The 288358-nt window shown below is 43.3% G+C and overlaps 2 protein-coding genes across 3 annotated transcripts; one reads left to right on the top strand and one right to left on the bottom strand.

The window, feature by feature from the left end:
• Nucleotides 1-101390: 101390 nt before the first annotated feature.
• On the bottom strand, nucleotides 101391-150429 carry EXTL2 (exostosin like glycosyltransferase 2). Of its 2 annotated transcripts, none has more exons than XM_082265859.1 (5): nucleotides 150339-150429; nucleotides 112646-112696; nucleotides 112072-112478; nucleotides 108114-108184; nucleotides 101391-102077 (listed from the first exon to the last, which is right to left on the bottom strand). In XM_082265859.1, the coding sequence occupies exons 2-5, from the start codon at nucleotides 112648-112650 to the stop codon at nucleotides 101589-101591; spliced, it is 972 nt and encodes a 323-aa protein (XP_082121985.1). In that variant the 5' UTR covers nucleotides 112651-112696; nucleotides 150339-150429; the 3' UTR covers nucleotides 101391-101588. The 2 variants fall into 2 exon arrangements, with proteins under 2 accessions (XP_082121985.1, XP_082121986.1); XM_082265860.1 differs by having other exon boundaries at nucleotides 150335-150381.
• A 25-nt stretch (nucleotides 150430-150454) lies between these two features.
• Nucleotides 150455-233254, top strand: SLC30A7 (solute carrier family 30 member 7). Its single transcript, XM_082265858.1, has 11 exons — nucleotides 150455-150823; nucleotides 169414-169515; nucleotides 176484-176597; nucleotides 191359-191446; nucleotides 193566-193698; nucleotides 197336-197497; nucleotides 198305-198352; nucleotides 198889-199024; nucleotides 227277-227367; nucleotides 229162-229311; nucleotides 232662-233254. The coding sequence occupies exons 1-11, from the start codon at nucleotides 150744-150746 to the stop codon at nucleotides 232707-232709; spliced, it is 1152 nt and encodes a 383-aa protein (XP_082121984.1). The 5' UTR covers nucleotides 150455-150743; the 3' UTR covers nucleotides 232710-233254.
• The last annotated feature ends 55104 nt before the right edge of the window (nucleotides 233255-288358 follow it).

Genomic DNA, 288358 nt, shown 5'->3' with positions numbered 1-288358 from the left:
GGTAAACCTTCGGCCCAGTCTGAGGTCCAGAGCACTCTGGAGAAGGTTTTTGTCCAGGATATCCCTGTACTTGGCCGCATTCATCTTTCCCTCGATTGCAACCAGTCGTCCTGTCCCTGCAGCTGAAAAACACCCCCACAGCATGATACTGCCACCACCATGCTTCACTGTTGGGACTGTATTGGACAGGTGATGAGCAGTGCCTGGTTTTCTCCACACATACCGCTTAGAATTAAGGCCAAAAAGTTCTATTTTGGTCTCATCAGACCAGAGAATCTTATTTCTCACCATCTTGGAGTCCTTCAGGTGTTTTTTTAGCAAACTCCATGCAGGCTTTCATGTGTTTTACACTGAGGAGAGGCTTCCATCGGGCCACTCTGCCATAAAGCTCCGACTGGTGGAGGGCTGCAGTGATGGTTGACTTTCTACAACTTTCTCCCATCTCCTGACTGCATCTCTGGAGCTCAGCCACAGTGATCTTTGGGTTCTTCTTTACCTCTCTCACCAAGGCTCTTCTCCCCCGATAGCTCAGTTTGGCCGGACGGCCAGCTCTAGGAAGGGTTCTGGTCCTCCCAAACGTCTTCCATTTGAGGATTATGGAGGCCACTGTGCTCTTAGGAACCTTAAGTGCAGCAGAAATCTTTTTGTAACCTTGGCCAGATCTGTGCCTTGCCACAATTCTGTCTCTGAGCTCTTCAGGCAGTTCCTTTGACCTCATGATTCTCATTTGCTCTGACATGCACTGTGATCTGGAAGGTCTTATATAGACAGGTGTGTGGCTTTCCTAATCAAGTCCAATCAGTATAATCAAACACAGCTGGACTCAAATGAAGGTGTAGAACCATCTCAAGGATGATCAGAAGAAATGGAAAGCACCTGAGTTAAATATATGAGTGTCGCAGCAAAGGGTCTGAATACTTAGGACCATGTGATATTTCAGTTTTTCTTTTTTAATAAATCTGCAACAATGTCAACAATTCTGTGTTTTTCTGTCAGTATGGGGTGCTATGTGTACATTCATGAGGAAGAAGAATGAACTTAAATGATTTTAGCAAATGGCTGCAATATAACAAAGAGTAAAAAAAGGTAAGGGGGTCTGAATACTTTCCGTACCCACTGTATATTTTTACATATATGTGCATCTCTATGCTCAATAATTAGTTGCCATCATATGCATACAATGCCAATATTACATTTTTTCTTTTCGCACATTTGTCAATATAATACATTACTTAGTATGCAAATTATTTTTTCTATAGCACCTTGCTATTTATTCAAGCATTATTTTCCACACTTGGTGCCTGTGCTCCGCCGTTTGGTCTCGCTGGTTTCTGGTGGCGTTCTTCTCCCCCCAGGCGGGGATGGCTGGGACCATCTATTTCCATCTTGTCATTTCGCAGAGGCTGGACAGTCTATATTTGCTTTTAGTATTTGGCTATTAATATAAGACTCATCTTTGTCATGTGAGTAAAAATACTGAATTTCAATGTAGATGCTTCAACAGTATGGACACATAAAGTGTGTATATATGTTTTGTGCCTTACATTGTTTCTCTCTATCTCTCTTAGAGGTACTTTGTTATAATATACCTCACAACACCCCTGAAGACGGATAGTTTTTTCAGAAACGCATCGTGTGTAATACCACACGGGTTTACATTATTATACTAATGTTCTCAGTACCTATTGTTGTCATATGATGATGTCTTTTTAGGGCCAGCCACCTGCATGTTCTATGTTCCACATGTATTTTGCCCTTATGTGATTTTATTGTTCTTTGTTTAATAAAATTATATTTTTATATTAAAAAAAAAAATGTTTCCATTTTACTTCTAAAATTGTAATACTTTTTGAAGACCTGTAAAGTCCCACCGGGGGGGTTCTCCTCCTTTATTTCCCATGAAGTTCATAAAAGTGTTATGACCGCTGCCACTGTCCCAGCTGGCCTTAACACTTTCATCACTGTGGTTAGCAGGTCTCACTATTTTTCCCTACCTCCTCCGCACTGGGAGAATGGCATCAATACTTGGCTTTATTACTGCGTAAACTGGCACCAATACTACACTTTATTCCTGCGTAAACTGGCACCAATACTAGGCTTTATTACTGCGTAAACTGGCACCAATACTAGGGGTTATTACTGCGTAAACTGGCACCAATACTAGGGGTTATTACTGGGTAAACTGTTTGCTGAAATTGCTTTAAACTATAAAGAAGGCTTTTAAGATTTTTCCTCGGGTCTGAAGCAATACCTGAGGAAGAATGTTGGGAAAAGGGGGAAATAGGTTTCAAGGCCCCCCTTTTCCTCATGGGATCACCGCAGCCTGAGGGTTTCAAGGCTCCCCCTAGCAGGTGAGGGCGTGGTCTCATGGGGGGCTTATACCTGATAGGTAGGGGGCTTCGGAGGCTGCTAGAAGCTTCTGGAAGCCCCTTTGGGGTCTATAAATAATAGGTGCTGACTGGAATTGGCGCCAGACTTCGCGGGATGACACAAGCTGCAGAGCTCAGGCAAGAGAGCTATACTGTATAGTGGACGTCAATTTACCTCAAGAAATGAAGACTCTCCTCAGACAACTTATTGAGAGGGCTGAGGCAGAAGGTGGAGAAGCTTGGATTCGACAGTGCCTGAGCTTACCTGCGCAGCAAGAAGTGTTATGTGAAGAAGCCGGTGGAAGCAGTATGGCACCTCAAGCGGCTGAAGACAGCATTGAAAATGCAGACAGCGGAGCGGAGTCTGTGAGGGAAGAGGACATGACATGGAGGAAGGTACAGCAAGGCGGAGATAAAGGCGGTGCTGGAAGAGGCAGGAAGATGGAGCGTAAAGGAAGAGGGATGAGGAAGCCGTATAGCCCAAAATCAGTGCCCAGTAGGGCTGAAGAAAGAAGAGCAGCGGCAGAAGACAAGAAGAAGAGAGGCAGTGAGAGAAGAAGCAGGGCAGAGCAGAAGCCATGCACGTCCCGCTGGGAGGCGGGGACAAGGGTCAATTCACGTGAGCTTCAAAGAAGAAGTGAAGAACAGAGTTATGAATGGCAGGACGCTGTAGGTGCTAACACAGGTCCTGGCAGGATAAGAGCAGCTTCAATTAATGACACAGAGGTTTTGGAAGAGCAAGACAGGTTAAGTACTGGTGAGTGTAAATATTTTGTCTTCCCTGTCAGCAACTTTGTTGCAGCTTGTAAATAACTAAATATCTACAGCCCCCACAGCTAGGAGGAGTGATGATTTTGCATCAGTATGGTTAGGTGAAAGTGGGGCAACGAATACAAGGATAGAAAAGCTGCCAATTGAAGTAGCAACAAGTTCAGCTATAAAAAACGATATGGCTGTTAGAGACTCCTCATCTGCAGCATGCAGGGAAATTATGCCTTGTATACTGTCTCCGCTTGGTTTTCATGTAGCATTGAGTACAAAAGAAAAGATATGGTGGAGAGAGTATATTGAATTGTTTTCATTACTCCCTAATCAAAAAGAATATTATTTTAAATCTGAAAAGGAGAAAAGCGAAGAGGATAAAAAGAAACCAATTCCAAGATCATTTAACAATTGGCTGCAAGCCTTTGTTACATTTTCCAGTATTTTATGTGAAAAGTTTCCTGAACTTAGTTCAGGTCTATTCCAACACATAGACATAATATTGGAAGCTTACCGAAACTTTGGTGGGCTTGGATGGTTTTTCTATGATGAGGCATATAGGAAAAAAATGGCGGTTCACTCTAATATGGGTTGGGGTAATAAGGATGTGGGTCTCTGGTTGAACCTATTTGTCCCACAGAGACCTGGTTTACCTCGATCGAACAGTGTAGCAGTGAGTAGCCAGGCTAGTGGATATAAAAAAGGTGTGTGTTTTCGCATTTAATGACACACAATGCAAATGGCCGAATTCATGCAAATTTCATCATGAATGTGCTTTTTGCACTGGTCCTCACCCTATAAGCAAATGCTTTAAAAAATTGGCTCAGCAATCAAGTAAGGATAATTTTCAAAAAAGCCAGAACGCCGGTGAAAGTGGAAAGCATGGAGCCATGGCTGTGCCAATATCCAGACCAGTTGACAGCACAGCTAATTAGACAAGGTTTTGCATCTGGTTTTAGTCTACCAATTTTTGATGGATTTGGTTGTAGTTGGGTAGAAAATTTAAAATCGGTGAAGGAGCTATCTGATATTGTTAGGTGTAAATTAATAAAAGAATTACAGGAAGATAGAATAGCGGGTCCATTTATTTTTCCTCCATTTTCAAATTTTCGTTTGTCTCCGCTGGGGATCGTCCCTAAGAAGGAACAAGGAAAATATAGACTAATCCATCATCTATCTTACCCACGCAAATTTTCTCTGAATTCAGGGATGATTTGTGCTCGGTTACATATGCTTCTTTTGAAGAAGCTATTGTCAAACTACAGAATGTAGGTCAGGCAGCGTTGATGGCAAAGGCCGATATAAAATCAGCATTTAGACTGTTACCCATAAACCCCGAAAGCTTCAATTCATTGGGTTTCCAATTCGAAGGTATGTACTTTTTTGACAAATGTTTACCAATGGGATGCTCAATTTCTTGCGCATATTTTGAGAATTTTTCGTCATTTGTGGAGTGGGTGGTAGCAAAAGAAGCAAGGTCTAGTAACTTAGTACACTATCTAGATGATTTATTTTTCATAGGAAAACCTAACTCTCAGGATTGTGCCAGGTTATTATTAAAATCTTTTGAAGTGTGCGAGAAATTTGGCATCCCATTGGCACATGATAAAACTGTATTCCCTACTACATGTATTGAATTTTTGGGAATAACGATAGATTCTGTAAGTATGGAATATAGATTACCTCTAGAAAAAATTGAAAATATCTGTAGTACAATTCTGAAGGTAATGCGTCTTAAGAAGGTTTCTGTAAAAATTATGCAACAGACATTGGGTTTGTTGGCATTTGCGACGAGGGTGCTTCCGATGGGGCGTATTTTCTCCCGCAGGATGTACCTAGCAATCGCAGGCTTAGCAAACCCTTATGCACACATCAGAGTTACAGCAGAAATAAAGGAAGACCTGTTAGTATGGTATAAATTTCTGGTAGAATTTAACGGTAGAGCAGCCTGGCAGGAAGAATTTATTGTCGACCAAGACTTTAAATTATATTCTGACGCTGCTGGATCTGTTGGTTTTGGGACAATATGGAGAACCCATTGGTGTGCTGCCAGATGGCCAGTAGCTTGGATTAAGAATGGTTTAGTAAAGAATATAGTGTTACTTGAATTATTTCCAATAATTGTAGCTATAGAAATATGGGGAACTTATTTTAGGAATAAGAGGATACTATGCTCTACGGTCAACAAAGGAGTGTTGTATGCTCTAAACTGCCTATCATCTAGATCTAAGCCTGTGATTTGTTTGCAGAGGTATTTAGTGTATAAATGCTTGTGCCTTAATATATGGGTGAAAGCTCAGTATGTAAGAGGAAAAAGTAATGTAGTAGCTGATGCTTTATCTAGATTTCAAATGAACCGTTTCTTACAGTCTTTTCCAGAAGCAGACGCGAAAGGATCTTCTTGCCCCCCGCAACTATGGGAAATAGTGTGATCATGGATAACATTATAAAATCCTTGGCTCCTTCAACTTGGTCGGGTTACAGGGTGGTGTGGTTATTATGGTTGGCCTTTTTGAATTCTCACAATATGGGAATTTTTGAAGTATCTGAAAGTCTAGCTTTATTGTTTTTGAATAATTTGATGGAAAAGGGATACTCTTGGTCACATATTAGTAAGGGGTTATCAGGGGTATCCTTTTTTCTGCATTTGCATTCGTTCCCATCTTTATTAAAATTCTTCTCCATAAGACAAGCTATGAAAGGTTATAAAAGGGCTAATTTGGTTCAGGACAAAAGACGTCCTATTACGCTTCAGATTTTGTGTGAGTTATGTGAAAGTTTAGATAAGGTTTGCTATTCACAGTTTGAGGCTGATATGTTTGGGGCAGCTTTCTCAATTTGTTTCTTTGCTGCTCTGAGAATATCGGAATTAGTTCCTAAAAATGGTAAGAGTGGGGACGGTTTGAAATGGGACGATATTTTGGCTACTTCAAAGAATATTAAATTATTTTTGCAGCGGTCAAAAACTGACCAAATGGGAAAAGGCTGTTGGGTCACGTTGGCTCGGTGTGAAAAAAGGTTGGTGTGCCCAGTGAATTTGTTAAATACTTATTTAGGGTTTAGACCAAGAAAGGAGGGTTTCCTATTTATTCACCAGGATGGTTCACCATTGACAAGATTGCAATTCCAAGCAGTTTTGAAGAAAGTGGTAAGATATTGTAAGTTGAATGATTTAGTCATATCCTCGCATTCATTCCGTATAGGAGCAGCCACTGAGGCTGCAAGGTTAGGTTTAAATTCTGATAAAATTAAGCAAATTGGTAGATGGAAAGTTTTTAAATTATACGTGAGACCTAACAATATTTTTTGACTTACCTAGGTATCCATCGGATAGTGTGGATAGTCGGCCATTCATATATATTTTGGGCACACAGAAGAGCTGCTGCTAGAAGCTATACGGAATCCCTTGGTCTGGATAAAGAATTATATTCTGTTTGTTGGCATGGTATTAGGGGAATGGTGTGGGCGGATCTCCTGGCTGAGTTGGGAACTATGGCGGATATGTATTCTCACCCGGATGTACTATTGGTGCACCTGGGTGGGAATGATATAGGTCATAAGAGAACGTTGGATTTGGTGTTTCAAATGAAGCACTATGTCCGAATGATTAAAGCTCTATACCCTGGGTCAGTGATAATTTTCTCCGAGATTATACCCAGGTTACAATGGTCATGTTTAAGTCTTTGTCGTTATGGGGAAAAGATTCGTAAAAGAATTAACAGGATAATGGAAAAGTTCATGTCTTTGGGTTATGGTTTTTCATTTCGCCATTTAGAATTGGAAGGTAGCATTAAAGGGTTATATAGAGCTGATGGAGTTCATTTTTCCGATATCAGACTTGATATATTCAACAGCAATCTTCAGACATGCATTGAGAAGGCCGCGGTATGGGGGTAGACAGAGGTCGTGCAAGGTGCACATCCTCTGTCTGTTTGGGGACAGTGTAATAATATTGTGTTATGGTTATTCAGCTCGAGCTCTAATAGCTGAGTTGAAAATTTGTATGGAAGTCAAAAGTTATAAGTCATATCGTTATGAGTATGAAGTTGAAGTTTTAATAAAGTGTATATTCAAACCAGTTAATAAAGGCCGTGGCCAAAATTTTGCCATTAAGAAGTCTAGTTGTGTGTTTATTTGCATGTCTGAAGATTGTTTAAGAATAAATGCTGCGTGTGATCCCAAGGAAAACTCTTCAAAAGCTTGTCTTTTAGGTGTTGGGTTAGTACAATAAAAAGGTATCATTGCATACTGCATTACTCTCATATTCTGCAACCTTATTTATATCTATATTAAGCATGGCATGCACAGCACAGGAAAAAAAAAAGGAGTAATCATATAAAATAACTAATGTTTATTGCATATTTTAAAAGGAGAAGGCTGAGCACAAACAATCTGTACTTCAAGCCCTATAAAACCACATACAGATTATGTCATAGGACAACAGAATACAAATGTTTGTGCAATAACACAGTTACCAAACCAACTAAATGACACAAAAGTTGCCAGTAGAATAGTGATTCGGAACAGATGATTCCGACATGTTTCGAAATCTCATTGTGATTTCTTCTTCAGGGGGAAAAAATAGCACAAAGTTGTTTGTTGTTAAGAATAATCAATAGATCAGTTATAACTAAATTAAAGCAGTACAAATTTAGGCAGTCATACATAGTTATTTATTTATTTCAGGTACTTATATAGCGCTGTCAATTTACGCAGCGCTTTTACAAATCAATGTATATCTACAGTCAAAGGCAGATTATCCACACATATATTAGCACCCAGCGTGGTGTCCCAAGGACAAAACTCACTTACCCTAGATATATCTGTGAGTATCAGGGAAGAGTAATATCAAATTGGTCGTTTGGGTCAGCAGATTCCTCATTTGGGGAGAGGTGGAAGCAGAGGTGGTTCACAGCATAAGTAAACAAGAAATGTTTCATAGTAATTCTGGGATTAGCTTGACGACTCAGAGCCCAAAGTATAGTAGTAATGCCATGGAGAAAATCCTCAGATATGGTGTTTATTAGGGTGTATGGAGGGTCTGTGTCAAGGCCATGCCTCCCAGATGTCCCACAAGGATCACCAAACGCAGGGTAAGGCGGCACGGGGATCCCCCAGGGAGCTAAAGAGTAAAGCAAATATAAAAGACAAGTCAGGAATATAATACTGAGAAGTCTTGGAGGTGGAGGTATATTAAAGGGGATATGGACATCCCATAGGAATGAAGGGAATGAGAGGGCAGTCAGAACTTACCTTGTTCTATGAGTAAATGTCATACAGAGCCCAGAGTGGATAGTTGGCTTGATCTGCTGTTATGCACTGTTCCTGACAGATGGGTAACCTGTCCTTACACTAACCACTAATGCCAAGTCAGGGGGCCAGGGGCTTTAATAAGATAGCCACGGAGGTCATGCAGGGGGGGGGGGGGCAGCATTCAATCGGACAGCTGTTCTCCTGGTGCCCGAGGGAAGTCGGAGAGAAACTAAGTTCACCACAAATTCCTTCTCCTACTGTATTTCCACTTCAGTTCAGCGCCAGCTACTGTGGGGAGTATGGACTACACCTGCCTACAAGCTTACAACTGTGGACAGGAGAGTAATTCCCCCCTCCCGGAGACTCTTAACCGATTCCTGCGTGGCCTATTGGGGAATGACGCCAGGCCCGGCCTCTCACGTGGGGCTGTGCAGCAGTGTGGTCTGTTACTGGCTGCGTCCACCGGACACAGCTCTTGACTGATCACTGTACCGGCCCACTGCCGGTACCGTGTCACTGCTGTAACCAATCACAGCAGGTAACATGACAGTTGTAAACAATAGATGTCTTTCAAGCAATCCATTGTGTACAATTGTGTTGCTAGCTGTGATTGGTCACAGTGATCACGTGGTACAGACTGGGCCAATTATGGCCCATCTGTTCCATTTGATCAGCTGTGGCCGATCGCAGCTAGTTTACAACAAAACAAACTGAATGCTTGCATATAACAATGAAATTCATTGCTATATGCAAACATAAAACATAACATGTAAAAAAAATAATCACTTCCTATAGTACCATAGTACAATGTTACTATGGTAACATTATATACTGCTCTGGTCAAAGTGTAATAAACAAATAATTAAAAAAAGAATAAAAATATAATAAAAAATATATATCATTTATTTATTTTATTTTTTTGGTACTTTCACCAGTCAGTGTCCCTGATCATCACCACATCCATTATATGATTGAGCTGTACTGCACTGGTGACCGTATGTAAAACAAAAAATGACAACTTCAAAAAACTCGCCATGCCTCCTAATAAATACCTTGGACTTTCTACATTCCAAAAAGGGGTCATTTGGGGGATATTTGTATTGTCCTGACATGTTTGGGCCTCAAGAAATAAGATAGTTAGTCAGTACATCAATTTTCAGATATATACCATAGTTTTTAGACTGTATAACTTTCTTACAGACTCATTAATAAACACTGATTTGGGTTATTTTCACCAAAGAAATGTAGCAGAAATTTATGAAGAAACATTATTTATTTGCAAGATTTTAAAACAGAAACAAAGAAAAACTTGTTTTTTTGTTTATTTAGCAAAAAATAAAAAACCTAGTGGTGATTAAATACCACCAAAAGAAAGCTCCATTTGTGTGAACAAAATGATAAAAATGTAGTTTGGATACAGTGTTGCATGACCGCGCAATTGTCATTCAAAGTGCGACAGCATTGAAAGCTGAAAATTGGCCTGGGCAGGAAGGGAGTAAAAATGCCCGGTATTGAAGTGGTTAATATGATGACAAAAAGTAGGTGGACAATCATGAAGATACTGGGGTTGGAGTCCTGCAAAAAGTCAGGAGCTGCATCCATAGAAAAGGTGTAATAGTGAAACATAATAAGACACAAGAAAATAGGATCCTATGAGAAATGCAAGTGCAGACAAATCTGCACATATGTGATTGGGGGTAAAAGAGCAGAGATGGAGTAGCTTGGTTTTCACAGATAAACTGTGGGCAGTTTACAGAGGGGAGGGCAGAACCAGGCAGGATCAACCAGGTATTTCAGGTGATACGGGTGGCCAAATTACATAGCACAAGTACTGTGCTGTATAACATGCTTTAAAGGAACAGGATCCATTTTATTTTATTTTATTTTTTTAGGGTAACAAATGCTTTAACTTAATACTGTTCCAAAGTAGCTGACAAACCGCCTAGGTGATCATGACAAGTTCTTTTTATAGAGACATCAGGAGTTCATTTTTTGCCAGTCTCAGACTACTAGAAGTTGCAAAAAGCCTGAAAAGTTGAAAGATTCAGTTTTAAACAATTTTTAAATTAATTTGTAATTAAAAAATTGTAGGATTTTAAGTAAACTAAAATCAGTGGAGACAGATCTCATCTCTGTGTCATAACACACTCTTGACCCTACAAAAAAGTGTTCATGATGAACAAGTATTTATATCAGATCTTTATGTAATATGTAAAGATTCTTTTGGTTCACACATATGAAGCAATTTCCTGCCTGAAATGTTAACTTTCGGTCAACTAAAGTTTGTTTTACAAAGATTTAGAGTATGTGGTGTTTTATATTTAACACTTTTAATTTCCTGTTACTTGACTTATGTTAAATAACAGCAAACGAATCTGAAACGTTGGGTACTGCACCGTGAGGTGCAGCTGGGCAAGTTCTGGTACCTGCTGTACTAAGCATGCATTCAGTCATACATACATTTTTTTTTAAGACATACCAACAAGTGGCTGACCTGATAGAGACTAAAATGATTTCTTAGGTAAGGCCCACATTACATTCTGTTCATAAATCATAAAGCAAAATGTTATTTGGCCTCCCAGGAGCACTTGCCAAAAATGAGCACATACAGTATACTGTATATAGCATAAAAAAAAGCAAAAAGTGCAGTGCTATAAATATGTGTGTCAATTTAATGTTCCAAGTAAAAGTACATAGTAAATGAATAAATTGTGCATAAACCATGTGACAAACGAAGACAAAAAAAGTTTATATTAAGTAAAAAAAGAGCAGATGTGAATCTTCAAGGATGATTGTAAGTGTTAATTGATAGTAGTATTGGAAAAAACGTGAATAAGTCAGCCACCATCGACATCAAGGGGGCTTACCAGAAAAGCTATACCCAGTTTGGCGTATGCATGATGGGTCCACACAGACAGTGGTGTTACTACACCTGGTTGGGAAAGGAGAGGATGGGTGGTAAATAGCATCACTTTCCACTAGACCTTCCACATCACAGAATATTCCATCATCAATGGGGATGACTCAAAAGGAAGTCACAGTGAACCATATAGATATCTTCTCCAGTAATACTCGGAGCTGAACCCAACGCGTTTTGTCTAACAAGACATCATATGACACTCAGGTGATGACTCAGGGGGGCTGAATACAAATGCACGCTACACTTTTCAGATATTTATTTGTAAAAAAATTTAAAAACCATATATCATTTTCCTTCCACTTCACAATTATGTGCCACTTTGTGTTGGTCTATCACACAAAATCCCAAGAAAGCAAGCAATTGTGCTGAAAGTTTAGAAATGACATGCTAAGCTTTTCCTAGACTTGCCAGGCTTCACAAGTTTGTTGCACAATTACAGCAAGTCTGCATTGAATGACTCCAGATCAACTTTCTTTGCAAACATTCTGCAAGTCTGCTGCAAGTTCTGGCTCAGTTATGTTGTGCTATAGTCATCCCACCTCAGGGGTCACTGTGACTTGCAGAGTTCTTGCTGTAATCTCACCACTGCAACTTTGCTCTTGCTAGAGACTTGCCGTGCAAATTTGCTACAAATTGGAAAAGTGGCAACTAGAACTTGTGCTTCAAGTGCTCTGCAAGTGTGCAACTTGCCAGTGAAAATGTATTTTCTCTGTTGTAACGCAGGTCAGTGACCGGATCTGAACCTAGTCACTCTCCCCCACCTTGGGTCTTTATGCCCCATGTTGGTATGGTGTCCACCTTAGCATCTGCAGTGGCAAGGCAGTGTAGGACTGGCCATAAGAGGGATTACTTAGATCAGTAGGCCAGCTTAAACATGTATTGCAATATATGTAAATCAAAGATCCCTGTTTTTTATTGGATCATTTGCTGGAAAGAGTGTAGCAGTGTGTTGAGGGTCCATCCAGAATTTCTTCTGACATAAAACCGCTTCTCCTGCCTACTAGCAGTTTTTTAAATTACAATTTTAGTTCCACTTTCTAATGTGGGCTAAACTAAAAAAATAGTAACACTCAAATGGTCCAGATGGTGAGTCCTGTGGCTGGTGACACTGTATGTTGGTGCTGGTTGGGATGTAGGGCTCATCAGGCTCGGCTTGGACTACAAAAAAAATGGCACCCAGCCACACAGGATCAGCATACTGTAAAGCTAAAATAGTAAAAGATGATGGGAATTGGCTCCAGCTCGGTTCTCCACCCATAGAACCCCCCCAATTAATTTCGCCCATATGGGGCTTAATCATAGGCCTCTAGGATTTAGCCCCACATGTGTGAAATCCATTGTGGAAGTTCTTCTATGGGTCGAGAACCGAGCTGAAGCCAATTCTCATCATCTTTTACTATTTTAGCTTTCATTCTTCTGTAGTTTAGTTCTACTTTGAAGTGGGTCTAAAGTCTGTTTTTTACCTTAATGCATTCTTTGCCTTAAAGTGATACTAAAGCCTTGTTTTCTTTAAAATAAACATGGTATACTTACCTGCTCTGTGCAGTGGTTTTGCACAGAGCAGCCCCGATCCTCTTCTTCTCGGGTCCCATGCTGGAGCTCCTGGCTCCTGCCTCCTTTCAGGTGCCCCCACAGCAAGCAGCTTTCTCTGGGGACACCCAAGCAGTCGCACTCCTGACCCGTGGCTCTGTGTTTCCATTCACACATGGAGCGGCAGTTTGGCCCCTACCCCTCTGTCTCATAATTGGCTCACTGGCTGTGATTTTCAGCTGCGGGAAACACTTACCTGACTCCTGTCAGCACAATCCTGACTGCAGAACTGCTCCTCCACTTCCTGGTCTCACAGGAGACCCAGGCAGCAGCAGGAGCCATAGGCACAGGTTATGACATTCCCATGTACTGCATAAAACAAGGCTACTTGAGAGCACCCTACTGGGCAGAACCAATGCAGAAAGTTTGGAATTTAGGTAGAACATCACCAAAACTAGAAATAAACTGTAGTTTATGTGAAAGAGCTGAAACGTGTATTAAAGTATATCAGGTATTGTATGCATTGTGGCTTTCAAAACTGTACAAGATACAAAGTATTTTTATCTGACCTTCATGTATTAGGAAAGATCTTTGTTTCACACATGTGAAGCAATTTCCTACCTGAAAAGTCATGATTGTCTTAGTCAGGGCTTTTTTTCTCAGAAAATAGGTGCAGGAACTCACTCTCCCCACCCAAATCCCTGCCCAAAACCTCCCTCAGCCACGCCCTAACCCCACCCCCCAGACACACCTACCCTAGAGGAGAGCAGTACAGCGGCCCCAAATAATAAGTGGAGGCTTAGAAATGCATGTCACACAAGGCACATGGTTCAGGGATGTGTAACACACAAGTACAGGACTTCATAACACACGGGGCTCAGAAGTGTTTATTGTGCAGTGAATATCACACAAGGCGCAGAAATAAAAAAATCAGCAAACAGGATAGTACTTACATTGAATGCAAAGCGTCCCTTGTTCTCAGAAACATGGAGCACCTAGCCCTGTGTACAGAGTGCAGTGGAGGGGTCAGAAATATGTAACATAAAGCCCAGCACAAATATAGCCGTGGTAAAGCCGTGTAATATGCAGTCCAGCATACAGAGTGCAGGACTCAGGAGTATGTAATCAAAATTGTTCAGAGTACAGCATTAAGGAGTACCATCCAAAGGCCTTTAATATGTAACATACAGCACAGCATACGGAGTATAGCGGTTCTGAGTATGTAATATACAAGGTGTTACAAAATTCTCACCACTGGACCCTGCACGCTGTACCATACATTACATACTCTTGGTCACTAACTCTGTATGCTTTACTGTCCCCCAGAAAATTTCCCTGGTCTCCCCCCTCAAGTATCCCCCCAATATTAACCATTAAATCCTCACTTCCGCTTATCTCTTTGCTTATCTCTGTGTCCCCCATCCACACCTAGCCTCTGCAACCCTCATCCACAGCTCACCTCTTCTTTCCCCTGTTCACAGCTCCACTCTGCACCCCTATCTACAATTCCACCAACTCACCTCTGCACCCTCATCCATATTATCTCTGCCTCCCTTCTGCACCCGCATCTAAAGCTAACCCCAATCCACAGCTCTCACCTTTGCCACCCCCCATTATCCACCTCTGCACCTCCAGTTTCCCCACCCTCCAAAGCTCTCATTTCGCACAACCTGACTTCTGCCCTTTGCAGCTCTTACCTCTGCACCAAGCTTCCCCCCTCCCCAGTTTTCCTCTGCAGAAATTTCCACCCCAGCTGTCCTCTTTGCTAAAATCCCCCCCACTTTCCCAGCCCTCCTCTCCACACAAATCCCCCCACTTTCCCAGCTCCCCTCTCTGCCTAAATCCCGCTCACTCTCCCTGCCCTCCTCTTCGCACAAATCTCCCCACCTTCCCAGTCCTCCTCTCTGCACAAATTCCCCCCCCCTTCCCAGTTCTCCTCTATGCATAAATTCCATAAATTCCCCCCCCCCCCCACATACACTTTCCCAGTTCGCCTCTTCACAAACTCCCCCCAGCACTCCTCTGTGCTCAAATCCCACACACACTTTCACAGTGCTCTCTGCCCAAATACCCCCTCCCCCTTCTTTTACAGTTCCCCTCTCTACACAAACTCTCTAGAGCCCCCCCCCCCCCGTTTTTTTTTCCTTTACAGCTCCCTCACCTCTTGCACAGCCCCCTCCCGTTTTTCCCGTACAGCTCTCTCACCTCCCCCAGCCCCATATTTCCTTCTTATCTCCCTCACCTCTTCCACCACAGGTGCTCCAGTCCATATGGTCTGCGCGGGCTTTCTTTGAAGCTGATGAAGACATCAGAACTGTAGCTGGGGCGGAGTTTCAGGGCTCCTCCGCTCTGTGCTTCAGTGTGAGTAGAGGCGGGGACAGAAGCTGCTTCCTGAATAGCACAGGCAGCTGTACATTGCCGTGCTAGTAACTGAAAAACTCTATGGCTGCAGCTGACACAGAAAGAATACATAAGAGGTGGCGGAACTCCGTTCCGGTGCGTTCCGGCTGAAAAAAAGCCCTGGTCTTAGTTGACTTTGGTTTTAGCAAGAACTTGAAAATATGATTTAATATATTGAACACTTCTAAGTTCCTGTTCTTTGCTTATGTAAAATGAGTAAAGACATTGAGCTTGATTTACTTAAGGAGTAGAAATGTAGACTTAAAGAATAAGTTTACCTTTTGTAACTCGTTCTACCCATATTCAGGGTGTAACTTTTTGCTACCGCAACCCGCAATACCCCCCTCGGTCCCCTGTTGTCATAGCGAGCAGGAAATCGTCAACATTTTTTTAAAACTAGGTCATGCAGGGCTCTGAACACCCGACTGCATCATTCATTCATAGTTCTGTGAATGTAAGAACTACAAGTATAGTCTTTCCTGGTGTAGGCTTTTAGTTCTCAATGAACTACCAGGGCGCTGTTGAGCGTCCTAGGTAGTTCATTGAGGCTTCCCATCAGTGTGTTCCTGCCTGCTTGTACGAGGTACAAGCAAAAAGCTTTCACAGACAGTCTGCAAGAGCCCTGCATTGCACCTAAGATCTGCTGAGTTGAGTTTGGGGACTGCCCTAATGTTCGACTTTCACACAACCGTGGCCCTTGCCTGGTTCTGGCCATCAGTGAGCACACTTTTTGGCAAGGCCCTAACCCCTGTGCTACGATGAGTGACCCTGGTCATCGCCTGACATAGCTCAGAAGTACCCACCCTGAGGTAGGCCTCCTGTGTGACCCATACTTGGTGTCCAATGAGTTAATGGGGAACATGGAGAATGTGATAAACAACACCACCCTACTCTTACAAGCAGTATATACAGTTCACATTACAAAAATTTCAGTATAGAAAAAAACATTAATATGTACAGTCTTGAGGAAAGAAGGGAAAGGGGAAACATTATTGAAACATATAAATACAATAAAGTGATATTAAAGGTTCAGCTTTTTTTTCATACTTTTACCTGCTCTGTGCAATGGTTTTGCACAAAGCAGTCCTGGTCGCGCCTGACTCCTCCCCCATACCCAGTGCCCCCAATAGCAAGTCGCTTGCTATGGGGGCACTGGGGCGTGCTCGTTCCCAAACCCTGTTCCATGCATTCATAAGACACATAAAGCCGCGGCTCGGCTCTGCACCGCTCTATCCTCATTGGCTCACTGGCTGTGACTGACCGATGGCTCCCGCTGCTGTCTCAGCCAATGAAGAGATGGAGTCCCAGGACAGCCGAAGCGCTCATGCACATCGCTGGATTGAGAGGGGGGCTTAGATGAGTATTGGGGGGTGTGGAGGAACAAGCACACAGAACATTTTTTACCTTCATAATACATTAAGGTAAAAAACCTTCAGACTTTACAACCACTTTAAGGGTGTAAAGAAGGTCCAGGAAGGCAGAATTTTCAATATGAACCTAAGGTAAAGAATATAGGGACGTGACTTCAAACTAGCAGTTCAAAACTATTCTTAGAAAGTATTATTTTACTGAAAGAATAGTTGATGCTTGGAATAGACTTTCAGCAGAAGTAGTGAGTGCGTCAACACATGCTTGAAACAAATATATATCTATACTGAGACAACAAAATGTAACCACTTGCCGACTGTATACTGTATATATATATGGCGGCAAGGCGGCTCTGGTGCGCAGGATCATGTACCTAGTACGTAATCCTGCACATCTGGGTCTAGGGCGCATGTCTAATCACAGCGGGAGCTGATTGGTGGGTACCGCAGACTCAATGTCCGCCGGCATCGGCCGATGCTTCAGTACATAGGTAGAATGACAGTCTGCCTATGTAAACAAGGCAAATCACTGTTCTGTCAATTCAGAAGGCATGGATCCTGTGTCTCTGCTAAGCAGGGGCCCTGATCCATGCCTTCCCCTACTATAAGTATCTCCCCCACAGTAGTAAAGCACTGGTCAGGCACACATTTAACCCTTTGATCACCACTGTAAATCTCTTCCTTGTCAGTGTCATTAGCAGTGGCGGCCTGTCCATTAGGGGCGCAGGGGAGCTGCCCCCCCCATCCATGCATCCGCCCCCCTAATCTACATGCAGGGCCCTGGATGCATTGGTTCCAATGAGGGTTTTTTTTTTTTTAAGCACGTGATTAGAGCCAGAGGCTCGAATAGGCTTCAAAAAAGGGTGGGCTCGGGGCGCAGAGAACTGTGCCCACCCAGTTGTGTGACAATAGCAAATTAATATTTGCTATCGCTACACTGATTCTCCTCTGGGCCAATCAGGAAGTGGGTCCTTAGACCTGTTTCCCAGTTAGCCAAAGGAGAAGGTATCCTATTGGTGGAGAAGGAGGGAGGAGAGGGGACATGAAGGAGACTGAGGGGGAATCCATCACCACCTGTCAGTCCGGAGGAACAAGGTAAGTGAACTGGCGCTCGGGGGGGGGGGGGGGATATAGTGTGGACTGGACTCTGGAGCGACGGGGGGGGGGGGGGTCCGTGGCCAGGTCCGCCTGCCACACCCCAGATCGATGGAGCACCAGCCGCCACTAGTCATTAGTACAGAGAGAGTGCATATTTTTAAGCACTGATCACTGTATTAGTGTCACTGATCCCCAACAAGTGTCAGTTAGTGTCCCGACTGTCTGCTGCACTGTCGCAGTCCCGCTATAAGTCGCTGATCGCTGTAGGGCTTGCTGTGTGATGACTTCTTGGGTCTAACTCTGATTACCTGCAGGCAGTCACTAGCGGACATTTCATCCATCCATCCCTACTGCAGTTTGCTTGTTATTCAATAAACAGTCCAGGGTATTTGGTTTTGTATTTATTGTGGAACTTGGATGGGAGAAGGAAATAGTGGGATACTCCAACTGAACGTTTCACAGTAGATAAGGACAACTCTCACTTGGCCTCACCAGGTTATTTGTGGAAACAGACACACTGCTTTGACCATACTGCCACTTGTATGGAAGAATTAAGTCCTCTTGCTCTCTCTAGCAACAGACTTGATGTAACTACTTTATCTTCAGGACACTCTCTAGCATCCCCTTGACTGACACCCATCCACTGACTCTTCTAGCAGATGGGGTGGCCTCACAGGACAGGCCCCATGACACAGATCTGTACTCACTAGCCAGAGAGCAATAATTTACCTGGCAATATCTCTGTTAAGCAGAAAGACCCAACAACTATACTCCCTCACTCTCTATCACCTAGCTAGGACTGTGCTACACTAGTAAAAAATAAAAAAAAAATCCCATAGCCTGGGATATATAACTTTTGCGCAAACCAATCAATATACACTTATTTATATTTTTTTTTTTACCAAAAATATGTAGCAGAATATATATTGGCCTAAATTGATGAAGAAATTTGATTTTTTTACTGGATAGGTTTTATCGCAGAAAGCAAAAAATATAGTTTTGACAGTCTATCTTTGTTTATACCGCAAAAAAATAAAAACCGCAGAAGTGATCAAAGGCCACCTAAAGAAAGCTCTATTTGTGGGGGAAAATGACATACATTTTGTTTAGGTTCAGTGCCGCATGACCGTGCAGTTGTCAGGTAAAGTAACGCAGTGCCGTATCACAAAGAATGGCCTGGTCATGAAGGGGGGTAAACCTTTCCGGAGGTCAAGTGGTTAAAAAAACAAGTATGGTCCGAACTGTTCAAGATTGTGGACAAAATGGCCGGTAAGAGACTGAACTGACACACTTCCACTGCATATTTTTCCAGAACATACACGATACACCCTCCCAATTCCAACAACTTGTCCACACGATCTGTGTTGCCGCTCACTGGACAATCGCTCTACACTGGAAAAAAAATTTGTCCCCTTACCACAGATTCTTAGTAGAGTTGAGGAAATAAGACATATGGAGTATTTACAACACTCCATTACTAACACCAAACACATATATGACCTTAAGTGGAACCCTTGGCTCACGTACAAAGCTTCACAAACTGATGCATCTCCAGTCAATCCCTAATACTATATGTTAGCTTTAACCCAGTGGCGGCTGGTGCTCAAAATTTTTGGGGGGGCGCAAAAAGAAAAATGTAATAGGTATTGCTTCGCGTCAAAAAACGCAGTAAAAAATTGCGTAACTTTGAAGTCATGGTACAGGCATGGCATAGGTGATGGTACAGGCATGGCACAGGTGATGGTACAGGCATGGCACAGATATGGTATAGGCATGTCACAGGTCATGGTACAGGAGATGGTATATGCCCCCTTTCAATGCAGTGACCAGGGTACATGCCCCCTTCAATACAGAGTTCAGCGTGCGTGCCCCCTTCAATGCAATGAACATTGTGCTGTGCCCCCTTCAATGCAATAAACACTGTGCTATGCCCCCTTCAATGCAATAAACACTGTGCTGTGCCCCAACAATGCAGAGTTCAGCGTGCATGCCCCCTTCAATGCAACACTGTGCTGTGCCCCCTTCAATGCAATAAACACTGTGCTGTGCCCCCTTCAATGCAATAAACACTGCGCTGTGCCCCCTTCAATGCAATAAACACTGCGCTGTGCCCCCACAATGCAATGAACACTGTGCTGTGCCCCCTTCAATGCAATAAACACTGTGCTGTGCCCCCTTCAATGCAATAAACACTGTGCTGTGCCCCCTTCAATGCAATAAACACTGTGCTGTGCCCCCTTCAATGCAATGAACTCTGTGCTGTGCCCCAACAATGCAGAGTTCAGCGTGCATGCCCCCTTCAATGCAACACTGTGCTGTGCCCCCTTCAATGCAATAAACACTGTGCTGTGCCCCCTTCAATGCAATAAACACTGTGCTGTGCCCCCTTCAATGCAATAAACACTGTGCTGTGCCCCCACAATGCAATGAACACTGTGCTGTGCCCCCTTCAATGCAATAAACACTGTGCTGTGCCCCCTTCAATGCAATAAACACTGTGCTGTGCCCCCTTCAATGCAATAAACACTGTGCTGTGCCCCCTTCAATGCAATGAACACTGTGCTGTGCCCCAACAATGCAGAGTTCAGCGTGCATGCCCCCTTCAATGCAACACTGTGCTGTGCCCCCTTCAATGCAATAAACACTGTGCTGTGCCCCCTTCAATGCAATAAACACTGTGCTGTGCCCCCACAATGCAATAAACACTGTGCTGTGCCCCCTTCAATGCAATAAACACTGTGCTGTGCCCCCTTCAATGCAATAAACACTGTGCCCCCTTCAATGCAATGAACACTGTGCTGTGCCCCAACAATGCAGAGTTCAGCGTGCATGCCCCCTTCAATGCAACTGTGCTGTGCCCCCTTCAATGCAATGAACACTGTGCTGTGCCCCCACAATGCAGAGTTCAGCGTGCGAGCCCCTTTCAATGCAGAGCGCCACAGCATTGTCCCCAATGATTGCAGAGCGCCACAGCATTGTCCCCCAATGATTGCAGAGCGCCACAGCATTGTCCCCCAATGATTGCAGAGTGCCACAGCATTGTCCCCCAATGATTGCAGAGTGCCACAGCATTGTACCCCAATGATTGCAGAGTGCCACAGCATTGTCCCCCAATGATTGCAGAGTGCCACAGCATTGTCCCCCAATGATTGCAGAGTGCCACAGCATTGTCCCCCAATGATTGCAGAGCGCCACAGCTTTGTCCCCCAATGATTGCAGAGTGCCACAGCTTTGTCCCCCAATGATTGCAGAGTGCCACAGCTTTGTCCCCCAATGATTGCAGAGTGCCACAGCTTTGTCCCCCAATGAATGCAGAGCGCCACAGCATTGTCCCCAATGATTGCAGAGCGCCACAGCATTGTCCCCAATGATTGCAGAGCGCCACAGCATTGTCCCCCAATGATTGCAGAGTGCCACAGCATTGTCCCCCAATGATTGCAGAGCGCCACAGCTTTGTCCCCCAATGATTGCAGAGTGCCACAGCTTTGTCCCCCAATGATTGCAGAGCGCCACAGCATTGTCCCCAATGATTGCAGAGCGCCACAGCATTGTCCCCCAATGATTGCAGAGCGCCACAGCATTGTCCCCCAATGATTGCAGAGTGCCACAGCATTGTCCCCCAATGATTGCAGAGTGCCACAGCATTGTCCCCCAATGATTGCAGAGCGCCACAGCATTGTACCCCAATGATTGCAGAGTGCCACAGCATTGTCCCCCAATGATTGCAGAGCGCCACAGCATTGTCCCCCAATGATTGCAGAGCGCCACAGCATTGTCCCCCAATGATTGCAGAGTGACACAGCATTGTCCCCCAATGATTGCAGAGTGCCCACAGCATTGTACCCCAATGATTGCAGAGCGCCACAGCATTGTCCCCCAATGATTGCAGAGTGCCACAGCATTGTCCCCCAATGATTGCAGAGTGCCACAGCATTGTCCCCCAATGATTGCAGAGTGCCACAGCATTGTACCCCAATGATTGCAGAGTGCCACAGCATTGTCCCCCAATGATTGCAGAGCGCCACAGCATTGTCCCCCAATGATTGCAGAGTGCCACAGCATTGTCCCCCAATGATTGCAGAGTGCCACAGCATTGTACCCCAATGATTGCAGAGTGCCCACAGCATTGTACCCCAATGATTGCAGAGTGCCACAGCATTGTACCCCAATGATTGCAGAGTGCCCACAGCATTGTACCCCAATGATTGCAGAGTGCCCACAGCATTGTACCCCAATGATTGCAGAGTGCCCACAGCATTGTCCCCCAATGATTGCAGAGTGCCACAGCATTGTACCCCAATGATTGCAGAGCGCCACAGCATTGTACCCCAATGATTGCAGAGTGCCACAGCATTGTACCCCAATGATTGCAGAGTGCCACAGCATTGTACCCCAATGATTGCAGAGTGCCACAGCATTGTACCCCAATGATTGCAGAGTGCCACAGCATTGTCCCCCAATGATTGCAGAGCGCCACAGCATTGTCCCCCAATGATTGCAGAGTGTCAGCGTGCGTGCTCCGTTCAAACTTACCTGGCGGCGGCGCGGCTCAGCTTCTTCCTCCTCTTCTGCGGCGGGTCCTTCTCCCTCGTTGTCTCGGCGGCGGGAACCGGCGGGCGGCCTCTCCTCTTCTCTGAGCGGCGGTGACGGTGAGTGATTGACGCACGCACCGGCACCGCCCCCATTGCGACGTCAGCGATATCCTGGATGATGATTGGTCCAGGCTGTAGACTGGACCAATCACAGCCAGGATATCAGAAAGTGGGGGTGTCCAACCGCAAAGACTTGCGCCCAGGATACCCCCCTACCTCCCCAGAAGGCAGCCAATCGGCGCCTCTTCTGGGAGGTAACCCCACCCCCCCCCAGCCACCAGTTCCTTGGGTCCAGGCCGGCGAACCCAATTTTTTTTTTTGAACAACTTTATTTGTTCGTTTTGTTTTTTTTTTTTTTCTTTTTTTTTTTTCTTTTTTTTTTAGGGGTAGGGGGGGCGGCGCCCTGGCGCCCCCTATGCACGGGCCGCCACTGCTTTAACCTTTACCTCAGTATACCGTTTGTTCATTTCTGAGTCCTATTGACATTGATATACTTAAATATCTTGCTATTATTGAGGATATTACAGTTGGTTTTTCTAAAAAGAAGAAGAGAACCTTTATTTTTTAATTTTTTGGATTTATATTTTCATATTTATATTACAAAACTATATGTATGATGTATGGATATTTTATTATGCATTGTATGTTTTGTACCGAAACACTTTCAATAAACGTTTTTAGACAAAAAAAAAAGAAAAAAAAAATTAAACATGTAAATAAGCTTTTAAAAAATGGGGCAGACTCGATGGACCGATTCTTTTTTTTTTTTTTTTTCTGCCGTCCTCATCCTTGTTTCTATTAAAAAAAAAAAAAACTTCATAAACCCTTTAAATAACAGAAAAATATTAGGTAATAATAATATTAATAACTAATAGTAAAAACAAATCGGTCAGAAATCCAGCTTTTACTAAACAGGTGCTCTGTTCCTTGCCAGCAATGATAAATATAAATATGAATGGAAAGCAGTAGAACTTCTATGAAACGGAGCTCTCATGCATTCAGAGTGAGACGTGCTATCATGCATACAGAGAGACCTAGTATTGTATCTTTCACATCTACGTTTATTTATATGCATATCAGGTTCAACACCCCACTGCTAATCCTTTCTTCGGATTGTCCCATCCCAGTAACTAACTACATGAGAGGCTGGGAACTCAAAGTGTAGGCTCATTAGAGCGACTATCAAAGAATACAAATCATGGCCAACAGATTCACAGTGGTTGACAGACTGGGGCAAAAGAATTGCCATTTCTCCAGCACACAATGAAAGAAAGCAGTTTTGGTCAGTGCTGAATTATGAAATCATTAGTATTTTAATGGGATTCTGTGAATCTGTAGTGTGGAAGAAAAACACAAGAGGGTCTACCCATTTACCCACCCACAGACATATTTTGACCCACCATGACCTTAATCTCCAGCTAAAGATGAAGACCAGGTTTGCCTGAAACATGTCTAGCAATGATATCCTCTTTTATATGACATGCTGCAGTAAAAGCTTAAAGATTATGTAGGCAGGTTAAATATATAGTATAGAGATCCAGAAGCTGGCCCAGGTTGGGGAAAGGGTTAAGTGTTTCTAGCTCAGTTCCTGGGCTTTTGGTTCCAGGCAGTGCTATTAAAAGGGGGGCGGCTGAGGTCCAGCAATTTCTGGTCCAGTATCACCTATGAGTGGAATAGTCGGCGCTGCTGGAGGAAACAGGGTTTTGGGAAGACAGCCAAGCCATGGACAATGCCATTATGGAGGTATGCCTGGGCCACTACACTATTCTAATTAGAGTTAGTGGAAGAACTTTGTTCACACTAAACTGTGTGCCTGCAACTTGTTCAGTAAAGTTACATTAACCGTTATGAGACTGGTCTGAAATTATTCAAAGGGTTGCATGTTGGTTCTGGCGTATCTAAAGAACCAGGGTCTGCAAAGCACAAAAGGGTATGAAGCCACATCATTACAAAGGGTTAACGTGGCAAGACAAGGAAAAGGAGTGTAGTCACTAAGAGTAACCAAATACAAGTTCATAGCCTAACCCGGGGCTGAGGCATTAATAATCGCCCAGCGCAGAGGGGATAAAACAGCCACAATCAAAGCAAAAATCAGATCTTGACCTTGCTTTGACCATGGCTGTTTTATCCCCTCTGCGCTGGGCGATTATCTATGCCTCAGCCCCGGGTTAGGCTGTGCCCGGGATGCCTCCATTTTCCCTTTCCAGTTTTGGCTTGCTCCTTGACAGTTAACCTTTAAGATAGTCAAGGTATTATTCCGTGTATATTCTGAATCAGATTTTCTTTATTTATTTTCGATATTCTGATACAATAATGTATTATAATGTAAATCCCCTTTCTTTTTTACATGTATCCAAAGCTCCTGATGAATGGACGGAGGTCCAAGAAACGCGTTTAGCCTACATTTAACTCAGATGTTCTATTCTATTTTATTTGATATATATAGACTATGAATTGACAGACACTAAGATTTTATATTGGAATATTTTATCCCCAGAGATCCAATTTTAGATCCTTAAATATTTTCATTTTTTTAATATGAACTGTATAGTTTTCTGTATGCCATCTTTCTGTATATGTCTATATTCATATGTATGTGTTCCAATGGTGTTTACATATATCTTTACTTATCCATCAAGAAATACCAATAAAATCTTTGTCTAATTGACCTCATTTAAAGTCCCACTATTTTGGTTCTCTTTTTTTCTATATACATTAGGGATGGAGGCAATTAGACACTTTTCTGTGTGGCAGATCATATTTTGTTCTTCTAACATCTCATGCGTATTATCATCATCATTATGATGATCACAGCACCGCAGGTGGTGTATGGCTCTGTCACAGTGTCACATGGCTATTGTGTGCTGGCTTTGTTATGGCTGTACTGTGTACAGTCTGTAATACACAGTACAACCATAAGGTAACAAACTCAGCACCCAGTAACAGAGGAGCTTCTCTTTCTATTTGGATAAAATCCACAAAAATAATCGCATTGCCTTGGAATCTGATTAAATGGATGGCCATATGCGAGAGTTGTTATATAGTAAGTGCCCTTTTTTGTCAATAGGACTACTTATCCATATGTTAACCACTTAAGCCCCGGAGGATTTGGCTGCTAAAAGACCAGGGGGTATTTTGCGATTCGGCACTGCGTGAATTTAACGGACAATTGCGCGGTTGTGCGACGCTGTACCTAAACAAATTTGACGTCCTTTTTTTCCCATAAACAGAGCTTTCTTTTGGTGGTATTTGATCACCTGTGTGATTTTTTGATCATGCGCTATAAACAAAAAAAGAGCGTCAATTTTGCAAAAATAACAATATTTTTCACATTTTTTTATATGAAATTCCAGAAAAAAATGTAAAAATCAAATTTTTTTTACATTTTCGGCCAATTTGTTTTATGCTACATATGTTTGGTAAAAAAAAAAAATCGCAAAAAGCGTATTTTTATTGGTTTGCGCAAAAGTTATTGCGTTTACTAACAAAGGGAAAGATTTTTGTCATTTTTGTTGTTTTTTTTTTTAACGTGTAATGGCGGCGATCTGCGATTTTTTTTGTGGTACTGCGACATTGCGGCGGACAGATCGGACCCTTGACTGACATTTTTTACACTTATGGGGTTACCAGTGACATTTCTACAGTAATCAGTGCTATACATATGCACTGTTACTGTAAAAATACACTGGTAGTGAAGGGGTTAACTTTATTTGAGAGGAAGGGGCTGTGTGTGTCCCTAGGGGCGTGATTCTTACTGTGATTGGCTGTGGCTTGAGCTGTAGGAACAGTGATCAACAGTCCTACATTGTAGAACCGTGTGATCAGTGTTTCTACACCGGGGAGAATGACAGGTGGCTTGTTTACATAAGCCGCCTGACTTTCTCCCTCTCCCCCGACGATCGCCGAGTGACATCGGGTCCGCCGGTCACATGCGCGGGGGGGACCGTGACCGCGAGGGAGCGCGCCTCCGGCGGGGCGCGCTCGCTCCCCAGAGCCTCACAGGCTAGCGACGTAGACCTACGTCGCTCTGCCTGTGAGGGGCTGACTGCCGCAGTAAATATACTGTGAGCAGTCGGCAAGCGGTTAAATTACATAACAAATAGATCATTTCTCTATAGGATTGAGGTCTGTCTGAGGTCTCTTCTTGTGGTCCTGGCCCCACCCAGGGAGAGTACGTGCATGTGTATTTGTCACCAGAGGTGGATTGAGTCTGTGTCTGACATCAGTCTTAAAATATGATCGGCATGAAATAAAATAAGAATATTGTTACCTGTATATGATTGTAAATGATGTTGTCTCTCGCCCAAGATAGGGAGGGACATAGGTACTATGTGGTCTTTACAGCCCTGATGAAGCAATTGGCGAAACATGTTGGCATTGGAAGACCCAATACGCATAGTGCTCAACAATTAGACATAACATCACCTGTTTAAGTCTATATACGTAAATTTACAATGCTCGTAGACACATCAGCTAGCGCGTTTCAAGGTTACCCTCTTTTTCAGAGCCTTGTCTGGATGACTACTACTATTGCAGAAGGACTTTATGGTCGGATTCCGTGCCTCTCAGCCTGGTGCTGTCACTTTGCAGATCCTCCTCCCATGAGACATGAGAGTAGGATCTGCAAAGTGGCAGCATTGTGAAATTACGTATATGGACTTATGCCCCGTACACACGTGCAGATTATCTGCAGACTTTTGTCTGCAGACTTACCTTTTCTATGTAGTGCAAGGGCCTGCCAGATTGCATACAAATTGAAAGTGTTTAGGTTTGACCTCATATTATATGGTTTTGGTAAGTCTGCAGACAAAAGTCTGCAGATAATCTGCACGTGTGTATGGGGCATTAGGCAGATGATGTGATGTCTAAGCTATGATGCAAGCATTGGTTTGTGAGTACATTCACCTCCGCTTTACACCATTTAATAAAACATGTTTTGAGGAAAATGCGCTAGGCCCACGCGCCTTCTTTGTTTCCTAAACTTACAGTCGTATCGGACGTCCCCAGTCTTTTGAGGGCAGCGAGGAGCACATCATCCACATGCAGTAATATGTCAAGATAGGAGTTTGACACCACGTTGAGACTTCTCGCACAGCGCAGGAGAGTGAATATAGCGACAATTTCAAATGTCAGATTGCCCACCCCACTATCAGAGTCCCACTATAAAGGCCCATACACACGATAAGAAAATCTGTAGGGAAAATTCGTCCGGCGACCGATCTGCCGATTTTTGGATTGTTAGTATGGTATTTTGACAGCCAACTCCGACTTTTCGGCTGACAAAATCCTGATGTGCAGGCTATAAAATTTTTGTTGTCCGTAATACAACGTCCGATTTTCGTCTTATTAGTACATATTTAGACAGAAAAAAATCTTAAGAGCAAGGCATGCTCAGAGAGAAAGAACAAATACAAAACAATCCAACACATGACATCACTTCTGTAGTAGAATTCTGTCGTACGGGAAAATTCGTATGAAAATAACCTCTTCACTTTCCACATCAGACTAGCATGCCACAAAAAACGGACGACAGATCGTTCGATAATCTGATCATGTGTACGGGGCTTAAGTCAGTAATCACCACCATTACTGGGGAAAAATAAAATTCCAGTATAATTACCTTAGTGTGTAGACCCTATACCTTTCACGCAAACCAAATAATACACACTTATTGGACTTTTTTTTCTCTTTCTTTTTTTTTTTTTTTTTTTACCAAAGATGTAGCAGAATACATTTTGGCCTACATTCATAAAGACATTGGATTTAAAAAAAAAAAAAAAAATTGAATAGGATATGTTTTATAGCAGAAAGTAAAAAATATATATATATATTTTTTTTCAAAATGTTTGGTGTCTTTTTGTTCATAAACCCAGTGGTGATAAAATACCACCAAACGAAAGCTCTATTTCTGTGATATAAATGTCCTTTGCGTACAGTGTTGCATGACCTCGCAATTGTCAGTTAAAATAGGGCAGTGCTGAATAACAAAAAAAAAACAATGGACTGGTCATGAAGGGGGTACAACCTTCCGCAGCACAAGTGGATATTCTGGGAAACGTATAGATGTTACTTGGAAGATACCAAAGAAAACAAGCAAGTGAGATTTTCCTGGCTGCAAGTCAACTTTTCCTTTCTACAGAACTATTTCTTGATTATGTTGCGAACACCTGGAAATGAAAGGGTGGATTACTAATGTTATTCGGACATTACAACATATCTTTTGCTAAAAAAATATTGCATGAATGAAAGAGATTATTGGAAATGATAGGGGTTTCCAAAGTTCCATACTTTATGTATGATGCACATGCTGCTTTCCCAGTAATAGTGGGTGATGAGGATGAGTAGTAGATAACACTATAGCAAATCATGAAAGATGAATTGATCACACTGCGTGTGACAGATTTAAATGGTATGATCTTCTATATGAAAGCTTTCTCTTATCTTATTAATACAGTATGGTATGGAAAATCAACTATTAAAGTTTTCATAGTTCTCCCTAGGCAATAAACATTGTTTAGCCATCAAGAGAAATCCTGTGTTCCAGAAATGCAGTTAGCCAGATAAGATAGAGATGTGGAGTGACTACAAAGACAGCTTTTTACTTTACTTTCTGGGTATTTCCACTTTAATATAACTTATATAAGTGCCTTGTGTGTAATTAATGTGTTGCATTTATCACATTTCTTTGTAAAGAATTTGTTTTATGCTTCTAATTCTTTTTACTTTTGTGTTTATGGTTTGCATCACATGCTACGTTTATTAACAGAAGACTGTTAAAGCTGAACTCCGTGGAAGCAAATAAATACAAAGCTGAAATGACATATATGGGAATAGAGTTTCCCAGCGAATATTTTTTTTATTCTGTGCAGCCAGTTTTGTGATCCAGACACCTCTACAAGACAAGACAGGTCTTTAACCGATTGTGGACCGCCCCACGCAGATATACTGGGGAAGGGCGGCCCTCCTGCGCGAAATGACATACCTGTACGTAGTTAACCACTTGCAGACCGTCCACCGCAGTCTTACTGCGGCAGGCTGGCTCGGCATCGGTTCACGGGAGTGGTGCTGTGGGGCGAGCATGTGCCTTCAGCAGCCCACTCCCACCCCAATAGGCTGCGAGGATGCCCATCCACGGGACTGACGGCCGCGATTGCTGCCAGGCACCTGCGATCGCGTAAACACTACTGACCGTCGTTCTCTCTGAAATGATCACAGAGTGCCTGTTAACCCTCTATATAGGAACACAGGTCTCTATGATCATGTCACAAGTCCCTCCCCCCACAGTTAGAAAACACTACCCTAGGCTCACAATTAACCCTTTGATCACCACTAGGTTAACCCCTTCCCTGACAGTGTCATTATTACAGTAACAGTGCATATTTTTAGCACTGATTACTGTAGTAATGTCACTGGTCCCCCCAAAAGTGTCAAAAATGTCAGTTAGGGGTCCGATCTGTCCGCCGCAATGTTGCAGTCCTGCCAAAAATCGCAGATCGCCTCCATTACTAGTAAAAAAATAAATAAATAAAAATGACATAAATCTTTCCCTTAGTTTGTAGACAAAATAACTTTTGCGCAAATCAATCAAAATACGCTTATTGGGATTTTTTTTTTATTTTTTTTACCAAAAATATGTAGCAGAATACAAATTGGCCTAAAAGGATGAAAAATTTTGATTTTAAAATGTTTTTTTTTTTGGCATTTGGCAGTGTTATATAGCAGAATGTGAAAAATATTGTTTTTTTTTTTTTTAGAATTGTCTTTCTTTTTTTGTTTATAGAGCAAAAAATTTAAAAATCGCACAGGTGATCAAATACCACCAAAATAAAGCTCTATTTGTGGGGAAAAAAAGGACAATTTTATTTCGGTACAGCATCGCACGACCGCGCAATTGTCCATTAAAGTAACACAGTGCCATATCACAAAAAATGTCCTGGTCATTAAGGGGGCAAATCCTTCCGGTCCAGAAGTGGTTAAACAAGGCAGATCGCTGTTCTGTGAGAGGGGAAGATGGAGGTCTCGTGTTCCTGTTAAGCAAGTACACGGATCTCTGTCTTTCCGCAGTCAAAGCAACCCCCACACAGTTAGCAAGCACACCCAGGGAACACATTTAACCCTTTGATAGCCCCTGATGTGAACCGTTTCACCGCCAATGTTATTAATACAGTAAGGCCTCTTGTACACTGCTGCTGATAAACGGACGTTTAGGAGCCGTTGGGCGTTTTTTTTCAGCAGCCCCTGAACTCTCCTCCTATCTATCCATGTACACTGAGACATTTACAGGCAGTTGAGTTTAGTGGCATTTCTTTTTTTTTTTTTAAGCAAAAAAATGCATTCAGACAGAAGTTTATTGGCATTTAAAATAAAACATTATTTAAATACAAGTTGTATGTAAACTGACCACACTATTTATGCCTAAGGCTTTTTTTTAGAAAGTCTAAAAGTTTTCATCAGAGGAAAAATTGACTTTTTGGGATTCCATCTCTTTTAGGGTCATACACATGACAAAAAAAATATAAAAAACATGCATTTAAAAAGGAATAAAAACCTTTTTTTGGCCACTGCTCCTTTCTAACACATCACAGCTCTGAATGATAGAGGTGGGTACATACAGGGTAAGAAGGCTGAAGAGTTAATATACAGGTAACACAGAGACAGCAGACAGATGGTTGAAGAGGAGGGGTGGTGAAAGGGTTAAAAAAATGCTCTCACATTCAGTACGACTAAATACATGGATCTGATGCTGCTGATCCATTTGTTCTGTTCCCATTCAGGAATGACTATGATCTCTCTCCTTCCTCTCTTGTAAGAGTCCAGTGGACACAGAAGATCATGGTGCTTGAGCCGCTATGAGCGACCGGGGTATCATGTGATCTCTATTACCAATCATAGTGATCATATGATTAAAATGAAAACAAAACAGTAATGAATGGCTTTAATGCATGACTGCTTGCTTACTATTGTGATGTTGTGATTGGCCCACAGCTATCACATGGTACCTGGCACCCTGTACCATGTGATTAGCTGTAGCCAATCACAGATCTAGATAGTAGGCAAGCTGTCATGAAAGAAACATCGTAACATTAAACTACTCTGATGAGAGTATGCAAATATAAAAATCTTAAATATGTATGTGGGTATGAGTCTCACACTGTCTTGAGGATAATGGGTGAAGATACCCTGAATGCTGCGTGTACCAATACTGTAAACCAAACAGTTAAAGAGCACTAAGAAGCACCCCATAGATTTTACACAGTGAAAGGTGGAGGTATAAGATTGAAACACCTGGAAAGGAAGAACACCGCCTGTGAATTTTGTGTTTGTTTTGGGACACTTTAAGCACTTTATAGACATTGGAAGCACTTTATCTGTAAATTGTGCAATACACCAGATTACTCACCTGTGAACGTTTGGAGCACTGAACACTTTACTGTCACCTGTATGAGTATACCTTTTAATCACTTAATAATAATAGAGATACCATTTAAGCACTTTTTTGTCATCAACTGGATATGCATTGTTGCACTTTATATTCATAGATCTATTATGGTTTACTGATGATTTTAAGATATACTGTTTTATTGGAGATTATTATTGATTTTTTTAGAAAACATCACAAAGTATTTGAGCACTATCACAGTTATTTAGTTATTTATTATTGACTTCACATATATTAGACTATCATTCTCTTATTTATTTAACACCACTTCCCTGAAGCGCGGTACTCCCCCCCCCCCCCCCCCCACCCCATAAAAATCTTAAAAATCTTTAAAAAAAAATGGAAATCTTAAAAAAGAAAAAAAAATGTTTTACAAATTGGAATCATTTTTTTTTTCATTTATTATTATAATAAATAGTAAAAAGGTACCACACTGTGTGTACTTAAATCAAAAAGTTAAACTAATAAATTAAAATGAAATTCTTTCATAAAGAGTGCTCCAATATCCAAAACCGTGATCCATATCCAATTTATAAAGTGCATCAACTCCCTATAGGTTAGAATTATGTCCATAAAATCTACACAAAAACATTAAATATACGTATAATTATAAATAGTTCATCAAAGTGCAGTCCATCCATTGTAGTAAAACAATAGTGCCGTGCTTGCATGCTTCTATGCATCTATATGCTTCTCTAAATGATTGTTTGGGCGCTCCATACATGCGCTTATAAAAAGCACTCATGCTCCCCCATCAGATGTGTGCTCATCTGATGATTCCTGATTGGTTCAGGTACATTTTATGAGCCAAGGAGACATAGTGGCTGCATTGGGAAAGAGAAGTGGATATCCATTGTTCTAGTCCTGGAAGGACAAAAAAGCGATATATGACCGAACCTAATCGTAAGGTCATATATCATCAGGTAAGCGCACATTTGATGGTGGAGCACGAGTGTATTTTGTAAGCACATGTACACCCAAACATTCATTTAGAGATGCATAGAAGCATGCAAGCACAGCACTATTGATTCACTACTATAAATAAACTGCATTTTGATTAACTATTTTAAATTATACACATATTTAATGTTATAAAGAAAATTTGGTGTAACCCAAACAAAGAAGCTGCGCAAACAGTGATATCTGACAATAAATGACAATCAACAAAATATGTGCATAGAAAATAAGTGTAAAACAGTTTTTTGGGAATTGCTTCCACAGTGCAAGCTGCAATAAAAACGCAAAAAAACGCATAAATATGAAACAGAAAAATTACTGCGCTCAACACTCAGAGACACAAGAAAGTGCTTGTGTGCATATAAACTAATAAAGGTATTAATTCAAATAAGTGATATGTATAAAAGTCCTTTAAAATAGGTGAATATATGTGTTAGTCCTTAAAGTGCTCAGTGCAAAAGGATCTCTCAGCAGAACCGAATGTACTTCAAACTTGATGTGAGGGACCTCCACCAATAAATCCACCCAGTGCTCAGATTAGGAACTCCTTACCAGAGCTAGTTGACCCCTTAGTTATAGGGGGTCTCATACAGCATTGATCTCCACATAGATCTCCAGGCTATTCTTGCGATATCCTCATTATTGGTCAAGTTCCGCTAGCATAAGAGACTGTACTTCTCCTTTAGGTGGATCAAAATCCACTTCCCCATATGGCACATGGATTGGTTGGGCTGTCTACAATAGATGAATTATTCCTTATCCTTACTCTTCCAGAGCAATCTCCATATCCAGAGCTCCCTCAAGATTGGCTTGCTGAGTCCCAGGCCATATGATGCGGCTGCACAGGTGACAGTATGTAAAAAAAAAAAAAAAAATTATTTTGTTTCTTCATTTTTCAAAGCATTTGAAAAGAAAAAAAAAAAAAAAACTTCAAAAACTCGCCATGCCTCTTAATAAATAGTAAATACCTGTGACTGTCTACTACAAAAAAGGGTAATTTGTGGGGTATTCATACTATCCTGGCATTTTAGGGCTTCAAGATTAAGCCGTCACTACATCAGGATTGATCAATTTTCAAATACATATATATATATATATATATATATATATATATATATATATATATATATATATATATATATATATATATATACAGTATATATATACAATGGTTTGTAGACTCTATAATTTTCACACAGACTAAATAATATACAAAAAGATTTGGATTATTTTTATCAAAGAAATATACAATTCGTCCTACATTTAAAAGAAAGATTTTTTTCATTTGTAAAATTTTATAACAGAAATGTGTTTTTTTTTTTCTTCTTTTCTGTATTTTTTCATTTATAGCAAAAAATAAAGAACCTAGTGGCTCCACTTCTGGACCAGAAGGTTTTACCCCCCTTAATGACCTTCATTTTTATTTTTTGTGCTAGAAACAAAAAAAAAAAGACCAACAATTTTGAAGAAAGAAACAATATTTTTTACTTTCTGCTATAAAACATATCCAATAAGAAAATGTAAAAAATCAAATTTCTTCATCAATTTAGGCCTATTTGTATTCTGCTGCATATTTTTGGTAAAAGAAAATCCCAAAAAGCGTATATTGATTTGTTTGCACAAAAGTTATTGCGTCTACAAACTAGGGGATAGATTTATGGCATTTTTATTTTTTTTACTAGTAATGGTGGCGATCAGCGATTTTTAGCGGGACTGCAACATTGCGTCGGACACCTGACACTTTTGGAGAGAACCAGTGACATTATTACTGTAATCAGTGCTAAAAATATGCACTGTTACTGTACTAATGGCACTGGCAGGGAAGGGGTTAACACCAGGAGGGATCAAAGGGTTAAGTGTGTCCCTAGGGGATGCTTTCTAACTGTGTGGGGGATGGACTCACTAGATGAACACAGAGATCCGTGTTCCTAAATAGTAGGAACACAAGATCACTGTGTTCATCTCTGAAAGAACTGTGGTCTGCCTTGTATACATCGGCAGACCGCCGTTCTGTCTCTTTGGGGAATGAACATGGGTGGCCGCGCACGCCCCAGCTGGCTATTGCATGAAACGACGTACAGGTATATTTGTGTGGAAAAACTATAAAGGTTTAATTTGCATACTGTTTCAAAGGTTTCAATTGCCAGTTCAAGTAGCACACTCTTGAATAGCAAGAAATGCCCTGGTCATTAGGGGGTAAAACCTTCTGGTGGTGAAGTAGTTAAAGCGGTTCTTTCCTGACAGGTGCATGGGGGCTACCATTACCAATCCCCATTTTAGGATGCTAATTGTCTGGCTAATACACTGACCAACTAAGTTCAATAAGATTGCTTAACCAGTATGCATAACTGTAAAGTGGTTTTCAATGCTAACTAATAATGTGCTCAAGAAGCACTTTCAACCAGATATAGCAATTATCAGTGTACAATGTACAGATATTTATATAAACAAATATATTGGGGTTGTAAATGGATATGCAGTAACTAAGTGACTATGTAACTAAGTAACGGTATCTGACGTTCGGCCTGCACCTGGGAAGACGTCACCGATGACAAAACGCATTGGGATGTTTGTCACTGAAGACATCACGCTTGCTTAGCGGTCACTCACAGTGTTTCTTTCTCAAGAGCTGACAGTCTGCTGGTTTTTTGCTCGTTTGTGCCTGTTTACAACTCATCAAAGGTTTTTTATTTATAGATTTTAAATAAAAGGACTTAAATGTTAGCAGACTTCACTATGCTTCATTTTTTTTATTCCCGGTCCATTTGGAGCTGCTGCTAAGCAGCCACAGCCTATCTAGGATGCCAGGGTTATTTTGTGCTTTTATGGCCATTATAATTTATGGTCAATACTATCTGGTAAGATGCGTATGCTAAGTGTTGGTGCTTGGTGGTGGATTTCATCAATCAATGGTAGTTATACACTTTTTTGCACTTTATGGACACTCTTGTTTAATAAGTGATGACACCATGAAATAAGAATGGAGGGAGAAACACATGGATTGCTTCTCAGAAACATAATTTCAAAGAATGCTTCTAAAGTTCACATGCACCATTTACTATAACTGTCTAAATACGAGAGCTGACCAAGCTGATAGCAAATTTACTGTTATTCAAAGATAAAACACATTTTCAATTTTACAGTGTGATATTTCTGTTTTTTTGACTTGGTATTTAGGGTGGTGCCTACAACACACACACATGAGTTTGGTAAATAGTACTTTAAAAAATGCCACTCTGAGCTTGATAGTTAAGAACAGCTATATTGAAAGATGCTTCTCATTGTGGCCTTATTTTCCAATGGCCTTATTTTCCTAACCTGTTGGGGTTTTTTTTTTTTCAGAAAAGCATTTACTTTCGCAAACAGTGCAGGACACAGGCATAGCCATAGACTACATGATTATATGCAGCTACTCTGGGGTAAGACTGGACACTGGAAAGTCGGATATGTAAGGACCCCCATAAAACCACTCCAACGTGAGAATTCTCTGTTTTTTAGCTAGTGTCCTTAGGTGATAGATGTCTCTCTCTCTCTCTCTCTCTCTCTCTAGGGAGATTACTGGTTTCTAAGTGGTTTCCTTTTTACAGTACCAGCTCTGCACCTGTGGCACAAGCTAATGACACAGCTTCCAGATCGGTAACCTAAGCACGCCATTGGGACTGTACCTGGACCCCCCTTGGATGGAAGATGTGGGGCTGGCCTGTAATGTTGCTTCGGGCACTGGACCATGCAACAGGGGCCCCTCCACAGCACATAGTGCTACTCATGGAGTTTGCCACAGGGTGCTAAACAGATCCAGGGCAGTGGCAATCCACAGAGGTGTGACCCAGTCCTTGAAGACCCCCATGGGAGCTTGTCCATCTAAAGAGGGTAAAGCCATCATGAGGTTCCTAACATACTGCTATTGCAGTATGTTGGAGGTCCCTAACATACTGCTATTGGACAAAGTCTAAACCGCTGTGTAAGTCTGGGCTTCTAGCCCATCTCTGCAGTGGCGTAGCGTGGGGGGTGCTGGGGGGGCCAGCCGCACCGGGCGCAAAATCTGGGGGGGGGGGGCGCAGTGTCATGCTGCCATTTAGGAGCCTGGTCAGCCATCCTTAGTGTAGGAATCAGGTAGGTCTCTGTAGTGGTCAGTGTAATTGTCAGGTAGGTTTGTGTAGTGGTCATTTATGTCAGTGTAGGAATCAGGTAGGTCTGTGTAGTGCTCAGGTAGGTATGTGTAGTGGTCAGGTAGATCAGTGTAGGTGTCAGTATAGAAATTTGGTAGGTCAGTGTAGTGATCAGGTTGGTTAGTGCAGGAATAAGGTAGGTCAGTGTAGGTGTCTGTAGTGGTCAGGTAGGTCTGTGTAGGTGTCAGTATAGTAATCAGGTAGGTCAGTGTAGGAATAAGGTAGGTCTCTTTAGTGATCAGCTAGGTCAGTGTAGTGGTCTAGTAGATTTGTGTAGGGGGCGCAAATTACTTACCTTGCCCCGGGCGCTGACAACTCACGCTACGCCACTGCATCTCTGGGCACAGGATGCTGTGCTCTAACCTCCTGGGATATACTGGAGTATGGGCTGAAACACTTGTCAAAGCTATAGATCATGGGTGTCCAACCTTTAGGCTTCTCTGGGCCACATTGAGTGTAGACAAATTTTCTCGGGCCGCATATAAAATATATACTATAGTTAAGGTATATAAGTAATAAAACATTGCCGCACCCCATTCACGCGCTGCTGCACCCCACCCCCCCCAGCACTAATTTAACACTAGTGGATGCTCCCATCCGAGGCAGCCTCTGCCTACAGTTAGTTGGAAGCCACTGTGGCCATGCCCCCGATTCGACTTCCTTCCTCCCCAGCAAAAAAAAAATAATTGTCAGGGGGCAGTGGGCCGCATTGCCTGCGGTTCTGGGCCGCATGCAGCCCCCGGGCCGCAGGTTGGACATGCCTGCTATAGATAGTACTGTCAAATAGGGCGTGTTTTTATTTTGAATTTGGTGCCACATGCTTTTAGGGTAATATCTCCCAGCAGATCTCTCTAGCCACCACTAGGGGCCACTGTGGCACAATGTTAGTCTTCCAACCTTTGTGTATGAGGGGATTGTAATGTAAGCTCTGTGTAAATACTTTTCTTTTCATCTCTATGATGTAAAATTAACTGCTTTTTTTTCCCCTCTTGCACTGCTGCAGTATAGCGATCTCTGTATGATACAGAAGCCCAGCAGCCACAAGTGCAAGGTATGGCAGGCATTTGACAATGTGACGGTCCCTATCTGGGCTGTTATGTATTGCTTATTGGAGATGCCAAATGTGCAGGGTCAGGAGGATTTGCAAGCTTGTTTTCAGCTCTCTCTTCAATTAAGAAACCATTACTCAGTTAATTTATGCATGAGGATACTGGACCCCTTGGTACCCATTTTCGAGGCTGTGCCTAATGCCTGGTTTCTCTTCAGGCCGCTGCTACTAAGTATTCAGACTGCGTGACACAAGCAGATTCAGTCTGTCTATTCCTAGCATTGTGAATTTCCAGCCTGACATTGGAGTTGGGATAGTAATTTCTTCCAATGGCTTGGGAGGTGCCCTCGTCAGATGCCAGCCTGTCAGGCAGGGGAGGGGGGCGAATCCTCAAGACATCAACAGTCCAGGGAACCTTGAAAGAGAGGGAATCCAAACTTCTTAGCACCATTCCCAAACTTATGGCCATTTGCCTGTCGCCTCATTGGCCGTTTCAGCTTTGGGGGCTCCCAATGAGAATTTAGGCAGGCAACATCACAGCCCACATCTACTATCAAGTTGTTGGCAGAAGCCTTGGACCCACAGAAGATGTGTACTTCCCACAGAGGTTTTTGGGACCTCTGCCGCAAGGGATTGTATAAGATGTGGACCTTCTAATGTCTAGAATATTCATCAAACTAGACAAGTTTGGTGTCAAGTCTAGGGATCCTTGGGCCTTCTTAGTGGATGCTGTGGTGGCTTCTTGTGATTAGCGCTCTCTGATCTACACCTTTTTTCTTTTGTAAAAAGTCCTGCTTCATCGGCTCCATAGAATCAAGTTTGAAGATTTTCTGGTAATCCTCATGGTTCCAAATTGACCCAGTTCTAATATTTAAAGGACCAGTGCTAGTTCTCTATCCTGCTTTTTTGGTTGCTGACCTCAATGACTTGGCTTTTGAAGGTCAGGTCCGGAAGGGCAGGAGCTTGTCATATTTGGTCATTCCTACGTTTCTCCATGCTAGGAAGTTGATTTCTCACAAAGTCTACCATGGCTCCTGGCCTTCCTCTGGTCCAATTTGAATCTTCATTTGGCCTTGAGTCCCCTAAAGTGGTTGTAAAGGCAGAAGGTTTTGATCTTAATGCATTCTATGCATTAAGATAAAAATGGGATTTTTGCACTTACCGTAAAATCCATTTCTTCATTGACGAACACAGCACTCCATAAATCATAACTACTGGGTTATATTGTCTCCTCCAGGAGTAGGACTAGGCAGAACAAAAAACACCTGGCCACACCCATGGGCTGTCCTCAGCTTGGTATATAACCCCCCTTTCTGCTCTAGGTAATCCGTTTAGTAGCAAGCAGTATTAGAAGTACCAGAACTCCATAGAGGGGTGGGTGCGGTGTCCGTCGATGAACTCCGATGAATAAAAATCCTATTTTCTCATTCACTCATTGACGGACACAGCACTCCATAAATCATAACTACTGGGACGTCCAAAAGCAGTGTCAAAAGGAAAATGAGGGGTGGGGAAAATAACCCCCAAGGCTAAACACAAGTGCCCTTAACCAGGAAACAAAAGCCCTAACCAGGTCACAGGAGCCCCGTTTGAAAAAATAAAAGTTTAAAGAAAAACACCCCTCAAGAGGGAATAGCCCCTCCTAAACAGCAGCCTGCAAAACTTTGCTGCCAAAAGAAGCATGCACAGATGCCAAAGTATCTACTTTATAGAATATTGTGAAGGTATGCACCGACAACCCAGTGGCCACCTTGCAAACTTGCCATATTGTTACCTAAGGCCCAAGAAGCACTTAGCGCCCGAGTAGAATGCGCCTTGACAGGAAAAGGTGGAACCTGACCCTTAATGGAATAGGCCTGAGTCACCGTCTGTCTGATCCATCTGGAGACGGTAGCCGAAAAAGCAGCCAGCCCTTTTCTTGGTCCGTCCGTAACCACAAAAAGTGAGCCTGACCTTGGAAAGGACTCTGTAGCTGCCAGATACACCCAAATCGCACAAACCTCCTGGCTAGACAGATTAAAACTGATTACCTAGAACAGAGAGGGGGGTTATATACCAAGCTGAGGACAGCCCATGGGCGAAGCCAGGTGTTTTTTGTTCTGCCTAGTCCAACTCTTGAAGGAGGCAATATAACCAAGTAGTTATGATTTATGGAGCACTGTGTCTGTCGATGAATGAAAGAGAAAAGCCTTTTATGTGCAGCAGCCCCCCTCAACCCCCCAAATACTTACCTGAGGTCCATCTAGATCCAGTGATGTTGCACGAGAAACTCGGCCGTCCAGGACTCTCCTTCTCATTGGCTGAGACAGCAGCGCAACGCCATTGACTCCTGCTGCTTTCAATCAAAGTCAGTGAGCCAATGAGGAGAGAAAGGGGGAGAGCCACGGCTCTGTGTCTGAATGGACACAGGGAGCTGAAGCTTGGGTACCCTCATAGCAAGCTGCTTGCTGTGTGGGCTCTAAACAGAAGGGAGGGGCCAGGAGCACCAAAGAGGGACCTGGGAAGAGAAGGATCTGGGCTGCTATGTGCAAAAGCACTGTACAGAGCAGGTAAGTAATTATAACATGTTTGTTATTTTTAACCAAAAAAAAAAACAAGACTTTAGTATCACTTTAAGATGCATATTTTAGCCTTGGCTATCCTTTCCAGCAATCACTGGCCTCTCACTCCTTTGTGAAGGCTTTTGTGTAGAGAGTTGCTCATATAGCTCCCCTCAGTCATTCTCTGGTGACTCCATTGGATCTAAACTAAGCTTTATTGGCCCTTTGGGGGCTGCCTTGTGAGCAAACCTACCTTTTCATTATTTTCCTTGTTGCACTAACTTTGACTAAAAGAGTATCAGAGATAGTATCCTTTTTATGTAAGGAACCAATACTGAAGTTGCTCAGGTTATTTCGAGGCCACAAGCATCTCTTTAGCCTAAGCCTCTTCTTTCCATCTAACCTAGGAGATTTTTTTTTGTTTTTCTATCCTATGCTGAAACTTCTCATGGAGTTTTCTTACCACTGTTTGGACCTGACTTATGCTTTGAGAGTTTAAATCTTGGTCATTGCTTTATTTCAGCAATTGGATTACCTCTTTTTCTTTTCTGGATTCTTGCAAGGGGTTCCTGCTTCTTGTTACACCAGTGACAGTTGGATTAGATTAGTTTTTGTTTAAGCCTGTTAACCACTTGCCGACCGCCGCCCGACTATATACGGCGGCGGTCAGCCCCTCCCAGGCAAAGTGACGTACCGGTACGTCACTAGCCTGGGAGCCAATAGGGGGCGAGCGCGCGCCGCCGGAGGCGCGCTCCCGCCCCCGCTCGTTCCCTAAGAAGCCCGCGCGTGTGACCAGCGGACCCGATGTCCACCGGTCACTCGCAATCGTCGGGTGGAGAGGGAGAAAGGCAGGCGGCTAATGTAAACAAAGCCGCCTGTCATTCTCCCCTGTGTAAAAGCACAGATCATACGGTCCTGCTATGTTGGACCGATGATCTCTGCTGTTACACACACAGCCACATCCAATCACAGTTAGAAGCACGCCCCTAGGGACACACTTAACCCCTCCTTCTCCAATAAAGTTAACCCCTTCCCCCCAGTGTAATTTTTACATTAACAGTGCATATGTAATGTCACTGGTACCCCCAAAAGTGTAAAAAATGTCAGTCAAGGGTCCGATCTGTCCGCCTCAATGTCGCAGTCCCGCAAAAAAAATCGCAGATCGCTGCCATTACTTGTTAAAAAAAAAACAATAAAAATGACAAAAATCTTTCTCTTAGTTAGAAAACGCAATAACTTTTGCACAAACCAATCAAAATACGCTTTTTGCGATTATTTTTTTTTACCAAACATATGTAGCAGAAAACAAATTGGCCTAAAATGTTAAATTTGATTTTTACATTTTTTTGGAGAATTTCATATAAAAAAATTTGAAAAATATTGTTATTTTTGCAAAAATGTCGCTCTTTTTTTGTTTATAGCGCATGATCAAAAAATCACACAGGTGATCAAATACCACCAAAAGAAAGCTCTGTTTGTGGGGAAAAAAAGGACATCAAATTAGTTTGGGTACAGCGTCGCACAACCGCGCAATTTTCCGTTAAAGTCACGCAGTGCCGAATCGCAAAATAGGCCCTGGTCAGGAAGGGGGTAAAATCTTCCGGGGCTTAAGTGGTTAATATGGGAATAGGGTTCACCATTTCCTGTTAAGGCATTCTCAGTTCCGTGGGTGCCTCTTGGATTTTTCAGCTTTAGAAATCTGTTTCACAAAATTGCAAAACAGTCACTTGGTCCCCTGTTCACACATGTGCAAGCTTACCAGATGAATGTTCAGGCCTATGATAATAGACTGAATGCTATTTAGGTTAGGGTCCTTGACCTTCTGTTGCATGGGCCTGTGTTTTCTTGTGTTGCCTGTGGACAACCTAGTCATCTATGATGGGGGTGGGAGAAGTTATATCAGGGTTTAAAGCTTATTTGCCTGTGTGCAATCCCCTGAAGGTAGCTGCATATAACCCAACTATCTATGACTAAGTTTGTGTCATGTACTGTACTTCATGTTCAGTGTTCATTGGCAGGCAAGGAGAACAATACAATGCTGCCAGTGTCCCTCTGATAGCTTCCACACTTGTATAAAAACAATATGTAATGCAATCATTTTCAAAGCATTTGCAAAGTTTTCAGCAAGCTTCAACTAATTTTATTAAAAAAGAAGTATGGACTTTGTAAAAAAAAAAAAAACATTTTTACTCACCTAGATGGATGCAGCATCTGTCCCCCATCCGACGCCGATGATCGCTCACTTCTCCCCTCCGAAGCACTGGAGAGAGCAGGAGGGGCTGGCTCAGGCTCTCTGCAAATCACTCTGAGGCTGAGCCAGGTGCCATTCCAGGCTGCAGGGTGGATCCCGACCATATGGTCAGGCTCTTTTTAGAGCCTGGACTGGCTCAGTGATGTCAGCCAACAGTGAACTTTAGCCCATTCTCGGCTGAAAACTGGTCATAGGAGTGCAGAATGAACTGCACTCCTGTGATCCATAGGAGAAGTATAGCCAAAAAAGCTTTGACCCAATTGCAAAAGTGTGGGTGCCACTCAAGCTAGAGGTATCGCTCCATAGCCGACCACTATGAGTGCTGGCCAGGAACAGAGCTCATCTTGGCTCCAAGCTTCAATGTAGCAGGGAAGGAGAAATGTCCATATGCCACACATCGTAACAAGCCCGTAGTAAGAGGATAAATGGCAGCCTCAGCCTGGACCCTGAACAGGCCACACATCCCAAGAGCATCCCCCCCCCAGGGACGTGGCCTTATCAGAGCTCAGGCTGAGGTTGTTGCATTTCATCCTCTTGCTACAGGTTTGTTACAATGTTCAGTGTATAGACATTTCTTCTGCTACAAAAGAGCTTTGGCTATACTTCTCCTTTAAATATTTGAAAGCAACATTCTTAAAGCTAAACTCCATAAATAAAAAAAAAAGGACAAATTAAAAGTAGCGTTCCTTTTTACATCATGAAATTTACTTTTTTAACAAAAAAATAAACATGCAGTGTAAGTACCTGTATTTGAGCTGGTATCAAACTCACAACAAAGGTCAGACTGGCAAACTATCAGAGCAAGATGCCACACAAGGAGTCAATCATTTAATTTTATAATAGGGAGCATGTTGATGGGAGGAGAAAGCAGAGTAAAAGACAAATGTGCTGCTTATCCTTACCTGTCCCATCATAGGCAAAAAATAGGAGATCTGTAAGCATTACTGTAGTAAAGAAAAAAATGAAGCTCTGCTGCCCTGCCTGACAGGTCTGCGCTATTTAACAGAGTTGTGTAAGTCTCAGAACTGGATGGGCAGACATATCAATCCTTTGGCAGGTAAAACAGCTCTCTTATATGTCTTATATGTTCTTCATCTGTGTATATAACTGTTTGCTTGGAGTTCAGCTTTAAACAAAGATCTTAATGAGAGTGCAGAGTATCACTTTAATCAAGCTGAAAGCAGCCTTTAGCTGACTTTTTAGTGCAACACCCTCCTAGATAGGTTGCTAGAAAAACTAGGCAAATGTAGTTATTTTTAGCTCCCCTGAAATTAGTGGAGCAGCTTGTGGTTGTTTTGGGCTGTTCTAGGCTCCACTGACCGCAAGTTTGACTGCTTCCCCCTTCCTTCTAGAGGATTCTAGAATGTAGTTGGAAGAGGCACATTCACAGCCTGAATATTTTATGTTGTCTATACCAATCCCTGGGGGAGGGAGCCCAGTATGTAGCTGGGGATTGCATAAATAGCCTGGAGTCTGAGGCAGCCCTGTTCTTGTTCAGGAAAAGTTCCCAGCCTGAAGGGCTGCTGCCCATTCAGGCAGCCCAGCTGAAGTTCTACATGTGCCCATTGCGGTCTCAGCTATGATGAAGCTGGGGAGCCTGTATGCTGAAAGGCTCTGGAACTAATCAAGGGATTTCACAGAGGATCAGGTCTGGAGAGTTCACTGTGGAAATGTCTGTCTGATATTAGAGGGAGGCATCCAAGCATCCAGGGACATTGGGAGTACAGGACCATGGTGACTGTTGCAGCTGCTATCCCTTGTGTATATGTGCCAGTGCTTCCCTGGCCTGGGATATTTCTGATGGTGTCTAAGTGCTGTTCATTTATTGAGCCATTACTAAAAGGGACTGTCCTAAGGAGTAGTGACAGGTTGAAGAGTGTCCTCTTGCTACTGTTCAGTGCTAATTGAGTATTCCACAGCTCCCTGAACCCTTAACCATTTTATTCTGCAATACATTCAAAAAAGGCAACCCCTAGACCAGTGATGGCGAACCTTGGCACCCCAAATATTTTGGAACTACATTTCCCATGATGCTCATGCACTCTGCAGCATACCTCCCAACTTTCAAACTTGAGAATGAGGGACACTTGAGGGAGGCAGAGACCTGCGGCGCACTATGCGTGCTGTGGCAAAAAGCGGGTGTGGTCGAATTTCACAGTGGAAGAGGCTTAAAGGGCACGGTTAAACAAAACCCAGGCTTTGGATATGTGCAGGGGGGGAGCTTTGGGAAGAGAGAGGACTTGTGCTAGAAGGTGGGGTGGAGGGGGGGTTAGATATGTGCTTAGAGGGATCTGGGAGGGGAGAGGACTTGTGCTAGAAGGTGGGATATGGGGGGGTCAGATATATGCTGGGGGTGTTTGGGCAGGGGAGTGGACTTGTGCTAGAAGGTGGGGGGCAGATATGTGAAGGGGGGCTCTTTAGGAGGGGAAAGGATTTGTGCTAGAAGGTGGGTGTGGGGCGATTTCAAATCCACCCCCCCCCCCCCCTTCTAGCAGTCCTCTACCCTCCAAAAGCTCCCCCCAGCACATATTCTCTTACCTCCGGCCCTGCCAAATACCTCCTCCAAGTGTACACATAACAAAAAAGGGGAAAATATCCTGTGCTAAAGTGTCAATAACAGAAATCACAAACAATTATATCAACAAATGACAGCAGCACTGACTGTATCTACACACAATAATACAAAGAAGACCACTAAAACAATGTGTTGCACTGCCAAATAATAAATAATGTGAACCCACCATAAATTCAATAAAATACATAATATAACTACCACCATAAACAACAAATAAATATAAAGTACAAAATTCATTTAAAATGAAGTGTAATAAATAAATAAATCCATAATGAAGTGATTTGGAAAGTTCATAAAATATAAATAAATCCATAAATAGGTGATTGAAAAAGTTCTTGAAAATGTGTAGATGAGGAAAGAACAATTTGGCAGCGCAACACATACAGAAAAACACACAAACATTCTCACACATATTCACATACAGACCCATACAACCTCACACATACTCACATACATACACACACATATATATATATATATATACAGTATATATACATATACAGAATATACACACACACACACACATATATACAGTGGGGATAGAAAGTTTGGGCACCCCAGGTAAAAATTTGTATTAATGTGCATAAAGAAGCCAAGGACAAATGGAAAAATCTCCAAAAGGCATCAAATTACAGATTAGACATTCTTATAATATGTCAACAAAAGTTAGATTTTATTTCCATCATTGACACTTTCAAAAATTACAGAAAACAAAAAAATGGCGTCTGCAAAAGTTTGGGCACCCTGCAGAATTTATAGCATGCACTGCCCCCTTTGCAAGGCTGAGACCTGCCAGTGTCATGGATTGTTCTCAATCATCGTCTGGGAAGACCAGGTGACGTCAATCTCAAAGGTTTTAAATGCCCAGACTCATCTGACCTTGCCCCAACAATCAGCACCATGGGATCTTCTAAGCAGTTGTCTAGAAAACTGAAACTGAAAATAGTTGACACTCAAAAAGCTGGAGAAGGCTGTAAGAAGATAGCAAAGCGTTTTCAGATGTCAATATCCTCTGTTCGGAATGTAATTAAGAAATGGCAGTCATCAGGAACAGTGGAAGTTAAAGCAAGATCTGGAAGACCATGAAAAATATCAGACAGAACAGCTCGCAGGATTGTGAGAAAAACAATTCAAAACCCACTTTTGACTGCACCATCCCTCCAGAAAGATCTGGCAGACACTGGAGTTGGGGTACACTATTCCACAATAAAGAGATACTTGTACAAATATGGTCTTCATGGAAGAGTCATCAGAAGAAAACCTCTTCTACGTCCTCACCACAAAAATCAGCGTTTGAACTTTGCAAATGAACATATAGACAAGCCTGATGCATTTTGGAAACAAGTTCTGTGGACCGATGAGGTTAAAATTGAACTTTTTGGCCGGAATGAGCAAAGGTACGTTTGGAGAAGGGGCACAGAATTTAATGAAAAGAACCTCTGTCCAACTGTTAAGCATGGGGGTGGATCAATCATGCTTTGGCGTTTTATTGCAGCCAGTGGCACAGGGAACATCTCACGAGTAGAAGGAAAAATGGATTCAATAAAATTTCAGCAAATTTTGGATGGTAACTTGATGCTATCTGTGAAAAAGCTGAAGTTAAAGAGAGGATGGCTTCTAAAAATGGATAATGATCCTAAACACACCTCGAAATCCACGGGGGATTACAGCAAGAGGCGTAAACTGAAGGTTTTGCCATGGCCTTCACAATCTCCTGACCTCAACATAATTGAAAATCTATGGATAGACTTTAAAAGAGCAGTGCGTGAAAGACAACCCAGAAAACTGGAAGACTTTTGTAAGGAAGAATGGGCAAAGATACCTCAAACAAGAATTGAAAGACTCTTGGCTGGCTACAAAAAGCGTTTACAAGCTGTGATACTTGCCAAAGGGGGCAGTACAAGATATTAACTCTGCAGGGTGCCCAAACTTTTGCAGACACCATTTTTTTGTTTTCTGTAATTTTGAAAGTGTCAATGATGGAAATAAAATCTAACTTTTGTTGACATATTATAAGAATGTCTAATCTATAATTTGATGCCTTTTGGAGATTTTCCATCTTTCCTTGGCTTCATTAATACAAATTTTTACCTGGGGTGCCCAAACTTTCGATCCCCACTGTATGTATGTATATATATGTATGTAATATATATATACACACACTCCCATACTCACTTACTTCCTCTGCTTGAAGGGTGTTAAGTGGGCCATCCTCCCCCCAGTCCTCTCCAATCCAGTCAGTGTAAAGTTGCTGAAACTCGGTTCCCTGCTCTGATCGTCAGCAGGTGGGCGGGGCCGGAGTTATGTTTTGCTGCCTCGGTTGAATGGCCAGTCCCCCACCTCCAGTCCTTGCCTCCAATCAGCAACAGGTGGGCGAAGATTTCCATCTCCTGTGATGTTTTCAAGCCCGCATTCGTGACATCTTCTCTAGGGGCGGGCTGTGGCATACCCGGGCTCCCTACAGGAGGTTAATGTGAGGGAGATGCGGGGGAGGTTCCCTGATGATCGGCTACAGTGCGCATCTGTGAGATGCAAGTAATAAAGGAGCCGACACTGGTTTCCGGGGCTCCTGCCGGGCTCTGCGTGATGCCGGGATTTACTTCCAATGCATCCAATGCAATCCCGGGACAGTCCCGCCAAATCCGGGACAGTTAAGGGGTATGCTCTGCAGTGTAGTTGAGCATCATGGGAAACGGAGTTCTCAAACATCTGGGGTGCCAAGGTTTGCCATCACTGTCCTAGACGTTTCATTGTGCTAAAACAGTGACTTTTACTGTGTGCCTGGCTACTAATCTTGGAAAGGAACCTGTGGCAAAACAGCGGTCTATGCGGGGGTGAGAGCTACATTACACTAACACTAAAAAGTATGACAAAGGCCTGCTAGCAGCATTTTATACTTGACAGCAAATATTTCCATTATGATCTGTTTTTGTAATATCTCCAAACTAAAGTTGAACAATAATTAAAAGGAATTTGTTTAATTTAGTCTGGCACCAAATTGTCTACCAGTGTAGTGTGTAAATCAGAACACTTGGAGGGAATGCATACATACAAAGAATATAAAATCTGAAAACAGGACATACAAGGTACAAAAATGAACTATTTACAGTAGTCACAATGATCCCCACCATGTGAGCTGCCAGCGAGTCATATGCAATAGAACAGTATGCATGATTTCTATTGACGTACATTCCCACACGAGAGCCTTTGCACTGTTTCCGATTGGCCACGGTCAATCAGAAGCTGGTGGAGCAAAATGGCTAGTTGTTCATCAGTTCTTCTTAAGAAACAGTATACAAAGATACAACCTATACAAAGATATTATGCTTATTTTATCACTTAGTGAATGTGTACCCCACCCCACCCCACCCTTATATATTTATTACATAAACAATGGTGTAAGTTAATGTTATTAAAATTTCCTGTTCACTTAAATCTGCAACCGCTGTCATTTTCTGTAACTGACAAATCTCACCTCTTTCTATTAACGCAACCGGGAGGCATTCTATACACCTGGGATCACCAAACTATGGCCCTCCAGCTGTTACGGAACTACACGTCCCATGAGGCATTGTAAAACTCTGACATTCACAGACATGACTAGACATGATGGGAATTGTAGTTTCTGAACAACTGGAGGGCCATAGTTTGGAGACCCCTGCTCTACACCATTTTTGTTCAGAATACCCTCCAGAAATGTAAATGATTGTCTGTGTAATTGACTCAAAGATTTTCCTAGAAGTTAGATGTTTAAGGACATATTTTAGGTAAAATTCCTTCTAAGGACACATTCAGACAGGCAGCTCCCAGCAGATTCTTGCCGGAGGAGGACATCTGCATGCAAACAGTATGTGTGAACAGCAGCGGGAGCACTCAAATTTCTACTCTGCACAAATCAATGTCACCACCACCGTTAGCAAATAAAACCACGTATGTGAGCAGTTACATGTGAATAGGGCCTCTGGCCATCCCTGGATGCAGACAGTTTGCATCCTGGGATAGCATTTCTGATGACAGCTAATCAGCCAGTTTGTATGCAGTCATAACACAGAGTGCTGCTGCATACAGAGGTTGTTTGCTTGTCTGAATGAGGCTTGAGGAGGGCTGAATTTAGCCTGTCTGATCTGTGGGTGCATTAAAAATTGAAGGGAGCATAGTGTAAACACACAGTGCCAGGACAAGGTCATCGAGACCCAGGGCAAAGATGCCAAACTGCACCCCCCATTCCCTTGAGGTTAGGGTCAGGGTGTCCCCAATCCCTGCAATAAACCATTGCGCCCAGGGCAGCTTCTCCTCCTGCCCACCCCTTGTCCCGGCCCTATAAACACACACCTTCATTTTTATCCTTGTGGCTATGCACTCTGCAATGAATGGCAAGATTGCATGTAACAGTGGGAGTGGGTTAAAGGGGTGAAAAAGAATCTGTGCCTATTCACTCTATACACTGCACACATATGCCCCAGCCAGGGCCACTAATAAGGCAGTACAGCCAGCCCTCCTGTACTGGGCCTAGACCCCATCAGTTCAAAAGGGGGGCCCAGGCACCTGCTGAGCAGGAGGTCCGGCTGCACTGTCTTATTGCAGACACTGATTCTCTTCTGTCTCCCCTTGCAGCACTGCCAGCTTCTCCTCTTCTTTCTCCCTCCGGCTGCACTGCAGGGGGATTGGTTTTAGCACATGCACCCCTTCCCTTTGTTCTCCAGCACCCCCAAGTGTGCCCCTTTCCTCCCCTCTCCTGCCTGCAGCTGCTGCAGGCACTCCGATCCATACCCATCACTGACTCTGTTCATTCATCACTGAAGCATAGTAAACTGTGTTTACTATGATTCCATTTGTGAATGAGCAGGAAGCCTCGGGGCGCTTCCTAATAATTCATCTGTGCAGCTGTAGGCTTCAGAGAAAGAGATTAATACATCTATGTCCCCAGTCACATTTGGCCGGGGGAAGGGGTCCCTGTCAGGTAGTCTGTTTGAGGCCACGTGATTTCTAACAGCAGCCCTGGCCACAGCCCATGTACCAACAAAATGTTGCTGTTTACCGAGCCATAAATGACAGTCCTGCAGATACACCTTAACCTCGGGACAAAGGATTTTTCTTTAAAAACTTACCACATCCATTACATTTAGTTTTCTGCACACAAAAAATAACACTACTGTGGTCAAGACTATGTAATATGCAACATAGTTTATACAGTGCAGTAGTCAGGAATGGGGCTATAGGAGAGGACCACGGAGGTCCCGGAAAGGAACAATATTACTGATTTCAAGGACAACACATTTTATTTCCTTTCTGGAAGTGAGCACTAAACATCCAAGTGTCCAAAGCAGTGACTGGTACAGATCTGAGTGTCTCCAATAGTGACCAGTACAGATCTAAGTGTCCCCAGCAATGATTAGTACAGGTCCTACTGTCCCCAGCAATGATCAATACAGGTCACTCTGTCCCCAGCAATGATCAGTACAGGTCCTACTGTCCCCAGCAATGATTAGTACCGGTCCTACTGTCCCCAGCAATGATCAATACAGGTCACTCTGTCCCCAGCAATGATCAGTACAGGTCCTACTGTCCCCAGAAATGATCAGTACATGTCCTACTGTCCCCAGCAATGATCAGTACAGGTCCTATTGTCCCCAGCAGTGGCCAGTACAGACATTAGGCTGGCCATACATGATTTATTTTATTTTTTCATTCATTCAAATTAAATGATTCCCCCCCCATCCATACATTTGAGGTGGATGGGGGAATCACTTTTGCTGTGCTATTGTATACTGCACAGTCCTATCTCTATTCTGCAGAACCTTCCCCACCGTCAGAATACTATTAGTGCTGGCACCACTTATCAGAAAAAAACAAGCAGTGGCCAGCACACATCTCAGTGTCCTCAGCAGTGACTCACTGTAACTGATCATCCAGTTGCTAACCTGCCTGCTTAATCAACACTGACTGGGTTGATGAGGTAATCAAGCAATTTTCTTTCCTTCAACAAGTGGCTGAAGGAAAGAAAATTGCATAATGTATAGCCTGCCTTAATGGGTGGGGCTGGGCCAAACAGTCTGTCCACCCCCATTCCCCTTTGAGTTGGCCTCCAGCTGAACACTGCACTGGCATTGGCTGCTGCACTTCAGCTGGGCGGGGCTGGACTGGGTTGGGTTAGGTTGGGCTTCAGTGTCTCTGTTCCTCGGGGAGGGTGTCCTCCACCCTAGCACTACCCAAAAGCTAGCCCTGGGCCTAAGACGTGCTTACTTCTAGAGGGATGTAGACACTGCAGTTTTCCTCATTAGAAAACAAAGACTTGCTCAGGCGATTATAATGAGTACAGAACCTCCCGTCCAAGAATCAGTCTGAAAAGGACATGGTAAAACAAGCAACCCTTTATTTAGAACAGGGTAAAAAAAGGCAGGGGTCTATAACAAATTTGCTGAAGTGTTTACAATGAATTATGCCTTGGAAAAGTATTCAACCCCTTGGTGTGTTTCCTAATTGCGTTACAATCTGAAACTAAAACTGATTTTTTTGGTGTATTGTACTATGTGATATACACAACATGCCTATACCATTGAAGTAAAAAATTAAGACATAAAAAATACCCAGAAAAGTGTGAGTCTTCATAGGTATTTACCCCCTTTACTATCAACTTCAGAAGTCCCAAAATTATATGATTACGTAAGGTTCACCTGTGTAAATTGTCACAAAATAAGTTACATGATATCAATATAAACACAATACACTAGTTATGAAAGGCTGCTGAGTCTGCAACACCGCTAAGCAAATATGAAGACCAGGGTTTTTTTTAAACAGATTAGAGATAAGGATGTGGAGAAGTATAGATCAGGTTTGGGTATAAAAATATCCCAAACGTAAACATCGCATGAATTTCCATTAAACACAATATCAGAAAATGTAAAAAAACACTACAAAGAAAAAAATAAGGCCATCCACCAAAACTCACAGACTGGGCAAGAAGGACATTAATCAGAGGTGAGAATTAAGCCCGGAGCTGTGTCTATGGTTAAGCAGCCACAGCAGGGTCTGGGGAAAGAGATTGTTCATGGGCTGCAAAATAGATAACTGCAGGGGGACAGTGACACAAGAGGCTGCAGGATAAGACCTTATTCTGAGCTGCCGGTGTATTTTAGACTGCTGTGTACAATGCAGATGCCTGTGTATACCTGCCAGAGACATCAACATTTATTTTGTATTATTGTTGCATCTGCTTGAGAGGAGGAATTGTTCTGCTGTGTGTTATTGTTGGCTCACATCTCTGCGTGTGGGGAGTGCATGCAAAATCGCATGTGTTCATGACATGCAGAGAACTTCTCTATAGCTGTTGTGCGAGGGTTCCATTTCTTCTTAATGGCACCTCCACGTATTGTAAACAGTGCGTGTTTTCACATGCACCAAAACGCATAGTGCCACAGCACCATGTGGTTTAGTGTGATTTTACAAAAGGGTCGGTGATTTCTTTCCCCACTTTTCTCATAGATAGGGCATCCTATTAAAATGCATGGCCTGCCCTGCACACAGCACCCAGTAGTCACACCTCACTGCACACTTCAGTTTATTACACCGTGACCTCACTGCACTTCCGGGAGAATGAGGCACATAGAAAACAGTTGTTTTCTATGTGCTATGTGACCTAGCAGTGGCTAGTATTCTTCCAGTGCAGAAAAACGCCAGTCACTGCTCCAGAGTGCACAGGCCCTTAACACCACTGACCTCCACACTATTTGTTACATTTCACCAATCCTGACCTCTGTGTTACTTACTACTTACCTCTGAACTCTGATTCACATACTACTGACCTCTGAACTCTGAACTACTTACTTCAATGCTCTGCATTACTTACTCCTGACCCTTGAATTACATTACATACTACTTACGCCTGACCCCTAAACTGTGCATTATATACTTCTGATCTCTGAACTCTGCATTATACAGTGCCTTACGAAAGTATTCGGCCCCCTTGAACTTTGCGACCTTTTGCCACATTTCAGGCTTCAAACATAAAGATAAGATAAAACTGTAATTTTTTGTGAAGAATCAACAACAAGTGGGACACAATCATGAAGTGGAACGAAATTTATTAGATATTTCAAACTTTGTTAACAAATAAAAAACTGAAAAATTGGGCGTGCAAAATTATTCAGCCCCTTTACTTTCAGTGCAGCAAACTCTCTCCAGAAGTTCAGTGAGGATCTCTGAATCATCCAATGTTGACCTAAATGACTAATGATGATAAATAGAATCCACCTGTGTGTAATCAAGTCTCCGTATAAATGCACCTGCACTGTGATAGTCTCAGAGGTCCGTTTAAAGCGCAGAGAGCATCATGAAGAACAAGGAACACACCAGGCAGGTCCGAGATACTGTTGTGGAGAAGTTTAAAGCCGGATTTGGATACAAAACGATTTCCCAAGCTTTAAACATCCCAAGGAGCACTGTGCAAGCGATAATATTGAAATGGAAGGAGTATCAGACCACTGCAAATCTACGAAGACCTGGCCGTCCCTCTAAACTTTCAGCTCATACAAGGAGAAGACTGATCAGAGATGCAGCCAAGAGGCCCATGATCACTCTGGATGAACTGCAGAGATCTACAGCTGAGGTGGGAGACTCTGTCCATAGGACAACAATCAGTCGTATACTGCACAAATCTGGCCTTTATGGAAGAGTGGCAAGAAGAAAGCCATTTCTTAAAGATATCCATAAAAAGTGTCGTTTAAAGTTTGCCACAAGCCACCTGCGAGACACACCAAACATGTGGAAGAAGGTGCTCTGGTCAGATGAAACCAAAATCGAACTTTTTGGCAACAATGCAAAACGTTATGTTTGGCGTAAAAGCAACACAGCTCATCACCCTGAACACACCGTCCCCACTGTCAAACATGGTGGTGGCAGCATCATGGTTTGGGCCTACTTTTCTTCAGCAGGGACAGGGAAGATGGTTAAAATTGATGGGAAGATGGATGGAGCCAAATACAGGACCATTCTGGAAGAAAACCTGATGGAGTCTGCAAAAGACCTGAGACTGGGACGGAGATTTGTCTTCCAACAAGACAATGATCCAAAACATAAAGCAAAATCTACAATGGAATGGTTCACAAATAAACATATCCAGCTGTTAGAATGGCCAAGTCAAAGTCCAGACCTGAATCCAATCGAGAATCTGTGGAAAGAACTGAAAACTGCTGTTCACAAACGCTCTCCATCCAACCTCACTGAGCTCGAGCTGTTTTGCAAAGAGGAATGGGCAAAAAATTCAGTCTCTCTATGTGCAAAACTGATAGAGACATACCCCAAGCGGCTTACAGCTGTAATCGCAGCAAAAGGTGGCGCTACAAAGTATTAACTTAAGGGGGCTGAATAATTTTGCACGCCCAATTTTCCAGTTTTTTATTTGTTAAAAAAGTTTGAAATATCCAATAAATTTCGTTCCATTTCATGATTGTGTCCCACTTGTTGATTCTTCACAAAAAATTACAGTTTTATATCTTTATGTTTGAAGCCTGAAATGTGGCAAAAGGTCGCAAAGTTCAAGGGGGCCGAATACATTTGCAAGGCACTGTATATTACTAACCTCTGCACTCCATGTTACATACTACTGACCTCAGAACTATGCAGTATTTGCAACTGCCCCTAAACATTTCAAATCTTCCTTTTAAATAGGGCCATGCTAGGTTATGTCTTAAAAAAAGGTGAGCTACAGGCCAATGACCTTTGATTTCTTCCATGTTGTTCAAGTAAATCTCCACCTCGCCTACCCCTGGCCTAGACAAAACCCAGGCCAAAAATCTGTTGCATGACTTGAAGATTGCTGTACACACCAATGCAACCCATTCAACTTGAAGGAGATGGAGCAATTTTGCCTTGAAGAACGAGCAAAAATCCCAGTGGCTAGATATGCTAAGATGATAGAGACAACCCCAAAGAGACTTGCAGCTGTAATTGCAGAAAATGATGGCCCTGTAAAGTATTGATTTTTGAAGGGTGAATATTTATGCAAACCACACTCAAGATTTATGGAGGGGGAGAGGGGTTTGTCTTAACTATGGGGGGGGGGGGCTGTTTCAGATTATATTAGGAGGTTTGGAATTAGGGTGACCACATTTCCAAACTGTCATTTAGGAACCCCCCTCCTTCCCATAAAAAGATGAGGGGGGAGGGGGAAATGTAGTCTTGGGGTTGACGGGGAATTCGGCTGCAGGTTATTTGTCTGGCAAATGGCTGGTGTTAGCACTTACACCATGGTGCACTTACACCATGCTGTGTCAGGATGATTAAATCATATTATTTATATTATTACATTGTAATGTAACATGAAATAGTTCAACTCATCATAATGCAGAATCAGTGGGAACCCTGAGCTTGTCACTTGGCACCGTCGCCTGCCACCAGATGCAGCTTGTCATTTGCCACTGTTGCCTGCCACCAGATGCAGTGTGTCACTTGCCACAGTCGCCTGCCACCAGATACAGCGTGTCACTTGCCACCGTCGCCTGCCACCAGATGCAGCCTGTCACTTGCCACCGTCGCCTGCCACCAGATGCAGCCTGTCACTTGCCACCATTGCCTGCTGCCAGATGCAATGTGTCACTTGCCACTGTTGCCTGCCACCAGGTGCAGCCTGCCACTTGCAACCTCCTGCAACATCAGAGACCCCTGTAACATCAGAGACCCCTGTAATATTAGAGCCCCCATTTACCATCACAGCCCACACTTACAGAAAGAGCCCCCCATTACCATCAGAGCCCCCACTTACAGGAAGAGCCCCCCTTTACCATCAGAGCCCCTGCTTACAGGAAGAGTCATCCTTTACCATCAGAGCCCCCCACTTACGGGAAGAGATTGTGGGGGGAAGAAAGTGTAGCTGCAGCAGACAACAGAGATCACATTTTACCGGTGGAGGAAAGTGGAGGTTGGCGCACTGGTGCCCTGTGCAAGGTCACAATCTGCACATGTCCTCCACTAGTTTCGGCCCCAGCTCAGTGAGACCCGGAGAACCCTTTATACCGAGGGAGGAGAGGAGGCTGAGTTGTGGGCAAGGGGGGGAGAGAGGAATGGGGGAATAGAAGTGGCAAATGGTGCACAATTCCGGGACATGAAGCATGCCGCCAGGTTGTGTCAACCCACCTAAGGCAGCTGCCTGCTCTGCCCAGGAAGGAGGGGGGGGTTGTCCTGGACACCCAAGGGGCAATACCGGGACACTGTATTGTCCCGGAATGAAGGTGCCTGGGACCAAGGACAGGCCTGCCAAATGCAGGACTGTCCTGGGCAATCCGGGACACAGGGTCACCCTATTTGGCATGCATGTCTAAGTTTTTCTTTTAACTAAAGTTGTACATTAGGTATTTCATGTGGTTCTCTATTATGTGAATGTATAGGATAAATTAGTATTTCATCCATGAAATAAAGATGTACCAGAAGAAAATGGAAAGGAGACACAATTCTTAGGCTTAAAAAAACAAAAAAAAAAGCAAACACGTGTATGAGTGATTGGAGGAAAGATCTCTGCTGCTCTGTGGAATTTTCTACAGCCTGTGTAAGCAAAGCATTCTGTTTCCTTCCAAAAAAAGTGAAGTGCACTTCCCTGCCGTGTAAGTGCCTGGAGCAGATAACATTTCCTGACCGGACACCTAGTTTCATTCATCAAAATGCGAAGAGGGGTGATAGTACTGCGGTTTAACGGCTGTATTAAAAGTGTAAGAGTTTTTTAACTTGAATGGCTTGAATAAAACGATAAGAATGAGCTTTACCACAGGCTAGAACACTCTGGGGGAAAAAAACATTGCTGCACAGCACTGATAGTAAATGGTGCCTTAAAGTAGTATCAAATACAAAAGTAAATATTTGTTATATTGCAACTTACCAATTCTTAGATGTGAGGGCTTCATTCGTTTTCTTTTTTAGGCTTTCTTTGTTGCATTTTCATCTGGTGATCCTACCAGTGTCTGTTGTTTTTCAAAAGATCAAGCTTTCCTGTAGATGTATCAGTTACATGGATGAGACAAACCATTTAAAGTGATTGTAAAGTCTTGTGTTTTTTTTTTTTTAAATAACAAACATGCTATACTTACCTCCTCTATGAAATGGTTTTGCACAAAGCAGCCCGGATCCTCCTCTTCTTGGGTCCCTCTTCGCTGCTCCTGGCCCCTCCTCCTGTCAAATGCCCTCACAGCAAGCAGCTTGCTATAGGGGTATCTGAGTCGAGCTACAGCTCCGCGTGTCCATTGAAACACTGAGCTGCCGTTCAATCCTGGCCCCTCTCTCTCCTGATTGGCTAACTGACCTTGATTGACAGAAGCCGGAGCCAATGGCGCCACTGCTGTGTCTCAGTCAATCAGGAAGGAGAGTCCCAGACAACGGAGGGACTCGTGGACATAGCTGGATAGAAAGGGACCTCAGGTAAGTATTAAGGGGGGGGGGGGGCTGCTACACACAAAAGGCTTTTTATCCTAATGCATAGAATTTTAAAACTGGCAGAGGAGCTTGAAATGAAATATTTCTGTAAAACCCTTATCCAAAATGTAAAAAAATAACTGTTGCTCTAACTGCTTATTAAATATTAGCTGGAGTTTTGCTTCAATTTGTTAGTGTATTTAAATCTGCTAGTACATCTAACACTCACCTGTCTTCACCCAAAACTAACAATGTTGTTGTCCAAAGGTGCCCCCTGTGCTTATTCATCCAGAATGGGGCTATTACAGGAGGTGTGTTACTGGCCAGATCACTTCTAAAAAAAGAAAATGGATACAGCCACCACATCTATTGATTGGTAAGCTGCAATATATTACATTTTTGGTTTTGTATTTAATACTGCTTTGTGGATAACAGTACCTTTACAAAATATTAAATATATTCAAAGGGCAAATAATTAAAAGATTTTAGTAATATATGTGTGTGTTTGTATTTTCGTTGCAACATTTTACATTTCTGTACCGAGGGTTAGCACCACACAGAGTCCAATGCCAGAGGCTATGTTACAGGCCGGCCCTTGACTTTCATATGGCAAGGCTGGGGTATGGTTCTCCGAAACACTCCCAACGGGTAAACGTAATGTGGGTGCTGCTGGCCAGAAGGAAACGCTGCAAGACGTTTAACTCGCAGGCCAGTCTCCGGTGAGGCTATGTCGTGGCTGACCAATCGCGGAGCTACGGTCTGCATGTGCTCGCTGGTCGGGCTGGGGGGACTCTAAGGATCTAGATTATCCAGTTTGTTGCCCAGTCTAACACTTGTTTGTAGATCACACAGGAACAAAATAACAAAAAGAGGGAAAAAATTCCATTTAGCAAGAAAAAATTGCCAGGACTAGAGATCCCAGCAATGAACTAGGTCCTTACTCCTGACTAGGCAGAAAAAAACTGAATACCTATAGCAGAGAGTGGGAGTATACCCCCTGGGACTGCCCCATAGGCATAGTCAAGTTTTATCTGCCTAGTGACCGACTCCTGTTGGGGGCAGCATAACCCATATAGTCATTATGATGAGCAGCTGAGTCCCTAATGAAAGAAAGAGAAATGTATTTTTTTTTCTTTTTTCAAAGCTTTGTGACAAAAAGCGAGATCTGCAAAATACTCAGAAAATAGCTTAGGGTGTCTACTTTCCGAAAAGGGGTAATTTGGGGGGATTTTGTGCTATCTTGGCACTTCATGGCTTCTGAAACTGTGATAGGTAGTGTGGAGTGAAATCACCAATTTACGCCCTTAGAAAGCCTGAAGGCGGTGATTGGTTTTCGGGGTCCTGTACTCAGCTAGACTGGCAAAAACGTGGTATTTTCGTACTCAGAAGAAGCAGCAGAATGTATTTTGAGGTGTCATTTCACATATACCCATGGCATGTGCGAGCAATATATAATTTAAGTGACAACTTTGTGTAAAAATATTTTTTTTTTCTTCATTTTTCAAACACCTGTGACAAAAGAAAAGAAATATTTAATGGGCTGAACATGTCTCTCAGGAAATTCCTTAGTGTGTCTAACTTCCAAAAAGGAGTAATTTGGGGGGGGGGAGGGGGGGAGGTTTGTGCTGCCCTGCCATTTTAGCACTTCAAAAAATAAGATAGGCAGTCAAAAAGTAAAAGCTGCGTAAATTCCAGTATATACACCATAGTTTGTAGACACTATAACTGCGCAAACCAATAAAAATACGCTTATTGATATTTTTTTTATCAAAGATGTAGCTAAATACATTTCGGCCTAAATGTATGACAAAAATTGAGTTTATTGGATTTTTTTTAAGAAAAAGTAGAAAATGCATATTTAAATATAAATTTTCGGACTTTATTCGTTTATATCGCAAAAAATAAAAACCGCAGAGGTAATCAAATACCACCAAAAGAAAGCTCTATTTGTGGGGAAAAAGGACATGGTTAAAGCATTGCATGACTGTGCAATTACCAGTTAAAGTCACACAGTGCCAAATTGCAAAAAATGGCTTAACCACTTAAGCCCCGGAAGATTTTACCCCCTTCCTGACCAGGGGGTCTTTTGCGATTTGGCACTGCGTGAATTTAACGGATAATTGCACGGTCGTGCGATGCTGTACCCAAATGAAATTGACGTCCTTTTTTTCCCACAAACAGAGCTTTCTTTTGGTGGTATTTGATCACCTGTGCGATTTTTTGATCATGCGCTATAAACAAAAAAAGAGCGACAATTTTGCAAAAATAACAATATTTTTCACATTGTTTTATATGAAATTCCCCCAAAAAAATGTAAAAATGTAAAAATCAAATCAAATCAGCCAATTTGCTTTCTGCTACATATGTTTGGTAAAAAAAAATCGCAATAGCGTATTTTGATTGGTTTGCGCAAAAGTTATTGCGTTTACTAACTAAGGTAAAGATTTTTGTCATTTTTATTGTTTTTTTTTAACGAGTAATGGCGGCGATCTGCGTTTTTTTTTTTTTTTTTTTTGCGCGACTGCGACATTGCGGCAGACAGATCGGACCCTTGGGGGTACCAGTGACATTACTACAGTAATCAGTGCTATACGTATTCACTGTTACTGTAAAAATGACACTGGCAGGGAAGGGGTTAACTTTATTGGAGAAGGAGGGGTTAAGTGTGTCCCTAGGGGCGTGATTCTTACTGTGCAGGGATGTGGCTTTTCATGTAACAGCAGAGATCAACAGTCCTACATAGCAGGACCGTATGATCTCTGCTTTTACACAAGGGAGAATGACAGGCAGCTTTACATTAGCCGCCTGCCTTTCTCCCTCTGTAACGGACGATCGCGAGTGACCGGCGGACATCAGGTCCGCCGGTCACACGCGCCGGGACCACAGTGAGCAAGCAGGGGCGGGAGCGCGCGTCCGGCGGCGTGCGCTTGCCCCCTATTGGCAAGTATATGTACTTGCGGCGGTGGGCAAACGGTTAAAGAGGAACTGCAGTCTGCTCACATAATTTGTTATAAAAACATCTTTGCCATTCTGAAGCTTACCTCCAACCACTTTGCATAATATTTAATATATACTGTGATTCTGTACTTGCCAAATATGCTGCAGAAATCTGCAGAAATCTCTGTTCACTAAGTCTTGCTGCAGCCATTTTAACTGTGGGCATCTAAAGCTGCTGCTTGCTCACTTCCTGGATTTACACAGACATACAAAGGCACACAGACATACACACACACACATATATATATATATATATATATATATATATATACAGACACATACACATACGCTGCTCAAAAAAATTAAAGGAACACTTTTTAATAAGAGTATAGCATCAAGTCAATTAAACTGCTGGGATATTGAACTGGTCAGTTAACCACTTGCTGACCGCCACAAAACTATTTACTGCAGCAGTCAGCCCCCTACAGGCAAACCGACGTAGGTCTACGTCGCTCGTTCCCGCCGCTCTGGGGCGCGCTCCCTTGCCCCCAGCACCGCTGATGGTCTGATTGGGTTCAGAACCGATCAGTCATCATGTCCAGGCCAATGATTTATGGCCTGGACCTGTTGATCGGTCCTGCCTAATCAGATACTGATTAGAGATGTATAGAACTGTTCGCCGGCGAACAGTTCCCGGCGAACTTCGCATGTTCGCGTTCGCCGCTGCGGGCGAACATATGCGATGTTCGGTCTGCCCCCCATAATACATCATTGAGGCAAACTTTGACCCTGAACCTCACAGTCAGCAGACACATTTCCAGCCAATCAGCATACCTCCCTCCCACACCCTCCCACCTCCTATAAATAAGCAAGGGCAGCATCCATCTTAGATCATTCTGAAGCAGTGTGTGTAGTGAGAGTAGGGAGAGAGCTGCTGCTGCTGCTGCTGTTAAGCTAGGGACAGTTAGTCAGTGTTCCTGGTCTTGCAGTGTTCTTGGTCCACTACTGCTGTAAGGACAGCACCCCAAAAAGCCCTTCTAAGGGCTGGTATTTGTGTAATTTTTTTTATATATATATATATATATATATATATATATATATCTAGCGTCCCCAAAAGCCCTTTTAAGGGCTGGTAATTGAGTTGTTTCTTCTTATATATATATATATCTATCTATCTAGTGTCCCCAAAAGCCCTTTTAAGGGCTGGTAATTGAGGTTTTTTTTTTTTATTTATATATATACATATATATATATTTAGCGCCCCCAAAAGCCCTTTTAAGGGCTGGTAAGGTAATAGAGTTTTTTCTATATATATATATATATATATATATATATATATATATATATATTGTACACTGTGACTGCAGTTGCCTGCCCGCTGTGTGTGAGAGGCCACAGACCTACCACAGACTGTACTGTGTGCACACCACACTCATTTCGGGTGGCACAGGCACAGTACCTGGCATTTTAAAAAATATTTTTTTTTCCTCTGTCATAATTGCAGTGAGTGCTGTGTCAGGTCCACAGAGTGCACTGTACCCACTGCAGTGCACTGCCCACCACTGATATATATATACGGTGGCACAGCATCTTGTTGCAATAAATTGAAAAAAAAAATATTTTTTATTATTGCAGTTGCCTGGGCTGCCAGTGACTGTCAGGTCCACAGAGTGTACTGTGCCCACTGCAGTGCCACTGTGTGCCCACCCACCACTGATATATAAGGTGGCACAGCAGCTTGCAAAGTAAAAAAAAATATATATTTTTTTTAAATTGCAGTTGCCTGGGTGCCAGTGACTGCTGTCAGGTCCACAGAGAGTGTACTGTGCCACTACCCACCCACCACTGATATATAAGGTGGCACAGCAGCTTGCAAAGTAAAAAAATATATATATTTTTTTAAATTGCAGTTGCCTGGGTGCCAGTGACTGCTGTCAGGTCCACAGAGAGTGTACTGTGCCACTGCCCACCCACCACTGATATATAAGGTGGCACAGCAGCTTGCAAAGTAAAAAAAAATACATATATTTTTTAAATTGCAGTTGCCTTGGTGCCAGTGACTGCTGTCAGGTCCACAGAGAGTGTACTGTGCCACTGCCCACCCACCACTGATATATAAGGTGGCACAGCAGCTTGCAAAGTAAAAAAAAAATATATATATTTTTTAAATTGCAGTTGCCTGGGTGCCAGTGACTGCTGTCAGGTCCACAGAGAGTGTACTGTGCCACTGCCCACCCACCACTGATATATAAGGTGGCACAGCAGCTTGCACTCATAGTACAACAGTAACAACACATTAAAAAAAATGACAGGCAGAGGCAGGCCACCCCGCAAGGGCCGTCGTGGTCGTGGTGCTGTGATTTCCTTAGGCCCTAGAATAATGCCCAGTGTTCAGAGGCCACCACAGACCCTGAACTCAAAAAATTCTGAGGCCATAGTTGACTGGCTTACACAGGATACCCAATCATCTACAGCTTCCGCTCGGAACCTTAATGTACCATCCTCCTCCAGCTCAGCTTCGGGCACCTCTCAATTTACCACTCGTCAGCCCGCCGGCACCACCACCAACACTAGCACCACAGCTGCTTCACTTGATCCATCAGAGGAGTTATTTTCACACCAGTTGGAAGAAATAAGTGATGCGCAACTATTAGTGCCAGAGGATGTAGATAACGGGGATATGTCTCAGTCAGGCAGCATTATACACATGGACGTACATTGTGATGATGATGATGTTGTACCTGCTGCTGCTGCCTTTGCTGAGTTGTCAAGTGAAGCGGCTGATGATGACGATGTGTCTGTGGATGTCACCTGGGTGCCTGCTCGAAGAGCAGAAGAAGAGGGGGAAAGTTCAGATGGGGAGACAGAGAGGAGGAGGAGACGAGTTGGAAGCAGGGGGAGGAGGTCATCGCAAGGAGCTAGTGGCGCAGTCAGACAGCATGTAGATTCGGCACCCGGGGTCAGCCAGACAGCACGCCAATCAACGCAAGCTGTTGCCACCACCAGAATGCCGTCCTTGCAAAGCTCAGCAGTGTGGCATTTTTTTTGTGTGTCTGCCTCTGATATCAGCGATGCCATTTGTAACCTGTGCCAAAAGAAACTGAGTCGTGGGAAGTCCAACACCCACCTAGGTACAACTGCTTTGCGAAGGCACATGATCTCACATCACAAACGCCTATGGGATCAACACATGAGTAAAAGCAGCACACAAACTGAAAGCCACCATCCTCCTCCTGGTCCAGCATCTTCAGCCACGTCAACCACTGCTGTCCTCCATGCCCCCTATCAACAACCCGCCCCTCCGCCTCTCACCTTCAGCAGTTCCTGCTCACCTGCCCACAGTCAGGTGTCTGTCAAGGAAAAGTTTGAGCGTAAGAAGCCAACCTCACAGAGTCACCCCCTTGCCCGGCGTCTGACAGCTGGCTTGTCGGAACTCTTAGCCCGCCAGCTTTTACCATACAAGCTGGTGGAGTCTGAGGCCTTCAAAAAATTTGTCGCTATTGGGACACCGCAGTGGAAGGTACCCGGCCGAAATTATTTTTCACAAAAGGCAATCCCCAACCTGTACTCTATTGTCAGGGCCGGATTAAGAGCATCATGGGCTTGGTGCTGAGGATTTTGAAGGGCCTTAAGGGCTGTGCCTTGGCATGCACCCAGAGGAGGAAGGGTGCAGCCATGCATGCCTAATTCAACATGGGATGCTGTCTCTGAAGCCCATAAACACATCCCTGCATCGGCAACTGTCCCTTCTTGTCCGGCCTTCGTGCTGTGTGGGGAGGTTCTGAGGGAGCTGCCTGGGGAAGCGAGCATAGAAGCCAGACTTCTGTGTTTACAAGTGACAGAAGAGCGGTAACAGTGAATATGGCCAACCCGGGGCCTATATAAAAGGTAGGGGCCTGGAGCTGCAGCTCCAATAGCCCCTACGTTAATCTGGCCCTGTCTATTGTGGAAAAGGAAATCATGTCCCGTCTGGCACACAGTGTTGGGGCAAGGGTCCATCTGACCACTGATAGCTGGTCTGCAAAGCACGGTCAGGGCAGGTATATAACTTACACTGCGCATTGGGTAAACCTGCTGGCGGCTGCCAAGCATGGAATGCGTGGCTCTGCTGCAGAGGAGTTGGTGACACCGCCACGACTTGCAGGCAGGCCTGCTGCCACCTCCTCTACTCCTCCTACTCCATCCTCTTTGCTAACCTCCTCGGCTGAGTCCTCTTCTGCTGTTGCGTCTTGCTCCACACCAACTGCACCCCCCCAGCTCCCCAGGGGCTATTCCACATGCCGGATACGACAGTGTCACGCTGTCTTGGGGTTGACTTGCCTGAAAGCAGAGAGTCACACCGGACCAGCACTACTGTCCACCCTGAACGCACAGGTGGATCAGTGGCTGACCCCGCACCAACTGGAGATCGGCAAAGTGGTGTGTGACAACGGCAGAAATTTGTTGGCGGCATTGAATTTGGGCAAGTTGACACATGTGCCGTGCATGGCACATGTGTTGAATCTGATTGTGCAACGTTTTGTGCAGAAGTACCCAGGCTTACAGGACATCCTCAAGCAGGCCAGGAAGGTGTGTGGCCATTTCAGGCGTTCCTACACGGCCATGGCGCACTTTGCAGATATTCAGCGGCGAAACAACATGCCAGTGAGGCGCTTGATTTGCGACAGCCCGACACGTTGGAATTCAACACTGCTAATGTTCGACCGCCTGCTCCAACAAGAAAAAGCGGTCAACGAGTATTTGTATGACCGGGGTGCTAGGACAGCCTCTGCGGAGCTGGGTATTTTTTTGCCACGTTACTGGACGCTCATGCGCAATGCCTGTAGGCTCATGCGTCCTTTTGAGGAGGTGACAAACCTAGTGAGTCGCACCGAAGGCACCATCAGCGACATCATCCCATATGTTTTTTTCCTGGAGCGTGCCCTGCGAAGAGTGCTGGATCAGGCCGTAGATGAGCGTGAAGAGGAAGAGGAAGAGTTGTGGTCACCATCACCACCACCAGAAACAGCCTTACCATTGATTGCTGGACCTGCGGCAACACTGGAAGAGGAGTGTGAGGAAGAGGAGTCAGAGGAGGAATGTGGCTTTGAGGAGGAGGAACACCAACCACAGCAGGCATCCCAGGGTGCTCGTTGTCACCTATCTGGTACCCGTGGTGTTGTACGTGGCTGGGGGGAAGAACACACCTTCAATGACATCAGTGAGGACGAGGAATTGGACATGAGTAGCTCGGCATCCAACCTTGTGCAAATGGGGTCTTTCATGCTGTCATGCCTGTTGAGGGACCCTCGTATAAAAAGGCTGAAGGAGAACGACCTGTACTGGGTGGCCACGCTACTAGACCCCCGGTATAAGCAGAAAGTCTGTGATATGTTACCCAATTACCGGCAGTCGCAAAGGATGCAGCAGCTACAAAATAAGTTAAAAAGTATGCTTTACACAGCATATAAGGGTGATGTCACAGCACAACGGGAATCCAACAGGGGAAGAATTGAAAGTAATCCTCCTCCTACCACCACAACCACGCCGGCAAGGACAGGACGCTTTACAGACGTCTTGTTGATGGAGGACATGCGGAGCTTTTTTAGTCCTATGCATCGCCACAGCCCTTCGGGGTCCACCCTCAGAGAACGACTCGATCGACAGGTAGCAGACTACCTTGCCTTAACTGCAGATATCGACACTCTGAGGAGCGATGAACCCCTTGACTACTGGGTGTGCAGGCTTGACCTGTGGCCTGAGCTATCCCAATTTGCCATTGAACTTCTGGCCTGCCCCGCTTCAAGTGTGCTGTCAGAAAGGACCTTCAGCGCAGCAGGAGGTATTGTCACTGAGAAGAGAAGTCGCCTAGGTCAAAAAAGTCTTGATTACCTCACGTTTATTAAGATGAATGAGGCATGGATCCCGAAGGGACTGACAGTGGGGGATGCATTTGACTAAAAAAGGCCTGGTGATGACTGAGATGCCTTGGCCTAAAAATGGTCCACACGCTGCTGTATATAATCATTCTCTGCATGCCGGATGACTTACGTGACGTCTCCGCCACCAACTACGGTTCAAGCCGCAATTTTTTAGTGCACTTTCTGCCTTAAAACCTCAATTTTTCAGGCCGCTGCTACAGCAGCGGCTGCAACAATACCTGCTTTTTCATGCATGTGTACATGCCTAATTTTTCTGGCCTCTGGTGCTACACTGTGGCTGTAAAAAAACAAAAAAAAAGGCACATACATGTGTCAATTCCCCTTCGTGATCGTTACCTTGTCGTGGTGAAGGGCCTTGCGTATCACAATGAAGCGATCACCTCTAGGATTGTGTTGGCACACCCCAGATGATAAGGTCGTTGCTTCATTGTGTACAGACCAAAAGCGATCCGCAGGATAATTTTTCATAGAAAAAACATTCATTTTCTTTCATTCTTTCTGCGGAGCTGGGTATTTTTTGGCCGCGTTACTGAATGCTCATGAACAATGGCTGTAGGCTCATGCGTCCTTTTGCGGAGGTGACAACCCTGGTGGTCAGTCGAACCCAAGGCAACATCATCGACCTCATCCCATATGCGTTTTTTCTGGAGCGTGCCCTGCGAAGAGTACTGGATCAGGCTGTAGATGAGCATGAAGAGGAAGAGTTGTGGTCCCCATCACCACCAGAAGCAGCCTTGTCGTTGTCAATTGCTGGACCTGTGGCAACGCAGAGAGAGGAGTCTGAAGAAGAGAAGTCAGAGGAGGATGTTGGCTTTGAGGAGGTGGAACACCAGTCACAGCAGGCGTCCCAGGGGGCTTGTTGTCACCTTTCGGGGATCCTTGGTGTTGTACGTGGCTGGGTGGAGGAAGAGACCTTCAATGATGTCAGTGAGGACAAGGAACGGGACATGGCTAGCTTGGTATCCAACCTTGTGCAAATGGGGAGTTTGCGGTTGTGCAAATGGACTGACTGACTGTTAAACGGGGAGTTTGGTCTGTCAGAGTTTGGTCTGTCACTGTGAAGCGGGCGACGGGCGTAACCCTTACACTACTTGACCGATAAAACATCATACCTGATCGTATTCACACACTGGATGTTTTAGTGCTGGTTTACACTGCCGCTACCACTAAAGTAGCGTCGCTTCCAGTGCGACTTTGGCGCGACTTAGCGCGACTTTGGCGCGACCTCATCGCGAGGCGACTTTTTATTTGGCCAATCACAATATCATGTTTTGTGACCGTCACCTAATTTCCTGTTTTTTGTTTTACATATTTCCCCATGTGTGCAGTGTTGTCTGTGTCATAGCTCAACTGATAGGCATGTTTGCCTTGGCATATCATATTTCAGCTTGCCAGAAAGAAAAAAAGACAGCTGGAAAGACACTGCATTCGTTTTCTACTAAAAATTATAAGAAAAATGCTGTTTTTTTGGGGTTCTGGACATACTACAGAGCTGAAACTTGACAGGTACACTTTTTAGACCCCCCAGACACTAAATACAAAAAATGACATGCCTGCCTAAAAAAATGCCCGATAAATGCCTGCAAGAAAAAAAGCCAGCCGCAGAGAAGCCATATTCCTGAAAATATAAGAAAAATGCTGTTTTTTAGGGGTTCTGGACATGCTACAGAGCTGAAACTTGACAGGTACACTTTTTAGACCCCCCAGACACTAAATACAAAAAATGACATGCCTGCCTAAAAAAATGCCAGCTAAATGCCTGCAAGAGAAAAAGCCAGCCGCAGAGAAGCCGTATTCCTGAAAATATAAGAAAAATGCTGTTTTTTAGGGGTTCTGGACATGCTACAGAGCTGAAACTTGACAGGTACACTTTTTAGACCCCCCAGACACTAAATACAAAAAATGACATGCCTGCCTAAAAAAATGCCCGCTAAATGCCTGCAAGAGAAAAAGCCAGCCGCAGAGAAGCCGTATTCCTGAAAATATAAGAAAAATGCTGTTTTTTAGGGGTTCTGGACATGCTACAGAGCTGAAACTTGACAGGTACACTTTTTAGACCCCCCAGACACTAAATACAAAAAATGACATACCTGCCTAAAAAAATGCCCGCTAAATGCCTGCAAGAGTAAAAGCCAGCCGCAGAGAAGCCGTATTCCTGAAAATATAAGAAAATGCTGTTTTTTAGGGGTTCTGGACATGCTACAGAGCTGAAACTTGACAGGTACACTTTTTAGACCCCCCAGATGCTAAATCCAAAGAAATTTTTTATTTTTATTTTTTTTAAATTTTTCCAATAATTGGCTCTCTATCAAAAAATTATAATTTTTAAGAACTTTTTTTTGCGTGATCCCTCTCCGGCATGCCACAGTCCAGGTGTTAGTCCCCTTGAAACAACTTTTCCATCACTATTGTGGCCAGAAAGAGTCCCTGTGTGTTTTAAAATTCGCCTGCCTATTGAAGTCTATGGCGGTTCGCCCGGTTCGCCGGTTCGCGAACATTTGCCGATGTTCGCGTTCGCGGTTCGTGAATTTTAGGTTCGCGACATCACTAATACTGATCTGTGCCTGTGTAATGTAAACACAGGCACAGAAAAGACCCGCTCTCCCCTCCCATGATCCTTTTTGGATTCATCGAGAGGAGAGAGCAGATCTAAACTGTGAGTACTGCACCAGCACACTCACACACACGTTAGATAGGCACATTTAACCCCTGATCGCCCCCCACACGCCCTATCACAACACACACTGTATACTGTATATAGCATTTTCCTATATACCCGTATAAGTGTGACTTGTGACCAGGTTTAGTGCTTGAGGCCCTTCCTTTTATACTTAGGATACCCGTCACCCCCCCAATAAAGATTTAACCCCCTGATCCCCCCAGTTAACACCTTCACCCCTGTCACATTGCACATTAATATACAGGTAATATAGTGCATACCCCCCAACCGTCCCTGATTCGCCGGGATTGTCCCGGAAAATGTCCCGGAATGGCAGTGCGGTGCGGCTTGGTTCCCGCACCGCCGTGAGCAATATAGCAGCCGCTCTCTCTTCTCAGCTGCTGTAACATGCAGAGAGAGAGAGCTGAGTGCACTGAGCCCGCCCCTCCTCCTTCCTTCGGGGAATGAGCTGCCACAACGGTCCTCTGATCTGAGGTCTGACATTTCAAGCATGGGAAGAGGGTGAATGTAGCTGGGGGGATGGATGGACCTGGGGGAGGGATTTAGCCGGGGGGGTTGTATGGAGCTGGGTGAATGTAGCTGGGGGGATGGATGGACCTGGGGGAGGGATTTAGCCGGGGGGGTTTTATAGAGCTGGGGTGGATGGACCTGGGGGGATGGATGGACCTGGGGGGGTGGATGGACCTGGGGGATGGACCTGGGGGGATGGATGGACTGGGGGGAGGGATTTAGCTGGGGGGATGGATGGAACTGGGCGGGGTGGATGGACCTGGGGGATGGACCTGGGGGGATGGATGGACCGGGGGGATTTAGCCGGGGGGGTTGTATGGAGCAGGGGGGGATGGATGGACCTGGGGGAGGGATTTAGCCTGGGGGGGTTGTATGGACCTGGGGGGGTGGATGGACCTGGGGGATGGACCTGGGGGGATGGATGGACCTGGGGGAGGGATATAGCCGGGGGGGTTGTATGGAGCTGGGGTGGATGTAGCTGGGGGGATGGATGGACCTGGGGGAGGGATTTAGCCAAGGGGGGCTTGTATGGAGCTGGGGTAGATGTAGCTGGGGGATGGATGGACCTGGGGGGATGGATGGACCTGGGGGAGGGATTTAGCCAGTGGGGTGGGGTGTATGGAGCTGGGGTGGGCATTTGGGGTGGATGTAGCTGGGGGAGGTGTATGGACCTGGGGGATGGACCTGGGGGGATGGATGGACCTGTGGGAGGGATTTAGCCGGGGGTGTTGTATGGACCTGGGGGGGATGTATGGACCTGGGGGATGGACCTGGGGGGATGGATGGACCTGGGGAAGGGATTTATCCGGGGGGTTGTATGGAGCTGAGGTGGATGTAGCTGGGGGGATGGATGGACCTGGGAGAGGGATTTAGCTGAGGGGGTGGTGTATGGAGCTGGGGTGGATGTAGCTGGGGGGGATGGATGGACCTGGGGGATGGATAGACCCGGGGGAGGGATTTAGCCGGGGGGGTTGTATGGAGCTGGGGTGGATGGATGGACCTGGGGGGATAAATGGACCTGGGGAGGGATTTAGCCTGGGGTTGTATGGAGCTGGGGTGGATGTAGCTGGGGGGGATGGATGGACCTGGGGGGGTGGATGGACCTGGGGGAGGGATTTAGCCGGGGGGAGTGTATGGAGCTGGGGGGGATGGATGGACCTGGGGGGTGGATGGACCTGGGCGAGGGATTTAGCCGGGGGTGTATGGAGCTGGGGTGGGCATTTGGGGTGGATGTAGCTGGGGGGGTGTATGGAGCTGGGGGGGGGTGGATGGACCTGGGGGGGATGGATGGACCTGGGGAGGGATTTACTCGGGGGGTGTATGGAGCTGGGGTGGGCACTTGGGGTGGATGTAGCTGGGGGAGGGATGTAGCTGGGGGGGCTGATGGACCTGGGGGAGGGATTTAGCCGGGGGTGTATGGAGCTGGGGTGGGCATTTGGGGTGGATGGAGCTGGGGGAGGGATTTAGCTGGGGGGGTGGATGGACCGGGGATTGTGTATGGAGCTGGGGTGGGCATTTGGGGTGGATAGAGCTGGGGGAGGGATGTAGCTGGGGGGGTGGATGGACCTGTGGGAGGTATTTAGCCGGGGGGGTGTATGGAGCTGGGGTGGGCATTTGGGGTGGATCGAGCTGGGGGGGTGTATGGAGCTGGGGGGTAGATGGAGCTTTGATGGGTATTTGGGGTATATGGAGCTGGGGTGGGTGTTTGAGATGGATAGAGCTGGGATGGGAGGTTGGGAAGGGGGTAAATGTAGCTGGGGGTGGATGGAGCTGAAGGACGTATGTAGCTAGGGGAGGGGTGTATGGAGCTGGGGTGGGCATTTGGGGTGTAGGAAGCTGGGGGGGTGGATGGAGCTGGGGGAGGGATGTAGCTAGGGGGGGGTGGATGGAACTGGGGGAGGGATTTACTCGGGGGGTGTATGGAGCTGGGGTGGGCAGTTGGGGTGGATGTAGCTGGGGGAGGGATGTAGCTGGGGGGGCTGATGGACCTGGGGGAGGGATTTAGCCAGGGGTGTATGGAGCTGGGGTGGGCATTTGGGGTGGATGGAGCTGGGGGAGGGATGTAGCTGGGGGATGGATGGACCGGGGAGGGTGTATGGAGCTGGGGTGGGCATTTGGGGTGGATAGAGCTGGGGGAGGGATGTAGCTGGGGGGTGGATGGACCTGGGGGAGGTATTTAGCCAGGGGGGGTGTATGGAGCTGGGGTGGGCATTTGGGGTGGATCGAGCTGGGGGGGTGTATGGAGCTGGGGGGTAGATGGAGCTTTGATGGGTATTTGGGGTATATGGAGCTGGGGTGGGTGTTTGAGATGGATAGAGCTGGGATGGGAGGTTGGGAAGGGGGTAAATGTAGCTGGGGGTGGATGGAGCTGAAGGAAGTATGTAGCTAGGGGAGGGGTGTATGGAGCTGGGGTGGGCATTTGGGGTGTATGAAGCTGGGGGGTGGATGGAGCTGGGGGAGGGATGTAGCTAGGGGGGGTGGATGGAACTGGGGTGGGCATTTGTGCTGTATGGAGCTGGGGGGTAGATGGAGCTTTGTTGGGCATTTGGGGTATATGGAGCTGGGCAGGGTGTTTGGGATGGATAGAGCTGGGACGTGAGGTTGGTAAGGGTGTGAATGTAGCAAGGGGGGGTGGATGGAGCTTGGGGAGGGATGTATGGAGCTGGGGTGGGCATTTGGGGTGGATGGAGCTGGGGGGGTGGATGGAGCTGGGGGAGGGGAGGGGTGGATGGAGCTGGGGGGGGTGGATGGAGCTGGGGTGGGCATTTGGGGTGGATGGAGCTGGGGGGGGAGTGGATGGAGCTGGGGGGGTGAAGGAAGCTGGGGTGGGCATTTGGTGTGTATGGAGCTGGGGGGTAGACGGAGCTTTGTTGGGCATTTGGGGTATATGGAGCTGGGGTGGGGGTTTGGGATGGATAGAGCTGGGATGGGAGGCTGGGAAGGGGGTGAATGTAGCTGAGGGGGGGTGTAGCTGGGGGGTGAATGAAGCTGGGGAGGGATGGAGCTAGGGGGGTGTATGGAGCTAGGGTGGGCATTTGGGGTGTATGGAGCTGGGGGGATTATGGAGCTGGGGTGGGCATTTGGGGTGTATAGAGCCGGTGAGGGGGTGGATGGAGCTGGGGTGGGCATTTGGGGTGTATAGAGCCGGTGAGGGGGTGGATGGAGCTGGGGTGGGCATTTGGGGTGTATAGAGCTGGGGGGGGTGGATGGAGCTGGGGTGGGCATTTGGGGTGGATATAGCTTTTGGGGGGGTGGATGGAGCTGGGGTGGGCATTTGGGGTGTATAGAGCTGGGGGGGTGGATGGAGCTGGGATGGGCATTTGGGGTGTATAGAGCTGGGGGTGGATGGAGCTGGGATGGGCATTTTGGGTGTAGGGAGCTGGGGTGGGCATTTGGGGTGTATAGAGCTGGGGGGGGGTGGATGGAGCTGGGATGGGCATTTGGGGTGTATAGAGCTGGGGGGGTGGATGGAGCTGGGGTGGGCATTTGGGGTGGATAGAACTGGGGGGGGGGTGGATGGAGCCTTAGATGGGCATTTGGGGGGAATAGAGCTGGGGGGTGGATGGTGCAGAGTCCGACCCCTGCATTCTGTACATTACACACTCCTGTCCCATGTACTCTGTCCATTACATACTCCTGCCTCCTGCATTCTGTACATTACATACTCCTGTCTCCTGCATTCTGTACATTACATTCTCCTGCACTATATACACAATACTGTACATTATATACTTCTCACCAAAGTCTTCATTGTCTCAACAGTTGCTGGTTGCTATGCAGTCTCTGACTATTTTAATGAAGTTCTTCTTTAACCACTTTACCACCTGAGGATTTTGCTGTCTTACGTCCAGGCCACTTTTTGCGATTCGGCACTGTGCAACTTTAACTGACAATATCGCGGTCGTGCGACGCTGTACCCAAACGAAATTTACGTCCTTTTTTTCCCACAAACAGAGCTTTCTTTTGGTGGTATTTGATCACCTGTGCGATTTTTACTTTTTGTGCTATAAACAAAAAAAGAGCATAAATTTTGAAAAAATAACAATATTTTTCACGTTTTTTTTATATGAATTCCCCCCCAAAAAAATGTAAAAATCAAAATTTTTTTTAAATTTTTGGCCAATTTGTTTTCTGCTACATATTTTTGGTAAAAAAAAATCGCAATAAGTGTATTTTGATTGGTTTGCGCAAAAGTTATTGCGTTTACTAACTAAGGGAAAGATTTCTGTCATTTTTGGTGTTTTTTTTTTTAATGAGTAATGGCGGCGATCTGCGATTTTTTTTTGCGGGACTGCGACATTGCGGCGGACAGATCGGACCCTTGACTGACATTTTTGACACTTTTGGGGGTACCACTGACATTACTACAGTAATCAGTGCTATAAATATGCACTGTTACTGTAAAAATGACACTGGCAGGGAAGGGGTTAATTTTATTGCAGAGGGAGGGGTTAATGTATGCCTGGTGCTTACTGACATGTGTGGGGGGAGGTGACTGAGTGACACAGGGACAGATTGCATGTTCAGCTATGCTGAACCCTGCAATCTGTCACTGCCTGTCACTTAGGAGATCCGCCCGCTTTGTTTACACAAGCGGGCGGATCTCCACACTCGATTCTCCGACGATCGGGGAAGAGCAGCGGCGATCGCCGCTGCTCCTCCCCTGGCCCGACTCCCGCTGTGACTGAACACAGCGGGAGCGAGCCTCCGGCGGCACGCGCGCGCCACCCACAAGGGGAGGAGTCCAGCGACGTAGTACTACGTCGCTGGACGATAACGAGCCACATTGCTGCAGTAGAAGCAATGTGATTAGACGGCAAGTGGTTAAGGTAGGCTGAGCAATCAAAGCATATTTTATGAGTACTAGGAAGTCTGGGTTTTGTTTACCCTATCCCTTAAGCCCCTGCTAAGTGATTGGCCACACCCACAGTTTGGTTTTGTTCCTCTTTCAGTGTCCCTCATTCCGAAGTTCAAATGTTGGGAGGTATGATAGTGTTTTACTGTATTTTGTATTAGTGTGATTGTGAATTAAGTTAGCACTAGCGAGTTCGTTTCTGTCCCAAGGAGGTTTAGGGTCCCCGCCATCCCCCCAATAAAGTTTTAACCCCCTGATCCCCCCTGATCACCCCTACACCCCCTGTCACAACACACACTGTATACAGTATATAGAATTTTCCTATATACCCGTATAAGTGTTACTTGTGACAAGGTTTAGCGCTTGCGGCCCTTCCTTTTATACTTAGGATACCTGCCATCCCCAAAGTTTTAACCCCCTGATCACCCCCAGTTAACCCCTACACCCCCTGTCACAACACACACTGCATACAGTATATAGCAGTTTCCTATATACCTGTATCAGTGTGACTTGTGACCATGTTTAGCCTTGCGGCCGTTCCTTGTAGGGTTAGGATACCCGCCACCCCCAATAAAGATTTAACCCCCTGATTCCCCCTGATCACCCCCAGTTAACCCCTTCCCCCCTGTCACATTGCACACTATACACAGGTAATACAGTGGTTTACTGTATTTTTGTATTAGTGTGATTGTGACTTGAGTTAGCACTAGCAAATTATTTTCTGTCCCAAGTAGGTTTAGGGTCCCCACCACCCCCCCATAAATATTTAACCCCCTGATCCCTGGATCACCCCCAGTTAACCCCTTCATTGCCCTGTCACAGTGTCACTTTTATAGTGTACAGTTTTTTTTCTGATCACTATTATTAGTGACACAGGTGACATTAGTTAGTGTTAGCGTCAGTCTAAGATAGCGCAGATCCCCAGCGCATAATTAGAAATATCCCCTTGATTACCACATACACACACACACACACACACATACACTTCCATTACTAGTATAGTGTTTGAACAGATCAATATCTGATCTGATCAGAACTATACTAGCGTCCCCATAGTTTAGGGTTCCCAAAACGCGGTGTTTGCATGATCAACACTGATTTCTGCCAGCACCTGCGTTTAACCCCTCCACCCACCCCACCCCACCCCACCCCACCCAGGAAAGTGTAGTAATCAATAGATTACTGTCACTTACAAAAAAACACAACACACAAAACCGCTGTGTTAGCAGAGTAAGGCCTGATCCCTGCTAGCATTAGCAGTTTTTTTTGGTAGCGGTTGAAATAGTCCTTGACAACCAGGCAGGGCTGGCCTTAGATGTTCAGGTGCCCTGTGCGAGCTAATCCTGTGGCGCCTCCCCCCCGCCGCCCATCTTCACCCCTCGCCCCCTGGTCACCTAAACATACATGTATACATTACATACATACATACATTACATACATACATTACATGAATACATTACATTACATGCATACATTACATGCATACATTACATACATACATTACATGCATACATTACATTACATACATTACATACATACATTACATGCATACATTACATACTTACATTACATACATGTATGTAACTACCATTACCCATGCAATTATGTAGTAAACATATTATTTTTATGTATTATTTTATTGTATTTTACTTCTTCTTTTTTTTTTTCCTTATGTTAAGACAGTTAAGTCCCTTATATCCTCCCCTTCATTGTCAATAAAATAAAAAGTATTTAGCCTAATTTGTCTTAAAAAGTAGATACACACAGCAGTGACATTTACCGTTCTGTGGACGGTGGCTTTGCATTTAAAAATGGCGCCTCCCGGCGCTTAGACGCCACTGCGAATGCGCCGTCTGCCCGAGAATAGCTGAGCGTGTTCGGGTTTTCCCGAGCAGCGGCGCCTGCGCAGTGTGCCTTTCAGGAGCCGGCAGCAGCCATTTTTTTTTCAAGTGCCGATCCGATGCTCTGTCTTCACCCAGTCCCAGGGCAGGGGAACCTGGCAGCGCCTGCTGGTATGACTCGTTCGGACTCCACTCCACTGATGTGAGTAACTAACTGTCTGCAACTCACAGTCTGCGAGCTGTGATGGCCGCACGGCGCCCCTGTTGCCCATGGCGCCCCGTGCGGCCGCACAGCTCGCACACCCCAAAGGCCGGCCCTGCAACCAGGTGCTTTTTTTACCTGTGAGTCACACTACTGTACCGGTAAATTTAGTTACTAAAATGCACAAACGGTGGTACAGTAGTGCAGAGGCTTACAGTATACTGACCATGTCAGATGAGAGCGAAGGGGAAGCCTCAGTGGCAGAATCACAGTCAGTATAAGAACCTGAAGAGAGCAGCGGCTCCCTGACAGACAGCTCTGACGACGGATGGGTCCCTGTTAGAACCAGGCATAGTGTCGGTACTAGTGCCACTCATCCTTCTGGTGGCCTGGCAAGTGCCAGCGGCCTAGTACACCCTGGACCTAGTACAACCAGCACTGCAGTAACACTTGGTGACGTGGCGAGTCCCATAAGTGCAGTTGAAGCTGGTGCAGTGGCTAGCACAAGTAGTGGCTCGCAGCCACCGCATATTCGAAGACAGGCCCGTAGAGCCCATAGTGCCCTCCCTGATGCGCTGGCATATCCCAATTGGCGATCCACTGATACTACAGCGCTCGTACTTCCCCCATTCACTGAGCAACATGGAATCCACATGGAAACAGCAAATTTTACGCCCCTGAATTTTTATGAGCTGTTCTTCATGGAAGATCTTTTCAGATCTATTGTGAATCAATCAAATTTATATGCACAACAATTAATCGCGGCCAACCCAAATTCGCCCCTTGCCAGACCATTCAGCTGGAAACGTATAACGGTTCCCGATTTTAAAATCTTTCTGGGCCTTTCCCTCAACATGGGCATAACCAAAAAGAGTGAATTGCCGCTATATTGGTCCACTAGCCCAATTCACCATATGCGCATGTACTCTGCCTCCATGTCCAGGGCGTGATACGAGCAAATTCTGAGATTTATGCATTTTAACGACAATGAAATCTATCATCCTCGGGGAGACCCTGAATATGATCGGCTCCACAAAATTTGGCCCCTCGTAGACCACTTAAATCAGCAGTTTGCAGCCTTGTTTACCCCTGAGCAAGTTGTCTGCGTTGACGAGTACCTGATTAAGTTTACTGGCTGCCTTGCTATGAAACAGTATCTCCCCAGCAAGCGTGCCAGATACGGGGTCAAACTGTACAAGCTGTGTGACAGGGCCACAGGCTATACAGTTAGTTTCCGGGTCTACGAGGGAAAAGATAGCTCTGTGGAGCCCCCAACTGCCCAGACTACACAGGGAGCAGCGGCAAGATATTTTGGGACTTGGTGTCACCCTTATCCGGAAAGGGGAACCATTTGTACGTGGACAACTTTTACACAAGCGTGCCACTAGTCACCTTCTCGAATTACAAATCTAAAAAAAATTGAAAAATATTGTTATTTTTTCAAAATTGTCGCTCTTTTTTTGTTTATAGCGCAAAAAGTAAAAATCGCACAGGTGATCAAATATTACCAAAAGAAAGCTCTGTTTGTGGGGAAAAAAAGGACATCAATTTCATTTGGGTATAGTGTCGCACGGCCGCGCAATTGTCCATTAAAGTCACACAGTGCCGAATCGCAAAACAGGTCTTGGTCTTTGAGCAGCTAAATCCTTAAGTAGATACAGGGCGCCAGGACAAACCAGATCTTTCCGAGAAATCCAGGAAGAGATCATCAATGCCTACGTGTACCCAGGAGGTGTTCCTGCCCAACTTCCACTTCCAGATGCAGTGAGTCGGCTGCATGAGAGACATTTTTCACATGTCCTCCTGAGTACCCCTACCCAAAGATACCCCCAAAGAAGATGTCGTGTCTGTAACAGGCAAGTATTTAGGCGTGACACCCGTTATTATTGTCCCACCTGTCCTGACCAACCTGGTCTCTGCATCGGGGAATGTTTTGCGCTACAATACACTAGTAGAGTTTTGGTGTAGGGTACAGCATGACATAGTGTAGGGCACACAAACACAGGGTCTCGGAAGATGTTCGATAGCTATCGACATTTTGAGAGACCCTAAGCTGGAAAATTGCAGTTCACAAAAAAAAGTGTTAAAAAAAAAATACAATAAAATATATAAAATAAAAAAGCCAAAAATAGTTGTCTAAGTTATTTTTATGTTCTTCTACTCTTCCTACTGTACTTTTACTGTACTTTGTTTTTCATTCTTTTGTTAACCTGTTTCTCTTGCAGGTACTCGTCGACTGCCACATTGTTTTTAAATTCTGACACAAACAGCGTATATGGATACCTCTGATGGCAGCACTGTGGTAGGTTGATTTCACCTTCAGTTAAAATACCTTTAGGTATACGTGAAATATTGTCATGTATACCCGCCATTAAATAAGTGGGTTTGGATGTTTGGGCGGTTAATGGTGTGTATACTACACAATTTTCCTGTGGTGATTTCTGTTAGGTTCTCTTTTTTTCTTTCAGCCCACAGTCTGCATGAAAAAAAAAAACCTACACTATATGCCAAACAACTGGTACGTTGCTGGACTTTGAGTAGTTATACCAGGATGATGCCTGCATATTTAGGCATCATCTTGGTATTGTTTTTTACAGCCAGCGGTCGGCTTACATGTAAAATTAATGCTAGCGGATAATTGGCAGCTAGACTGCTTTTACAAGGCGACTCCCGCCGCCTTCTGCCGTCTTCCGTGTTTTTTCTCGGGCTCTCCTGTCCCACCGGTTAACCCGAGAGTGCAGCTGGTGGTTCAATTATCTAACCATAGAGCTGATTGGAGACAAGAATGGCTCCAATCATCTCTATGGCCTAAGATACCGGAAGCTAAGAGCATTTCATGACTTCTGTTTCGCCAGAAATAAACAGCGCCATTGGCAAATTGGGAAAGCATTTTATCACACCAATTTTGGTGTGGTCAGATGCGTTAAGTTCAGAGGAGAGATCTAGGGTCTAAAAGACCCCAGATTTTTTTTTAAAAAAGAGTACCTGTCACTACAGATTGCTACCATAGGGGATATTTAAATTCACTGTGATAACAATAAAAATGATAAAAAAAAAAAATGAAAGGAAAGGAAAGGTGTCAAAATAAGATAAAAAAGCAAAGTAAAAAATAAATAAATAAATAAAGCCTCCCCTGTCCCCTCGTGCTTGCGCGCAAAGGCGCACGCAAGCGTTGGTCTAGTGTCATATGTAAACCGCAATTGCAGGATGCATGTGAGGTATCGCCGTGAACGCCAGGTCGAGGGCAGTAATTCTTGCAGTAGACCTCCTCTGTAAGTCTAAAGTGGTAACCTGTAAAGACTTTTAAACTGTATGTAGTTTGTTGCCGCTCCACAGGCGTGCGCAATTTTTAAAGCATGTCATGTTTGGTATCTATGTACTCAGCATAAGATAATTTTTTACATTTTACCAAACAATTTGGAATTATATAGTGTATTTGTGCATTAAATTTAAAAAAAAAAATATTTTTTTCACAGAAATTGCGTTTGGAAAATCTGTGCACAAATACCGTGTGACAACAAAATTTGCAACATCCACCATTTTGTTCTGTAGGGCCTCTGCTTTAAAGAAATATATAATTTTTGGGGGTTCAAAGTAATTTTCTAACAAAAAGTCACAGAAAAGGCTTGGTTTTCAATTGGTTAGAAGAGTGGGTGATGTGTGCCTAGGATTGAGCATAAAATGCAGAGACACCCCCCAAATGACCTCTTTTTGAAAAGTAGACACCCAAAGCTATTTGCTGAGAGGCATATCGAGTCCATGGAGTGTTTTATATTTTGCCCTAAGTTTCGGTAATGTGACAATAAGTTTTTTTTTTTCTTTTTTTACACAAAGTTGTCACTAAATGATATATTGCTTACGCATGCCATGGGTATATGTGAAATGACACCCCAAAATACATTCTGCTGCTTCTCCTGAGTACAGGGATACCACATGTGTGAGACTTTTTGGGAGCCTAGCAGTGTACGGGACCCCGAAAACCAATCACCTCCTTCAGGTTTTCTAATTGCCTAAATTGTGCATTTCACCTCCGCACTAGCTGTCACAGTTTCAGAGGCGCTGAAATTTCAAGATAGCACAAACCCCCCCCCCCCCAATGACCCCGTTTTGCAAAGTACACACTCCAAGCTATTAGCGGAGAGGCATGGTGAGTCCATGGAATAGTTTATATTATGCCACAAGTTTTGTAAAAATTATTATTATTATTTTTTTTTTTTTTACACAAAGTTGTCACTAAATGATATATTGCTCACACATGCCATGGGTATATGTGGAATGACACCCCAAAATACATTCTGCTGCTTCTCTTGAGTACAGGGATACCCCATGTGTGAGACTAGCCGCGTACAGGACCCCGAAAACCAATCCCCATCTTCAGGCTTTTTAAGGGCGTAAACTGTTGATTTCACTCCTTACTACCTATCACACTTTTGAAGGCCATGAAATGCCAAGATAGCATAAAAACCCCCCAAATGACCCCATTTTGAAAAGTAGACACTCCAAGCTATTTGCTGAGAGGCATGGTGAGTATTTTGCAGCTCTCATTTATTTTGGAAAATGAAGAAAAAAACAGGAAAATGTATTTATTTTTCTGCTTTTTTCAATTTCCAAAACTTTGTGACAAAAAGTGAGATCTGCAAAACACTCAACATGCCTCTCTGCAAATAGCTTAGGGTGTCTACTTTCCGAAAAGGGGTAATTTGGGTGGGGTTTGTGCTGTCTTGGCATTTCATGGCCTCCAAAACTGTGATAGGTAGTCAGGAGTGAAATCAACAATTTACGCCCTTGGAAAGCCTGAAAGTGGCGATTGCTTTTCGGGGTCCTGTACTCGGCTAGACTGCAAAAAAGTTTCACACATGGGGTATCCCTGTACTGAATAAGTAGCAGAATGTATTTTGGGGTGTCATTTCACATATACCCATGGCATGTGTGAGCAATATATAATTTAGTGACAATTTTGTGTAAAAAAAAAAACAAAAAATAATAATTTTCCCGGAACTTGTGGCAAAAATATAAAATATTCCATGGACTCACCATGCCTCTTAGCAAATAGCTTGGAGTGCCTACTTTGCAAAATGGAGTCATTTGGGGGGTGGGGGGGGGGGGGGTTTGTGCTATCTTGAAATTTTAGGGCCTCTGAAACTGTGACAGGTAGTGCAGAGGTGAAATGCACAATTTACGACATTAGAAAACCTGAAAGTGGTGATTGATTTTCAGGGTCCCGTACACAGCTAGGCTCCCAAAAAGTCTCACACATGGAGTATCCCCATACTCAGGAGAAGCAGCAGAATGTATTTTGGGGTGTCATTCCACATATACCCATGTCATGTGTGAGCAATATATAATTTAGTGACAACTTTGTGTAAAAAAAACAAAAAAATAATAATTTTCCCGGAACTTGTGGCAAAAATATAAAATATTCCATGGACTCACCATGGCTCTTAGCAAATAGCTTGGATTGTCTACTTTGCAAAATGGGGTCATTTGGGGGGGTTTTGTGCTATCTTGAAATTTTAGGGCCTCTGAAACTGTGACAGGTAGTGCGGAGGTGAAATGCACAATTTACGGCATTAGAAAACCTGAAAGTGGTGATTGGTTTTCAGGGTCTCGTACACAGCTAGGCTCCCAAAAAGTCTCACACATGGGGTATCCCCATACTCAGGAGAAGCAGCAAAATGTATTTCGGGGTGTCATTCCACATATACCCATGTCATGTGTGAGAAATGTATCTTTTAGTGGCAACTTTGTGTTAAAAAAAAGTGTAATTTTCCCAAAACTTGTGGCAAAATATAAAATATTCCATGGACTCACCGTGCCTCTTAGCAAACAGCTTGGGTTGTCTACTTTCCAAAATGGGGTAATTTGGGGGGTTTTGTGGTAATTGACATGTGACATTTGACATTTCAGGGCCTCTTAAACCGTGATAGGTAGTGAGAAAATGCAACGAAAAATGTACACCCTTTGAAATTCTGAAGGTGGTGATTGGTTTTCGGGGTCCCGTACACAGCTAGGCTCCCAAAAAGTCTCACATATGTGGTATCCCTATATTCAAGAGAAGCAGCAGAATATATTTTGGGGTGTAATTACACATATACCCATGGCATGTGTGAGCAATATATCAAAGTAAAAGCTGCATAAATTCCAGTATTTACACCATAGTTTGTAGACGCTGTAAGCTATAACTTTTGCGCAAACCAATAAAAATGCGCTCATTGAGATTTTTTTTGTCAAAGACATGTAGCTAAATACATTCTGGCCAAAATATATGACAAATGTTTCAAGATTTGGGAACCTTGGTTTCAATACGTCTGCCCCTCACTTTCTCCAGCTAGCATTGTACACCTGTGACTGACCCACTTGACAGTTCTGAGTCCATATATATCCCCTTGCGCTTCCTCTCCTCCTTTTCTTTCTGTTCGCTTTCCTCTTGGGGCTCATGCCCCCCCCCTTTTCTTTGTGGTTACTTTGTGCTCTCTGAGTGCGTAAATAAACTGCATTTCTCGCAGGGATTTAGCTTGCCTAGGTTTGACATTCATATCCTTGCGGATTTTCCTGGACCTTACTTCAACCTTCTAAGTTTGGCATATAACCACTGCCACAGTTTTCTTTTTTTATTCTTTTTGCTGCCACTCCAAGCCCCTGTGTGGGCAGTTTGAATGCTTTTTGTTATTCTTTTAAAAAATTTATAAAATATCTGTACCAGAAAAGTACAATTTTAATCAAAATCTCAATGAACACAAGAACAATTTCCCAAATTTTGACAAAACATATTTTTATAGAACAATTGTTTAGCTCACTACATGAAAGTAAGGTAAATAATATAACTTTGATTACAAAATCTTCAGTTTTACTCAAATTAGTTGATGTAAAAATGAATACACCCCACAACAAAAACTACTACATCTAGTAATTTGTATGACCTCCATGATGTGTAAGCACAGCACTAAGTCTTCTAGACATAGAATGAACAAGTTGGCGACATATTGTAACATCTATCTTTTTCCATTCTTCAAGAACCACCTCTTTGAGAGCCTGGATGCTGGATGGAGAGTGATGCTCAACTTGTCTCTTCAAATTTCCCCATAGGTGTTCGATTGGCTTCAGATCAGGAGACATACTTGGCCACTGAATCACTTTCACTGTGTTCTTCAGAAATGCAACAGTGGCCTTAGATGTGTGTTTTAGATCATGGTCATGTTGGAAATGTGCATGACGACCAAGGGCACGGAGTGATGGTAGCATCTCAGTAACTCAGGACCCTACATTTGTTATATCTGGTCTCCAACGGTATACAGAACGTGGAAATGTAATTATTTTAGTAAATATAAACTGCTAATTACCTTTTCCTATCAGCAGTATATAGCTTGTGACTTCTATTAGTGTCCAGCCGAGCACTGGTTAAAGCTTGTAGGAGGAGTTTTAATTCTCCTCTGACTGTCCTATGAGGCTGCATGACCCCCTAACCCTCTGTATGGACAGTGCGAATTGGTTCTGTGGTGTACACATGCACCCTCCATAAAAAAAAATAGCAATATACACCAAACTGAGCATGTGCAGAGTGCCCCCAAGGCTCTGTACTATCAGCAAATGGATTTGGGACAGTAAAAGAAGGGGATAATCTGATATTAACCCCTTAGGTTCCACAGTGAGTATACCAAGCATGCTTTACTACATACACACACTGATTGTACTGTTGTGGGTTTAGTAACACTTTAAGAATTTATTTTTATCAATGAACAAAATGCAAAGTAAATGAAGAAAAGAGAAATCCAAATCAAATTCATATTTGGTGTTACTACACTTTGCCTTCAAAACAGCATCAATTCTTCTAGATACATTTGCGCACAGTTTTTAAAAGGAACTCGGCAGGTAGGTTGTTCCAAACATCTTGGAGAACTAACCACAGGTATTCTGTGGATGTAGGCTGCCTCAATTCCTTATGTATCGTCATGTAATTCAAGACAGACTCAATGATGTTGAAGTGTGGTCACACCAAATATTGATTTGTTTTAGATTTTAATTCGGTTTGCTCACTTTGCATTTTGTAAAATTGATAAAAATCAACAATTAAAATTTAGAATTTTGAAAGCATTCTTACGTTACTGCATTTCTTTACACACACACACATATATATATATATATATATATATATATATATATATATATATATATATATATATATATACACACATACACACACACACACACACGGTATCTCACAAAACTGAGTACACCCCTCAAAATTTGTAAATATTTTATTATATCTTTTCATGTGACAACACTAAAGAAATTACACTTTGCTACAATGTAAAGTAGTGAGTGTACAGCTTGTATAACAATGTAAATTTTCTGTCCCCTCAAAATAACTCAACACACAGCCATTACTGCCTAAACCTGCTGACAACAAAACTGAATACACCCCTAAGTGGAAATGTCCAAATTGGGCCCAAAGTGTCAATTTCTCTAGCGCTCATTGACAGACGTAGTCCTCGGTGATACAGCACCTTCGGGTTATGTTGCCTCCACAGGAGCAGGACTAGACAGGAAATTAAAAAGCTCTGGCCACACCCTAGGGGCAGTCCCAGAGGGTATATCCTCTCTCTCTCTGCCTCAGCAAATCAGTTATTTTCTGTCTAGTTAGGAGTAAGGACCTAGATACCTTGCTGGGATCTTCGGTCCTGGCAAGATTTTTTTCTTAAAAGATTTTTTAGACAGCTTTTTTTTCTCCAGTGTTCCTGTGAGATCTTCAAGGATTTGATGGAACAGATTATACAAGGGCTACAGTTTATCTGTGACGCAGCCTTGGACACTACTCCCCTATTAGGGCAAGAGCACTTTTTTGCCACAGGCTGCTAAAGCTAAGGGACCTCGCAACAAGCGAGGACCTTTCTTTACCGCCCATAAAGGGCGCCCGGCTGGAACAAGCGGGAAAGGCAAGACTCCTCCAGGAGGGTTTAAGAAGGGCTGGTCGGACAAACAGTGGACCAACCCAGCCAAACCCGAAGCAAAGGAGTACACAGCCTGAAGGTGCGCCCCCACCCGGTTTCAGGGTGGGGGGACGTTTTCACCGGTATTCAGGACATTAGATCGAGCATCAACCACTACTACCGGTGCGATTCTTCCCTTCCAACATTTAAGCACTACAGGAAGCGGTAGTTACCGTTCCCTGAATAGATCTTTTCCTTTACCTTTTTCCTAAGATTAGTCCCTATACCTCACAGGAATCGGATCTGGTTAACCAGATAGGCCAAGAAGCCTCTAGTCGGGTGACTTCGGTCCCTGAGGTTCAACCAGAAAAGATCACCCTTCCTGATAACAATCAGGTATCTGATAAATGTGTGGGAACAGAAAACGACCAGACTTTCTCGGATGGTCGGGGCCAGATAGCTCTAGGGACGCCTGGTTCAGATCCAGTCAGCGCCAGTGGTCCTAGAAATTCTAGGCTGGCCTCGTCTAGCCGGCCTGGCCGACTTGGACATGCTAGTCGCAGACGTTCCGTGGGAACTTCGTCTCAGGGAATGTCTGTGGTCTCAAGGACCAATTTACCATTGTGCTTTACAGTCGCTGGTTTTAATGGCCTGGCCATTGAGACCCAAGTACTGAAGGACAGAGGGTTGTCAGCTTCAGTCATTCCTACCCTTATTAAAGCAAGGAAAGCGACTTCCAGCAAGGTCTATTATCACACATGGAAGACTTATATTGCGTGGTGCGAATCTTTAGGATTTCCTCCACGTACCTATTCGGTGACTCGAATATTGGCCTTTTTGCAAAAGGGGTTGAGCAGAAACTAGCCTTGAGCACCATCAAGGGTCAAGTTTCAGCATTAGCAATCTTCTTTCAGAAGCCTTTAGCTACCAAGTCCTTGGTGCGGAATTTCATCCAGGGGGTGCGGCACCTGGCTCCACCAGTCCGCGCGCCCTTACCGCCCTGGGATCTTAATTTGGTTTTGTCGGTTCTACAGAAACCTCCCTTTGAAAACATCAGGGAGATTCCCTTGCTTACTTTATCCCAGAAGGTGGCCTTCTTGGTGGCTATCACTTCTGCTCGCAGGGTGTCAGAACTGGCTGCATTATCATGCCAGTCCCCATACCTAGTGATTCATAGGGATAAGGTAGTACTTCATCCTAAGCCATTTTTTCTTCCTAAGGTGGTTTCAGATTTTCATCTGAATGAAGATATTGTACTACCTTCCTTGTGTCCTCAGCCCAAGCATCATCGGGAACATGCGTTGCATTCCTTAGATGTGGTTCGGGCAATAAGGGTATACCTGAAAGCTACGGAATCATTCCGTAAGACGGATTCACTTTTTGAGATCACGGATGGCCCCAGAAAGGGTTTGCCTGCATCTGCCGCGACCATTGCCAAATGGATTAGACAAACGGTGGTACAGGCTTATTCTATTAAGGGTCAGAGTCCTCCGTTCCCTGTTAGGGCGCACTCCACTCGAGCGCTCAGTACTTCCTGGGCCTTTCGCCATCAGGCGTCAGTGGTCCAGGTATGTAAGGCGGCCACCTGGTCGTCGGTACATACCTTTACAAAATTCTATAAAATTGATGTGACGGCATCGGCGGATGCCTCATTTGGCCGCAAGGTTTTGCAGGCCGCAATTTGAGGAGACCGGTGGTCTACCTCGAGGGTTTTTTTCTGTTTGAAAAAAAAAAAAAAAACATTTTTTTCTCTTTTTTGTTGAGTCTCATCATTAAGGATGAGCATTGTAAACTTCTAGTTGGCACCGGTTGGGCCTTCTAGATTGGGATTTGATTTTCATTTTCCCACCCCTCATTTGTGATACTGCTCTGGGACGTCCCGAAGGTGCTGTATCACCGAGGACTACGTCTGTCAATGAGCGCTAGAGAAAAATGGATTTTTGTAAAATCTTACCGTAAAATCCTTTTCTCTTAGCTCATTGACAGACGTAGTCCCCGCCCCTCTGTTTTTTTGAGTTGGGTTGGGTTAAAATCTCTAAAGACTGCTTTTTCACATAACTGATTTGCTGAGGCAGAGAGAGAGAGGATATACCCTCTGGGACTGCCCCTAGGGTGTGGCCAGAGCTTTTTAATTTCCTGTCTAGTCCTGCTCCTGTGGAGGCAACATAACCCGAAGGTGCTGTATCACCGAGGACTACGTCTGTCAATGAGCTAAGAGAAAAGGATTTTACGGTAAGATTTTACAAAAATCCATTTATTTTGTGTGGCCTCCGGTATTTTCCAGCACTGCCTTAACCCTCTTGGGCATGGAGTTCACTAGAGCTTCACAAGTTGCCACTGGAGTCCTCTTCCACTCCTCCATGACGAAATTCACGGAGCTGGTGGATGTTAGAGACCTTGTACTTCGCCACCTTCCGTTTGAGGATGCCCCACTAGGATGTAGGTCTGGAGACATTTACCCTCAGCTTCTTTAGCAAGGCAGTGGCCATCTTGGAGGTGTGTTTGGGGTCGTTATGTTGGAATACTGCCCTGCGGCCCAGTCTCCAAATGGAGGGGATCATGCTCTGCTTCAGTATGTCACAGTACATGTTGGCATTTATGGTTCCCTCAATGAACTGTAGCTCCCCAGTGAGGGCAGCACTCATGCAGCCCTAGACCATGACACTCTCACCACCATGCTTGACTACAGGCAAGACACACTTGTCTTTGAACTCCTCACCTGGTTTCCGCCACATACGCTTGACACCATCTGAACCAAATTCCAGTAATCAGTGTCCTTAGTCTGCTTGTCTTCAGCAAACTGTGTGCAGGCTTTCTTGTGCATCATCTTTAGAAGAGGCTTCCTTTTGGGATGACAGCCATGCAGACCAATTTGATGCAGTGTGCAGCGTATGGTCTGAGCACTGACAGGCAGAACCCCCCATACCCCCCTTCAACCCCTGCAGCAATGCTGGCAGAACTCATATGTCTATTTCCCAAAGACAAACTCTGGATATGACGCTGAGCACATGCACTGAACTCCTTTGGTCGACCATGGTGAGGCCTGTTCGGAGTGGAATCTGTCCTGTTAAACGGCTTTATGGTCTTGGCCACCATGCTACAGCTCAGTTTCAGGGTCTTGGCAATCTTCTTATAGCCTAGGCCATCTTTTTATAGAGCAACAATTCTTTTTTTCAGATCCTCAGAGAGTTCTTTGCCATGAGGTGCCATTTTGCAGTGGCCAGTATGACAGAGTGAGAGCAATAACACCAAAATTAACACACGTGCTCCCTATTCACACCTGAGACCTTGTAACACTAACGAGTCACATGACACCAGGGAGGAAAAATGGCTAATTGGGCCCAATTTGGACATTTTCACTTAGGGGTGTACTCCTTTTTGTTGCCAGCGGTTTAGACAGTAAAGGCTGTGTGTTGAGTTATTTTGAGGGGACAGCAAATTTACACTGTTAGACCCCTTTCACACAGGCAGACAATTCAGATCCGCCTGTTCGTTTTTTTGGCGGATCTGAACGGTCCCCCCATGCATCCCTATGGGGCATCGGATGTCAGCGGAGACATGTCCGCCGACATCCGATCCATCAAATCTGGACGGATGGAAACCCTATTTTCAATCTGTCCAGCGGATCGGATGAGAACGGACCGACAGTCCGTTCCCATCCGATTCCCCCATAGAGATGTATGGGGCTGTGACAGCTGTGTCTCCGCACACAGTGCGGAGAACAGCTCTCATTCTCCTGCTCAGCACATATATATATATATATATATATATATACACATATACACACACACACACACACACACACACACACACACACACACACACACACACATACACACATACACATATATATATATATACACAAAACACACAAACGGTTTGCTTTGAATTTCTATTTTAAACCGAATGGGTTGTTTTAGTAGGTAAAAGCTCACCTATACTTCAGGCATTTTTAAACTCAAAAACAAAAAATTTAATATTTTGCAACGTATCATTCGTTATATGTGGTGGTTACATTTGTTTTATTTTTCAAGGCTTTTGTTCTTTTCTTTTTACATGGTGAGCCTGCCAGTAGGACATCCTGTCCTAGGGTGACAAAATTGTCTATTTTTCTATACTTGCTGTAAACCTGTCCTAAAAAAAGAAAACTGATGCTGCCACCACATCTAGGACTTTTTCTAGGTTTTATATCGCAGTGGAGGACACCAGTTAAATGTGAAAATAGCAAAAAAAAAAAAAAAAAAAGTAAAAAGGTATACTACTAAAGTTTTTTAAATGCCATAACAAGAGCATATACAATTTTGTTTGAATATGTATCGACTGAACAACAGTGCCTCCAGCTGGACAAAAAGAAGAACTATGATTTGAGCACAGCTACAGTATGCTAATGCTAGGAATTTACCACATATATACTGTGGTCACACATTTGGCCACAAGATTACCTTATGACTGTCAAAGAAAGAGCTCTGTGACATTGGAAACACTTTGAAGAAAACTCTATGTATATATAGGGTGCATATAAAAATAGATCATAAATACGCCACTGCATGTAGATTTTACTCTTAGTGGGATTCAAAGTGTATCTCTTGGAAAAAAATATATATATATATTTTTTTTTAATAGTTAAATAAGTTTTAAATAGAATAGGGTTAGAACCTGTGCCAAGTTAACAAGAAAGAAAGTGAGGGCCCCTGTCCTGGGGACAACTGTCTAAGAAGAGAATTTCCCTCACTTTGGAATATTTCCTGTAAAGTCCTGTTGCATTACTGTGACAGGAAGTGAAAGGAAATTCACCTAATTGTACACAGCAAAAATGGGATTTTCGACTTAATGTAAAATCCATTTCTCTGATGTTCATTAATGGACACAGCTCCTGGTCTTTTTAACCATTGGGTCATACTGCCCCCTATGGGAGAAGGACACTAGGCAGAAAAAGAATCTGGCTACTCCCTCTCCCTGCTATAGTCACTCAGTTTTGTTACAAGCACTGGCAGGAGAATTATAACTTCAGAGGGGTGGGTGCTGTGTCCATCAATGAACATAGGGCTGAGTCACTGTTTGTCTGATCCATCTGGAAATGGTTGCAGAAGAAGAAGACAGTCCTTTCCAAGGCCCATCCGTGAGCACAAATAGTGAGTCTGACTTCCTAAAAGATATGTGCATGCAATAGCACTTCTCTAGGTCTGTTGCGGTCTGGACACAGGGAATGCAACACGTCTTCATTCAAATAGAAATCAAAGACAAACTATGGAAGGAACTACGGACTGGGGCGAAGAACCACCTTATCGCTGTGGATCACAAGATAACGCTGCCAATTCCGACATTGAGATCCCAAGGTGGTAACGGAGACTGCACTGGAGGAAGAGCTGAGAAGCGTTGAACCCTCTGAAGAAAGGTATGCCCCAGGGAGTGCGTGGCCAAAGGCTATTGAAGGAAAACCGCCAAGGCAACACCTGGCCCTTGATGGTACTCAAAGCCAATTTTTGCTCAACTTCCATTGAAGGAAGGTCAAGACCTAAGCCACTGAGAAAGCGAGGGTGAACCCCAAGGAAACTCACACCACGCAATATACATTTTCCATGTAAGATCGTGGATCTTCCTAGATGTAGACTTCCTAGCTTTCAACAGTGTTGGAATCACCGACTCAGACAAACCCTGTATCCTTCAGCACCTGGCTTTCAACAGCCAAGCCATCAAAGCCAGCGACTAAAGCAGGATGGAAGATTGGCCCTTGGGACAGCAGATGCTTCCTGAGAGGCAGTCTCCTAGGGACGTCAGTGACCAGGTCAGCGTACCAAGACCGGCCAGGCCAGTCCGGGGCCACTAAAATGACCGGAATCCCTTCTGCCTCGATCTTGTGCAAGAGTCACGGCTGAAGCTTGAGAAGTGGGAAGGCGTAAGTCAGACAATAGTGGCCCCGAGGGGCCACCAGCGCCTCTGTGGCATCTGCCAGAAGATCCTGTGACCGTGTCACAAACCTCTGAACCTTTCTGTTGAGCCGAGATGCTAGCAGATCCACCTCGGGGGTGGCCCACCGGAGATACAACTGATGAAACACATTCAGATAAGGGGACCACTCCCCTTGGTCCAACGCCTGCCGACTGAGATAATCTGCCTGCCACCCCTGAAATGTCTATGATGAAGAGGGCCAGAAAGAAGCGTTCTGCTGACCGCGGAATGCCGGCTACTTCCAAAGCTGCCAATACACTTGTGCCCCCCTGGTGATTGACATGAGCCACGGCCAGGGCATTCATTAGTAGTTTTGACTCTTCCAGTGTTCAGACACCCTGAGCAGAGCTCCGGCACAGGACACCTCACCACAGGGACAGACTGGCATCCGTGGTGACCACTGCCCAATACAAGAGGAGAGGAGACACCCCCTTTTGTGTCCCCGCTCAGCCGGATCCGATTGTCCAGAGACTTTGTACACTTGTCCTATTTGGCTAAGATCTCCCTTTGCAGGGACCTCGTATAGAACTGCGCAAACTGGACTGCCTCGAAGGTAGAAACCATCAGGCTCAGCACTCACATGCAAGTCCTGAGGGATGACCACCTGCTGGACAGCAGAAGATGAATTGCAGCATGCAGTTTCTGAAAATTGTCCAGAGGAAGGAACACTCTGGCTAGAGCAGAGTCAGACCCAGATAGTCCAGCTTTGTAGAAGGAACCAGAGCAGACTTCTGATAATTCAGAAGCCAGCCGAACTCCCTCAGAATCCATAAAGTGATGTCCACGTTGTTCACCAGAGCAGCAGATGACTCCGCACGCAGAAGAAGGACGTCCAGGTAGCCCAATACTGCGATCCCCCGCTGACGTTACAATGCTAGCACCGGGGCGAACACTTTTGCGAAGACCCAAGGCGAGACCAAGGGGTAACACCACAAACTGATAATGCTCCTCTTCCACGGCAAAGCGGAGGAAGTGCTGGTGACTGACACATATTGGAATGTGTAGGTAAGCATCCTTGATGTCGATAGAGGCAAGGAAATGACCCACCATTCAAAAGGACTCCATTCTGAACTTCTGTACCCGCACAAAGCAGTTCAGTGCCTTGAGATCCAGGATTGGATGCATCTTGCCCTCTTTCTTGGGGACTGTAAACAGGTTTGAATAAAACCTCTGAAAACGTTCCAAGGTCGGAACCCGGGACAATCACCCCTTGAAGTACCAGGACTTGCACTGCCCCAAGGAGAGCTTGTAAGTGTTCCAGGGACAGGCGCACATTGGAAGGAAAGAACCTTTCCAGAGGGTAAGAATGAAACTCGATCTTGTAGCCGGACAATATGACTTTGTGGACCCACTTATCTTGCACCAAGGAAGTCCACGGGTCCGGAAAACCAGAGAAGATGTCCCTCCCACCCGAGGTACGGGTGATGGCGCACCTTCATGCTGAAAGAGCCTTGTCTGCGGGTCTGGAGAATCCCCCTCTTGACTTGCCAGACAAAGGTCACTTGGATCATCCCCAGGAGGATTTGAAAGGCTTTGACCCCTTGTCGGCCGACCCTGAGGGACGAAAAAACTTCTTGTGAGCCGAGAAGGACGGGCCACGTCTACCACGAGGATCCTTACCCTTACTAAAAAAAAGTGTAAAGATCTATCAGCGCAATAATACAGTAACACAATAATTCCAAAATACCAGTGTCTGGCTGATAACACTAATTGTGTTCCCACTCCACAATAAAAATCAATAAATAACCGAAGTGTTGCACCAGATCTTATATGTGCAGTAAATCACAAAATATATATATATATATATACACACACACATACATACATACATACATAAAAAGTGCTCCAGATATCCAAATAATGTGAATCGTGATGACAGAAAAAGTCCTAATAATCCCAGGAGAGTCCAACGCTGCACCTCCGCGAGTGTGCTCCAGTACACCACCACCAAAAGATTTCTAGTCTCTCACGTTAATCTTTGTCGTACGTCGTCGCACTAGGCGGTGACTTATTCAGTTGAGGACTACTCTACTACTACTGAAGAAGTCACCGCTCAGTGAGACGACGCAACGCGTATAGGGGACGGGGCCTGCCTTCCGAAAGTCATATCCTCTCGAACCAATTGCAGAACTGTGACTTTACATGCACTATCGAGTGCCATTCCTGTAAGTGCATTGATGGAAATAAATGCTTTGATATCACTTAGCTGGGACCCTTAGATTTCTTTTGCTCATTTCCTTACATGCCCGGGATCCTTTCTTGTGGATGAGTGAGACCTGGCCCAGGGAGACCCTTTGTAGTCCTTATGCAATCCCTCCTACCATCTACTGACCCCTGTGGGGCATAGCTACATCTGACCCGGGGTGACTCTTGGGTCAAAGATTAAGGTGAGAGGCTAGAAATCTTTTGGTGGTGGTGTACTGGAGCACCCTCACGGAGGTGCAGCGTTGGACTCTCCTGGGATTATTAGGACTTTTTCTGTCATCACGATTCACATCATTTGGATATCTGGAGCACTTTTTATTTATATATTCCTTACCCTTACCAGCCTGCAGAAGGAAGGCACTCTTCGCCCCTGTGAGACCCTTAATGGATGTCATCCAGGGTAGGTCCAAACAGACGATCTCCTTGAAAAGGGAGAACAGTGAAGGCCTTTTTAGAAGTCTGGTCCACAGTCCAACATTTAAGCCAAAAAACACGCCTAAGGACCACTGCCAGAGCAGACAGTCTCGTAATCAGGGGAGCCGCATCCAAAGAGGCATCACAGATAAACTACAGTCCCTGAACCAACTGGCCTGCCAGTTCAGCAAAGGCAGGGGGGAGACGGTGCCTCCGCCGCATCCTCCATTTTTAAAGTCTCACGTACGGACACGATCAGTGCGTCCACCAGCGCCTTCTCGAGCGCAGCCGCAAGAGTGGAGGAATCATCAATTAGAGAATTCAGGCCGCATGGTTGCAGATTCGGCAGGGTGAGCCATGCCTGCTGTGGCCGAATCAGATTCAGGATCTGAGGAGACAGACGTGGCAGGTGAAGGCAGGGGTGCTTTTTGCTAGCCTGCCACCCAAAAACCACCTCCACCCGGGACACAAAGTACTCCGCTGTCAGTGCATCAATAGATGGTTGGACCTGGAGGGCCCTGCATCCTCTGAGAGGGGATCAGGTGGGGAAACGTGCTCCAAGGACTCCATAAGCAAATAGGGGGACCCCCACAAAAAAAGTGCAAAACACTGCTAAGGAACACCCCCACTGCGCTGGCCAAACCACCAGCAACAGAGCACCCCTCAATGCTACAGCAGAGAGAGAGAGAGAGAGGACCCCATCAGACTCATCACCCCACAAAACATGCATCGGCAGCACCAGGGTAAACTGCACTCTACGTGCAGCGTCCAGGGAAAGAAGGGACCTAGGAGTCAGCACTAGGGGATAAGGAGGGGCTCTCCTAGCCCAAAGCACCGCCCAGAAAGGCTCCACGGTCATGACTGCCACTATTTTCAATGCCGGACTAACGCAAAATGGCCACCGGACTACACAAACATGGCCGCAGTGTATTACAGAATACAGGCCACAACAAAATGGTGGCCCCACACGGCACCACAAGGCTTTCAGGGACCCCCCTCCAGCCCCCTTGCCAGCACAGCACCCTACCCCAAGAGGTAGGCCAGACCACCACACTACCCAAAGTATAGAGGGAGGAGGGAGGGGAGGATGGGGGGCTAGATGACCCACAGGGACCCAAAAGGGTGCCTAACGGGAAGGAGGAAAACCCGGGGGTTTGACCATCACATGGAGGGTCCCACATCCACCCCAAAACCCTCCAAGGAGATAGGAGGCGACAGCTACTCACCATACCAGGAATTAGACGGGCACTGCTCCAGACAGGTCAGTTTAGGTGGACAACCATGTTTTGGTAGGCTTGCAGTTGTGCCATACTCTTTCCATTTTAAGATGATGGATTGAACAGGGCTCTGTGGAACGTTCAAAGCTTCAGATATTTTTTTTTAACCTAATCCTGTTTTTTAAACTTTTCCACATTTTTATCCTTGACCTGTCTGGTGTGTTCCTCGACTTTCATGATGCTGTTTGTTCACTAAGGTCTAACAAACCTTGGAGGGCTTCACAAAACAGCTGTATTGATACTGAGATTAACTTACACACAGGTGGGCTCTATTTACTAATTAGATGACTTCTGAAGGCAAATGGGTTCCAATAAATTTTAATTGTGGAGAATGTGCTAAAGACCTAGAGCCTGGTGTGCCAACATCCCTAATACATATGCGAAAGATTTAGGTTCCCCTAAATTGGGACTTTTTAGGCACAGATAATTGAAAAGATAGGTGGATCATATAGATAAAGAAATTTTTTATTAAATACAAATAGAAATCAAAATTTAAGAACAGTGTGCAAGCAAAAAACAAACAGAGAGGATATAACTTATAGTGCTCGAACATAACCCGACATGTTTCGGAGCTGAGGGTACTTGCTCCTTCTTCAGGGGAGTTCAAGCAGTACTCTGGTGGTATAAAAATGAGTGTGTAAGAAAAACCAATATTTGTAAAGGATTCTTACATAATATGAAGTGACTAAAAAAGTTCACATAATATATAGCATAAATAATGAGTACTTACAGGGTTATACCGTAACTGAGTTTAAAAGAGGCCTGCACAGAGGTTAAAAACAACTGGTGATACAGATTGGTCTGGCAAACATGTGTAGCAGTGTGGGTTGTAGATCGATGTTAATATTTAGAGAGAAGAGACACAGCTGTTAAATCACGGACGTGACCGACAATCAAACTGGGCATCTGGAGTCCTCAAACAAAGGGGGAAGCCAGGTACAGTTTCTTGAAAGAGATATAGGTACAGCCGGTCTGAAAGATAGGCAGACAACAACTGATTAAAAAGCGGTTTAAGCATATCAAAGGGATTATGCAAAAAACGGTATATATTTAGGGGACGAAATATATTTAGAGATAATGTCAGGGGAAACAAATGCCCGTATCAGGGACTACAAGGTGTCATAGAATTAAAAAATAATAGCAAAAAACAATTAGATGGGTAGATATCATCCTTTGAAGATTTGGGGCAAGGGAAATGCACAAACCTTGATAATGACACAGGTTGTAATGAGATAGAAAACGTCCTCTCCACACTGCAGCCAGCAACCAAAACGCTGGCTGAGTGCTAGGAGAGGTGCCCTAATATATGCCGGCTAATTGGTTGAAATGTAATTCAGCTGGCTTCACAGGACTTCCTGAGACACAGATACCGAGCCCGCCCCCATGCGTCACGCATCGGCGTGACGAGGTATAGAAACGATTAAGCTGGCTTCGCAAGGAGGGCTCCCTGGAACGCAGATGCCAGGCACGCCCCCACGCGTCGCGCGCTGGCGTGACAAGGTGTGGGCGGAGCCGGCATATGCGTTCCACCGGCACGGAGATCGCAACCAGTTATATCCTCTCTGTTTGTTTTTTGCTTGCACACTGTTCTTAAATTTTGATTTCTATTTGTATTTAATAAAAAATTTCTTTATCTATATGATCCACCTATCTTTTCAATTATCTGTGCCTAAAAAGTCCCAATTTAGGGGAACCTAAATCTTTCGCAATAAATTTTAATTAGGAGTATCAGAGTAAAGGGGGCTGAATACAAATGCATGCCACACTTTTCTGATATTTATTTGTAAAAAAATGTTGAAAACCATTTATCATTTTCCTTCCATTTCACAGTCATGTGCCACTTTGTGTTAGTCTATCAAATAAAATCCCAATAAAATACATTTTTGGTTGTAACATGACAAAATGTGGAAAATTTCAAGGGGTATGAATACTTTTTCAATGCACTATAGTTGTCTAGAGGCTAAATCGGTCCATTACAATGCTATAGAGCAGGGGTACTGAATTAATATTCACAGGGGTCCGGTCAGTAACATTTTCTTACTCCAGAGGTCAGAAACAAATTATTGTTCTGTGACTCAGGTCCTTCACATTACAGCCCCCTTTACATCAGTGTCTTCAGTCCCCTCTTTCAAATCACAGCCCCTCCCCCCTTTCACATCAAGGTCCCTACCTAACACCACAATCCCCCTTGCAATCACAACCCTCCACATCACAGCTCCCCCCCTCCTCGCATCTCAACTCCCCCCCCACATCACAGCTCCCTTTGCAATCACTGCCCCCATCATTACTCTCCACTTTCACATTAAAGCCCCCCCATATCACAGCTCCCCCTCTCTCATCGCAGCCCCCCCCCCCCAATTAGCAAAGCTCCCACCAAAGACAAAGCTCCCTTACAATCACATTAACAGTTACAGCTCTTCCTCCCTTCACTGTCCTACCTTAACACAGCATGGCAGAGGACAGAAGGCCCAGCAGGGTGGATTCCTCCTCTGTACATGTATTCACCTGCCTGCCGCCACTGCTGCGGGGAACAGGGCAGGAGATACAGAAGGTCTGCAGTGAGGGCGGAAGCTGACCAACTCTTCTTTGGTACAAGCAAAAGGTTGAGTAGCTCCCACTCCTGGTGTAGATCTGCCATATCTCTCACCCTCCTCCCTGCTGAGAGCTTACAGCAGCAGGCAGGTGAATACATATACAGAAGAGGAATCCCTCCTGCTGTGAACCCGCCCTCTGCTGTGCTGTGAGTTTTAACAGCAGCAGCAGGAGAAGAGTCTACTCAGGCTGCTAAGTGGTGCAGCCCGGACAGGACTGTCACTCGGTCCGTGTCCAGACAGCGGTCCCCATTTTGGGATTCCTGCTATAGAGAAATAAACTATCAATGTATGTTAAAAGACATTACAAATATCAGCTTTGGGGATATAATGTTTGATCATGGCATAGGGGCTACCTTTTTTTCTCACGTTTTATATTTTCCTTCAATCTATATTTTCCAACTGATCCCAATAGAATTCAATTGTCAAATTAAAATATCAAAGTAAGAAAAATGGTTTTAATTTTCTAAATAAGTCCTCCCATATGTCCATGTTGATAGCTTAACATAAAAAATAATTGCATACACAAATTTTGCTTGGTATTAAAAAAAAAAAAAATCATAACTTTTTATAATGCAAAATATTTTCTTCAACAGAAAATCAAGCCTGACAGATAATCCAATATTTGAAACCTGGATATAGATAAACAAGAAGATATTTACTTTTAAAGTAATAGCTTAAACATTGACATACATACAGCAATTTACATGTTTATAGATAAAGGGTAGAGGTAAAAAGAGGAATGAGAACTCTATAAAATAGAAAAAAAACGAAATTAGGGTACATCAAAAAAATGTTAATTGTGCCTAAGCAGTACCCTAAAAAGTCTACCCTTTATCTTAATTTGCTCACAAAAAAAGTGCACTTCCTGGTGAGTGTGCCTAGATACTCCTGTGCCTTTTAGCTGTAAAACAGTGCGATATCATTAAAAGCTAGCTATAGATGGATCAATCCAGTTCAGCAAGGGACCAGCCAAATTTCAGTTCATGTATGGCCATTCCCACACCACAGAAGTCGATCCAGCGATCGACTTCTGTCAAACAGATAAGTTGGAAATTTTTTGTCGATCAGTGGCTGCAGCAGCTGATCAGTGTATACTAAACCCAAGGAGTCCCACTGCCAGAATACAGTGGCAAGCCTAAGGCACTGCTCCTGCAGCTGCTAATCTCATGGCATAGGAGGGTTCATTTACTAAAGGCAGATAGGCTTTTCATTTTGCAAGTAATTTTGCCCCAGAGCTTAGTGAATTAGTGAATACATAATCATGCATTAAAAATTTGCTTGCTGCTGGTACATGATTGGATGATCATCAGATATTCACTTCATTCACCAAGCTGTGGGGTGAATTCCCTTGCCAAGTAAACAGTCTATTTGCTTTTAGTAAACCAACTCCTTGTCACTGTGCTGCTCAATGTCCATGCTGGAGAAAAAGCTATACTGAAGGACCTGCAGTGCATGGATCTCCCTGCTCCTGCTTCATCTGTTTTGTATATCTGTTCCTCTCCTGCTGCCTCCTGATCAATAACGCACCAGTCATCTGATCAGTGGTCATCAGGGAGCAGCTCTGACAAAAGAAAGTAAAACCATCTTCTCTACAAATATAAGGGGAGAGAACCACAAGTGCCAATCTAAGTGTAGTATGAAGACACTTTATTACAAGGTAAAAACAATGTTACTCACAAGAGTAAGCATGTAAAACAGGTGTGAATAATGGATAGGATGGTCCTGGGCATCAGGCATCTAGGGGTCCCTCTGGTACCGGACACAGCTTGTGCAGGCTACTCTTGTGAGTAACATTGTTTTTACTTTGTAATAAAGTGTCTTCATACTACACTTAAGATTGGCACTTTTGGTTCTCTCCCCTTGTGTTTTGATGACAGAGCCGCATCTCTCTTCACTGCCAGCAGCCATCTCAGTGTACAGATCCCTCATTGGAACTTTCCTGCCCTCTCCATCCCAGTAAGGACTGCCTGAGCATTACTGGCTATATGTTTGCACCAACACCCCATTGTTGTCGTTTCTACAAATATGGTTGCCTCCGGACAGAGTCACAGTACAGAACAAGGCACAGTGTCAGTAAAAGGGGAAAGACCAGCTGCAGGTAAGCCACTGGCAAAACAAGAGACTGGATTTGAGTTCTCCTTTGCCTTTCTTGGGAACAGCTTTAACAGTTCAGTGACTCAAGTGTCATTCAATATACATAGAGCACAGTGCTCAAAACAAGAGTAAGACACTTTATTCAAAAACCCAAAATTCATTACTTTTCCATAGTTACGGTATATTTTTACATTATATATTTATGCTTTTCCCATTTACATAGCACCAAAGATTTTGCAGTACTTTACTAGAAGCTTTGAATGCAATTTACCAGCCGGTAACGCCTACATACAAGACCTGTACTCTATGCCTGAAACTGGGTAAATCTACAGCCGTTTTAGGCAACAGGAGAAATCCAGATCATCTGAGAAAACCCATTCATATACTAGTATAACATGAAATTATATATAGGTGGAAATATAAACACAACAGGCATGACATGGGTGCTTCATGAAAAAATGCATAGCCTTAATGCCACTATGCTGTGTATACTTTATAAGATTAAACTGCCTTGTGAACACAAATTATTCTTGGGGCACAGTTCTCTTTCAACGCGGTGCAGGAGCGCCTTTTCCTGCACCACAGGTGAATGAGCTGCGATCTGCACGCGGTTGCCAATGTATTGTTAATGGCATCCCAAATGCAGATTGCAAACACAGGGCATTTGTGGGCCCCAAAATGCATAGTACCGCAGTACCATGTGATTTGGTGCAGCTTGTTTTTAATAGTGCAAACAATACTTTTTCTGTGGTCCAGTGCGTTTTGCAGTCCAATCAAATGAATAGGCTGTAAAAATGCACTGCACTGTAACGTGTATGTTTCCGAGCGATCCTGTTGTGAACCAGCCCATAATAAAAATGACCCATGAGCTGAATGTAAAGGAGCCTTATCTCCTTTCCCAATGGGTTTTTATAAAGAAAAAAAATTGCCACAAGTACACTGTACAGTGCCATAATTTGAATAAAAAGAGAACTGTGATCCTGCAGTATTCTAGATTGAATGTAAAAGTACTCCCAAACATTCTTACGGAATAAAGCCAAGGCAAATATTAGAACAGAAGAGAATCATGGAGAGTTCTATTGTAAACCTTGAGAATTGCTTCACAGTGCTTTTAGCTATAGAGATCAATACTTGGTTTTAAAGCTTATTTACTGCATAATAAAAATATGTAAATATTTAAAAGTCCATAGCCTGGCCATAGTTTTAATTCAAGTAACCGTCTCAAAGTACCAATTCAAAGGGTTAGCGTGACAGAAAAGCAGCTAGCATTTTTATACTAGATTAGCTATGCATTTGTCAGACAGTAATTGATATATTTTCAGAAATTTTCACATCTTTCAAGTTTCTTCCAAAACCGACTCCATAACATACAAAGCAACAACATATCATTTTTAACGCAGTACGTGTTCTTTAGTGATCCATTAAAGATCTGCAATATCATAATGTGGCTTTGGACTCTAGTATGTCACTGGTGTACACTCAAAAGAAATCCTTGGACATGGCTGTATCTTCATCTTTAAAATTTAGATTTGTGATTGGCATAGTTTGGGAAACCAAACTGGGAAATCATTATATTGGAATATCTCAGGGGCATCTTCCCATATATGCCCACAAACTTGTTAAGACAATAGGACCTCTGTAGGAGGTGCTCAGGCCGATGCCACATCCCCGTGTAGCCACTTCCCGCATCCTTCTCCAAGTTCCTCATATCTATTGGTTTTACCAGCACACCAGAAGCCTTCCCTGTATAATTTGCTACCAAGAAATTCATTGCAATATCATCGCAGTTCTGTGTCTGGTCAATCATATTATGGATTGAGGAGGGTTGTTCCTGGAAGAGCTTCAGATAGTTTTTGTGAAAAAATGCAGCCCCGATAAGTATCAGGGAGTACATGTCACCAGGCCCTGAGTCAGCCTGCAGTTCAAAGCTACCATAGCTATATATTCCAGAAGGAGATGCAACATGCTTCCTAGGCACAAAGCCAATGATCTGACTGGGAAATTGCTGAAAAAAGACAAAGGAAACTACAATAAAAATAATGATTTGACAAAATCAGATTTGTTTCAAAGGTAATACAACTTTCAGAATGTAATCACATTTGATAAAAGAAACAAACTAATGTGGTCTTTCACATTTCCAGCTATTCTTCTAAATATTATCTTGCCTTTATAGAATCCAAGATACACAATGTGAATCACTGACATTTCATTATACACAGGAGGGCATCATAATAAAACGATTTAAATCAGTATTATTTCAAGTACTTGAAATGAATATCCAGTAAACATCATTCATTAGTGCTACCCTGTTTAAAGTAGCAGTTAAAGAGTATTTTATTATTGTTACAACAAACTTTTTTTTTTTTAATATATCACATAAAGGGATTGTTCAATGCTATCTATCGGTTTATCTATCCATGTGTAATCTGAGCTTTGGCTTTTTAAACCCTGTAAACAAAGGCGTATTAGCCAAGCAGCCAAGGTTAGCTTGATAAACATTTTTCCTCTTAATTATGTTCAGAATTAAAAATATAAAACTATTTTAGTGACATAGATAGATAGATAGATAGATAGATAGATAGATAGATAGATAGATAGATAGATAGATAGATAGATAGATAGATAGATAGATAGATAGATAGATAGATAGATAATCTATCTATCTAGTCAAATGTATTGGGACCCTGTCTTTACACACACATGAACTTTAATGGCATCCCAGTCGTAGTCCGTAGGGTTCAATATTAAAGCGGAGTTCCGGGCACAAAATCGACCCAATCGATTTTGTGGCCATCCGCTTGCTCTTCTTCACCTGAAAAGGAATTGGATAGTTAGGATTATATTTTTTTTTTTTTACTTACCTTGTAATTGTAGAAAGAAATACTCACCTATTTTCCACTTCCTCCCTCTGTGGCCGCGGCACGCGCCGTCACTTCCGGTTTGCAATGATTCCTGGGAGCTGAACGTCATCGCTCCCAGGAATCAATGCGACGGCACCAGCCCCGCTCGTCACTTCTGGTGCGACACCACATTCCCTGCTAAACAGCTTCTGGGCATGCCCAGAAGCTGTGTAGGAATGCGGCGCCGCACCGGAAGTGACGAGAGGGGCATTCTGGGAGAAGAAGACGCGGAAGAGGATGCAGAAGAGGATCGCGCTGGCTTCAGCTGCCCACAACAGAGATGGCAACGCTGGAGAAGGAATTTTATAGTGAGTATTTCTTCTTGCAGGTAAGTGCGAACCGGGACAGATCAGAGGCTAGCCATTGTGGAATGTATTAGCCCTGACTGTCCCGGGGGTATGTTCATTGAAAAAATGTTTTTGTGCCCGGAACTCCGCTTTAAGTTGGCCCACCCTTTGCAGCTTCAGCTCTTCTGGGAAGGCTGTCCACAAGGTTTAGGAGTGTGTCTATGTGAGTGTTTGACCATTCTTCCAGAAGCGCATTTGTGAGGTCAGGCATTGATGCTGGAGAGAAGGCCTGGCTCCCAGTCAGTGCTCTTATTCATCCCAAAGGTGTTCTATCGGGTTTAGTTTAGGACTCTGTGCAGGCCAGTCAAGTTTCTCCACCCCAAAAATCACTCATCCATGTCTTTATGGACCTTGCTTTGTGCACTGGTCCAAATAATTTGGTGGAAATGGGATTATGGTGTTGGGTTGTTTTTCCGGGGTTGGGCTTGGCCCCTTCGTTCCAGTGAAGAGAACTCTTAAGGCATCAGAATACCAAGACATTTTGGACAATTTCATGCTCCCAACTTTGTGGGAACAGTTTTGGGTTGGCCATTCCTATACCAACATGACTGCACACCAGTGCATAAAGCAAGGTCCATAAAGACATGGATGAGCGAGTTTGGGGTGGAGTCCTGACCTCAACCTGATAGAACACCTTTGGGATGAATTAAAGTGCAGACTGGGAGCCAGGCCTTCTCTTCCAACGTCAGTGCCTGACCTCACAAATGTGCTTCTGGAAAAATGGTCAAACATTCCCATAGACACACTCCTAAACCTTGTGGACAGCCTTCCCAGAAGTGTTGAAGCTGTTATAGCTGCAAAGGGTGGGCCAGCTCAATATTGAACCCTACGGACTAAGATGCCAGTTCACGTGCGTGTAAAGGCAGGTGTCCCAATACTTTTGACAAAATAGTGTACATACATATATGTAATATTACATATTACTTTTTATTTATTTATTTTTAGAAGTATTAGGCAAACCTTCAATGCTTTACTGAATAGCCTGTTTAGCTGAAACTATGGTAAGACACACATAAGGAGTAACTATTTCCCTCACCTCCCTTTCTCTTGTGTAGGTTGTTGTTATTTTTTTCAAATAGAGAACGAATAGTCTCAAAAGGAAATGCTACTGTGATGCTCGGACATAATGCTCTAAAAAACTGTATTATGAGTATTATGCTTTATAAACAGCAATTGGTAGCACAATGCTACATTATACATTAGAACAACCTGCTGGGAACAATAGACACTTTTCCATATCAGTTTCCTATTTTACAAGGTGATCTTCTGTAGTTTTTTCCTTTCAACATCAACAGGACTTAGGCTCCATTCACACCTGGGCGTTTTCAGCTCCAAAAACGCAAAAAAAAAACGTTTCCAAAATGCCCAACAAGTAAAATCCCATTCATTTAAATGGCCCCTGTTGACATCTGAGCGTTTTAACGCCTGAAGCAAAACGCCCAACGCTCAAAAAAGTACATGAGCTTCTTTTTGGGCAGATTACAGGCATTTTCCATTGTTCTCTATTCAATCTAAAAACGCCTGCACAAAAAATGCCTGAAAAAACGCCCATAAAAACGCCTGAAAAAACGCCCATAAAAACGCCTGAAACAAAAACGCCTAGGTGTGAATGGAGCCTGAAGGCTGAGCTCCGAGATGATATTAAAGGCTCAAAAGTATGGAGCTCTGCAATGATTTAAACTGCATAAAATGTATATTTAAAAATCAAACACTTTTAAGTACCTGAATTTTACTTTCTATCAGCTTTTCTTTCAGTACAGCAGAGCTCAGAGAAGGAGAAGCAACACAAGGAGCCAATCAGCACTGTGACATTGCAAGAAGCAAGCAGACAATGGAATGACCGAAGAGCTCATCCATGGGCTGCTTCTCCTTTCACTGTCCAGTTATAGGGTGGAGATGGGAAAGAGACCAGGTTTGGAGACTGTGAAACTACAACAGAAATAGATCAGGTCCTCTCCCCTGATAAACAGGGCTATGCTGTTGGAATAGCAGTGTCAATTTCAGGACAGGACAGGACAGACAGTAATGCAAGTCCTTTGACAAGTAAAATGTTCAGCTTGAAAGAAAAAAAAAAAAATTCTGAAGTTATACTTTAAAGCTGAAGTTTATATACCGTATATACTCGAGTATAAGCCCACCCGAATATAAGCCGAGGCCCAACATTTTACCACAAAAAAAAAATGGGAAAAATGATTGACTTGAGTATAAGCCTAGGGTGGGAAATGCAGCAGCTACTGAACCCAAATGGACCACCACAAGACACAAAACAGGGGCTGCCGACCTGGTACAGGAGATGCAGGGATGTGGGCATGGCACAGAAGAATGCAGGGCTGTGGGCATGGTACAGCAGAATGCAGGGCTGCGGGCATGGTACAGGAGAGTGCAGGGCTGCGGGCATGGTACAGGAGAATGCAGGGCTGCGGGCATGGTCCCGGAGAATGCAGGGCTGCGGGCATGGTCCCGGAGAATGCAGGGCTGCAAGCATGGTTCCGGAGAATGCAGGGCTGCAAGCATGGTTCCGGAGAATGCAGGGCTGCGGGCATGGTTCCGGAGAATGCAGGGCTGTGGGCATGGTACTGGAGAATGCAGGGCTGTGGGCATGGTACAGGTGTACCATGCCTGCAGCACTGCATCTCCTGTAGTATGTCCACAACCGCGCATAATGGCAGGTAGTGCAGCTGTGGAGGAGTCTCACTTGCCTGTTCCTGAGGCGCCTTTGATTTAAAAATGGCGCCGCCCGGCGCCAACACGTCACCACGCATGCACCGCCGCCACTATGGAAAGCCCGTATATGTTTGGCTATTCCTGGGAATAGCCGAACGTGTACAGGCTTTCCTGAGCGGTGGCAGCGCATGCGAGGTGTGCATGTCGGGCCGGCCGCGGACATTTTTTTTTTATGACTCGAGTATAAGCCGAAGGTGACTTTTAGCAGCATACAAAATGTGCTGAAAAACTCGGCTTATACACGAGTATATACGGTACATATTTCTTAATCCCTTCCCTACAGCTTTAGTCACATTACTTACCTCTAAAATTGTATTTCTCACATTGTGAAGGCAGGTGGATCCTGCAGAAATCTTCACTGCAGGGATGCCTGTCCTCTTCTAGTACTGCAGTTGTTGACAGCGTCGGGTCTCAGGCAGAACAGCAGTACAGATGATCCGATGGGACAAACCCATTCTTCAACTGAGAGAAGTTATTTAATTTATTACACTGCTTGGGCCCCATTCAGTGACTGAGAATGGAGGAGAGTCTGATCAGTAAAAGGTTTCTTTTCCCCATTCACAGGTCATGTTATAAGCAGTATAATCAATGAAAGCACTTTTCTCAAAGAAGGAAGAGGAAGGAGGGGACGTATCACCATCAGACCATCTGTATTGCTGTTCTGCCTAAAGACCCAAAGCTGTTAACCAAAAGTTAATATATTGCAGCTTACCAGTCATTAGGTGTGGTGGCTAATTCACTAAATTATTTTCAGGCTAAAAGGCATTTTCAGCAAGAATAGAAAAATACCTATGGATCTTGCCAGAAATAAGATGTGTTTGTTATTTACTATGAGCTGAACAAAAACGCAAAAATCAAGGTTATTTATTTTTCTGTGAACTACTAATCCCATCACTCCCATGTAATGGAAATGAACAAAAGCTGACCTGTTTGAATTCTAGCCTCGGTGACAAGCATGACTCCCAAACCAATAGATATAGTGGGAAAAAAAAAAAAAATCAGTCACCCAGAGATATTCACAGATTACCAAAAAGCCTGAAAAAAAAAATCCTAATGCAACCACCTCATCTAAAGAGTGGCAAGCAACAACAAAGTATTTTTTTAGCCTAGGTACGCTTTGAGCCTGGGTTCACACTGGGGTTCACATGCGGCCGGCCCGCCCTCCAGTGACGCTTCCGCTGCCTCATTGGTTGATAATCTACCGGCTGTTACTGCTGCTGCTAGCCAGTCAGTGTCTCCAGGCAAACCGCGGCCGGCCCTCCCCGTTGCCTGATTGGGTCATCTCTTCGGCTCTCTTTGGCTGCTGCTGGTCAATGACCGCACGCGCATACCGTGGACCCGAAAAGGACACTAATACAGCGAAATGTAAATACAGTATGTGGCAATATAATTATCATAAAATAATTAAAATCATTAAGCATCCGCTCCCTGCTCCTCCACAGTAATTTAATTCCATGACTTTTCCAAAACCTAGAGTGTTTCCAAATTTTCCATGACCTTTCCAGGCCTGGAAAGTGTCATCTAAAAATTCCAAAACTTTTCCAGGATTTCCAGGACCATATGAACCCTGACTTTGGGGCGACCTGGAGGCGACCTGCATTGACTTCAATTATATGAAGTCCATGCATGTCGCGCCGAGGTCGCGGTGCACTTCACAGGTCGCCCCAGCAAGTCGGGTCGCCCCTGTGTGAACGGGGTCTAAATGTGGTGGCTGCATTTTTCTGGTAAACCTGCCCTTAATTCACTTCCTGCTGTAAAGTGACAATTCTGAGCAGTATTGTCACCCCAGGACAGGGGGTGTCCTGGGGGTGTCTTGTAGGAATCTTTGATAGTAACTGTAATCCGAAGTTTATTGAGACTTAAAGAAAAGGAACTGGCATAAAACTACCTTAAGGGCCAACACAGAGTAAACATATTTAGCCGACAGCTAAAATAACTGAATTCTATTGATATAAATAAATCCTTGTCTTTTGCAACAGTCGTTTTGTTTAATTACTGGCATAATATGATCAGCAAAATTAATGAGCCAGGTTGAAGAATCACAGTTCAGACATCATCTGTTTTAATTACCTGCCATATGGAGAAAGCAAAGGAGATGTCATATGCACTAAGGAGCGTGTCATCATCCATCATTAACACAGCTGTAAGAGACAAACAGTTCATGCTCGGCATTAATGCAGTGTTCAATCCCTCACTGCCAATCAGTAACAGTAATGTGAACATTGTGTACAGCTGAACTCACATTCTTCTCACACTCCTCTTCAGTAAGAGGTTGCAAAGTCAAAACATTCTCAAATTTTGCAAGTACAATATGCTGTCTATCTTATTCACGTAAAGTGGCTCTAAAAGGTACAAGGTATTTTACCTTATTCAATGCATTAAATTAAAAAAATCTTCTGCAAGCAGCCCCCCCCCCAAATACTTATCTGATCCCCATCTCAATCCAGCGATGTCTGATGTGCAAAGCTTTTGGCCATACTTCTCACGTGGGTCACAGGAGTGCACTTATTTATTCTCTCCTGTGACCCAGAATCAGTCAACAGCAGGATAAAGCCTGCTGTCGGCTCGCATCACAGATCTACAGTCTCTGCAGGTATCTGACAATAATGCAAAAGGGGGAGAAATAAATGGACTTTGAGGGCACCGTAATAAAAAACATAACACTTTATTTGGGATAAGTATTAAAACCACAGAAGTGTATATCGACTGATCAACATGGACAATTTCATTGATCAGAGGATACAAGTGATAGGTGAGTGGGGGGAACCTCACCACCTGGGACATACAGTGCAACAAACAATACAAGATTGCATTTAAATGATATACAAAAGAGAAATAGGGCGCTATACGCTGCACACAGACCGCACCACGGTGCAGGCAACGCAGAGCGTCCTGTACAATATAATAACAACTTCCAAAAGGAAATAGGACAATATATCCAATTGCTCTACATGTTTCGCCTGGTGTTCAGACTTCATCCGGAGCGGTTTGGAATATAAATTCTGTGTGGTAGGATACAATGGGATTAGTATAATAACATAACATCAGAAAAAAGGAACATTGATGTCGCAAATTGGGTATGTCCAAACGATTAACACATGTCGCCAGTTAGGACCCTTATGCAATCTTGTATTGTTTGTTGCACTGTATGTCCCAGGTGGTGAGGTTCCCCCCACTCACCTATCACTTGTATCCTCTGATCAATGAAATTGTCCATGTTGATCAGTCGATATACACTTCTGTGGTTTTAATACTTATCCCAAATAAAGTGTTATGTTTTTTATTACGGTGCCCTCAAAGTCCATTTATTTCTCCCCCTTTTGCATTTCTGACATTCAGGACGTGGCACATGTCTTTCTATTTTATTACGCCCCTGTTTTTTGCTGCACCAGGGATAGGCGTAGGTATTCTATTTAGTTATCTGACAATAATGTCGAGATCCACCCAGATGCCTTACAGGCTGAGCTAATCCCCCCCCCCTCCCCCCCCACAAACACTTACCTTCTGTCCAGTGCTCCAGTGAACCCTGAAGGGGCAGGGCAGAGAGACGGTAACTTGACGGTCACCACTCTCTACTCAATGAAGACAGAGAACTAAGCAATCAACAGTGATGTGATCAATCAGTTCTCGGACTTAGAGGCAGTAGGGGACATCTACAGCAAGGGACTGATGCTGCAGGAGGTAGGTAAGCATTTATGCTTGTTTTTTCAATATCCCACACTTCTCCTTTAAACCTTCAAATGCATACCAGGTCAGGTCTTCTTGCTTTCATCCCGGCATACCTGTAAGTACTCCAGTATAGGTCATTGTTTTTTTTTTTTTTAGAACCCTTTTTCTAACTTGTAATGCACTAGAATATGTTCCAATCCATCCATTCCAGTTTCCTTTCTATCTCTCATAAAGCCCAAGGTGTAAGAGCTTCCCAACAGCCAATTAAATACAGACCTGCACTGGAAGTCTGAATCTCACTGGTGATACATTATTCAGAGGAGGGAAAGCTGCACATGCTTTAGGAAGTAGATACACTCATTCATATGGATAGAAAAAAGCTGCGCTAATAAGAACCAATTCATCTGATCAGAAGTCTGTTTAAATGAGCGCGTAGGGCACGGTGTGCTGAAGTCACCGCGCTGCCCCGAGAACGGGCTAAATGAGAGCTGGCCGGCTTTTTTGATTCTAGAGCGTTATTCCTTCTTATACATGTGAGTGTTATTTATATTTTTTAATAAATGGTGTGATGATATCACACTATTGAGTCCATTTTTTCCTTGTATGGTACCACCGGAGTTTCCACTTGTGAATACCATCAAGAACAGTTCCATCCTTCCCTGGCCATATTCATGGTGGTTCGCTGAGTAAGGATTTCCCTATCTAAGGTGGCGCTGTGAGGAATTATATACAGGCTGTTTTTATACCAGTATCTGGTAAGAAGACATGTATGTCACTTTTGTTGGAGCACTAGGGCGACAACAGATTTTGGCTTCACATCTTCAATCACTTCACTCACTTTCTATTTGGATTTTTTCATCTTTGGGACTTTACTATATGTCTTAATCACTTATGGACTACTTTTTCATACATGTATATATTATTTACTTGCCTTTGTGATTTCTAGTGGTCACAAGGAGTATTCATGTTATTCATCAAGCAGTCTTGGTGTTTTTCACTGATCATTTGATGCACTTATGACATTTAGGTGTCTTTACGAAATGTTTTTATGAAATTTTTGTTAATCACAATAACACCATTGAGATTGGCCTATTGCACAGTATCAATTATTGACTAATTGGTTCCTATTAGCGCAGCTTTTTTCTATCCATATTTGTGCTTGGTGTTGTCTCACTGTAAAGCTGCTGCTCTCTTTTTTAGTTATAAGCGCGATTTTTACTTGTTTACACTCATTCATATGTAAGACAATCTCTGGAATATGGCTGCATCAATTACACAGAATTCAGAAAAAAAAAAAAAAAAAAACTTTAGGGAACCTATTGCACCTATTAAACTTATTGAGGCTGTCATTTGAGAAATATGAAGGCTGCCATTGCTGACCTTCTGTAAAGGTTAGCTGCGAGGCTGTTCTGCTCATTCAGTAACTTCAATAATTTCTAAACCCATCGATTTAACAGTTTCAAAGAACAGTTACATCTTGGCATGCGCTGGGAATGTAACGGTCACATTGGCTTGTTCTTTTAAACCATCAAATGGTTGGTGTCATAACTGATCACATTTGCAGCACATGACAGTTGAAGATCAAACAGAGGCTAAGATGTCAGCTTCCATGGCTAAAAATTATAGGAATGTTTAGTTCCACTTTAACTTTTTTATGATTACATGTTTGTCTTTAGACAGATATCAGAACACCTGATCTGCACACTTATTCCAAGTCAGTAACTCATAAATACTATAACCCCTGACTCGGTATTACAGCTAGGCACTTATTTCCATATGATAATTTCCATATAATTTCCAAGTCAGCCTTCACACTTCCTTAGGAGACATTTCTCCTACAGATTGTTTTCTATAGCTCAACTACAATTACGGTCTTTGGAACTGTTCCATTGACACACACACACATCTTTTTTGGCCAAGGCTGCACAGCATCAGACAGGGCCACACAGTATAGTTCTCCAGAGCTGGGTGAAGGTAAGCATTTATAGTAGGTATATAGGCTACACTTTGTGGATTAGCGGGATATTTTAAAGGACAGCTTAACTAAAAGTGAAGAAGTCCTTTAACAAATCAGACAAATGTCTGTAGGTGGTCTCTCGTTCATCTTGGCACTCCCTATTGGAGTCCCCAAGTGGCCACATCCTGCAATAGTGTGCCCCTCCAACTGTGGCATTATATACAATGTAGAATTTGGAAAAGCCCAACAGAAGAAGAAGTGAGACTTCCCAATTTAGATGCAGACATTATGATGCTGGAGTCCAGAAGAGATAGAAGAAGCTGGCAACTGAACCAAATGACCAATGCATCATGAAATAAACTCACAGTGTGGATTTGTAGGGCACATATTAGTGGCACTCACCTTGGGTTTGTATCTCTGGAAAGTTTTGCAGCCTGTTTCGCATGAGATTAACACTCTGTTTCTTGAAGTAAACAAAAACGGGATGGGGTCCAAGACTTTCCCACAACTCCTGTGGTGTGTCCTGCCCCACATTATTCCACACTACAATTATGCTGTGGAGATGGGGCATGGCCTGGTAGTGATTTAACATTTTCAGTAACAAATCAGTTCTGTTAAAACTCTGCATTATGAGAGTGAAAGAGTCTTGTGAGAGGCTGGAGAAGGATGCTCCCCGCCGAACCCCTAGCATAGAATCTTCATGAGCAGTGGGGAGGAGGGCAGCCAGGGCACCAAACAGGAAGAAGAGGAGGACAAGAAAAGCACAGATGACACGGAGCACCTTCATCCTCTGCAACCTTCCCAGAAATCTGCATGGAACAAGATAAATAAATCTCTTAAAAAACTGGCATTTAATTGGATTGTTGAACAAAAATTAAAAAAGGGTTAAGAGGAGGTGTGTCCAATGACATTAAAGCTGATATAGTTCTAGCTCGAATAGTAAAGATGAAAAGATCGGTTATACTATAACTTGTACCTCATATTGAGCACGTGTCTCTTCTTTTAAAGGGAAAACGTCATGGCGACACTAACAGAGAAAGAAAATAATGATTATTACAGGTATTTATACGGTGCTGAGAATTAACACAGTGCTTTACTGTACATACATATCAGTATCTGCCCTTGAGGTCCCTATTTCCCATGTGCACACATCCTTTCAGACAAGAATTATTTAACACATGAGTATGTCTTTGAAGTGTGGGAGGAAACTGGGAGTACCCAGAAGAAACCCACAAAAGCAGAAAAAGAAAACTCCATGCAGAAAGTGTCCCGACCAGGATAAAAAAGAAAAAATGAATGGGGGCCACAGTGCTGCAAAGCAGACATGCTCACCACCAAGCCCAATTTTCAGGCAATTTCAAACAATTCTGATCACTGTATTAAATATCTGTATTCAGGCAGCCATGGATGGTTTGAATCTGACCGGTTCCTACTTGTGTATTAGCAGGTTGATTGTAACCAAGTCGATCCATCGATTTACTTGGGTACAACCAGCATGTATGCAGAGGATGCATAGCAGCTCTAGCAATAATCACGGTGTTCTCCCTGCAGGGACAGCCCCCCTGTACACCGTTCATGGGAAACCTGTGGCCCACAGGTAAGAAAAATTTAGGAGGGTTTTGATCATTGCCTACTCTAACCAAAATGAGTCCTTACCCAGGACTCCCTCCAGCCTACAATCAAACAATAGGCAGCAATGGCATACTGATGCAATCCTATGTGTTCTAACACAGGCATGTTCACGTGTACACTGTATATACCAACATGCCCTGATTGGGTCTAGTTGGTGACTGCTGCTGTACAGGGAATTACATGTGATAGATAAGACAGAAGCAAAAAATAAATAAATAAATAAATAAATAAATAAAACCGATGCAGGGGGTCTGTGCTAGCTCTGTGTAAAAATAATAAGATTTTTGTAAGATCTTACCGTAAAATCTTTTTCTCTGATGTCCATCAACAGACACAGCCTCATCTCCATGTGCTGAGTGTGTTATGCTGCAACCTGCAGGAGTAGTCTAGGCAGTACGTCAGTACAAAACTTTAAACATATACACGCCCACCCTCCAGGCATAACCCCCACTGCCACAGCACAGCACATCAGTTTAGTTGCAAGCAGTGAAGACAAAAGAACAATTCCTATACAGAGGGGCGGGTGCTGCGTCTGTTGATGGACATCAGAGAAAAAAAGATTTTACGGTAAGATCTTACAAAAATCTTTTTTTCTCTATCGTCCATCGACAGACACAGCCTCATCACCATCTGACTGAGGACAGAACCCCTCAGGTAAGGGGGCGTCCCCATCAGCCTCTGAATCAGAGGACACCTCCATAGAAGGAGAAGCAGCGGCCGTTTTCGGCTATCAACCTTTTTCATGACTAAATTGACTAAAGTCACCAGGCTGTCCAGGACTGCTGAAATCGCGGCCAGCGACTGCGATCCGGACTGTCCGGGAGTCACACAGAGTGGGTCTGAGGGTGATTGCACAGTTTGGGACTCCATATTGCAATTTTCAAAAAACTATGTACTGTCGCTTTAAGAGCACCGATCGCGGTATCCACCACCGATCGCTGCGGTCTGCAGGGAACCCCTTTAAACCAAGCCGACAGCAGAAAGTGCAAGGATATGCCCGCAGGGACCGCAAGTACTATACCACCTCAGACAAACCGTCCTCGTGAATCCTTCAGCATAGAGAGAAAGGCAGAAGTGACCTCGGCACAGCAGAAGGAAATGACTGTACAGGAAGTGATGTCGCCTGAATAAGGTTACACTGCTGAGTATAGCACCAGGGCTACACAAAGATGGATGCCCATACAAAACAATAGGAAGCTTCAGGGAAAATGGCCACTTACCAGAATGAAACAGGCCCCCCAAAGTGGGGGTGCTGCCAGCCGAGGGGGTACGCTGCGACTCAGGGCATTCCAGGTTGTCACGTTTCAGCGAGGCATCCGCTCGCAGGCTTGTCCCCATCCGGAAAAGGGGTACTGTCGTGGCTAGGCTTAGGTCAGGACTATAACCTGCTCACGCTCGTAGGCCAGACTGGGGGGACCATAAGGATCTAGATTATCCAGTGCGAAGCCCCAGCCGGCATCGTTGCTTGTAGATCACCACCAGGAAAATTCTTCCCTGAACACTATCTAGCAAGTGAGTAAAGAGAAATAAAAAGAAAATATTCTAAAAAGAATAAAAAAAAAAAAAAACTGAGACCTGAGTTCCAGCAGGAAACCTAGGTCCTACTCCTTCTCTAGGCAGAAACAAACTGATGTGCTGGGCTGTGGCAGTGGGGGTTATGCCTGGAAGGACACCCCCATGGGCCTGTATATGTTAAAAGTGTTGTACTAATGTACTGCCTAGACTACTCCTGCAGGTGACAGCATAACCCACTCAGCTCATGGAGATGAGGCTGCGTCTGTTGATGGACAATAGAGAAAAATGTATTTTTATTTTTTTAAGTATTCATAGCTGGATTAAAGCTGTATTAAACCCAAAACCAAATATGGAAGATATTGCAGCATACCAATCCTTAGATGTGGTAGCTGCATTAGTTTTCTTTTTTAGGCTTTTTTCCCCTCTGTTCTCACCTGATGATCTGGCCTGTGACACACCTCCTGTATTAGTATGCTCTCACTTTGAATGAAGGAGTACAGGGGGCACAGCAAACAGCAGAATTGATAATCTAGGGGGAACAGTAGTGTTAGATGTACTATCAGGTTTAGATACACTAACAAACTGAAGCCAAACTTTAGCTCAAACTGCAGTTACATAAGCAGTTATAGCAACAGTTATAGAAACAGTTTTTTTTTTTTCTTTTGGGATAAAGGTTTAAACACCCGTGTCATTGGTAAACATTTTTTTGTGATAAAGGTTAAGGCCCGTTCACATAGGGGTGATCCGACTTCGGGGGGCGACCTCCGAGGTCATGGTGCGAGCAGCGCGCCGCGACCTCGGAGAGGCCGCCATGGACTTCATAACATTGAAGTCTATGGCGGTCGCCTCCGGGTCGCCCCAAAGAAGCTCCGGACCCTTTTTCTAAGTCGGAGCGACTTGTGTCGCTCCTATTAGAACGGGTCCGCAGCTTCCCTATGGAAGGCAACCTTCACACTAAGGCGACCAGGTCGCCTCACAGGTCGCCTTAGTGTGAACGGGGGCTTAAACACCCGTGTCATTGGTAAACATTTTTTTTCTAACATTCTTAATGGATACATTTGCAGGAAAGGGTGTTCTGTTGAAAAACTATGTTAAAAATGCCTAGTACACACGATGAGAAAAATCTGATGAAAAATACCGCGTTCAAAGCAATTGCACGATAATCTGATCATTAGTAAACAGGTTTCGAGAGCCGATCACGACAGTTCATGTGAAAATATCTGAAGGGACAAAGGAAAATTTTTCTCATACAATACCAAAACTAAAGGAAGTACAGTCAGGTCCATAAATATTGGGACATGGACACAATTGTAATCTTTTTGGCTCTATACACCATCCCAATGGATTTCAAATGAAAAACAAGATGTGCTTTAACTGCAGACTTTCAGGTTTAATTTGAGGGTATTTACATCCAAATCAGGTGAAAGGTGTAGGAATTACATCAGTTTGTACATGTGCCTCCCACTTTTTAATGGACCAAAAGTAATGGGACAATTGGCTGCTCAGCTGTTCCATGGACAGGTGTGTGTTATTCCCTCATTATCCCATTTACAAGGAACAGATAAACGGTCCAGAGTTCATTTCAAGTGTGCTATTTGCATTTGGAATCTGTTGCTGTCAACTCTCAATAGGAGATCCAAAGAGCTGTCACTATCAGTGAAGCAAGCCATCATTAGGCTGGAAAAACAAAAACAAACCCATCAGAGAGATAGCAAAAACAATAGGTGTTGCCAAATCAACTGTTTGGAACATCCTAAAAAAGAAAGAACGCCCCGGTGAGCTCAGCAACACCAAAAGACCCGGAAGACCATGGAAAACAACTGTGGTGGATGAACAAAGAATTCTTTCCCTGGTGAAGAAAACACCCTTCACAACAGTTGGCCAGATCAAGAACACTCTCCAGGAGGTAGGTGTGTGTGTGTCAAAGTCAACAATCAAGAGAAGACTTCACCAGAGTGAATACAGTGGGTTCACCACAAGATGTAAACTATTGGTGAGTCTCAAAAACAGGAAGGCCAGATTAGAGTTTGCCAAACAACATCTAAAAAAGCCTTCATAGTTCTGGAACAACATCCTATGGACAGATGAGACCAAGATCAACTTGTACCAGAGTGATGGGAAGAGAAGAGTATGGAGAAGGAAAGGAACTGCTCATGATCCAAAGCATACCACCTCATCAGTGAAGCATGGTTGTGGTAGTCATGGCGTGGGCATGTATGGCTGCCAATGGAACTGGTTCTCTTGTATTTATTGATGATATGACTGCTGACAAAAGCAGCAGGATAAATTCTGAAGTGTTTCTGGCAATATTATCTGCTCATATTCAGCCAAATGCTTCAGAACTCATTGGATGGCGCTTCACAGTGCAGATGGACAATGACCTGAAGCATACTGCGAAATCAACCAAAGAGTTTAAGGGAAAGAAGTGGAATGTTATGCAATGGCCAAGTCAATCACCTGACCTGAATCCGATTGAGCATGCATTTCACTTGCTGAAGACAAAACTGAAGGGAAAATGCCCCAAGAAAAAGCAGGAACTGAAGACAGTTGCAGTAGAGGCCTGGCAGAGCATCACCAGGGATGAAACCCAGCATCTGGCGATGTCTATGCGTTCCAGACTTCAGGCTGTAATTGACTGCAAAGGATTTGCAACCAAGTAATAAAAAGTGAAAGTTTGGTTTATGATTGTTTATCTGTCCCATTACTTTTGGTCCCTTAAAAAGTGGGAGGCACATATACAAACTGTTGTAATTCCTACACTATTCACCTGGATGTAAATACCCTCAAATTAAAGCTAAAAGTCTGCAGTTAAAGCACATCTTGTTTGTTTCATTTGAAATCCATTGGGATGCTGTATAAAGCCAAAAAGATTAGAATTGTGTCGATGTCCCAATATTTATGGACCTGACTGTATAAGAAGAACCGTAAAGATGGCCGCTGGATAACTTCCTGAAGATGCCAATTCCGGTGAAATGCATTGGAGGTCTATTACAGCGGCATAATTTCTGGTTTACGTCACTTCTGGGCAAGGTGGAACGCAGGTAGCGGCATTTCCAAACCACATCTGTACAGGCTTTTAAAGTTAGTGCTACTGGAAGCACTTTTAAATGTGAGTGTTTTTTATCTATTATTGTGAAAACATTTAATAAAGGATATTTGCGCAATTAATATTTTTAATTTATTTTATGGGAATACTGAGTAAAAAACCCATGATTGGGTCAGGCATTCTGCAGCAGGCATCACCCCGGTACCATTGTTTTACAGCCGGCTTTCTTGTAATAACAACCGATACGGCTAATCAGCCACCCGGTTGTTATTACAAGCAGTGCCTTCCACAGCTCGCCCAAGCTCTCCCATTCCACTGGGAGGCCCAAGCGACCAGCCGGCACATCCGCTGGTTGGCCAGAGACCCAAACAAAGCTGGAATCTGCTTTGATCTCTAGGGTCTCTGCTAAAAAAATATATAGAATGTTGAGGGGTTTTAAGTAATTTTCTAGCAAAAAATACTGGATTTTAACTTGTAAGCAACAAGTGTCAGAAAAAGGCTTAGTAGTCAAGGTATTAAACAGTAACAGCACTGCAACACTCTACAAGCAGCCCCGATAGCCACACAGAGAGCAGCAGCTCTGAGTGATCTGTTAACCACTTAAGCCCCGGAAGATTTTACCCCCATTCCGACCAGGGGGTATTTTGCGATTCGGCACTGCGTGAATTTAACGGACAATTGCGCGGTCGTGCGACGCTGTACCTAAACGAATTTGGCGTCCTTTTTTTCCCACAAACAGAGCTTTCTTTTGGTGGTATTTGATCACCTGTGCGATTTTTTGATCACGCGCTATAAACAAAAAAAGAGCGTCAATTTTGCAAAAATAACAATATTTTTCACATTTTTTTATATGAAATTCCCCAAAAAAAAAATTTAAAAATCAAAATTTTTTTACTTTTTCGGCCAATTTGTTTTATGCTACCTATGTTTGGTAAAAAAAAATCGCAAAAAGCGTATTTTGATTGGTTTGCGCAAAAGTTATCGCGTTTACTAACAAAGGGAAAGATTTCTGTCATTTTTGTTGTTTTTTTTTTTAACGTGTAATGGCGGCGATCTGCGATTTTTTTTGCGGTACTGCGACATTGGGGCGGACAGATCGGACCCTTGACTGACATTTTTGACACTTTTGGGGTTACCAGTGACATTTCTACAGTAATCAGTGCTATATATATGCACTGTTACTGTAAAAATACACTGGTAGTGAAGGGGTTAACTTTATTTGGGAGGGAGGGGCTGTGTGTATCCCTAGGGGCGTGCTTTCTACTGTGATTGGCTGGGGCTTGAGCTGTATGGACACTGATCAACGGATCTACATACTAGATCCGAGTGATCAGTATCCTAACAGCAAGGAGAATGACAGGTGGCTTGTTTACACAAGCTGCCTGACATTCTCCCTCTCCCCCGCCGATCGCCGAGTGACCGGCGGACATCGGGTCCGCCGGTCACACGCGCGGGGGGGTCCGTGACCACGCGGGAGCGGGAGCGCGCCTCCGGGGGCGCGCGCTCGCTCCCTAGACCCTCACAAGCTAGTGACGTAGCCCTACGTCACTTTGCCTGTGAGGGGCTGACTGCCGACGTAGATCGGCGTTAGGCAGTCGGCAAGTGGTTAATAATAAATTAGCAGTGCTGTTTGTTCATTCATTATAGTAAATGATCATTTAGAGTTGCGGCTCTGTGTAATGTATCTGCAGCTGCTTGTACACATGCAGGCAGTTCTCTTTATATTTCTGGCATAAGGAAACAGCATACAGCGAGCCAAATAGCCCCCTCAGCTTATGAGCTGCCAGATAGTTACTATAGTCAGAGTGATTACTGGGGCAGAAGAGACTGGGGAAATTCTTCCATTCACAAAGAAGGGGGGGGGCAGGCCTTAAAGCATCAAAGAACATGACGGCATGGGACCGGATCAGTGGAAGAGAAGAGGATCATAGCAGGACAGTGCTGCAGTCGCTGGATGGGCGAGTATCTGAATTGTGTAGAGACTGCAACCTGGTAACTGGTATTATAAAGAAATAAAAACATGGTGGGGGAGGGTGAAGATCTGCTTTAAGTTGCTCATTTATTGTCAGTTTGTATTGCTTCAACTGGTATTTTCTGCAGCATGGTTTTAAATGCCCACTCAAATTGTCATCCTGTGGTGGAAGTCTTGCTTTTGCTAAATAGAATCAAGTTTTTTTTTTTATTATTTATTTATTTTATTATTTTTCTTATATTATATCGTCCGCTTTAAATTTTTTATCTTGCATTCTAGTGTTCTCTCTGGAGTAAACATGCTACATTCATTACAGGCACAGTCATTAAAGTAGCACTATGGGGGAGATTTACTAAAACCGATACACACAAAATCTGCTGCAGCTGTGCATGGTTTTCATGGTCAAAGCTTAATTGAACAAGCTGAAGGTAGAAGTAATTATCAGTCGATATAAATAAGTTCCTTACATATCACAATATATAGGGACACTAAAAATAATACAAAACCTACTGGGTACCGTTATCATTCAAAAAGAAGCCTATTAATTACAAGACACAGAGCGCCCTCTTGTGGTTTGGGCCTTTTTTTTTTTTTTTTTTTTTATACAATTTTGGAAAGCAAGGGTCCTTACATTGTACCAGTTCACTGCACAACAGACTAAATCTTATAGTGTGGTATGATTTTTTTTTTTTTCTATGGGTTTTATGGTTGCGGTTTACTATGGAATGCTGATTCTTACAGTACCTCTAAGACCCATTCTTGTACATCTAGGGACCTGGCCCATCCTTTCTGAGTGTAGTAAGACCCTGAATCATGGTCTTCTAGCTATGGCCGGTTGCCCCCGAAAGTGTGGGTGTGATTTAACATACCCTAGCATGTGTTCCTGGCGCTAGGTGTGCACACAAATCTAGGTAATTAAACTCTGTCTTTTGTGATGACCAGTGCTTTGACTTCTTGCCACCTACCCTGCATGCTTGTTGCAACCCCGATTGCCTGTCTCTGCCTGTATCTCATGCCGATGCTGCTGACCATGCTCCTTCTGGTTATTCTTGTCTGCTGCCTGATTCAACCTTTGCCTGCCTCCTGGCTCAACCTCGGCCTGAACCTCAACCAGCTCTGGTGCTGTTGATCTGTCTCCACATCGTAGCCACCCAGCCATGACCTGCTGACATTATGCAGCAAAGTGGTCTAAGGGCCACTAGGGTCTTCGACCTATCCCTCACTTGCAGAGTGTCTGGTAAAAACCAAAGTGTTACCTAGACTTAGCACTTTGGATGAGCCTGCACCATCTAAAAAGGCAGTGATGGGGAACCTTGGCACCCTAGATGTTTTGGAACTACATTTCCCATGCTGCTCATGCACTCATGCAGTGTAGTTGAGCATCATAGGAAATGTAGCATCAAAACCTCTGCGGTGCCACGGTTCGCCATCACTGATCTAAGGGGTGTCAGCTGTAACATCTATAGTGCATCAAATGATGACTGCGATGTGAGCAAAAGTCAATGAACATTGGAATGATTCAAGATAAAATGTAGCATTCATCCAAAAGACCGCCTGGATATGTAAAGTTAGCTACTTTGTTTTAATTTCCTTGCTTGATTTCACAAAAAGATTTCCTGTTATCAAATTGTGGGATTTTTAACCTTCTGCTAGTTTTAGTCACTTCAAATTCAGATCTTCAAAAAAAAAAAAAATGTATGAAGTTGTAGTCCACATACAAAAAAGAACAGTAAATAAATGAAGGATATACACAGTATGGGGCTGATTTACTAAAACTGGAGAGTGTCAAATGTGGTGCAGCTCTGCATAGAAGCCAATCAGTTTCCAGATTTTTTTTTTTTGTCAAAGCTTAAAACGTTTTTTACCCTAATGCATTCCTTGCATTAAGGGGAAAAAACATTTTCTATTCCTCTGCCCTGCAATCACCCACCGGCCTCCCTGTGTAAAGATTGGCTACCATGCACAGCTGCACTAGAATTTACACTCTCCAGTTTTAGTAAATCAACCCCTTATATGTTTACCACTTAAGGGCCAGGCCTATTTCTGACACATGTTGTTTACAAGTTAAAATCTGTATTATTTGCTAGAAAATTACTTTGACCCCCCCCCCCCCCCAAACATTATACACTGCTCAAAAAAAAAAATTAAAGAGTATAGCATAACGTCAATAAAACTCCTAGGATATTGATCTGGTCAGTTAAGTAGCAGAGGGAGCTGTAAATCGGTTTCAGCTTCTTTGATGTTAATGAAATGAAGGGCACTAGATGGGCAACAAATTAGACAACCTCCAAAACAGGATGGTTTTACAGGTGGAGGCCACTTAATTTGGTTCCCCCTACTCATCTCTAACTGTTTTTTACTACTTTTTCATTTGGCTAGGGTCAGTGTCACTGGTAGCATGAGGCAATACCTGGACCCTATAGAGGTTGCACAAGCAGTCCAAATCCTCCAGGATGACACATCAATACGTGCCATTGCCAGAAGGTTTGCTGTGTCTCCCACCACAGTCTAAAGAGCATGGGGGAGATTCCTGGAGACAGGCAGTTGCTCTAGGAGAGCTGGAAAGGGCCAAAGAATTTCTTAACCCATCAGCAGGACTGTTATCTGCTCCTTTGCGCAAGGAGGAACAGGATGAGCACTGCCAGAGCCCTACACAATGACCTCCAGCAGGCCAGTGGTGTGAATGTCTCTGACCAAACAATCAGAAACAGACTTCATGAGGGTGGCCTAAGAGCCAAACGTCCTCTAGTGGGCCCTGTGCTCACTGCCCGGCCTCGTGGAGCTCAATTGCCATTTTCCAATGAACACCAGAATTGGCAGGTCCGCCACTGGTGCCCTGTGCTATTCACAGATGAAAGCAGGTTCACCCTGAACACATGTGACAGATGTGAAAGGGTCTGGGGAAGCCGTGAAGAACATTATGCTGCCTGTAACAATGTTCAGCATGACCGGTTTGGTGGTGGGTCAGTGATGGTCTGGGACGTATTCATGGAGGGATACACAGACCTCTACAGCTTGACAATGGCACCCTGACTGCCATTAGGTATTAGAATGAAATATTTGGACCCAGTGTCAGACCCTTTGGAGCAGTGGGTTTTAGGTTCATCCTGGTGCACAACATAGCCCAGCCTCATGTGACGAGAGTATGCAGCCAGTTCCTGGAGGATGAAGGAATTGATACCATTGAATGGCCCCCACACTCGCCTGAACTAAATCCAATAGAACACCTCTGGGACATTGTTTTGGTCCATCTGATGCCAGCAGCTTGCACCTCAGTGTGTTTAGAAGCTCAGTGATGCCCTGGTCCAGATCTAGGAGGAAGTATCCCAGAACACCATCTGTCTCAAAGGAGCATGCCCCGACGTTGTCAGGCATGTATACAAGCCATACAAACGACTGAGTACCATTTTGAGTTGCTGCAATAAAATTTCAGAAAAAATGGACTAGCCTGCTGCATCAATCTTTTCACTTCCTTTGATTTTTTTTGAGCAGTGTATACATTTTTTAGCAAAGACTCTGGAGAATAAAATGGCAGTCGTTGCGATATTTTATGTCACTTGGTATTTGAGCAGCGGCCTTTAAACACAATTTTTTTGGGAAAAAAAAAAAAAAAAATCACACTTCACTGAATTAAAAAACTGAACTGTAAAGTTAGCCCAATTTTTTTGTATATTGTAAAAGGATATCAGGCCGCGTAAATAGATACCCAACATGTTACGGTTTAAAATTGTGCACAATCATAGAATGGCAACAAACTACAGTACCTAAAAATCTCCATAGGCAATGCTTTAAAAAAGTTTACGGTTACCAGTTTAGAGTTGCAGAGGAAGTCTTTTGCTAGAATTATTGCTCTCGCTCCGACGATGGCGATACCTCACATGTGTAATTTGAACACCGTTTACATTTGCAGGCGACTTACGTATGCGTTTTCTTCGGTGCGCAAGCACACAGGGACAGGGCGCTTTAAAAAAAAAAATCATCACTTTTATTGCTGTCACAAGGAATGAAACTTCCCTTGTGACTGTAATAAGCAGTGACAGGTACTCTTTATGGGGGGATCTGGGGTCTCCTCCTTTGCACTTTAAAGTATTTAAAAACGGCAAAATCAGCAATTTTTATGTAATTTTTTTTTAAATCGGCGTCATTGGCAGCGGAGTAACCTGGAAGTGACGTTGCTTCCGGGTTACTTCATTGGATACCCGATCAAAGCCGAATCCAGCTTCGTTCGGGACTCTGACCAGCCGGCGGAGATGCCGGCTGGTCGCTCGGGTCTCTCTCTTCGGGTCGGGTATAGATTTAAGGGGAACCCCATTACAAAATAAATAATAATTGATGACATCACAAGGGGCACGGTCACCTAGGGATGTCATTAGGTGGCCTCGCCTACTATTTAACCACTTCCATACCGAGTCATGTAAAATGACGTCGGCAAAGTGGTTGTCTAGATCCGGGCCGCCGTCATATGACGTCGGCCCGTTCTAGCTGCTACTGCGCGCCCCCGGCGGCGCGATCAGGGATGAGGCTCGTCCCTCGGACATAGCCCATCCCTGATCAAGGTAAACAGCCAATAGAAATTGGCTGTTTACCACGTGATCGGCTGTGTCAATCACAGCCGATCACATGAGCGGCTCCAGCACGAGCCGCTCGTTCTCTCTGCAATGCGCGCCCCCGGGGGCGAGCAGGGCAGCGATCGGGGACGAGGCTCGTCCCTCGGACAGAGTCGATCCCCGATCTAGGTAAAGAGCCAATGAAATTGGCTCTTTACCACGTGACCGGCTGTGTCCAATCACAGCCGGTCACAAATGTCAACAGAGAACACGGTAACTAGCTGTCACCGTGTTCTCCTCCTCACACACTGATCCTGTGTGAGGAGGAGATTGTGGTAACAGCTAGTTACCAAGTACAGTGCACCCTAAACACACTGATTGCCCCCCCCCAATAAAGAGCACCTGTCACTAGCCCATCAAAGTACCCGAGTACCTGTCACCAGCCCATCAGGTACTCAGATGACAGGTACTTGGGTACTCTGATGGGCTGGTGACAGGTATTCGGGTACTCTGATGACGGATACTCTGATGACAGGTACTCGGGTACTCTGATGACGGGTACTCGGGTACTCTGATGACGGGTACTCGGGTACTCTGATGACTCGGTACTCGGGTACTCTGATGACTCGGTACTCGGGTACTCTGATGACTCGGTACTCGGGTACTCTGATGACTCGGTACTCGGGTACTCTGATGACTCGGTACTCGGGTACTCTGATGACTCGGTACTCGGGTACTCTGATGACTCGGTACTCGGGTACTCTGATGACTCGGTACTCGGGTACTCTGATGACTCGGTACCCGGGTACTCTGATGACAGGTACCCGGGTACTCTGATGACAGGTACTCGGGGTACTCTGATGACAGGTACTCGGGGTACTCTGATGACAGGTACTCGGGGTACTCTGATGACAGGTACTCGGGGTACTCTGATGACAGGTACTCGGGGTACTCTGATGACAGGTACTCGGGTACTCTGATGACGGGTACTCGGGTACTCTGATGACGGGTACTCGGGGTACTCTGATGACAGGTACTCGGGGTACTCTGATGACAGGTACTCGGGGTACTCTGATGACAGGTACTCGGGGTACTCTGATGACAGGTACTCGGGGTACTCTGATGACGGGTACTCGGGTACTCTGATGACGGGTACTCGGGTACTCTGATGACGGGTACTCGGGTACTTTGAGTACCTGTCAGCGGAGTACCCGTCATCAGAGTACCTGAGTACCTGTCGCCTACCCATCAGAGTACCCGAGTACCTTCCACCTGCTCATCAGAGTACCTGACGCCTGAAGTACCCAAGTACTTGCCGCCTGCTCATCAGTACCCATCACTACTCATCAGTACTCATCAGTACCTATCACGTATCAGTACTGATCATCAGTACCCATCAGTACAGTATCACCTATCAGTCAGTGAGTACTACTCATCAGTACCTATCACCTGCCTGTCACCTGCCCATCAGAGTACCCGAGTACCTGTCACCTGCCTATCGGAGTACCCGAGTACCTGCCACCTGCTCATCAGTACCAGAGTACCTGTCACCTGCCCAACAAAGTACCCGAGTACCTGTCACCCTTCATACAGCCACCATGTCCAAGTCCAAAAAGGTTTATATACGTCCTCCGTTTAAACCTAAATACCGGTGTTATGGCAGCAGATAGCTGCCATAACCCTGGTATTTTTTTAAACGGTGGACGGTTGGCTTTCCGATAAGGGTGGTCCCAGTGGCGGATTCGCCGTGGGATCACCCTTCCGGGATGGCGGAAGAGGCGCCCCCCCCCCCTCCCGACGCGTTCCGGTCCTTTTCCCCGCTTACCGGACCCGCTGGCAGCGGGGAAAACGGTCCGGTCCCGAATCCTCACAGACAGGATGTCGAGTGAGGGCAAGCTTGCCCTCACTTGACTCTATGGTCTTGGAGGACCGGAGCTACGGAAAATGTTGTTGCCTAGCAACCGGTTTAAAGGTCCTTTTTTTTTTTTTTTCATTTTATATTATAATAATTATTATTTTTTTTTTTTTCTATCTTTTAGTGTACTTGTGAGATCTGAGGACTTTTTGACCCCAGATCTCACAAAAAAGAGGTCCTGTCGTGCCTATTTCTATTACACGGAATATTTACATTTCTTTTAATAGAAATAAAAATGTTAATTTTTTTTTTTTTTAAACGGTGTAAAAATAAAAAATAATAAATAAAATAAATAGTAAGAAAAAAAAAAAAAAAAAAAAAAATTTAAAGCGCCCTGTCCCCATTAGCTCGCGCGCAGAAGCGAATGCATACAGAAACCCCGCCCACATATGTAAACGGTGTTCAAACCACACATGTGAGGTATCGCCGCGATCGTTAGAGCAAGGGGAATAATTTGAGCCCTAGATCTCCTCTGTAACTCAAAGATGGCAACCTGTAGAAATTTTTAAATTGTCGCCTATGGGGATTTTTAAGTACCAAAGTTTGTCACCATTCCGTGAGCGTGCGCAATTTTGAAACATGACATGTTGGGTATCTATTTACTCGGCGTAACATTATCTTTCACATTATGGAAAAAAAATTGAGCTAACTTTACTGGTTTCTTATTTTTTAATTAAAAAATAAAAATAAATAAATAAAAAAAATAAAAAAAATAAAAAAGTGAATTTTTTCCAAAAAAATTGCGTTTGGAAGACCGCTACGCAAATACGGTGTGATAAAAAAATATTGCAATAATCTCCATTTTATTCTCTAGGGTCTCTGCTAAAAAAATATATAATGTTTGGGGGTTCTAAGCAGTTTTCTAGCAAAACAACTGATTTTAGCTTGTAAAAACCAAATGTCAAAAATAGGCCTAGGCAAGTGGCTAGGATGCATGATGATGCTCCTTGGATGTTAGGCCCCTCTATATGGCTAGGCTGTGAAAAAGTCTCACACATGTGGTATTGCCATACTCAGGAGGAGTGGCAGAATGTATTTTGGGGTGTCATTTTTGCTGTGTACATGCTATGTGTTAGGAATATCCTATAAATTGACAACTTTGTGTAAAAAAAAAAAGTTTTCATTTTTTTCCCACATTTTCCAAAAACCTGTGGAAAAAAATGATATGTTCAAACGACCCATAATGCCTCATAGAATATACGTTGGAGTGTTTGCTTTCCAAAATGGGGTCATTTTGTGGACTTTTCCATTGTATTGGTGCTCTAGGGCCTTGAAAAGTGTGATAGGTAGTAAGAAAGTTTTATGTGTATTTATGCTCCTAGAACGCCTGAATGTGCTTCTTGGACGTGGAGTCTCTTTTTGTGGCCAGGCTGTGTAAAAGTCTCACACATGTGGTATCGCCATACTCAGAAGGAGTAGCAGAATGTATTTTTGGGTGTAATTTTTGCTGTGTACATGCTATGTGTTAGAAATAGCTTATAAATTGACAACTTTGTGGGAAAAAAAAGAAAAAAAAATTTTTTCTTCATTTTCCCAAGAATTGTGGGAAAAAATTACAACTTCAAAAAACTCACCATGCCTCTTACTAAATACCTTGGACTGTCTACCTTACAAAAAGGGGTCATTTGGGGGGTATTTGTACTGTCCTGACATTTCAGGGCCTCAAGAAAGGAGATAGGCAGTCAGTACATCTGGTGTGATCAATTTTCAGTAATTGGTACCATAGCTTCTAGACTCAATAACTTTCACACAGACTAAATAATATACACTAATTTGGGTTAATTTTACCAGAGACATGTAGCAGTATACATTTTGGCCCAAATGTATGAAGAAAAATTTATTTTTTGCAAAATTTCATAATTGAAACTAAAAGAAAGTGTTTTTTTTTTCAAAATTTTTGCTCTTTTTTTGCATATATCACGAAAAAAAAAAACCCCAGTTGTGATCAAATACCACCAAAAGAAAGCTATTTGTGTGAAAAAAAAATGATAAAAATTTTGTTTGGTTACAGTGTAGCATGACTGAGCAATTGTCATTCAAAGTGTGAGAGTGCTGAAAGCTGAAAATTGGTCTGGGCAGGAAGGGTGTCTAACTGCTCTGTATGGAAGCGGTTAAGAACTGTCAAACTGCGGGAGCACTTCCGTGTGCGCGCCCCAGGAAGCGCCCAGGCAGCATGATTCTGAGAGGATGTCATTGTATGCCCTCTCAGAATAAGCCGACCACGCTGTAGCTGTCATTGGGCTATGGCCAGTCGGCAAGTGGTTAAAATAACAAACATGTTATACTTACCTCCTCTGTGCAGGTGTTTTACACAGAGCAGTACAGATCCTCCTCTTTTTCGGGGCCCTCTTCGGTGCTCCTTGCCCCTCCCTCCTGTTGAGTGCCCCACTATGGGGGCACCCGAACCGAGGCACAGCACCTTGTGTCCATTCAGACACCGAGCCGAGCCCTGCCCCCCTTCTCTCCTAATTGGCTGGCTGACTTTTTGATTAACAGCAGAGGCAGCCAATGGTGCTGCTGCTGTGTCTCAGTCAATCAGGAGAGAGAGCCCTTGATGCCCTGCATGCAGCTGCTGACACCAGGGGCGCATGCGCACTGAAGGTCCGGCGTATCTTGCTGGACCTTTATCAGAAAGTGAAACCGCATGCGCGGGAGTGAAGTTATCGTGGCTCCGGCCACTCACAGCGCCGGAGCCGCCGAACCCAGAAGAGATGCCAAGGGAACATGTCAGCTCCCTCAGCTGTGTCCGGGCGACTGCGTGGGGGCTTCGTTCAAAGGTAAGTATTTCATAATGTGCTAGTATGCGATGCATACTAGCACATTATGCCATTGTCCTGCAGGGGTTTTTTTTTGTTTCTTTTTGTTTTTTTACAGAGGGGATACAACCGCTTTAAGATAAAAAATCTTCTGCCTTTACAACTCCTTTGAATGTGTGTGCCAGACACTACATTTTGGGTTTACAAATGAATGCAGCGAGCATTGATGCACTTTAAAACATAATGATTTCACAACATTAACAAACCACATTCCTTACTAGTGTATTTGGCAACAGATAGTCAACTGTCAGAAGCTTTATATTGTTATGCGTTAAACATGACTCAAAACCATTATAGCACGGATATTTGTGCAGCGCCAGTAAAATACATAGCTCCCTCTAATGGCCAATTTACAAATCTCTGCCTTTTTACATGATATAAAGATATATATATGTATGCAAACAATAAAAACATATCTAGTATAGCAGCATTCTTAGCACTACCATTGTATTCCAGTCTAAGGTCTCATGTAGACGGGATGTATTTTTTTTCTCCCCTGGTCACTTTTACTCTAGGGGAGAAAAAAAAAAAAGCTCAAGGCTCCACTCACACCTGAGCGTATCATTGTCAGTTGTTTTTTGGGGCATTTTCAGGCATTGACATCTAATAAAAATGCTTGTAATTTGCCAAAAAAAAAAAAAAAAAGCTCATGTACTTTGAGATTCAGGCATTTTGCTTCAGGCGACAAAACACTCCTATGTGAACAGGGGCCATTGAAATGAATGGGATTTTGCATGTTGGGCATTTTGAGACTTCAGAGATGAGCGTTTTATGAGCTGAAAAATGCTCAGGTGTGGACAGGGCCTAAAACACGTGCCTCAAGTGTTACTAAACCCACAACAGTAAAATCTTTCTGTATAGTGCAGTAAAGCATGCTGGTTATACTCCCTGTGGAACCTAAGGGATTAGTCCTTTGCATTGTGTAAAAAGCTGTGCGATCCTGTCTCCTCATCATCTCCTTCTTCCACTGTTTCCAATATATTTCTTGATATTTACAGAGCCATGGGGACAGGCTGCACTTGCTCTGTTTGGTGTGTATTGCTAGAGAGTTTTTTTTTTTTTCTGGGACAGTGCATGTGATCAGCACAGAGCCAAACAGTACTGTCCAGACAGAGGGTCAGGGATCCTGCATTCTCATAGGATAATCATGGGAGAATGAAAACTCCTCCTACAAGCTTTAACCAAACACTCATAGAAGTCACAAGACTGCTCGAACTTCTGATTAAAAAAATGTATTTAGCAGTTTATATTTACTAAAATAATTGCATTTCTATGTTCTGTGTAGTGTGGAAGACCAAATCTAGAAAATGTAGGGTCCTGGGTTTAGTAACATTTTAAAGCCATGTTTTGTAACCGTGTTTAGCCACGTCAAGCATTTGGGCGTTTACTTTTACCATTAGCTAGAATATTTATTTTAGCCACTGGAATGAAGGAATGCTCAAGCTCTAAACACGCCTAGTGTTTAGGCGTGTTTAGCATTTTTTCTGCTCCTCTCCTGAACATTGAGGAGCATTTAAAATGGTAGTAACCTCTGTTACGCCACTTATACCTACAGGTAAGCCTATAATAAGACTTACCTGTAGGTACCGTGAATATCTCTCAAACGTGCACTGTTTAGGAGGTATCCAGAATGCATGCAGGCGGTGACGTCACCGATGCATGCGCTCTGAAGTTCTGGCATACAGTAAACGGCGCTGGAGGGCTTTGTTCTAGGATACGTTTCTCATATACTAGCACATTATGAAATTGCCTTGCAGGGAATTTATTTTTATAACCAATGTGGTTTACTACTGCTTTAAAGGCTGAAAAACAAAACTCAAACACCTGTAAAAGCAGTGTTTTTTAGGTCATATGTGCTAGAACCCAAAATCCTATCTGCAGCCTCCTTTTCAAGTCCAAACTAGCATTTCAATTTCTTGAAAAAGTCACTTTTTCATACTAGCACATTTTGAAGTACTCACCCTAGAACAAAGCCCTCCAGTGGCACACTGTCACAGCTAAGAGGGCTGACATCGTCCCCTGGTCTTTGTTCTGGGTTTGTGGGCTCAGGCTGTGTGAGTAGCCGGAGCCGCGATGACGTCACTCCAGCGCATGCGCACAGAAGCCCTTATTTCTGGTAAGCAGCTCTGAAGGTCCGGCATAGCGTGCATCCAGGAGATATTCATTTTACCTACAGGTAAGCCTTTGTTATAGGCTTACCTGTACATAAAAATCACAAAGCGAGCTTTACTAATGCTTTAATAGATCAATTACCTGCTGACATATATTATCCAAATAAAGATAGTGATGCATTCATATATAGAAATGAATAGTTAGTCAAATGAATCATCAGTGTAAAAATTGTAAGTCATATGTTGTCAAATAAAGGCTGGAATCCAGACAAACAGCTAACACACAGATGAAATACAGATATTGAAGGTATTTTACCTGCCATTTGTATTTCAGTCCATCCCCCCTGAGATTCACAGAGCTCTTTGTGGCAGGGTAGGAGACCCGCACAGCAGAAGAGGAGCAGCGATCTCGGTCCGCACACGGCTATTACAGACCACAATCGCTGCTCATCTCCTGCTGTGCGGCCATGCCCGTGTGTCCTCCGTCCGCCCAGCCGACAATGTCATCCTATCAGCAGGGTAGGGGGCGGGAGGAGCTTCAAATCAGCAAATCAGAATGGGGAACCCCTCCCTATCAGCAGGACCGGGGTCAGATGACATCTTTAGTCGGGCTGGCAGGCAGAGGACACACAGACTGTTAACAGCCCCTGTCTTGCAGGTAGGAGTGATAAGCAGGGGAGGCAGAGATTGACATGAGAGGAAAGCATGGGTGGGGGCAGACTACAGGGGCACTGTAATAAAAAGGGGACTGTTACATAGTAGGTGAGGTTGAATAAAGACAATAGTCCATCCAGTTCAACCTGTGTAGGTGTGTGCGGCTGTAATCATCTCACATAGCCCTGAATGTTCTGATCCTTGAGATGTACGTCTAAGAGTCTTTTGAAAGCCACCATACTTCCCGCAGAAACCACCTCTTGTGGTAGAGAATTCCACAATCTTGTAGCCCTAACAGTAAAGAACCCCCTACGTTGCCTGAGGTTAAAACGCTTCTCCTCTAATCGCATTGTATGCCCTCGAGTCCTCATGCAATCCCTTCGACTGAATAGCTGTTTTTCTATGCCGAGATCCCCATTGAGATATTTATAAATTGCTATCATATCCCCCCTCAGGTGTCTCTTCTCCAGGGAGAATAAATCAAGCGATTGCAGACGCTCTTCATAATTAACTTCCTCGCATCCGCGCTACAGCCTATATACGGCTGCAGCGCGGACTCGAATTTTCGGGAGGCCGTTTTTAAACGGCCTCCCAGAAGCAGGCTCCCCGCGCGCTCCCGCGAGCGCGCATCGGGGAGAATCTGTGTCGGCCGTGTCCCTTGGACACAGCCGATCACAGATCGTGGTGAATGGCCAATCACAGCGGCCATTCACCACGTGATCGGACCATCCAATGAGAGATGATCTCATATGTAAACATATGAGATCATCTCTCATCGCCGGCGCTCCTTCCTCACACGGAGCCTGCAGTGTGAGGAAGGAGGGGGAGCCGTCAGCCGCCGGGGACACAGAGACATGTAATCAGGGCACTGATCACCAGTGCACTGATTACTAAAAGGTAAAAAAACATACAAATTGCCCCCAACAGTGCCCGCCATCAGTGTCCCCCATCAATGCCCACAATCAGTGCCCATAGTGCTGCCAGTCAGTGCCCATCAGTGCCTGCTCATCTAGGCACTGATGAGAACTGACTGGCAGCACTATGGGCACTGAGTGTGGGCACTGATGGTGCTGCCCATCAGTGCTGCCCATCAGTGCTCATCAGTGCCACCCGTCAGTGTCCATCAGTGCCATCCGCCAGTGCCCATCAGTGCCGCCTCTCAGTGCCCAGCAGTGCCGCCTCTCAGTGCCCAGCAGTGCCGCCTCTCAGTGCCCAGCAGTGCCGCCTCAGTGCCCAGCAGTGCCGCCTCTCAGTGCCACCTCTCAGTGCCCAGCAGTGCCGCCTATCAGTGCTCATCAGTGCCGCCTATCAGTGCCGCCTATCAATGCTCATCAGTGCGGCATATTAGTACCTCCTCATCAGTGCCCATCAGTGCCCATAAGTGCCACCTCATCAGTGCCACCTCATCAGTGCCCATCAGTGCCGCCTCATCAGCGCACATCAGTGAAGGAGAAAAATTTATTTTCAAAATTTTCGGTCTGTCTTTATTCTTTTTTTTTGTAAAAAATAAAAAAAACCCAGAGATGATTAAATACCACCAAAAGAAAGCTCTATTTGTGTGAAAAAAATGATAAAAATTTCATATGGGTACAGTGTAGCATGACCGCGCAATTGTCAAAGTGTGACAGCGCTGAAAGCTGAAAATTGGCCTGGATGGGAAGGGTGTTTAAGTGCACAGTAGGCAAGTGGTTAAGGTCCACCAATCCCCTAATCAGTTTAGTTGCCCTTCTCTGGACTCTCTCCAGCTCCAACACATCCCTCCTGAGGACTGGCGACCAGAACTGGACAGAATACTCCAGATGTGGTCGGACCAGAGTTTTATAAAGTGGAAGGATTATAGTCTTATCTCTGGAATACATCCCTTTCTTTATGCATGCTAATATTCTGCTGGCTTTGGCAGCTGCCGCTTGACATTGCATGCTATTGCCTAATCTATTATCAACCAAGACTCCCAGATCTTTCTCCATTTTTGATTCCCCCAAGGGTTCCCCCCCTAACGTGTATTGTGCTTTTATGTTTTTAGTCCCCAAGTGCAAAACCTACACTTCTCCACATTAAACCTCATTTGCCATGTCGTTGCCCACTCCGTTATTTTGTCCAGGTCGTTCTGTAGGATATCTACTTCATGCTGTGCAGTTATTGCCCTGCCCAATTTTGTGTCATCTGCAAAAACTGATATCGAACTACTGATCCCGTCATCAATGCTGTTTATGAATAAATTGAACAAGGTTGGTCCCAGGACTGAGCCTTGGGGGACCCCGCTTACCACCTCAGACCAGTCTGAGTATGCGCTATTACCATCCTTTGGACACGCCCTTTTAGCCAGTTCCGTATCCAAGAGCAAACCCTGCTGTCGATACCTGCAGACCTTATTTTATAAATTAAGCGCTTGTGAGGAACTGTATCAAAAGCCTTAACGAAATCCAGGTACACCACATCCACTGGTCTGCCCCTTTCTAGCTCACAGCTCACCTCCTCGTAGAATGTTAAGAGATTGGTTTGACAAGAACGCCCATTTGTAAACCCGTGCTGATTACTGCTGATGATGTTGTTGTCTTTAGCAAACTCTACGATATGGTCCCTTATCATCCCCTCCAGAAGTTTACATACTATCGATGTCAGACTGACAGGCCTATAATTTCCCGGGATATGCCTCTGCCCCTTTTTGAATATCGGTATCACGTTAGCTTTCCTCCAATCCCCTGGTACATTTCCTGTCATAATACTGTCAGCAAAGATCAGGAACAGTGGTCTAGATATAACCTTACTGAGTTCCTTGAGTACTCTCGGATGTACGGCATCCGGGCCTGGTGATTTGTTTGTGTTAAGTTTATCCAGCCTTTCCCTGATTTCACCCTCTGTTAGCCATAGCGGCAAGACCTGTGTATTACTACTAACCATACAGTCATGGTCAGTGTACCCCTCCGTTTCCTGTGTAAAGACTGACGAGAAAAAAGCATTCAGCACGGTTGCTTTTTCAGTGTCCTCTATAACCATCCTCCCATCATCGTTAATTATGTGTGCAATATGCTCTGCCCTAGTTTTTTTGCTGTTGATATATTTAAAGAATTTCTTTGGTTTTTTTTTTTTTTTTTTACTATCCTCCGCTATTTGTCTCTCAAAGTTGATTTTAGCCATTTTAATTTCGTGTTTACTTTTCTTATTTGCCTCCTTGTGTTGCTCGAAAGCCGATAATGTGCCCTCTGATTTATATTTCTTGAAGGCCATTTTTTTTCCCCCTAATAAGTTTTTTAACGTTACGGTTTAGCCAGCCAGGTTTGGCTTTGTTTAATATGTTCCTAAAAGCATTCCCATTTTTCCTCTGTGGTCAGTGATCCCAGTTTACCCTTTCCATCAATGAGCACAATTTTGCAAAGTTTGCCCTTCTGAAGTTTAGGGTTCTTATGTTCCCACTTGCCTTGTTATATTGTTATTTACACTAAATGTGATCGCTAGAGCCCAGGTTGTCCTGGACTCCTACCTCCGAGATTAGGTCTGGGTCATTAGTGATCAATAGATCCAGGACTGCATTTTCTCTAGTAGGAGAATCCACCAACTGTGACATGTAATTATCCAGTAAGGTTTCCATGAATAGACGGCCTTCTGTGAGTGTGCAGTCCCCTCTACCCAGTCAATGTCGGGATAATTGAAGTCCCCCAATATGATTACTGATACCAGTTTTGCCACTTTACCCAATAGTGATAAAAATTCCAGCTCTACCTCCTCCCTTTGGTTGGGTGGCCTATAGCAAACCCCCACAATTACTTTTCCCTTTTCTTCTTCCCTATGGAGTTCTACCCACACGGATTCTAACTCTATACTCATCCCTTCCGTAATATCTCTCCTCTCTATCACCCTTACATTGTTCTTGACATAGAGACATACCCCTCCCCCTCTTTTTCCTACCCTGTCCTTCCGGTACACCGAATACCCTTGGATATTGGCCAGCCAGTCATGTGAGGGGTTGAACCAAGTCTCTGTTATTCCCACAAGGTCTATGTCATCCTCATATACTAACCTTTCCAACTCATCCATTTTATTAGCTAGGCTCCTGGCATTAGCATATACCCCTCTTAGTTTTGTGAAAGTTAATCGTGAACGGTGATTAGGTTTATTCTTGTTTGGTCTGAGGTTTTCCCGCACAGACCCCCCAATTGACGTTATGGAACTACTGTCGCTGCTGACTCTACTACTGCCTTCTGTCCTTTGCTCCCTCCTGACTGACTCTACTTCTGAGCCCTCCCCCCCGTCTCCTAGTTTACTGCACTGTAAAGAGGCACTGTTACAGTGCCCCTTTAAAGTGCAGTCCCCTTTACATCATAGTGACCCTTTACAGTGCAGTCCCCTTTATATCACAGTGCCCCCTTTACATCACAGCCACACTTCACCTTACAGTGCCCCTTTACAGTGCAGTCCCCTTTATATCACAGTGCCCCCTTTACATCACAGCCCCACTACCTTAAAGTGTCCCTTTTACAAAGCAGTCTCTCCGCTACAATAATGTAAAGGGGACTGCACTGTAAAGGGAGGCTGTGATGTGAAGGGGAACTGAGGACACTGTGGGACTGTGGACACTGAAATAAAGGAGGAATGTGATGTGAAGGGGGCTAAAGGACAGACTTCGTCAATATCTCATCCCTGACCCATCCACTGCAACTACTGTCCTCCCCAGCAAGCCCCCCTCCCTAGGAAAATTGGCTGCCATGCAACCAATCCCTGGAGCCAAAAAGGTTGGGGACCCCTGCTTTAAAGTGATAGCAAACTCACTGGGCTAATTTTTACCTATAGGTAAGACTATAATAAGGCTTACCTATAGGTACGAGCACCATTTAGGAGATATTTACTGTAGCAGCAACTTTTGACGTCATACCAGTGCCGTTCCTTCAGATCTGTGTGGCGGCTATGACGTCATTGCAGCTCAGTCATTCATACACCTGAAACCCATGAACCCAGAAGGAAGCCCGGGTGAAGATGGAAGCGCCATGACCTGCGACAGGGTGCCGCTGGAGGGCTTTGTGCTCAGGCAAGTCATAATGTGCTAGTAGTGCATACTAGCACATTCTGACTTAAACCACCCAGGGGTCCATTTGTGTTTCTTTTTTTGGTGTGGTTTACTATCACTTTAAAACAGGGGTGCCAAACTCAATTTCATCACGGGCCACATCAGCATTATGGTGGTCTTTAAAGGGACGATTTTTGCAGAAAATAGGTGCAGGAAGTCAACCTTGACTATCCTGCTGAACCGTATTGAACGGTGGGTGGGTGCAGCTTGCTATGGGGGCACAGGAGCCAGGTGCACCAGTAGAGGCCCGGAGAAGAAATGGATCAGGGCTGATTCGGCCCATGTGATGGGCAGCGGCTGACTAGGGAAGGACAGTGCAACAAAGTGGGAGTGATAGGAGATTCAGAAACTCATGCCACCTTAGGTCCCTTTTACAGGGGTGCCTCCGCTAAGCAGAATCCGCTTGCTCAGCGGGGATCTCTCCCCTGATCCCCGCTGAGCAGGATTAGATCACCCAACACCCAGAACATGCAGTTCTGGGTGCAAGTCAGATGTTGTTTTTTTAACCACTTTAGGACCGGAGGATTTTCCTGCTTTCCGTCCAGGCCACTTTTTGCGATTCGGCACTGTGCGAATTTAACTGACAATTGCGCTGTCATGCAACGCCGTACCCAAACGAAATTTACGTCCTTTTTTTCCCACAAACAGAGCTTTCTTTTGGTGGCATTTGATCACCTCTGCGCTTTTAATTTTTTGCGAGATTAATAAAAAAAAAGCGACAATTTTGAAAAAAATAATATTTTTCTACTTTGACAGTCAAAAAATATCCAATGTATTCAATTTTTGTCATATATTTAGGCCAAAATGTATTTAGCTACATGTCTTTGACAAAAAAATTCTCAATGAGCGTATTTTTAACCGCTTTAAGACCGGAAGATTTTACCCCATTCCTGACCAGGCCATATTTTGCGATTCGGCACTGCGTTACTTTAACGGACAATTGCGAGGTAGTGCGACGCTGTACCCAAATTAAATTTATGTCCTTTTTTTCCCCACAAATAGAGTTTCTTTTGGTGGTATTTGATCACCTGTGCAATTTTTACTCTTTGCGCTATAAACAAAAAAAAAAAAAAAAAAAGAGACAATTTTGAAGAACTAACAATATTTTTCACATTTTTTTTTAGATGAAATTCCCTCCCCCAAAAAAAAAAAAAAAAAAAAAAAAATGTAAAAATCAAAATTTTTTAACATTTTTAGGCCAATTTGTTTTCTGCTACATATGTTTGGTAAAAAAATAAATAAAAAATAAGCGTATTTTGATTGGTTTGCGCAAAGGTTATCGCAGATACTAACTACGGGAAATGTATGTAATTTTTATTGTTTTTTTTTTTTTAACTAGTAATGGCGGTGATCTGCAATTTTTTTTTGAGGGACTGCGACATTGCGGCGGACGGATCGGACCCCTAACTGACATTTTTGACACTTTTGGGGGTACCAGTGACATTACTACAGTAATCAGTGCTATAAATATGCACTGTTACTGTAAAAATGACACTGGCAGGGAAGAGCGGCGGTGATCACTGCCTCTCCTCCCCTGGCCCGACTCCCGCTGTGTCTGAATACAGCGGGAGCGAGCCTCCGGCGGCGCGCACACGCCGCCCACAAGGGGAGGAGTCCAGTGACGTAGACCTACGTCGCTGGACGATAACGAGCCACTTTGCCGCAGTACGCTCCATGTGAGCGGTCGGCAAGTGGTAAAATTTAGCCCTGCTGCGGGCAAGCAGCGATCTGGCACTTTTAGCTCCAGCGCATGCCAATCAGCGGGTCCCGGCCAATGATTCATCACCAGGGCCTGCCAATTGGTGGAGCGAATGACAGAGATCTGTGTTGGTAAGCGAATAGCAGGGATTTGCCAGTTTTTGTGTTCCTGCAAAGCATTCCTTAGTAAAAGCACCAAATAGTAAACACTTTAAAACGCTACTAGGAACATAGTTAACCTTTTGATTGCCCCCAGTTGTTAACCCTTTCCAACCCAGTGTCGATAGTACAGTGACAGTGTAAATTATTATTAGTGCTCATCACTGTATTAGGGTCATTGGAGATGTCAGTGGCAGTTAGTTCGCACCTAGTGTCAGATTGTCCAAGGCACTATCATAGTCCCGCTCCAAGTTACAAAAATCCACCATTATTAGTATAAAAAATAATCCAGTATATATACACCATCATTTGTAAACTAAGGCTCCTTTCACACGGCCGCTCCGTGTGAAAGGTCCGCTGCGGGACTTTTTTTTTCTTCCACGGAGCGGATGACATTTCTGTCATCCGCTCCGTGTGCCCGCATATCATCCTATCCGTTTGCGGATGATATGCGGACCTAATGTAAGTATATGGCACTGTGGATGTCAGCGGATGACACCGCTGACATCCGATTTTCCTTCCTTTCCGTTTTTTACACGGAAGGAAAAATGGGGTTCTGTTCCATTCGTAAAAATGGAACAGAACTGACAGGAGGAAAATCGGGTGTCAGCGGATGGTATTCCGCTGACATCCGCAATGCCATTGACAAGCATTATGTCCGCAAATTATCCGCAAACGGATTGGATGATTTGCGGACACACGGAGCGGCCGTGTGAAAGGAGCCTAACATTCACACAAACCAAATAATATACAGTTAATCTGGATTTTTTTAAACTAAAGACATGTTGCAGAATAAGTTTTGGCCAAAATGTACTGAATAGGTTTTATAGCAAAAAGTAAAAAATATTTTTTAAAAATAATTTGTGGTCTATTTTTGTTTATTGCGCAAACAATAATAAAAAAAAAGTTATGTGGTGATCAAATACCACCAAAAGAAAGCTCTAATCTATGGGAAATTAATGATAAAAATTTCACTTGTGTACAGTGTTGCATGGCGCAATTGTTAAAGTAGCGCAGTGCCGAATAGCAAAAAATGGCCTGGTCATGAAGGGGGTAAAACCTTCTGGAGAGCAAGTGGTTAAATGTACCAAGTTCTACGCTACGGATCCTAAGAAGGTTAATAGGCAAAAGCGGAGAGGCATAACTGTGTGTAAACCTGTGTTGTGCATCTGTAAAGATACACATCAAGGGCTACATAAGAGAAGGGGTGCTTTGCTTTTAAAGAAAAAAAAAAAATTATATATATTATATATATATATATATATATATATATATATAAAAATTTTCGAAACTAATGCTGGCCACACACGCACAGAATTTCAGCCAAAACTGGTCGTTTTCAGAAAGTTCGTTCGACATTCACGCTGTTAGTGAACCCAACTTTACAACCGATTTCGTTGGATCAGAAGCGAAAACTTTTACTGTTTGAACTAAAGTGTATACGTGTATGTTATAATCAAAACTAAAAAAAATATTCTGTTCCCACCGAGATCCGGGCTGATACCACGCTCCTCCCTTTTGCCCGTCTTTGGTAGGGGAACAGGTCTGGGGGGGCCCCTGGTTGGGGGGACCGCGTCGGGGGAGGTCTGATTGCCCCCCTCCCTCAGGGCGGGCCTCGACCTGGGGTCCCCTGGAGCTAGCACTGTGTCCCCAATGAGGTTTGTGGCTGCCCGTGGTTGACCCATGATTTTGGTTGCCAGCAATCCTCCCTCTGCCCTGCACTGCTACGGTTATGCTACTTGCCAACCTTTGACCATAAACACAGGTATAGCCATATGTGAGATTTGTGCCTCCTTCCCTGGCATTGCTGACCATGCATCTAAGATTGTGAAAGGGTTTTCAGGACCATTTAAACTGGAGACCTTCAGAAAACATGGAAAGTCATTCCAGCATGAAAAATGTATAAAGGCCAAACATGCCCTGTTGGCTCCAGAAGCTACGCCAATGGCTGCATGCTTTAAAAAAAACGGACTAAAGGATGTTCAACCACATGAAAGTTCTATTTATTATTGCAAAAAACAACAAGCCATATACAGACGTTGAGGGTTTGCTAGAGCTGACAGGGAAACTAGGGATGCTGTGAGGAGTATGCAAATGACAAGAAATGCAAGGAATTCATCTCATATAGTGCGACTGTAATCCTGAAAGAAATCATTTGCCAGGTAAAGGAGGCAAAATGTTCGTTTTATGCTAGATGGATCGACTCACAAAAGGAGGAGTAGAAGAGTTAATATTTTATGTCAGATACGTCAAGAACAACAGGATCAAAGAAGTACAGTGCACTGCAAAAGTATTCCCCCCATTGGCATTGTTCATGTTTTGTTGCCTCACAGCCTAAAATTAACATGGATTGTTGGAGGATTTGCATCATTTAATTTACAGAATATGCCCACAACTTTGAAGATTTTATATATTTTTTTTTTTTTTTGTGAAGCAAACAAATAGGACAAGATAACAGAAAAAGTCAATGTGCATAACTATTCACCCCCCCCCCACCCTAAAGTCAATACTTTGTAGAGCCACCCTTTGCGCCAATCACAGCTCCAAGTCGCTTTGGATAAGTCTCTATGAGCTTGCCACATCTTACCACTGTAATTTTTGCCCATTCCTCCTTGCAAAACTGCTCCAGCTCCTTCAAGTTGGATGGTTTGCACTTGTGAACAGCAATCTTTAAGTCTGACCACAGATTTTCTATTGGATTGAGGTTTGGGCTTTGACTAGGCTATTCCAACACATTTACATGTTTCCCCTTAAACCACTCACACATTAGCAGTGTGTTTGGGGTCATTGTCCTGCTGGAAGGTGAATCTCTGTCCTAGAATCAAATCACGCACAGAGTGGTACAGGTTTTGCTCAAAAATATCCCTGTATTTAGCACCATCAATCTTTCCCTCAACTCTGATCAGTTTCCCAGTCCCGACTGCTGAAAAACATCCCTACAGCATGATGCTGCCACCACCATGTTTCACTGCCATGTTTCACTGTGGGGATGGTGTTCTTTGGTTGATGTGATGAGTTGGGTTTGCGACAGACATATCGTTTTCTTTGATGGCCGCAAAAGTTCAATTTTAGTCTCATAAGACCAGAGCGCCTTCCTCTATACATTTTGGGAGTCTCCCACATGCCTTTTTGTAAACTCTAAACGTGCCATTTTGTTTTTTTCTGAAAGTAATGGCTTTCTTCTGGCCGATCTGCCAAAAAAGCCCAACTCTATGGAGCGTACGGCCAATTGTCGTCCTATGTACAGATACTTCAGTCTCTGCTGTGGAACTCTGCAGCTCCTCCAGGGTTATTTTAGGTCTCTGCGCTGCCTCTGATTAATGCCCTCCTTGCCCGGTTCGTGAGTTTTGGTGGGTGGCCGTCTCTTGGCAGGTTTGCTGTTGTGCCATGTTCTTTCCATTTGGTTATGATAGATTTGATGGTGCTCCTGGTGATCATCAAAGATTTGGATACTTTTTTTATAACCCAACCCTGACTTGTACTTCTCAACAACATTGTCCCTTACTTGTTTGGAGAGTTCCTTGGTCTTCATTGCAATGTTTGGTAAGTGGTGCCTCTAGCTTAGGTGTTGCAGCCTCTGGGTTCTTTCAAAAAAGGTGTGTACACGTAATGACAGTTCATATGACACTTCGATTGTACACAGGTGCACATTTCACTAATTAGGTGACTTCTGAAGGTGGTTACACCAGACCTTTAATGGGCTTCATAACAAAAAGGTGGTAAATACATACTCTGATTTCTAAAAAATAGTTTTATGTATATATTTTTCTTATTTCAATTCACCAACTTAGACTATTGTGTTCTGATCCATTACATAAAATTCAGATTAACAAAACATTGAACTTAAGGCTCCGTTCACATGTAGGCGTTTTGGGGCGTTTTTGGGGAGTTTTTCTGCTCTAGGATCAGCTCTCAAAATGCCCAACAAGACAAATCCTATTCATTTCAATGGCCCCTGTTCACATCTGAGCGTTTTGACGCTGTATACAAAACGCCCAACGCTCAAAAAAGTACATGAGCTTCTTTTTGGGCAGATTACAGGCGTTTTCCATTGATCTCTATTCAATCTAAAAACGCCTGCACAAAAATCGCGGTAAAAATCGTGGTAAAAATCGCCGCAAAAATCACAGTAAAAAAACGCGTGAAAACGCTACGCTCAGGTGTGAATGTAGCCTAAGGCTGTAATGTAACAAAATAGTTAAAAAGTCAAGGGGGATGAATCCTTTTTCAAGGCAATGTATTTCTATTAGTCCTACCTCTTGAAATCGCAACTGCAGATGGGTGTAATGGTATCGTGCGTTGGGACCCCAGTTTGTCAGGCAGCCATTTCGTTAAAGCTGTCGCAAGCAACCATTTTGTATTTCAGAGCTCAGCTGACAGTTTTAAAAAACCAAAAAGGTAATTCCTTTACCCGCCCCTCACCCCAGCTCCTTTTGACAGTGTTAATTAACTCCCTGGGTCACCGAACATTAGTGTGCACGGCTTCAAGGCAGCCTTATCTTAACACATTCCGGCCAGATCATAAACAAGGCAACCCTTATCAGCACAGATGTTCACTACAGCTGACCAGGCTGTTTGAAATTCCACAAGCCAAATTGATCATTAGGAAAATGACCACAGTTACACACAAAATGCCTAACTTTCTACCTGAACATAACATATTAACAAAAAGTAAATATTTGAATGCCGAATAACATACTGGACGTAACAAGACCACACATGGTGACCATGTCATACAGGGAATTGGAACGAGCGAAAAGATTTTCCATCTGTGATAAAAGATATTCATGTTTGAAAGCAAAAGACATGCTTAGTTATAAAATATCAGTTTCAAGAATGTAACCCTTACATATGTCGAGATATTAAGAGTAGTATGACTCTGTCCTCAAAAGTACATTTGAAATGGTCGTAAACCACTGGACAGCCCTTTTGCCACTCTGTTGTAATTGGTCAGGGGTGTCCGTCACCGCCCCTTTGATCTCAGAGAAAAAGACAGGAGCTGATGGAGCTCTGTCTCATGTAACATCAAGGAAAGGAACATCTATCCATTGGAGACCGATCACACATGTTTAGCTTATGGAACTAAGATAATACCAGGACTATTTGAATGCAAGTATTTCATTTCTAATTCTTATCTATTCTTCTAAATTGCTGAATTGTGTCTCTATTTCTTGGTTACCCATTTTTCTGTAAATATTTTTATTTGCACCAATCTTAAATTTTCTTACAATTAAACCTTATTTTGAAAAGTGTTAATTTTGTCTCTAAGCTCTTAAAAGCAAACTGACCCAAAGAACCTGTCTCCTGAAAGAGCACTACTGTGTAGGATAAATCATCTGAACATTCCTGTCTGAGGTGACAGTGTGTGTTACAGATGGTTATTCTAAAGTCATAATTGGTATTTCTAAAATTATGAGCGTCCTCTGGGCTTATTAGAACGTAGAGGTGGTGGCAGAGAAAGGGTTAATTGTTTAATTAGCACAGTGACAATCGCTCTCAGTCTGCTGGCATCTAGATGGTGGTCCCGCAAGCTGGACAATCTGTGTGCTGGGTGCAGCTGAGAGTGGCATTGTTACGCAAGTGACGGCAGGGTGTGAGATTGCTTGGTCTTTGGTCAAGAGGTGGATGAGAAGGCCAGGGGTCTGATACCTGCCACCGTCACAATGGGTACTTAGAAACCATCAATAAAGAGCTGAAGACACATGGTCTTTTAGACCGGCTTTCTTCAAACCAGCTGATTTGAATTGGTACAGTTGGAGCTGCAAGCATGTTTGGAGCTGAAAATGGACTGGTACAGAAAGTACATAAAAATCTCAGCCATGTAATTGGCATCCACTGTGTTGCACACAGATTAAAATTTAAGTGTATTACTCTCTGTGAAAAAGGGAAAAATGCATTGATGACTTTGAAAGAAGCTGTACAAATTTTACCAGCATTCACCCAAGAGAATGTGACAGCTAAAGCAGGTAGCAGTTTTCATGAAAAAAAAAAATCCATAAAATGTCATTACTTGCATAATATAAGATGGGTGTCAAGCAAAGTCAGTGCTCTCTCTGCACTTGTCAAAGATTGGAAATGTCTGACAGTCCACCTTGAAAGTGATGCTTCAGAAAAAGACAGTGCTTCTGCAGTTGCACATGCTTTGTTGAAAAAACGAACTGACTTTAAATTAGTTCACATGCTCCATTTTCTGCTTTACTACCTAGAAATTATTGGGAACCTCTCACCATCAAAAAGTGTAACATTAAAAAAGGCAAAAAAATATATATAAAAATTCCACAAAATGTGCTCAAAGCTTAACATGCATATAATCAATCCACAAAATGTTGTTTGTATTCATTTATCCAGTGATATATACCAATCCTTGAGAAAGTTGTGACAATAGGACAGAACCACCACCAACAGGTGAAGTCACTGCTCGCCTTAAAGCGGAGTTCCGAGCACAGAAGTCATTTTTTACTAAACATACCCCCGGGACAGTCAGGGCTAGCACATTCCACAATGGCTAGCCTCTGATCTGTCCCGGTTCGCACTTACCTTTTAGAAGAAATACTTACTTATAAAATTTCTTCCACAGCGTTTCCATCTTTCTTGTGGGCAGCTGAAGCCGGCGCGGTCCTCTTCTGTGTCTTCTTCCGCGTCTTCTTGTCCCAGAATGCGCTGCACCGGCCCCTCTCGTCGCTTCCGGTGCGGCGCTGCATTCCTCCACAGCTTCTGGGCATGCCCAGAAGCTGTTTAGCAGGGGAATGCGGCGTCGCCTGGAAATGACGAGCGGGGCCGGTGCCGTCGTATTGATTCCTTGGAGCTATGACGTTCAGCTCCCAGGAATCATAGCGAGACAGGAAGTGATGGGGTGAGCCGCGGCTCCGAGGGAGGAAGTACTCTGAGGTGAGTATCTTCGATCTCCAATTACAAGGTAAGTAAACAAAAAAAAAATAAATAAACTATCCAATTCCTTTTCAGGTGAGGTCTACCTAGCGGAGGGGCACAAAAAAAAAAAATATTGTTTTTGTGCCCGGAACTCCGCTTTAAGGAAAGACCAAATGATGGTAGCTGCAGGGAGTATGGATACTTTTAAAAGACTCTTGGACGTGCATCTCACAGATCACAACATTCAGGGTTATGGGAAATGAGCTGGCCACTGACAAACACATCTATACAGGTTGAACCACATGGACTGACGTCTTTATTCAACCTCAACTACTATAACTATGTAACTTGGTCAAAACACGCTTAATCACCAGAAAGCTCAAGGAACTGATCCCTTTCCCGGCAGTGGTCTCCCTCCCTGGATCACCAGATAAATCCACCGATCAATCTCTGTGGGTATTCAGGATCCTCACCTCCAATTTTGGTGAATCACTAGGCGCTCAGCAGCTCTCAGTCATGTCTGTCCTCAGTGCGGAGCAATCCTTCCTCTGACCGCCGCTCACATGTCACCATTCAACACATCAGGGAAGCTCAGAGTACATTTTGGCACCCGCTTGTACAGAGGCGCGCATCAGGCATGCTCTGTGAATGCTGTGTCCCTTGGACACAGCGAATCACAGATTGGGGTAAAGAGCAAATCACAGTGGCCCATTACCATGTGATTAGCTGTGTCCAATCACAGCTGTCACAAATGTAATGATACTCAATCAGCTTTGCTGGTTATAGGCTCTCCTTTCCTCACACAGAGGACAGCACATGAGGAAAGGAAAGCCGATATGGGAGGGGCACAGTCAGTACATGTACACTGACACACAGTGCTCTGAATATTAGTGCAGCCTCATCAGTGCCCATCAGCGAAGAAGAAAAATTAGTTATTTGCAATGTTTTATAACAAAAACTTAAAGCGGAGTTCCACCCTGGATTTTTTTTTTTTTTTTTTTAATACCCCCGGGACAGTCAGGGCTAGTGCATTCCACAATGGCTAGCCTCTGATCTGTCCCGGGTTGCACTTACCTGTTAGGACAAATACTTACCTTGCAAACGTCTTGTCCAGCGCTGCCATCTCAGATGTGGGCAGCTTGAAGCCAGCGCGTCCTCTTCGGCGTCTTCTTCCGCCTTCTTTGGTCCCACGATGCTCTGCGCCGGCCCCGACGTCACTTCCGGGTCGCGCGCGTCATCCCTCCACAGCTTCTGGGCATGCCCAGAAGCTGTTTAGAAGGGGATGACGCTCGCGACCCGGAACTGACGTCGGGGCCGGTGCAGGCGCAATGATTCCTGGGAGCTATGACGTCCAGCTCCCAGGAATCATTGCAGAGCCAGGAAGTGACGACGGGCCGCGGCCGAGGAAGGAGGAAGAAGGAAGTAAGGTAAGTATATTTTCTTCGCTACGAGGTAAGTAAAAAAAAAAAAAATATGCGATTATCCATTTCTTTTTCAGGTGACCCGGAGCGAGAAGATGGAGGTAAGTATAAAAATAGGGTGGAACTCCACTTTAAGAAAATAAAAACTCTTTTTTTTTTTTCAAAATTGTTTTTTTTTTTTTTTCCCATTTATTCAGCAAAAAAGAAAAACCCTATGTGATTAAATATCACCAAAACAAAGCTCCATCTCAAAAAAAATTATGAAAATGTAATTTAAGTACAGTGTTGCAGGACTGCGTAATTGTCATTCAAACTGTGAAAGCACTGAAAGCTGAACAATGGCCTGGGCAGGAAGGGGGTGAAAGTACCCAGTACTTAAAGCGTTAGTTCACCGTTACAGAAAATCTGTAGAGGTGATTTAAAGTGGTTATAAAGTCACTTTGCCTAATTAGCATCCCCTCTAGTACAGGAAGCCGTGTTGCACAATGTCTTATTTTATAAACATTATGCAGCGCAATACACCTTATTTTAGAGTGCTGCTGTGGGGTCACGTGACTGCCCGCCACTTTCCTTCCCTAATCTGATGTCCACAGCAGAAGGGGCTTAGCTTCCCCTCTGAGGTCAGCCAGGAGGAGAAGAGGAGAGCAGTGGGCGGCCACATGACCACAAAGCACGGCTCTGCAATAAGGTATTGAGCAGCATCATTTTTATAAAACAAAGTCACTGTGCAACATAGGTGTGTTGTATATAGTCACAAAGACAGGGGCTACCTATAGCGCTTGCTGTAAATAAATGCGGCTAAATATAAGGTGCTTAACCAGTTGTTACCAAAGGGGTATGTATAAATTACTTACCCCTTTGGTAACAATTTTTTTTGCACTGGTTAAGCACCTTTAATTTAGCCGCATTTATATTCACAGCAAGCGCTATAGGTAGCCCCCATCTTTGTGGCTATATACAACACACCTCTACCCTCACTATAGCAGCTGCATTTTACATACATATAATATTGAACACCTTCTCCAATATAATATCTAACCCATTGGCACGGGGGATATACTTCCAAGTATATATATATCTTCCACTGTGCAACATAGCTTCATATAACAGAGTGGATTCTAGTAATGCGGCAGTTATTATATACACAAAAGCAGTAGGTGGGGAGGGGCGGGGAGCAGTTCAACACTGACTTAATAGGTGACAGGCAGGGAGGGGGGGGGGGGGTAAGGAAGAGACTGCAGGCTGACAAGGGCACATAAACTGACCACAGTATCATGGATCAGCAGCCATGATTACCGTGGTCAGCACACACAGGGGGGCACAGGATGAGCAGCCATGATTACAGTGGTCAGAACACACAGGGTGACATAGGATCAGCCGCCATGATTACAATGGTGAGCACACACAGGGGGACACAGGATCAGCAGCCATGATTACCATGGTCAGCACCAAGAGGGAGGGACACAATCATCACCCATGATTACCGTGGTCAGTACCAAGAGGGGGGACACAGGATCGGCAGCCATGATTTCCGTGGTTAGCACACAGAGGGGGACACAGGATCAGTAGCAATGATCACCGTGGTCAGCACACACAGGATCAGCAACAATGATCACCATTGTCAGCACACACAGGGAGACACAGGATCAGCAGCCATGATAACCATTGTTAGCACACACAGGAAGACACAGGATCAGCAGCCATGATTATAATGGTCAACACACACAGGGAGACAAAAGTTTAGCAACCATAACAATCGTCGTCAGCACAGAGAAAGGTACACAGGATCAGCAGCCATGATTACCGTGGTCAGCACACAGAAGGGTACACAGGATCAGCAGCCATGATTACCGTGGTCAGCACACAGAAGGGTACACAGGATCAGCAGCCATGATTACCGTGGTCAGCACACAGAAGGGTACACAGGATCAGCAGCCATGATTACCGTGGTCAGCACACAGAAGGGTACACAGGATCAGCAGCCATGATTAACGTGGTCAGTACACAGGACCAGCAGCCATGATTAACGTGGTCAGCACACAGAAGGGTACACAGGATCAGCAGAAATTATTACTGTGGTCAGCGCCCAGAAAGGTACACAGGATCAGCAGCCATGATTACTGTGGTCAACGCAAGAATCAGCAGCCATGATTACTGTGGTCAGCGCACAGAAGGGTACACAGGATCAGCAGCCATGATTACTGTGGTCCGCACACAGAAGGGTACACAGGATCAGCAGCCATTAATTACTGTGGTCAGCACACAGAAGGGTACACAGGATCAGCAGTCATGATTACTGTGGTCAGCACACAGAAGGGTGCACAGGATCAGCAGCCATGATTACTGTGGTCAGCACACAGAAGGGTACACAGGATCAGCAGCCATGATTACTGTGGTCAGCACACAGAAGGGTACACAGGATCAGCAGCCATGATTACTGTGGTCAGCACACAGAAGGGTACACAGGATCAGCAGCCATGATTACTGTGGTCAGCACACAGAAGGGTACACAGGATCAGCAGCCATGATACTGTGGTCAGCACACATAAGAGTACACAGAATTAGCAGCCATGATTACCGTGGTTTTCAGCATAGAGAGGGACAAATGACTCTGCAAAAGCACTATGCTTCTTGAAAGAAGCCTGAACATTTTTTTTAACAACCTCTTTACCACCGGACCCCCTCCCCGTCCCCCGCTGTAGTTACCTCCTGCAAACCGCTCCGAAGATTTGAAATCCCCACTGCTTCCCCTCCTACAGACCAGATGGATTCTAATTAGTCCACAATGTCACATGGACGGTGCTGACTAACCAGCACTTTAAAGAATCCACCTCTCAGAACACATCTCCCCATTTCTACTTACCCTGTAATGGTGTGTACTGTGTATTGATGGTGACTACAGTGAAGGTTTTCCTTCCCTCCAGGAACTCAGCTCTAACAGAGGGGGCTGCACTTTCCTGCCTCCCCCACAATGCACTGCTCTGCCAGGTTGCTGTAGGACTTTCCCCCTTGTGGACAATTGAACCCTGGTCTTACATTCTACTGTGATAAAGTATTAGAAGCTACACACCTCACTGAAACATGTGCAAATTCCCTGATATCAGATCCATACACAGCTTGCCATACTAGTAGCAGAACATCATTTTCTCAAACTAAAATTTACTGCCAGAGCCTATAAAGCTATAAGGACTGCAGAACCCCTCCGTCCCTCATAGTCTATGGCTCGGTTATAGAAAAGTAAGCTAACCTACTTCCACTGCACAGCTCTCCTCTTCCGTTCTTACGTGCGCCAAGACGCACAGACGTAGAGCACGCCACGGCCATGCTTGATGCTGGCACGTCCTTTCCCCGCCCCCCGTGTAAAGCTCAGTCAGCGCTGCACTCTCCGGTGTTCCTGCCAGGAAGTCAGCGCGGCGCTCTGTGATGTGATTGGTTGCTAAGTGCTTGCGTGTCAAGCCACCCGCTACTTCCCGGAAGAAGGAAGCGGCTCCCGGAGCTCGGCACAAGTTGTGTGAAGGTTTAGAGCCATTGGAATACCGGGCAGAGCCGGCTGGGAGAGGACGGTCAGCCTGTGAGACGGGGCGTCGGGTTCATTAAGGGGGAATCTGGTGGCCGGGTGTTCCAGGAGTCCGGTGTTCCGGCTAGCGGGTGTCAGGATGTTGCCGCTGTCTATAAAGGACGATGAGTATAAGCCGCCTAAATTCAACGTGCCCCGGAAAGTGTCCGGCTGGATCAGGTGAGGGCGCCGCTGGGTGTACACGTGGCACTGCACCGTATATGTGTGTCCGGGGAGATGGAGCCATGGATCTACTCTCTGTGTACCTCCATGTCTATAGGAGACAGCACACACTGGGGGCTCTGGGTTGTACACATGGCATTGGGGGGTCCAGGAGTTCATCTTCCTCCTATCCTTTTACTATTAGAGGTCACTAGTTAATATAAGTCACTAGTATAGCCGGTGATAGCGTAGGGTGGCAGCCCACAGCTGTGGCATTGCTGTGGGGGTGGCAGCCCGTTGCTGTGGAGTGACAGCCCACTGCTGTTGGGTGGCAGCCCACAGCTGTGGCGTTTGCTGTTGGGTGGCAGCCCACAGCTGTGGCGTTTGCTGTTGGGTGGCAGCCCACAGCTGTGGCATTTGCTGTGGGGTGGCAGCCCGTTGCTGTGGCATTTGCTGTGGGGTGGCAGCCCGTTGCTGTGACGGTTGCGGTGGGGTAGCAAAGCCTAGCCACAGTAGATGGCAAGTGTGAGTTCCAGAATTGAGGCAGCCTGGGAACCTGGTTCTGAGCGCTGGAGCAGGGTGCTTAGCATCGCAATTTTCTTTTTGGGTTGCTGTGGGGTGGTAGCTCACAGCTGTGGCGTTGCTGTGGGGTGGCAGCCACAGTTGTCGGATCTCCCTAAGGGCTCATTTACGCTTGCTTCAGAATATGGCACTGGACACACTTTTTTTAAAGCTCAAACTGCCAATCCAAGCCCCTGTCACTAAATAAAATGGTTAGCTTACAGACCTATTCACATGTTGGGGTATAACGGAATATAAAACTTATTCTACTTGTTGCTTTCTTGGCGCTTGAAAGCGTCTCCAAAGCCTTCAAAGAAGTCACCGCAAGTGATAAAGCTTGCTTATGCAGCTGCTGCTTTTTAGAGGCTTTTATTCGGTGTTGGCTTCACTTTGTTTTAAAAGTATTGCAGGTGTGAGTATCCCAGGTTGCACTGGGAAACCCAACAAGTGAACCGGAGATCAGCAGTCCTTTCCAGTTCATGTGTATATATTGCAGAAGTGTCTGGTGCAGACATCACATCTGGTGTGGAGCAGCAGGAAGGTAAGCAGGGTCTGGGCCGGAGCAATTAGCAGTCGGCACACATGGTGTTCAGTGTGGGACTGCTATAGCAGAAGGTGAGTGGGGACTTGAGAGAGAGAGGACTGAGTGGCAGAGGATCAGCAGAGCTGGGGGACCGGAGCAGGAGAAACTAGGAATGTCACACGTGAGTGCAATATATCAGGAGGTGAGTGGGGGACCAGCAGAGCTTGGGATACTGCTAAGGAGAGGATCTGCTGAATGAGGGTATCGATGAGCTTTGGGATCTGCAGAATGAGGGGTATCGATGAGCTTTGGGATCTGCTGAAAGAGGGGTACCTATGAGCTGGGGATCTGCTGAACGAGGGGTACCAGTGAGCTGGGGATCTGCTGAACGAGGGGTACCAGTGAGCTGGGGATCTGCTGAACGAGGGGTACCAGTGAGCTGGGGATCTGCTGAACGAGGGGTACCAGTGAGCTGGGGATCTGCTGAACGAGGGGTACCAGTGAGCTGGGGATCTGCTGAACGAGGGGTACCAGTGAGCTGGGGATCTGCTGAACGAGGGGTACCAGTGAGCTGGGGATCTGCTGAACGAGGGGTACCAGTGAGCTGGGGATCTGCTGAACGAGGGGTACCAGTGAGCTGGGGATCTGCTGAACGAGGGGTACCAGTGAGCTGGGGATCTGCTGAACGAGGGGTACCAGTGAGCTGGGGATCTGCTGAACGAGGGGTACCAGTGAGCTGGGGATCTGCTGAACGAGGGGTACCAGTGAGCTGGGGATCTGCTGAACGAGGGGTCCCAGTGAGCTGGGGCTTTGCTGAACGAGGGGTCCCAGTGAGCTGGGGCTTTGCTGAACGAGGGGTCCCAGTGAGCTGGGGCTTTGCTGAACGAGGGGTCCCAGTGAGCTGGGGATCTGCTGAACGAGGGGTACCAGTGAGCTGGGGATCTGCTGAACGAGGGGTACCAGTGAGCTGGGGATCTGCTGAACGAGGGGTACCAGTGAGCTGGGGATCTGCTGAACGAGGGGTACCAGTGAGCTGGGGATCTGCTGAACGAGGGGTACCAGTGAGCTGGGGATCTGCTGAACGAGGGGTACCAGTGAGCTGGGGATCTGCTGAACGAGGGGTACCAGTGAGCTGGGGATCTGCTGAACGAGGGGTACCAGTGAGCTGGGGATCTGCTGAACGAGGGGTACCAGTGAGCTGGGGATCTGCTGAACGAGGGGTCCCAGTGAGCTGGGGCTTTGCTGAACGAGGGGTCCCAGTGAGCTGGGGCTTTGCTGAACGAGGGGTACCAGTGAGCTGGGAATCTGCTGAACGAGGGGTACCAGTGAGCTGGGAATCTGCTGAACGAGGGGTACCAGTGAGCTGGGGATCTGCTGAACGAGGGGTACCAGTGAGCTTGGGATCTGCTGAACGAGGGGTACCAGTGAGCTGGGGATCTGCTGAACGAGGGGTACCAGTGAGCTTGGGATCTGCTGAACGAGGGGTACCAGTGAGCTTGGGATCTGCTGAACGAGGGGTACCAGTGAGCTGGGGATCTGCTGAACGAGGGGTACCAGTGAGCTGGGGATCTGCTGAACGAGGGGTACCAGTGAGCTGGGGATCTGCTGAACGAGGGGTACCAGTGAGCTGGGGATCTGCTGAACGAGGGGTCCTAGTGAGCTGGGGCTTTGCTGAACGAGGGGGTGCCATTGAGCTGGGGGTTTGCTGAACGAGGGGGTGCCATTGAGCTGGGGGTTTGTTGAACGAGGGGGTGCCATTGAGCTGGGGGTTTGTTGAACGAGGGGGTGCCATTGAGCTGGGGGTTTGTTGAACGAGGGGGTGCCATTGAGCTGGGGGTTTGCTGAACGAGGGGGTGCCATTGAGCTGGGGGTTTGCTGAACGAGGGGGTGCCAATGAGCTGGTGTTCTACTTGACCCCTTTAAAATAAATAACAATCAACACACAGGGCATTTGCAAAGCTTCAATAAAGCGTTAAAAAAAAAAAAATAGCATCAAAAACACATCAGAAAAGCATGTTGAAGTGGTAGGCGCTTAAAGCGGAGTTCCAGCCTTTTCTGTGTTTATTAAAAGTCAGCAGCTACAAAAAAATGTAGCTGCTGACTTTTAATAAACACACACTCACCTGTCCCCCGGTCCAGTGAAGCGGCTGCCCGAAGCCTCTATCCTCTCCCTCTGGTCTCGGCAGTGCCGGCATCACTGGTGTGGGCACCCGGCTGTGACAGTTTGCGGCTTCACAGCCGGGTACGCACTGCGCATGCGCGATTTGCGTTGCGTGTCTTGATTGGCCGGCAATCTTCTGGGACCTCTGACATGTCCCAGAAGATTGCAGGGAGGGTGGGGGAGAGGAGAACTTCTGCTCAGGGCGCTCCGAGCGGAAGTGGGAGCGGGTACCTGTCAAAACTAGGTACCCGCCCCCCCCCCAAAATTACATGCCAAATGTGGCATGTCAGGGGTTTAGGACTACTTAAAGCGGAAGTTCCACTTTTGGGTGGAACTCCGCTTTAAATGTGTGTTAAAGTCAATGCAAATGTAAATGAGCCCTTGTTGAAGGAAGAAGTTGATGATAGACATCTAACATGTTTATTAAGATGTTATGATCCCCCACCTTATAAAGTATGTGGAATGCGTTTACAAGACTGCTGCTGGGATGTAAGGTGTATATTCCTCTCAGGAATTTTTATGTGTGTACCCAGCCCTGTCTAACCATAAAGTGCTTAATATGCATCTCTATTCATTATTTGTGCAGAAACCTAATATTTAAATCACAATACATAATGCTTTTTTAATAAATTAAAGTGCAAAAAATGTGCATGAACAATAAAGTCCTTTAACCACTTACCCACTGGGCACTTAAACCCCCTTCCTAACCAGACCAATTTTCTGCTTTCAGTGCTCTCACATTTTGAATGACAATTACTCAGCAACACTATACCCATATGAAATGTTCATCCTTTTTTCACAGTGTTTTCTTTTAGTGGTATTTAATCATCACTGGGTTTTTTTTTTTTTTGCGCTTTAAAAAAAAAAAAGATACATTTTTCTTTGTTTTCGGTTTAAAAATTTTGCAAATGTAGTAATTTTTCTTCATAAATTTCTGGCCAAAAGCTATACTGCTACATATATTTGATAAAAATAACCCAAATAGGTAGGTATATATTAGTCTTTGTGGAGGTTAGTCTACAAGCTATGGTGCCAATCATTGAAAATTGATCACACCTGATGTACCAACGGCCTATCTAATTTCTAAGGCTGGCCATACATGATACAATTTTTTTTCTTTCAGTTTTCTGTCAGATTTTCTTGAAATTTACCTTCAAGTATGTAGTACGAAGGCCTGCCTAATTGGATACAAGTGAATGTGTTGTTTAGCTTTGACCTCACATTATGTGGTTTGTGGTAGATCTGACAGAAAATTGTACAACAAAAGTTGAACATGTATGGCCAGCCTAAGGCACCTTTCACACGAGCTTTCCGCTCAGTTCCGCCTGTCAGTTTTTTCAGGTGGACCTGATTGGACACTCTATCCACCCCTATGGAGCAGCGGATGTCAGCGTTGACCCGTTCCCTGCTATCCGATCCTGCCTGTGAAATTGAGACTGATGGAAACCCAATTTTTCATCCGTCTGGAGGATTGGATCGGAGAGGATCAGAAGAAAACGGACAGGCGGTCCATTTTCATCCGATCTCCCATAGAGAAGAGCGGGGCTCTGACAGGTCTGTCTGCAAAGTAAGCGGAGCTGTCACCCGCCTGCTCAGCGGTTATCAGCGGATCGGTCCCTGCTGAGCAAAACTGATTCCGCCGGGCAGAAAGCACGTGTGAAAGAACCCTAACAAGCCAGAAAAGTACAAATACCCCCCCTTAAAATTACCCATTTTTGAAAAGTAGACATTCCAAGGTATTTAGTAAGAAGCATGGTGAGTTTTTGTTTTTTGAAGTTGTAATTTTTTCCCACAATTCTTTGCAAAATGAAGATTTATTTTTTTCACAAAATTGTCATATTTATATAATACCAAGTTATTTGTCACACACACTGTATAGGCATACTTGCAACTACACCCCAAAATACATTCTGCTACTACTCCTGAGTATGTTGATACCACATGTGTGAGACTTTAACACAGCCTGGCCACATACAGAGGCCCAACATGCAAGGAGCACCTTCATTTCTTGACTTCCCATTACACTTTTGTGAGGCACGGATGAGCACTGACGTGGCACGGGTGGGCATGATTGAGGGACGGATGGGCATGATTGAGGCATGGAGGAGGCAGGGGATGAGCGGTGCTGCAGTCTCTCCTCTCCTTGCACGCTGTACCGATCGCTGCATACAGCGTGCGAGGAGAGAACTGAAGCGGACATGTGCCGGTTTGTTGATAGCTGATCGCTCAGTCATTGGAGGGAGTGATCACGTGGTAAAGGGCTGCTGTCATTGGCTCTTTACCACGATCTGTGATGCACCGAGTCCATTGGACCCGGCGAGAACAGAAACTTCCATGTGCGTTATTCTGGAGGGGCGTCCTTGTACGCCCTCCCAGAATAAGCCAACCTAGCTGTAGCTGTCATTTGGCTGTGGCCCGGTCGGTAAGTGGATACTTCTGGTTATGTCACATCCACTCTTTGGAACGCAAACTGCGACTTTTAAATTCCAGAACAGTGTCATTACATGCTCACATGCAAGAGAAGAGTTTTGTAAGTGCGCAATTGGCTTTTATATGTTTGATTTTTTTTTTTTTTTTAACAATAAAAATGGAATTGCACTATGGAGTTCTCCTGATTCTATCTCCCTACACTCCATATGAGGTTCTTGGACCTACCTGCCGGAGTCACAAAAGAAAGAAAAAAAAAAAAAAAAAAAACTTTTTTTTTTTTGCCACTGGAGGATTATTTTTGAAACAGGCTTTTAACCCAGTCAGTGAGTAAGGGCACCTAGGAGGGGAGCACAATGGCACTTGTTGGAACATACTGGCACTGGAAGGATAAGATAACCAGCACTTAAAAGGACTTATTGTTCATGCACATTTTTTGCACTTTAATAAAAAAAAAAAAAAAAAGTAATTATGTACTGTAATTTAAATATTCTGTTTCTGGACAAATAATAGAGCACTTTATGGTTAGACAGCACTGGGTACACACACAAAATATCGAACACACAAAATATCGAACATGTTTAGCCACCTACACAAAGGACACTGGTGAAGATGCAGATAGTCAGTGTTCACATCACTTACAGGCTGTGCTAGCGGTCAAATTCAGCTTCAGCAGTGGTGAATGATGGCATTTGAAAATGATTTTTCAGTAAGTGATTTGCCCAGGCTGAGATGTTGTCAGTCTGCTGCAGGCAGGAGGAAGCATTTCCAAAGTCTCCTCTCCCTCAGTGATCAGACTGTAAGGTGAGATGGGTCTCTGTTTGCAACATGAACTGATCAGGATTAACATGATGGGGTTATCTCTGAGCTACAAAATGATTTGTATGTGCGCTCCTAGGTTGCAGGGTGTCTAGGCGCACAGAAGGGAGGGGTAATTAGGGGTGCCACATCCTAAATTACAAAGTAGAGAGAGTGGAAGGAAGGGATTGGACTTTATAGGCACCAGAATTAAAATTGTATGTTCTTTATTGAAAAATTTCACAGAGACACATTAATAACAAAAACACAAAAGAAGAGGGATCTAAAAAAGACCAGCATATCATGTACATAGATTGCAATGAGGCGGTAAAGCCACAAAACAGTGTGCAAAATCGCATAGCCTGTCAAGTATTAGTGGTTATAACAACAATCACAAGTATTACAGAATGACCTGTGTTCATGAGGTGGCCCAGGAGAAGGAATGACCGTCTCCAAAGGTCGTCTGTACAGAATGGATACCCAGATGTTGGGTTGAATCCCAGCTGCCCTACATGTTTCGCTTAGCCTAGTAAGCTTCTTCTGGAGCATATGGTGAGAACAAACATCTGCATAAGGACAAAGCAATAAAAATGAATATCCTAGTATATAGACATAAACAGTATAATAAAATTAACATATTCATAGGGGTTGTTATACATCTGAAAAGGTCTAGAGACTAGCCAACACATGGTTACATTTGAGGCTACGTTCAATACCCTTGTCACACCAGGGGGGAAGAAAGATAGCAGAAAGGGAAGGTAAAAGTGGGAGGATAGAAGAGAAAAGAAAGAGGGGGTGAATGAAGAACAGGAGAAGGGTGGAAACGAGGAAGGAAGGGCCTGAATGCTGGGAGTGCTTACCAGGCCCGCAGACACAGAGGGAACCTAGTCTCTAGACCTTTTCAGATGTATAACAACCCCTATGAATATGTTAATTTTATTATACTGTTTATGTCTATATACTAGGATATTCATTTTTATTGCTTTGTCCTTATGCAGATGTTTGTTCTCACCATATGCTCCAGAAGAAGCTTACTAGGCTAAGCGAAACATGTAGGGCAGCTGGGATTCAACCCAACATCTGTGTACCCATTCTGTACAGACGACCTTTGGAGACGGTCATTCCTTCTCCTGGGCCGCCTCATGAACACAGGTCATTCTGTAATACTTGTGATTGTTGTTATAACCACTAATACTTGACAGGCTATGCGATTTTGCACACTGTTTTTTGTGGCTTTACCGCCTCATTGCAATCTATGTACATGATATGCTGGTCTTTTTTAGATCCCTCCTTCTTTTGTGTTTTTGTTATGTGTTTCTGTGAAATTTTTCAATAAAGAACATACAATTTTAATACTGGTGCCTATAAAGTCCAATCCCTTCCTTCCACTATCTCTGAGCTACAACTCCGTGCAGGAAGTATATGGCCTGGAAGATACCTGGAAAAAAAAAAGTCTGTGCTTCTGGAAATAAAATCAGATACATGCATTGTCAGGGGGCTTAGGGTGGCTTCACACTGCCTGGCGCAGTCCCCGCTGTGCTTTCAGCAAAGTGTAGCAAACCAGTGGGATTTGTGTGGGTTAGCTGCACTTCCCCATAGACTTCAATGAGGTCCTGCAGTTTTAGTGTGGTTTCAAGAAGCATGCAGGAGTTTCAGTGTGCTTTTTGAAACCGCTTCAGGACCTCAGAGAAGTCTATGGGAAAGTGTAGCTAACCTGTACAAAAACTGATTGTTAGCAAAAGAGCAGCGGGCCAATGTGAAGCTGCCCTTACTGTGATCTATGTGAGAGGTAATACACAGCTGTAAGTATTTATATATACACACCTAGCACAGCATGCTTACACTAAGGCTTGGTTCATACTGCCGCGACTCATCGTGCAACTTGAGAGTTCAAAGTCGCTTGACAAGTCGCACCCTGTTAACTGCAATGGAACCCTTCTAATTGGTGTAATTCAAGTAGCAGCGACTTAGAAAAAGGTTCCTAAACTACTTTGAGGTGACTTTATCACGACTTGCATTGACTTCTGTTACCCACTTCACCTCCGGAAGGTTTTACCTCCTTAAAGCGGAGTTCCACCCTAAATTTATACTTACCTCCATCTTCTCGCTCCGGGTCACCTGAAAAACAAATGGATAATCGCAATTTTTTTTTTTTTTTTTTACTTGCCTCGTATAGCAGAAAATATACTTGAAAAAATATATATGTGTAGCACAAATCTGCCCTCTACTGGTGATACAAATATATCCCCTGCGCACAAGTGACCTCAAAACAAGTCTTAAATAGACAATACCGCAGCTACTTTAAGAAAGAAAATGTGTAGAAGTATACTCAAATATATATCGTCCCTTGGAACATATACAATGGTATAAGTAGCGCAGGTATAATTGAGGAGAAATGACGTAGTTAAAACCAGTCACATCTTATTATAGTCCTTAAACGTCCATCAGTGGCAAAATTTCAAAACAAGGGGTTAATTCCTCCAGCAATAGTCCAATCCACCAAGTGAGAAACACCACCAAGTGTTGGGGTCACCACTGCTCTACACCTCCACCGATGTGATAATGGGGGGAATGGCAACTCACCAGAAGCTGTGGCCCACCTATTTGCATAGGACAGGCAAACAAGCTGTTGTAACACAAATCCCACTCAGGAGCGATTACTGCTGCTATTACTGGATTTCAATCTCGGGTAGTCACGTGTCTCCCTTCTCCTCCCGATAATTGCTCAAATGATGAACATAGGGGGAAAGAAGGAACCGCACTAGTGTGATATTGTTTCACCCATCAGATAATTTATTCAAAAAAACCCCAATACAAATGTACTCACAAACGCATTAAAACCATATGCCTTCAATATCTTAGTAGATATCAGTGCTACGGGTACCGTGGTATGCTGTGTCGATCCTGCTCACCCTCTCCACGCTGGTGTCTCGGATCTCCAAAGCTGCCACTCGTGTCCCCCGTGCACTTCCGGTCGCCGTAAGGTTCATGCCCTGACGCGTTTCGTCATTTCCGACTTTTTCAAAGGGCGTGAACCTTACGGCACGGCGTCCGATTATATAGGAGTGTCTGCTGATGGTTTTGACGAGGATCTAATGACCCGCCCTTATATGTAAATCGGGCCGCTCCATGACAGCGAGCACTTCCGCCCACACCGGACCGCTGAAAAGGTCCTACATCCTGCTTGTCTTGCCCATACTTAGGTCCTATTCCCGTAAGGCTACACTACACGATTATCTGGTTTCCCATTAGTCATACAATGTGCAGTGGGCGGTCGTACCAAATACAGTATACAGCCGCCGTTATCATAATTGTATTACATTAATCTACGGTGTCCCATTGATTAGAATGATATACATTTAGGTGGTCTTGTCAATACAAGACATACCCATATACCGTCAGCATGCTCCTCCCATATTCATGTAATAATAAATATACAATGAAATACAGGCTAATTATCCTTATACACCTCATAATAATGTGCATATCAAAAATTACATAGAAAATTACATAAAAATCACATTCACAATATCTACTACACTCCCCATAACAGACAGTGTAAGTAACAATAAATTAAAAATTTTTTGTAAAATTCCATAAAATTAAAAATGAAATTGAAAATAAAATTGAAAATAAAATTGTGCAACACTCAATGTCCAATACCACATGTGTGGTCACGAATGATTTTCCAAAAGATGCCAACCAATGCAACACATCAGAAGTCGATATGGATAATAGTGGGATCCAATAGGAATCCACACAAAGCAATTAAATTATATTATATATAATATAAAAGGTCTAAAATTTAAAGTTAAAATTTTAAAATTTAAAATTAAAACACTTATTAAATGGTCTCAAAACCTGATACTCATACTACAATCCCATTTTCTAAAAAGATCTTTAAGGGTTAAAAAATACAAATAGAACTGTAAACTACAACAAAGGTGCATTCTCCCCCTATGTACTGTCCATCAAAGATCACTGATGAAACAGTTCAGGTCCAAATCTATGTTTAACCCTTTGGGGATCAGGGCCTGGGTGAGAAAAATCCATCTGGTTTCGCATTTGGATAGTTCTCGAACCCAGTTAGATCCCCTCCAGGATGGAGTCACCCTCTCTACACCCCAAAACTGTAGATCAGTGGGGTCCTGGTTATGATGCCTCCTAAAATGCTCCGATACGCTGTGGTCCTTAAAGCCATTTATAATGTTTGTGATGTGTTCACCTACACGTTTCTTAACGGTCCTTTTTGTTCTACCAATGTAAATTAAATTACACGGACACATTAAGGCATATACTACGTGTGTGGTGTCACAAGTTATTCAACTTTGAATTTTAAACTGTTTCCCTATAGCTGGGACCTCAAACACTTCCCTTTTCCTCAAATTATTTTTAGTGAATGAGCACGCCCGACAACGCCCACATTTGTGGAAGCCTTTCCTATCAGGGAAGAAGGTAACGTTTGGGGGGTCCAAAACCTTTTTTACCACTCTGTCCCCAAAATTGGGGGCTTTACGGTATATAAAGGAGGGGTTAGTTGGAAGAACTGGGCCTAGTACCCTATCTTTTAAAAGCATAGGCCAGTGCTTTTCAAAAATTGCCTCAACATTTCTGTAGTCACTTGAAAAGTCCGAGAGGAAACTCCATTCCTTCCCATTATCTACAGACTTGGTTTTGTTTTTTAAAACCTCAGATCTAGGCAACTCGAGAATCTTTTTAATCTCTAAATCCAACTTATCTTCCTCGTATCCTTTATGAATGAACCTCTCTTTGATAACAGCTGATTGTGTCATGAAATCATCATCAAACGTACAGTTACGCTTCACCCTCATGAGTTGGCCCCTGGGAATGTTCTTCAACCACGTAGGGTGGTGGCCACTCATGATGGAAAGGTAACTGTTACGATCTGTTTTTTTAAAAAAGACCTTTGTTGCAAACCCTGTAAAATGTCTAAAAATGGTCACATCTAAAAATTGTATACTTGTCCTGTCCCAATGAAATTCCAGCTTGATATTATTGGGATTGGAATTTAGATGGGACATAAATAGTAACAGAGACTCCTCCGAGCCTTCCCATATGAACAGGATATCGTCGATGAACCGTTTGTAATAACGTAATTCGTTTTTTTGTTGGTTAAATACACATTTGTCCTCCCATTCAGCCATAAAGATGTTCGCCAAGCTGGGAGCAAATTTGGCTCCCATGGCGACACCTGTCTTCTGACTGAAAAAATAATCCTGAAACCAAAAATAATTATGCGAGAGACAGAAATCCAACGCTTTATGGATGAATCTCTTTTGTTCAAAGGGAATCTCATCCCTCTTACTCAAAGCCCAATTAAGGGCCAACAGAGCATCATCATGCTGGATGATGGTGTACAGCGAGGACACATCGGCCGTCACTAGGAAGGCCGATGAGTCCTCGCCCAACAACACATCATCCAGCGTTAACAACAAGTCTTTAGTGTCTTTCAAGAAGGCTCTCGTAGTCAACACACTGGGTTGGAGAAATTTGTCAAGATATTGGCCCAACCTAGCGGTGACGGACCCAATCCCATTAACAATAGGACGGGCTGGAGGACATTCCACGTCCTTATGAATTTTGGGAAGCGTGTATATTGTGGGTATCCTACACACGCTAGGGGTCAAATATCTTTTCTCCTTTTTTGTTAAGGCATATGTCCTATAACCAAACTCAACCAGGTTTTTCAGTTCCTCATCAAACCTGGATGTCAGATCGGCGGACAGCTTGATATAAGTTTTCTCGTCATTAAGCATACTAGACAATTGATGGTGGTAAAAGCTTTTATCAAGTATTACCACTCCCCCTCCCTTGTCCGCTGGTCTAATAATGATCTCTTTCCTTTTTTCCAAGGATTCAAGACCTTCTGTAATATGCCGCATGCTATTCTGAATTTTCTTAGTGTTGGGAATTAACTCCTGCAAGTCTTCCAGAACTGAATTTTTAAAGACTTCCACATAGTGATTGTTGATCACTTGAGGGTTCATGGTGGATTTGTTTTTTAAACCACTATTCAACATTGATCCCCGGTTCCCATTATTCGCAGAGGTGTTAGAATTATTACTCACTGAGATGATGGGGTTATTCAAAAAGTGCTTTTTCAGGTTCAATTTTCTAATGAACTTATGAGTGTCAATGTACACATTAAACTTATTGACAGCCCGTTTTGGTGCACATTTTAATCCCTGATCCAGCACATATAATTCTTTCTGAGTCAGTTCCACTTGGCTCAGATTGAAAATCCCTTGGTTTAGAGTTCCCTTCTCCTTTTTCTTGTGCTGGACTCTACGTCCAGCTCTGACTCTTCTTCCTGTGTGTTGCTTTCTACCGGTCTTCCTGGGCCCCCTGGATGTGAGTGTTGGAAGGGGCGGCGTCTCCCCCGTCCCCTCCCTCTCCCTAAAAAAGGCCCATTCTTTGAGGGTTGGCCATTAGATATTCCATAATCTGCCAGGGGTTGGTAGTAATTGTTATGTATGAAATTAGGATTAGGGTGACCACTATATTGTGGATGAGTGGTAGTTCCACTTTTACCCCTCCCTCGTCTTCCATTACCGAATCCCCTATTGGACTTCCCTCTTTGGGGGACCTCAGTCCACTGTCTATTCCCTGGGCCATAGGTATTCCAATTACCTTGGTGCGATCTCCAATTGGGGGTGGCGTCTCTGGGTTCCCACTGATTTCTAGGGGGTCTCCTAGGTGTATTATTCCGAATAGGAGTGATCGGAGCATTTAAAGTTGCTCCTCCTTCTCCTAATTCCTCTATTTGAGGTTCATGCACTTCAATATTCGTGGTTTCCAACTGCCATTTGAAGATAATTTTATTTTCAAAGTCTCTCTTGTCTCTGTTATATTTCTTAACCTTCTTTTTCTGTACATCCTTATCTATTTTATCTAACTTCTTTTGTGTTGCTTCATTAAACTCCTTTAAATCACTTGTTCCCACTACATTATCTATTTTCTCTTTTAATTCCTTAATTTTATTATTGATCAGTTCCATTTTGCGTTTTTTGCGTTTTAGAAGAAGGGTTTGGAGATCCATGCCAGCCTGGTGGAAAAAATCACACCATTCTTCATTCTTTCATCGATTCCCCGTCCTCCAGGCCATCCTGGGGGGCTAAATCCCATCTTAAACCTCTGCTCACAAGTCCTTCTGCTAGGTACATTTCTGTTGTGGAAATGTCCCACCAGGCACGGACCTGTTTTTCTAGGGTTAAGGACAAAGATTTTAACAAAATGGAAAGGTCCTCCTAATCGCTCCTGAGTGGGATTTGTGTTACAACAGCTTGTTTGCCTGTCCTATGCAAATAGGTGGGCCACAGCTTCTGGTGAGTTGCCATTCCCCCCATTATCACATCGGTGGAGGTGTAGAGCAGTGGTGACCCCAACACTTGGTGGATTGGACTATTGCTGGAGGAATTAACCCCTTGTTTTGAAATTTTGCCACTGATGGACGTTTAAGGACTATAATCAGAAAATATACTTGCCTTACTTCCTCCTTCCTCCCCTCGGCGTTCACGGCGATTCATCACTTCCTGGCTTTGCAATGATTCCTGGGAGCTGAACGTCATCACTCCCAGCAATCAATGCGCCTGCACCGGCCCCGACGTCAGTTCCGGTGCGCGTGCGTCATGCCCAGAAGCTGTGCAGGGATGACTCTGAGGCACCAGAAGTGACGGCAGGGCCGGTGCAGTGCATTGTGGGACCGAAGAAGATGGAAGAGGACACAAGAGGATCGCGCTGGCTTCAAGCTGCCCACACCTGAGATGGCAGTGCTGGGCAATACTTTTTCAAGGTAAGTATTTCTCCTAAAAGGTAAGTGCAACCCGGGACAGATCAGAGGCTAGCCATTGTGGAATGCACTAGCCCTGACTGTCCCGGGGGTATTTTTATTAAAAATACTTTCCCAGGGTGGAACTCCGCTTTAAGGACAGGCCACGTTTTGCGATATGGCACTGCATTGCTTTAACTGACAATTGCGCAGTCGTGCGATGCTGTACCCAAATAAAACTGATGTCTCCCCCCCCCCCCCCCCCACCACAAATGGAGCTTTCTTTTTGGGGTATTTGATCACCTCTGCGGTTTTTATTTTTTTGCGCTGTAAACAAAAAAAAAACTATTTTTTACTTTCTGCTATAAAACAGTTATCAGTGCTAAAATAAATGCACTGTTACTGTATAAATGACACTAGCAAGGATTGGGTTACCACCAGGGGTGATCAGGGGGTTAAGTGTGCTCCTAGGGAGTGCTTTCTAACTGTAGTAGTGGATGCACTAGAGGAAAAGTGAGACACAAGTTCTCTCTTCCTCTGTGACAGAGCGGCGGTCTGCCTTGTTTACATATACAGACCGCTGTTCTGTCATTCCGACGAACGATTGGCGGGTCCCAGCGGTTATCGCAGCCGCTGGACCCGCTGATTGGCTCCCACTGTGTCCTATCACAGTGGTAGTAGCGCTCCGGCAGTGCGCACATGCCCTCGGCATCTCCTGCACAAAATCATGTACATGTGATTTTGTGCAGGTGGTCCCGAAGTGGTTAATGAAGTCGCCTGGCAAAGTCGCAGCACTTTCCAGTCCCGGCAGTGTGAACCGAGACTAAACCTGACAATATTAGTGATGCAAAAAAGGTGCTGATAATGGGTGCCATAGGTCATGTGACTCAAAAAATGCAGCAAAAATACAACACGGGTGCATTTTTGATGAGTTCTTGCTGCGTTTTCAGTGCATTTCAATGGGGAGGTGCTGACCAAAAATGCAGCAAGCAGGATTTTTAACAGCACTTAAAAAGGTGTTCATAATGGGCGACATTAAATTCATATTCATTTAAATTCATGATATTAAATAAAAAGTCAAATCTAATACCTATTTATAAAATCTCTATATTTTACAGTATCTCACAAAAGTGAATAAACCCCTCACATTTTTGTAAATATTTTATTATCTTTTTATGTGACAACACTGAAGAAATGACACTTTGCTACAATGTAAAGTAGTGAGTGTACAGCTTGTATGAGCCCCCGTTCACACTGGGGCGACGCTACTTTGCCGGGCGACCTCATAGGTCGCGGCGCGCTGCTCGCACCGCGACCTCGGAGTGGCTGGCATGGACTTCATAACATTGAAGCCTATGCAGGTCGCCCCAAAGAAGCTCCGGACCCTTTTTCTAAGTCGGAGCGACTTGTGTCACTCCTATTAGAACGTGTCCGCAGCTTCTCTATGGAAGGCGACAGGTCGCCCTAGTGTGAACGGGGGCTAAGAGCCGGTTCACACTGGGGCGACCTGTCAGGCGACCTGGTCGCCTGACAGGTCGCCGTAGGTCGCCTGCCATAGAGAAGCTGTGGACCCGTTCTAATAGGCGCGACACAAGTCGCTCCGACTTAGAAAAAGGGTCCGGAGCTTCTTTGGGGCGACCCAGAGCGACCTGCATTGACTTCAATTATAAAGTCTGTGCCGGCCGCTCCGAGGTCGCGGTGCGAGCTGCGCACCGCGACTTTACAGGTCGCCCGGCAAAGGCGGCTCGCCCCAGTGTGATCGGGGTCTAACAGTGTAAATTTGCTGTCCCCTCAAAATAACTCAACACACAGACATTAATGTCTAAACCGCTGGCAACAAAAGTGAGTACACCCTTAAGTGAAAATGCCTAAATTCACATGACACCAGGGAGGGAAAATGGCTAGTTGGGCCCAATTTGGATATGTTCACTTAGGGGTGTACTCCAAATTTTGTTGCCAGCGGTTTAGACATTAATGGCTGTGTTGAGTTGTTTTGAGGGGACAGCAAATTTACACTGTTATACAAGCTGTACACTCACTACTTTACATTGTAGCAAAGGGTCATTTCTTCAGTGTTGTCACATGAAAAGATATAATAAAAAGTAAGTCTCCATTCACACTAGTACGACTTGTCAGCCTGACAAGTCGTGGACTGTCGCGGTCCATTGTGTAGTACAGGAACGGTTCTAATAGGAGCGACACAAGTCGCTCCGACTTAGAAAAAGGGTCTTGTACTACTTTGGAGCGACTTGCATAGACATTCATTTTATGAAGTCCGTGCAAGTCGCGGTGCACACGACTTCACAGGTCGCCCCCGAAATCGTGCCGTTGCAGTGTGAACCGGCACTGAGGGGTGTACTCCTTTTTGTGAGATACTCCTGTATATATTATTTTAAAAACTGTTTGTTTTGGTTTTCGGCCAAGTGCATCCTGAATTTTTGACTTCAGCACCGGAATTTTAATTTCAGTACTTCACTAGACAAATGATATCTGGTGCTGGGTGCACTTTACCTAGTTCAGTGTTCTTCTCTATTTACTTAATCTTTAGTTAATTCTATCTTGTGCTATGTTAGGGCACCACAAAAGGGCTAAAAGTGTCTGTCCACCCAAAAGTGCTATTTTACTTCTAGGTGTAGTTGGTTTGATGTGTCAGCCCATCTTATAGGTGTTGGATACTCCTGACAGGGAGATCTCCCTGTCATAACTCGTCTAGGTTATTCCTGGCCTGGGACATTTGGGGGTTTCCACATCTCTTGCGGCATTCTCCAGAATATTAAAACCCCATTATAGGGAGTGGGAACACCTCCTAATGGGCTCACCAGGTGTTCCAATCACAAATTTATATTTAAATCTATGATCGTATCCCAGAAAACTAAAAGGAACTTTTGGAGACCTAAAACTGAGCTCTGGGTATTATCTGTATTGCATATTTATGGCGCTTTTCCACTGCATGGAACCGAACGGTTCGGCTCGCTTTTGTACTTTTCCACTGCTGGTACTGCATGGTATGGTGTAGGAGCGGTTCGGTACGGTACGGCGGGCGCTTTTCCACTGTATGGAACCGAACGGTACGGCTCTCAAAAACAGTACCACCTCGATTGTGGTTCCAAGAGGTACCATACCTGGTACCATATCCCACAATCCTTTGCATGCAGTTACTACTAGCTACTGATTGGTCAGAGAATCGTTGTTATCCCACCCACTTAACTTTAGTACTACTTTAGTGGAAAAGCAAACCGTACCGAACCGTTCCAACACCATACCATGCGTTACCAGCAGTGGAAAAGCAAACCGGGCCGAGTAGAGCCGAGCCGGTACTTGCAATGGAAAAGTGCCATTACATTGGTCCAGCTTGGCACAAAGGAAGTATATGTAGCTCCTACCTAATGGGCTGCTAGGACTGCTGAAAAATCACTGTAGTATGTTTCACAGGTAAAGAATAAAGCAGTAGTTAACCCAAAAGCAAACCTTTTATCATATTGCAGCTTTCCAATTCTTAGATGTGATGTCTGTTTTAGTTTCCTTTTGAGGCTTATTTATCTTCTATTTTCATCTGGTGATGCAGCCAGTAAGATATTTTTAATTGGTTACATTGGTCCAGTAGAACTATGCATATACCATACCTGTGGGATCCCCATGGAAGCTGGAAATCGCTGTAGTAGACACTGCTGTTCCAGTGATCACTAGCTTTTGGGTCCCCATGCCGAGCGGCTGCCCTGTTGCATTGCGAGAGCAAGATGTCACCCACTCAGCATGGGCACCATTCAGAGAATGCTTTTCATGTTGTGATTGGATAAATTGGAGAGCATAAAATCACTGCCCCACCTCTCCACATTGTCCAATCAGAGAATGCTTTGTATTTATTGAGAAAACATACAGCGATTTCTGAATGGTGCTCATGCCCAGCGACAAGCATTGTTGTGTTAATGCAGCAGGGCAGCCTCTTGACACGGAAGCTGGTGAGGATCACTGTAGTGGCAGTGTCTCCTTCAGTAATTTTCAGCTTTCTTCAGGATCCCACAGGTATGGTATACATAGTGGAGTTATATTGATCTAAGTTCCAATACAATGTTTTGTGCCTTATTTGAAGCCAATGACTGTATGTATAAGGATGCAGGCCGAGTAGTTTTTCTGAACCAGTTTTTGACACAGACATTCTTTTCTGACCACATTGGCAGGAAATAATCCTTTAGTTACACTGACTCATCTCTATGTAAACATGCTGTGTAGCAGGATCTTCAAGACCTGTCATGAAAAACATTTTATTAGTCTAGACAGGCTTTAGATGGTAACGTGGTGTTTTTGTAGTTGAATGACCCGTTGCTTCATCTGTATCTTTACTTTTGCAGGTCCATCTTCTCCGATTCTACGTCAAGAAATTTATTTGGCTTTCTTTGCTTGAATTTATCCTTTGCTTTTGTGGAACTCTTTTATGGAATATGGAGCAACAGGTAATGAGTCATTGACTGCATGTGTGTTTTGCCTGTAGCATAAATGATAGGAGTCGCAATATAGCAAATCGTTTGTAAAGCTTTTATTTATTTTTGTGCAATGACGATAAAAAGCCAAATCCACTGAATTCTGCGTAGCATTGCTGAGTTTTGTGAAACAAAAATTGGTTGATTTCTAATTGTATACTGAGCTGCAGTGAATTGAATCAGTTTCCTGAATTCTCTGCTACTTCTCATGACCTCCCTCACTATTAGTGGGAAAAGTTAAGATTTATTATAGTCCCAGTATTTTCACTCTAACTCATTAAACATTCTTTAAAACGGTATTAAAAGTTCATTTAAAAACAAAAAAAAAAAAATGGTTTTGAACGGAGCAGGCTTGATCCTCTTCTTCTTGGGTCCCCCTCCGGTGCTCCTGGCTCCTCCCCCCATAAATAGTGCTCGCTCCTGAGCCCTGGTCTGTGCTCTATAAGACACCTAGTGCTGCTGCTTGGCTCCACCCCTCCTTCCCCTCAGTGACTCCCGCTGCTGTCTCAGCAAATGGAGAGGGAGTCTGGGACAGCTGAGGCTCTCGTGCACATCGCTGGCTTAAGAGGGGGCTGAGGTGAGTATCAAGGTGGCTGTGGGGGGGAGCAGCACAAGGAATGTTTTTTACCTTAATGCTAGAATGCATGAAAGTTAAAAACCCTAAGGCTTTACAACTACTTTCAGGAAATATATCTGTGACCAAACTACACGCACTGTACTAGTCACCCTCTGTTGGTTTTACCCATTAGTAATCTGAAAAAATTCTAAAAGAGACAATCCTTGCACATCGCTCGAATGCTCCCCAGTTCCTTGAGACTTATGGGCCATACACACTATACAATTTTTCTTCTTTAGATTTTTTCCTTCAGACTTAAGCTGGATACACACTATCCAACTTTTTTGGTTAGATTTCCTTTAGATTTACCTTTTCTATGTAGTGCAAGGACCTGCCAGATTGCATACAAATTGAAAGTGTTTAGGTTTGACCTCATATTATATGGTTTTGGTAAGTCTAAAGGAAAAAGTCTTCAGAAAATCTTATAGTGTGTATGGCCCATTACCAAAACCATATAATAGGAGGTCAAACCTAAACACTTTCAATTTGTATGCAATCAGGCAGGCCCCTGCACTACATAGAAAAGGTAAATCTAAAGGAAATCTGACAACAAAAGTTGTATAGTGTGTATCCAGCTTTTGTGAGCCCTGTAATGCATTTGGAGACAAGTTTACTCCAGGCTTGCTTTACACCAGTGTAGTGTGTTGAAACGCACTTCTGTGCAATGCTTCCAAGCTGCATTATTCTCACCTTCACTTTATTTAAGCCACATCCACAAGCTCCATCTTCACTGCTGAGATTTTCGCCTGGTCCTTCTCAAGTGGATCCTAAGACATCTTGATTGGCCAGGATCATGTCCTTTTCATTTATCTCAATACCAAGACATGCTGAGAATGAGGCATGTATGATCAGCTCAGTTTACATCCTAAGAAAAATTGCAAATGGGTGGGTCATTTCAGAAGAGACATAAACCCTCCTTGTCCATCCAATCTTTTAGGCCGGTTAACATAACGTTCTTCAAGGCAGCTAATTTATTTTGAATAAGGCCGTTCATGCATTCCAGTGCACCAGAAATTGCACCTGACCTTTTTTTGGCAACACATGGTAGTGAACTCAGTGGAGTTTTACTAAAGGCAAATAGACTGTGCACTCTGCAAGTGTGGTTGCTCCAGAGCTTACTAAATGAGCAAGCAAAAGCACTTTTTTTTCTGGCATGTGATTGGGTATTCTTTTCAGAGTGAAGTTTCTCCTCATTTACCATGCACTGGAACATGCTTTTAGTAAATCAACACTGAGTTGTGGTGTGACGCAACACAGTTGTGGAGCTTTAATGGATTGCAGTGCCATTCAGGTTGAAAGGTGTTAAACTGGCCCTACAAAAGATTAAAAACTTGGTGGGTTTAGAGACCATTCTATTTAAAGATCTGAACACAAGCATGAGGGTCTGTGAGCATGGATGAGGTGCTGGGTATTTTTTTTTCTTTTTTTTTTTTGATAAAATAATGTGCAAAAAGTAATGCCCCCGTACACACGCATCGATTATTGGCCGGGAATTTTCGGCCAACGTCTGATCGGCCGTTTTTCGGCTTGTTAGTATGATGCTTCCGACAACCGACTCCAGATTTTTTTTTGGCCGAAAAGTCGGTGTGCAGGCTATAAAATTTTTGTTGGCCAACAACACAACGGCCGATTTTTCCGTCAGTCAGTACAGATTTCGGCAGACAAAAATCTGATGAGCAAAACTGGGCATGCTCAGAGAAGGAAAAACACACGGAAAGTAAACCAGCACATGACATCACTTCAGAAGTAGATTTTTGTTGGCTGAGAAAATTGGTGTGCAGTCTAGGCACATTCCAACCAACAAAACACCACTCTGGACAAAAGTCGGACGATCGGTCGGCCGATAATCGTTGCATGTGTACGAGGCATAAAACTGTTCTGCCCAGGGATTTGTCTTTTCCTTTAGTGGTCCATCACCGAGCACAAGATTCTGTTTTTCAACAATCCGAGACCTGACTTGCCAGGGCTATATAGATTTTACCACCATGTTTGTCACCATGTGATCTTCTGGACTTTTTAGCCCACAAACCTATTGGTTCTACAAGTGGGGCTGCTGCTTAGTGAGTTTACATTACTAGCACCACAAATTTTAAATTTGGGTCATTGGCATGTACATGTATATCTACATGATAAGCATTTCACTAAAGCACACACAGTATCTGCATTCTGAAGAATACATTGTTGTCTTTGGTTGTTGGGACATTCATGCTCGTTGTGTTTGCAGCAATCCAGGATATGCAGCAACAAAAAACTGGACCCCATATTTGGCTTTAATTTCTGCCAGATCAACCAAAATTTGAGCAGTGAGTGCTGCAAGCAACATCCGCCTCTACAAAAGTGAATCTAGAAATCTTTTGAGCTGGGTGAAAAATGGTCCGCCAAACAGCTATCCTGTGATGCAGTTACTGTTTGGCAGTGCTTTTGTCCAGGCAGCCGCAGGTGCTACAGCTACCTTAATACAATTGCCAGCAGTAGAGATGCCTCCATCCATGCTGTTGGATCAGTTGATTTTTTTCTCCCAGTTTGACTGCAGGCAGAACAGGAGGAAAGTGAGGCGGCCTTAAGCCCCGTACACACGTACCGATGGTCGGCTTACAAATGTTCCTCTTTTCTCCCCGGGATGTCGGTGTCTGCTGAAAAGTGCAAAGACAGCACAAGGACAGCACAAGAATTTTGTCCGCCGACTGCAGAAGTGATGTCATGTAATGGTTAACTTTCCCTGTGTTTTCTATTTTCTGAGCATGCCCAGTCTTGCAAATCTGCGGTCTGTCGGCCGAATTGTGTACTGACAGGCGAACAATCGTCCGTTCTGGTGTCGGCATACAAATATTTTCATGTTTGCAGGAAAGACTTTTGTCCGCGGATTGTGCGCAGACATCTGTCGGAGGCACCATACTAACACGCGTACAATCGGCAGATCCTTCGTCCACCGACGTTTGTATGCCGACGATCGGTACGTGTGTACGGGCCTTTAGACTTCTTTTATATCCCATATAATAGCTTTGTCCGCATTGGGGAGGGATGGACAACCAAAGTACCTAGCTTATGGAAGGTGTTGCATAGCCAGAAAGGTAGCGTTTTGAGACCAAATTGGCATAAGATAAGGAGGAAATGGTTCCGTGTGTTTTTTTAATTTTTTGTTTTTGGGTAGTCAGAAGTGTTAATATGGACCCAGTCATTGGGGGAGAAAAGAGCCAAAACTGGAGCACTCAGAATCTGGTGCAGCTGTGCATGATAGCCAGTCAGCTTCTAACCTCAGCTTGTTCAATTACGCTTTGGCAATAAAACGTGGACGCTGATGGTTTCTATGCAGAAAACACTTTCCAGCTTTATTAAATAAACCCTATTGTGACTTGCACCATTGCGTGGCAGGATTTATTTTGAAGCTTCTCAATTTAAAGTGGTTGTAAATGTAAAGACATTCTCTGTATTAAGGTAAAAAACCTTCCTTCTGTGTGCAGCTAAATAATCTTTAAACAAACAGCCGGTCAGTTTACATATGACTGTCCATAGAGCAGAGTGGGCTATGTCCATGTCTGCTCTGCATAAGCAAAGCAGACCAGGACCTGTCATCTGGCCACTTCACTCGGCTCACCTGGGGATCACCAGACGGATCCTCTGCTAAGAAAAACTGATTTGGCTTGTGCGAAAGGGGCCTAAATGAATTTCTGATATGCCAGAATATACTGTATAGTAATAGAACGTTTGTCCAAGAACGCGTCGTCTTATTTAATAAAATATATATACATATATTCATTTTTATTTATTTTTTTAATGTTCTAGTCGTGTGACCTATTCATTATGTTATCAGTCTGCCTACATAGACCGAAGCTGCTGAAGTCTGCTTAACGTAAAAAAAAAAAATATGTAGTCAAACCTTTTTACAAAATACCTACCTGCTTTATGTAAAAAGTTTTACGCTGCAAATACTAGGAGACCATTATTACACTGGTTTAGTCCTACTTCTTCCAGTGTGATACATGTATGATATATTTACTTATGCTGGGACTTCAAGCCCTGGCCTTCTAATAAAAAAAATCCTTATACCATTCCCCGCTCTACTCTCCAAAACAAAAACCCTTTGGCTTTAGTCACACTTTAAGACACACTTTAAAGGAACACATTAATGAATGATTCATTGAGGTCAATACGCAAGTTAAAGGAAGGAATAAAGGCATGTGACTTTATCTTTGTACCTCTGGCTTAGGCAAGGTGTGTCCTACAGTGGGGGTGTCACATTGAAAGGATTTTTATTTCTTCATTGTACTTCACAATTATTGGCATATTTGTGTTTGTTGGGAGTGGGGGGCAGATTTATCTTTGTTCATAGTCTCATCCTCTCACAGCCATTACCTTCTGTTTCACTTCCTTTTTGATTGTAAGCTCCCACTAGCAAGGCCTCCTAACCATCATGTTTTGAACTATTTTATAACCATAATGTTGGTGCTACATAAATCCTGTATTATAATAGTAGTTAAAAATAAATACAATTTACTAAAAGGTAACTGTATACTCTTCACCCAGTGATCTTGTGCTATATCTTCCGATTTTTGGTTTAGCTTATTTAATCATTGATGTGTTTTTGTTTTTTTTTTTGTTTTTTTTCTCACTACACTTTTTAACCATCATTGTGAATTATGCAAAGTTTGCAAACCATGTGAGCTTCTCTTGAGATAATTTTGTTACTGTATAGGATATGGCATTAGAAACAATTATTCCGCTGTATTCTCTGTTAGTGTCACAAATAACACCTTGTAGAACTATGTACATGTCAGTCTAATATATGGTGGTCCGGGGATGTTTAGCTGTCGGAGGGTCTACCCCCTCCCCCCCAACTGGACACAGTGTGTACCCATTTGGGGTGTTCAGGGGGGGTTGACCCTATTAGAGAATGGCCATCAGCGACCCCATCTTATAAGTATTAATGCTATTTGTATATTTGGATTGCTTAATGCTGTAATGGCTTATCTACATGGGCATGAAGTTAGATTACATAAATGCACCTATGTGCTACTGACCATAATATCAAAGTTTTTTATGAGTTTGCTTTCCTCAGTTATTATGATTTCCTTCCTCTGTTATTATGATTTCTTTTCCCTGTTTGTTACTATTTGAAATAATCTTAATAAAAACTATTTTAAAAGGAAACAATTATTCAGATGCAAAAAAAAAAAACCCCATAGGAAATAGAAATCTGACAGCATTCTGGACAGCTAATATGCCTGCAGCTTGTGTTCTGGAGAATAGCAGTTGGAAATAATTTTCAGTTTGTAGTTGACTTCAGGAGTGTTTGGTTGATAAGAGATCAGCAAGCATAGGTGGATTTCTTTCTATTAATGACTAGTCTTAATGAATCACAAAGTCAATCCAAAATCTGACTAGGTCACTGCTTCTTTTCCAATCAGTTGGCAGCACAAAGGCTTAGTGGTTAGCATTTCTTCCCTTCAGGTCTGGAGTCTTTGGTTTGAATTCTAGCCAGGACAATGTCTGCAGTGAGTTTGCATGTTCTCTCTGTACTTGCATAGGTCCTGTGTGTATTCTTGTTTCCTCCTGCACTCCGAAAACATGCTGGTAGGATAGTTGGTTTTTGTCCAAATTAGCCCTAGTATGTGCGTGTCTAAGTGAGATGGGTACCTTCAGATCAGCCTTTCTCCACCTCTTTTTAACATGGAAGAACCCTTAATATAATTTTTTGGTCTTTAAGGAACCTCTGCTTGAAGCTTACTGCATCTACAGATCATCATACATTAGCGTGATGGTCACTGGGAAGAATACTCCTTACAATGGGAACTTGTGGTCAATGGAAAAATAAATTGTCAGCACTATATAAATACCTGTAGTAGTAATGATGTATTTCAAGTTATTTCAGGGGATACTTAAAAGTAGTAGTAAACCTTCAATTTTACCTTCTTCATCTTCCATGTTTTAATATGGTATAGTGGTTGTACACCCTCACATATACCCAATGAAGTGACTAGCCTCGGGTGATTGGGATGAAACCAATCCTCCTATAATTTTGTACCTGTTTATTTATTTGCAGTCTTCTCTACTCTACATCCATTCAAAGTGCAGAATTTACACAGCATCTTCTGTTTTGAAAAGTTGGCCACACAGGGGGTGCATTGTCTTTACTTGTTTGGCAGACTTATAGATCTGCAATGTGAGAACAACGGCTAATATCTAATGTTGCAGGGTGGAAAGAATTGCCTGTGTAATTAGCACAAAAAAAAAACTTTTGCAAAGCTTATACGTCTCTAAGTCCTTCTATTCACAGAGCTGTCTGTGACATTTAAGTAATAACCGGTTTCTTTTCTTTGCCTTTCAGCTTAGGTCTGATCTCCGATTCCTTCCATATGTTTTTCGACTGTACAGCATTGTTAGCTGGCCTAGCTGCTTCTGTAATATCCAGGTGGAAAACAAATGACGCTTTCTCATATGGGTAAGAAATCTCTATTGCTATCCTGAGGTATTTGGGTGAAGAGTCCTGGGAGTTTGCCCTTCTTCCTTCTTCTGTTTAGTTTATTTGGGGGCTTTAATTTCTCCTCAAGCCTCTAACTAACTTACGTTTTTTTTTCTATCAAAATTGTCTGTACTGACTGCATGTTTGTATATTACTCTGCAAGGTACATCGGTGCTTTCAAAGGGGCTAGAATCAATGTGAATGGTTCGGAGTTATCTGTAAAATGGAATATAAACACATTCACAGTTTAGGAATTACAGAAAATGTTTAGAACCAAATCACACTGATGCGAGTTCTGATGCAATTGTGATCTGCTCCGAATGCATAGATTCGCCTTTCATCTGTTCACATCAATTGCCGTTCACATCAATGGGGTGCGATTCTGATGGGGCCACAAAAAGGGTCCTGAGCAAGCTTAATCCGCTGCGGTGCAAATCCAGTTTGCATTAGAAACACACTTGACACACAAATTGCACTGAATTTGCACCGCAATTGCACTAAAAAAAAAGGTAATTCTGTCCACCACGGGCACTAAGACCAATAACTGAGTGATCACATAATCACTGATTGCTCAGTTCTTGGTCTACTCTGAGCAGTGACAGTCAGTCCCCACTCTCCTCTGCTCCTTCATCGCTCACTGGAGCGCCGGGCTAGAGAAAGCGGGAGCAGGCGCAGCTGGCTTTGGCGCTCAGCTATGCAATTAGAACTGGAGCCAGCTGTCAATCAGGCAGCTGGGTAGATCCCGACAATATGATCGTGATCCTTCCAGAGCCTGGAGTTGCTCTGTGACATCAGCTAATAGCAGGCTTTAGCCTGCTGTGGCTGATTCTGGGTCACAGGAGAGCACAAGTGCACTCCTCTGACCCACAAGTAGTAGTATGGCCAAAGCTTTTTTTGGCCATACTACTTTTAACCCTTTTAGGTCCTGACAGTGGGGGGGTTTACACACATTCCTGATTGAATGTATATCTGACAAGCAGACTCCTGCCTCTCAAATGGAAGGGTAGCCGCCCTATTGCTACAACACACCCCCGGCAAAGAACCCCCACCCCTTGCGTTCCTCCGCCATATATCCCGGCCTACGCTAGCCCATCTGGATGTCTCTATTAAAGAGGCCTTTCACTAAAAAATCACACAGGGGACATTCTGCCACCTATGAAATTTAAAAAGGTTGTATATTGTAAAAATTGCACCCAAGCACAAAAAAATCCTCCCCCTCATAAAAAACAAAGTTTTAAGCCCCCATTCCCACATTTACAAACATAAATACACGCATCCACGGTGCCTACGCGTGAAACTGCTGATTGCGATATACATTGTACATATTGCCATGCATGCCGGGGTGAGAGCAATAATTCTAGCACCAGACCTCCTCCGTATCACTAAACTGATAACCTATAGGGGGCTTTTAAAATGTTGCCTATGGAAAATATAGGGTACTGAAGTTTGTCTCATTTTCAGGGGCGTACACAGATTGGAGGTTTATGTTTGGTATTGATTTACTCAGTGCAACATCATCATTTTTTATATTTTAACAAAAAATTGTGTAATTTATTGTATATTTTACTGACATTTTGTGTTTTCTAGACCTTTGCTGTAATATTGTGTGACATGAAAATTTTTAACTATCACGATTTTAATTCTCTAGGATGTCTCCTTTTAGAAAACCAATTATGTTTTTGGAGTGTGTCATTTTTTTGCACATAAAAAAAAAAAAAAGCAGCAAACACTGCTCCGGCAGTGAAATGGTTAAATGTTACATTTTATATGCCCCCCCCCCAACAAGCTGACTGCCCACTCTGCAATTCCATTCCAAAGCTTCTTACCCTTTCTACAACTGCATAACCTATAAAAAAAGATTTATTTATCACCTTTCTACTCCTAATATGTGAGCTGTAAAAATTAAGGCAAAGATGTTTGTCCCTGTATTCAATACAATGCCAACTGCTACCATCTTAAATGACCTATATTTAGGCCCTGTTCGTAAAACTCTTATCTCTGAAGTCTAAAAATGTCCAATAATGGCCCCTGTTCACATATGAGGGTTTTGTCGCCTAAACCCCAAAAAGTACAGGAGCTTCTTTTTTGGCAGACTACATGCGTTTTTGTTCGACGCCAATGCCTGCATACAAACACCTGCAAAAAACGCCTGAAAATACGCTCAGGTGTGAATGGAGCCTTAGGTTGAAGCTTTTTTTTTTTTTTTGGAAGAGGTAGTTTTCGTAAGTTCTATACCACCATCACAACCTTTGCAGTGTCCAAATACAACCTGTCATCAAGTTGGGCAACACCATCTTGTGCCTTTAACTGTTTTGCTATACCAGCTGCCTCCTAAAGAGATGTTGGCACAAATTCTTGGCACTTAAATATGATTAGTGACTTTTGTTCTAAGTTGTCGTGTTTTGTCTTTGAGACAGCTATTCGGAAATCTATTCCTCCCTGGCATGGCCAGCAAAGCATATTAAACAAGACCGCAATACTTGTATATACGTTGCGGCTTTGAATTGGTTTACCAGTGTTATGGCTGAAGCTATCAGCCCTAACCCCGGTATCTTTTTCTTTAGCCGACTGCTGGCTTTCACTTTAAATGCGTTCTGAGTGGCTGGAATGCTTTTCAGAAGCTCGTCTGTATTTCTCTGGCTTACCACCGGCGTTTTTTGGTTATCTTTTGCTTAAAGCGGTTGTATCCCGCTTTTTGACACTTTTACCTACAGGTAAGCCTATAATAAGGCTTACCTGTAGGTACAAATAATATCTCCTAAACCGGCACGGTTTAGGAGATATTTACAGTGCATGCAGCCGCTCGCGCGAGCGGCGCATGCGCTCTGAAGGTCCGGGGGGACCTTCAATTAACTTGCCGGGAGCTTGCCGGAAAAATCACTCCCGCGCGCATGCGCGGGAGTGACGTCATCGCGGCTCCGGCCAATCAGCGCGCTGGAGCCGTCTCTTTCGGCCAATCAGCGCGCCGGAGCCGCCGAACCCGGAAGAGACGACGAGGGATCATGGCAGCGCCCGCATCGATGTCCGGGGGTCCGTGTCGGGGGTTCGTTTTAAGGTAAGTACTAGCTCATTATGCCTTTGTCTTGCAGGTTTTTTTTTTTTTTTTTTAATAGGGTTTACAACCGCTTTAAAGGTAAAGGAGAAATATGGGTTCTTTTCTCTCCAAAAAGAGGACCTGCCATCCTTGTTTCTACTAAAAGGGATGTTTACATTCCTTGTAATGGGGATAAAAATAAAAATCACAGGCGGTCCCCGCTTTACAAACCAGATAGGGACTGTAGGTTTGTTCTTCAGTCTAATTTGTAAGTCGGAACAGTACATTTTTTAAGTTTAGCTCTAGCCAAAAGAATAATGTTTAAGTTTTTTTGGGGTAGTATAGGGAAGGTTTAACACCCCTGTAACATTTGTTTTGCTGTCTGTGCCCCTGTGCAGAAGATTTCACCTCCCTGCCTGTGCCTGTGATAATTCAATTTTGAACATTTTTGGGTTGTTGTGGAAACAAGTATTGGTGATAAAGCTTCAGTGGAGACACCTTTCCCATGAGAACTCTTCCAGGAGTGAATTTCCCTTCCTAAGGGGAGAATCCCTCTTCCTGTTTCCCTCCGTTTGTAAGTAGGAGTCGTTTGTAAGTAGGAGTCGTTTGTAAGTAGGAGTCGTTTGTAAGTAGGAGTCGTTTGTAAGTAGGAGTCGTTTGTAAGTAGGAGTCGTTTGTAAGTAGGAGTCGTTTGTAAGTAGGAGTCGTTTGTAAGTAGGAGTCGTTTGTAAGTAGGAGTCGTTTGTAAGTTGGATGTTTGTAATCCGGGTCCGCCTGTAAAGGGACAGTGTAAAAATAAAAAGTAAAATAAATAAGGGAAAAAGTAAAGCTCCCCATCCCTCCGTGCTCGCTCGCAGAAGCAAACTCGTACATAAGACTCCTATGTAAAAGGTATTCCCACCACATGGGGGTATCACCACAAATGTTACAGCGAGATCAATAATTCTAGTGCTAGACCTCCTCTGTAATGTCGTCTAAACAAGTAACCTGTAAAAAAAAAAAAAATTGAATGCGTCGCCTAAGGCGATTTTAAAGTATCGTAGTTTGTCACCATTGTACAAGCGTTTGAAATTTTAAAGCGTAACATGTTTTCACAAAAAAATTGGGGTATATATTGTGGGTTTTGTTGGGGTGTTTTTCTTCCCTTTTTTTTATTATTTTTTTTTTTTTTATGTTTGCAAAACCACTGCACAAATATGTTACAAAAAAATTGCAACGATAGCCATTTTATTTCCTAGAGTCTCTGATAAAAAAAAAAAAAAAAAAAAGGTAGAATGTTTGGGGATTATAAGTAGTTTTCTAGCAGAAAATACTGATTTAAACTTGTAAACAAGAAGTGACAAAAAAAAAGCTTGGTTAAAACTGTTAAGAGCAGACATGTTTGGTCCACAAGAAAAATGTACTTCCTGTGTTGTTGCCATGGGAAGCTGTAATTGGAATGAATAACATCCTTCAACAGGGTATTCCTGCAAAAAAAACACATATTCACCGTTTTATCTTCCTCAAGAATGACTGTTACTCCGGTCTGACTTTGGGAAACACTGCAGTGTCATGTAGTCACTAGTATTGAAGCATTCTCCTTAATCTGCACCTCTCTGAATGTGCCTAAAACTGCCAGCTCTTGGCTACAGTGTACATGTGTATATTCCTGTAGAGAAAATTGCTGGAATGCACAGGTGTCCTCACATATTCTCTGCTAGATACAAAGATAATGAAGTGTTTAGTCCTTGTCGGAGAGCTGTTATGGAACACCCTGTGCGGAGGCCAGGTAAACACAGGCAGATAATTCAGATGAAGGTGGCAATACTCTGTGCTCCTGAGTGTAAATACCCTGCTTGGGAGATGTACAGCTTTTTGCTTCATTTAGGCCCTGTTCACACACTTGCATTTTAATGTGCATGTTAAAATATGCTAAAACGCATGGGTCATCCAAAGCAATGTTATAGATGGAGCCTTTTCACATCTCTGCTGCAGCACATTGTACTGCTTCAGGTCGTGTGTGTGTGTGTGTGTGTGTGTGTGTGTGGTTTTTTTTTTTTTTATTTTTTTTATTGGCCTTAATGGAAAAATGCATGACACCTGTAAACGCTGTAAAGGTGCATTTGAAAATTCCTAGAAATTGAAAGGTGTGGGCTAGTTCTTTTTTTGTTCTAATGTTAAAATCCAAATTGCAACAGTTATGGTGTTTGTGTGTTTAAGATTAATACATTTTTAAGGTTACAGACTGTTTGTTTTTTGATTTGTACCATAGTTCAACGTAGGCAGTAATTGGAAGGGAGCAGCCTGATGTAGTCTAATTGTGTAAATATTTGAAAAACCTTGCAGTGGAAACAGGATCTTTATACATTAGTTAGGATCCTGCTACAGTTTGCTTATCCTGTTTGGTGTATAGTGTAGGAGAATATTGAGATTTTGGCATAGTTCTCCCTTAATAAAGAAAGAATTGGGTGCATTGTAGTTAGGATACCTTTTGTATGTTTGTCCGTTTGTCACTGGAAGCCAATTTTAAACCTATTCTGTTTCCCATCACACACTATCTCTTACTTCTGCTGCTAAAGATTTTTTAATTTCAGTGGAGCTGACCCTTAAGGCTCGTACACACTTGACGAAAATCGGACGAAATATCCTCCGATTTTCTCTGTCTTCTCAGCGTTCATTACCAGTTTTAGTCGACGGTGCATAAATGTTCACGAAATTTCTCGTCCGATTTTTCTTTTTTTTGGCACATTTGTTCCTAGACTTCCAGGTTGTCAGCAACTTCAGATCATGCGCGGCCTTTCGTATCCGATTTTTCACGGACGTACTGCATACACATTAAACGAAAATCGGTCGTCTGGGGACGGACGAAAAAACTTTTGGTGTTTGTCCCTCCGTTTTTTTTTTCGTTGAAAATGTCGGCATCGGCTGCTGAAAGTTGTGTACACACTAGGCGAAAATCGGACGATTTCACATCGGGCGGGAATTTTCGGCAGATTTTCTACTAGTGTGTACCCTGCTTTACCTAGGCAGTGAGATCAGGGACTGCTGCAGAACTTCACTGCATGGCTGTGTTTTTAATGATTTGCTGAATTTTAGAGCACTGCACTAATCCGAATACCTGCAGCTCTCTGGAAGACATCAGTGTTGGAGGTACTGCAATCTGTTTGGTACAATTGTGGCGCAGGACAGTTTTTTTTTTTTTTTTTTTTTTTTTGAATAGAATTAGCAGAAAAGAGGGTCCATATAATTTTGATTATGGGTTTAATAAAAGTCTCATTATTCAGACACAGTGGCTCCTAAAATGGACTTCTCCTGAGATAGTGGATATAAAAAGTCTACACATCCCTGTTAAAATGTCAGGTTTTTGTGATAGAAACAAAATGAGATAAAGATCAATCATTTCAGAACTTTCTCCACCTTTATTGTGACCTATAAACTGTACAACTAAATGTAAAAAAAAACTGAATTATTTTTTTTGGGGGGGGGGGGGGGAGTAAAAAAAAAAAAACTAATATGGTTGCAGAAGTGTGCACAACCTCTTATAACTGGGGATTTAGCTGTGTTCAAATTTAGGCAATCGCATCCAAACTCACGTTAAATAGGAGTCAGTGCACACACCTGCCATTATTTAAAGTGCCTATGATTAACTCCAAATAAAGTTCAGCTGTTCTAGTAGGTCTTTCCTGACCTTTTCGTAGTCGCATCCTACAGCCAAAAGCCATGGTCTGCAGAGGGCTTCCAAATCATCAAAGAGATTAGTTGTTAAAAGGTATCAGTCATGAGAAGGGTACAAAAGAATTTCCAAGGTATAAGCTATACCATTGAACACAGTGAAGATAGTCCTCATCAAATGGAGAAAATATGGCATAACAGTGACATTACCAAGAACTGGATGTCCCTCCAAAACAGATGAAAAGATGAGATGAAAACTGGTCAGGGAGGTTGCCAAGAGACCTACAGCAACATTAAAGGAGCTGCATGAATATCTGGCAAGTACCGGCTGTATGGTACATATGACAACAATCTCCCGTATTCTTCTTGTGTCTGGGCTATGAGGTAAAGTGGCAAGATGGAAGCCTTTGCTTAGGAAGTAAAACATTCAAGCTAAATTTTGCAAAAGCACTTCTGAAGTCTCCCAAAAGCATGTGGGAAATGTGTTCTGGTCTAATGAAACCAAAGTTGACATTTTTTGGCCATAATTCCAAAAGATCTGTTTGACGCAGAAACACTGCACATCACGAAAAGAAAATCATACCCACAGTGAAGCATGGTGGCGGCAGCAGCATCATGCTTTGGGGCTTTTTTTCTTCAGCTGGCACAGGGGCCCTTAGTCACGGTAAAGGGAATTATGAATAGTTCCAAATACCAGTCAATATTGACACAAAATCTTCAGGCTTCTGATAGAAAGCTGAACATGAATAGGAACTTCATCTTTCAGCATGAAAACGTCCGAAAGCATACATCCAAATCAACAAAGGAATGGCTTCAACTGAATAAAGTTTTGGAAAGGCCCAGCCAGAGCTGAATCCAATTGAAAATCTGTGGGGTGATCTGAAGAGGGCTGTGCACAGGAGATGCCCTCGCAGTCTGACTGATTTGGAGTGTTTTTGCAAAGAGTGGGACAATATTGCCAAGTCAAGATGTGCCATGCTGATGGACTCAAACCCAAAAAGACTGAGTGCTGTAATAAAATCAAAAGGGGCTTCAGAAAAGGGCTCTTTCAAACGGCCGCTCCGATTTCTTCTTCCGCTGCGGCACTTTTTTTCTTTTCACGGACACGGATGACACTTGTGTCATCCGCTCCGTATGTCCGCATATCATCCCATCCGTTTGCGGATGATATACGGACATAATGTAGGTCTATGGAGATTGCGGATGACACCGCTGACATCCGATTTTACATCCGTTCCGTTTTTTTAACGGAAGAAAAATGGGGTTCTGTTCTGTTCCAAAAACAGAACTGAAAGGATGCAAATCAGATGTCAGCGGATGGTCATCCGCTGACATCCGCAATCCCATTGACATGCATTATGTCCGCAAACAGATGGGGTGATATACGGAACGCCCGTGTGGAAGAGCCCTTAGTGTGCACTCCCTTAAACTTGTGCAATCCTATTTTTTATTTTTTATTTTTAACTTCCCTCCACCTAAAAGATTTCAGTTTGTTGTTTAACCGAGTTGTTCAGTTTTATTGGTCACATTAAAGGTGGAAAAAGTTCTGAAATGTTTTTTACATTACAGAAACCTGACCTTTAACAGGGGTGGGTAGACTTTTTATATCCACTGTATACACTGCTCAAAATAATTAAAGGAACACTTTTTATTCAGAGTATAGCATCAAGTCAATTAAACTTCTCTGGGATAATGATCTGGTCAGTTAAGTAGCAGAGGGGGTTGTTAATCAGTTTTTTTCTGCCTTTCCGGTAATAAATTAACAGGTGTACTGGATTGGCAACAATGTGACGACCTCCAAAACAGGAATGGTTTTGCAGGTGGAGGTCCCAGACATTTTTTTTGTCCCTACTCCCTTTTTTCTGACTGTTTTTCACGAATTTTTGCATTTGGCTAGGCTCAGTGTCCCTACTGGTAGCATGAGACAATATCTGGACCCTATAGAGCAGGAATATGCAAACTGTGGTCCTTCAGATGTTGCAGAACTACACGTCCCATGAGGCATAGCAAGACTGACAGCTACAAGCATGACGCCTAGAGGCATGATTGGATTTGTAGTTTTGCAACAGCTGGAGGGCCACCTTTTGCAAATCCTTACTATAGAGGTTGCACAGGCAGTCCAACTCTTCCCAGGATGATGCATCAATACGTGCCACTGCCAGAAGGTTCGCTGTGTCTCCCAGCACAGTCTCAAGAGCATGAAGGAGATTCCAGGAGACAGGCAGTTACTCTAGGAGAGCGGGACAGGGCCGTAGAAGGTCCTTATGCCATCGGCAGGACCGGTATTTGCGCCTTTGTGCAAGGAGGAACCGGAGGAGCACTGCTATAGCCCTACAAAATGACCTCCAGCAGGCCACTGGTGTGAATGTCTCTGATCAAACAATCAGAAACAGACTTCATGAGGGTGGCCTGAGGGCCTGACGTTCTCTAGTGGCACTGTGCTCAATGGCGGGCAATATGGAGCTTGATTGGCATTTGTCATTGAACACCAGAATTGGCACGTCTGCCACTATTGCCCTGTGCTTTTTGTAGATGAGTAGATTCACCCTGAGCACATGTGACAGACGTAAAAGGGTCTGGAGAAGCCGTGAAGAACATTATGCTGCCGTGAAGAACATTATGCTGCCTGTAACATCATTAAACCTGACCAGTTTGGTGGTGGGTCAGTGATGGTTTGGGGAGGCATATCTATGGGGGGATGTACAAACCTCTACAGGCTAGACAATGGCACCCTGAGTGACATTAGGTATTGGGGTTAAATCCTTGGACCCATTGTCAGACCCTATGCTGGTTCAGTGGGTCCTGAATTCCTCCTGGTGCATGACAATCCTTGGCCTCATGTGGCAGGAGTATGCAACCAGTTCCTGGAGAATGAAGGAATTGATGCCATTGAATGGTCTCCATGTTCACCTGACCTAGATCCCCCAATAGAACACCTCTGGGACATTATGTTTTGGTCCATCCGACACTGCCAGTTTGAACCTCAGTTTTGTTCAGGAGCTCTGTGATGCCTCTGTCCAGATCTGGGTGGAAATGCCTCAGGATACTATCTGTCATCTCATTAGGAACATGCCTCGATGTTGTCGGGCATTCATGCAAGCATGTGGGGGGGTCATACAAACTAGGGATCAACCGATATAGTTTTTTTAGCGCTGATACCGATTTTCCAGCCACCCTTCAGGCTTATAGCTGTTATTCGGTGCCAATATTCTGCATTCATGTTTTTTGTTTTTTTTTTCGTTTTTTTTTTTTTTTTGCACTGTCCATTTAATTTTATATTTTTTGATCACTTTTATTGCTGTCACAAGGAATGTAAACATCCCTTGTGACCATAATAGGCAGTGACAGGTACTCCTTTATGGAGGGATCTGGGATCTAAAAGACCCCAAACCCCTCCTCTGCACTAAAAAAAAATTCAAAACGCCAAGTTTGGCTGTTGTGAATACTGTCAATTTTTAAAATCTGGCACCCTTAAGGCTCCAGTAACCGGAAGTGATGTCATGACATTGGTTCCGGGTTACTGCATCTGAGACCCAATCAATCAGATTCCGGCTTTGTTCGGGTCTTTGGCCAGTCGGCGTACATGCCGGCTGGTCGCTTGGGCCTCCCAGTGGGACAGGAGGCCCGGGTGGGGGGGGGGGGGGGGGTGTCATTTTTTGCACTTTGATTTTCGGGGTGTCTTTGAATTCAGCCCTCTGTAGGTTGATCATTTTTCATTTGCATTATGCAAAATGAATATAATCTCCTAACAAAAGTGGATAAATTAGTGTGTGTGTGTGTCCCATAAATGCAATAAATATTTCCTGTTAAATAGATAAAATGAAAATAAACAATATGGTGCTAAAAATCAATATAATAAGTTGAAAATGTCCGTGATATTAAACTAAATGTCCGTGATCATATATTGAAAAGCAAATCCCAATCACAGTGCTCACATATCATAAGTAAAAAGATCAATTTTATTTCACGGATGATGAAAATTTCAACGTGCCACCTCCACACAGTAAGCTTGGTCAAATAAAGCCTCAAAAGATCCTTGTAGATGGTGGATGGGTTCCTTCCTCCAATATGTTGGCTCCCAGCGTGTCTGTATTAGGCTCAACAGCTCTCAAATGTAGGAAACATCCGTCCATAGTACAAGTATTGCTTAAATAGAAGCAGGAATTTTATTAAAATCTGTTTCACTCACATACGATGGGTGAGAACCCACCCAGTGGGGGGTCACAAGAGTGGAGGTGGCACGTTGAAATTATCGTCAGATCAATTTTATTTCACAGATTTTTACTAGGGATGCACCGAATAATCGGCGGCCGAACATTATTCGGCCGAAAATAGAAAAAATAGCACTTTCGGTGTTCGGCCGAATAAGTCAAAAGGCCGAATAATTTTGTGCCGAATAATAGGGCTGAACGATAGTCGATATGATATTGACTATCGTTCTGTGGCCGTAGGCGATATTTACAGGGGGAAGGGACTCGGAGGAGGACAGGAGGACTCACAGACTTCCGTGTTAGGCAGGGGAAGCCGGGACACTTCAGCGGTGAGCATACATTACATTACTCACTCGTGCACTGCAGCCCGCCCCATACATTCAGTGAGTCTTACTCTCCTCCCTAGTTTTTTCAATGGCACATTCAGGAAGCCAATCATGCCGTGATTAGCTGCACAGCGAACCAATCACGCGTGCCTGCACACCTGATTGGTTCCGCTGTGCCGCTACTTACGGCGTGATTGGCTTCCTGAATGTGCCATTGAAAAAACTAGGGAGGAGAGTAAGACTCACTGAATGTGTGGGGCGGGCTGCAGTGCACGAGTGAGTAATGTATGTATGCGGCTGTGCTCCTTTCCAGGCTCCTACTAGTCCACCTCCAGCCTCCTACTACTACCACTATGAGAGACTGTCTGTCACTGTATAATCTGATCGAGTCCACACTGACACTGACTGTCACTGAGTAATTGATGTTACCACATTAACCCTGACCTGCCCAGTGCCCTGTATCTGCAATTAAAATTTACAAGGCTGCCTGCATGCTTCCTGATTTCCATTCCCAGCATCCTTCCCAATCCCTACAGTGTCACTAACATTAACCCTATGGTACAAGGCTGCAGTGTGCACTGAATCCCATTCCCTACAGTAACATTTAGGGAGAGAGAGAGACATGAGAGGACGAGAGAGAGAGAGAGTGAGAGGATAAGAGAGAGAGAGAGAGACACGAGAGGACAAGAGAGAGGACAAAAAATTGGCAAAATAAATGGAAAAAATGCAAAACACCGCGTTCGGTATTCGGCCTTCAGCCTTCGGCCAAACATTTTATTATTATTCGGCTTCGGCCAAGAATTTCATTTCGGTGCATCCCTAATTTTTACTTATGATATGAACACTGTGATGGGGATTTGCTTTTCAATATATGATCACGGACATTTAGTTTAATATCACGGACATTTTCAACTTATTATATTGATTATTTTTAGCACTATGTGTTTTCATTTTAACTATTTAACAGGAAATATTTATTATATCCAAAAAGTGCAGCGCTAAAAACCAGTGAAAAATTAGAAATGATAAAAAAAACTCCAAAAATTATATAGAGAAAAAGATAGTGTCCAAATGAATGAGTACAGTCCCAACAGCAGGTGCAGAAATATGAGTCCATGTGCAAAGTATTAAGATTCCTTCCAGTGTCACCAAGGGTTAGTGTAAGAAAGGGACACCTCTGTGCTCAGGTATAGCAAGCAGCTTACCGGAATTCCGTGGCTGCTCAATTGAATGAGACAGCCTCTCCTTGCTAGTAATTAAACCAGTAAATCAGCAGATGTCAAACTCAAGTGCTTCAAAACTCCTCAGAAAGACAGCCTTTCCCGGTGGGTTGTTATACCAATAACGTTAATATAGGTCAGGCTTGGAACTCCTCATTTACTCCATCGAGCATAGATGCATATGTAGAAAGAAAATAGAGGCCCATAGCGTGATCCCGTAAACAATAGGCAATATTTATTAAAAAACTACTTACAATATGAAGAGACAAAAACAGGCATGTAATTGGGCTGGTCATGGATCTAACCGCGGCGTCCCGCAGGTCTCCACTTCAGCATTTGAAAGGTCAAACAGCCGGCTCCGTTGGGGGGCGTGTGGACGTTGTGTCTGGAGTTGCCAACGTTTCGTCGTCAAAAGACGTCGTCTGGGCAGAGGAAATATTTATTGCATTTATGGGATGCATATATTTATGTAAAAAATATTCTCTTTGAAATTATTCGGGTTTGTTAGGAGAATATTATATTCATTTTTTTGCACCAAAGTCAGCACATCACTAATTTTAAATACACTGATCTATTATAATACATCATATATTTTGCGCAGCACATCAATTAGTATTAACCTTACCAGAGAACAGTGCTCCCCCTGACAATACCTTTTTTTGCTTTACTCTCTGGAGCGATGGATCCATTGTTTTGCAGGCAATGACAGGGGTCCGCATCTACTTCCTGTGTCCAAGGCTGTTCATAGATGGTTCAAATCTCGGCCAGTTCAGCAGGAACCAGCCGAGATTCTAACCATTAATAAGCACCATCAACTTGGGTACAACCAGCCAGCTGGATTCGCTTGTGATTATTGCAAGCGGTTGCTATAGACGCTAGCGATAATCCCTCTCTTCTCCCGGCGTTGAGGATTTCCCCCGCCCCCCTGCCGGGAAAAGACCATTGCCTGGCAGGAGGGATTCCCCTGTCGGCACTGTACTGTGTTGTTGGGGGAATCATGCAAATTTCTTGTTGCAGGAAAAAAAGTTCTCACGGTCTTTGGCTTGCCTAATATTGTGTGCCTACTTCCACTGTGTCTGAACAATGAGATTGTTGTTGGACTTATATCCTAACAATTATGTTTAATTCCAGGTCTCATGTTACTTTAAAAAGATCATTTGAGCCAAACATTACGGATCAATGCAGCCCCTCCGTGTGCTATAATCTATGGTAGTAGCATTACCTACAAACAGTAGGTGGCGCTGTGTTCTGCAGCAGTACAGGCAACTTCAGTCAGAGAAAGCTTTGTTGTTCATTGATATAAATGACAAGAATTCTCTTAAATGGAAGAGAAGCACTCAGCTCAACTCTGAAATCCAATGTTTTCAGTTTCTACTACTTTTCACATGAATAAACTCCAGACATCCTCAAGGTCTCCACACTTTGAGTAACATAAACTGAAAAGAAGGCAATGGAGGGGGGAATCAGCCCTACTCTTCCGGCAGTAGAAGGAGGCTGCCAATACAGCACCGCTTAAGGCTCTATTCACACTTGTGTGGCTTGCCATGTGACTTTGGACACTAATGTCACATGACCAGTCAAACCCCATGTTTTTCAACAAAATCCTTTAAACATGTGTGACTAGAAAAAGGTTCCTGCACTACTTTGGTCTGACTTTCGTACGACTTGAGTGCCATAGACTGCAATGTAAACCAACCCTCAGGTCGCGTGAAAGTCCCACCTGAGTGTTGCAAATGCAACAGCTGTCGATTATCAGTGGTCAGTCGTGCAACTTTGGGGTCCTATACGTGTAAATGGAGCCTACTGTATGTAGCTAATGCTACTACAGTTTATGGCACACATAGCTGCCACATCATTTATATTTTTAAATTGTTTGCTAGGGCCAGCTTTGTCTAAAAAAATAATTTTAAAGTGACCTGGAATTCTACTTGAATGTAAACCTGTCTCTACCATAATTTGGGTCAGTGGGATTAACTTTCATAAAGGAGTATGACATGCTCACTTTGCAAAGTGAATTTTTAGCTGGTTTAGTGAACAAGGTGAAGTTAATTTAAATACACAATCGTGTGGAGGGGGTTTTGCTTGCACATGATTGGGTGATTGGAGCCAGCACAGCTTAAAATCATTCACTAAGCTAAGTGAATATTACCTTTTTGCTAAGTGAACAGTTTATACCCCTTTAGTAAATCAACGTATGGATGTATTCATCGTAAGAGTAATACTTTAACGTTAAATAGATTCTTCCTGCTTGTACCAAGTATACATCATTTCATATGCATGTCTGTGATTTTCTTACAGGTATGTCCGGGCGGAAGTCCTGGCAGGTTTTGTGAATGGTCTGTTCCTGATCTTCACAGCATTTTTCATCTTCTCAGAAGGAGTGGAGGTATGTTGAATTCAGACCAGCAGTTATTAATCTGGGGGATTTAAAGCCTAATTCTATGTCTTTAGTCGACTTTTAAACAGATGGTTTGGGCCAAGCTGGTCTAAATGAACTATTTCCTTCACTATTAGATGTTATCACTGTATGAACTGTATATAGCCTCAGCTACATACAAGATACAGCACAGTGTTCCCAGCAGTAGAATAGGGACTTCCCGTCTCGCTCCTGGAACAAAAAAAAAAACGTCAAGCCGAGCACTGCTTAGCCATTTACAGGAATCCATTTATTGGATTAGTTGAGGTGGATATCGTGATATTATCCACCGACCTCTCTACCTCAGCCAATCAGCGGAAGCCTTGTATGCGTTCAGATAAAAATTCAGTGCTTCTGTGTTCTGGGACATGGACGGGAAGTCCCTGTTCCACTGAGAAACAGTGCTGAACACTAGTCATTTTATACAGTGCGGACACCCGCTGTATATTTTGGTAAAGAAAATAGTTTGGACCAGCTTGGTCCAAACTATTTAAAGTTCACTCTAACATGGATTTGGGCTTCAAGCTGTTAACTCATGGACCTGAATGCCACAAACCTTGTATGATAATTTTACCACATGGCCTCCAAACAGGAATCGCTTCATTATTTTCAACTGTAGCTTAAAGAGGAATTCCAGTTTTCTGTGAAAAAAAAAAAGTCTGCTGCAAAAACTGTAGCTGCTGACTTTTAAAAACAGCCACTTGCCTGTCCCACGATCCAGCAATGTGCTCACCCTAGTTGGTTTCACCCGCTGTCTTCTTTCCTCAGCACTGGCATCTTCACTATGGGCACCAGTTTGTGACAGCTTGTGGGTTCATAGCCAAGTGCTCACTGCGCATGCGCGAGTAGCGCTGTGCGTTCTTAATGGTGGATGCAGTACACCAGAGGGAAAGGGAGGGAGGAGAACTTTCTCTCTGATCGCCTAGTGGGAGCGGGTACCTCTTCAAAACCTGTCACCTTCGTGCTTGACTGTAGGTATGGTTTTCTTTGGGTCATAGTCAGCATTTTCTTCCTCCAAACACAGCGGGTCGAGTTAATACCAAAGAGCTCAATGTTGGTCTCCTCTGACCACAGCACTTTCCCAATCCTTTTCTGAATCATTTAGATGTTCATTGGCATGACTGTACATGTGCCTTCTTGAGGAGGGGGACTCACTGTGTTTGGCGGAAGAAAAATGGTGGCTATGACCCTAAGAACACCATCTCTACAGTCAAGCTCGGAGGTTGAAACCTGCTTTAGGGATGTTTCTCTGCTAAAGGTACAGAGCGACTTGGACGCATTGAGGGGCCAATGGATGGGGCCATGTGTTGTAAAATCTTGGGTTAGAACCTTTTTTCCTAAGCCAGAACACTGAAGATGGGTTGTGGATGGGTCTTTTAGCATGAAAATGACCCAAAACATACCGCCATGACAACAAAGCAGTGGTTCAAGGAGAAGCACATTAAGGTCATGGAGGGGTTTAGCCAATCTCAAGACCATAATTCCATAGAAAATGTATTGAGGGAGCTGAAACTTTGAGTTGCCAAGAAACCTTAAGGATTTAGGGAAGATTTGTTAAAGAGTGGACCAAAATCCCTCCGGAGATGTGTGCAAACCTGGTCCCGAACTAGAAGTAACTTCTTACCCTTGTGCTTGCCAACAAGGGATTCTCCACCATGTACGAAGTTCTGTTTTGCTTGGGCATCAAATACTTATTTTACTCGCTGAACTGCAACTTAATTTAAAGCATTTGTTTTATGTGTTGTTTTTTTTTTTTTTTTGTTTTTTATTCTGTCTCTATCAGTTAATAATATACCTATGATAAAAATTATAGACCCTTCATAAGGGGGGAAAGTTACAAAATCTGCAGGGGATCAAATAATTTCCCCACTGTATGCAGAGGAAGGTCCTCCTAATGTCTTATGGTCTGAAGACATCTGAAAAAAAGTAAAGTTTGGAGCCTGGAATTGGGCTTTAGATGGGAATCCACAAAATACTTTATTGTGCTGCTCTTTAAAACTCTTTTTGATTCAGTAAACCTTTTTTCAGCTTTGTTCTACTGCCCTGTATTTTTTTAGGTGTATAAATGTCTTGTTCTGTTTTTGTTTAGCGAGCTTTGGACACCCCAGAAGTCCATCATGAAAGGCTGCTTCCAGTGTCCGTCCTTGGATTCTTAGTAAATCTCGTTGGCATATTTGTGTTCCAACATGGTGGAAATCACCATGGCCATTCACACGAAGGAGGTAAAAATGTATAAAATATTTAACACCACTTGTTTTACAGTGTGGTGCTAAAATTTGTTTGAAAACCCAACATTGGAAACGAAGGAAGGTGGCAGAGAGTAGAAAAAATGGGTAGATTTATTCTAAACTCTTTTTAGAAGTAAGTTTTATTTTTGTGCCAGAATACTGAAAGGAAAGAGACATAATGCGCAAATGTTAAAGGATAAGTTCACCTTATAAGAATAGAAAAATAAATACACATCTTTTTGCAGGGAAAAAAAATGTGCATTTACTATAGTATTGCATAGTGATCAGCACATCGCTGATGCCATGCAGGTCTCCTGCAGACTGTCAGTGTAAGCTGTCTGCCTGTACATCATATGGGCAAGCAGTTTTACACAGACAAGAAGAATCAACAAACTACCACAGTGCTCAACAGCACCCTGGTAGGTCATTGATGACTACAAGCCGACAGCTGTAAAGACTGTAGTTGAAGTCCATTCATTCACTAAACACGGGGAGATTTGCTAAAACTGGAGCACCCAGAATCTGGTGCAGCTGTGCATGGTAGCCAATCAGCTTCTAACTGCAGCTTGTTCAATAAAACCTGAAATGCTATGGAGAGCTGAACCCAATTTTTGCACTCCCCAGCTTTAGTAAATTAACCCCACAGTGAATGGATGATGCGCACGGAGCCCCGCACAGCTCATTCATCTTTTTTTTAATTTTTTTTTCGGTTGTGGCAGCGAGCGGGGGCAGAAGATCACCCACCCTGCTTGCTGCCAAAACGGGGGATCGGTAGCTGGTACATTTGCAACAAGTTACACCCTGAATATCGGTGTAACATGTTACAAAATGTGAACTTATCCTTTAAAGGAGTGGAGGGGGGTATGTGCACAAAAGGCTGTTTTCATTTACACATACATGGGTCTAATTTCAAAATATTCTTTCGAAAATCAGAAATTTTGTGGGTTTTGTGATCCAAAGGTGCCACCATTGATTTGGAAATTCGACTAACCAAGTTTTCAATTTCACCTTCATATTGCTACAAAAAAAATTTTCGTGGCTGGGAATTTTTTCTTTCTGGGAATTTTTTATTTTCTTGCAATCCATGTGCATTTATTTTTCAATTATATTTCTTGCACGATTCTCGCATCATTGATTAGAAAATCGTTCATTTTTCAAAAAATTTCTAACATTCCCGATCACTCAAATTCAATGACTGCTCGAAAATCGGCCGTTGTTGCAGCCAACGAATGGTGCGAAATTCAGATGAAAATTCTTGGAGAAGATTTTCGGAAGAAAATTCTTTGAAAATCAATCCATGTATGGCCAGCCTTCGTCTTATGACTAAGGACTGTAGCGTGAAATGCGTCAAGACACTTTTGATCACTGTTAGTACTGAGGCATGTGTGAACGAACCCTATGTGTTTTAAGTGCCATTTATTCAGCACTTTTAATGCCTCATAACAGCCCTTCAACGCCTGCCATGAATATTACAATGGGCACCACAGAATGCTGTTTACACATGGGTGGTAGTGTTGTGTTAAAAAATAAGCAACATGTTGCTTTTGAGGCATAGATGCTTGTCAGCCGCCTCTTGATTTCAATGGTGATGCTCTGTAACTGCTTCTTAACAGCACCTATAGCATTTATAGAATGTTGGTTAAGCATTTATAAAGTGTTAGCTGGGCACTGGGGAAGAGATATCCTAGAATGTTATGGGAAATAATAGAGCATTAGAACTGAACATCTCCAGCTTTTTCCTGCTTGTACAGAGCACCATTTGCTTCTGTGTGCTGACAAAAGCATCAAGCCAGCCAACAGTACTGAGGGTGCCAGGTAGGAGTGGAGGCCCTGAGCATTATTACCAGTGGCAAAGCGATCTGTGATCAGGCGAGTCTCATGTACTAATCAAAAACACAGTGAAAATATCAGCGCAAAAAATGGTGTAACATATATAAAATGTGCAAAAATATTATGAGAAGTTATCAATTAGAATAAATGTGCCACAAAAATGATAAATGCAAGCAATATTATGTGAAAAAATATGCAAAAAATATATATGCACAAATATTAATGTGTGTTTAACTAAATCAATATTAGTGACTGGCAGCATCCACCAACTGTGTCCACACTACACAATAAGAATAAAGAAAATCAAACAGTGTTGCGCCAAATCTATACAGTAACACAATAATATTCAAAGTGAAAAATAATGTGCTTCAAGGTGAAAAATAGAGTCCAAAAAATCAGGTGAAAAAAGTCTTCAGTACTTCACACCACAGTGACTGTGCTCACCAACCCTTCACCAATAAATGGGGCCTCTCACCTCACTTTTAGACCCCTGCATCACCAAGGGTCTAAATAAGCTTGTTCCCTCTAATGGGGTATACATGAGATGGTAACATCAATGGGTATGTATGGAAGATTACTCCGATCTGGATTGGTCCAATACATGCATAGAGAGATAAATATACAAATCTAGTGCTCTCCATATGGTTAAATAATCCAGGTATTTATTAAATTGCACTTACATGAATGAATGATCAAAACAGCATAAAAGAATTGGTTGCAAACAATCCAAGACGCTCGTCTCGAGGGGAAGTGACGTCAGGCATGCAGGCTCCGCCCCTATACACGTTACTCTAGTCCATAAGCATTGACCCCTACCGAGGAAGTCAATGCTTACGGGCTGACATAACGCGTATAGGGGGCAGAGCCTGCATGCCTGACGTCGCATCCCCTCGAGACGCTCTGCAGGGAGTGCGCAGGCCGCTCATTGCCAAAAGGATGTCATTGTACGCCCTCCTGGCAATTCAGGTCCACGCTGTAGCAGTCATTTAGCTATAGCGCGGACGTCAAGTAGTTAAATAATTCATTACAATTTAACTAAACCCATTTGATTTTAGTTGACTAAAATACTACTAAAACTAAAATTGTTCAGATGATTAAAATACAACGAAAATTAAAATGTCACTTTAGTCCAAAGACTGTAACTAAAACAAAATCGAAATTTTACGTCAAAATTAACACTGCACTTGTGTACTGCATTTTAAAGCTATAAGATGAGGAGCTTTGTTGCAAGGTGACTTCCTTAGCGGCAGTAGCTTTTCTTTTTATGAAATGGTGTAGGTTAAACCTACCTCTGTTTGCCTATAGGTAAGCCTATATTTAGGCTTACCTATAGGTACTGTAAATATCTCCTAAACTTGCACCATTTTGGCGATATCTACTGTATACTGCGCCGATGATGTCATCGGCGCATGCACTCTGAAGGAACGGCCGCCTGTGTCGTGACCAGCGGCTCCCAGTCACACAGCTGGTGTTCGCGGGGACGACGAGGGCTTAGTTTGCAATTAAGTGTCACATAACGTGCTAGTATGGGATGCATACTGGCACATTATGGTTTTACTTTGCAGGTAAGGAAAAAAAAAAAAAAGAGCTTACTTCCTCGTTATGTATGAAATGATAAGTTCAGTTTACAATTAAATAGGATGATGAATTTCTTACCCATTTGATTTAAGGTGGTGTTTTTGACTTTTTATCATTGTTATGGATCGATAACAGCTGTGTCTTTATGGATTATGAATTGAAGGTGTGAAAGAATATAACCAATGCATATCTCCCTTTTTTTTTTTTTTTTTTTTTTTTCTAGGCCACGGACACAGCCATTCGTCATTTAATGGCTCCCTAAGCCATGGACATAGCCATAGTGGGGGACATGGGCATAGTCATGATCACAGCCATGGAAGTGATCATGGGCATGGACATGAGCATGGACATAGCCATAAACATGGGCACCAATTTGGCTCTTGTGGTACGTTTTTAAATAAGCCTCCTGACTTTTGGGCTGCGTTTTAGTTATCAGTTTAAGGTAGTACTGAGCAAACTTAAAGAATAAGTTCACCTTCAGGAACATGTTACAGGTTTCAATCCTGAAGCTGCTCCCAGATCCCAGCACTCCCTGTGACAGCAGGTTGGGGATCTTCGCCACCTTCCTGCTGTCACCATTTGAAAACAGTGCAGCTATGTGGGGGCTCTACCCACCCAGCTGTATAATTGATTCAAAGAGCTCTGTGAATGAATGAACTATCTAGGTACATTTTGTGGCTGTTGGGTTGTAGTTCTCAATGAACTACCAGGGCAAGGTTGAGCGCTAATTGTAGTAACTTGAGTCTTCCTAAAGTTGCCTTCACCCCTACAATGTATAATGTTCGGACAGACAGCTTACACTGACAGTCTGTAGGAGTCCTGCATGGCACCTGCCATCTGCTGATCATGGGTGCAATGCTTTCTAGGCTCCTACCCAAAAAAAAGTAAATGCATGTTTTTTTACCTAGAAAAAAAAAGTGTATGTGTATATGTGTGTATATGTATATGTATATGTGTATATGTATATGTATATATATATATATATATATATATATATATATATATATTTATAGTGTGTGTGTGTGTGTGTGTATATATGTAATCATCCTTGAATGTATTCTCCTATTTGCATGTAGGTTAGTTTGAGTCATGCCTCACTATACAAGTATTACTACACAAGTTGACTGATGTGCTTACCTTTTTTAAGATACAGATGTGACTAATATACAAACGTGTATTTTTCCAATTCCAGATGAACCTCCCGAGGAGACTAAAGGGTCTAACAAGCAGATTTTAGAAGGTATGTGTTAGCATTACCCTCCTGTGATTTGTTGCATCATTTTAGCACAGACATGCCAAACTACACAAGGTTTAAATGTAAAAGTTTTGGTACCAACAGTTATTTCCTGAGCCTTGGTAGGGAAACAAGGTTGAGTGAGGCTAAACAGAGGGAATTGGAAATAATAAAACAAAGAGCCGTGTTAGCAAAATAAGTCTGCTAACTGCCTGAATGTGAGGTTCCACATTTCACCATACCTATTCTATAATTTGTGTTGCCAGCAGATGGCAGAAAAGCCCTAGTATTATTGAAATAGTATTTCTGATGAAAGGGTAAAGTGTTTTGGGTATGAATTCTGCATATCTCAACAATTAAAATTGTCATTGGTCACAGTAGAGATTATTTAAATTCTTTCCATTGCACGCTTCTTAGTTATAGAACAAATATTCACACCGTAATTTGTAAATGTTGCAGCTTGTTAGTGGTGAAAAGCACCTTTTTATAGTATCACAGAATAAAGTCCAACTTTTGTTAAACTTTTTTTATTTTTTTTTTAGGTGTATTTTTGCACATTGTTGCAGACACTCTGGGCAGCGTAGGGGTGATTATCTCTACACTTCTAATGCAGCACTATGGGTGGATGATTGCAGACCCGATTTGCTCCATGCTTATTGCCTTGCTCATTTTCGTCAGGTGAGTGCAAGAAAGTATATTCATCTTCGTTCTTTGAAGATCTAAAAAGGCTTGCACCTTTTTGTGTAATACTGTGAAAGTATTAGACTGTGCATAATATATACTACTTTAGAGTTTTACTATTTCTTCTTGGATTACCTCACTGACAACCCGCCCCCAGGAAAGTAGTAAGCACTCTATAATTCAGTTATGCATTTATTAAATAAATATATATAATATTGCATGTGTGTGTTGGCACCCACTTCAATGCATTTTAAACTAGATTGCGTATTGTCATATGCTCCTTTTACGTTTTGGGTTCCTGTTCACACAGCATGCCTTAAAAAATGTTCTAGTTGCATTTTTGGAGCAGGATTATACACAGGACTATATAAGCAGCTTAAATATTTTAATAAATATTACACTTTAGGGATGGTGTTTAAAAAAAAAAAAAAAAAAAAAGCACAATAAAGCTGGCCATGCGCTGTGTAAATTTCAACTGGGTATTGATGAACTGAATGAAATGTGCATAGTGGGTGGCCCTGCCAGCCCTTTCTCACCTGACGTACTTGGATTGAAACAGCAAAGGAGCCAAGCAGAAAATTGTCAGTTGATCCGAAGCTACTTCCAGTCAGATGTAACTTTTTGTTCAGGTATTCTGACAGCGACGGTCAGATCACAATAGCCCAGCAGCGCAATTCCTCCATATGGGCTGTATAGGAATGGGGGACTTTGTAGGACTTCTTTTTTTTTTTTTTTTTTTTTTGCCTGCAGGCTGAGTAAGAGAAATATATCCATGTATGGCCAGCCTAATATACAATGTACCACCTACGCCTTTATCTTTAACAGCTTGGACAGTTTGTTGTAATACAGTGTTTGCAACTGATAATAAAGACCCGGCAGCACAGTACATACAAGAACCTACTTCCCCAGCCCCCTTCTTAACACTACATAGAACGGAAAAGCTTGGTTAAAAAAAAATGTATATAATTTTTTAGCAAATAAAAGGTAAGCAGCCATTTTAAATATTTACAGATATGCTCTGTAAATGGGATCATGTAACCAAATAGAATGTAGTAATCCCAATTTGACTGCAGAGGTAGAAATACACTTTAAGAGAACAAAGCGCAGGGTGAGGCACATTGCCTTTTAATGTCTTGGGGCTCTTTCACGCGGACGTTCCGTATGTCTGTATTTCATCCCATCTGTTTGCGGGTGATATACGGACATAATGCTTGTCAATGGGATTGCGGATGTCAGCGGATGACCATCCGCTGACATCCGATTTGTGCCCTTTCAGTTCTGTTCCGTTTTTTGGAATGGAACAGAACCCTATTTTTCCTCCGTTAAAAAAACGGAACGGATGCAAAATCTGATGTCAGCGGTGTCATCCGCTGACATCCGCAATCCCCATAGATTAACATTATGTCCATATATCATCCGCAAACGGATGGGATGATATGCGGACATACGGAGCGGATGACACAAATGTCATCCGTGTCCGTGAAAAAAAAAAAAGTGCCGCAGCGGAGATAAACTGAGCGGCCGTGTGAAAGAGCCCTTATTCAACTTCCACTGCATTTCATGCTATCTGACAGGAAAAGTTGGTAGTTTTTTTATTTTTTCCTTGACAACCTGCTTTTTACTTTTGTGGGTTACATTGTATGTAACGAACGGTTTTGTACATTACAACTGTAACAGCCCAGTAAAACGTTACTGCACAAGGATGACCCCGTCAGTGTGCTTTTGCACACTTTTAGGCAGAACTTTAGTCGTGATTTTGTTCTGTAGATACCCATTGGAAAAGTGAGTACTAGTCTAAAGATTTGGAGGTGTTGAAGGATCTTTGCAACTTCTCTCAGCAGGTGGCAGTCCTCAATGGCACAGAAAGCAGTACTGTCATGGTAGTACAGTTTTGTTTAACTACTCATGGAGTGCAGGGTGTCATGGTGACGCCTCCTCAGGGTTGGTCCATGCGTCATTCATCTCTAAAGAATGAGGCCATTTTGTAAAATAATTACTGCAGGAGACCATACCAGAATGCGGTGGAATCCAACAGGCCCAGTTGTAGAATTCCTTTCCTATCTGACTTTATATTATAGCTGTACCAGGACTGAATTTACCACTTTACTACAGGGCACTTTCACCCCGTTCCATGCCCAGGACAATTTTCAGCTTTCAGTTCTGTAGCAATTTGAATGACAATTGCGCGGTCATGCAAGACTGTACCCAAACTAGACTGTTATTTTGTTCACACAAATGGAGCTTTCTGTTGGTGCCATTAAATCATCACTGGGTTTTTTATTTTTTTCTCTATAATAATGGAAAGACTAAATTTTGCTTTGTTTTTTATGTAAAATTTTGCCAATTATCTTCATGAATTTAGGCCAAAATGTAAAAAATGTGAAAGGTGAAAATAACCATAATCAGTGTATTATATTTAGTCTGTAGAAAAGATTCCACAAACTAAGGTATTAATCAGAAAAATGGTCAAGTACTGAAGGCCTGTCTCATTTCGTGTGGTCCAAAAATGTCAGGATAGTACAAATATCCCCCAAATTACCCCTTTTTGGAAAGTAGACCATCCAAGGTATTTAGTAAGAGGTATGGCGAAATTTTTGAAGTTGTAATTTTTTGTCATGTTTTTTGGAAAATGAAGAAACCAGAGCAGTACAGCGTCCTATAACGGGTGTGGCGGTTATCAGGGACACTGATGACATTACGAAAAAAAAAGGCACATTGTTTGCATATAGCCGTGCATAACATTGCTATATGCAAGCATTTTACTGAATAAAATTGATTCATTCAGTTTGGTTTGTTGTGATTTGCTAAGATTTGGTCAGAGCTAATCACTTGGTACAGATGGGCTGTGATTGGCCCTCTCTCTGTACCATGTTTTCACACTAACCAATCACAGCTAGTAACACAATTGTATACAATGGGTGGCTTAAAAGGAAGCCATCCGTAGTTTACAACTGTCTTGTGACCTGCTGTGATTGGTTACTGCTGTCACATGGTCCCAACAGCAGGACAGTACAGTGTTCAGTCATCATCTGTGTCCGGTAGACATTGCCAGTGACAGATTGCACGGCCCCGCGATCTGGGAGGACATCCTATAACCTCCACCTGGATAAACGAGAGGTTACCACTGGCGTCATCTTGCCATAGGCTGGGCGGTAACTAGGTAAATTAGTAAATTGAATTCCACTGAAGAAGGGGGCGCGTGATTTGTGAAACGCTATTCTAGCAGGCACTTGTAGCTAAAATGAAGCTTTAGGGTCCTTTCACACGGGCGATCCGATCCGCCTGTCAGTTTTTCAGGCGGACCTGATGGGATGCTTCATGGATCCCTATGGGGCAGCGGATGTTAGCGGTGACATGTCCGCTGACACCCACTGCTATCCGATCCTATCCGTGAAATTCGGACGGATGGAAACCCTATTTTCCATCCGTCTGGCGGATCGGATGAAAACGGACAGGTGGTCCGTTCTCATCTGATCTCCCCATAGAGGACAACGGGGATCTGTCAGCTCCGTCTGCGCACACAGAGCGGGGACGGAGCTGTCATCCGCCTGCTCAGTGGGAATCGGCGGATCGATCCACCCGCAGAGCAGAACGGACAGTATGTTTGTTCATTGTGTTGCTTTTTAGTTGTTTAGAATATTTTTTCACTATATTGTGCATTTATTTTATTGAACTCCTGGCATATTAATTCGGTTATGTATTTCTTAAAAAATGCTTAAAGTGGAGCCTGGGACCATTCAGAAAGTGCAGTGCGACTTGCACATGCGCAGTAGGAAACAGGCTGTGAAACCGCAAGGCTTCACTTGCTGTTTCTATTACTACAGATGCCTGCCCCTGAAGCCGATTGACGAATCAGCTAGGGGTGCCTACATTGAGGGATCCCTGGACAGGTAAGTGTACTTTATTAAAAGTAGGCAACTACAGTATTTGTATTTTTTTTTTTTTTTTTTTTATATTCCTAGTTTAAGCTGGAGTGGCTGCTCCTTCACTGGTAGGAAGACAACTAAGCTGTGCGCATGTGTATATATGTATGTACACTATATTGTCAAAAGTATTGGCCTTTTACACACACACAAACCTTACTGGCATCCCGGTCTTGATTCATAGGGTAAAGGCCTGGGGGAATAAAATAATTGCTGTAAATTTTGTGTCACCCGGTATATTTGCACAGCGGTTTATCAGAGTTAAATTTTCAGAAACAAATACAGTTAAATTTTAGCGTGCACAAACACAATATCTGGTGAGACCTTGGATTGCAGGCATAATTAGTTCCGGAAACATGCTTGTAATCCAAAGCACTTGTATATCAATGCGAATTTCCCCATAAGAAATAGTGGAAACTCAGGTGATTCGTTACACAACCATTCATTCAGAAGTCCTTCAGTTTAAGTTCAATCGCATTATAGATCTAGATCAGGGGTACTCAAATTTAAACTTGAAGGGTCCACTTACCAATTTTCCATTCAGTCCGAGGTCCGGAAAAGTGAACGTTAAATTCCAAATACAGAACGCCAACAACAAAAAAAGGCATTCCCCAAAACTTTTGAACTACTATACACAAAAAATGATATGGAGGTAGATCTTAGTGGGGCCCTAATACAATGCTGAACCCTCCCCCTAATACAATGCTGACCCCCCTCCCACTAATACAATGCTGTCCCCCCCCCCCCCAGCCCTCTACTCCTAATACAATGCTGTTACCCCCTGGCCCCCTCCCCCCTAATACAATGCGGTTACCCCCTGGCCCCCTCCCCCTAATACAATGCTGACCCCCTCCCACTAATACAATGCTGCCCCCCCCCCCAGCCCTCTACTCCTAATACAATGCTTTTACCCCGGCCCCCTCCCCCCTAATACAATTCTTTTACCCCCTGGCCCCCTCCCCCCTAATATAATGCTGTAACCCCTGGCCCCCTCCCCCTAATACAATGCTGTTACCCCCCCCCAGCCCCCTCCCCCTAATACAATGCTGTAGCCCCCTCCCCCTAATACAATGCTGTAACCCCCGGCCCCCTCCCCCTAATACAATGCTGTAACCCCCTGGCCCCCCTCCCCCTAATACAATGCTGTTACCCCCGGCCCCCTCCCCCTAATACAATGCGGTTTCCCCCATCCCCCCTAAATTTAGGGGAGGATCAGCATTGTATTAGGGGGAGGGGCCAGACAGATCAGCATTGTATTAGGGGCCCTAATACAATGCTGACTCCCCCCCCCCCCAATGCAATACAGAAGTGCGAGGTCCCCCCCCCCCCCCCCCAAGCCAGTTTACTCTTACCTGGCTGAACAGGGAAGCTCAGGGCAGGCTCCGCTCACTTGTGTGTCACTGACACCTACCTGACTGACCTGCTGGCTGCTGCGATGCTGGCTTCTCAGTCTGTGTGGGAGGGAAGGGCGAGATCGATGCCGCAGCCCATCATGCAGTTGGGAGTGGGCTCAGGAGAGAAGATCTGCCGCCGCCAGCCGGATATGACGTCATGCCGCTCACAGCGGCTGGGGTAGGAATTTGAAAAGAATCCGGCGGCAGCGCTGCGGTCCAGATTGAAGCGCATCTGGGTCCGCAGGCGGCCCGGAGTCCGCCTATTGAGGACCCTGGATCTAGGGTCTATTATACCCTAGATCTCTCTTCTGCCCTCCAAAGCAGCCAATCAAACCGAGATTAGTTGCATCGGCTGCTGTACTAGTTGGTGTTGGCCAGTAAACAAAGGACTGAAACAAGTGAAGAAATCCTTATAGTTTGTTTTTCATACACCAGAGAGACAATCGGGGATGTTTCTCCTTCTTTATGGTAAGCCGGCCTGACCTCCCACATCAGTCTGTCTCACTGGTGGAATTTTGGTGCTAGGAATATAGCTGCAGCCATGATCCTGGTATAGTCATTTAAACCTGACTATTTATGGGTACACCCTATAGTGGGAAGTGGTTAACACATTGTGCACAATAAACGTTCTCCAGTAAACTAAAAAATTCTTACCACAGTATTTGCAATTAACTTTCAATACTGCTGGCTCCTGCTCTCTCAGTGCTGCTTTCCTAAACTTCCAGTTTTAAGAAAATAGTTAAGTGGTCAGTGCAGTCTTTTGAGCCAGTGTTTTAGCCCAAGGAGGGATAAAGGCTAGGCTATGGGGCGGTGTGCTTCTATTTATGTGCACAGTATAGGGAATCGCAACAAAAAAAATTACATTTTTTTTAACATACTGTCACCAGTCAGTGTCCCTGCTCGCCGCCACGCCAGTTATATGATGACGCTGTACTGCACTGGTGACAGTATGTAAAAAAAAAAAAAATGGTAAAAAAAGTTTTTTTACATTTCTTAACCACTTAAGCCGCGGAAGATTTTACCCCATTCCTGACCAGGGCCTATTTTGCGATTCGGCACTGTGTTGCTTTAACGGACAATTGCGCGGTCGTGCGACGCTGTACCTAAACAAATTTCACGTCCTTTTTTTTTTTTTTCCCCCACAAACAGAGCTTTCTTTTGGTGGTATTTGATCACCTGTGCGATTTATTTTTTTTTTTTATTTATTTTTTTGATCATGCGCTATAAACAAAAAAAAGAGCGTAAATTTTGCAAAAATAACAATATTTTTCACATTTTTTTTTTATATGAAATTCCCTAAAAAAAATGTAAAAATCAAAATATTTTAACATTTTGGGCCAATTTGTTTTATGCTACATATGTTTGGTAAAAAAAAATCGCAAAAAGCGTATTTTGATTGGTTTGTGCAAAAGATATTGCGTTTACTAACTAAGGGAAAGATTTTTGTCATTTTGTTTTTTTACGAGTAATGGCGGCGACCTGCAATTTTTTTTTTTTTGCAGGACTGCGACATTGCGGCGGACAGATCGGACCCTTAACTGATATTTTTGACACTTTTGGGGGTTACCAGTGACATTACTACAGTAATCAGTGCTATACATATGCACTGTTACTGTAAAAATGACACTGGGAGGGAAGGGGTTAACTTTATTTGAGAGGGAGGGGTTAAGTGTGTCCCTAGGGGCGTGTTTCTAACTGTGATTGGATGTGGCTACTTGTGTAAGAACAGAGATCAAAGGTCCTACATAGTAGAACCGTATGATCGTCATTCTTACACAGGGGAGAATGACAGGCGGCTGTGTTTACATTAGCCGCCTGCCTTTCTCCCGCTCTAACAGACGATCGTGAGTGCCCGGCGGACATCGGGGTCCGCCGGGCACACGCACGGGGGGGGTGCGGAAGCGCGCCCGCTCCCCAGAGCCTCACAGGCTAGCGACGTAAACCTACGTCGCTATACCTGTGAGGGGCTGACTGCCGATGTAGATCTACGTTAGGCAGTCGGCAAGTGGTTAATGTGCAAAAAATTGTGACAGAAAATACAACTTTAAGAAAAAAAAAAAAAAAACTTGCAATGCCTCTTACTAAATACCTTGGACTGTCTATTTTCCAAAAAGGGGTCGATTGGGGGGTAATTGTGCTGCCCTGGCATTTTTAGGGCCACAAGTACATCATGATTGATTTTTCAGATATACAGTTCTATTCAAAATTATTCAACCCCCACTGAAATTGATTGTTTTGGCCAGTTTGACAATGATTTTGATCATTCAGTCATCCTGCTTACTATTAAATCTAAGAGGCACGTGTAGGTCAGACAAATATAACATAACATTTATAATGAAATAACCACAAATGTCTTTTCTGTGCTCACATCATTATCAGTTTTATTCAACCCCCAAGTGACATTCAATCTTAGTACTTAGTACAACATCCTTTTACAGTTATAACAGCTTTTAAACGTGAAGCATAGCTTGACACAAGTGTCTTGCAGCGATCTACCGGTATCTTCGCCCATTGTCATGGGCAAAAGCCTCCAGTTCAGTCACATTCTTAGGCTTGTGCACTGCAACTGCTTTCTTTAAGTCCCACCAGAGGTTCTCAATCGGATTTAAGTCTGGTGACTGTGATGCCCACTCCAAAATGTTCCAGCCTTTAATCTGCAACCATGCTCTAGTGAACTTGGAGGTATGCTTGGTATCATTGTCCTGTTGAAAGGTCCAACGTCTCCCAAGCCTCAGGTTTGTTAAGGACTGCATCACATTGTCATCCAATATCTCCTGGTACTGAAGAGAATTCATGGTACCTTGCACACGCTAAAGCTTCCCTGTACCTGCGAAGCAAAACAGCCCCAAAGCATGATTGACCCCCCGCCATGCTTCACAGTAGGCAAGGTGTTCTTTTCTTCATAGGCCTTGTTCTTCCTCCTCCAAACATAGCGTTGATCCATGGGCCCATACAGTTCTAATTTTGTTTCATCAGTCCACAGAACACTATGCCAAAACTTCTGTGGTTTGTCCACATGACTTTTGGCATACTGCAGTCGACTCTTCTTATTCTTTGGAGACAGCAAGGGGGTGCGCCTGGGAGTTCTGGCATGGAGGCCCTTCATTACGCAGTGTGCGCCGTATTGTCTGAGCAGAAACTTCAGTACCCACATCTGACAAATCTTTTCTCAGTTCCTCAGCAGTCACACAGGGACTTTTCTCCACTCTTCAGGTAGCGCACAGCAGTCAAAGTCAGCCTCTTCTTTCTGCCACGACCAGGTAGCGTTTCAACAGTGCCCTTTGCCTTGAATTTGCGAATGATGCTTCCTATGGTGTCTCTTGGTATGTTTAACATCTTTGCAATCTTCTTATAGCTATTGCCCTTCCTGTGAAGAGTAATCACCTCTTCTCTTGTCTTCCTGGACCATTCTCTTGACTTCACCATGTTTGTAACCACACCAGTAAATGTCTAGAAGGAGCTGAGTATCACAGTCATGTTAAAGCTGCCTAATTGGTGCTTATTAGGCTGTATTGCTGCTCCCTGACATCCACAGGTGTTTTCAATACCTGATTGAAAACACTTCAATGAACCTCTGTTCTTCAGAGTGGTAGTCTTTAAGGGGTTGAATAATTGTGTCAATGAAGAATTCACAAAAGAAACATTTACTACTGTACTGTATTACAAAACCAATTGATGTCATTTTAGTTGCATATGGTTCTTTAAGAAGTCCTTGTAGGATTTCATTCTGAATAAAATTACAAATGTACACTAAATTCCCTAAAACCCTTTACAGCATTGGGGGGGGTTGAATAATTTTGAATACAACTGTATATACCATAGTTTGTGGACCCTTTTTTTTCCGGCAGACTAAAATAATATACACGGATTTGGGTTATTTTCACCAAAGAAATGTAGCAGAATACATTTTGGCCTAAATTTTATAAAGGATAGATTGATTTGCAAAACTTTTATAACTTAACCAAAGAAAAACACCCTTTTTAAAATTTTTTTTTTTTTTTTTTCATTTATTTAGCAAAAAAAAAAACTAGTGGTAATTTAAATACCAACAAAATAAAGCTCTATTTGTGTGAAAGAATGATAAAAATTTCATATGGGTACAGTGTTGCTTCATCGTACAATTGTCATTCAAAGTGCAACAGTGCTGAAAGCTAAAAATTGGCCTCGGCAGGAAGGTGATGGAAGTGGTTAAAAACTTAGAGGAACTGCAGCCTGCTCGCATGATTTGTACCAAAAACATCTTTGCCATATTGAAGCTTCCCTCCGACCACTTTGCATATTTTATATATGCTGTGATTCTGTACTTGCCAAATATGCTGCAGAAATCACCCTCCACTTAGTCTGGCTGCAGCCATTTTATCTGTGGGCAGCTGAAGCTGCTGCCTGTTCACTTACTGGATTCACACACACGCACGCGCACACACACACACGCACGCACACACACACTTAAGGCCCGTACACACGTACCGATCGTCGGCATACAAACGTCGGCGGACGAAAGATCTGCCGATTGTACGCTTGTTAGTATGGTGCCTCCGACAGCTGTCTGCGCACATTCTGCGGACAAGAGTCTGCGGACAAGAGTCCGACACCAGAACGGACGATTGTTTGCCAGTCAGTACAGAATTCTGCCGACAGACCGCAGATTTGCAAGACTGGGCATGCTTAGAAAAGAAAAAACACAGGGAAAGTTAACCATTACATGACATCACTTCTGCAGACGGCGGACAAAATTCTTGGGCAGTCTTTGCACTTTTCAACAGACACCGACATCCCGGGGAGAAAAGACGAACGTTTGTATGCCGACGATCGGTACGTGTGTACGGGGCTTCAGACTGCTTGCCTACACATTTCTCCTCTTGTTAAATAATCATGGATCTCTGCAGTATACTGTTATCTCTGCCCTCATCCAGCTCTGCAGCTCTCATCGGCCCTCCTATGACTCACCCCCTCCCTCCCTTGCTGGCAAACTCTCATGAGATAGCTGAGCATGATGTCATTAGCCTAGGCAATAAAGAGAAAGTGGGATGTAGAAGATATTTACAGCAGAAAAATGTTTTACTATCCAAAGTTAAAACAACAAGGGCAGACGATTTATTAGATAGAAAGATGAAAAAATTACTTAAGAGCCACTTTTAAGGATTTAATACTTTAACTGCAATAAAGACAGGTCTACATTAATCTTTGCTGACTGGCAGAGTTGTGTAAATCTAAAGACTGGAGGGACAGGTAAAACAGTCTTTATGCATTTGTTGTGCATTTTGCCTGTCTGCCTGGTAGTCAGCCCTGCCCCAGGGGATTAAACTACTGCTGTTTCTCAGATTGGGCAGAAGCTCTGGCCCCAGGATAAACTAACTACCCCTGGAAGCTCCCCCTTGTTAGATTCTCCCAGACTTTGTGTGTATGTAATTACATTCGAAAGGCAAATACTACTTTTAATATTTCGATTTAATAAAATATTGTGCATAAATGTATCAGATTTACAGTTACAGATCTACAGTATAAGTTGAAAGACTCCGCGCTAAGGGCGTATTGGATGTGGTATATGATTAAGACTGCTGCCTCCCTATAATATAGTCCGAAGACTATATAATGTATTAAAAAGAGGGGGGTAGGGGGTGGCGCTGTCTGATAATCAAAGAAAGTATTATATGTGTTATGACTAGCTACATATAACAAATATAAATATATAATAAAACCAATGTGCAAATCCTAATAAAGTAACCTGTGCATCAAAGTGACAAGTGCATGTACTTCACTGTGTAAGTGACGGGTACTGTATACATAAAATCAGAAATATGTGTGCACTACTTGAAATAATGGTATGGCCAATAGGTATTCACAGACAACTGTGAGTGCAGCCGTGCATAACGTGTTCCACCTGTATAAAGCGACGTATGCTAAAATAAATACTATCTTTGATAATCCAGTAAGTATATATAAAACTTGATACAAAAAAAAAAAAAAAATTATACACATAAATATATTAAGTGCAGCTGTGCTTAAAGTGGTTCAAATAGCCCCCAGTAATTAAAGTGACAAGTGCAAAATAATGCTGGGTGATAAAAGATACAACAGGTGACGTAATAAATAAGTGTACCAAATAAGGGGGGGGGGGGGGCAAATGGATAATTTAAATGGTGACTATAAAGTGACAAATGCTAAAACACCCAGATACTGTGTCCGATATCAAAAATGTAATAATCAATGAGTCTCAAGCAAAACAGTAAGGGGTGATGGGTGTTCGTCCTAAAGGAAGTGTTGGCAAATTTCTTTGTGCGTCCCGTACACACTAGTGGATAACCCCGTGGTGGGTGGTGAGGTGCACAGTGACCCCTATGATAGGTAGCGCACTCACCAGAAATACCCACCCCACACAGGGGTATAAGGTGGGTATGTAAAGATGTAGGATTGGTGGATCCTCTCTCCTTCTCCAGGTCCTGGGGGGGACCACTGGAAAGGTCCCTGGTGGTCCAAGGGTTAAAGGATACCGGCCGTATTTTTATTTATTTTAGCATACGTCACTTTATACAGGTGGAACACGTTATGCACGGCTGCACTCACAGTTGTCTGTGAATACCTATTGACCATACCATTATTTCAAGTAGTGCACACATATTTATTTCTGATTTTATGTATACAGTACCCATCACTTACACGGTGAAGTACATGCACTTGTCACTTTGATGCACAGGTTACTTTATTAGGATTTGCACATTGGTTTTATTATATATTTATATTTGTTATATGTAGCTAGTCAGAATACATAATACTTTCTTTGATTATCAGACAGCGCCACCCCCTACCCCCCTCTTTTTAATACAGATCTACAGTAATTCTAATAAATCTATTGCTTTAGAGCGATGGTGGTTTGTGACCGTTGCAACTACTTGGGAATGGTGAACCATCGCTATAGATTTTACATTTTGAAATGAATTCCTCAGAACAAGAGTGGTGAAAGAGAGCCTGGGCAGAGGGGATGCTAAATATCAAATGAGGAAGTGGTTAAAAACAATGGGTAAAAGGTTTTCTCTACCTTCCAAGGTCAAGAAGTCACTTACTGGCTAAAAGTAACATGTCAGATACAAGTGGTGTCCCTATTACTTTGGTAGATAACAATTGCTAATCAATGCAGCAAGGATGACTACATTTAGGCTAATTTATTATTTATGGACACTTGCTGTATTGTACGAACACATTAGCAAGATTAGGAAATGCTTCATTAAAGAGACCCTGTCACCTTGCACATTCAGGACTCTGGGCGTGTTTCCTCTTATCTTGGAAGATGGCTGCTGGGAAAGTGTGTGGGCATTTGTGTGCTGGTACAACGGCTTTATAAAAGGATGTTGTCTAGACAGTTTTGGGTTTTAAAAATATATGCATGTTTTACATATTCTTTTATTAGACACATTTTATATGCACTGTGTCTTTGCATGCACCATTAGGAGACATGTAGATGGCCCAAAACAAAAGGGGTGTGCCAGCCTAGTGCATTGTACCACAGCATTTAATAAAAATCATGGTAAATAATAATCACAAACCTATCAATAACAATTGCTTATCGAGCCACTTGCCGTAGCCTAGTAGTCCTAGTCTCCAATATATGGAGAGACCTCACCAGGATTCTTGAATCAGGAAGGTTGGCAACTCTGATGCTCGTAAATAAAAGTACTTTATTTGTTACATGGGTACACAGGGTACAGGCTATATGCTGAAGCTTTTTTGCTATGGAGTCTTCCTCAAAGCAGACATACTTGATCTAAGAACTAAGTTACAGCAAATCAAGCCCTCAGAGGAGGGGCGGATATATCAGAATTAGAAAAAATCAAGTCCGTTAAAAACACATGGAGAAAAAAAAATAGCAAGAGACACAGCAGATATGAGAGACCTATCATGGACATTTGGAACCTATTTTCATATTTTTCCAGCTAATGTAGCAAAACAATAAGGTTCATGTTAAAAATTGATTTTATGTCCATCGTTCAAGCGGTTTGGTTTTCTAATATTTAGGGATCGACCGATTTATCAGAGGCCGATATTCACTTTTTTTTTTTTTAAGTATCTGCCACAAACTTGAAGATATTGCTTCAAGTGGTTGTACCGGAGTGATGCCTGCAGCTACCGGCATCACCCCATTACAGTTGTTTTAGAGCCAACTGTCTGCTTTCTTGTAATGGCCATTGATGCGGCTAAGCAGCATCTCGATTGTCATTACAAGAGGTGGGAGGGGACATCCTCCCCTTAGCCACTTTCCGCAGCTCGCCTGGGTCTCCGGGAGACCCTAACGACCAGACACCGCGTCCGCCGGCTGGCCGCAGACCTGAATAAAGACGGTTTTGGCTCTGATCGGGTCTCCGATGTAAAAAGGGGCCAGATGAAGAAAAAAATAAAACTCATTCAGCATAGCCAAACGTTTTTGAATGCTTTTAAGTGCAGAGGGGCTCGGGGTCTTTTAGACCCCAGATCCCTCCATAAAAAGTACCTGTCAGTGCCGGTTCACACTTGTGCGGATGCGCTAATCGCATATAATTCAAAGCGCACTGCTCCTTCATTACATACGATCTCCTGTGCGGATGCTAGTTCAGCCATACACTTTGTATGGCTGAATTTGCAGCGCATCCGCAGCAAACTCGCACATGAAGCATTTTTTGAGCCTCATCAGAATCGGATCGCACAGTGGTTCACACTTGTGCAATCCGATTTTGTGGAAACTTGCAGATCGCACTGCGATATGCGATTGCAACTGGGGGTGTCGTTAACTTTTAATTGACACCCCCTGCGTGTCAATGTGAACTGCCAGATGTGCGGCTGCGATGCGGGATCACGCATATTCGCAGCGTTCCCGCATCGCACAAATGTGAACCGAGCCTCACTGCCTATTACTGTCGCAAGGGATGTTTACAATTTTTTAAAACAGTGTAAAAATAAAAACTTAAATGTGCAGAATATTGGCACCTAATAATGGCTGTCAGCCTGAAGGGTGGGCGGAAAATCGGTATTGGTATCGGCCTGAAAAAAAAAAAACTATCGGTCGATCCCTAGTATGAATCCATGTTTAGGCAAAATACAATAAGTATGGCCTCCTTTTGGGGGTTTTTAATCTGTTCAGCACCAAGTAAAAGTCTCAAGATTGTCGCGGTGTACTTCTCTGAAAGGTTTTTACACATTTGAAATATTTTTGCCATTAATATTAGTAGCGTCCTTCAAATGTTCTGAGATTCTAAATCTGCGGGCGTACAGTACACTCAAAATATTGCAAATTACAGGCACTGCATTGAATTACATAAACCACCGATTTAGAACTACAATTAATATATTGTTTAATGATATGAGTTTTATTAGTTGTAAAAAGTTACTAAGGTGCTTTTTTTTTTTTTTTTGTTTGTTTATGGCACTGCTTGTAAGTATTTAGGCCACACATATAGGATCCTGTGGTGGAAAGCCAAGTCTGTGGCTTGTTTGGCTTCCGTGAGCAAAACAAGCTCGGTGACAACATGCTGCCTAAGCTAGGGCCCCTTCTACACTAAAAAAAAAAACACATTCACAGGTTTTGTGGGATAATACACTAGGCTGCTGCACCCTTTTTTTTAATTTTTTTAAATATAGAGGCTTGTTGCAGCTCTGCATAGTAACCAATCGGCTTCTAGATTTTATTAATGCTTAAAGCTGATTGGTTACTATGCACAGCTGCCCCAGATTGAGTGCTCCTGTTTTACTAAATCTCCCTACTGTATTGATACCTTTTTAAAATAGGGACCATTAATGGTTATCGGCTCATGCACAGGTAATTATTTAATTTCACGAACATACATCCTGTAGGTTATCTTCCCACATGTGCAAGTCTGCTTTGTGTTAATAAACACATTCTATACCTGTCCATGGGCTCAGTTCTCGGGACAGCTGCAGCAGGGAGGAAAAGTATAGATTAGGGATGATCGAACTTTTGAAAAGTTCGGTTCGACCAGAACACCCGAACTTCCTGAAAAAACGCCTGCAACAACACACCTGGGCGTTTTTGTTGCAGGCGGTTTTTTGGGCGTCTTTGGAGGCAGGCATAACATCTGAACTGTATAGGGGTATACACACACACACATACATACATACATATAGGTGTGATAGGAGCGGAGCCCTATGCCTGCAAATAATTTCATTAGCGCAGGCATAGGGTTCTGCTACTTTCACACCTATGTGTGTGTGTGTATATATACCCCTACACATAAGTTCAGATGTCATGCCTGCCTCCAAAGACGTCCACAAAAATCCCAATAAACGCCTGCAACAAAAACGGCCAGGTGTGAAAGTAGCGGAGCCCCATCCCTGCGCTACTGCAATTCTAAGACAATCTTTTTTCTATGGCGGTCACCCTGATATGGAAGAGTTTGGTCACCCTGCCATAGCAGTCAGAGTCAGTTCAACCTACACTACACTACGGTCACCCTGACACTTAACACTTTCCCTACAGAAACTAGATTATTGAATCTTAACTATAGTGGTATATAGTACCCCAACTACACTGCATATCTCTTTCCTCACACTGTGTCCACCAGTGCCACGTATCGGTGCCACGAATCAGTGTCCACCAGTGCCACGTATTAGTGCCACGAATCAGTGTCCTCCAGTGCCATGAATCAGTGTCCACCAGTGCCACTTATCTGTGTCCACCAGTGCCACTCACACAGACCAGGCAGAGATAATGGTATATAGGAACTGTAGGCATGGCTGCAATGTGGGGAATGCCTGGCTAATTTTCCTTCTTCTTCCTGGAAAGTCGGATCACAAGTCGCTTCAAATAAGATAAGGATCCGACTTGGAGGCGACTCCCATTGAAGTCTATTGGCACAAGTCGGATACAAGTCGCGTCAAAGTAGTACAAGACCCTTTTCTCTATCGCTCATTGACAGACGTAGTCCTCGGTGATGCAGCACCTTCGGGTTATGTTGCCTCCACAGGAGCAGGACTAGACAGGAAATTAAAATGCTCTGGCCACACCCTAGGGGCAGTCCCAGAGGGTATATCCTCTCTCTCTCTGCCTCAGCAAATCAGTTTTTTTCTGTCTAGTCAGGAGTAAGGACCTAGATACCTTGCTGGGATCTTCGGTCCTGGCAAGATTTTTTCTTAAAAGATTTTTTAGACAGCTTTTTTTTCTCCAGTGTTCCTGTGAGATCTTCAAGCAAGAAAGCTGAACTGGGCGACGGGCTGGATGTTGAGATCCGGTGGTCACCCCAGTTCAGCCTACGAGCGCGTGCAGGCCATAGCTCCGCGCTGGGACTGACCCCGCGAGTTAAACGTCTCGCTGAAACGCCAAGGACCATGAGTCACGGCGTCCGTATTGGTCGACAGCCCTCCCGCCCCGGTGGAGAGGGGTACTGTCAGGAGTTGGTGCCCGCCTGGTTCCGGTATGGTGAGTAGTATGTTCCCCCTTTTCCCCCTGACGGGTCTTGTGGTGAACGCGGGCCCCTCTCTGTATGGTAAGATAGAGTCCCCCTCTATCCTATAACTTGGCACAGATCCCCCTACTTTGAGTGTGATTTTATGTGCAAAAAGCCAGGAGGCTTGGTTTGGGAGCTAACAATCTAATTGTATACATGTTTAAAAGATTGTAATCAGTGGCAAATAAGGTACCTACCAGTCAGAAGCCACGGACATGTAGACTGCCTTCCTAGTCAAATCTCCAGCTATAGCAGGCCTTCCGAACGGCCAGGCGGTCCGCCAGGGCCGGTACCGCCAACCACGCCAGATCCCCATGCAGAGAAGGTGTTCTGTGCTCTGCAGCACACCGCTATTCGGTACAGGCCGCCGCCATTTTTTTTGCTGGATCGCACGAGCCGCCATTTTGGCGTAGCCTCGTGTCTCCAGCATGGGGGCGGCCATGTTTGAGGTGATCCAAACACCTCGTGGAGCTAGGGGAGGCGCCAGAAGGCGTGCAGAGGGGCGGAGCCGCCTCCTTTCTTCCTGGGCAGCCAGCCAAAAGACTTCCTGTTTGTGAAGACAGCGCTGTAACCTGTTGCAGTTAAACTCTGAGCATCAAGTGGTGAGCCTGGGGGTCTATCTCTCTCTCTCTCTCTCTCTCTCTCTCTCTCTCTCTCTCTCTCTCTCTCTCTCTCTCTCTCTCGATCGATAGGGATCTCTAGCAGGTAACACTAAGGGGCTTTTGTGGCGCTGGGGGTCTGAAAAAAAAAAAAAAAAGTTTTTTATTTTTTGAATTGTATTATCCGGCAAGTGACTGGAATAATCATGGACCCTGCCACACAAATTCCCCCACCTGTTTCCCTCGAGGGGGCCACGGGACCCGCCGGTGCACAGAGTGTGGAGGCATTTACAGCAATTTTGGAGTCTATGGTGGCTCGGGTGGAGGCGGCCTGTCAGGGACGAGGGTCAAGGAAGCGACCCCCGCCTACCCCTATATTTTCTGACACCTCTGACTCAGATTCAGAGATGGTCACTGCAGCTGCAGGTCCCTCTGCAAGGGCTGTTACCTCAGGTAAAGCTCCCTCAGACAGTGAGGAGGACGTTCCTTCTCCCGCTATAATTCAGGAAGAAGCATTGGTGGACGCACTAGTTGTGGCAGTGCGGGAAACCTTAAGACTTGAGGTTTTACCGGCAGAAGCAACTGAAACAGAGATTCCCTTTGGTACTAACAAGCCCATCAAAACGGTGAAGGTTTTTCCTGTACCCAAGTGTTTTGGTAATAAAATTAAAGGAGAATGGGAGCATTCTAAGCGTACCTTTACGATTTCCAAGCGTATTGCTAGACGCTATCCATTTGAGGAATCCTTCATTAAGAAATGGACGGTACCACCAGTGGTGGATCCACCTATTTCCAGGCTGAATAAAGCCACGGTTATCCCAGTGGAGGACACTTCGTCCTTTAAGGATCCGGTGGATCGAAAGATGGAAGCAGAGTCCCGCACTATCTTCTCTCTGATAGGGTCAGCATTTAGACCAGTAATTGTTATTGGTCTAGTTTCCCAGACACTTACGGAATGGGCGAGATTGGTACGCCAAAACCTTAGAGGAAAAGATATTCCCCAGGAAACATCTGATTTGATGGAACAGATTATACAAGGGCTACAGTTTATCTGTGATGCAGCCTTGGACACTACTCCCCTATTAGGGCATGCATCTATGTCAGCGGTAATCCTCAGACGTGTGCTGTGGTTAAAATGTTGGTCAGCTGACCTAGGTTCCAAAAAGACCTTGACGAATCTCCCTTTTCAGGGGAATCGTCTATTTGGGGCCACCCTAGATGAAATCATTAAGGATGCCACGGGGGGCAAGAGCACTTTTTTGCCACAGGCTGCTAAAGCTAAGGGACCTCGCAACAAGCGAGGACCTTTCTTTACCGCCCATAAAGGGTTCGTACGCCCGGCTGGAACAAGCGGGAAAGGCAAGACTCCTCCAGGAGGGTTCAAGAAGGGCTGGTCGGACAAACAGAGGACCGACTCAGCCAAACCCGAAGCAAAGGATTACACAGCCTGAAGGTGCGCCCCCATCCGGGTTGAGGGTGGGGGGACGTTTTCACCGGTATTCAGGACATTAGATCGAGCATCGACTACTACTACCGGTGCGATTCTTCCCTTCCAACATTTAAGTACTACAGGGAGCGGTAGTCACCGTTCCCTGAATAGATCTTTTCCTTTACCTTTTCCTAAGATTAGTCTCTATTCCCCACAGGAATCGGATCTGGTTGACCAGACAGACCAAGAAGCCTCTAGCCGGGTGACTTTGGTCCCTGAGGTTCAACCAGAAAAGATCACCCTTCCTGATAGGAATCAGGTATCTGATAAATGTGTGGGAACAGAAAACGACCAGACTTTCTCGGATGGTCGAGGCCAGATAGCTCTAGGGACGCCTGGTTCAGATCCAGTCAGCAACGGTGGTCCTAGAAATTCTAGGCTGGCCTCGCCAAGCCGGCCTGGCCGACTTGGACATGCTAGTCACAGACGTTCCGTGGAAACTTCGTCTCAAGGAATGTCTGTGGTCTCAAGGACCAATTTACCATCGTGCTTTACAGTCGCTGGTTTTAATGGCCTGGCCATTGAGACCCAAGTACTGAAAGACAGAGGTTTGTCAGCTTCAGTCATTCCTACCCTTATTAAAGCAAGGAAAGCGACTTCCAGCAAGGTCTATTATCACACATGGAAGACTTATATTGCGTGGTGCGAATCTTTAGGATTTCCTCCACGTACCTATTCGGTGACTCGAATATTGGCTTTTTTGCAAAAAGGGGTTGAGCAGAAACTAGCCTTGAGCACCATCAAGAGTCAAGTTTCAGCATTAGCAATCTTCTTTCAGAAACCTTTAGCTACCAGGTCCTTGGTGCGGAATTTCATCCAGGGGGTGCGGCACCTGGCTCCACCAGTCCGCGCGCCCTTACCGCCCTGGGATCTTAATTTAGTTTTGTCGGTTCTACAGAAACCTCCCTTTGAAAACATCAGGGAGATTCCCTTGCTTACTTTATCCCAGAAGGTGGCCTTCTTGGTGGCTATCACTTCTGCTCGCAGGGTGTCAGAACTGGCTGCATTATCATGCCAGTCCCCATACCTAGTGATTCATAGGGATAAGGTAGTACTTCATCCTAAGCCATCCTTTCTTCCTAATGTGGTTTCAGATTTTCATCTGAATGAAGATATTGTACTACCTTCCTTGTGTCCTCAGCCCAATCATCATCGGGAACATGCGTTGCATTCCTTGGATGTGGTTCGGGCAATCAGAGTATACCTGAAAGCTACGGAATCATTCCGTAAGACGGATTCACTTTTTGTGATCACGGATGGCCCCAGAAAGGGTTTGCCTGCATCTGCCGCGACCATTGCCAGATGGATCAGACAGACGGTGGTACAGGCTTATTCTATTAAAGGTCAGAGCCCTCCGTTCCCTGTTAGGGCGCACTCCACTCGAGCGCTCAGTACTTCCTGGGCCTTTCGCCATCAGGCGTCAGTGGTCCAGGTATGTAAGGCGGCCACCTGGTCGTCGGTACATACCTTTACAAAATTCTATAAAATTGATGTGATGGCATCGGCGGATGCCTCATTTGGCCGCAAGGTTTTGCAGGCCGCAATTTGAGGAGACCGGTGGTCTACCTCGAGGGTTTTTTTCTGTTTGAAAAATTTCTTTTTGTTGAGTCTCATCATTAAGGATGAGCATTGTAAACTTCTAGTTGGCACCGGTTGGGCCTTCTAGATTGGGATTTGATTTCCATTTTCCCACCCCTCATTTGTGATACTGCTCTGGGACGTCCCGAAGGTGCTGTATCACCGAGGACTACGTCTGTCAATGAGCGATAGAGAAAAATGGATTTTTGTAAAATCTTACCGTAAAATCCTTTTCTCTTAGCTCATTGACAGACGTAGTCCCCGCCCCTCTGTTTTTTGAGTTGGGTTAAAATCTCTAAAGACTGCTTTTGTGACATAACTGATTTGCTGAGGCAGAGAGAGAGAGGATATACCCTCTGGGACTGCCCCTAGGGTGTGGCCAGAGCATTTTAATTTCCTGTCTAGTCCTGCTCCTGTGGAGGCAACATAACCCGAAGGTGCTGTATCACCGAGGACTACGTCTGTCAATGAGCTAAGAGAAAAGGATTTTACGGTAAGATTTTACAAAAATCCATTTTTCTGAAGTCTGAGCGACTTCAGTAGTGCACGGCTCTCATTGCATTTGTTATGTCAAGCGACTTGAGGGGGCACAAGTCGCCTGACAAGTCGCGGCAGTGTGAATGGAGTCTTAATGCAATGTTTAGATAACATCTCCTGCTGCATACATGTACAACGTTTTGTTGATATAACTTTTTTAGAAGATGAAAGTTATTGCTCTATTCACATCATATGGTGTCTGTAAACAAAGCTGAAGCCTGTAAAATGGGCTTGGAAAAATAAATGCTGTTTTTATTGGAATATGCACATTGTAATGTATGTATATATGTGTGTATAAGTGTGTGTGTGTGTGTATTTTATCTCACAAAAGTAAGTACATCCCTCACATTTTTGTAAATATTTATATCTTTTCATTTGACAACACTGAAGAAATTACACTTTTTGCTACAGTGTAAAGTAGTGAGTGTACAGCTTGTATAACAGTGTCAATTTGCTGTCCCCTCCAAAATAACTCAACACACAGCCATTAATGTCTAAACCGCTGGCAAAAAAGTGAGTACACCCCTACGTGAAATGTTCAAATTGGGCCCAAAGTGTCACTATTTTGTGTGGCCATTATTATTTTTCACAGCACTGCCTTAACCCTCTTGGGCATGAAGTTCACCAGAGCTTCACAGGTTGCCTCTTCCAATCGTCCATGATGACCTCATGGAGCTGGTGGGCATTAGAGACCTTGCGCTCCTCCACCTTCCGTTTTTAAGGATGCCCAAAAGAGACTCAATAGGGTTTAGGTCTGGAGACATGCTTGGCCTGTCTATCAGCTTCTCCCTCGGCTTCTTTAGCAAGGCAGTGGTCGTCTTGGAGATGTTTGGGGTTGGAATATTGCCCTGTGGCTCAGTCTCCGAAGGGAAGGCATCATGCTCTGCTTAAGTATGTCACAGTACATGCTGGTATTCATGGTTCCCTCAATGAACTGTAGCTCCCCAGTGCTGGCAGCACTCATGCAGCCCCAGACCATGACACTCCCACCAACATGCTTGATTGTAGGCAAGACACACTTGTCTTTTATATACCCACCTAGTTGCCGCCACACACGCTTGACACCATCTGAACCAAATATTTTTATCCTGGTCTCATCTGACCACAGGACATGGTTCCAGTAATGTATGTCCTTCGTCTGCTTGTCTTCAGCAAATGGTTTGCGGGCTTTCTTGTGCATCATCTTTAGAAGAGGCTTCCTTCTGAGACGACAGCCATACAGACCAATTTGATGCAGAAAGACAACCTCTGGATATAACGCTGAGCACGTGAACTCAACTTCTTTGGCTGACCATGGCGAGGCCTGCTCTGCGTGGAACCTGTCCTGTCAAATTGCTGTGTGATCTTGACCACCTTGCTGCAGCTCAGTTTCAGGGTCTTGGCAGTCTTCTTCTTTTTTCAGATCCTCAGAGTTCTTTGCCATGAGGTGCCATGTTGAACTTCCAGTTACCAGTATGAGAGCGATAACACTAAATTTAACACACCTACTCTCCATTCACACCTGAGACCTTGTAACACTAACAAGTCACATGACACCGGGGATGGAAAATGGCTAATTGGGTCTAGCTTGGACATTTTCACTTAGGGGTGGGTGTACTAACTTTTGTTGCCAGTGGTTTAGACCTAAATGGCTGTGTGTTGAGTTATTTTGAGGGAACAGCAAATTTACACCGTTAAACAAGCTGTACACATTTACTACATTGTAGCAAAGAGTCATCTCTTCAGTGTTGTGACCTGAAAAGATATAAAAAAGTATCTACAAAAATGTGAGGGGTGTACTCACTTTTGTGAGATACTGTGTGTGCGTGTGTATGTATGTATATGTATGTATGTGTGTGTGTGTATATATATTATAGTGTGTGTGTATTTATATGTATGTATAGATAGATATAGTGTGTGTGTGTGTGTGTGTGTGTGTATATATATATATATATATATATATATATATGTATGTATGTGTGTATGTATGTAGATGTAGATATAGTGTGTGTGTGTGTGTGTGTATGTATGTATGTGTGTGTATATATATATATATATATATATATATATATATATATATATATATATATATATATATATATATATATATATATATATATATATATATATATATATATATATATATATATATATATCTATCTATCTATATATATCTCAGGGAACATCTATACAATTTGGGACCATCTACAAAATGTGACACGTGTGAGGTTTTTAGCAAGTGTGTAAAGCTATTTATTACAGGACCTTGATTGGGTGTCTCTAAACCAGTTTATTTCAGCACTCTTTGTGGTCTGTCATCAGTTCTCTGCTTATACATTTTTGTGGACTGCATCTAACTATATATTAGGGCACATAAATTTTTATCTTTTTTGTGTATGTTGTGGTATCCGCAGTCACCACAGCTGTCTGTGTGCACACGACTTGTGCACAGTATGGCTTTGTCATCTGTGTCACATCTGGGTATTTGTTTTATGATTTAAATGAATTTCCTGTGGCTGTACATTGGCCTCCACCCAAAGGTTGCCCTGGGGTTTTGGTTAGATGTTTTACTTGCAAGCTGCATGCTTCAGCAACCCTTCTTTTTTTTTTTTTCTTTTTTTCTTTTTTCTTTTTTTCTTTTTTTATATAAAACCTAATAGACACACAGTACTTGGAAGATCGTCTCTCCCAGTTTTATACAAAAATAAAAGACAACCTAAATAAGTACACTTGCCTACCTTCATGCTGCCTCTCCTCCTTACATCCTTTTCACAGAACTTCTCTGCTGTCTGTGCCCTCCCTCCCATGCTGCTGCTTTGAAAATTCTCTCCGGGGTCATCTAGCAATATAGTCCTAGCTGACCCCAAGGTTTTAACAGTGTTAGATGATTTCATATCAGCATGCAGAGATGCATGCTGATGTGAATTTTAGTAAAATATGTGAAAGGTCCTTCTTAAAAGAAATTAATGCTGTAATGCTCAGTAACTTAAAGTGGATCTAAAGCTGCAAGATTTTTTTTTTTAACGGTAATGCGTTCTATGCATTAAGGTAATAACATTCTGGCTGCAGTTATAGCCACCCCCCCCCCCCCCCTTATACATGAGCCCAATCTCTATGCAGCAATGTGCATGAGAGCAGCGACTCTCCCGGTCTCACAGCAGCAAGAGCCATTGGCACCTGTCACAGCCAAAAAGCCAATGAGGAGAGAACGGGGTGGGGCCAATCCACACACCGGTGTGCGTGTATGGATGCACAGTGAGGCTTGGAAGCCCCCATAGCAAGAGGCAGATGGGAGAAGCCAGAGTATAGCATCAAGTCAATTAAACTCCTGGGATATTGATCTAGTCAGTTAAGTAGCAGAAGAGGGGTTGTTAATCAGTTTCAGCTACTTTGGTGTTGATGAAATTAACAGGTACATTAGATGGTTAACAATTAGACGTTCTGCAAAACTGGAATGGTTTTACAGGTGGAGGCCACTGACTTTTTTTTTTTTTTTTTTTTTTTTTTTTTCCCCCTACTTCTCTTTTCTGACTGCTTTCCACTAGTTTTGCATTTGGCTAGGGTCAGTGTCCCTACTAGTAGCATGAGGCAATACCTGGACCCTATAGAGGTTGCACAGGCAGTCCAACTCCTCCCAGGATGGCACATCAATACAGATCATTGCCAGAAGGTGTGCTGTCTCTCTCAGCCTAGTCTCAAGAGCATGGAAGAGATTCCAGGAGACAGGCAGTTACTTTAGGAGAGCTGGACAGGGCCGTAGAAGGTCCTTAACCCATCAACAGGACCAGTATCTGCTCCTTTGTGCAAAGGGAACAGGATGACTACTGCCAGAGCCCTACAAAATGTCGTCCTGCAGGCCACTGGTGTGAATGTCTCTGACCAAACAATCAGACTTCATGAGAGTGGCCTGTGCACACTGCTCGACACCAACGAGCTTGATTGGCATTTGCCACTGAACACCAGAATTGGCAGGTCTGCCACTGGCGCCCTGTGCTATTCACAGATGAAAGCAGGTTCACCCTGAACACATGTGACAGATGTGAAAGAGTCTGGAGAAGCCATGGAGAACATTTATGATCTGTTTGGGTGTTGTCCAGTGATGGTCTGGGTAGGCATATCCATGGAGGGATGCACATACCTCTATAGGCTAGACAAAGGCACCCTGACTACCTTTATTTTGGTGTCGGGATGAAATCCTTGGACAGATTATAGGACCCTTCTCTGGTGCAGTGGGTCCTGGGTTCCTCCTGGTGCATAACATTGCCCGGCCTCATGTTGCGAGAGTATGCAGCCAGTTCCTGGAGGTTGAAGGAATATATACCATCTGGGACAATGTTTTTGTCTATCCGATTCTGCCCGGTTGCATCTCAGTCTGTTCAGGAGGTCAGTGATGCCCTGGTCCAGATCTGGGAGGAAATAACCCAGGACACCATCTGGCGTCTCATTAGGAGCATGCCCCGATGTTGTCAGGCATGCATACGAGCATGTGGGGGGCCATACAATCTACTGAGTACCATTTTGACTTGCTGCAATGAAATTTCAGAAAAATGGACCAGCTTGCTGCATCATTTTTTCATTTAGATTTTCAGGGTGTCTTTGAATTCAGCCCTCTGTAGGTTGATCGTTTTTCATTTCCATCAAAACGATGCAGCATCCTTTTGTTCTTAACACATTTCCCAGTCCATATCTGTATAGTTATCCAGCATATTTTTCCCTATTGAGATCTGATGTGCTTTCAAAGTGCTCTTTTCATTTTTTTGAGCAGTGTATATGATCATCTTTGGTTTTGCATAAATATTAAAGCCGTCTAACATCCCCATAGACAAGCAGCACAAGTTGTAATTTTCTAAGGGCCAGTTCACACCGGGAATCGCACAGGAACATTTTGTGCATTCCTGTGCTATTCACATGCAGACCAAAATAATGCATGCATTACTTTTGTAAACTCACTGCAACCAGATTGCATCTGTACCATGCAATCTGGTGCAGGAAACGCACTGTTTGCAACCTGCGTTTTGAGTTGTCATTGCCTAAATATTGACATCCGCGGCAGAACGCATCGGCAGTACATTTTGAATGCAGTTTAGGAAACATGAACAGATTGTGGGTTTCCAAACTATGTTCCATTGTGAGCGAGCCCTAAAGCTAGAATCCTATTGCATAACATTGGCTTAGAGACACCTGTAATTCAATTTTAATGTAATCCTTTAACAAACCAGGGTGATTGAAACGTAGCATGTGAAGAAAAACCATGCATTTAAGGCTTTTCTTTTTAAGCCCATAGATCTTCCCTTTTTGTGCTGAACTGCAGGTTGCTACCTAATTATTTATGGCAACCAAGCTAACCATTACAAGGGCATGGAAGTCTCCTGTGCTTAGCTCTGAGGCAATGAAATGCAGTAAAAACGATATGGGTCGTTTTTCATTAATGGCCATATTGACCGACTCTCATGATAATTTCCTCCAAAGTTTGACAACCTTGAATTTCAATTTCCCATCCTTTGCGTTTGACCATAATTTTATGGATAACTGATCCCCCTGCACTCCTTGATCGTTATACCTTTTTGTTGTTCTCTTTCGGTTTTCTTCTTCCCTTTATTCTTTTTCTTTTCTTTTTTTCCTTCTTTGTTTTTTCTATCTGGACTGTTTACTAAACTTAATGGTTCTTTGTGGATGGCCTCCCATTGCCTTTTATTTTCCTGTAATGGATTTGGGGAATAAGGCACCGCTATCTAGGGATATAGACAACTAAATTTTATGCCACGCTTGACATTTCCTGGCTCATAGTTGTCACCCTATTACTGGGTAGCCTCACTGGCTTAAAGGTTCACATAAAGGGTAGGACCAAGCTCCTCTTTTAAAGGACGAATGTTTTTATAACTTTAGCAGTCTATATCCCTGGTTATGCGGATTATAAGAGGTTTTATACAAACCACTCCTAATCATGCATATTTTTTTTCCAGTGTGTTCTGAGGTTGAATTGTGCATATTTGTAACGCTGCTCCCTTGGGGTTGCAAGGTTCTTGAGAAATGGTTAGCCAGTAACCATATCAGACAATTTCTCAGCACACTTAACAGCTAGTCTGCAAAAAAAAAATTAACCCTGTCTAACAGTTCCTGCAGTTACCCTCCTCCAGAGGGTTTAGTTGCACACATTTGCAAATATATGTGAATGCCACAGTGCTCTGCCAAGGCTCCTCTGGCTCTAAGATTGAGCGTTCATAGTTTAAATTTAGAGGGCAGCTAGACCGTAGTCAGCCTGAACTCTTTATTATTATTTCTATATTCTTGGGGCTTCCTTTGAGTTTAGACTATTTTTGCTTCTGGCTCTGCCTGCAGATGGTGTAGTTTTGAGGGAGTCTTCTTGGGGAGGATAGTTCAGAAAGAAAGGTCTGAGCATGCTCCTTAGAAAGCCAAAGTTTGTCTGTCTTTGCACCTAAAATATTTTTGCTGTCCTGCTGGAGGGTATAACCAGAGGGAGAGGAACGGCAAGATGGCTGTCTGTATGGAGCATCTTAGGACGTGGCTTCTATGCTGAAAAGTAAACACATTAAACTTTTTAAAGGGACTAGCCCTCAATTTTCTTTTACCAACAAAGTCAAGGATTCTGCCCCTGATAGTTGATCATGCTAGCCCACTGAGCCAGCTGGGGATCTTCCTCAACAGCACAGGGATAAGGATTGCCATTACAGCAGGCATGTCAAATATGCAGCCCACAGATACTATGGAGCCTGCTGAAGGTGGTGAGGGATGGAGATGTGTATGTAATGAAGGGAAGGGGCAGGTAGGAGTCACTGAGATTAACCGATGGTAAGTGGGCATAATACTCACTGTGGCCATGGCTCCAGGCAGTGATTTTGTCAGGTTGAGTGGGTATTATAATTGATCACCAACCCAATTCTAGAATGATGCTGGGTAAAGTAGACCTTTGCCGTTAAGTCTGTGTTTTTTAGCTTGACCTTGTTACCATTGTCAACTTGTGTAAAAGTGGTTGTGTTTACAGGGAGCAGTGTGAAGGTGGTAGGCAGTGAATTTGAGCTGAGAAAGGTGATGTGGCCTACTGATATAGGCACAACTTCCTTTGCTACCTATCCTTGAGCTAAAGCTTCACCTGCCTAATATCTAGATTTTTAGATCCTTAAGATCAAAGCTGGCCCCATATTGAAAAGGAGAAGTGTTTTAATAACCAACTGCAAAGCTAAGTGTGTAGCAATTCTTTTATTCTATTTTAAACAGAAGAAGCTGTTGTCTGAAAAACAGTGATGTTCTTCTCTGGAGCAACCCTAGAATAACCATGAAAACTTTTTTGGTTTTTTTTCAGTGTTATACCTTTACTCAAACAGTCGATTGGTATCCTGATGCAAAGAACTCCTCCTTCTTTGGATTACGTGCTTCCTGAGTGTTACCAGAGGGTAAGTTTTTTTACACAGCCTAACTTTTCTTACAGCAGAGCTCCTGACAGATGAGATCCTTTAGTCCAACTATGTTAATAAATATTTAACCGTTATTTAATGTTTTGCTTTTGTAACTACATGAAGTCTGTGTCATCCTCTGATTTAAAACCCTGCAGAACTGAAGGCTGATCTTTGGCTATACACTATATATTAAAAAAAAGTATTGGGACACCTGCCTTTACACACACACATGAACTTTAATGGCATCCCAATCTTAGTCCGTATGCTTTAATATTGAGTTGGCCCACCCTTTGCAGCCATAACCACTTCAACTCTGCTGGGAAGGCTGTCCACAAGACTTTAAGTGTGTCTATGGGAATGTTTGACCATTCTACCAGAAGCAAATTTGTGAGGTCAGGCACTGATGTTAGGCAAGAAGGTCTGGCTCGCAGTCTCCACTCTAATTCATCCCAAAGGTGTTCTGTCTGGTTGAGGTCAGGACTTTGTGCAGGCCAGTCAAGTTCCCCCACCTCAGACACGCTCATCCATGTCTTTTTATGGACCTTGCTTTGTGCACTGGTCCAAATCATTTGGAGAAGGGGGGATTATGGTGTGGGTTTTTTTTGCAGGGATTGGGCTTGGCCCCTTAGTTCCACTGAGGGGAACTGTTTAAGGTGCCAGCATACAAAGACATTTGAGACAATTTCATGCTCCCAATTTTGTGGGAACCGTTTGGGGATGGCCCCTTTCTGTTCCAACATGACGGTGCACCAGTGCATAAAGCAAGGTCCATAAAGGCATGGATGAGCGAGGTTGGGGTAAAGGAACTTGACTGGCCTGCACAGAGTCCTGACTTCAACCTGATAACACCTTTGGTATGAATTCGAGTAGAGACTGCGAGCCAGATTTTCTCTACAACATCAGTGTCTGGCCTCACAAATGCGCTTCTGGAAGAATGGTCAAACATTCCCATACACACACCTAAACTTGTAGTATGTGGACAGATTTTCCAGAAGAGTTGAAGCTGGTATAGCTGCAAAGGGTGGGCCAGCTCAATATTGAACCCTACGGACCAAGACTGCCATTAAAGTTCATGTGCGTGTAAAGGCAGGTGTCCCAATACTTTTGGTAATATAGTGTATATGTGTTAGTGTAGCTGCATGTGTAGAATATAGCTTCAGTCTAGAGCAGGGGTCTCCAAACTTTCTAAACAATTGGTCAGTTTATTGCCCTTCAGACTTTAGCGGGCCAGATAGTGGTCAGCAGATTTTGAATATTTCCTGGCATCAGTAAAAGTAAACCGAACCACTTTTGATATTTAGGGGGAGGAATAGTGCTCCATTGTTGGTGCCAGTGGGAGAATGGGTGTTCATCATTGTCAGTTTGCAAGATAGCCTTGTATCAGTGGGAGGAGAAGTGCCCCAAGTCCTGGATAAAGGGAAAAAAGGGGGCTGCATCCGGCCGCAGTTTAGAGACCACTGATCTGGAGTCTTTGCTGCATCTGGTAACGCTTTTAATAAGCGCAAAAATCAGGCCTGGAAATTGCCAGCAGCGAGACACTTCCGATTTATTTAACCAGGCACCCCAGCAAGCTATCTATGCCAGGAGTGCCGGCAGAGGATCAAGGCTGGTCTGTGCAAAACCACTGCACAGAGCAGGTAAGTATGACAGGTTTGTTATTTTAAAAAAACAAATATTAATTTGCTGTATTTATTCAGTCCAACCGCTCAACTTGTTAAAATCATATCTTGCTTTCAGTTTGAGTGAACTGCTATAAACTGCTTTGCTCATACTAGGTATTGTCTCCTATAGGTGCAACAGTTACAGGGTGTTTACCACCTTCATGACCCTCATTTCTGGACACTATGCACAGACGTTTATGTTGGCACTCTTAAGCTGGTAGTGGGGCCTGAGGCTGATACACGCTGGATTCTCAGTCAGACTCATAATATTTTCACACAGGTAGGAGCTTTTTCATATTGTCTTCTTGCACATTTTATTTTGCTTTGTTTCCCAGTTTCAATCGTTTCTACTTTTGGTTGTCATCTTGTTCTAGAGCAACATTCAGGCAGTATGTAGTTTCATACACAGCTTATTAGCGGTTAAAGAACCGTGTGGAACAAAGATGGAATCTAGTCAGCACTAGAGCCGTATTGGTAGTAAAGAGAATAATGCCTGATGTTTTGTAGAGATCGGTTTAATAATTGGGCAACCTGAAATGAGAGAAGTGAGGACTGCCATCACTTATCTGAGAATGCTAGTTCTTGCAGGTATGCAGACCAGATGTTTTGTCTTGGCTTGCTACATGCCTATGAATCAATTAAAGCTAGTGGCAGCCAGTACTACTGGTAGCACATTGTCCCTTGAAGATCATGGGGATCAAAAGCTTCTTGCACAATGGTTCTGTAGTGCAACACTCCTAACCAAAGTGTATTACTCATATGCATCTACAGGAGGCTGACATAAGAATTGAGATGCATGGCTTGCAGCAGACTATCACAGCTAATTTAAGGGTAAAGCCACCTGGTCTTCACTGTCAACAAGCTTGGGGTCACTTCAGTAGTGTTTTACATGCTTTTGAAAGGATTTTGACCAGTCATACATGGTTTGACAAAGCAAAGTCACAGCCAGAATGAGGTGTAGGGAGGGACCCTCCAATGAGACAGAGCTCTAGAAAACTTCCAGCTGCTTGCAGCTGGGGCGTTGAAGGATAATTTCACCCTTTTTACAAAAAAATATTAAATGTGCATTATTTTTGCAGGTACAAAAATGTGCTTGTATTTTTTTGTTGTAGGAGCCTGTAAAGCATTGCACCAGCTATCAGCAGATCCCTGGTACCTTGCAGGGCTCCTGCAGACAAATATACTAACAGGTCTACAGACAGACCTGTTAGTATATCTGCTTGCTCGTACCTTTAATGGAAGAATTCATGAACTACCGCAGTGCTCACAGGGCCTTGGTAGTTCATTGAGAACTACAATCCGACTGCTAGTTGGGGGAGAAGATCCTAGGGCAGTGGTTCTTAACCTGGGTTCAATCGATCCCCAGGGGTTCGGTGAGTCAGTCTCAGGGGTTTGGCGGGGGGGGCAACAGGGCAATTGCTCTCCCAGAGAAAATATTACCGATTGTGAGGCCAACCCCTCCCCGGGGAATCAGAGCTGCGGTCGGGACGACTCACAGCCATTACACATAGACACTTGACGCTCTGCCCCCTGTACCTCCCCCAGCAGGTTTCCAGCCTATCTCCTGCAGGCTGCTTGCTGCTTGAGTGGGCAGGATTGGGATGTACCTGACCACGGAGATCGCGCCCGCCTGGAAGAGGGAAGTGTGAGCAGCTGAGCAGAGGGAGCCGAGTGAATGTTCCTGGAGGTAGGCTCAGCTAGCTGTACATGGTGGATTAGTTTGCAAGCACCTCTATGCTAAGTCTGCTGAGTTACTGCAGCTTAGCATAGAGGTGCTGTTAGCTGACAAATGGAAATGCATGTCCTTTTCATTTAGCTCAATAAGCATTGTGAATGCCCCCTGGTGTGTGTCCTCCTGACACCCCATGGTATGCCCTCCCAACACCTCCCCCCCCAGTGTGTGTCCTCCTGACACCCCATGGTATGCCCTCCCAACACCTCCCCCCCAGTGTGTGTCCTCCTGACACCCCATGGTATGCCCTCCCAACCCCCCCCCCCCCCCCAGTGTGTGCCCCCCCTGACATCCCATGGTATGCCCTCCCAACACCTCCCCCCAGTGTGTTCCCTCTTGACACCCCCTGGTATGTCCTCCCAACCCCCCCAGTGTGTGCCCTCCTGATACCCCATGGTATGCCTTCCCAACCCCCCCCCCCCAGTGTGTGCCCTCCTGGCTCCCCCAGTGTGTGCCCTCCCAACCACTGATGTGTGCCCTCCTGACACCCAGTGTGTGGCCTCCTGACTCTCCACTGGTGTGTGCCCTCACTACCCTCCCCCACAGTGTGTGTCCTCCTGTCCCTCCCCCCAGTGTATGCCCTTCCAACCCCCCAGTGTGTGCCCTCCTGACCCTCCCCTGGTGTGTGCCCTCCCAGCCCCCTGGTGTGTGGCTTTACTGATCCCTGTACACTGTCCTATCCTCTGTCCTGTCAATTCCTGTCCTCTGCCCTATTCTGTGTACACCGTCCTACAGCCTACTGACCACTCTATCCTTCCCTACAATCAACTGACCCATATAGACTGCCCTACATGCTACTGGCCTCTGTACACTGCCCTACATCCTGCTGACCTTTCTACACCGCCCTAAAAACTACTGACCCCTATACACTGCCCTACATGCTACTGACCTCGCTACACTGCCCTACAAACTACTGAGCACTGTACACTACCCTACAAACTACTGCACACTGCCCTACAAACTACTCACTACTGTACGCTGCCCTACAGCCTACTGACCTCTGTACGCTGCCCTACAGCCTACTGACCTCTGTACGCTGCCCTACATACTGACCTCTGTACCTTTTACTTTGTATGATACATTTAATTCAGTTCTGTAAACAACACCTTATTTTCTGGCAGTGCCCCTCCCGAGACTAGACTCATAAAATCATATTTTATTTTTCCAATTAAGAAGGGTTCGGTGAATGCGCATATGAAGCTGGTGGGGTTCAGTACCTCCAACAAGGTTAAGAACCACTGTCCTAGGGCGTTACAACCTGAATATGGATGTCGCATGTAACATGTTCTAAAAAGGGGAATTTATCCTTTCAAAGGTGTGTGCTTGCGCCAATTTTATGGTACGCCTCTTGTTTAAGGTGAGATACCTCCAGATCTGCAGGCAGTGGTAATAGACTATTTCTGAACAAAGTCCTCACAAATTGGATACAAAGCCCGCAATCAAATACAATTCTTAGGGGGATTCCAATCTCCATAGAGAAATAGAAAAATGGGTTTCAATGGTCCCACGATCAGAAGCTGCTCACGCTAGTCTTAACAGAGAACTGTCTTTGATGGATTGTTCTTTGTGCCGGGAGTGTGCGATCAGCACATAAACATCAGCTGCCCTGTGACGCAAATGTGCGGCCCACCCTTTTTATCCCGCACATTTGCTTTGAGTGATGGTAAATAGGTTAAATATACTATTGGAAATGTTTTGTTATCTGTTCAGTGAGTGCAAAAAAAAAAACTATTGTTCCTGACTGGACTGTAGAAAACTGCTAACTTTCTGTACTGAGCTAGCATTGCTGTGCTAAAATCGCAAATCTTGTTTTTAGCTTTGCCTTACTTCTCTACATGAACTACAGAACCCCCCTCCCAAATATTAATATCATTGTAACTGATTTCTCTGTTTTACAGGCTGGAGTTAGGCAGCTGTATGTACAGATAGACTCTGCAGCAATTTGATCCCTCAGCTGACCTCATATTGGACCAAAGTGTGGACGTGAACACTAGGACCTGGGCTCATACTCTGATAAAGCCACTGCAGCAATGCATCTAATGGGACCAAGCCTCACTCACCTGCTTCTGGGCAGAGAGGGTCTCCCACTTGTGCCACATCTCCTTCAATTGCAAATGTACTTTTATACAGTATATGGACTGCATATCGGATGTTGCCTTTTAACACTGTCCATGAAACCCGGTGCCTCTTTAAAGTCATGATGTGCTGTTGAGCTGTATTCAGTATAGCCATTCTGCTAGTCACACTATCAGATATGCATATATATGCACCTTAGGCCTGTTGACTCTCTCTATCCAAGCTTCGACTTGAACTGAAACCAAATGCATGCAGCATCTCTGGCGGTGGACACAGGGCAATATCGGTGTTCCTTATGAAATGCAGCATCCGTATACAAACTTGTATAACTTGCCCAACTCTAATCAATGCCGGGGAAAGCAGTCAATTGCTCTGTGTGCATATAAATACAGAGCTATGTTTGGCAAACCTGTTTTACATATATAAAAAAAAAAAAAAAAAAAACTTACCTCTTCATTGCTTATTGTAAAGAACAGGGAATGGTTTACTTTTCAGACTACTTGTAGATCTCTGTGAACAGTGTTATAATTAGCTAAACCAGCAAGACTGCCAGCGAGCAAAATGACTATGCCAGGTACAGCCCCCGCCCAGAAACTGGATAGTAATGCTATAACCCAAGTGCCTTCCCCTACCATTTGCTTGGAAGACCTGTTGCCCCCATAGCACAACGGGACATGCCCTATGCCATATCTTGATGTCATCTTGGTTGTATCCTGCATTCTATCTGGGACATCTCTGTGGACTATAGTTTTATTGCTGCGTCACAGAAAAGCTGGATGTAAAAAAAAAATACAAAAAACAATATAATGATTCAACTGGCACACTGAAGCACTATCATGTAGAAAATGGCGTCCAATAGTCTGTTTTATCCAGGCTTGCTCCCATTTAATGCCTTTTTTTTATGTGAATTTTTATGTCCAGGAGCGAAAGTTCTGTTGCTGTGCAGGCTATACTGTGATCATGGAAAGCTTGGAATAGCCTGCATTCATTTCTTATTCCAGGATATCTGACTTTCTACAAGGAGGAATTTCCTTCATGCTCAGCACAAGGGCTAAAGAAAATACACAGAAATGTAAAGTACAAATGTGCAAAGTAACTCTGCTTTTTTGAACCACCGGTCCCCACAATTGGCATTGTATTAATGTAAGGGTTTTTTTAATTTAAAATAATTTGGGTTACGAATACATAGATGACACAGGAGATTGTCCAGTGCACAATCTGTGGAGGATACTTTTATCCATTGCGCCATGTTTTTAACATTTTCCCCTCTATATAAGTGAACTGTGGGCAAATTGAGCAAGCAATCAATAACTAAGATATGCATTTTTTTGTTGATAATCATTAATGTGAAGCATAGCAAAATTAGGTTCACTTAAATTAGAACTTTGGGCAAAACTTTTTTTTTTTTCCATTTTGGATAGAGTGAGGATTTTAACTGTCAGTTTTTTTGGCGAACTGTGTCCCATTGGGGAGATTTAACTTCACTTCCTTTCCCATAGCCCAATAGGAAGTAAGAGGAAATCTCTGCAAATTAAGGGAATCCATTGGGGTCCCCCAGGTCATCAGAACTAGTGTCGCCATTGGAAGATTTTCCCTGTTATTTGCTGGAGACTGGTATTTTCTTTACGTTTCACTTTCAATGACAATGGTAAACAGTACAAATAGAGAGGGTAAATCTCCCTAATGGGGGCACAGACGGCCATGGAAGCCTAATTGATCTAATCCCTCTCCACTCTGCAAAACTAAAAAAAAAAGTGTTGCCTTTAAGCTTTTAAAACTGGCATTGTAGGTACATTGGTATGTGGCAAGTTTGTGCTTTTTTTTTTTAATCAATATGAACACTTGCTGGCTTGTCTTTTAGTGCGATTTCCTTCCAGAGTTCCTATCCCAGCATTTCGTCATGAAGTGGCTCTGGTTTATCAATTAGTGAAATGGCACTTTACAGTCTTGCCTCCATACAGTTATCTTTTTGTAGTTGAATTATTCATTCTGTCCAGTTGCTAACTCCATCTCCTGTTCAATACTGTATGTATCCCACATACTATTAAAATAATTTCTAGTTGAGCTCCATTCACCTTGTGGGAAACTGGAAAGGAACTTGGCACAAATTAGTACAAACACATAAAACACCTCTGTGTTTGATTATTGTATGATTGATTATTGTATGATGTGTAGTAACTCGTAGCAACCAATTGCAATTTATTTCTCGCTTATCGGACTTCATTAAAGTGCTTTCTGGTTGCTAGATTCTACTGCATTTGCACATCCATTACCTATCGTTGTATTTTGTTTAAGGCTTTATACTTTAAAGCAGTGGTCCTCAACTCCGGTCCTCAGGGCCCACTAACAGGCCAGATTTTAAGTATTACCTTGGGGAGATGCAGACTAGAGTACTGCAATCACTGAGCAGCAAATTCTATCACCTGGGATGGATTCCAGTTATCTTGCAAACCTGGCCTGTTAGTGGGCCCTGAGGACCAGGGTTGAGGACCACTGCTTTAAAGCACGTGTCGAACACAAGGCCCAGGGCCTTAATCTGGCCCACCTGGCCATTTCATGTGGCACTCACACCCAGGGCTTTTTTCAGCCAGAACATTGTTTTGCCACCTCCTGCTCTCGCCCTCTGCTCACCACTGTCACTTGTAAATACACTAGCCTTCTGTGTTTACAAGAACAGCTTTCCTCTCACTGGTTCTCACAGATTCCTGCTTGGTGCGCACTCGCGGCGGGGACAAGGGAGATGTAGATGCAGTGTGGAATGGGGAATCGCGTGGTAAGCCGCACTGTCCCAGGGTGCACACATTCTGGTTTCCCTGCAAGTGATAGAGAGGCAGAGCCACCTACGTGGCTGGAATGTACTAGAGCCGAGCCGGGTAGGTGAGATGCGTGTAAGCTTTTGGTGGGTAGAGATGAGGGCTGTGGAGGGAATTGTGTGCGGAGGTCAGAGCCAAGGAGGGGTGAAAATTAGATGTGGACAGCCTGTGAAAGAGCTAAACCCTGCACTCTGTAGGTAGCCCAGTCCTCAACCCTGAACTTTGTACACAGCCCTCCCCAGAACTCTGTGCATAGGGCACTCCTGAACCCTGCACCCGGTACGTAGCACACACCTGAACTCTACACATAAAGCACTCCTATTTGTTCCCCCTTTAAGATCCTCCCACTGTTGGTGCAGTTTGGCCACACCCACTGTTCAGTGTGGTTTGGCGGAGGGGGGTTGAGGTTGAGTTCCTGCACCTATTCTTTGAGGGTAAAAAAGCCCTGGATGAATTTATATAGTGTTAGATACAGCTAGCCCTTTTGACAACCATAATGCTCATGTGGCCTGTAATAAAAGTGAGTTTGACACCCACCTCTAAGGTATAGTAAACATTTGCCATAGTACTAGTTTGTTGTGTTTTGGAAAATACCACATGCATTCTAAGTGAATTGACTCCACTGTTATTGATCTTGGCTGTTAGCCCTGTACCAAAAATCATGGTTATATGCTCAAACTGCAGTTCCAACTAGGAAAAAGGGGGGAAAAAAGCTGATTTTTAAATGGTTACAGTTCCAGAAATTCTATAATTCCATACCAATGCAAGCTACAAAATGTAAAGCTCAGACTGGGTTTTCATGTTTCAGTCCATCTACTGCGATAGATGGATTAGTATACAGAAGAAGCTAAATGCCATCTTGTGATCAGATTGCCTGTTGGCTAGTTCCCCTATTTGTTTTACTTAATGCCAATTTGGGAGTGTACAATGTCTTTTAGAGCAGGACAAATTGTATCTTTCTGACTTCAAAATGAAATAAAAAGAATCGGTCCTCTTTTACAATCTTGTGTGCTATCTTTACCTTTTTAATATTTGCCTAATTACTTGCTTGGGTAAATAAAATGTTTTATGTCCAGTCAGTTCATCCCTTAAGCACATACCTGAGTGCAGGCTGTCTGTGAAAACATGTACAAGAGGGCACAGATGCCTAGTGCATTACCGCCAAAATTGTTTATTGTAAAATCATAAAATGGTTATACACTCACAAAATCAGAATAAAATCCAGCTAGACAATAGCAGCAATCCAGCAGGTGAGATGGGCATCCCCACCGACTTCAACACAGTGGAGAAGCTTACACATTACGGGAGACAGACCCCCTTCTTCAGAGCTATCCCTATAGCTCAGTCCCTGGGTGAACTTCTTGGTCTGAGTGCTGGATGGTCTTTTTGCTTTTAGTGCAAGCTATTTCTATACAATAGTGTGGGGGGCGAGGACTCGTCAGTGTTAATTCAGGACTATTGGTGTTAGGAGTTTATTCAGGACAAGCAAACACACCTATATTGCAGGACTGTGTAAAGCCAGCCATAGATGTAGCGAGTTGCTTTCCCACAACAATCTCTCCATCCCCAATCAATGCTGACTATCCTTTCCACAAAGCTATTGTGTTCTCCGGGTGGGAAGGTGGGGTTCCACAAGGGGTGCTGTCCAGACTAGGCATACACGCAGTGATTATTCACATGAAAAAAAAACTGGCAAGCTGGTTGTACCCAAGTTGATCGATCAACTTGGGTACAATCAGCCAGCCCATGCCAAACCAGCCAAGATTTAAACCCTTTAGGGCCAGCTTTTACAAAGGAGTAAACTTCCATCTTTAAGTTTTACCTATAGGTAGGCTTACCTATAGGTAGTGTAAATGTCTCTTAAACGTGCACCGTTTAGGAGATATTTTTTACTGTCCTAGCAGCCAGTGCATGCAGTCCGAAGGAATGGCCACCCGTGCTATTTCTTCAGAGCAGTGTGTAGTGACTGGTGGCTCCAGCGGAAGACTCGGTATAGATGGATGCTGTCTCCAGCGATGACATTGCATCGCTGAAACGCTTTGTTTTCAGGCAAGTTTCACATAATGTTCTAGTATGCAATGCATACTAACACATTATGCCTTTGCCTTGCAGGTAAGGGGAAAAAAAGTGCAGCTGTTTACAACTGCTTTAAGCCACTCACAGGCTTTAAAGAAAATTTATGGCAGTGTAATCTGGGGCAAGTTTTAAATTAGTAAAACTTATTTTCAGAAGAATAGGTGTATTTAAGTAAGTAAAAGATGTCTGAACTCATTAAGATAATGGGTACTCTTCAAAAGCTTTGATTACTCCCTGTCTATACTGCACAATCAAGCACTGAGCAAGTTGTTTATAAAATAGTGTATCTGCTAAGTCTTAATTTAAGGACACTTACTTGTCCAGGGATCCCATGATGTTGGCACCCCAAGCTGATCTGTCCATTGGCTCTGGGGGGAAGGCCCCAGAATCTTCACTAGGGGGGAGTGGGGAGTAAAGCTCTGGGGCTTCATAACCTGTTTCCTACTGCGCATGCTTGAGTCGCGCTGCGCTTTCTGAATGGTCCAGCTTTTTTCTTGGACCTGTGTGTCTCCCAGAAGGCAGCGGGGGAAAGTAGGGGGGGCTGATAATTTCATAGAACGCAGCACGATTGTGGCGATCTTACCTGAAGGTAGAAGCAGATACCTGGTTTTGACAGGTCCTCCCTCCTGAAAGGTGCTAAATGTAGCAACGGTGTTTTAGCTATAAGTGAGCCTATATTAAGGCTTTCCTATAGGTAGTGTAAATATCTCCTAAAACATGCACAGTTTAGGAGATATTTACTATCCTAGCAGCCAGTTTTGTCATTGGCGCATGCGCTGAAGGAACTGCTGCTTGTGCTATTGCTTCAGAACAGTGTGCCGTGACTGGTGGCTCCCAATGCATACTAGCACATTATGCCTTTACCTTGCAGGTAACACAAAAAAGTGTAGTGTTTTTTTAAGAAAATTGAATTGTAATGCCTCCACTTTCATCTCTCCTCAAAAGGTGGCAGCAATAATGGCATAAATGGAACAGTCTGTATACCTTTAGTAAAAGCAAACCCAGTGTAGGTTCTTCATCATCTTTAGCTACAGTGAATAGTTGGTTGTTTTTTTTTTTTTTGCTTACCTTTGTAGAATGGAACCCAGTGCTGAACCATGATTTAGAAATGTACTCTACTGGAGTTCTTAATGGCTTAAAGTGGTTTTCAATCCAAATTACTGGACAGATGAAAGACTTTCATGGAGTGATTGAAAGAATGATTTGTTACTGGTCCAATAGATGCAAAGATAAGAAAGAGGAACCTCCTAAATTGGCAAGAAATTTCAGACATAAATAGGAATATATTAATTGTACATGAGAGGACATCAGCTTGATATCATAGACCTTGGGTTATAGGCTGGTACTTTCAGGTGACTTAAACAAAGCTTTTGAGATTGCCTCCTCTTCCCCATAACCCTACTTCACTCTGAGTCTTCGGTTTTTTTTTTTTGGCTAGTGTCAAAAAGTGATGGACCTCTTCTTCCTTACAGAGAAATTACTCTTATTGGGGGGGGAGGGGATAAATCAAAGATGGTGTTACAGTCCACTACTCCCATAGTAAATAAAACACAAAAGTGCAATTCCTACTATCCAACCCAAATAGGCTCTAAATGTGGACAAACAATTTTGTATTCAGTTTCCCATTTTTTGTGCACATTTGGAGCCTGTTTTGGGTTGTATAGTGATATTTTCCTGACTAACGAAGAATTCTATGCAACTATGTTACAATTTCTGTTCAAAGCTCAAAAGCAACCGGCTCGGACCCAACTATAGAGTCAAATTGCCCTTTCATGAACTCCCACTCTGGGAGGCACAGCAACAATCCTTGCTCATATCACAAAGAAATGCTCATTCTCCTTTCTCCCCAATCCTCAAGTGTCAATGGGACATAATAAAAAATAAAACAGACCCCCCCCCCCCCCGTAGTGGGGTCAGATACTTGAGATGAGCAGACACTGCATCTGGAGGTGGTGGGAACTGAACACACTTGAAGACATTATATGAACTGTCACAAATTATAACTGCTGCGGTGGAGTCCTGTTTTAGGACTGTTTATATAAATCTTGATTCACTATTTTTCATGGTGGGTCAACCCGATGACATGGGCTTCCTCCCATGTAGTCCAGATCATAGAAGAGGAGCAATCACAAAACAAACATAGCATGATACTGTTTATTAAAAATCAATTTAAAAAAAAAAGTGTAAAATGTCATGTCCCAGCACTAGGAATGATCTGCCAGCTGTACAATCTGTATACACCGTGGGTCCACAATCCCTGGAGCCAGCATGGGCTTCACTCGATGAAAGTGACGTCCAAAGTGACCTGTGAGCCTGGTCCTATGTGTTTCATCATCAGGAGGCATGCCCTAGGCCCGGATTGGAAGTGATGTCAGGGACCATACATGCTGAATATTACTTGGTATACCAAGGTGTTTTTTTCCATTGTTTTATGTAAGAGTTACTCTTTTTAATAAAATTTATTTTAACTTAAATACTACATTATGGGAGGTCACTTTGCTTTACTGTAACATACGGATAAGCACGGTGGAAGGTGCCTTAAAGGGACCACTACCACAGATTACCAAGATAGATTGGACAGGACCACGACCAAAACAAGATTGATGGAGGATTGTTCAAGTGTAATCAATATATTAACATATTATTTGTTTACTCACTAAGGTAGGAGCACACCATTTGTCTTCACATTGTCACGCAGGAATTGATACTTTTGAAGAAAGTGGATTGTGCACATGAATTCACTATTGGAGAATGAACTATTATGCACTTTAATATAATGTGTGCACTTGGATATGGACTACATCACTACACCATTAATGCGCACTTATATGTGATTCATTTTTGATTATTCGATATATATCATGGTTTGCCGATTGACTTTATTCTATATATGTATTGATACAATATAGAGTGTGCAACACTAGTTGCATCCACATATTACTATACTTGTAGAAACATAGTGGGTGTCTGCAGCAACTTGACCACTAGAATATTAAGCTTACACACATTGTGTTTATGATATAGGATTTGCACAGAGGTATATTCTTGCTATTAAAAGCCTAGACAGCTGAAGGTGCCTATAATACGCTTCTCACATGGATGCCCTTTTGAAGGTGGATGCTTCTTTGGTGAGTCATTTGACAAATTCATCAGAAATGTCATAGGCAGAAAGGTCGTCCTCCCACAGAAAGAGGTTACAAAATCCCCTTCCTCAGGGGCTTCAACAGTCTATTCACCCTTTTACTGCCAACCCCAAAACCTTCTTCCCATTGAAGGGATGCCCTCATTCTAAAGAGTGGAGGGACATCTGTTACAATTTGCCTCTTTCTGGGTCGGATATTCCCTGTCTGTGGGTTCAATCGTTGGTTTTAAAGGGGTACAAAATAGAATTCCAAGCTCTGGATCAACCAAAATCTGCTCAAGAGTTTGATTTGTAGAATGCCTTAAATCATCTCTTGTGCCAGTTAGTAGCCATTCTAGTACTTTTGGAGGTCAATATTAAAAAATGTATATTCAAACCTGTTTATGGTACTAAAAACCAATAGGGGGTGTTTGTCCTACCCTGGACCTAAAATCCCTAAACAAGTACCTTCAAATTCCAAAGTATTGTATGGAATCTGCAACCTCAGTCATCGCCTCTCTGAGACCAGGGAAATATTAAGTATCCATAGACATCCAAGATGCTTATCTGTATATTCCCATTTATCTACCTTATTAGCAATTTCCAGTTTGTTTGCACTGCCTTTTGGCCTACCCTTGGCTCTCAGGGTCTTCACAAAGGTGCTTGCACCCCTTCTTGCTCTCTTAAGAACTCGGAGCACTCAAGTCACAGGCTATCTAGATAACCTTCTAAAGGGACTCCTTTCCCTTCCACCTATCTACAAACATCCACAAGGCTTTCAGATGCTTCAAGCTTTTGCTTTTGGTTTGGAATTTCAAAAATACGCATTCCAGCCTTCCCTATATAAATTACCAGGAAGGTAAAAGGAGTCATGTAGTCTTGAAGGAAGCAAGCCTGATCATCTCATGGACAGAGAAACCCTGTCCATTAATCTTTGCTGTTCACATCTCCGGAGTGGACAATTGAAAGGCAGATTACCTCAATTATAAAACAGAGAAATATCTGCGCTTGGATTAAAGTACATAAAGGCAGCCAGCACAAATGGTTATATTACACACAAAAAAATTAAACAATGAAAAAGGGCAGCGCCAATACAAAGTCTCTATAAGACAGTAAAAAGTCAGTGTAGTATGCGAATGAGAAGAATCACCTCACACCATTGACTATCAGGGAAAGATGTGGTCACGTTACCAACACTGTGTGAATATACATCAATCCGCTTACCAGAACGCGTTGACTCTCAAACTATAGTGAAGTCAACACCAACATGTGAAATATGGGTTAGACAGATCTCCCATACTCTCGCTGAGCTGTCCGTCACAGTCAACTGGGATGTACCTGAAATGTCCCACGTCCAACTAGAGTACAGGATCATCTCAAAGGTATGCAAATAGAACACAATGATGCAGTATATCCAAACAAGTAAAAGTTATTGCAATCACAAGCATAGAACATTAAAAACCATGTCAAACATATTAAAGATGGCCGCAGCTAGTAGCAACGTGTAAAAACATAACATTTTAAAGCAATCAGGACATAGCTACTAGCCGCGACCAACATTAACATATGTTTGACATGCTTTTTAATCTTCTATGCTTGTGAGTGCAATCATTTTTCAATAAATTGGCGTTTTTACTTGTTTGGACATACTGCACCATTTGCATCCATTTGAGGTGATCCTGTACTCTAGTTGAATGTGGGACCTTTCAGTTACTGTGGGATGTCCTTCCCTCAGGACCTCACAAGGGACATCCTGCTTTAAGACCTACATTTGCTAGGTGGATAAGGCAACTCATCCCAGGAACTTACACTCCTAAGGATAAAGCACCTCCTGTATGCTCACTACCAAATTGGCAGGAATTTCCTGGGCATGCCGACATCAAGCAATCAACAAACAAGCAAACCCCTATGGGTACAGCACTGTTCAACCTATATTATGAACGACAGAATTATTTGGTAATAATTTGCTTAAATAGGGTGATTTAAGTTAACATATACACTAAGTAAATTATTACCAATTTATTCTGTCATTCATGATATAGGTTGAACAGCACTGTACCTATATGGGCTTTGTTTGTTTTATTTTTAAGTTGTCTAGACCGCTTGTGACTGTAGCTGTCATGATTTATACATTTTAGGTAGCGAGGGTATTCGTTCAGGTTTTTATCAAGCCTCTGTTGCCTAGTTTTGCAAGACTGTCATCTGGACTTCTGTTCATACCTTTTTCCAGTTCTACAAGCTGGACATCCCATCCTCTGTGGATGTAGCTTTCTTGAAGCAGCACTGTGAAATTACCTTTGTTATTGGGCCTGCTGGCACAGTTACGGTAACATTGTTGTTACCCACCCTTGTTATTCATCGCTTGGAGACATCCCAGGGTCTATGAATATCTAGCCTTGTACTATGCAACTAAGATAAAAGAAAATTTGACATATCTGTAAATTCCATATCTTGACGTAAAGTACAGGACATTACTCTGCATTGCTTACTAAAAACTGAGTAGTCATGGAGAGGGGAAGGGTTATAGGAGGATGTCCAGGGGGAGTGTGTCCCCAAAAGGGTTGTTAGTGTCAGATCACCTGAAGTTACCAGCCTATAACCCACAGTCCATGAATATCAAGCCTGTGTCCTGTACTACAAGGCATGGAATGTACAGGGAAGTTGAAAATTCCTTTTTTTGTGTGTGTGTATCACATTATTGCCATTTTTTTTTTTTTTTTGAAAGGAGACATTATACATGGACGTCCTATGCATCCAGTAAGTAAGCTGAGAATGCTGTCGGAGCATGGGACTTCTACAGTGATGTTACTATCAAACTTATCTGGTGACCCTGTAGAAAAATGTATATAATTTACAACAACCAAGATGGCATGAGCATGTTCAAGGCCGTCCCGGTTTTCTTCAGTTTCTGAAGCTTCTGGATTTGTTCCTAATGCTGCCTCTGATGATAGCTTAGTCGGTCCATGTAGAGGTTTATTGATTCAGCTGTTTAAAGCAGCCTTAAGCAACCAGGGTTCCTCTAGAAGTTCTTAGGGGCAATAAGCAGTTTCTGCCTCTGAGATAAGTAATTACTGATACCAGTAATCTTCTTAGTTGTCTGTAGGGGGGTATTCTTCCCAATGACCACCAATCTTGGGGAAATTCTGACCACTAGTGTAAGAGGGCCCCTCCCTCTGTCACCTCCAATGTAAAAAGGTCCTTCAACTGACAACAAATCTGGGGAGGGGACTTTCCTATTGACCATAAATCATTCCAGGACCTATACCCTACCCATGGGTATTTCTCTAGGAATGCAACAATTTTTTGTCTGTGATTCATTTCTGGCCATTATCATTTGTTTTGTTGCTATTATTGAAAATAATCTAAATATAGAAAAGGTCAGGGTGTCAAATATGCTAAGCACACCACATTTCTTATTTTTATTTATCTTATCTGTAGATATAATGTAGCTGTACAGTCACTATTCGCAGTGGTTACCTTAGACCTGAACTGTATTTCCAATGTTCCTTGTGTTAAAGAGGATATGAAAGACTGATCTATAGGTTAAAGGTTAAAAAAAAAAAAACCTTCAGCCTCGAGAACCACTTAAAGTCCCAAAAGTCAGCAAGATACATAGCTAAAATCAAAACCGGATCAGGTATAGTATTGCACTCCACCACCGAAATTGCTAAAGCCTTTCAAAACTGCTACAGCTCCTTTTATCAGTATAGACCATCTAATGACTCTAGAAGATTACAAAAGACATTCCAAAATGCAAAAATACAAGCAGCAGGTCTACCTACACTTTTTAAAGTCTCTCTGCAATCCTTTGACAGAAAGGGGCAAAAAGCAGTAGCAATTAAAAACACGTTGTCCAGGTCCCAACGGATACTTCTACTGCAATATTAAAATATTCCAAGACCAGTCAATCCCAAATTTCTGTACCCATCCAAACTTATTGGAAAGTGGTGAAGACATGCACGAGGATTCTCTCGCAGTACATACTGTATAGTATTACTGAAAGAAGGGAAAGACCGCACATCATGTACTAGTTAAAGACCAATATCTTTATTAAATGTTGATCTCAAACTTTATGCCAAAATCCTGGCCACTAGATTAAAAACCCTCAAGCCTCCATAGATCCATTGTGACTAGGTAAGTCTTGTCCCTGGCCAGAGGCAAAAGATAATGCTACACAAACATTGTCCCTTATCCACATCGGCAACCATTGTAAATCCCCAGTCCTGCTCCTGTCAACTGACACTTAAAAAAACTTTTTGAATGGTAGACAGGGGATTTACGTTAGCCACCCTGTAAAGTTTAGATAACAGCCCTTAAATTATACAACTGAGTAAAGCTCCATATCACCACCCAACAGTCCAAGTATTGATTATTGCTACTTTATCCTACCTGTATGAGTTATATAATGGAACAAGATAGGACTCTCTCACCCTAGCCCTTTGTTTTTTTTTCCACAGATATACAAGGGATAAAGATGATGGACAGGGAGCATAAGGGGGTGACATATGCCATCAACATATTATTTTATATTGATAACCCAAGATTGACACTGTCAAATCTCTTCAAAGATTTAAACATTATGGGGAATTATCCAATCTAAAAATGAACCCACCGAAATCTAAAATATTTAGTCTACCCTTGGCCTACTTTAAATTACTGAGATCCCTCATTATAAGGGTTTATTTGGAAAGGCCTCCAATTATCCTTTGCTTTATTAATTAACCACTTTACCACTAGAGGATTTGGCTGTCTTACGTCTGGGCCACTTTTTGTGATTCGGCGCTGTGCAAATTTAACTGACAATTGCGCTGTCGTGCGACGCCATACCTAAACAAAATTGACGTCCTTTTTTTCCCACAAACAGAGCTTTCTTTTGGTGGTATTTGATCACCTGTGCGATTTTTACTTTTTGCGCTATAAACAAAAAAAGAGCGTAAATTTTTTAAAAACAACAATATTTTTCACATTTTTTTATATAAAATTCCCCCCAAAAAAATGTAAAAATCAAATTTTTTTTAAATCTTTGGCCAATTTGTTTTTTGCTACCTATGTTTGGTAAAAAAATTCACAATAAGCGTATTTTGATTGGTTTGCGCAAAAGTTATTGCGTTTACTAACTAAGGGAAAGATTTCTGTCATTTTTGGTGGTTTTTTTTTTTTTTAACGAGTAATGGCGGCGATCTGCAATTTTTTTTTGCGGGACTGCGACATTGCGGCGGACAGATCGGACCCTTGACTGACATTTTTGACACTTTTGGGGTTACCAGTGACATTACTGCAGTAATCAGTGCTATATATATGCACTGTTACTGTAAAAATGACACTGGCAGGGAAGGGGTTAATTTTATTGGAGAGGGAGGGGTTAATGTATGCCTGGTGCTTACTGACATGTGTGGGGGGAGGTGACTGAGTGACACAAGGACAGATCCAGGGTTCAGCTATGCTGAACCCTGCAATCTGACCCTGCCTTTCACTTAGGAGATCCGCCTGCTTGTGTTTACACAAGCGGGCGGATCTCCACACTAGATCCCCGACGATCAGGGAAGAGCAGCGGCGATTGCCGCTGCTCCTCCCCTGGCCCGACTATCGCTGTGACTGAATACAGCGCCGCCGAGAAAGGGGAGTGTCTGATGACGTAGATCTACGTCGTCAGACGATAACGAGCCACTTTGCCGCAGTACTATTAACGTACGCAGATGGCAAGTGGTTAAAGCAGAATATAAGGATGGTCTGTGCTTACCTAATTTCAAAAGATAGTGCCATGAAGTGATTATCTCACATACTGTTTACTGGGTCTCTAGTTCTTTGGGGCGGACAGATCGGACCCTTGACTGACATTTGTGACACTTTTGGGGTTACCAGTGAAATTTCTACAGTAATCAGTGCTATACATATGCACTGTTACTGTAAAAATACACTGGTTGTGAAGGGGTTAACTTTATTTGGGAGGGAGGGGCTGTGTGTATCCCTAGGGGCGTGCTTTCTACTGTGATTAACTGTGGCTTGAGCTGTAAGGACACTGATCAACGGATCTACATACTAGATCCGTTTGATCAGTGTCTTTACAGCGAGGAGAATGACAGGTGGCTTGTTTACACAAGCTGCCTGACATTCTCCCTCTCCCCCGCCGATCGCCGAGTGACCGGCGGACATCGGGTTCGCTGGTCACACGCGCGGGGGGGTCCGTGACCACGCGGGAGCGGGAGCGCGCCTCCGGGGGCGCGCGCTCTCTCCCTAGACCCTCACAAGCTAGTGACGTAGCCCTACGTCACTTTGCCTGTGAGGGGCTGACTGCCGACGTAGATCGGCGTTAGGCAGTCGGCAAGTGGTTAAAGAAGAATTCCAGGCATGGTATATTTTACATAGTTACATTGATCTAACTTGGGCCATTGTTACTATGTATATACCATTGCTGGCTCTCCACATTGTGAATACAAGAGCTCAACTAATTAAAAAAAAAAAACAATGCGCTACCAAGTGTGAGGCCAACAATGAAAATAATATACAATGTATATATCAAAACTGGATATAGCAGCCAATCCTTGTAGTGTTACCACATACACAGTAATAAATAAAACAGTATGAAGCGGCGCTATATCAATAATGTAATAGTGAAAAAACATTTATAACAGCATAATCTATACAGTGAATCCAGAAAGTATTCACAGCACTTCACTTTTCCCATGCTTTGTTATGTTACAGCCTTGTTCCAAAATGGATTAAATTCATTAATTTCTCAAAATTCTTTAAACAATACCCCATAATGAAAACGTGAAAGAAGTTTGTTTGAAATCTTTTCAAGTTTATCAAAAATAAAAAAAATCACATGTACATAAATATTCACGTCCTTTCCTCAATACTTTGTTGAAGCACCTTTGGCACCAATTACAGCCTCAAGTCTTTTTGAGTATGATGCTACAAGCTTGGCACACCTATTTTTTAAGCAGTTTCTCCCATTTTTCTTTGCAGGACTTCTCAAGCTCTATGAGGTTGAATGTGGAGCGTCAGTGCACAGCCATTTTCAGATCTCTACACAGATGTTCAATAAGGTTCAAGTCTGGGCTCTGGCTTGGCTACTCAAGGGCATTCACAGAGTTGTCCCATAGCCACTCCTTTGTTATCTTGGCTGTGTGCTTAGGCTTGTTACCCTGTTAAAAGATAAACCTTTGCCCCCAGTCTGAGGTCCAGAACGCTCTGGTTTTTCATCAAGGATGTCTTTGTACATTGCTGCATTCATCTTTCCCTTGATCCTGACTAGTATCCTAGTACCTGCCACTAAAAAACATCCCCACAGCATGATGCTTGCCCCAGCATGCTTCACTATAGGGATGGTCTTGGCCAGGTGATGAGTGGTGCCTGGTTTCCTCCAGACATGACGCTTGCCATTCAAGCCAAAAAGTTCAATCTTTGTTTCATCAGACCAGAGAATTATGTTGCTCATGGTCTCAGAGTCCTTCGGGTGCCTTTTGGCAAACTCCAGATGGGCTGTCCTGTGCCTTTTACTTCTGTCTGGCCACTCTACCATACAGGCCTGATTGGTGGAGTTCTGCAGAGATTGTTGTTCTTCTGGAAGATTCTCCTCTCTCCCAAGGCTGGAGCTCTGTCAGAGTGACCATCGGGTTCTTGGTCACCTCCCTAACTAAGGCCCTTCTCCCCGATCGCTCAGTTTGGCCGGGCCCCGATCTAGGAGGAGTCCCGGTGGTTCTAAACGTCTTTTATTTATGGATGATGGAGGCCACTGTGCTCATTGGGACCTTCAATGCTGCAGAAATTTTTCTGTACCCTTCCCCAGATCTATGGTTCAATACAATCCTGTCTCGGAGGCCTACAGACAATTCCTTGGACTTCATGGCTTGGTTTGTGATCTGAAATGCACTGTTTACCTTGGGACCTTATATAGACAGGTGTGTGCCTTTCCAAATCATGTCCAAGAAACTGAATTTACCACAGGTGGACTCCAATCAAGTTGTAGAAACATCTCAAGGATGATCAGTGGAAACAAGATGCACCTAAGCTCAATTTTGAGTGTCATGGCAAAGGCTGTGAATACTTATGTACAGGTGATTTTTTTTTTTCTCGTTTTTTATTTTTAAAAAGTTTGCAAAGATGCCAAACAAACTTCTTTGACATTGTCATTATGGGGTATTCTTTGTAGAATTTTGAGGAAAATATGGAATTTAATCCATTTTGGAATTAGGCTGTAACATAACAAAATGTGGAAAAAGTGAAGTGCTGTGAATACTTTCTGGATGCACTGTATCTCGTGCTTCAACACGTATAACATGCAAGTGAAAAAATAATTATGATGAATGAAAAGTGCACGTGCAAAAAAACTAAACAGTGTGTGTTGCACACTATCCAATGATATATTCAAGTCCCAAAAAAAAAAAAAAAAAAAAAAAATATATATATATATATATATATATATATATATATATATATATATATATATACAGGGCTCAAAATTTCAAGTCCTGAGCTACTAGCCATGCCTTAAGGGTTACTCACCACCAGTTGCCCCAACTAACCCCTACCCTGCCCCGCCCCTAAATGCGCCCTCAAAAAGTTATTTTATAAAATGAAACTGTTAAATGTTTTTGCATGAATGCAGAAGTTGCACAAATAAATATTAATAACAACTTTATCAGTGCCATCAGTGCAGCCTCATCAGTGTCCATCAGTGCAGCCTCACCTGTGCCCATCAATGGAGCCTCATCAATGCCCAACAATGCCCCCTCACAAGTGCTCATGAATGCAGCCTCACCTGTGCCCATCAGTGCAACCTCACCTGTACCCATGAATGCAGCCTGATCAGTGCCCATCAATGTTGTCTCACCTGTGTCCATCAATGCAGCCTCACCTGTGCCCCTCAATGCAGCCTCACCTGTGCCCCTCAATGCAGCCTCACCTGTGCCCCTCAATGCAGCCTCATCTATGCCCCTCAATGCAGCCTGATCAGTGCCCATCAATGTTGTCTTACCTGTGTCCATCAATGCAGCCTCACCTGTGTCCATCAATGCAGCCTCACCTGTGTCCATCAATGCAGCCTCACCTGTGTCCATCAATGCAGCCTCACCTGTGCCCCTCAATGCGGCCTAACGTGTGCCCGTCAATGAAACCTCACTTGTGCCCCTCAATTGCAACCTCACCTGTACCCCTAAATGCAACCTCACCTGTGCCCCTCAATGCAGTCTCACCTGTGCCCGTCATCGCAGCCTCGCCTGTGCCCGTGAATGCAGCCTGATCAGTGCCCATCAATGCAGCCTCACCTGGTCCATCCATGCAGCCTCACCTGTGCTCCTCAATGCGGCCTAACATGTGCCCCTCAATGCAGCCTCACCTGGGCAAGCTGGCCCCCACTCGACTCTATGGCCTTGGAAGACTGGAGCTACCTCATACGTCGCTTCCTCCCAACGGCCTTAAAGGGCCCGTTTTGGGTTTTTTTTGATGAAAAAAAATACTTTTTTTGCTTTTTACTGTAGATGTGAGATCTGAGGTCTTTTTGACCCCAGATCTCACATTAAAGGGGACCTGTCCTGCTTATTTCTATTACAAGAGATGTTTACATTCTTTTTAATAGGAATAAAAGTGATCAAAAAATGTTTTTTTTTAAAGGGACAGTGAAAAAATAAATAGGGAAAATAATTTTTTAAAGCACACTTTCCCTCCAAACTCGCGGGCAGAAGCGAATGCATACGCAAGTCGCGCCCAAATATGTAAACAGTGTTCAAGCCACACATGTGAGGTATCACTGCGATCGTTAGAGTGAGAGCAATAATCTTAGCCCTAGACCTCCTCTGTAACTTTAAACAGGTAACCTGTAAAAAATGTTAAAACGTTGCCTATGGAGATTTTTAAGTACCAATGTTTGCCGCCATTCCACGAGCGTGTGCAATTTTGAAGCATGACATGTTGGGTATCTATTTACTCAGCGTAACGTTATCTTTCACATTATAGAAAAAAAATGGGCTAACTTTACTGTTTAGTTTTTTTTTTTTAGTTGCAGGGAAATTTATTTTTTCCCAAAAAATTGCGTTCAAAAGATCGCTGCGCAAATACTGCGTGACAAAAAATATTGCAACGATTGCCATTTTATTCTCCAGAGTCTTTGCTAAAAAAAAAATATATATATATATATATAATGTTTGGGGATTCTAAATCATTTTCTAGCAAAAAATACTGATTTTAACTTGTAAACAACAAGTGTCAGAAAGGAGCAAATGTTGTACTTGCTGGGTAAAATTTATTTCTCCCTGAAAATTTGAGTAAAATGGGTCGTTCCAGTCATTATTCAGAAGATCAGCGTACTTTGATTAAAAAGTTGGTTGAAGGGGAAAACATATAAAGAAGTGCAGAAACTGGTAGGCTGCTCAGCTAAAATGATCTCAAATGCTTTAAAATGGCAACCAAAACCAAAAAGACTTGGAAGAACATTAAAAACTACCTTTCGAATGGATCAAAGAATAGCCAAAATGGCAAAGAATCAGGCAATGATCAGCTCCAGGGTGATCAAAGAAGGTCTAAAGTTACCTGTGAGTACTGTAACAATTAGAAGACGGCTATGTGAAGCCAAGCAATTGGCAAGAAGCCCCCGCAAAGTTCCATTGTTGAAACAACTACATATGCTGAAGAGGTTACGATTTGCCAAAGAACACATTGACTGGCCTTAAGAGAAATGGTGCAACATTTTGTGGATTAATGAAAGCAAGATCTTTTTGGGTCTCGGGGCCGCAGACAGTTTGTCAGATGACCCCCAAATACTGAATTTAAGCCACAATGCACCCTGAAGACAGTAAAGCATAATGGTGCAAGCATCATGATATGGGGATGTTTCTCATACTATGGTGTTGGGCCTATTTATCACATTCCAGGGAGCATGGATCAGTTTAAATACATTGAAATACTTGAAGAGGTTATGTTGCCTTATGTCGAAGAGGAAATGCCAAACCTTAAGCCAATAGAAAACTTGTGGGGTGACATCAAAAATGCTGTTTTTGAGGTAAAACCAAGAAATGCAGAGGAATTGTGGAATGTAGTGCAATCGTCCTGGGCTGGAATACCTAATCACAGGTGGCAGAAGTTATTTGACTCCATGCAACACGTGTGAAACAGTTCTAAGAAACATTGGTTATACAACTAAATATTATTTCAGTGATTCACATGAAAGCTAAATCTTCAACTGCAAGTATTAAAATGCAGATAGTGATATTTTTTGGAAAAGCCTAAAATGTATTTTTCTTCACTGTAAAGTAATAACCAATTTGAAAAAATTTTCTTCATGTTTTGATTTGGAATAGACTGCGCAGTGTTCCCAATGGGTTTGCGTGTACGAAAATAAAATCTATTATAAGGATTTTGAGCTTTTCTCACTTTTTTAAACAGAAATTGCAATTAAGATTAAAAAAAAAGAATTCAGGGAAGTAAACACATTTTAGTTTTACACACTTGTTTTCCTTTGTGAACAGATTACAAAACCACCCCTATGAATATGTAATATTTCAGTAAAACCACAACATTCATAGCAAGTTCAGTTAACAAGAGTTCACTTTTGTTCTAAGGCAAAGCTGCTTTTAATAAAGTAGTCTAAAGGAAATAAAAACACATGTGGATCAAGCCTTTCTTTGGATGCGCCCAAAGGCCATCTATTGAGGTTTTTGTATCTTCTAGATAACCTTAATGATGCATTATCATCTTGTAGGCACGTGATTTCACTCTTCTATCTCTTCTTCAATGTAAATGGCAATCAGCATTTCAGTTAAGTTAATTTAGTGGTTTTATAACTTCACTTTTAGTATTTACAATGGTTGCAAAGTAGCACGGGAGTAAAAATGGGTTGGGTTTTTGACTAGATGCCACTTCACCCTAAATGGGCAAAGTGACAATGTTTTTTTAGGGGAATTAAATCACCTTGGAAGTTTACATTCTAATTGTCAAATAACCTTGAATCACACTAGATACAGATTTGTTTATACGGTATAATGTTCGACAGAAATATCAAAATGAAAACCGATCTCTGCCAAGTAGTTAAAACGAAATACAGTGAAAATTGACAAAATGAATTAATGTTGAAGTATATACTCCATTAAATTAAATATTTTGTAGAAGTAGCTTTGGCAGCAATTACAACCTTGTGTCTGTGTGGATATGTTTGTATCAGCTTTGCACATCTGGACAACTGTATTTTTCCCCATTCCTCTGCAAAATTCTTCCAGCAAAAAAAAAAAAAAAAATTATGTATTGAACTAAAATCTGAACTGTGACATGGATATTACTGGATTTTACCATTGTTTTTTATTTCAATATATTTTTTTTGGGGGGGGGTTTCAAATATAAGAACATATATCTATACAAGGAGAGAAGAAGTATACATAGTAACGGTGTCCGTACAGTTTCAGAATAGACATAGTAGGTTAAAATTAAACATAAAAGAACACAGGAACAGTGTAAAGAAGAACTTAAGTCATATAAGCCACTTCCTCGGGTGCAATCAGCATATCTATAACAAACATATAAAAAGCAGTAGAATTGAGTACATGACAAAAGTTGGTTGTACATTAAGGGCACCAATTGACAAAACAGTGCCCATCACAAGTATTGCTCACAGTTCAGCTTAAAGTTTCAACACATGGTGCTAAGGACCATCTAGGAACATCTCCACCAGGAACTGAGGGAGTGACCTGTCAACGTAGGACATAAAAGCAAGGACTGCAAGAGAGATGAAATTCTCCACAGTGGGATAATTGGGGACGCAGCTAGTACACCGCAGAAGATTCTGTGAACAATAATAATTGTAATTATATAGTTGTATTTGATGTATACATATGTGTATTTTTGCTAAAGTAGCATGTATTAACATATATATATATATATAAATCTTTGTTAAAGTAGCTTATATTGAATAGCTGCTATAAAATCCCAAATAAGAAAAGGTCCATGAATTGAATGCACTTGTGTGCCCCATTTGAAGTGTGACTATATAGTAAAGAACCCATAAAGACAAGTGAGATAGAGAATAACTAGTAAATACGCTTAAAAATGAAAGAGTTGCCAGGGGTGGGGAAGATGGTCCTTAGCACCATGTGATAAAACTTTAAGCTAAACTGTGAGTAATACTTGTGATGGAACTAAACCTTACTTTTAGAAAACTGTGAGAAGGCAGCTCTTTATTGCAGAAGAGACATGCTATGTCTCTTCTTCAATAGTATACACTTACCTGCCTGCTTGCATTCATCTATGGAATGTACACTGAGCTGCGCATGTGCTCAACATGCATTCCTGGTAAATGCTGGCTGCGCCGGAATCAGTGACTCATGCATGTACTCATGCATGGTATGATTTCATTTCCCACCAGTCAATCAACAGGCCAAAAAACATGGCATCCAAAAGTAGCCTGGGGAGAAGATGACAATGGGCAGCAAGGGATGTAACAGCTACATGGTTGAAAGTTGGAGGTGAGTATATTGAGGAGTTTAGTTTTGCGTTAAGATCCAAACTGATATTGCCGATAGGTTAGGAATCCTTTCTGCAGTGAGTAGCCTAAGAAAGTTATCGGAGCCCATCACCCAAGTCACCATTCAAAACATTTTCTTTCTTCACAAATTGGAAGCAGAGCCTCCTATGGAAGGACTTACGTAGGTTTTCAAGTTCTGCTGTTTACAAAAATGTGACCTAATGCCTTCAAGGATGCTGACGATTTTATACAAGTTCATATGGAGTTCTGTAAATATGTTGTTGTTTCTTGTTTTTTTTTTTTTTTTTTTTTTTTTAGGCCAAAGTCATCCATATTCAAAAGATAATGCATATTTATTGCAATATAATATCGGTGTCTACCAATAATAGGCGGTGAGTGTGCTGCCACATCAGCTTATTTGACTTCAGTATTTTTTTTGTGTATTAGATTTAGTACAGCCTTAGCTAGATGCTTCTAGCCTTTATTGCTATACCAGCAGATTTGTTTTTCACTTGTTGTGTTAAGAGATCCTTTTAAAAAGTCAGAATGCTTTTGCACCTCAAAGGCTACCCATAAAAAATCCTCTGTAATCTGTCGTACCTAGAATAAATCAAATTGGATTCCTACTCCTAGTTGTCTTGGTGAGTTAACATTGCCCGTGGATCATGTTGTGTCAACAAGCTGCCATACTGTCCACACCGATTTACAGACTGTTTATAAGTACCTGTAATAAATAAATATACTTTTATAGGTACCTTATAAGTTTTCTTTCAACAAAACTGGAGTTTTGCATTAAATGGGAATCCCAAGTTGTTATACTTTGTTGTCAAAACTGCCTTTTATTATGTACATGTTGTAAGCTAAATGAAGATATAATTTGCAAAACTCTTTCTGTTCTGTAATACCTGGAAGGCATTAAACCCTGCTTCACTCCTAAAGCGTGAGGGCGAGTTCTATTTTGCAATCTCTAAGAAATAATGGGAGAGGTTACAAGTCCCTAAATGGATATAGCACATGATTTGGCTGGCTCAAGTTTCCCTTCCACTAGTGGCAGAAATACAAAAGAAAGGGTGCATACCTGAGGGATAAAATGAATACCTGAATCCTGTCAAAACTGGCATCCATTCAACTAATAAGAGCTTTGAGAAAGGATTGGATAAAGGTAGTATAGAGAACCATTTTCTAAGGCAGCCCATAGATGATTGATTTTCTTTCCCTCCACCCCCAGCGGAAGGAAGGAAAATCACTTGATTCCCCAATCAACACAGTCAGATCTATGACCACTCTGGAGGACTTCCAAGGCCTCATTGACTGAGACTGGAGATCATGTACAGTGCCTTGCGAAAGTATTCGGCCCCCTTGAACTTTTCAACCTTTTGCCACATTTCAGGCTTTAAACATAAAGATATAAAACTGTAATTTTTTTTGTGAGGAATTAACAACAAGTGGGACACAATCATGAAGTGGAACGAAATTTATTGGATATTTCAAACTTTGTTAACAAATAAAAAACTGAAAAATTGGGCGTGCAAAATTATTCAGCCCCTTTACTTTCAGTGTGTAACGCTCCTGCGTTTTACGTATGATGTGGATTTTCAGCTGCAGAAATATTCCACTTCAGTAGTCATGTAGAGAAATGCTGAGACACCATTCCCAACTCTCAATGACTCATCATGTGTGGATGATCTCAATTCAGCAAGTAAATACACACACTCAATAAGATGTTTCCTAGAGTGACTTATGTATATAGTAACACAGTAATGATAGGCTTGAAGAGACAGGTTGGGTAGAGATGGTAGATGACAGACACTTGAAAGGAAATGTTCTTGAAAGTAAGATAGTAGCAGATGGGATGCAGATAGGTTTAGCAATCATGTGTGGTAGTAGATGACAGAGTAGCAGGTGGACATACAAGAGAGATCAACCCAGTGCAAGAACAGGTGGTAGTAGGCTCAAGAGCTAGCAATCTTAGATAATGCAGATGTAGTAATAGTCCTTAGTATGCAGAGCTAGATAGTGTAAGCTTTAGTATAAAGGTTATAGAGGTTTCCCCTGTGGGGTACTTATCACTAATAGCAATGTAGCAGAGGAGAGGTTCGGCAAGAGCGGATGATCCGGTAGCGGGATACAGGGATCAGCGCAGCGTGGTTCCGACAGCGAAGTATGCTTGCAAGCATGTGAGCTTCAAGACAGGTTAGCATCAAGGCACAAAGCAGTTTGAACGAACACATGTGAGTGAGAGCCGGCGATCTAAATAGCCATCCAGTCCGGCGCTCAGTGATGACAGCATCAGTCTTAAAGGTGTATGCGCACCTTACCAAAAGAGAATGGTGGGGCGCATACACTTATGAAAGAGTAATTAGGGTACCCAAAGGTACCAGAACATTACAGTACCCCCCCCCCCTTAAGGCCGGCTCCTGAAGGCCTCTGGAGCTGGTTTGTCTGGGTACTTCGCATGAAAATTGCGGATTAATCTAGAGGCATGTATGTCAGAGGTGTTTAGCCAGGTGTCGTCTTGGGGCCCATAGTTCTTCGATCGAACCAAGTACTGAAGTCTTCCTCTGTGGATACGAGAATCCAGAATCTCTTTTATCTCATATTCTTCTCCACCTTCAACTTGTACAGGAGGAGGAGGTGGGATAGTAGGCCTTATTCCTTGGTCAGGAACATGGGGCTTCAGTAGCGACACATGGAAAATGGGATGTATTTTGAGGTCTATTGGCAATGTAAGCTGTACTGCAGCTTTTCCAATAAGTTTCTTGATTGGGAAAGGTCCCAAGAACAGAGGTCCAAGCTTTTTGCTAGGGATTTTCAGTCTTAAATTTTTTGTTGAGAGCCAAACGAGGTCCCCGATAGCGTACTGAGGAGAAGGTCTTCTGCGAAGATCATAGTACTTCTTTTGTTGACTATGAGCGTGTGCAATGGTAGTATTAAGCAAACCCAGAGAGTCCTTTATTTGGGTAAGATAGTCTGAGGCTACTGGGTTATTTGAAGGAAGGATGCGTGGTGGAAGAATAGAGGGATGAAACCCATAGTTCAAGTAGAACGGACTCTGCTTGGTCGTACTGTGGGTTGCGTTGTTGTAGGCAAATTCTGCCAGAGGGAGAAGATCCACCCAATCATCCTGTTGGTAAGAAGTGTAACAACGTAAATATTGCTCGATGCATTGGTTGACTCTTTCAGTCTGTCCGTTGGTTTGCGGATGGTAAGGAGAAGTGAGCTTCCGCTCGATCCGTAGTATGTGACATAGTTCTTGCCAGAACTTGGAAATAAATTGTGATCCACGGTCAGACAGAAGAGTTTTTGGGATACCATGTAACTTAAAGACATGTTTCATCAGGAGTTCTGCCGTTTGTTTGGACGAAGGTAGTCTGCGAATAGCAATGAAATGTGCCATTTTTGTCAGATGGTCCACTGACACTAAGATGGTATTAAATCCTTTGGAAGGAGGCAATTCCACTATAAAGTCCAAGGACACAACTTCCCATGGAGTTTGGGGTATTGGTAGACTGCATAGTAGACCGGATGGTCTCGTAGTGTCAATTTTGGACCTGACACAGACATTGCATGAAGAGACGAATTTTTGTATAGATGTTTTCATGTCAGGCCACCAGAATTGTCTGGTAATCAGATTAAGAGTCTTTGTCATACCCATATGTCCTGCCATAGGCACATCATGCGATAATTCCAAGATCTTGGTGCGTATGGTAGGTGGTATGTAAAGTTTGTCGTTGTAGTAGAGGAAGCCTTCTGCATCAGTATTTAGTTGTGGTGGGGGTGAATCCAAACTTATACCATGCAAAACCTCTTCCTTCAAGGAACGGACAACTCCAATAATGCGTTTGTGAGGTATTATAGGAACGGAAGGGATTTCGAAGTAGTTTTCTTCAGTTAGTCGTGATAGTGCATCCGCCTTTTTGTTCTTATCTGCAGGTGTGTAGGTCACTAGGAAGTTAAACCTTAGAAAGAATAGTGACCATCGTACCTGTCGGTGAGAGAGAGTTTTGTTAGTCTGAAGATATTGGAGATTTTTAAGGTCCGTGTTGGTAATTGGGTGCCTTCGAGTAGATGTCGCCAATTCTCCAGAGCCAATTTTATAGCAAGCAGTTCCTTTTCACCCACGGGGTAATTTATCTCTGGACTGCTTAGGGATTTAGAAAAAAAGGCGACTGGATGAAGCGGTGAAGTGTGAGTTGGTCGTTGGGAGAGTATTGCCCCTACTGCCATGTTTGACGCATCTACTTCCAGAATGTATTGGAGGGATGGGTCTGGATGGCGTAATATGGGAGCAGAAGTAAACCTTGTCTTTAACAGGTGAAAAGCTTTATTTGCTTCATCTGACCATTTGAATGGTTTTTTAATTCGAAAATCCAAGGAATCGCTGTAGCGCCTTGCGTGTGGTTGGTGTAGGCCAATCCTGAATGCAGGATATCTTACTCATGTCCATCTCGATTCCTGTTTTGGATATGATGTAGCCTAGAAACAGTACCTCTTCTTTATGAAACAAGCATTTTTTCAGTTTCACATAAAGGTTGTGTGCAAGCAATCTCGATAATACTAGTCTTACATGTCTTATGTGTTCAGACAGGGACCGTGAATATATAAGTATATCGTCCAGATATACCACAACACAGACATCTAGTAAGTCTCTGAAAATATCGTTTATAAATCGTTGAAAAACTGCAGGGGCGTTGCATAGCCCGAATGGCATTACAAGATATTCGAACAATCCGTATCTGGTTCTGAATGCAGTCTTCCACTCGTGTCCAGCACGGATTCGAATGAGATTGTATGCTCCTTTCAGATCCAATTTTGAAAAATAGGTAGCTCCACGCACCTGCTCAATGAGCTCAGGGATAAGCGGTAGAGGATAGCGATCTTTTATTGTAATAGCATTCAATTGCCTATAGTCGATGATAGGCCTGAGACTTGAGTCCTTATTGCGGACAAAAAAGAGTCCTGCTGCTGTGGAAGAAGTGGAAGGTCTAATAAAACCTTTCTTCAAATTCTCATCCAAATAGTCTTTGAGATGGGAAAGTTCATCCTGTGAAAGAGGATAAACATGACCGAACGGCAATTTGCTATTTGGAAGTAGATCAATGCTACAATCATAGTCTCGATGGGGAGGTAGTGCTTGAGCATTTTTCTCAAGAAAAACCTCAGAGAGATCCTGATAACATAGTGGTGCAATCTCATCTGTCACCACAGACAGGATCTTCCCGAAAGACGGGAGGTTACACGTACCCTCGCAATAGCAAGAGAGGAAGGCCAGGGTCCGTTCCTTCCAATCTATGGTTGGTTGATGTGTGTGCAACCAGGGAAGTCCAAACACAATGGGAAAGTGGGGTGAAGGTATTAGATCGAAGGTAGTGGTCTCCATATGAGACCCGTTAGTAGTGACTAGGAGTGCCTGTGTCTGATCAGTGATCGGACCAGAGGATAAAGGAACACCGTTAATAAGACTTACTGAGACAGGTTTAAGTTTAGAAATAATAGGAACTTTATTTAAAGCAGCAAAACGTATGTCAATATAATTTCCACAAGATCCTGTGTCAATCATGGCCTTAGTAGTAATCCTGTTCTGGTCCCACTGTAATGTTAAGCAAACAGAAAGGTAAGGATTAGTGATTGAAGTTGTCAATCCCCCTAGGAGGACATGTGAACACTCACCCTTCTTTTTGTAGACTAGGGGACAGACGTTTATCTTGTGATCCGGGGATGCACAGTACAAGCAGAGATTACCAGATCGTCTTTTGGCTCTTTCCATAGTTGATAAAGGTGGGCGTATGGTTCCTACCTCCATAGGAACGGGGTCAACGGCCGAAATCCGAGAAGAACTGGATAATGACATTCCCATTTTCTCAGCCTTTCTTTCTCGTAGTCTTCTATCTATGGTGATACTGAGTTGTATCAATGCATCCAGGGTTTTTGGCAGATCCGCTCGGGCGAGCTCGTCTTTAACGGCCTCTGATAGGCCAAGCCTAAATTGGGTTTTCAGAGATGCATCATTCCATTCTGAATCAAGGGTCCATCTCTTGAATTCTGCGACAAAGTCTTCTACAGGTCTCCTACCTTGTTTCAAGGATCTTAATTGAAGATCGGCAGTACTCTGCCTATTGGGATCATCATATAGGCTAGTGAGTTCTGCTAGGAACAAGGCATAGGAGTTGAGAAGCTGGTCGTTTGTCTCAAAAAGAGAGTCTGCCCAGGCCCGAGGATCGCCTGTTAGGTAAGAAATAGTAGTACAAACCTTAATGTGATCAGTAAGGTAGGTACGGGGTTTTAGCAAGAAAAGTAACTCACATGCGTTTTTAAATTCGCGAAATTTTTTGCGATCGCCTGTAAATACCAAAGGAGGATTTATTTTGGGTTCAGGGGACTGAGCAGAGGTAAGTTGTGTCAGTCTAATTACCTGCTGCGACAGAGCCTGATTGTCTTCTTTTAATTCAGCAAGTGCGTGTATTAACGCAGTTACTTGCTGTTTTAATTGTGTCATCTGAGTGGTTATTTCTGCTGAATCCATTTGTGGTTCGTTCAATCTGTAACGCTCCTGCGTTTTACGTATGATGTGGATTTTCAGCTGCAGAAATATTCCACTTCAGTAGTCATGTAGAGAAACGCTGAGACACCATTCCCAACTCTCAATGACTCATCATGTGTGGATGATCTCAATTCAACAAGTAAATACACACACTCAATAAGATGTTTCCTAGAGTGACTTATGTATATAGTAACACAGTGATGATAGGCTTGAAGAGACAGGTTGGGTAGAGATGGTAGATGACAGACACTTGAAAGGGAATGTTCTTGAAAGTAAGATAGTAGCAGATGGGATGCAGATAGGTTTAGCAATCATGTATGGTAGTAGATGACAGAGTAGCAGGTGGACATACAAGAGAGATCAACCCAGTGCAAGAACAGGTGGTAGTAGGCTCAAGAGCTAGCAATCTTAGATAATGCAGATGTAGTAATAGTCCTTAGTATGCAGAGCTAGATAGTGTAAGCTTTAGTATAAAGGTTATAGAGGTTTCCCCTGTGGGGTACTTATCACTAATAGCAATGTAGCAGAGGAGAGGTTCGGCAAGAGCGGATGATCCGGTAGCGGGATACAGGGATCAGCGCAGCGTGGTTCCGACAGCGAAGTATGCTTGCAAGCATGTGAGCTTCAAGACAGGTTAGCATCAAGGCACAAAGCAGTTTGAACGAACACATGTGAGTGAGAGCCGGCGATCTAAATAGCCATCCAGTCCGGCGCTCAGTGATGACAGCATCAGTCTTAAAAGTGTATGCGCACCTTACCAAAAGAGAATGGTGGGGCGCATACACTTATGAAAGAGTAATTAGGGTACCCAAAGGTACCAGAACATTACACAGTGCAGCAAACTCTCTCCAGAAGGTCAGTGAGGATCTCTGAATGATCCAATGTTGATCTAAATGACTAATGATGATAAATAGAATCCACCTGTGTGTAATCAAATCTCTGTATAAATGCACCTGCACTGTGATAGTCTCAGAGGTCCGTTTAAAGCGCAGAGAGCATCATGAAGAACAAGGAACACACCAGGCACCAGGCAGGTCCGAGATACAGTTGTGGAGAAGTTTAAAGCCGGATTTGGATACAAAAAGATTTCCCAAGCTTTAAACATCCCAAGGAGCACTGTGCAAGCGATAATATTGAAATGGAAGGAGTATCAGACCACTGCAAATCTACAAAGACCTGGCCGTCCCTCTAAACTTTCAGCTCATACAAGGAGAAGACTGATCAGAGATGCAGCCAAGAGGCCCATGATCACTCTGGATGAACTGCAGAGATCTACAGCTGAGGTGGGAGACTCTGTCCATAGGACAACAATCAGTCATATACTGCACAAATCTGGCCTTTATGGAAGAGTGGCAAGAAGAAAGACATTTCTTAAAGATATCCATAAAAAGTGTAGTTTAAAGTTTGCCACAAGCCACCTGGGAGACCCACCAAACATGAGGAAGAAGGTGCTCTGGTCAGATGAAACCAAAATCAAACTTTTTGGCAACAATGCAAAACGTTATGTTTGGCGTAAAAGCAACACAGCTCATCACCCTGAACACACCATCCCCACTGTCAAACATGGTAGTGGCAGCATCATGGTTTGGGCCTGCTTTTCTTCAGCAGAGACAAGGAAGATGGTTAAAATTGATGGGACGATGGATGGAGCCAAATGCAGGACCATTCTGGAAGAAAACCTGATGGAGTCTGCAAAAGACCTGAGACTGGGACGGAGATTTGTCTTCAAACAAGACAATGATCCAAAACATAAAACAAAATCTACAATGGAATGGTTCACAAATAAACATATCCAGGTGTTAGAATAGCCAAGTCAAAGTCCAGACCTGAATCCAATCGAGAATCTGTGGAAAGAACTGAAAACTGCTATTCACAAACGCTCTCCATCCAACCTCACTGAGCTCGAGCTGTTTTGCAAGGAGGAATGGGCAAAAATTTGAGTCTCTTGATGTGCAAAGCTGATAGAGACATACCCCAAGCGACTTACAGCTGTAATCGCAGCAAAAGGTGACGCTACAAAGTATTAACTTAAGGGGGCTGAATAATTTTGCACGCCCAATTTTTCAGTTTTTCATTTGTTAAAAAAGTTTGAAAGATCCAATAAATTTCGTTCCACTTCATGATTGTGTCCCACTTGTTGTTGATTCTTCACAAAAAATTACAGTTTTATATCTTTATGTTTGAAGCCTGAAATGTGGCAAAAGGTCGCAAAATTCAAGGGGGGCGAATATTTTCGCAAGGCACTGTACATGCACGCAATTGTATTTAAAGAGCAAAGACAAATAACTTGGTTGTGTGGTTACTGCCGCTTGCTGTAATATCTGTTTAATTTATGACATCCAGATAGTTGTAGCACCATTGTTATCTCTGCATTGTGAATAGTGTGCTACTGTGTGAAAATTTCTAATATGACTTGAAACCTTTGTCCAAGCTTGTGGCAGACTCAGGTAGCCTGAAATTCATTTTAATTCAGACCTAATGCATTAAAAAAGGCACATGCACTATTTTTTGTAACACACTGCACTATAGGGCATAGCAGTGTCTTACCATGCCTTTTGGAAGGGTGCAATGTATGTGGGTTGGCAAGGTGCATTGAGGTTTCATTAAGAATCAATGGCATTGCAGCACGCCAACACACATATTATGTATTGTTTGTTGTGAAACTCATATGCACCTAATATGAAATAAAATGGGCATGTGCACCTACTGGTAGGTATGACCTTTGTACTAACTGGCTTATCTGCATTATATAGAACTGTGGTCACCAACCCTTTTGACCTCATAGACCACTAAACTCACAATTTTGAATTGGCCACTAAAATTAGTTTTTATGGCTTTTACACACAATGCTCCGGCTCTCTGCCCCTGGATCACTCTGCTACCTTATACATACAATGTTCCAGCTTTCTACCCCCCGCTGCATCACACTGCCTTACACAGGCTCATCATTGGATCTCACTTCCTTAACTAGCCATGTTCTCAAGCTCCATGCTCCCTCTTACAGCCTATGATGAGCGCTGCCATTGGATGCCCCCTCCTTCTTCACCTCCAACTCTCTGCACTACTTCCGGTGCCTCCCTCTGAGTTCACAGGAGCCTGAACTACAGAGAAGGCATTGGATATCAATGCGCGCGCTGACAGTTTTGAACGTCAGCGCATATTGATGAGAAGACAACTGGAAACAACATTGGATGGTATACATCCGCCACAATGTTGACCCCTGGGGACCACAAAAATGTTCTCATGGACCATCAGTGGTCCACTGACCCCTGGTTGTTGACCACGGATATAGAAGAACCTTCCAGATATTAGTAAATTAGAATATATATCTGGAAAAAAAAACACAGGAAAATTAGGAAAAAGCTAATGTTTTCATAAAAACTGTTTTTTAAGATATAAAAGTGTATTTTAAACACATTTTATGTCAAACAACAGATTCCTCAGAAATGAAGAGTACAATCTGATAGCGTATGGCAGATTGCAAGGAAGTAAAACACAAACTAGATTGACACAGTTGTTCTTCTTTTAAGCACAAATTGCAAAATATAACGTGATTGCAAAGGTAATTTCATGCAGGGTGATGTGCAGACACAGCTAGAGTTTACGTAACATCAGACCTCAAATGATTTTGAAGCCATAGAGTTAAAGGGTATGTAAATACTAACCACCAACTTCTCTTATTTGCTCCCTTTTGGCCATATACAATTGAAATAATGAAATCATTTTGTTATATCCGTTCAAAAATACCCATTGATCCATTTATTATTATTTGTTATATTATGTACGTTTTGTTTTTGGGTTTAGATACACTTTAAAAAAGCTACTTTTGACTGAGCCAGAGAATGATGACTAAAGAAAACAAAACACGAAAGAATGCTCCCTCTAGAGTGTACCAAAAATTATTTAATGCTTTTTTTTAATTTTCTCACACATCCTGATAGTTGTAAGACCCTGCTGAAATTTTTTCATTATTTTATGATATCTGCTCCTCACTGGAGGTATTTGAGCAGTCAGAGAATTGGTACAATCATTTTACCGGCAACAGCTATTTCTTAGGTGACTAAGGCCAATCATAGCTGTGAGATAACAGTCACCTATTGCAGCTGTTAGTAATTCCTTGAGTGGCTCTGAGAATGTCTTCTTTTGTCAAGAGGAACAATCAGTATTCATTATTCACCCACCAATAAACTTGTGCCAGCCGCCATTCTCTGCTCTGCTCGTCTACTTTCCCCAAAGCCACGCTTGCAAGTTTGTAGGGCATTGCAGCCTGTTTAAAGCCCCATTCACACCTCGGTGTTTTGTAGCTCGAAGCTTGAAACTCCAAAACGCTAAGGGATAAAAAAAAAATATATATATATATATATATATATATATATATATATATATATATATATAGATAGATAGATAGATAGATAGATAGATAGATAGATAGATAGATAGATAGATAGATAGATAGATAGATAGATAGATAGATAGATAGATAGATAGATATCAATACATCTCCACTATATAACATCTGAAGCCAAAAACTTAATATTTATCTAATATTTAATATATTCATTATAACACTTGAATATTATACTTAATAATATACTTTATAACTCAATATTTATTAATCTAATCGGGCAGATTGGTGCATTTTTTAACTTCTTCCCCACAGGGTCATTGTAAAATGATGCCCGAGCTGGAAGCCTCAGGGGGTCATCCTGAGGACCCGGAGAGTAGCAGTGAGGAACTGAACCCAGAGGTCCAGAGGAGCTGACTAAAAGGGGAGACACTGGAGGATCTGTCTCTGCAGTACAGCGAGTACAGAATCTCGTGTCAAGGGGCCTGACCTGAGGGGGCCACCCCTGCTCCTAGGATAGTCAGTGGACGTGTGTCGCTTGAAAGGGGAGGCTAGTGAGAGTGTCCTGAAGATAAGTTATCATCGACTAAGTCATTTTGCTAGGAAGTGAAGAGCAAGAGACTTAACCCTTTCTACACTTGTGGCAGTGTGGATTAAGCAGCCTAGCTGCTTCCAAAACATCTAGACGGCTTAGAGATAGATGTCCTCAGCTAATGTGAAAAGTTCACCCCACTATTCCCTTCTCCTATCCAGGTTCCAAATAAACATCAAAAAAACCAACACCCCTGGACTGTTTATTTGTGTGACAAGCCATCGGAAGCAAGGAGGGATCAACAAACTATATCTAACCGTGTGCTGGTAATCAGGGGAGCCCATCAAGTCATTATTCAGCAGACGCTGCAGAGACAGTGCTATGTCTACTATTGTGTTGATCTCTGTGATTGGTCACAGTGCTCACATGGTACAGACAGCCCATCCATACCATGCTACTAGCTGTGGCAAATCAAGCTGTGGCAGCTAATCACAATACAACTGATCACCTCCCCAGAATAGTAGTGTTACTATGGTAACACTGTATTGTTCTGATCACACTGAGTACATTTTTTTTTAAATAAATAAAATAAAAAATAAAAAAATATTTTTTTAAATTGAAAAAAAAAAAGCATTATTAGTATTATTATTATTATTTTTTTTTATACACACTGTCACCAGTCAGTGTCCCTGCTCACCCCCACGCCAGTATTATGATGACGCTGTACTGTACTGTACTAGTGACAGTATGTCAAAAGTAAAGCAAAATGTGAAAAAAAGGCATTTTTTCCAAAAAAGTGTGATAAAAAATTACAACTTCATAAAAATGCACCATGCCTCTTACTAAATACCTTGGACTGTCTACTTTCCAAAAAGGGTCACTTGGGGGATATTTTTACTGTTCTGTAAATTTTCAGGCCTCAAGAAATACAGTATATCAGGACTGATCAATTTTCATATATATATATATATATATATATATATATATATATATATATATATATATATACCATAGTTTGTGAACTCTATATAACTTTCCTACAGACTAAGTAATAAACACTGACTTGGGTAATTTTCACCAAAGGAATGTACCAGTATACATACTGGTCTAGATTTATGAAGAAAGATTTATTAGCAAAACTGTATATCAGAAAGGAAGAAAAACACATTTTTAAAAATAATCTTCAGTCTTTTTTTGTTTATTTAGCAAAAAAATGATAAACCCAGTGCTGATTAAATACCATCAAAAGAAAGTTCTAAATGAGTGAAAAAAAAGATAAAAATGTCATATGGATACAGTGTTGCATGACCGCGCAATTGTCATTCAAAGTGCGACAGCGCTGAAAGCTGAAAATTGACCTGGGCTGGAGGGGGGTAAAAGTTTCCAGTATTGAAGTGGTTAAACGCTCTTTTACCCCCCATAGAAATGCATTGAAATGTGTGAATTGCAAATCGAATTTGTACATATTTTTGCGTGTTTGTTTGTCGTGCATTTAGGCGTGCTTTTTTGCTCATATGTACAGTTACTTCCCCACCAGGAAACAACCAAATATTACCAGGAAATAAACAAAAATATATTTTGCTCAGCAATAACAACTAAATGGAAGAGACTGCCTCTTTTCAATACCAAGACCTTTATCCAGATGGTGCGAGACCATCCATATCGGTACGATCCTCTGGGCTTCCATTCCAATTCCCCAGCTAGCAAGATTCCTTTGGTATATTTGTGACTGTCAGGAATAGGACTATAAGGGATTTTATTTTGGGCTGTTCTTTGGTGTTAGGTAATGGAACTAGCAAGAGATTTACATCTAAGTTTTTATATATAATATCCTTAAACTTTTTTTGTGAGTTTTCCTTTAATAATCAAAAATAAGTAAGGAAATATCTAATACCACCAAAAAAAACCTACCGTTAGTACACCGGTAACGGTCTTTCTTCCGAGCCTTCCAGGACGGCCCAACAGTGAGAGATGATAGGCTCCTCCTACCGTAAACACAATCAATTAAGATTAGTTAAAAGGCCCCAACTTTCCCTCAGGCCCTCAGTTGTAATATAGTATCTTCCACAACCATTTCCGAGGGAAGTGTTCTAATGATTCTATAGGTACTTACCACCTACATTTATCCATATTACCATACACCCTTTTAACAAGGGCGGGTAGCCGTCCTGGAAGGCTCGGAAGAAAGACCGTTACCGGTGTACTAACGGTAGGTTTTCTCTCCTCGTTTTCCAGGGCGGCCCAACAGTGAGAGGATAATAGAGATCCTTTTTGCCTACCTTAGGGTGGGACCACTACCTGTAAGACCTTTCGGCCAAAGGCTAGGTTTGTTGAGACAGTATGTCGACACGGTAATGCTTCAGGAAGGTGTCATGACTAGACCAGGTGGCCGCATTGCAGATTTGTTCCCATGATGCTCCTGCCTTTTCGGCCCAGGATGTAGCCATGGATCTTGTAGAGTGCACCTTTACCCTAGTTGGAGCAGGAACACCTGATAACTCATAAGAGGTGGTAATTGCTTGAATAATCCACCTAGCTACTGAAGGCTTAGAAGCCTGCAAACCCTTTCTAGGTCCAGAATGAACGACTAAAAGGTGATTTGATCTCCTGAAGGTCTTTGTTCTTTCTAGATAAGTGAGAAGAGCTCTTCTCACATCAATACAGTGGAATTCCCGTTTCTCTCTTATTTTTTGGTTTGTCACAAAAAGATGATAAAATTATCTCCTGAGTTCTATGGAACGAGGATGCAACCTTAGGTAGATACAAGGGATCTGGCTTAAGCACGATCCTATCTGGGAAGACCACCATAAAGGGCTCTTTAAGGGCCTGTAGATCACTAATTCTTCTTGCTGTAGTGATGGCTAGCAGGAAAGCTATTTTCAAAGACAAAAATTTAAATGAGACTTTCATTAACCACTTAAGCCCCAGCCCTATTTCGGACACTTTTTGTTTACAAGTTAAAACCAGTATTTTTTCCTAGAAAACTACTTAGAACCCCCAAACATTATTTATATTTTTTTAGCAAAGACTCTGGAAAATAAAATGTCGGTCATTGCAATATTTTTTGTCACGCAGTATTTGCGCAGCGGTCTTTAAAACGCAATTTTTTTGGAAAAATTTTGAAAAATCACATTTCCCTGCATTTAAAAAATACTAAACAGTAAAGTTAGCCCATTTTTTTTGTATATTGTGAAAGATGATGTCACGCCGAGTAAATAGATACCCAACATGTTACGGTTTAAAATTGCGCCCCCCCGTGGTATGGCGACAAACTACGGTCAATAGAGATCTCAATAGGCGACGCTTTAAATTTATTTAACGGTTACCAGTTTAGAGTTAGAGTTAGAGTGTAGCTTTCAAACCTCACATGTGTGGTTTGAACAGCGATTTCATTTGCGGCTCGACTTCCGTATACGGCTAAAATTTTTTTTTTTTTTCCTATTTATTTTATTTTTTTTTTAACTTTATTACAGTTTAAAAAAATAAATAAATCTGATCACTTTTATTGCTGTCACAAGCAATGTAAACATCCCTTGTGACACCAATATGTAGTGACAGGTACTCTTTATGGAGGGATCGAGGGTCTAAAAGACGGGAGCCCCGAGCAAAGTCACGGAAGGCGGCGGGAGGGGGGGCATCCCCTCCCGCTCACCCGGGTAACGATCGAGGGGCTCCCGAGCCGCATCGGTAGTTACCGACGGAAAGCCGACCGTTGACACTAAACCACGGTCCTGGGATGGTGTCTCTAGCTAAAGGCATCATCCCGGTATACTACCGCAAAGTTTACCGACGTAAATATACGTTAGTATGCGGTAAGTGATTAAAGGTTCAAAAGGGTCCTTAGATAACGCCTCTAACAGACAGTGGGTTCTGTGGGAAAGAAGAGCTGCCCAGCATTGCTGTAAATAAGGTATTTTCTATAACATTACATAAAGACACACACTGGACATTATATAATCCATTTACAGAGCAGATTAAAAGATTTTACAAAGACTTTACCTAGAGTTTATTTTGGAGATTACAGAGATGTTGACTCCTGAGCTGACAGGGAGGAAGAGGGGGAGAGAAGACAGGGGACAAATAAGACATCCCCTGAAAATAAGCCCTGATGCATTTTTTGTACCTAAAATTAATATAAGACCCGGGCTTATTTTCGGGGAAACACGGTAGCAGCTGTAACAGCCGCTAGCATTAATCGCATCTAAAATCTGACAGGCTGGTTGTACCCAAGTTGGTAGATCGATCAACATTTGTACATTCATCCTGCCCATACATGGTTTGAATCTAGGACAGTTCATGCTGAACGGGTCGGGATTCCAGCCATCTATGATCAGCTTTACTTTCCTTTTCCCTGCATCTTTGTTTAACCCCTGGGAGTGAAAAAAACACCCAGTGTAAACTATAGACCCCTGGTCATAGCACACATTCTGACACTATGTACACGCTGCTATGGGCAGCGGGAAAATAAGTAAAGGTAAGTATATGTGCCGCTGAGAATGGGGGGGGTTAAAAAGGCAAAGGCACATTATTGCTACTATTATTAATATTATACAGGATTTATATAGTGCCAACAGGTTGTGCAGTGCTTTACAACATGAGGGTAGACTGTACAGTTACAATACAGTTCAATACAAGAGGAATCAGAGGGCCCTGCTCATTAGAGCTTACAATCTAGGAGGGGAGGGTCAAGTGATACAAAAGGTAATAACTGTGGGGGATGAGCTGATGGAGAAAAATATAAGTACAGTTGTTAGGTAGGGGCATAATAGGCTTCTCTGGAGAGGAGGGGTTTCAGGGATCATCTAAAAGCAAGCAGAGCAGGAGACAGACATACTGGAGTAGGGAGTTCCATAGGATAGAAGAGGCTCAGGAAAAGTCCTGGAGGCAAGCATGGGAGATGGTGATGAGGGGGCCGAGAGCAGAAGGTCTTGGGAGGAATGAAGAGAACAGTTGGGTTGGTATTGTGAGACTAGGTTAATGATGTAGCTGGGTGCTGAGTTGTGGATGGATCACGTGTTCATATACATGCAGATATCATGGAAATAAATGCTTTTTTAGACCTTCTTTTAATATAATCCTAAACAATGAGTCTTATTTATTAAGTCTGCCCACAAATTTTATTATGAGGAAATCCTAGAACATAACCTGCTATACTGATATTGTCTATATCAGATTAGATGTTAGATACATAAATAGACAAAAATTGAAATCTTTGTTTAGGCATCAATTAGTGGTTTCTGGTGAAAAAAAAAGTGGAAGCCTTGAAAAGAGGAACTCCCTGAGACAACATATCTTATCTTTTGCGTTTCACAAATGTTTGAGAAATCAACATTCACATTTATGGTTTTCTCAAACTATTTGATATAAATTAAAATTAATAATGGACTCTAGCAAACAAAATTATACTGTACTTACAGTACAAACATTAAACAGACAGTGGGTTCTGTGGGATGCTTGGCATCACCAGACTGGACGTGTACCTGCTGCACTTTGCTTTGGTATAAATTTGGGGGCATTCAGGGAGGAAATTAAAGTGGTTCTAAAGGTCATTTTAAAAAATAATTCAAATAAAAAGGAGCTTATACTTACCAGCTTTGTGTAACGATATTGCACAGAGCCAGTCCTTTAACTCTTTTTTGCCAGTCCCTCTCAGAACTTTCCTCTCCTTTTTTTTATGGATGCCCCCAGCAAGCCATGTGCTATGGGGACACTCCCAAGCCAGGCTGCGTACATCTATAGAGTAGACACACACACAGCGTGGCTCCGTCACACCCCCACTCTTTCCTTACAGGATTTGACTGAGAGCATTAGGAGCATTAGGAGTCTACTGTGAAGTCAAGAATTGGGAGCAGTGTTGCTGCAGACAGGCACAGCACTGGATTAGGAGAGGACTCAGCAGCGTAACACAGCTCTGAAGGAATGACACGGGTATGCCATTCCTTCAGAGCGTATGCGGTGGTGACATCACCGGCTGCTGCTTGCTAGAATATTTCCTAAATGGTGCACATTTAGGAAATATTAATTTTACCTACAGGTAAGCTTTATTATAAGCTTACCTGTAGGTAAAAATATACAATGAGAGTTTACTACCACTTTTTTTGCATTTATGTTAGTATGCTGTTTATTCAGTCATGAGTGCAACATCCATTCTCATACAATATATTATACTTTATTAGTTATGCCACTATGTGGTAATGTTATGTTTGTTTAATGTATTGTTCTCTCTAGTGGGTCTACATAGTTATGGTGTCATTTTCTGTCTCTATATCCTTGCTATTTTTTTTAAAAAGAAGCAAGATGGACTCAGTCATGTGTCAAGTCATTATGATACAAGTTAGAATCTGCGGCAGCTTTCCAACAGGTTATAGGCCCAGCTATGGCTAAAGTACTAAATACTGCGGCAGCCGACAGGTACAAATACAGCTCAGAGTTACAGCAAAACTACCCTATAAACAAACAGGTCAGAAAGCATATATAGTGCATCTGGAAAGTATTCACAACGCTTCACTTTTTCCACATTTTGTTATGTTACAGCCTTATTCCAAAATGATTACATTCATTATTTTCCTCAAAATTCTACAAACAATACCCCATAATGACAACGTGAAATAAGTTGGTTTGAAATCTTTGCAAATTTAAAAAAAATCACAAGTACATAAGTATTCACAGCCTTTGCTCAATACTTTGTTGAAGCACCTTTGGCACCAATTACAGCCTCAAGTCTTTTTGAGTATGATGCTACAAGCTTGGCACACCTATTTTTGAGCAGTTTTTCCCCATTCTTCTTTGCAGGACCTCTCAAGCTCCATCAGGCTAAATGTGGAGCGTCGGTGCACAGCCATTTTCAAATCTCTTCAGAGATGTCCAATCAGGTTCAAGTCTGGGCTCTAGCTGGGCCACTCAAGGACATTCACGGAATTGTCCCGTAGCCACTCCTTTGTTATCTTGGCTGTGTGCTTAGGGTTGCTGTCCTATTGGAAGATGAACCTTTGCCCCAGTCTGAGGTCCAGAGCGCTCTGGAGCAGGTTTTCATCAAGGATGTCTCTGTACATTTCTGCAATCATCTTTCTCTCGACCCTGACTAGTTTTCCAGTTCCTGCCACTGAAAAACATTTCCACAGCATTATGCTGCCACCACCATGCTTCACTGTAGGGATGGTATTGGTCAGGTGATGAGTGGTGCCTGGTTTCCTGCAGACATGACGCTTGTCATTTAGGCCAAAGAGTTCAATCTTTGTTTCATCAGACCAGAGAACTTTGTTTCTCATGGTCTGAGAGTCCTTCAGGTGCCTTTTGGCAAACTCCAGGCAGGCTGTCATGTGCCTTTTACTGAGGATTACTTCAGGTACTGAGTGTTCCCTTCACTCCAAATAGGACACCTCATCATATTTTACCAAGAGCATTAGCTCTGCGGCTGCAAGTCATAAGACCATTGAAAAAAAAAAGATGTCTTCACTCACTCACTTCCCTTACACTGCTTCCAACCCAAACAGTGCCCCATAAGATATCTATCAGTTAATTACTATTACTACATGTTCTTACTCTTGAAAGTAACCTCCTGTCAGTGAAGAAGCTCACCACACATGGATATGTAGTGACAATCAGAGGTAACAGCTGTGCCACATGCTAGCGAATGGAAAAAATTCCAGTTGAACTGTATCAGCTGAAGTGCAGTGAATTGAACTGTCAAAAAAACATTTGAACTGTATTCACACCTGACAGTCCTTCTTCCCTTCTGTCGGGATCCCCCCTGTGTCAGTAGACAGCCATTGAGCTCTGATTTGTTCATGAATATTCTTACTGTAGAAGAAAATGAATAGCAGGGCGCTGAGGTCAGTATCAAACAAAAACAATTTATAAAAATAAGCAGCACACTTACATTGAAGTTAGCATTAAACAGCATGGATAGGGAACACCTGGGACCAAGTAGCTATAATCAGTGTAAGGCTGTAGGCATCACTGGGTAGACAGAGACCGAGGATGACACAGAGACAGCCAGCTCAAAGTATAGATATTAGCAGCAGTATTCTAAGCTGCACACAAGGATGATAGCTGTCAAAATACCTGGTGGATGTGGGGGGGAGGGGGTGTGCATGATGCGTTTCCTGGGACTTGCCCTCTTCTTCAAATGAATCCTGCACTATATTTTTATTTTTTAATAACGGACTTGTCAAAAACGGTTTCTTTTGGTTATTACTTTTTTACACTTTTTGGGTGAATGGGTAGGGATACAATGTACCCGATACCCATTCACATAGTGGGGGGGGGGGCAGGATCTGGGGGCCCTTTTGTTAAAGGGGGCTTCCAGATTCTGATAAGCCCCCCCACCCGCAGACCCCGACAACCACAGCCTAGGGTTGTCAGGAAGAGTTTTTTGTCCTCATCAATGGTGACAAGGGGCTTTGGGGTGGGGGGGGGGCAATCTGAAGGGCCTAATATAGACTGGGGGGACCCTATGCTTGAACAGCTATGTCAATTCTTATCATAATGATTGCTATGTTTAAAAACAGATTTTTAATCTGTAATTGGGGAAGTTTGGTCCAAATGCAATTTTGTCACAGGTTACTTCATCAGCATGAGTGAAAGTTAATTTCTGTGTAAGAATTTAGTCATGAATTGTTTCTTTACACTATGGTATAGAATTTAAATCTTGCAAAGTTTGGGCTTGGTTTTAGCATCACATAACCATTGTATGACCTGTTTAACCACTTACCGCCGTACTTATACTGCTGGCGGCTCAGCTCTGTCCCCCGAAATGACGTACCTGTACGTTGTTTCGTGGGACAGCTAGTGGGGGGCGCACGCACACGTCAATTGACCACAGGGGAGCCAATCAGTGGGTCCAGCGGCCGCAAAGTCCGCCGAACACTCGCGATCGCTCCCCGTGGAGACAGAACGGCCGTCTGCCGATGTAAACACGGCAGCCTGCTGTTCTGTCAGTAATCAACACATGGCAACATATCATGGCTTCATCCCCCTCCGATCGCTCATGTTAGTTAGTATCCCACTCCCCCATGCCGCACTGAGGAGGGTAGGTGGAGCATTAGGCTCCACCCACCTACTGTTTGAAGTGCAGCCGCTCACTGCGGCTCTATGGGGCTCTATGGGGGCACCAGTCCTTCCCTCCCTGGCAAGAACGCCCCTTCACTGTGTGTGTGGGAGGCGGCAGGACTCAAGAAGGACAAGTGAGTGACGGCGGGAGCAGACAAGGGGGCGGCGGCGGCACATAATTTGACTGCAGAGTGCAGACAGGTCTCAAAGAATGGATCGGAGAGTTTTTTATGCGGGGGTTGGCTTTTTGCCCCCCCGGAAAGTGCCGCCCTAGGCCTAGGCCTTTTCGGCCTAGGCCAAAATACAGCAGTGACCACAGAGCACAGCAAAAACCAATGAGGAGTTGAAAATAACCCAGGAAGCAGAAAGACATAGAACATGCTCTCTAAAGTGGCCGGCAACCTTACACCAGGGAAATGCATGCCCATGCTCTAGGATCGGAGGTCAGCAAGCCCAGATTGTGATCTACAGGTTTCTTACCTGCCACCCCAGAGTATCAGAGTGCATAGAGCCAGTGCCAGCCGCATTGGAAGCAGGCAGCCAGGAATGGAGCAGGAGCCGAATAAGCCGATGCTTCCTTGTGGTGCTGGCTCCTGTCCCAATCGAATGATACCAAGTGCACTTCCCCTAGGACCTTTTTAGCAGCCTAGACAGCAATGCTAGTAGCTGGAAGAGGAAAAGGTTAGTGTATTAAACATCATATACACTGCACTTTTTAAATGGGCATATTAGCACTAAAGTTATTAGGCTGCTTTTACACTAATCCGCTGGTGCAGCGCAGAGCACCTGAAGCTTTCCTGCAGTTTAGTAGCGCTGAGCTATAAACCTCTATTATATCTTGCAGATTTCTTAAAGCACACAAAATCTCCTGAATGCAGGAGGGTGTACCACACCTGCAAGATCTAATAAATGTCTATAGCTCAGTGCAGCTAAACTACAGGAAAGTGGCAGTTGAACTGCGCTGCACCTGCGATGAGGGTAAACCGCAGCACATCAGTGGGGAAGCAGCCTTATAGGAGGCCCAGGACAGTAAGAGTTTTATTTAGATTTGTGGTTTCGGGGGTGGTAAAACTCCTATTGTTTCTTTGTGGCCCGTAACTGGTTACCAAATCACATATGTGGCCCTAGCTCTTCCAAAGGTGAAAGAAGGATATAAATCCTCCTATCATTTTTAGCCAAGTAAGCTGCCATCTTGACCTCTGTTTGATCTTCAACTGCCATAATGCTGCACATGTGATCAGTTATGACACCAGCCATTGGATGGATTGACAGTTTGGTTGAGAGCACAACCAATGTGATAGTTACATTCCCGGAACATGCACATGCCGATAATGTAATCACTTTTTGAAACTGGTAAATTGTTGGGTTTACTTCTGCTTTAAGCACCATTGGGTTAAAGTTTGGTTTAGCATTGCTGTTGTGTTTGACTTGCCCTGTTACAATATAGTTTCTCAAACACTAAGTAGTCTGTGGCTGATCTCCTAAATACTGATATGGTGTGATACTATCTTAACGCTTAAGATGGTTGTAAACCCTTACATATACCCAGTATGTACTTAGGCCTCAGGTGATACACAGAGATGAAACAAATCCTCCTACATGAGTTGTACCTGTTTATCTGCAGTCTTCTCTTCTCTACATCTGTTCAAAGTCCAGAATGTATAAAGCTTGTCTGAGTTGTCAGGAAACGGGGCAGAGAGCTGAAATTACACTCTGCAGAGCTCAGTGAGGAGAGCTCCAAAGGCCTAATTGGAGGGAAGGGAAACGCCCCCCCCCCCCCTATACACAACACACAGGAACAGAGCTGAGGCTGTCAATCAATGGTTGCTTGCTGTAGATCCTTACCCATCACCTTTCTTCTCTTGGTGTCAGGAAAACATTCCAGAAGTGGCTTATGAAGATAGCAGACAAATGGGGCAGCAGACAAAAATTACACTTAGTGCTTGGGATTGAGACAAGTACACACTATAGAAGGGTAAGCAGTCCCCACTGGGGGAAACAGTAAATATTGCTAGCAGCTGTAACAGCCGTTAGCAATAATCGCATCTAAAATCTGACAGGCTGGTTATACCCAAGTTGGTAGATCGATCAACTTGGGTACATTCATCCTGCCCATACATGGTTTGAATCTAGGACAGTTCATGCTGAACGGGTCAGGATTCCAACCATCTATCATCAGCTTTACTTTCCTTTTCCCTGCCTTTTTGTTTAATCCCTGGGAGTGAAAAAAAACACCCAGTGTAAACTATAGATCCCTAGTCGTAGCACACATTCTGACACTATGTACATGCTGCTATGGGCAGCTGGAGAAAAAGAAAAGGTAAGTATATGATGCTGAGAATGGGGGGGGGGGGGGGGGTTTAAATAAAGTAAAGGCACATTATTGCTACTGTTATTATTATACAAGACTTATATAGTGCCAACAGATTGTGCAGTGCTTTACAACATGAGGGTAGACCGTACAGTTACACTACAGTTCAATACAAGAGGAATCAGAGGGCCCTACTCATTAGAGCTTACAATCTAGGAGGGAGGGTCAAGTGATACAAAAGGTAATAACTGTGGGGGGTGAGCTGATGGGGAAAAAAAAAAGTACAGTTGTTAGGTAGGGACATAATAGGCTTCTCTGGAGAGGAGGGGTTTCAGGGATCCTCTAAAAGCAAACAAACAGAGAATGAGATAGACAGACTGTAGTAGGGAGTTCCATAGGTTAGGAGAGGCTCAGGAAAAGTCCTGGAGCAAGCATGGGAGATGGTGACGAGGGAGCAGAGAGCAGAAGGTCTTTGGAGGAATGAAGAGAACAGTTGGATTGATATTGTGAGACTAGGTTAATGATGTAGCTGGGTGCTGAGTTGTGGATGGATCACGTGTTCATATACATGCAGATAAGATGGAAATAAATGCTTTTTTAGATCTTCCTTTAACCACTTGAGCGTACTGCGGCAAAGTGGTTTGTTATCGTCCAGCGACGTAGTACTACGTCGCTGGACTCCTCCCCCTGTAGACGGCGCTCGCGTGCCGCCGGAGGCGCGCTCCCGCTGTTTTCATTCACAGCGGGAGTCGGGCCAGGGGAGGAGTGGCGGCGATCGCCGCTGCTCTTTCCCGTTCGTCGGGGAATCTAGTTTGGAGATCCGCCCGCCTGTGTAAACAGAGCAGGCGGATCTCCCAAGTGACAGGGAGTGACAGATCGCAGTGTTCAGCATAGCTGAACATCCGGTCTGTCCCTGACTCACTCAGTCACCTCCCCCCACACACGTCAGTAAGCACCAGGCATACATTAACCCCTCCCTCTCCAATAAAATTAACCCCTTCCCTGCCAGTGTCATTTTTACAGTAACAGTGCATATATATAGCACTGATTACTGCAGTAATGTCACTGGTACCCCCAAAAGTGTCAAAAATGTCAGTCAGGGGTCCAATCTGTCCGCCGCAATGTCGCAGTCCCGCAAAAAAAATCGCAGATCGCCGCCATTACTTATTAAAAAAAAAAAAAAACACCAAAAATGACAAAAATCTTTCCCTTAGTTAGTAAACGCAATAACTTTTGCACAAACCAATCAAAATACGCTTATTGTGATTTTTTTTTTTTTCCAAATTTGACTTTATTGAACATAAGATAGAACACAGTATATTAAATGCGTATAAACAGAGGTATAGCACATAAGCAAGAACCGTAAAAAATTGCAATCATAAAGTGCAAATGTCAAGGAACTGAGAGATTCATAACACATACGAATGCATAATGTAGAGGTTAAGGCGCCTAAATACAAGGCAACCCACAAGTATGGTAGCAGAAATCAACAGGGAAAGCAAAGTAGCATGTGTACAGGAAACCAAAACCATTGGATTCATACGCTTAATGTGGGGTAAAGTGGAGTAGCTGTATATGTAAGGAAGGGTTACGGGACAGAGGGAGGGGAAGACGGGTAGAAAGAAAGGGAGAGGAGTGAAGACGGAATATGGAATGAGAAAAAGCCAAAAGGAGGACTATAAAAAGGGGGGAGAGGGTCCACAGGTAGTGGGGAAGGAGAGGGGAAGCAAGCAACCCGTGCGGGCGACTCCCATCTCCAGTCAGGCAGTGGTTGATGGGGAAGTAGCGCTCAAAGCCTGTCCCCCGTCTGACAGTATAAACATATTCCAACATGCCCATGTTTTGGAGTATTGTTCTCGTCTACCCTGTGCGGAGAGTACCAGTTCCTCCAGGTCATGAATCCATTTCACTCTGCGCAACCAGAGAGAGATCGTCGGGGGGGTCGTGCTTTTCCAGCTAATATAGGACTTAGCCGCATCTGTGAGGTGTCGGATCACAGAACGTTTGTAGCGCTTCGGCGCCATCCCAGAGCAGTGTAGTAGGAAGAATGCCGGGTCATCCGGGATAACAGATTCCGTCATTAGTTGGGTAATCCTGTGAACTTCAGTCCAGTAACCCCGAAGCAGAGGGCAGCTCCAGAAGATGTGAAGCATTGTGCCCACATCCTGTTGGCAACGCCAGCACCTGTCAGAAGTTTCCGGGAAGATATGTCGGAGTCTGACCGGGGAGTAATACCAATGAGTAAGAATCTTATAATTAGATTCCTGGATACGTGTGCATATACAGTAGAAGACTTAAGGGAGAACCGAAGGATGTTGCGTTGCTAGGGTTCAGAAAATGTCCTGTGAAGCTCCCTTTCCCACTTAAGGATTCCCGGAAGAACGAAATCCTCAGGGGGAAGCGAGAGAAGGGCATACAATTGGGAGAGAGCATGAGGCATGTGACCCTGGGTGGTCAGAAGATGCTCGAATGACGTAAAGTCTCTTGCAAACAGTGACGGTTGACCCAGCTCTCTGAGAAAATGGAGAAGCTGCAGTGCCTGCCACTGTGATTTTTTTTTACCAAAAATAGGTAGCAGAAAACAAATTGGCCAAAAATTTTAAAAAAATTTGATTTTTACATTTTTTTTTTTGGGGGGGGGGGGGGGGATTTCATATAAAAAAATGTTAAAAATATTGTTTTTTTTTTTTTTTGTTTATAGCGCAAAAAGTAAAAATTGCACAGGTGATAAAATACCACCAAAAGAAAGCTCTGTTTGTGGGAAAAAAAAGGACGTAAATTTAGTTTGGGTACAGCATCGCGCGACCGCGCAATTGTCAGTTAAAGTCGCACAGCGCCGAATCGCAAAAAGTGGCCTGGACGTAAGACAGCAAAATCCTCCGGTGGTAAAGTGGTTAATCCTAAACAATGAGTCTTATTTGTTAAGTCTGCCCACAAATTTTATTATGAGGAAATCCTAGAACATAACCTGCTATACTGATACTGTCTATATCAGATTAGATGTTAGATACATAAATAGACAAAAATTGAAATTTTTGTGTAGGCATCAAATAGTGGTTTCTGGTGAAAAAAAAAAAGTGGAAGCCTTGAAAAGAGGAACTCCTTGAGACAACATATCTTATCTTTTGCGTTTCACAAATGTGTGAGAAATCAACATTCACATTTATGGTTTTCTCAAACTATTTGATATAAATTAAAATTAATAATGGACTCTAGCAAACAAAATTATACTGTACTTACAGTACAAACATTAAACAGACAGTGGGTTCTGTGGGATGCTTGGCATCACCAGACTGGACATGTACCTGCTGCACTTTGCTTTGGTTTACATTTGGGGGCTTTCAGGGAGGAAATTAAAGTGGTTCTAAAGGTCATTTAAAAAATAATTCAAATAAAAAGGAGCTTATACTTACCAGCTCTGTGTAACGATATTGCACAGAGCCAGTCCTTTAACTCTTTTTTTGCCAGTCCCTCTCAGAACTTTCCTCTCCTTCTTTTTATGGATGCCCCCAGCAAGCCATGTGCTATGGGGCCACTCCCAAGCCAGGCTGCGTACATCTATAGAGTAGACACACACACAGCGTGGCTCCGTCACACCCCCACTCTTTCCTCACAGGATTTGACTGAGAGCATTAGGAGCCGATGGCTCATACTGCTGCCTGAGTCTACTGTAAAGCCAAAAAGTGGGAGCAGCACTGGATTAGGAGAGGACTCAGGTAAGTGTTTAGAGAGGTGGGTGTTTACCTTAATGTAGGAAATGCATTAGGGTAATAAACACTTAGATCTTTGAACTGCTTCAAAGGCTAAGTTCACATTTTCATTCGATTTACAATCAATGAAATGACGGGAGGCTCAGCAGCGTAACACAGCTCTGAAGGAACGGCACGGGTATGCCATTCCTTCAGAGCGTATGCGGCTGTGACATCACTCGCTGCTGCTTGCTAGAATATTTCCTAAATGGTGCACATTTAGGAAATATTAATTTTACCTACAGGTAAGCTTTATTATAAGCTTAACTGTAGGTAAAAATATACAATAAGAGTTTACTACCACTTTTTTTGCATTTGTGTTAGTATGCTGTTTATTCAGTCATGAGTGCAACATCCATTCTCATACAATATATTATTGTACTTTATTAGTTATGCCACTATGTGGTAATTAGGGATGATCGAACGGTTCGGGTCGACCATCGGTTCGGCCCGAACATTGGGTGTTCGAGGTTCAGCCGAATTTAGAACTTTTTGCCCAAAAAGTTCAGAATTCGGCAACCAGAACCACCCAAAATCCAATGCTTCAGGAAATGGGCTTTAAAAGCCTGTGATTGGACCAGAACCATTAGCAAAAGCCAATTGAGGGGGCAGGAGAATGCTAGGAATGTGATTGGAGTGACTAGGGGGTCCCTAGACCAATCATTAGTGAATACGCCCCCCAGTATATAAGATCGCCCCCGCCATATTCCTAGCATTGTTATACTGGACATGGAAGAGAGTGGAATGCTGTTCTGTTAATTTTACTTTAAAAGTGTCATTTAGCTATTTTTAGTGTGAGGAAAGGGATATCTAGTGTAGTTAGAGTGCTCCTTTACACTTAAGTTAGCTTCAAAAATTGAGTTTCTGTAGGGAAAGTGTTAAGTGTAAGGGGACCGTAGTGTAGGGTTAACTGGCAGTGACTGCTATGGCAGGGTGACAAAACCCTTCCATAGCAGGGTGACCGCTATAGAGAAATTATCTTTTCTCTGAATAGCTTCGGCACACCCATATGGCTTCTCACCAGCCAAGCATTTTTTATGCTGCAGGGGCTGCCACTGCCAGTGCTTTTTTGAGGACATGTTTGATGTCAGACATGACATCTGAACATGTGTATAGGGGGTATATATAGACATATATGTCTGAATATATACCCCTAGACATATATAGGTGTGATAGTAGCAGAAATAAATGCTGGCGCTAATGAAATCATTTACAGTAATATATTTCTGCTACTATCACACCTATATATGTCTAGGGGTATATATTCAGACATATATGTGTATATATACCCCCTATACACATGTTCAGATGTTTTGCCTGCCTCAAAAGAACCCCAAAAAATGCCAAAAAAAAACGCAGGCAAAACATCTGAACTTGTGCACAGTACCACTATACACAAGTTCAGATGTTTTTCCTGACTGCAAAGGACTCAAAAAAATGCCTTCTATTAAACCGGCAAGGTGTTAAAGCAGCGAAGCAAACCCCCTGTCAGAAAGTTTTCTAATACAAACGATCTTTTTTTTATGGTTCTGGACATGCTACAGAGCTGAAACTTCACATGTACACTTTTTAGACCCCCCAGATCTGAAATCCAAAAAAATCAAAAAAGCTCTTTTTTTTTTTGTTTTAATTTTTTCAATAATTGGCTTTTTTTATCAAAAATGACAATTTTTAAGAACTTTTTTTGTGTGATTTTGTGTCTGGGGGGTCTACAAGGTGTACCTGTGAAGTTTCAGCTCTGTAGCATGTCCAGAACCAGGGAAAAAAAAAGGATTGTATGTATTAGCTATTACAAGCTTCTCTCCACACCTTGCCGGTTTCAAAGCAGGCATTTTTTTGGGTTCTTTGCAGTCAGGAAAAACATCTGAACTTGTGTATAGTGGTACTGTGCACAAGTTCAGATGTTTTGCCTGCCTCCAAAACCCCCCAAAAAATGCCAGCAAAAACACACCTGGGCATTTTTTTTTTTGACGCTAGCGTTTTTTTTTGGCATTTTTTGGGTTCTTTTGAGGCAGGCAAAACATCTGAACTTGTGTATAGAGGTATATATACACACATACATATATTTATATACACACCTAGACATATATAGGTGTGATAGTAGTAGAAATATATTACTGTAAATGATTTCATTAGCGCAAGCATATATTTCTGCTACTATCACACCTATATATGTCTAGGTGTGTATATAAATATATGATGTTCAGAGACAATTTATCTGGGCCCTCAAGAAACCCAGAATTAAGTTAAAAATCTTACAGCTACCTAAGATCAAAGGAGGAATTGGTATGCCCGATTTCATCAAATATTACCATGCATCCCTTATAACTAGGGTGGTTGATTGGCATTGCCACTCCCACCACAAAGATTGGGTGGACCTCGAGATAGGTCTTTCAGGATTCCCAGTCCACCAATTTATTTGGACGGACCCTTCTAACTATCCGCCTGATGTCAGACAACACCCCTTAGTCTCTACCACACTATCGATTTTCAATACAGTAGCTTCAGAACACCAACTGGTCACTAACCCTGGCCCCATGACCCCAATCACAGGAAATCCGGACTTCCCTCCTGGCCTAGACTTTAAGTCACAGGTTGTAGACACACATCAGAATATTGCCCCACTGCGAGTTAAGGACTGCTTTATGAATTCAAGATTGTTATCCCTTAAAGAATTTAACGAGATAAAACCCAAGGGTTACACAATTTCCCATTGGAACTACATACAATTACACAATTTTGTTCAGAATAATAAACGCAAGTCCCTTTTCTCCACCCCGGTAACTGCTTTCGAGAAAATCTGCGGGGACCGATTGTCTTGTAGTAAAACCACGTCACAAGCATATAAATGGATCTCTCAATCCCCTACCCAAGTGATAGATGGTTACAAGAAAATGTGGGAAAGAGACTTAAATTGTTCTTTTTCAGAAAAGATATGGGAGAAAGCTTGTGTATTTACGCACAAGTGCTCTCTTAGCACCAAGATCCAAGAAACCTCGTTCAAAATCATTACGCAATGGTATTTGACACCAGTAAAATTAAAGACGTGGTCCCCGCAGGGTTCTGATAGATGCTGGAGATGTCTAAAAGAAAAAGGGACTTTCGTTCATATTTGGTGGACATGCACAAAAACTCAAACATTTTGGAGACAGATCATCCACCTGATTAAAATTATAACAAATACTTCCCTGGTTCTAGATGCGGCCACTTGCCTACTACATATAAATAACTTCTCTTACAAGAAATATAAGCACTCCTTATCCAGACACCTGCTGAACGCGGCAAAGGCCGTCATTCCTCTTCACTGGAATTCCCAATCCATCCCCTCAACAAAGGAATGGGCAGATAAAGTTAAACTGTTGCATGAAATGGAAGAAATCGTTGCCATTAAAAAAGAAAATTGTACTTCCTTTCACAAAATCTGGAGACCTTGGACAGAATTTACATTGTCCGCCACATATCCAAGTCTTATTACCCGTTAGGCGAAGGACCTGTAGTCAGATATCAGTTGCTAATTTGATCTGAATTCATCTCCCCAATTCTGTGTCCCCCCCCTCCCCCCTCGTTCCCTCCTATCCTTCCTTATTCTTTTCTTATCTTTTTCTACTCTCTCTTCATCTCTGGACCTTAGGCCCTTGGTATGGACACTCTGGTCCATACCCCATATTTGTTACAGATTGCTTTGTTGTACATCTAGGATTTAAAATGGTTGTATACCTGATTGCCTTATCTACATTCTACAATTTCTGGATGTATTTCATTACTGTTACAATGCGTTTTATTTGACAAGCCATTTTACTGTTGTTAATGTTTACTTAATTAACTTCAATAAAGCTCTTTATTGAAAAAAAATAAATAAATATATGGATGTGTGTATATACACCACTATACACAAGTTCAGATGTTTTGCATGCCTCAAAAGAACCCCAAAAAATGCCAAAAAAAAACGCTAGCGTCAAAAAAAAAAAAAATGCCCAGGTGTGTTTTTGCTGGCATTTTTTGGGGGTTTTTGGAGGCAGGCAAAACATCAGAACTTGTGCACAGTACCACTATACACAAGTTCAGATGTTTTTCCTGACTGCAAAGAACTCAAAAAAATGCCTTCTATTAAACCGGCAAGGTGTTACAGCAGCGAAGCAAACCCCCTGTCAGGGGTGTACCTGGGGCTGTAAAAGGTGTACCTGTGAAGTTTCAGCTCTGTAGCATGTCCAGAACCAGAAAAAAAGATCATATAGGTGTTAAAGTTAAAGGAGGGTCCCGACCCACATCCCTGTTCTACTGAAAAATTATATTTTTTTTTTCATGGTTCTGGACATGCTACAGAGCTGAAACTTCACATGCACACCTTTTAGACCCCCCAGACACAAAATCCAAAGTAAAAATCAAAAAATCTCTTTTTTTTTTTTTTTTTTTTTAATTTTTCAATAATTGGCTTTTTTATCAAAATTGACAATTGTTAAGAACTTTTTTGTGTGTGATTTTGTGTCTGGGGGGTCTAAAATGTGCACCTGTGAAGTTTCAGCTCTGTAGCATGTCCAGAACCAGAAAAAAAGATCATATAGGTGTTAAAGTTAAAGGAGGGTCCCGACCCACATCCCTGTTCTACTGAAAAATTATCTTTTTTTTTTCATGGTTCTGGACATGCTACAGAGCTGAAACTTCACATGCACACATTTTAGACCCCCCAGATACTAAATCCAAAGTAAAAATCAAAAAATCTCTCTTTTTTTTTTTTCAATAATTGCCTTTTTTTATCAAAAATGACAATTTTTAAGAACTTTATTTTGTGTGATTAATAGTTAATGGGGCATGACCCAGAACCCTAGGTACTTTTTAGGGGCATTTGTTGGGTTTTAGGGCTTAAAAATTGTGTTTTTTCATTACCGAAGTTCGGGTCCCATTGATTTCAATGGGGTTCTGAAATCCGAACCGAACTTTTGGAAAATTCGGGTGTTCTGGTCGAACCGAACTTTTCAAAAGTTCGATCATCCTTAGTGGTAATGTTATGTTTGTTTAATGTATTGTTCTCTCTAGTGGGACTACATAGTTATGGTGTCATTTTCTGTCTCTATATCCTTGCTATTTTTTTTTAAAAAGAAGCAAGATGGACTCGTGTCAAGTCATCATGATACAAGTCAGAATCTGCGGCAGCTTTCCAACAGGTTATAGGACCAGCTATGGCTAAAGTACTAAATACTGCGGCAGCCGATAGGTACACATACAGCTCAGAGTTACAGCAAAACTACCCTATAAACAAACAGGTCAGAAAGCATATACAGTGCATCTGGAAAGTATTCACAGCGCATAATGACAACGTGAAATAAGTTGGTTTGAAATCTTTGCAAATTTATTAAAACTAAAAAAGGAAAAAAAATCACAAGTACATAAGTATTCACAGCCTTTGCTCAATACTTTGTTGAAGCACCTTTGGCACCAATTACAGCCTCAAGTCTTTTTGAGTATGATGCTACAAGCTTGGCACACCTATTTTTGAGCAGTTTTTCCCCATTCTTCTTTGCAGGACCTCTCAAGCTCCATCAGGCTAAATGTGGTGCATCGGTGCACAGCCATTTTCAAATCTCTTCAGAGATGTCCAATCAGGTTCAAGTCTGGGGCTCTAGCTGGGCCACTCAAGGACATTCACGGAATTGTCCCATAGCCACTCCTTTGTTATCTTGGCTGTGTGCTTAGGGTTGCTGTCCTATTGGAAGATGAACCTTTGCCCCAGTCTGAGGTCCAGAGCGCTCTGGAGCAGGTTTTCATCAAGGACGTCTCTGTACATTTCTGCAATTATCTTTCTCTCGATCCTGACTAGTCTCCCAGTTCCTGCCACGGAAAAACATTTCCACAGCATTATGCTGCCACCACCATGCTTCACTGTAGGGATGGTATTGGCCAGGTGATGAATGGTGCCTGGTTTCCTGCAGACATGACGCTTGTCATTTAGGCCAAAGAGTTCAATCTTTGTTTCATCAGACCAGAGAACTTTGTTTCTCATGGTCTGAGAGTCCTTCAGGTGCCTTTTGGCAAACTCCAGGCAGGCTGTCATGTGCCTTTTACTGAGGAGTACTTCAGGTACTGAGTGTGCCCTTCACTCCAAATAGGACACCTCATCATATTTTACCAAGAGCATCAGCTCTGCGGCTGCAAGTCATAAGACCATTGAAAAAAAATGTCCTCACTCACTGACTTCCCGTACACTGCCTCCAACCCAAACAGTGCCCCATAAGATATCTATCAGTTACATACTAGTACTACATGTTCTTACTCTTGAAAGTAACCTCCTGTCAGTGAAGAAGCTCACCACACATGGATATGTATGGGAAAAAGTACAGTTGAACTGTATCAGCTGAAGTGCAGTGAAGTGAACTGTCAAAAAAAAATTTTAACTGTATTCACACCTGACAGTCCTTCTTCCCTTCTGTAGGGATCCCCCCTATGTCAGTAGACAGCCATTGAGCTCTGATTTGTTCATGAATATTCTTACTGTAGAAGAAAATGAATAGCAGGGCGCTGAGGTCAGTATCAAACAAAAACAATTTATAAAAATAGTCAGCACACTTACATTGAAGTTAGCATTAAACAGCATGGATAGGGAACACCTGGGACCAAGTAGCTATAATCAGTGTGAGGCTGTAAGCATCACTGGGTAAACAGAGACCGAGGATGACACAGAGACAGCCAGCTCAAAGTATAGATATTAGCAGCAGTATTCTAAGCTGCACACAAGGATGATAGCTGTCAAAATACCTGGTGGATGTGGGGGGAATGGGTGTGCATGATGCGTTTCCTGGGACTTGCCCTCTTCTTCAAATGAATCCTGCACTATATTTTTATTTTTTAATAACGGACTTGTCAAAAACAGTTTCTTTTGGTTATTACTTTTTTACACTTTTTGGGTGAATGGGTAGGGATACAATGTACCCGATACCCATTCACATAGTGGGGGGGCAGGATCTGGGGGCCCTTTTGTTAAAGGGGGCTTCCAGATTCTGATAAGCCCCCCACCCGCAGACCCCAACAACCACAGCCTAGGGTTGTCAGGGACAGGGGACAAGGGGCTTTGGGGTGGGGGGGGCAGTCTGAAGGGCCTAGTATAGACTGGGGGGACCCTATGCTGTTCTTTCTTTGATTTTCTTTACTGCCACTTTTTTTCCAGCTGTCAGCGGGGAAACCCATTGACAGCTGATGACTCATCGGTTGTTAAGGACGCCACGGCCGACTTCCAGGCCCCGATCCTCAACAACCGGCTATGCCCAATCCGGGCGTAGAATGCAGGGATTGCAGGGTGTTCGTCAAGGTGAACACCCTGCAAATTTGGGTATTCGGCAAACGGCTGAACAGACAAATGTTCGGCCCAAATCATTCACCCGTCCCTAATTAGCACTATGTGATCTCCCACAACTGCCATGTTTTTTAATTATTTGCTTTTTTCCAGTTGTGCTCGCTATGGATCATACACTTTATTCATTGAGTCAGCCATTGGTTTTAACAATGCTTGAACAGCTATGTCAAATTGTCAATTCTTAT

Source organism: Pelophylax lessonae (assembly GCF_965119305.1).
Source record: "Pelophylax lessonae genome assembly, chromosome: 8".
NCBI classification, from domain to species: Eukaryota; Metazoa; Chordata; class Amphibia; order Anura; family Ranidae; genus Pelophylax; species Pelophylax lessonae.
This window is presented reverse-complemented; position numbering and strand designations above follow the sequence as displayed.

Coding starts and splice junctions, on each gene's coding strand:
- EXTL2 (XM_082265859.1), bottom strand. Junction 108,185..112,071: donor TCCAGAGATACAAACCCAAG/GTGAGTGCCACT, acceptor TGTCTCTTACAG/CTGTGTTAATGATGGATGAT. Junction 102,078..108,113: donor TTGCTTTCTCCATATGGCAG/GTAATTAAAACA, acceptor GTCTTTTTTCAG/CAATTTCCCAGTCAGATCAT.
- SLC30A7 (XM_082265858.1), top strand. CDS start 150,744: ATGTTGCCGCTGTCTATAAAGGACGATGAGTATAAGCCGCCTAAATTC. Junction 150,824..169,413: donor AAAGTGTCCGGCTGGATCAG/GTGAGGGCGCCG, acceptor TTACTTTTGCAG/GTCCATCTTCTCCGATTCTA. Junction 176,598..191,358: donor AATGACGCTTTCTCATATGG/GTAAGAAATCTC, acceptor ATTTTCTTACAG/GTATGTCCGGGCGGAAGTCC.